Source organism: Aphelocoma coerulescens, chromosome 3 (assembly GCF_041296385.1).
Source record: "Aphelocoma coerulescens isolate FSJ_1873_10779 chromosome 3, UR_Acoe_1.0, whole genome shotgun sequence".
In the NCBI taxonomy this organism is placed as follows: Eukaryota; Metazoa; Chordata; class Aves; order Passeriformes; family Corvidae; genus Aphelocoma; species Aphelocoma coerulescens.
The window spans coordinates 118,796,875-119,085,232 of record NC_091016.1 but is presented as its reverse complement, the minus strand read 5'-3'; the positions used below and the strand labels follow the sequence as shown (position 1 = coordinate 119,085,232).

The 288,358-nt window shown below is 43.4% G+C and overlaps 1 protein-coding gene and 1 non-coding gene across 6 annotated transcripts; both read right to left on the bottom strand.

Moving 5' to 3' along the window:
- Window positions 1-82,970: 82,970 nt before the first annotated feature.
- On the bottom strand, window positions 82,971-230,849 carry EVA1A (eva-1 homolog A, regulator of programmed cell death). 5 transcript variants are annotated; one of them, XM_069011718.1, is made up of 7 exons: window positions 230,803-230,849; window positions 220,549-220,672; window positions 203,284-203,436; window positions 188,307-188,450; window positions 96,116-96,280; window positions 91,837-92,016; window positions 82,971-84,424 (listed from the first exon to the last, which is right to left on the bottom strand). In XM_069011718.1, the coding sequence occupies exons 2-7, from the start codon at window positions 220,667-220,669 to the stop codon at window positions 84,054-84,056; spliced, it is 1,134 nt and encodes a 377-aa protein (XP_068867819.1). In that variant the 5' UTR covers window positions 220,670-220,672; window positions 230,803-230,849; the 3' UTR covers window positions 82,971-84,053. The 5 variants fall into 5 exon arrangements, with proteins under 5 accessions (XP_068867819.1, XP_068867820.1, XP_068867821.1 ...); XM_069011719.1 differs by having other exon boundaries at window positions 91,837-92,013; window positions 230,803-230,845; XM_069011720.1 differs by lacking the exons at window positions 220,549-220,672; window positions 230,803-230,849 and adding an exon at window positions 209,907-209,952.
- On the bottom strand, window positions 163,411-163,482 carry TRNAC-GCA (transfer RNA cysteine (anticodon GCA)). The gene has a single exon. It is a non-coding gene; the product is annotated as a tRNA-Cys (tRNA).
- Window positions 230,850-288,358: the final 57,509 nt, after the last annotated feature.

Sequence of the window (288,358 nt, the reverse complement as noted above, 5' to 3'; positions counted from 1 at the left end):
TATGGCACAGCTGTGTCTGTCTGAAAAATGTCAGGGTGGTCCAAAAACCCCAGGCAGGAGGAGTGTTCAGCTTGTGTTGATCCACATGACTGCACAGTAGGTTTCATAACACAGGCTGAAAATCCTGAACACAACCCAGAAAAAAAGTAGATCTGGAAGCCACATAACAAGTAGCATTGACCATTCTTTAATCCCAGACCACATTTTCTGCTGCTTTCTGTTGATTTTTCTATTATTTTTAATTACCATCTTTTTCTTTATTCCCAGCTCAGGTTTTCAGATCAGTTTGAAGGGACATTGATGGTACATAGCTCCCACGAGGCCCTGAGCTGTGCATATGCAGCACTTCTGCAGCACGTTGGAGCGCTGAGGGGGAAGCCCCAAGCACAAGAATGGTGGTTAACATCACTTTGTAATTAATGTCATTCCTTGAAAGGTGAGTGCCTCAGAAAATCTGGCTCTGGGAGGCATCCAGGCAGTAAGTGGGATGCTACTGATAGCAAAAAACATTTTTAACCTATTCTTTCTATCAGCCCTGTGTTTGATCATGCAGGAGATCCTCTTGCTCCTCTCAGGGCACCAGCCAGGAGCTCTTCCCTGATGGTCCACATATGTGTCCTTGAAACAGGGAAAAGTGATTGTCCTAAAATGTCTTTTGCACTATCTCACTCCTCAAACACCTCACTTCCAGTTTCACCATTACCTCCATGAGTTTATGCAACTACTGCCAGCATCTGCTATATCTCAAAACCTGTGTCCAGTACTGGGCCCCTCACGACAAAAAAGACATTGAGGGGCAGGGGACAGTCCAGAGAAGGAAACAGAGCTGGGGAAGGGTCTGGAGCACAAGTCTGATGAGGAGCAGCTGAGGGAGCTGGGGGGAGCCTGGAGAGAAGGAGGCTCAGGAGGGACCTTCTGGCTCTCCACAATGCCCCAACAGGAAGGTGCAGCCAGGTAGGTTGGTCTGTTTTCCCAGGTAACAAGTGACAAGATGAAATGGACTCAAGTTGTGCCAGTGGAGGTTCAGATCAGATAGTAGGGAAAAATTTCTTCACTGAAGGGGTTGTCAAGCAATCGAACAAACTGCCCAGGGAAGTGGTGGAATGACCATGGCACTTGAGGACGTGGTTCAGTGGTGAACACGGTGCTGGGTTAACAGCTGGACTCAGTGATCTCAGAGGTCTTTTCCAAGCTAAACGATTCTGTGATTCTGTGATCTCTGCCTCGCTCTGCTCTGCCAACACATTTGTCTGACAGTCAGTACTGTGGATGCCATTCCCAGCTCAGGACCATCACCTGGCACAGCCAGCCTGCTCTGACTGGCCTTGCTGGCTTGCAGACACGGCTGTCAAGTGCACTTTGATGTTGCCAAAGCCCCCATCACCTTGATACACATATTACTGCTATTAAAGGCAAATAATGCTGGGCACCACCCTGGCCAGAAGCTTCTATGGACTAAACCAGGCATAATAATTCACGAGTCAGTTGTTGCTGTTGGTCCAGCACATCTTTTCTCACATCAGCAATAGCCATTACTGATTTTGGCTCAGATTTCATTCTGATTATTGTGAAATATTTGTGAGACTTGCGTCTTAATAGAACTCAGCTGCTGTTATAGTATCTTTTGAAATTTTATTTGCTTTGTAAGTTTTCTATTTTCTATTATATTTCAAGGATTTAATCTCATTTCTGATGGATTTTCTTTCTTATCAGTGTGTAGTTCTGATTGATTTGCCAAGTCAGACATTGAAAACCATCAAAACTGAGGACTCTTTAAGATAAAATAATGAGATCATATTGATCAGAAATATTCAAAGCCAGAAAAGGCTGAACTGTTAAAAAATTGAGTGTAACAAAACTGTCAAGTAAAAATATGTTTCTACCAAATTGAAATTAATTACAAAGCTGCAGATTCTCTTTGGAAACTGCCAGTCATTTTCACAATGTGAACAGCACACTTGCACTTCCCAAAAAATAAACATTTTTTCCTTCACAGTTCTGTTAGTCAGAAATGGATTTCGTATATTGCTCAGGTGCAATTTGATAAATGTGCTATTGCAGCAGTGAGCTGCTGAAGCAGTAGGAGCAGTGAGGCATAATGGGCAATATTCTACATTTATTTACACCTAATATTTTTCAAAGGATTTTTGGCTAAACACAGACATTTGCAAAGAATTAGCATATAATTAATCCCGCTGAAATCAGCAGAACATATTTTTCTCCAAATAAAGCAAGGATTGTGAAGCAACAAAACCCTGCAGAAAGAGGAAATTATTATTCCAGTTTGATGGGTGTTTTCAAAATGAAGAACAAATATATGAAAAATATCACTCTGGAATTGAGCATGTGGTTGTGTTTTTCCATGTATATGGGTCATTTCATCCATCTTACATTGTTATTACTGGATTAGTAAAACAGCAAAATGTCCAAACAGGATCCTTCGGGGAATTTGGGAACCTGAGATTAAGTGTGGGTGGCAGGACACATGAGTGAAGTAATAATGAAGAGGAATTATCTCCTACAATTGAAAGCTGTAAAGTATGAATGAGCCTGGATGGAATAAGTGTGAATGGTGCTTTTTTGTCTTACTAGAATCACCCTCATTTCTAACCATGAGGTAGAATGGCTCTACTGAGGCAAACATGCACACGGGAAATAGGGTATTTCAAGCACAGCTTGTATCTGTTCACAAGAATGATTGATAATTGATGAATTTTCATTTTTAATTAGAATAAAAAAATGCTGATGCTTTTGAAGATGCTGGCAGCAGGGCAAAGCCAGAGGCATCCCTCTACATTAAGTGGAGGATTCCTTCTGGAAGCAGGAATTGATGAAGGCAAAGACATCATGAAAGACCTGAGGCTGGAAGCATCACACAGTTCAGTCATAAAGCTCCAACTTCAAGGACTGTTGGGTCTCCCAGCACCTCACAGGAACACCTCCCCCATGTTTGCCTGGAGGCTGCAAAGCATGCAGGGGGCTGAAAGAGAGAGATTTGTGCACTTGCTTAGGCTTCTGGCAAAAAGAGAGTGGTCCAAGAGCCCTTCAGGCAGGAGGCAAATATCCGATGGTGGTCTCATTCTCAGTTTGCAGTGGCCGACTGTTGGGGAATAGAATTATTGGGATCAATAAAAGAACTGTGCAAGCAATAGGCCTGGAAGTTTTAGGCTTGTGTGTGAGAAAACTTTCCATGGGAAAGTCCCTGTGTGAAGGAAAACAATCAGGCCTGAGAAACAGAGAGGGAGTGAAAACTTGCAGCTGTGCTATCTGGGAGTGAACGAGGGAGATGAGCACTGCATTCTTTTGATCATAACAAGACTGTGGAGACTTGCCGATGTAGGTCCAATTATGTAGAAATAGAAATGTGTTTTGATAAGCTTTAAGCCACTTAGGAGCTAACAAGCTGGTATACTATATAAGTGCCTTTGGACTGCTAATAAACGGAGTTTGTGGAGTTTGCTTTATCAACCATATTGGTTTGGACTGTTTCTCTCTCCCCTCGCCAGGGCCCGGGCTCCTCGTCCCATTAAGCTTCTAACAGCTGACCTTGGGTGTCTGTGAAGGGCAGCCACAGCTGTCCCCCGGGATAAATGGTGTCCTAAAAGCCACAGGCACAGGTACACCCTTGCAAGGCCGTCATCTGTGCAGGTAAGCCTCAAAAGTCCCTGCTTTTGTTCTCAAATAATTTTATTTCAAATATATGTGATGTTTGTGGTACTGACAATCACCTGTGTTTGCTCCTGCCAGCCAGCACAGGTCTCTCCCTACCACTGAGGCTTCTACCAGTTTCACCCTACTATTCTCAGCTTTCTCTCCTTCTGCCATGGAGTAGTTGTTCTGTTATGTGAACACATGTAAAACCTTGGTTTGTAAAGAAAGTCACGGGAGGTTTAGAGTCTCATATCTTTATACACCAACTTTCTTAAGGAAGAAGTACACTCACTACTCAATATTTCCCTGTAGCATTTATTTGAGAGCCAAAACTAATGAGGTTCTACAGCCTCAGGGTGTCATCTCTTCTGTTAGGAGCAACAGTGCTTTTGGGAGTGAGAGAGTTGTTTGACAAAGAGTGGCCTCACCTATGTTATCTGGTTTAGAGGAGAAAAAAATCAAAATTCACAAAAGCTGTAGTTATGTAGCAGAATTCATCAGCTCTTCTGCAAATCCAGACCCACCAGGCACCCAAACCTGGTGCTTTGGGTAGAATTTAAGTAACCAGAGCTGTACTTCTGCATTCTCCCAGGAAAACACCTGACCCATTATGACCATTGCTAATAAGAGAACTGAAAAACTAGTATCAAGAGTTTTCATTTCTTGATATCTTTAGGGACAGTATTGATCATGATACTTGAATATGATTCTTGATTAATTATATAAGACTATTATTTCTTCACTCACTGAGATTCATAAGAATTAAGGCCCTCAGCATAGGTTCATAGGGCTGTAACCAAGACTGATGTGGGGAAAAGAGAGCAATGGGTGCAAAACTGCACTGCCCCTAAACACCCCTGGCATAAATGGCCCAGAAGAGATTTTGCATAGTCCTGCCTCTGTTAATCTCAGTGGCTACCAGAAGCAGCTGTGCAGGATGGGGATGTCAAACTTCTGGGAGTGAGCTGTCCTAGTGTTACTCCACCCTCTTGGAGAAATCTCTCTTTGAAATCCCTCCATCATCAATGGAGAGAGACACAACAATTCTCACTTTGAAGATCTGAGACATAGAGAAAGGATTTTGAGATAGAAAAAGTCTTTTATGACTGTAACTCCTTCATGCCCCTCTGGAATGCCCCTAACTTAGGCATTTATTTTTTAGAATTTAGGAAAAATCTATCTACTCTCTTGTGTTCCTTGCTCCCATGCTCCTTCCTCTCTGAAATGTCACTAATAGCTCACCAAAAGCTGCCCAACAGTCACATCATGAGAGCAAATGCAGGTTTTGTACAGGGGATGAGGTCCTGACTCACATCACTGCATTGCAACTCAGAGGTTTCTAATCTGAACTGAGAGAACACAGCCTGGTACACCCGGAACCCAAGAAAATTGCTCTTGAATAATTCATTTTTTAATAAGGAAAGTTTTTGAGAGGTTTTTCATTTCTGAGTATGCCCTGACATTTCTTCTGATGTATGTTTTGCTTTTTCATAAAGAAATTAATACTATGAGCATCAGAACAATTCATAATTTAATCCCTCAAAATTATATAAAATTTTGAATGGGATACAGTGGAAAGATATCACATGCACATTCAGAGAGCCTACATCTAACTGGGTTCACAACTTAAAAAAAAAGAGGCAACAAGAAACCCTTTATTCAGGCACATGTGGGTGTGGAGAGAGAATAGAAACTATTTTAATTCATTGTCATCTATATTTGATATGGTCTATAGTAAAACCAATCCAGAGTGTAAAATTAAACATTGATCCCTGGTCATTCAGCCCTCAGACACTCCTGCTCTGAATGAAAATCATGCTGCTGAGAAAACCTGAGCTGAAAACTTAATAATATTTAGCATCCCTTTCAACCTCCGTGGGGAAGAAGAAAGAATCAATGTCTATAATGGAAGAATATTTTTTATCATTTGAAGAAAATTTTAATGGAAAGTTTTAGGAAAAAAAAAAAAAAAAAGTTGTGAGTTTTTTTCCCCCAGAGTGAAAAAGGGAGGGCAGAGGGATAAGGGGCATCAGTTTGCTGTTCTATTTGTGCAAATAAAAAATATAAATATATGTATAATATATATATTCATCCTTCAGCTTTGACAGTAAAATCAACTGAGTATCACATATGCACATTTTACTATTCCTTTGAAAAGCACCCACTTTTTTACTAAATGTTTAAAATTGCAAAGCCTTTTCACTGTTAACTCTTTACAAAGGTTCACAAGAGTCCAACACATAAATTATGGGTCTGGTTCACTTGCACAGTGCACAGTCAGCTTGAGCAGCATCGAGTTTGCTTCGAGCTCTTCAATCCTTCTGACCATTAACTTCTTGCTGGGGGGACCGGGATGGAACCTGCTCAAAGGAATTATGCTGACTTGCATTTAAATCATGAAGCAGAATATTGACCTGTCTCCATCAATACTTATTTTTCAACTTCTGCAACAAATAAGGAAAGGATTATATCAATTTACACCCATAGTCCAAATCCCTAGAAAGGAATGCTCAGGCTGTAAACCAAGAAACTCAAGTCCCCATGTAACCAAATAAAACGTCCCCATGGAATTATGGACCATTTCTACACAAGAGAGGCAAATTAAAATGTCATTTAAAAGTCTTAACTTTGACATTTTTGAAGGCTTGGTCTCTTACTGAGTGTTCCTTGAACACAATTGTGTGTGTATGAAGTTCCTCACTTGTTATTTCCTGAGTGTTTAAGATTGCAGGGTGCATGTGCAGTGTCTGGAAACCAGATTTTTATTAGCTGATTTTCTCCATGAAAAAGGCATAGTGAATGTTAGTTATTCTCACTTTCCAGGTGCTCCATTAATTCTGTGCTGAAAAAAAATGGGGCAGGGGCATCATCCACCACCCACTAGTGTGGAGCTCTATTCACCAGAACTCAGGGATGGCTTAATACATGTGTGTCTGGGAAACCTCAGACCTGAGCACGCATTTCATGACAAATGATGTAGTCTCTCTCAATTAATTTTCTTTTTTTTTCTTCAGAAGTCATTAAGGGGGAAAAAAAAAAAAAAAAGAAGAATTCTCCTTGGCTTTTTTTTTTGGCTTTGTCCAAAGATTATTGTTTGACAGAGTAGCTGACAATATCCAAAATTCACATGACGTTGTTAAAGGAGAGAGGAGAGGGGAATGGTTGATTTGGAAAGGAAAAGGGTCTGCCCTTGGGTGACTTCACTGAAGTCACCTCATTGCTCTGCACCTCAGTTTTCTGTGTTGTTGAAGGCCATGACTCGAGGTTGACCTGTGTATTGCACTTTTGGAAATACTGTTGCAGTTCAGTCTCTTCTTCCCTCATCATTCAGGAAGCCAAGATTTCTGAAATTACAGAGATCAGATATTCTGATAGACAGAAGGTCTAAGAAAACCTCCAAGGAAGTTTTTCTACCAGCAGAAAATCTAAGTTTTCCCATAAGAAAATCTTGAGGTCATAAGAAAAGAGTGCTTCAGTGCTTTAAACACTTTCTTTAGAACAATCAGAGAAAACATCAAGGCCTTGGGAGCACGCAACAGTCCTCATCGCTTTTATTTACAGGCATTAAAACTTCAGGTCATAAGGGGTGGTGGAGGGAAGACTGTTATTATTTCCCTTTTATTCCTCAGAACAAACCAATCTGTGCATGAGAGGCACACAGTGACACTGGAAAGATGTCCTGTAATGGAAATACGTCATCAAAAGATGATGAATACATGTAATTAACTGCAGGAGTACACACCTGAGATTATATAAATCTACAAATAGAGGCATCAGAGTGCTCAGGTTCAAATCTGCCCTTCTGCCTAGCCTCACCCTGTGCTATTTCCAATGTCATAAGGACAATGAATGAAAAATTCCTAATGTGCTCAGAATACAAATATAAAAACGAGCTGTCTTTAGAGCATAATGTTATTCCGAACAGTTAAGAGCCTGTATCTGCAATTCCCGTCTTTTCAGAAAATTGGCTTGGTACTTGACTTTACCCACATGCTTAAGCCCTCCTGAATAGTTAATACCTAAATATTTTGTCAGATGGCACTCAGGAGAAGGCTGGTCTGTCTGGAGGGCAAGCAGAACTCTTCAGTACATCCCCACGCAGAGAGAGAAATCTCTATTCTCTTCACATTACAGTGAGTGTCTAAACCTAACAACATGCCTCCCTCATCTGTGGCACATCCATCCAGCTGACAAATGACAAAAATATAAACAGATGAACCCTCTGCCATGCCCAGCAATGAGAGAGACCTGCAGTGTTCAATCAGCCCCGTGTCCTCGGCCTGAGCAAAACTGCGCTTTGCAAGATCCTTGCCACCATTTCTCCCAGTCTGGTTTTCTTTAGACCAGGCTAACTTTAGCCTTTCTAAGATGTTGTTTGCTAATCTGAAATCAATAGAACATCCTACTGAAGACTGATGGCAATTCTGCACCAGTGTCATCCTTGTAGTTTTTCTAAAGCATGAGAAAAATGAGCTGTCCCAACCCAAATGTGGAGAAACAGAGACATGTTTCCAGCCATGAACACAACTCAGGACAAAGCTACTGGAAGCTTTGAGTGTAAATCAAAATTTTGGTTTTCATTTAGATATGTGGGAGTTCTTCCAGGCTACTTCAGGATTGTCCTTTTGATTCAGGACCACCTGAACAGGACAATCTCTTCTCCCAAGAACGAATTGATTCACTTGTCCTTGCTTTTATTTTTCCAGGAAGCAAAAATGACACCAAGGTGATGTGGATACAAATATGCTGCTAACAAGAATTTTTCTTGCTTCTTTCCAGTCCCGTGAGATATTTTTCTCTCTCACAGAAGATATTAGTAGAGTTCTCTGAACTATGAACACCTGTGACCTTGCAGAGCTTTGTTTATGGTACAGTAGAAAAATATTTTGACAATGGATGTTTTAGGATTTCAGCCAATCACCCCAAGGGGTGGCTGATCCTTTGACCAATTGGACTATGAAGAAAAAAGTCTATAAAAGAGTTGTAAAATAATTAAATAAATCAATCTTGCTGCACAATTCCTGCCTGCTGGATCTCTCTTCTCCCTACCACTGCAGGATACCACGACAAAGGTGATACATCAATACTCATGGGGGTAAAGTCTGTGCTGTAAAACTCTTACAGCTAATTTGACACCATATTAAGGGGTAGGGAAAAGGAATGTACACTTAGCACCAAGGGACACATCAGATGTTGCCAGTGAGAATATTGTTTGCAGCATCCCTGTCACATGTATGACAATAAGCGGTGATGTCAAAATCAGCGTCATGATTTCATTTTGTGATCAAGAAAACAGACAGCAATATGAAAAAATTCCTCTGTAATACAGAAAGCTCTGCAGTAATAACAAGAAACACATTAAAACAGAGCCCATGAACACTTCTGGTAACATAAATGTTCACTTTACGAGTGAATAACACCTATAACTACACACTCGAGCCTGCACTCAAAATTTGTCCAGGTTTAGCTACTACTGTAGACATAACTCAGTAAACCTCCCAAGCTTACCCTGAGGGTTAATTTGGGAAAATGACCATTCCCCATGTGCAGCTCCATTCCAGATTCAGAAGATAAAGACTTTATTCATATGAACATGGACAGACTAGTCTAAGCTTAGACATCAGAGGCCATGGCACTGCCATCTTCTGAAAATGTAGTCTGGCAGCAATGGACAAGTATCTTGGAGTGAGCTGCACTCCTGAAACTCCTGGCCATGGGTCTGGCATTGCAGCAGAAAAGCACACACTTTGTTTTCTTCTGTCTCCTCCCTGTGTGCTAGGGGTTAACATGAAAGACTTTTACAATTGTAAAGTAAATGACACTTTACTGAAGAAAGTATTTGGAGTATTAGAAGACCCAGGGCCTTATGGCTGCCTTCCCAGTACCTAAAAGGGGCCCACAAGAAGGATGGAAAGAGACTTTTGGCAAGGGGAGATGGCTTTAAACTGAAAGAGGGCAGGTTTAGATTAGATATTAGGAAGAAATTCTTTGCTTGGAGGGTGGTGAGACATCGGAACTGGTTGCTCAGAGAAGCTGTGGATGCTGCACCCCTGGAGATGTTCAAGGCCAGGATGGATGGGGCTTGGAGCAACCTGGGACAGTGGAAGGTATTCCTGCCTATGGCAGAGGGTTGGAAGGAGATGACCTTTGAAGTCCCTTCCATCCCAACCCATTCTGTGATTGATTCTGTAAGTCCAACAATTTTCTTCCTATCTTCAAACTTTTCCTTCTGCTGCTCATTCTCTCTGCAAGTTTCACACAGTTTTGTAGGAAACTGACAATCCAAATAAATAAAATATTCAAGCAAGATGAAGGTGAGGAAGAAGACCTCTCCTCTGGTACCAGTTGATGCTCTGTTAGTCCCTGACATATTTTCCTCTTCCATGGCCTGTTCATAATGTAATGTCTGGCACTGACTCAACAGACCTGACACAAACCTTCCTGTGCATCCCTCACAGAGGTTGTTTAAGCCTCTGCCATGGTGCTTTCTGTGAATTCAGCTGGTATTAACTCAGAAGGTGCCTGCTCCAGTTTGTTGTGCTGCAATAGCATCATTAACTAGGGGAAAAAATGCAGCCCGAACAACTCTCTTTTTTAGTGAACAGTGAGTTGCAAAGACATTTTGCACAGTCTAAAAAGACAAGCATAGGGCTGGTGAACCAGGAGTAACTGCATTAGCTATAATGCAACTCAGGTGAGAGTTAGGAGACCAATTTTTGCCTCACAATGACTTTTTTTGATCCATTATTTCAGTGGTAACAGGTTCACATCCCAGTTACCTCACTAAGGCAGTGCTTTAAAAAGAGAAAGTAAATTTTTGCTCATGATAATTAAGTTTTCTGATAATCATTAGGCTTTCTGATTATAATTAAGTTTTCTGATTATAATTAAGCTTTATGCATATATTTGTATATGGAAATAAATATTTGCATAAACAAAGAAAGTGAAGTTGGTCTACACCTTGTTGGTACCTACTTGTTATTCTTCACAGGAGTCAGAAGAAATATTGCATTGCTGTGTTTACTTTGAAAACACCAGCCCATCTTTTCTTTTTTCTTGCACACACTGGTGTCATTTACATGATTAAGTCACTCTTTAATAAATTTTTGATAAGCAGCCACTATTACCTTGTGCTAAACTTTCTCCTCAGTAATGCAGATTTATGTATCCAGGGAGTTTAAGAATGCCTGAAAATGGAAGTGTGCCCTCCAAAAAAGATATATTGTACTTTTACCCTGTAATTCAGGGATCAATACATTATTAACTAGTTTACTGCTGAAGATTTGTGGTATTCATTTATTTTTTATCAGGACTAGACAAATCTACAGTATCCCCCAGGTACTAATTTTGCCCTACTCATAAAGAGAAAAAAGTGCCAACAAATCGAGTTTTTGCATCAGGATCTTTTTATTTCCTTTGACACAATAAAATTTTGCTATAATCTTTAAATATTGTTTTGGTGGAGCTCACACAGATTGTGAGGATATGATTCTTCAGCTTTCCACCATTGTGCCTAATCCCCTGATGTGCTGGATCACATTGGGAGTGGCACATGATGAGGGAGAATAAGCTTCTGATATTCTTCCTTCAAAAAAAGATATAGGAAGTCCCTGAGATTAAAGCAACGAGAATTCAGAGAATATGCTCAAAAAGCTTCACTGCATGTTTTCCCCACTGTTATCCTACGGTGAAGGCCCAGCCCAGGGTAGGAATGGCCAGATCCCAGAGGGATTTGCTTTCCCATTGGCAGGGCTAAGCAAAAAGGGGACAACTATGTCCCTGCTCTGCAGCTGTTCAATTTAAAGAATTTCTTATATGAAAAGGGGCAAGATAAAACTGTCACTGCTTGGGGCTGGCATGCTCACACAGGACCAAGCTCGAAAAATCAGCAAGGGTGAGCTGCTTTGCTATTCTCTGCTGCCCTGAGATCCCTGGGAGCCAGCAAAGTTGGGGAATGATTTACAGCCTTCCTGGAGAAATGACTGTTGGGTTCACGGGGTTGGTAGTTTGGAAGATCCTGTGAGCCTGGCTGGCTGCCTGCTGTTTATCAGTGCTGTCAGAAGGATGTGGCTTTTGGAGAAAGGTGAAACTTTCTCCTGTGACACGGACACATCACAGGCAACAAATGAGGCAGCTGCACTGTGAGATTAAAAGAAGAGCAGAGCCTTTCATCTCTGATGCTCTGCTCTAGTTTGAAAGCACAGAGAGAGTGGGTGTATTTTTATTTTTCTGTTCTTCCTTTGAGGTGTCTCCTTTCTTTTTTCTTTTTTTTCTGCTTAATTTTCATTGAAAATGCAATGCAAATAGGTCTGCAAATATGACAGAATTGTTTCATCATCATCACAAAATCCAGGTGCTCATGCTCTTAGAAACTAGTGCAGCAAGATGTGTCTGTGCCCTTTTGATTATATTTACCAACCCTCAGAAATTACCCATCTGAGGGATAAAGTCAAGGCATAAAGTTTGAATGCACATCCTCCAAAAACTGAGAACTTTTTGCTCAGCTTCCAGTGCAAATCAAAATTTTTCTATTTAACTGACAATCACAGTGAGACAACACAGCAAAATTGGCTTTATTCTAGCAGTTTCAAGAAATAAAACACCCAGAAATGCATCAGTGTACTATTTTCCTTTCCTATTCAAACAAAGTAACTGAAGCAGCACCATTTTTTTTCTCTTTTTTTTTTTCTTGTCATTATTGCTGCTGACACCTGGTGCAATTAGACCACTGCTAAAATTCAGGAACTCAAAGAAAAGTCTCTTGTCATCCAGCATGTCTAAATGAAGTTTTCACTCCAAGTCATGGGGCTGTTTTTTGTGTTGCCTTCTCCTGTAGGACCAGTGGAAAAGATAAACCCGTGCATAAATGGCACATAAGAAAAGAAAAATCTTTAAAACCTTAATTTATGAAGGTGATCTGGGGCCAGAATTAGTCACAGTGACTCAGCTAATGGGTGTCCATAAAGTCAAATTCCATACTTCTTATTTTCACCCTTTTTCTGCCATTCAGGTGTTTGTAAGCCCTAACCAAATAGAGTCTGGCACTGTCATCTTTCTGAAATCTGCAGTGTACTGGGCCATAGCCAAGGCCCCCTGAAAGATGCTTACCCCTCCGATGGATAAACAAGTCCAGTGTGCATATAATACACAGAACAAGAAGGATTTGGGAATGGTCTTGCTTCGGATGCCACCACCAGCAGAAGGATAACACCACCCCGGATGGCAGGCTGTGACAGGGTGGTTGCAGAGGGTGACCAGAGGTGCCAGCTCTGGCACCTAAGGTGTGGGGACAGGGCAGCCTGCATTGGCATCCTGGGGACCTGGTTCTGGCCTGCATTCAGCTGCTGGATTGATCTTATGAGGGGACTTCCCTCTCTGGATTTTCATCTTGTGACTCATCTGCAGCCCCTTGACTCAGGTGAGCATCTTTCCCTTACCAGAGCACAGTGGGCATGGGCATCTTCAGCATTTCTGAATTCTTTGCTGCTTTCTCACCCACACTTTTATCTGCTGTTGTCAGTATGGACAATTTCCCCACAAATATGAATGAACTCCCTTAAATTGTGTTCTTCAAAGCCCCTTGCAGCAAAAGCTGTGCTGGAATGAAAGTTAGTGTTTAGGGGAAAAAAAGCAAATTTTTGTGGCCAACTCCAGTCAGAGTGGATGCTCCCCTTATAACAATCTCACAACATGGAGGCAAAATCCATTCCAGAGACCTGTGTGCCTATGTTTTCTGCAATGAGGTGGCTGGATAACAGAGTATGTGTCCATGCCCTGTTTTGCTCAGTCTGGGCTGTGAGCCTGGTGGTTGGTGGGCACAGAGCTCACACTGTGACCAGGAAAACCCAGAAGCAGAACAGCTGCTGGTGGCCAAAATAGTAGCTCATCCATCCTTCCTCCAGCACAGTATGTGCACAAGCTCCTGCCCTCTGAAGAGTTGGCTTAGATCCACCCCTGGTGTCAAGGCTGGGTGTCCTGTGAATGACAGGAGAGGGTGTCCTTGGAAAGATGCACTTCACTGGCAGTGACAGATGGTACCCAAAACACAGTATCTGTCCCAACCAACACTTTTCACTTTTTCTTTCCCTTCACGGGCTGTCTTCACCTGGGGGAATATTGCTGACGAGGACACTTTGTTTGCATTGCTGCCTCCTGATCTGCAGCAGAAAGTGTTTGCTCACTTCCAGGCTCGCCAGGCACAGCTCTGCAATGGAAGCAGCCTGCAGTGGATAAACAAACCTGCAAGTGCAAACGGAGGGCAGGCAGAAGCCGTTGTATTTACATCCTTACATACACCACTTAATGAATTCCCACTGGACCGTGGTGTGGAAGGGTGATTATGGACAGGGCTGGGGAATGATCGGCCTCAAACTCCAGTGGGGATTCAGCAAAGGGGCTACAGTTAATGTTTGGCTGCTGACTTGCTGCCAACCTGCTTGAAACTGGGTGATGAGGCCTGCTTATGTAGAGTTTAGGGGTTGTATTAATCTTCAGTATGAATGCTCATCAAATCCAATCTCAGCTTCTAAAAAATGAATAATTAAAAAAAAATAGTCTGAGAAATGGTACTGTTTTCAAAGCAGAAGTCTGAGAATTGGAAGGAATCTGTAACTCGCCCTTTCCTTCAAAAAGTGTGTTAGGTGCTGAAGGGTGCAGGGACATTTGGAAATGTCACCATATTTCCCACTAATCTCTTGGAAGTCATCAGGCAAAAAGAATGAAGCATCTGTTTCCAAAGAGCAGTAAACCACAAGGTGCTTGGTACTTTGGCATCAGAGGGAACTTTACAGGATTCTTCACATGCATTCCATGAAGAGCAGCACACCATGACTATTGGCAACTACAGATACAAATCTAGCCATCTTTTCCTTTTGGATTTCCTTTTGGAGGGAAACTGAAAACCTATTTCAAACCCATATCTTTATTTCTAAACAGTCACTGAAATACAGTGAAGAAAGCAAAACTCACTTTGCCTGAAGCGAGCAGCAAAGGCTCCTACAGTGGATCTTATCATGGGCAGGAATTTGATGCCATCTGAAATACCCAGCACACTTTACAAGGAACACTGTGAATGATTCTTACATTAATAAGGCCAGTCTGATTCCAAATTTGACAGATTAGATAACAAACTTTCATGGAATAAACCTCAAGCAGTAATTTTTTTCCTGCTCTGCTAAACAAAACAACAAGGCAAAACCAGAATATTTCAGCTCACAGCAGGACAGGCTTGAACAGGTTTTTTGCTATTTAGATCCGAACATTTGGACAAGAGAAAGTGATTTATTATCTCAAGCAACCAATTGATCCCTTTCTCTATCAAAATGTATTATGTGCCTGCCACTAAAGGGTGTTTCCCATCCACAGTTAGTGGAGACTCTGTCAATATACATACACTCTTCTCAGTATGAATAAAATTTTAACTACTTTTCCAGGAAGTGAAAGGAAATCCTGAGCTCCCAGGGACAGTGTAGAATCCAAAGGCTCACTGAATTCCTTAAATTCAATGTGTATCACTGAGGAGTCTGCAGAATATCCATGTTTTGAAGCCCATGGTGCAAACATCATGGGTCTTCCCATATCCACGTATCCAGATTAAACTTGAAGGGAATGTGTCATCTTAAAAAATACATCACAAAAGTACTTCTTCCAGCCATAGATACTGGATCTCAGTTTATATGGAGCATTTTAGCCAGGAACTACCGCTCCTTAGCAAATTGTTTTCTTCAACAGATAAAAGACATAATTTATTGGATTCCTGTGAGGGAATGGCAGGGGAGCATTTTGCAATGATTCAGCAGTGAAAAATTAACTCTGATTATATTGCTGTTTTAGTGACAATCCCAGGGTTGTCAAAACCACTTCTGATTCCTCTGACACGAGGTGACACCAGCTACTCATTATGTAAGACTCCCATCCAAACCCTGAGCCTGTAATTGAATGAGGACTTATAAATAATGCATCAATAAGGTAAATTATGCAAGAAATCATTCCAGAAAGTGTCTGAACTCATCAACAAATTAGATAAAAAGGAGGTCTTTTTTCTACTAACTTAAGCAAATTGAAATGGGATTTCTTCAAGAGCCTCCTCAGCACTTTCTTGGGAGCTACATGGGGTTTCTGAGTAATTTCTTTAAAGCCAGGACTTGCAAAGACTGTCACCATTGACCCACCCAGAAAATCCCCATTCTGTTTTCTCTAATGCAATGCACTTTAATGTTTTCCTTCCCCTGCTCGTCGCTGGATCAGCTGATATTGCGGGGGTATCAGTGTTTGTTCCCTTCTCCCCTTCTACCTAAGGGGATTCCACAGGAGAGGTGGGAGCATCTCTAGAGCACCACAGTGTGACCAGGCACAGGGCTGGAGGTTTGAGCATCAGCCTGTGTACTCCCTGAGGTGGTGACAGTGTGAAGGCTGCAGTGCTGAAGGGGCTCTTCAGTGACCTTGCTTCTGGCTTCGAGTGTCATTACTTGACCATTGCACAGGATCTCGACCCTGAGAGCCTTTTTAGAGAGATACAAGCATTGTATAGGTTCATAACCTTATCTCCCTTTTTCATTTAGAGAGAATGATTATTCCTGCTGCCCTTTATTAGAGGAGAAATTCAGTGCCCATCTCTGCAAACCATTCCGCACAGTGAGCTTGGACTCCTTTTTAAAGTAGATGGCTTAAAACACTCAGTAAAGATTATTTCCAGGTCTTAATTAATATATTTATTTTAAACACACAAATTAGTTCTGTTAAACAAATACAGCTACTGTTGTTACAATCCCAGAGGGAGGTTGGAAGTTCAGGTGTGTTTCTCCTTAGCCTACTGACAGAAATACTCCAGCTGACTGTTGTCACTGAAAGACTTCTGTCTTAAATTAGCTGTAGGTACCCAAATCCCTCTGCAGCTCAGTGGAGTAACATTCCACATGCTGTGAATCCCAGAGATTTATGTAAAGGATGCTGTGCAATGCCAGGAGGGAGCAGTGCCTCTACTTCTGACTGCTCTTCCCATGGGAATTGAATTTCCACATCTTCCCAGCCTCCCTGAGGTCACTCAGCTAGGCAGGCTTTAAGAGAAAAGAGTGAATTTATTTGAATAGAATACAAACAAATAAAATTATTATAACTGTTGTTTTTGTTTATTTTAATTATAATTATATATGTTTATATGTATTGTATATGTTTACGTTTATTATTATTATAACATTTAGGGTAAGATGAGCAAATTCACCTAGCTACTTGTAAACAAATGGCCCTCTATGCCATCCCAGGCATCTATTTTAGGATGAGAAAAAATCATCCTCTGGAAATACATATTTCTCTGTACTGACTCTGCAGATAATCCAAGGTGAGTAGCTCAGATTTGGACAGTGAAATTTTAGATGAAGGAAACAGGTGAGATGAATCCAATCCAAGAGGACAGAAAAATGTTCATGTGATAAGCAACTGACTAACCATGATGACAAAAATCGAATTTTGGTCCAACATCTGTTTTCAGTGGCCTGCAGCTGGTAGCCTTTTCCTTAATATTCAAGCAGAAAGGTGTGTCATAGGTTTTGCATTATGAATGTGTGGCTGAGCTGTGCTGGTCACATAGAACCATATTTCTTTTATGATGTGCAGTGCTCAGCTGCATGCAGTGACATTTTTGAAACTACTGGAATAATGGATGGCAACAGGGGAAACACTTGTGCTAAATGGCCTGTAGTAATTGTGGCACTGAATTGAGCTAATAATCATCACACTGTGCTGCAATGTCTTGGAAGAACATCTTCCCAGCTTATCTAACACTGTAAAAATGAGATTCTGGGGGTTCGTGAAGGTAGATTTCTCCTCACCTGTGAATTTTTTTTGGGTGGGATTGATGTCCTGATTCACTGTTTCCATCTCATCTCTGTCAGTTTGCTGCTAGTCTAGGGAGCAGTGGAGCACAACCAAAGTCCATCCAGAGCCTTCTAGACAAGTATCTGCACTGTTACAGAGGTAACATCAAACCAAATGTAGATTCCAAATCTCTTCTCAAACTGAGTTCATGCAGTATAACTGTGATGACCTTGGTACAGTCACACCTGATCCATGAAAGCAGAAACAAGCAGAGAAACAGACATGATACATAAAGAATTTTTTTTTCATCTGTGTTACAAATTTCCTTTAATTTAGCTGGAAATCCATCATGATTCACAAGACTGAGCATGGTCTTAGTTTCTCAGTTCCCCCTAGACCTCAGCAGAGGGGGCACGACATCTTAGTTCAGAATTATTCTTTGTAAAATTCCTCCACTGGGATTTTCCAGATTTTCCCTGCAGCAGCTGTTTGAAAAATGCTGTGTTCATTGACTGAACTGCAAGGTGTTTGTTCAGAAAAATATTACACTTATTTGTAAAAATGCATTGCTTATTTTAGTGAGAGAGGGTTGCCCCTATAAATAAATTCATGGTCTGATGGAGATTTCAAGTGAGAAAATGTGGGACCAAGATATTAGAATAGCTTCTAGTTCTAGTAGGAACTCCACAGTTCTGAATATCAGTTTGTTTTGCATTTGAATTGGAAAAACTGCCAGACTGAAAATAGAGTGCTTTTTAATAACAGTTCTTTCTCCAGAAAATTTAAATGGAAATGGTATTTTCCTAATTCAAAAGCCTCTTTTAGCCTCGGTCTAAGAAGAAGAAGTGAAGACCCAGCCTTTAGCTCAGCTTCCTTTCTTCACTGTGTGCAGAGACCAGATGCAGAGATATGAGACAATTCTAATGGCTTAAGAGCAAAGCAAATCCACAGGGAAATGATTCCTCCATATTTTCATCTCAGTGTATAAATATGACAGTATTTAGTTTTCTCATTAGCCTCCTTTTCTCATTATTTCCTCTTTTTTCTGCTACAAGAAAAACAGAAATCTTTGCTTCTGGAGGCAAAAAAATTAAATTATTGCAGCTGTGTTTTCAAACTCTAAGTCCAGCACAGTCAACTCCCACAGGAGTTAGTTGTCCATCATAGGTATTAATTGATTAATCATTAATCAGCAGCTGAAATAAAAGCATTATGTAATTGTTTCTCTGATTCTGTTGTTGACATCACTAAAACCAACTCTTCACACAAACCTGCATTTTCAAATAAAACTCATATTACCGTAATAAATTATTAAATGAAAGGTATTTGCCAGGGAAAAAAGTAGTCTTAAAACAGGTTGACTGACAAAAAAAAAAAATCCCACAACAATTTCTTTGTGTATTGCAAGCAAAAAAATGCCCTTCCAGGGTTTCATTTATTTCCTGAGCTTGATATCTGGGCAGTGGGAATGGAAGCATTTGTTCCAGCTGAACAGCAAGAAACAAGCTGAATTCATCAGCAGAGGAGAAGTATGAATTTAGCTCCACATTAAATTTGCTTTCCTTGATGTCGAGGAGCTACATGGTTTATTGCCAGACCATGCCTCCAGGACAGAGAGTGGGTCCTCACTTATTAATAGCACAAAAATGTGATTCTATTTTCTGAGAACTGTTGTTTTGGTTTTCTCCCCCTCCATATCAGGCACGTCTGTGTGATTCCTCCTCATGTTTCCACCATGGGCAAGGATCACACCAGATGTCAGCTGCTCCCAGTACCACTGAGTGGCTCTGTGACTCTTCTTGTGCCCAGGAACAAAGTTTCAGATTGCTTTAGCTTGCTTTTTTTTGTAATGAAACAGCACAGAGGTGGGTGTAAAGGGCAAAGGATCTGTCTCCAAACCTCTCCTCTCTATCAGGTTGTGCTCCCTTAAGAAATTAAAGTCAAAAGTTACAAAAGAAGAAAGAGACAATGCGGAGTCACTACCATCACAAAACAAACAATGGTCCTTGTCACAAGAACTTACAGATGTAGTTCTGCTGCTAAATAAAGCACGAGACAAAACCCCTGACCTCACCCACAAGCACACTCCGTTTCTCTGTATTCACAGAGCTGGCTTGAAGATACATTTATTATTATTGACTGTGCATATTCCAGCTCAAAATCTGTGAGGGCCGTTATATCCCATGGGGCTGCTGTTTTGGTAGCATGAAACCCAGGGCAGGTGTTGTGAGTTGTGGCGTTGGCTTGAGGATATGTGTAGGATATCCAAGGAGACAAAGCATCCAGGGATAGCTTTGGAGGATGATGCAGAAAGGCAGGACCCAAACCCAGTTTGATGTTGAATATATAGCCCAACAGGTTTTTATTCCCTGATGTATGACTTCCCTTCAGCCTTGCCTAGGCTTTGTCTGGTCAGCAGCACCTTGAGATGGGATAAAACTGTCCTAGGCATATCCTAGAAGCTATATAGCATGAAAAATCAGTGATATGTGGCCCTAGCTCATACCTTGGCCTGATTTTCTAAGCAGTGTAGTTGTATCCACAGAGAAGCAAAAAGATCTGAAATAGGAGTCCGTGTGTGAAGAGCATAAAGGGAAACAATTTGGGCATGGATGGAGCAAGACACAGCTGGAGCAGTGAACTCCAGCTTCTGGTGAGAAGATCAAGATGTTCTCTTCATCTCCTGAAGATAAAGTAGACACAAAACATGCAAGAGATGAAAAGGAGTTTTGTGACACACAAAAGAGAGGCATTGGGTGAGATTAAGACAGTGGGGTAATGGAAGCCAAGAAAAGCAAAATATTTTGGCCAAAAAAGTGAGTAAATTTAGGAAGAAAAAGAAAAGAAAGAGACTGAGAACAGAAATCAGAATTTCTATCCCAAGTCACCCATTTTCCTAATTTTGCTTTAAAATAGCACTGTGCTTACTTTCTCTTCCCTCCACCCTGCCTACCATATTCATCAGCTATCTTCCCCTCCACCCCCCTTTGGTCAGGAAATTGTAAAGTTATTGTTGTGCAGACCTCTCTTTTTCTGTGAGCAGAAGTGTATAGCACCACTTATTCAGCAATCTGCTTTCTCTTACCTGTGCTCAAGGATTTCATTAGTGCATGATGCAGTTACAACAGGGTAAAGCAACCACACAGGAGGAATGTTCCATGGTTGCAGAGTTACAGATGCACCTGGTAAATTCCCCATCTGGTCCAGTAATGTTGTTCAGTACTTTTTCTTTAGTAACTGAGAAATCAAATTGTCAATAAGCTGAATTTCCTGTATTTTAGATGGTGTACATCAGTACATTGGAAATTACAGGCTGAGGATGTAGGGAGGAGGCAGACACCACAGTAAGGCATTTGTCAAATGATGCACCTGCTTCCTTGCACATTGTCAAACCCAGAGGGTGAAAGAGAAAACAAATCTGAACAATAACTTCCTTCCCCCACATTATATGTGTGCCAGTGCTGAAAAAGATCCTAAGTGCCGCACAAGCAGGGGAAAAGTCTGTTAGGAAAAGGTAGACATGGGATAATATAGTCACAAAGAGTTTGGATAAGGGTTTTGTGACTGTGAGTGCTCACATCCTCCCTTTCCAAAGCCTAAACCTAACTTGAGGAGGTAGAAAAGTAAGAAACATACAAATATTTCGAAGGTGGGTATCAAGAGGATGGTTCCAGACTTTTTTCAATGGTGCCCAGCAATAGAATGAGAGGCAATGGCCATTAACTAAAATGCCTCGACAAGAGGAAGAACTTCTTTACATTGAGGGTGGCAGAGCACTGGAACAGCTGCTCAGGGAGGGCCTGGAGTCTCCCCCTCTGCAGACATTCCAAACCCACCTGGACATGTTCTGTGTCACCTGCTCCAGGTGACCCTGCCTTGGCAGGGTGTTGGACTGGATGATCTGAGAGGTCCCTTCCAACCCAAAAATTCTGTGATTCTGTGATTATGGTGCACGCTTTCTTCCAGGCCCAGTTTTTGAAGGAGTTGCAATCCACCGACTCACCTTGGTCACTTCTCAGCATCCAGAGTAGACATTCACTGACCCCAGTGACCTGCAGGCTACATTTGCCATGGGAGAGGATCCAAATCTATTATCAGTGGAAATGGTTTAAGTATGGGGACCTCTGTGTACTTCACTTACCTAGATACTGGAAGGGCATTGTCTAAATTCGTCTTAAACACTGCCTCTTAAAGTACCTGGGGCATTGGCCACCCTCCAAGAACACTGTTGCAGTGTTTAACCACCTTCTTGGTGAAGAAATGCTTCCTGAAGTCCAGTGTAAACTTCCCCTGGCACAGCTTTGAACCATTCCTGCATATTCAATCACATCCTATCCCAGCACCCCTGGGAGAAACAATGAAGGAGCTGACTCAAACTGGAGGCACTGGGGCACCAGTGCTATTGGAGAGGATGGAAGGTTTGTCACAGGACATGTCCAGAGAAAGCCAGTGCCTTCTGATGGTTGAGAAGGCACCATTTCACTAAAATGTAGTTCTGGTTCAAGGCCCGAAATCGATGAAGGGATTTTCACAGAGTTCTCTACAGGGCTTTTAGCACGTGCTGTGTTTGAGATAATTACACCATCTTGAAAGACTGTACATAACAGAAAAGTTTATTTCTTTTGAAACTCCTCAAACTCAGCAGAAACTGTGTGGATAGATGGAACTGAAACAAAGAATTATCTTTCATTCATGAAACCATCAATACAGCTGACACTTCATAACAGTCTGTGAGAGTCTGTGAAAATGGCTATACATGTGCAAAGGTGACTAAGTACTCACCAACCAGCTGTCCCCTGCAGAAGAATACAGCAACCTGTAAGCTCTTAGGTACCTTTCAGCATCTCCAAGAAATGTGCAAACATCTATTTTATAAGCCATTATGGGAAATAAGGGGCAGGGATATAGGACAGGTACTTACTCCTTTCATTATCAAGGCAGTCATACTAAATACAAGGTCACTTCCATATTTTTTTGCATCTTTTATGTGTACAAAAATGTTTGACTTGGTTGCAATAAAAGGCTGACCAGAAGTATGAGAACTCAACTTTGTTCACAAAAATTAAAATCCTATTTTTCTTTCTTCATCTAGTACCCCCAAGAAAAAAACCAAACCAAAACATGCAGAAAGCAAGAGTCTTGAGGCCCAGATATTCACCTGGGAACTAGACAATCCCCATACAAATCCTAACGGGGAGATTTTAGAGGGTGGATTTGAACTGACTTTTATGTGACCAGGGCTCAATCATTGACAAGGTACAGTTATCAATCGCTAAGCAAATAAATATCTCACTGTCTTGAAGTGGAAGCTACAGCCAGAAAAATTACTTGCATAAGGATCTGTTCTCATTCAATTTCCTGCTGCAGATCTGGTAGAATCCATACTTTCATCACCTCCTAGCCAGGGAGATGTTTCCTCATCTGCTGAAGCGTTGCTGAGCCCATCTCCCAAACCAGACAGGGCAGAGAATCTCACTGTACAGTGCCATGTGAGTAGGCTCCATCCACAGCTGTCCCATCCATGTCCTGGAGAGCCCAGAGAGCAGTCCAAAATGGCAGACATGTCATCTGTGGCAATGAAGACTTGTGAATGTGTCTGGTCTGCTCTCCATCAGCTGCTCCTGAGGATGATGCACATGGAGCAGATGGAAGCAAGGGCAGCTCAGGGCAAAGCTGGAGCAAAGCAGCCAGTTCAGTCAATCTCTCCCTGGTCAGGCTTCCTCTCACTCTACACATTGGTTACACCAGTGGCTGGTCTGCCACTCGGCCCTGCCTGTTGACACAGGGGTTAGATTCTATTTTTTTAGTGAGATGCCACTTGTTTTGTAATTTCACCACCCAAAAAATTTTAAGACATTTAAACAAACAAATAAATATCTTGGCTCTCCACTGCCTTGCACCCTCATCCTGGTTCCGACAGCTACACAAAGCAGGTGTGAAGTGGCCCTACTTGGGAGACAGAGGATGTGGAGGATCCCAGCCACATCCCACAATGGAGGTTGGCATATTTCCACTGAAATCAATATGACCAAGACAGTGACAGATTCTGTAAACTGAGGGTCTGCTGGCAGCTTTCTGTGCAAATTAGTTACCATGTGCCACCTGTTCTTCTAGGCCTCTCTGGAAATGAGCCGGGGGCTTTGGGGGTCTTTGGTGGTCTTGATCCCCCTTACAGATCATTCACACTTCTCAAGCCCATTCCTGCTCTTACCCTGTGCTCTGCTTATCTCCAGGAGCCAGAAGGAGTACACTTGTCCCAGAAAAAAATGTTGCCTTATCTCTGCATGGCCCCTTCTCCAGCCACATCTGTTACAATCTGGTTTAGACCCAGGAAAGCAAAGCAAGCTAAGTCTCTGAGCATAAACCGGAAAGAACTTAGAAGGTTCAAAATATTCCCAGAAAGGAGATTAAAACCAAACGAGGTTAGATGTTGTTGCCAAAAAATGGATGTATTTTATTTAATAGTAAAAGAGGCAAAGGGAAGGGAAGGGAAGAGAAGAGAAAAGAAAGAAAGAAGAAAGAATAGAAAAAAGAAGTGTGCATGGGGGGTGGGGAACAGGGAGAGGTGACAGGGGTTAGGTGGAAGCATATCACCCATCTGAGGGTCCCAACAACATCTTGTTGCTCCTCTCCATCTGGTCTGCTGGTGGTGAGGGTCCCCTGTTGCTGCTGTGGCCACGCCGCTACACGCTACCACACGCCAAAGAGTGCAGAACTCTGTGGATTAATGCACACTCGGGCCAGGTGGGAACGCCCACGTGTCTTTCTTGCAGGGGCTGGCTTGACACACTGTCCCTTGCAACACTGAGGGTCTGTTGCATCATCTCTGGGGCTCTGGTGCAGGGTCTGGCAGCCCCTTTGATGGGCCATGTCACCCCCTTCTGCTGTGGATAAGCCCCCCCCCCCCCCCATGAGAACCCCTCAGCTGGGCTCCTCTGCACAGTGGAGGATGGGCAGTCACTGCACCTCTGACCAGAGGCTTTTCCAAGATACCCAGAGCCTCTCTTCCCCCCACCCTTTGGTGGAGGGTCTGTGCAAGCCTGGCAGCTGATAGCCCTGGGGCTATCACCTTAAGCTTGTGCTTTGTGAATGTCCCCAGTCCCGAGTTGTTACTTTATCTTATCTTCATCAGGGAGCAGTGTAAGGCCTCACTCAGGACCCCATTCTGGGTGCAGTAGTCTTCTCTGCAGCTTTTGTAATACAGTTTTAAAAGTCCTTTAAGAAAATGTTTAAGTTATATAATAATTCAGTCTCTGACAACATCCTGTTCTTTCTCACAGCGTGTTATTACCAGCAATCATTGGTTGGCTCCACAACCATCCCTCTGTCCATGTTTGAGACTACCCATTATCCACCCTTTTCTACAAGGCTTCTGCAGGAGTACCTGACACCTTGAAACTACCCAAAAATTCACCACCCCTTGAGCTGATGGTGGTAATTTTAGCAGAATTTAAGCTCTCAGCAGAACCTGAAACAACAAGGTCTTCACTGAGCTATGGTGTGAGTTGTGCTGCCTACATGCACAGCAGCCAGGCCAGGATCCTTCTGGGTTGCTAAATTCTTCATGAAACTCAAGAGAAGAGAAACTGCTTCATATCTCCCTCTCCACCACCAGTGGTTACCCCAGAGGGGTAACCACCTCCAGTACTGGGGAGTGAGGAGCTGCTCACTGTCATGTAGAGTTTCTAAACAACTCCTCAAGTTCAACTTCTTCCCTTGGAATTGGACTTCCTGATGGTTCAAGCTAGGAGTGGTTCTCTGTGACTTTAGGAGCTCACTGAATCTTAACAATGAAGAGAAAAGAAAGGGAATATCCTTATCAGGAACTAAAATACCCCGTGCAAGGGAAAAGATATCTGAAGAGCTTTCCAATATCACTGATGAATTTCTAATCAAATCCAATTGATGTATCTCAGCCCTGGGGAATTTCAAAATGCAAACACAAGTTATTTTCATAGTTGAGGAAGTTAGGAGTGGTTAACAGAGAAATGTAATGAGCTTTCTCCTTGTTAGAGTTCCTAAGTTGGGTTCAATTCTGGAACGTCAGCTCACAGCAACCACAGCATATCTTGGATTTACAGTCACTCATTCTTGTTAATCTTCTGGCCTTGCATGTCTTACTTAAAAGCTATGCTCTATTTCATCCATAACCTACTGGATTCAGCACAGGAATTCCTGGATGAAATTCTGCAGCCTCTGTTGTCAGGCTGGGGGAGAGGAGCAGAGAAGTACCTGCTTGCTTGTTCAGCCAGCTTTTGGGTTTTTTTCTCCTCTGGAAAGTTGAACTTTGTTTTTTTCTGGAATTTTGGATTCTTCCCTTTCTCTGCTGGATTGTTTTCAACATCAGAACACACGTCGGGACCGTTCTCCACCGAGGGCCCTGGCCCCTGGAAGAGGGGGGGGGCCCATCCCGTCCCAGCTGGAAGGAGGAGGACCAAAGGGAGGACTCTAACATTTTCCCAGGTTTTTTCTCCACAGCAAGAGATTTTATTATTTAGCGTTATTATCCTTTTCCTCTGTGTTCGTTAAATAAATCGTTTTTATCTCTTTCACTTTCCTTCGAGGAAAAGTTTTTTTCCCGAACCTGGTGGGGGAGGGATGGTTTGTAACCCGCCCTCTCTCAGAGGATATATTTACAAATTTGGCCAAACCAGCACAAATTTAAACTGTCCTGGCCTTAAATTACTTGTGGGGCAATTAGTGTAAATCTGAATAGGTTTACTAAAGTCACTGGAATTCTATGGATTCATACCAGCTGAGAACATGTCCCATTTTTATTTTCTTCAGCAGTTTGAACCAGGATGACAAAACTGGTATAACCAGAGAGTGAGCTGGCCCATTTGTATCCTGGGAGAAAACTAAGGAGCAACCCTATCTGATCCAGATGGTAATTCAGCCCATTTTAGAAGCAGAGGTTTTTTCCTCTCCCACTTTGATTCAAAATTTGTCACTCCTTGTGTGGAGGATGAGGCTGGGAGGCAGGTGCGTAGAGAACTGCATTAAATTATGCACAGCAGAAAATCTGCAAAATGTACTTCAAAAGCTGGAAACTTACCGTGTGTGACTGACAATTGCAGAGAGACAGAATTCTAATTTCCGGATTAACTATTTCATCAATTAAAGCTGCATGTGCAATGCTTTCTCATTTGTCTGCCAATCTGTGACTGCTGCTAATACAAAGCCATCACCATAATAGAAACCAAAGTGCATATTTGATGCCATATGCATATGGCAACCTACATTTTTCCAAGCACAGTAGTTCCAGGTAATTAGTTTTGTAATATATTTGCATTAGTTTGTAGAATTCCATGGTTCCTATTAAATAGAGACAATCAAATGAGAAAATTAAGCAAGTCCTGCTGTAGGCTGAGTGTTTACAAAATTGAGAGGGCAAGATTTATGGTTAAGATAATGTGGTAGCCACTTACACATGAACAAAACACTTCCAGCTGATCCACTCAATTCTCAACACATTTTGCAAACGTAGTTCAGCCCCCAAACCCTTCACGAGTCCAACTCCCTCCTAAGGGTGCCTTCCAGCTCCCTAAGATCCAACACCTGTTGTTGCTGTGCTAAGGTCTCGTATATTTTGCTTTAATCCAAGCTATAATTTCAGGGACTCTAATGAGAAGCTATGAGCTGAGGAAGTCCAGTAGCATCTCCTTTGCTAAAAGGAGATGACTTATGGCTGTGTTATTACCAAAAACCAGGTCTGCAAGAGAAGTGGAACTGAAAGCCGATGGCACAAACATTCAGCCTTGGAAAACACATCCAGCACTGCCTTGCTCTCTGCATCCAAACTCAATTACTTTAATATTTCTGCATGCATTTAGAGTCATGCATTGAATTTGTACCCAGAATTGGATCCATCCTCTCAGGACCAAGCACTTCTGCACCTCACACTGGCTACTGCGTGTTGTCTGATTGATGGAACCATGCCTCACCTTGCTGCAGGTATGTACTAGTTTGAAAAACAAACCAGTGGGAGGCACCAAGTCAGAATAACAATTTAATGGGGGAAATTAAAGAAAAGTAAAAGAAACTAAAAGAAAACACTAGTTCAAATTGACAGAGTTAAGATACAACCTGAGTCCCTGTTAAGCAGGGTGGGGGTAGCAGTCTGGTAGAATGGTGGCTGCAGTCCTCTGAAGCAGTGATCCTGTAGAAAAAGGGTCTGCTCTTCCTCAGAAGGTCCAGTGGTGGCTGTGTAGTTCCTGTCCTCTGGGAATCCAGTGGAAAGAGTTGTCTCTGGTGCTCAGTCTCAGATTATATCCAGGATGGGATGCTTGGTTCCTCCCTCTGGGTGGAGCATCTCACAATGGGGTAATGAGGCCAAGTGTTGATTAGGCTCATTAACAGAAGATAGTCCGGAGGGAGTTATCTCTGAGTCATGTGGCAGGACAATGATGGGCCTTTAACAGAAAGATAGTCTGGGAGGAGGAGGCAAGGAAACACTGCCTCACCTGATTTCCACAGCTCATGAGGATGGTAATACAATACACTGCAACCCAGGACAAGGTACATCTGCAGTACTTCCTTCCAGATACAGAGAAAGTAGCCCTCATAGCCAGGGTTAGGGAAGAGTTCCAGTATTCATGTGCAATGAGTTTTTGGCCCATTCATGCCTTCCAGCAAGCACAGAGGTGTAAATCCCAGCTTGTGAAGTCTTCCAGATGCCCACCAAGCCAGACACTGTCCAGCAAGAAAGCGCAAAGTAAATCCTGCAAGGCCTCGTACATGCTGACAATCCAGGCAAGGCTTTAAGCCAGGCTTTGGAGCCAGACCAGGGCTGATCCCCGTCATTTCCCAGCCTCCCAACCAGAGGAGGTGAGAAGCATCTCCCAGGGGAGGGGGTTCCACCATCAACCTGCAGATCAAGCCCGAGATGGTGGGAGCACCTGGGGCAAGTTGCAATCAGCTTCTACCGGGAACTGAGCATTGCCCTGGACACTGAGGCTCCACTCACTCATCTCTTGGAGACCAAGGCTGAATCGGCTCCTTGTGAACTGCTCCTTCTGCCACTTCATTAAGGCAGTTTTAGTCCCATTTTAAGGAACTATTGCTTCATTCTAAAGTCATGTTTTCTACCTTCATTTGTATATGTCTTCCTTTAAGATCTTTACGTTTAACTTTTTGGTTTTGAATAACTTCTTTTGAACCTTTCACATATCCTGGACTCCCAAAGCAGAGACCCCATGCCTTTTAAATTTACATTACATATTCTACCATTTTAAGAGATACATGCTTCTTGGCTGAGAGCTAGCAGTACTGAAACTCTCTCTTTTTTTTAAGTTAATAAAAAGCATACTGCCTGGAATACTTATTTCAGAGCTATATATCTAAGAAATTGCTTGTGGCTCCAACACAGTGAGGTTTTTTTAAGGTTTGGCAGGGGTGGGGGAAGAGTGGAGTTGAATTATTGTCAGGACATCTGTGAGAACTGAGTCCAAAAAAGCACCAGACACTCATAAATCTAACCACTTCATATGGTTCATTTGGGAATTTTATTGTCATTATTGTGGTGGGCAGAATATCAGGTACATGGTCTTTTTAAATTCTAGAACAGAGTCAAATGAGTTGCTTCCTTATAAGCGAGTAAATCACACACCACACTCTTTGAGTTACTTGAAAACCCACAGGCTCCTGCTGAGATTAAGCCCTTATTGTACAGACAAGTAGCAAGAGATAAAACCCATTCTTAAGAATTTATGATCTGCATGCACAAAATGTTAAAGGCTATCAGCAGTGAAACTATTCCCACTTTTCATATAGAAAGCTATTGCAGAGGGAGCTGAGGGGCTCTGATTTTAATTCCCTCTCTGAAGTTCATCCCTATCTTTAACATACAATTCTATGTGACCTCATCAGATGTTCACCCAGGGTGCTCTTAGGAGGGGTGGGGATAATCCTGTCGTGGCTGTTACGGAAATGCACCTGCTGCACCTCTCCATGCCCCAGCTGAGCCAGGAGTCCTTGTAAACACCAGTCCTGGTAAACAGCAGCTGCAGGGGGCATTTGTCAGGATTCACTCACTACAGTCCAGAAAGTATATAGAGATCATTTCTGGATGGGAACTGTAGAAGCACTGTCCTTTGGTAGTCACATTTCTTTATTCATTCACCCAGCCTGGCTGATTTGCCCATTCTCTTTTTCATTAACTCACCACCTGCTTCAGAGACAGTCCAAGGGCAGTCTCAGCTCACCAAGTGACTGATTTCTGAAGTTATTTCATTACTTAATGTGGGATCCATAACTTTAGAAGCCTACATTAGAATTCTCTAAACATCATCTAGTCATGAAAGCTCTGTTCATAGTCAGTAAAGATACGTAGGCATCACTACCGAATGAAACATATGAGCTGTTTCTCACCTCATCTACTTTGCAATCAGACAAAAACTTTCTCTAAAATCACCAATTTCTCTCTTGTTGCCATTGACAGGCATTTGGTCAGACAGAGATATTTATAATTATGCAAAAAATTCCACCTACAGAACTTGTGAAGAATGTGCTCCAAGCCTTTCAAGACCTCCAGCTGACATCTAAATATACCAAAATACATTTTTAAATCCAAGTTTTCAATGCTTGAAGGATCCCCTCTGACTCTCTCTGGTCTCAGGTAACTGAATGCATGTCAGATCTGGACAGGCTGGATGGGTGAGCTGAAGTTAACGGTGTGAGGTTCAGTAAGGCAAAGCTCTGAGTCCTGCCTTTGGGTCACAACAACCCCTGCAGTGCTACAGGATGGGGCAAGACTGGGTGGAAGTGAAAAAGGACCTGGGGGTGCTGGTGACAGCAGCTGAACGTGAGCCAGCTGTGCCCAGGTGTCCAAGAAGGCCAATGACACCTGGGCTGTACCAGCAATAGTGTGGCAGCAGGACGAGGGCAGTGACCATCCCTGTGTGCTGGGCACTGCTGAGGCCACACCTCGAGTGCTGGGCCCAGTTCTGGGCCCCTCAGGACAAGAAAGACATTGAGGGGCTGGAGTGTGTCCAGGGAAGGGAACCGAGCTGGGGAAGGGTCTGGGGCACATGAGCAGCAGCTGAGGGACCTGGGATTGTTTAACTTGGAGAAAAGGAGGCTCAGGGGGAACCTTGTCACTCTTTACTCCCTGACAGGAGGGTGCAGCCAGGTGGGGACTGGGCACTTGTCCCAGGTAGCAAGTGACAGACAAGAGGACATGGTCTCAAGCTGTGCCAGGGAAGGTTCAGGTGTATGGAAAGAGGGCATCAGTGAATCGATGCTGCATTTTTTCCACAGGGCCCCTGGTGGAGATGCTTAGGCGGGACTCTGCCAGCACCCACGCGTGCACTCCATCTCACCTTTGCAGGCAGTCGTGAACAGCCGCTCACACACACAGTCCATGCACGAACCAGAGACAAAGAGGGTTCTCTGCATGCAATTCCAAGGTGTTTAATGAAGCCAACACACCCAAAGGAAGCAAGGACAAAGGACCAAGAATGAAACTCGCATGTGGTTTTATCCCGAAGGGCCCTGGGGGCGGGCAGAGCATCAGAAACCAATGGTCTGAGGGCTAGTGCTACAGCGGGGATACTGTAACATGCCTATATCAAACCAGGAGTCCCGTGGAAAAGAAATATATATATGGACGGATTCTTGATAGATGTTTCAGAGATGTTTATTTCCCCAGCCGCATGGCTGGGGCTCTGCCAAGGAACTGCTACAGTCACCTGACCAAGGGTCTTTTGCCCGCGCAGGGAAACACAAAACAACCCATGGGAACAAGGCTGACCAGGGACAGGGAAACCCCATGCCTCCCCTCAGGGCCCCTCTCCCAGGACTACAGGGCAGGGGAGGAGACCTCAACAGGCTAGGGGGCAGAGGCAAGGGAGAGTGACACAACATGGGCCAATGGGAGAAGGCATGGGAGGGGGGAGAGAGTCAGTGACCAGTGGAGTCTCGGTAAAGGGAGAACTTTCTAGCATCGTGGTGTAGGGAGAGACCACTTTCAAAGCAACACGTGGGGTGTAAAGTGGACTTTGCCACCACAACATGGGTGGGACATCAAGAAGAATTTTTTCACAGAAAGAGTAGTTAAGCATTTGGAACATGCTGCCCGTGGAGGTGGTGCAGCCACCATCCCTGGGACTATTCAAGAAACGACTGGATGTGGTCACTTGACTTGTCCAGCCTGGAGAAGACTGAGGGGAGACCTCATTGGGGTTTTCAACATCCTTGGAAGGCAGGCACTGATCTCTTCACTCTGGTTATAGTGACAGGACTCAATGCAATGGCTGGAGCTGAGTCAGGGCAGGTTTAGGTTGGATATGAGGAAAAAGTTTTTGCCCAGAGGGTGGCTGGGCCCTGGAACAGGCTCCCGAGGGAAGTGGTCACAGCACCAAGCCTGGCAGAATTCAAGACAACATTGTTTGGACGACATTCTCAGGCACATTATGGGGTTCTTGGAGTGTCCCGTGCAAGGCCAGGAGTTGGACTTAATGATCTTGATGGGTCCTTTCCAACTCAGCATGTTCTGTGATTCTCATTCTGTGATATTCTATGACAAATCCAGCTCCCTTTCCAGCTTTTTTCCGAGTCGTGGGGGAGGGCTTCTGGGTCAGCTCACAGCTTTAAAGCCACACAGCTTTAAAGCTGGCTTTGAACCCACCTGAGACCCCCTGAGCCTGAGCTGAAAGCAGATCTGGAGAGCAGCAGGGTCTCCCATTTCTCTGCTGGAGATGACACATCCAACCTGTGTGTGATCACACTTGTCAATCAGGGAAAAAGCTCCAGGAAGCCTCTTTTCCATATTGCCTTATTTGTTCATGTTTCTCCCATACTTTGGAGGCAGGTACAAGGAATTTTGCACAGTCTGCCCAGGGGCTGAATGGCTGAAGGTTTCATGGGACTGACAATCCCAGCCAATAAAAACATCTACAAGGAGTTTCCTGACAAGGAAAGAGGCAGTCAGCTGTTCTGTATCCCTGAACCAGGCAGCAAAAAAATCCTCTTTGCATTTTTTATGCCTAATTTATGGAGCAACCTTCTGCACTGCTCCTCTGGAAGTCAGTGATACATCCATGATATCACTGGATCAGCAGTACCTGTTATGAAAGTGAACTACTGCCTTTCTTTCAGAAACTGGTTCAGCTGCTTTTCTAATTCATTCCAAATGTCAGGAGCAAGTTATCCTGGAAAATAACCTCAAGAGCACCAGTCCCCACATGCATTATATAGGAAACAGGGGTTCAAAACCAGCTGGAAAGGAGAATTGGGATCCTCAGATAAAACACTAAAAGCCCATCAACCTTAGTAAGGGTTAGAATACTATCCTAAGACTAAAATCCCAGAGGGACAAATTCATAAGAAGTGCAGGACTTAAAAAGAGTACTATGACATTATGCTGCCTTCTAGGTGTAATTATTGAACTCATTTGCATGATTTTCCTAGAATCATAGAATGGATTAGTCTGGAAGGGACCTTAATGATCATCTCTGTCCAACTCCCTTGCCATGGGCAGGGACACCTTCCACTACACCAGGTTGCTCCAAGCCCCATCCAACCTGGCCTTGAACACTTTCAGAAATGGGGAATCCACAGCTTCTCAGGTGCTTCTCAGGCAACCTGTGCCTCACCACCCTCAGAGGGAAGAATTTCTTCCTAATATCCAATCTAAATCTACCCTCTCTCAGTTTAAAGCCATTCTCTTTTCTCTTATCACTCCACGCCCTTGTAAACAGTCCCTCTCCAGCTCTCTTTTATAAGCTCCCTTCACTGGCAGTCTGCTAGAAGGTCTTCCTGGAGCCTGCTCCAGGCTGAACAACCCCAACTCTCAGTCTTTCTCGCAGGAGAGCTGCTCCAGCCCTTTAATCATCTTCTGGTTTCTCCTCTGGACTTTCTGGTAGACACTCAATTACCATTTGCAGCAACAAAAATGTCTCTCCCACTGCCAGGACCAGGTTTCCAGAGCAAAAATGAGCAAAAGAGGTTCCACATCCAGTCTCACTCCAGCTTCCACCCTTTTCAGCAGGTGTGGATATCTCAGAAGCACCTTCCAGACCAGTGTGCCTGTTTGAACATTCCTGAGAAAGCCTTTTTCAAGAGGGCTGCTCTTAGTCCAGAAAGCTCCAGAGGATGCTCTCCAGGATGCTGCCTCCAAATTTATTGTCTACACAGTCAGCAGAACTGCTTGGCCTGCAACTTAATTCCTAACCCATTAAATAGGTTATTATTTTCTTGCAGGATCTTGAGAATATTGAGGCCTTGAGGAAATGGGAGTTCCATCACTAATTTGGAGGTCAGGAGTAAAACCCTTCATTTCCAAAACTTCCAGGTCTTCAATCTTCTTTCGTCTTAGCAGTACAAAGTCCTCATAGCAAGGGGAAAGGCAGCATGTGTGCAAGGTGAGCGATTACCTCCCTTCCCTCCTGCTCAGCAAATCTCACACGTGTGCACCCAAAGGGGTTAAGAAGAAGGAAACTCAGATACTCCCAAAGCTGTAAGCTCCATGCAGAAATATGCATCTACCCCATTTGTAATGCCACATGAGTTCACATGCCTGCTGGATAGCACAAGCAAATCAAATCACACAACTTGAGGCAGGTCCACAGGAACGGCTCCAAAATAAATTAGAAATACTCAAAACACAAAATAAGGTTTAGCCATGCAGAACTTGAATTGGTTGATTTCAGCCTGCTGAGAACAAGAGTAAGTTATCTTCCCTGAGATACTTCATCCAAAGCTGTGCTTCTCCACTGCAAGCACAGGTAACTGTGTGCTGCCTGAACTCATGGATGGGAAGAAAAGTAAAAGCTGCTGCTACCCCTGCTCCCAGAGGGTTCACAACTTTCTCAGTCATAGGAGTTTTACTCCTCAGCATCTTATCTGGCCTAATCAAGCAAGTAGTGCCCTTTCCTCCCACTGAAAGAAGCTGACAGAGTTTTAGTGCTGGCAGCTGCACTGACCTCATCTCAGGGATGGACAATATGAATGCCAAGGGTTTCTATTTGGTAGAGCCATGTCCCATCAGTATTCAGAAAATAAACCCTCCAGAAATTCAAAACTCTGGTTCTTAACTTCCCAGCAACTCTTTATAGAGTACAGATGCTTGCAGCAGTCACCTAGTTTTCCTCTGGAAATATATTTTGACAGAGGGAAGTGTCAGTCTACGAGAATCTTTCCTTGGAATGATCAAAGGGTCTAGGTGGGAGAGACAGAAAAACAGTGATGCTTTCTGAGCACTTCAGAGACCATTATATAGCCCTAAAATGTTATAGATACCTTGTAGCATGTGAATGTAATAACTGAAAGTTGTAGTAAATCTGTCTTAATATACTCTATTGCAAGGGAAATACATAATATATGTGATTATGCAAATGCTTACCACAGAGAATTCTGGGGTTTTTTCTCACTGCCGTGTTTCAGACTTTCTTAATAGGAGAGGCAAGCAGAGAAATCACCAGAGAAATACAGAACCTATGGGGTCACAACTTGTACCTGCTTATCCAGGGCTAATCTGTCCTTCAGTGCAAGCCCTGGGAGCTTTGCAGCCATGAGAGGGAAGAATTCATCTTCCTAACGTTCAAATGTGAACTTTGCCACTAATCTCCAATGTGTCTCAGTGCCCAACCAATAAAACAAGGATCAGACTTATTTCTTCTCATGCTTTTTTTGCCTGGGTAATTTAAATTAGATGATTTTCTGGGTAATGGCTGCTTTACTTTAAGCGTCTAGCAATGTAGGGTTATGGTCTCAGCAGGCAGATCTCAGTTAACAGTAGCACTAAAAAATCACAATAAACCAGAAGGAAGGAATAAGATCAATTTTAGGATGTACAGCCATACCTCCAATAGAAAAAATTTGGTTGAAAACAAACTCAGTTTCTACAGTGAACTTAAAAATAGAGTAAATGTTAGGCTTGGAAAAATTAAGAAAATATCTTTGAAGAAGCACTTTCATTTTGTGATCCTTTATTTAAGCACCAACAATTGAAAATTGTGCAATCTCTTAAAAACAGTTACATACACCCAAATCAGCATCTGTCCTCTAATAAAATTAAAACCAGTTCATCTCATTCTACAGCAGGAAAGAAATAAAGAATGCAAGTATTGCAGTTCTGATGGATTTTTGAAATAAAATTCCTATATTAAAAAATATTTAAGAAACTTTTACTCTTTTTGCAAATTGTCATGAAGAGCAATTCTAGCAAACAGACACACTTTTATCAATTCATGTTGAAGTTGGACACACAGTATTATTTTTCACTACAAAAAAAAATTAAATACATTCATTTCAAATGGTTTTTCCAGGGTCAGGGAAATGCTTCAGAAATATCACCACAAAGAAAACAAAAACAGTAATAAAAATGAATCAACTGACTCAAAGATATTATTGGCAACAACTTTTATTGTCCAAAAGGGTAAGACATAGTTCTTTTTTGATTGAATATATTGGGCAGCACTGGAGATAGGAGTCACAGTCATCAGGCCAGGCAACGAAAACAACAATATTAACAGATAACTCATATTTATGTCAATTCACTCTGTGCCTCAAGAAAAGTTTAATATGATTCTTCTCTCTGCAATTCAGTGTTGACATCAGAACTTGGATGGACAGCTTCAAAAGGCACGGAAAACACCTCACTTCTAGGAAAAAAGTGCTCTCAACTTTCATATTACAGCAGGCATTGGAGCAGGTTCGAGGGAGACGTCGGATCAAAGGACTCAGCCTGAAATAAATAAAACTACACAAGTCTTTTCTCCTCAGTAAAACAGCAACTCAAACCTTATCTGAAGGAAAATTACTTTTGATCTTTGTTATTTGACTGAATTTGAGCTGGTAGGTTTTATGCAGAGTTTGAATCACAGATCTGCAGTCCTACTTTTGGAAGCAGGGAATGTTTCTGGACTAATGGGGGCATATATAATACTTAGTGTAGAAAATACCTACATATAACAATTATGGGAAGGCCCACTACTTCCTGATGGAGATGTTCATATGAGCCATTAAGCAACACATTGATTTCATGTTAGCAGGGAGTTCTCATTTTCAATATTGCTGTAGGATTTTGGAACAAAGAATTGCTAAGAGATAGCACAGCACTGGAAGTTTATTATAAGGTGCTTTTGACACAGACTTCTGCCAGAAATGGTGTTTAACATGAGACACATTGCATATATTTCTTCACATTGATTTCACCTCTCTGCTTGTGCTTTATTAATTCCAAGATATATTGTGCATATAAACCATACGTTTTAAATTAACTCCCTTGTTTGTAATTGCTGCATACAGATTCATTAAGGACATTAAAAATATATATTAACTGATGCCTGTGTGGTTCTCTTAGTAGACAACTTCTAAAATGTTAGTGAGCTACAAATTCCCCCATAACAGAAATTGTAGTTTCTGAAAGATTTCCTGTGGGACACTTTTGCCTGATGAAGGTAATAAATAAGGTAAGTAATAAAAGGCGAGTAGAAGTGAAGAGGAAAATGCATGTGAGTGGAAGTACTGCACTAATGGGTTCCTCATGCAACTGCAAAGACACATTAAATATTACAGGTTCAATTCCTGTTTTCAAGTACAAGTGTAACCTGTTCCCAGCCCAGCAGCCTCCAGCTGCAGGCTCTTCCACATCTCCTGCTTCAGTGCCTGATCAAAGACAGCAGGGTGATGTCTGTAGAGCAGCAAATTAAATGCTGTGGAAGGAAAAGACATCTGAATTTCTTTGGGAAGCAAGATCAGTATTTACCTGGCCACCATCCTGAGTGGTCCTGAAGATTGGTCAGAAGGACATGGCTTCTCTGAATGCCTTGGGGTGAAAGGATGCTCCTTGAGAAAGTCAAGCACCTCTTTGAGAAAGTCAAGCACTTAAGCTTTTTTTCTAATATGAAAGAGTTCTGGTTTATATTTATCTGAAACTTCTTTCAGATGTCTCCAAACCAATAAAATCTAAAGTCATGCTAAGGGCAAATAAAACTTTTGCCACAAATCAAACAAAATGTTCTCGTCAGACCTCATATAATTTAACTTTTTTCAATATATTGATTTTTCCACATAAAAACTTCTGTTCACTCCTTGCATTTTTATTGGGATCTTTTTTTATCGCTAGCAAACCCAAATATCACAATGTCAATCACAGATCTGATTCAGCTTTTCACAGAAATAAAAATTATCATTTACACCAAATAATGACAAATAAAACCTATGCTTTTGTCATAATATATATTTTAACCTTTTAAACCGTTAAGTTGATTCACTTTTTTGGTTTCAAAAGGATTATTTGTACTCAAGAACAAATGTGTAGAAATGTGGCTGTGGCATTGCTTCTAAGAGGGTTCAGTAAATGACCTGGACATTCACCTTGTGATGTGCAACCAAAAAGAGATGCCAGGAGGCAGATTATGAGCCCAGTCACCTTGGAGCAAAGCTGGAACCAAAACAAAGGATGTCCTGAGTGAGGGATTGGAATTCCCCCGTCATGTCCCATTCCCAAGCAAAAGGGAGCACTCAAGATTTGTAGATGCCTGTGATTGAAAAAGAACAGCAAAAGCCTAGATCTCCTAGATCCTTCTGGAAATGGATTGGAGCACTTTCAGGGTTTTGGTTGGTCCCAATCCTACTCCACTGGTCTTACCCACTCCTTGGCCCCATTCCTGCGCTTGCACTGTTCTGTGTCTCCAAAATAGGGAAGTTGATTCCAAGAGAAGTTCTGCCCTGCCTCTGCATGACCCCTTCTCCAGCCAGATCCTGTTCTAACTTGCCCTTTTCCACAACAATTGTTTTTTGAGGCATTGCAGTGCTTAGACTCCTGGTTGCCCAGGCTTCTACACCCACTCACTTCAATTTAGTTTTTTTCGCAGTATGCACTATTTCCATCTGGCATTTGATTGGCATTTGCTGACAGCTTTGCTGTAACAGATCAGCAGAAACAGGTGAGATTTCTGAGGAAAGGTGAGAGACAAATTCAAAATAACACCTGTATGGGCAATAAAAACTTTCATCTCCCCTCACTGAATGCATTTTTTAAGATGTTAATGTATCTTCTCTAAAGAGGTGTGAATTTCAAGAAATTTAGTTATTATATGAGTGAGATTTAAAATAGTGTTAATATTACCATTGCTCAAATTGAAAATTCTACGATAGGCTGACTTGACAAATTAATCAAGCTATGTTTAAACATGAGCAAAAATACTTCGGATATACTAATTTTCACTTTCCAAGTCCGCTACGTGTGTGTCAAGTTATTTTAATCAGTGGAATCTGACAAGAAATCTGCCCAGGGAAGTGATGGAATCACTGTCTCTGGAAGTGTTTAAAAAACATGTAGATGTGGTGCCTAGGAACATGGTTTAGGGGTGGGTCTGGCAGTGCTGGGTTAATGGTTGGGCTTGATGATTTTAGAGTTCTTTTCCAACCTAAATGATTCCATGATTCTAAGCATTTTGTCCTTATCTTCAGAACTAAAAATGTGCCGGAAGCCATGAGCAGAGACAGGCTGTGAATGGTGAGATGCAGTAAAAAGACCATTAAACTCTCTGAACTTCAAAGGGTCACAACTCATTGAGAAATAACACAGCAAATGAGACAATATAAACCCAATACAACCATCTGCCTAAGTTAAACCTCCAAATTGAGGCAGATGAAATTCCCCTCTGGATGCTTCAAAGGCATCTTCCTGTGTTTCTAAAAATGTGCCTGTGTTTGAGTGAGTGTTTTGTCTGCAAATCCTGCACATTCCTCTTCTCTAGCTAAGCCCTTAGTCAAACCTTAATACATAGAAATTAATCTTGGGTAGGTGTTATTTGAGATAAGGACTGGACAATATGATTTGAAATAACAACTGGACAATATGATTCCTTTGTATGACACCATAAAAGATTGGTTTATTTAGGAGAAGACAATATTCTTGCTATCTTTGTCAGTTGACAGGTATAAGGAGCAGCTTCAACAATAAAAGTGTTTCAATGCACGTTTAAGCGTGGTGGGCAAAGTACAGTGAAGGAAACTTTGCTATCACAGCATTTAGTGCATAGAACCTTGAGATTAGCAAGAGATTACTATCTTTGTGTTTTCAATTCAGCCCTGCTCAACAAATATTTAGCTCACTTCTAAATCAGAACCCAAAATCTAACTTAAATGAAAATAAACACTGCTATCACATAATGCTGGAGCCTGCCATGGACACAAAATTGCAGTGAATTGTTATTATTAGATATAATAGGAAGAAAAAAGATCAAAATAGCTGCCTTATTTGGTAGCTGTCTGGTCTGCACTTACTATCTTAATATCCTAATGTAAGTCTTAACAGCACACATTTCATACTTCTGGTCTGAACTTGGCACATTTTCATTCTACTGCAGAAATACAAGGAAAGACATGTGCCTTCCTAGATCAGTGGATAAGGACCTGGAAAGTCAGTGTATTGGTCTGTGTATTTACTGGATTAGCAGTTCTGCAGAGTCATCTTAAGAAATGCAGAGAAATTCTTCTATCTTGCTTGGCTTGCTGCCTCACTATTCATAAAAACAATTCATGACCCTTTCATTTAAAGGCTTTTGCCTCCTGCCTAAATCTTAAATCAGTCTTGTTGGACATTTAATTCTTAACGTCTTCTCTTGAATTTGCCTCAGATTCCTCAAAGTTAACACTGCCTGCACAAGTAACCTCTTTCTATCTCAGTGTCTGAAAATAACAGAAACACCTTGTCTAAGAGAGGTTTCTCTTGCATATCTGCAGAAATCACTTTAGAGTTTGCCAGCCTGTCCTGTGCTGCCCAGTGTCTCAGTTCCCATAAATCCCTAGGCTTTAGCATTACCATGAGGGAGGAGGTTATTTTTAATTATTAATGAATCCAATCGGGTTGGAATTGTTGTAGCGTATGACTTTGAACAGAAGCAATGATAATACACAGAGGTTGGGATTGAACTTCCAGAGACTGAAAAGTGTTACTTGTGGCTGTAAGTGATGAAGAAAATCAGGTAACCTATGAGATATGTTTGGACAAGGGGTTTGGCTGTTTAGCTCAATGTGGGCTATCTCACCTCCTGGAGACATCCATCTCTAAGAGTTTTTTAAAAGCTTATATGCCTCGTATAGACTAGATGCCTGCTTTTAGACAGCTAAGCTTAGCTGGGGTGATCTTCAACCTTAATGAAGCACGATATTTTATTTAACATGGAAACAGGAGTTTCCAGTTAAATATTACAGTTAAATATTTTATTTAACGTGAAACCATCAATCATGGTTTCATCTACTTTTACTAACAGACTAAACACCTCAGGTGCAATAATGGTTGGCACATGTGCAGATGAAGAAAATGAATCATAGAAAGGGTGGGTTGGAAGAGATTTTAAAGATCATGTCATGGGCAGGGACACCTTCCACTAGACCAGGGTGCTCCAAGCCCCTTCCAACCTGGCCTTGAACACTTCCAGGGATGGGGCAGCCACAGCCTCTCTGGGCAACCTGTGCCAGGGCCTCACCACCCTCATAATGAAGAATTTCTTCCTAATATTTAATCTAAATCTGCTCTCTGACAATTTAAAGCCCTTATCCTATCACTCCTTTCCCTCTGTGAAACATCTCTCACCAGACTTCTTGTAACTTGTTTAGGGCTTTAGGTCTCCCCAGATCCTTCTCTTCTCCTGGCTGAAAACTCTTTTACTTTCAGGTAAAGGTTTAGTGTTTCAATTCACCAGGGCACCTTTTAGGAAAAAAGCAAAAACATTCTTCTTGAAAGGTACATGCATTTTGTAGGTATTTTTGAATAAATTATATTTTAGTGTAAGTTTATTATAATTCATTGTGTTCTTGTTTGTAAGGCATGTATTTAATACTTTAATCCCTTTGTGTCTTAACATGCTTAAAATATTGACAAGCTCCATGACCTAGTTCCATTTACAGAATGAAATGCCATAGTTCTAAAGGACGAATTTGCATATAAAGTTTTATTTTGCTTCTTTGAGCAACTGAAAATCAGTATTATAAGAAGCAGGACAAATAAGCATGGTAACAGGTGGGTGATTGGTACAAGTACTGAAATTAGGGAGTGAAACATTAACCAAGTAATCTGAAAAGTTCCATGGAATCACTGTCATGTAACTTCATAGTTTCTAGTCCCCAGAGAGGATGAGCAGCTAGAGAAGCTGCATAACTCCAGGTAGCTGGAGATTTCTAGAGATTTGCAGCAACTCTCTGCTCCTGAATATCACAGGAGTTCCAAAACAAACCACTGCTTCAGAAATATCCTTGCTTGAAATCCTAAAAATGGATTAGCTGACATGAGTACTTGAGTACAGGGATGAAGGGATTCTTCTTGAGAATTTGTGGAGATAAGGCAATTAAGTCCAAGCACTCCTGCTTTCACTGGAAATGCAGGTGCTCATTTTAGAGAACCTGCAGATGAAGGAAAAAGCATAGGATAGCTCAGGTGAGCATTCCTTGCTAGGAGGGTGGTGAGACACTGGAATAGAGAGGTTGTGGACTCACCACTCCTGGAAATGTTCAAGGCCAGGCTGGATGGGGCTCTGAGTAACCTGGTCTGATGGGTGGCATTCCTGCACATGGCAGGGGAGGTGGAACAGGATGATCCTTAACATGGCATAGATGATCTTCCAACCCTAACCATTCTATGGTTCTGACATCAAGACTGACCCTTCTATGGAGGTGTCTATATCCATGTGACTACTGGTATTGGACGTGTCTAAGCAACTTCTATCATCTACACGGATCTCAGCTCTGTTGGTTAAGCTGGCTAGCACCATCTGAGACATCTATGGGCATTTGTCCCAGTTTGAGACAACCAAGACGTCCCACAGGTCTGCCAGATATGTGGCAAGACACACAGAAGAATGAAACCTGACTGGTGACTTTGCTCTCCTGCTTTTCAGTGTTGGTGTGTGGGCAGTTCAGAAAAGTCTCCAGGTGAATAAATGTGTCTGCTTGCTTTTTATATGTTGTGCTGTACAAGAAAATAAAGTTGCAAAGCTATGATAGATTGCTGAAGAAGCATGCCAATAGCTGGCTTGCTTTCAGCAAAACTCACTTCCTTCCTGGTATTCAATTAAAAAAAGAAAATTGCTGCATTTCAAATGCACTCTATTTTAGAATTTCCTAAGCAGCCTCAGATTCTGTGACAGTCATGAAATCTGCTTTCCTTATTCAGATATTGCAGTATATTCTGTTCCACAATAAATTCATTAGGCATTTTTTCCATATCCTGTCCAAGTGTCACTGTGCAGCTGAGCTTTATCTTCCCATTAATCTGGAATTGCTTTTTCATCCGAAACACTTAAGCATGTATAATTTTAAATACTGAAGGAATATTGACTGATTTCACTAGGGTTCTTTATATGTTTTTAATTATGTGTGTGCTGAAAATAGGGAAAAATCTAGTTATTTGCCTCCAACTAGACTTTGTTCCACTGATCACCACCCTTTGGGCACAGCCATTCAGACAGTTTTCAATCCACCTCACTGTCTGCTCTCATCCAGCCAATACATCAACCTCTTTTCTGTGATCGTACTACGTTTTACAAATTAAATTAAGTGACTGAATTACAGGAAAAAATGTTTTGTGTATAAAGATCTGGTCCCATAACCCATCTGGTGAAAATGGTGTATCATCTCATTCCATTAATATCAGTAGAATTACTTCTGAATTTCATGGAGAATACAGTCTTCAAAACTGACCAAGTACTTTAGATATTTGAGTGGGGTGGAGGCCCTAATGTAAAAAATTTTGAAACATTTTGCTAGTGCATCTTGTTTCTTTTATTCATGCAAACCTGTTCTTGATCCAGATTTGTAAAAAATCCAGCAGAGTTTTGCACATTCATAAATACAATGAGAATTTGGCATAGAAATTTCATTTCTGCAATCAATTCCTATTAATATTTTCATAAATAAAATGAGACATTATTTCTTTATCAGACAAGCAAAATTTAGAGCTGAACAATGAGCTGAATTTTTTTACTTAACTGGGTGGCTTATTTACTTGGAATCATGTAACTGCCTTTGCTCTCCTGGCTGTTTGATGATTCTCTATTTTTTTCTAATACATTTGTAGCATAGTCTCCTTTCAATTCCCCAGCATTTCTTTTTCAGAAATTTCTTTTTTCAAAAGATCCAGCAGCAGTTTGAGGTAAAATCTTTCCTAATTTCCTATTTTAAGCATGAAACAAATTTCCTCAGCTCTTATACATCACTGTAATTCAAGAATCTCAAAGCCTTTAGAAATTGTGTCATCTCAAATTAATTTAAAGGCAAATGAAGACTCAAAGCAATACAGGGACTGGACCCACACTAACCAGCAGGCAAATTGTCAATGGCACTGATATCTGCTATATTTCATAGCACAGGTTTTTTTCACTAAGCCTTTCATTTTTTATTTTTTTTTTTCTAATTCCCAGGGAATAGCAGAAGGTCCCTAAAGGCTTCAGTTCCATTGTTATGACATCCTGCTTATCTGTGTTGGTCTCAGGAGGGAAACCTTTACGTTCTGTGCACTTTCCTGAAGCTTGTATGAGGAGTGTGGATAATCCAGAGGGAGCATTTTTCAGGGGCAGTTTTCAATTCTCAGAGACATTATAGTTATTATGACAGATGCCACCTAAAAAAAGCCTGGCAGGTAGGTGGAAATATACACAATTCAATATTGAGACACCTTAGGTGGCCTTCGAAGACACCCAGCATCATGGAAGGATATGGGAGACACCAGCCAGTGCACAGATGGCATTTGTGGCACAAGGCAAGGCCTACAGGAAAGACTTCTCCATCTGGAATAATAGATAGGACATCCTAGGGCATCCTAAGGGACACAAGACATATGTTCATGCCACAGACCCAGTCACTGGGTACCTAAATCTCTCCAGCTCTGCTGACTCCAGCACAGCTAAAATACCTGTAGGGTCTCTGCACCCCCCTATGTCAGCAGCTAAATTTAGACACTAAACTTCAAACTGTTTAAATTTAGTTTAAATTTCAAAGTCAGTCATGTCTGTAAATCATTGCACTTGACATGCCAAGTGCATTTGGAAAAGGTCTGAACGTGACTTCTCTAGAGAGAGGTGTTTCTTTGGTAAATTGTTAGGGAACTAGTTCAACTTTGTGCACGTTTCTGGTGGGCTGATATATAGCTTTTCTTTATTTAGCATCACAGTTTTTCTTCCACTTTTAATTGTGCTCCAGATGTTCCTGACAGCTGCTGGAAGACTAGGCCATCTGAGCACTCATCAAGCACACACACAGAAACAGCCAGAGGGGAAAGAGTTCCTCTGCCTGTATGAGGACATGTGCAATATGAGCATCCACGTCTGAGTTAATCACTCCCTTTTCTAGGCCGGCAAAAAGCAGTTCATAGAGAGCCCTTGGCAACCAGATCTAACACTGCAGTTAGTCTTGCTTTGAGCAGAGGGGTGCTTTAAATGACATCCAGGAATAAGCTCCAGACTAGTTTTTCTCAGTTAATTTTTCTGGTGTTTTCTCATAAATATGCACTTAATGGCCTGTGAGTCATCTGAGCTGTTTTGGAAATTTAAGTTAGAAGGAAGGAGATTAGAAGTACTTGCTTTTCTCTATTATCTATAAAAGAAGCCTAGAAAATCAGCTCAGAATGAAAACATTTAGATTCATTAGATTAGCAGACTCCTGCAAGCATTCTTTGGATCAGTGGGTAGACAGACAGTGTTCTGACTCTCTGAGCCTCTATTCAAAACTGATACAATTTGAGAGACTCTGGCCTGTGTTTTTCAGTAATATTATGTAAGACAAAAACAATAGCACCAATTTTTTACACCATTCTGAGTTATGCCCTAACTTAGAAATATTGAGACTAAAAGTCATGGAGGAGCTGAATCAATAGCTCTGCATTTCCTGGCACAGTCTCTTGCATTTCAGCCTATCAAGCCCTGTGGCATCAGCTGACTGTGTAAGGAAGCCCACTGTTGTGAGAGGCAGCTGACATCTGTGCTTCTGAACTAATTAGTGGCAATGCCTTAACTGGCCCAGTATGACCACAGACATGCTATTAAATTCTCATTTTATTAAAAAAAAAAAAAAAAAAAAAAAAAGAATGGGTAAATGCAACCAAATTGCTTATTATGGATGATGTACAGCAAGTAACAATTCCTCGGCATGCACAGGAATCACGTGGGGAAATATTAGGGGGCTCCCCTAAACGCATTGGACAATCAAGTCCCAATGCCCAGCCCCTGGCACTGTTTAATTTAAAACTCCAAATATAGCTGTAAAATACCCCAAGGTTTCATCCTTGAATTACCACTGCAGCTGTAGATGATATCCCTTATTTTTCAGGAAAACAAGTTTGGTGCACACTTCGTGATAAATCTTTCAGGAATTTCAAAGAAACATTTAGATGTACAGAGAAGAAGTCAGGGACATAGAATATGACTCAGGAAGTACATTTCCCCAGGATCTTCCAAAGAAAAATGTTTCTCTGTAAAGTCATAAAATGCATTTTCTGCAAAGAGTATAATTTCTTCGCAGAATCTGTTATTGAAATAGCCTAAAAATTGGGAGCTTTTGGGTATGCATTCTAGCAGTCTTCATGTTTTAACATTCTGTTTCTAATCTAGCTTTCTTAAAAGGTTTAATTGCAAAGGATGGAACTAAATTAAAGATAGACTTTCAAATGTGTTTTAGCTATGTGAAGTAATTAGACTCACTGAAAACAAATTCCAAAATGGCACAGTGTCTATACTGTTAATTACACTTTGCTCACAAATACAAACTTAATTGTCCATATCAAATGGCATCGTCACGTTTAATTATGTAAAATATTGCAAAATGTACAATAGCATCACTAATTCATGATATGAACTGAGTATGAGAAATGCCATCTCTGGACCAGCTACAAAATATGCACATCTGCTAAAGTCAGCAATGTCATTTTGTAGACATTCATAATGTTCCTTCTCACTGCAGACCAGAGTATTTGAGCATTTGATGGTCACCTAGAAATAAACAGGGCAATTCGAGAACTGCATGTTTGTTACAAGAAGATATCAAAAGAAAGGTTAAAATTCAAACAGTTGCAGTGCAGGGAGAGGTATATGCCCATAACCATCTGTGTTCATGGTTCTGTAAGGGTCAGGAGCTGATTAGGAGAAAGGGCAAGATAATTAGGATTTCTTGCATGATTATGGCTTGCACAGCCTGTGTTTTATGGCTCTCAACCTGGTTCTTCCTATGGCAAGGAAGAAGGGATCTATGTGTGGATCTGAATGCACATAATGTAGCACATCATAGAGAAAGAGCAGCTCAAAAGCTGCTTGGTCCCCTCTGCTCAGTGGCAGCTGAATCAAACCCTCCAGGCACTCTGGGCCAGGGCCAGCTGACTACTCCCTGTAGAAGCTGCAAGAGATCCCTCAGTCCCAGAGCCTTGTGGTTCCCCTGACCTTGTCCTTGTCCTTACCTGGCAGCAGCAGATACACTCAGAGGGTTTCTGTGCCACTGTCCCCAAAAAAATCTCCCAAAGGAGAATCAGAGGCTGCTGCTCAAGATGCCACATCTGCTGACTGCTGCCTGTTAGCTGTGCTCATGAACCCCTAGGAGCTGCATGCATTTTTATTCAGGAATCTTTAATAAAGCAGCCTGGAAGCAGAGAGCAGAGCCTGCCATTTCCCAATCATGCCTCTTGACCAAATTTTCACTTCTTGTTCTCTCTCTGTCCCCATAAATTTTGTGGTCTTGTCTTCACAGTTTCAAGCACTAGGAAGTAGGGAGCTCCTGCAGATGCTTTTAGTTAATAGGTGACTGGTTCAGGCACTTCTAGTTGAAAAAGGAGTTGCTGAGCCTGAAGAACTTCAGACTGAGGAGATCAGATGTCCTCCATTCTAGCTGAAAACAATAAATATCATAATTATTATTAAAAAACCAGGCTTCTTTCTCTCTTTCCTCTCTGTTCAAATGGAAAAGGAGCCAACTTTTCAATATCCAAAAGTAGAATTTGGGTGCATGAATCTACTTTTTGTATAGGTACCTACATCTAAGAGAGAAGGAAGACTTTAAAAACAATATTCTAATAAATATTTCCTGCTTAATATCTTTTTACATCAACATAAAAGTGTGACGTGTCTATGTGTTGCCTTCCATTGTACTAGGAATTATTTATATATAAGTTGGCAGTAGAGTCAGTGACTCTCCATTTATAAACAAATCTCACACATTCCTTTAATTATTCCCTGTGCCTGCTATGACACTTGGAAGGAAAGGCCTGGACTTAGAAAGGAACTCAAAGAGAAATCAAATCTTGTAACAGCAACAATAATTTGGGAAAAAAATGTGTTTGCAGGACCTCATTTGGTCTGGTCAACACGGAAAATACCCTCAGCATTTCCTCTCTTTTTATTTTATCTTCCTAAGTATTTATTATTTATTCCTACCAGAGATATGCTTTCACTGTGCATGGATTAGCACAGACCAGGGACCATCCCTGATGTTGCAAAGTTTGGACATGGCCACTGCTTTTGAAGAGCAGGGAGTTAGAAGGATTAGCCACGTGAGTGAAAATGAACAGTCCCCACTTAATTTACCAGATATGCTGATATTTGGCTTGGCTTGTTATTCTTACATTTTAAACTTGTAGAAATCCATAGACTCATGAAAAAATATGATGAAATGTACTCCTGTGTGTTACCTACTTCATATTTGTTCCAAGGCAATATCAGCATTACCTGAACTTTTCCACAGGTCCCGTTATTATTACACAGTGGTATAATATGATGACATTTTTGCAATCCATTCATCATAGGCTTTTCATGCAGGAAGAATTGCACTTGGAAGAAGTTCCACAATGGTGCTGAACTGCATTTTAATTGCTTCTTTCAGTGTATTTACCTGTAGTCAATTTCTTCCAAGTCATCTTCTCTAGTGAGCCAGCAAATACATGAATTTTACAGGGGGTTTTTAATGTGATGAAGCTTTGAAAGAGTGCAACGGAGAAGGTGGTGATGGCTGGCTGGACCTGGATTCAAGATCATGGTTAATGTAAAGTACAAAAGAAGCACATATTTCCTAACAAAGCTAAGAACAAATCTGGTTAAACACCCACTGTGGTTACACAGTTGGAAAAACAAGTCCCTTCCAGCTTCCCAGATTTGCTGAGGCTGCCTGAGCTTGCAGTAAGAAGTGGTGAGTGGTCACAGTCCTGAAACCTGCTGTGTTTCATTCTGCTGCTGTTGAGGTCTGGAGAGAAGAGTAATGTGCGCAGGCCCTGTAATACACACCCAATCTTCATCAAACTCTTTTCATCAGTTTCAGTCTCAGAATGAGAGCTGCCTTGAAAACAACAGATTTTTTTTCTCCTGTAAAAGAAAAAGCTCCTTTCCCTCCCTTTTTACTTGGGAATCAAACTTAAAAATCACTCTTATTTTCATCCCAGCCCACCTAGAAAGGCAAATAGTGGCTATTGTTGAAATCTATAACTTAACTGTTAAATGAAAGTGATTTAGAAACCAATTGTTTGGGAATAGAAAAAATCTCAGGGTTCCATTCAAAGAACATTGCCAATAATAGTTGGAATTGAGAACACTGGCTTTGGTGTGCTTTTTCTTAGTATAAAGTAATCGAATCAACATGTTCCTATGGAAAGTTTTTATATTGATGAAACTGCACTTTCTCATTTAAAAAATGCCAGGTCTTGTCCTAAGCACATGGAGTGAAGTTTTTTGCAGCATTGCAAAATAAAATGATAGATAGGATTATCTCTAAATCATCTTCAGTAGACAGATGCCAAAGACCAGCACTAGTTCCAGCATTAAAGCTTTTACAACATCCTTCAGCAGCTTGTGCTTTACTGATTCTGTCTTCTCATTTGACACATGCATTGCAGTGGGACCAGACCAGCCAAACCCCTCTGTGCTAAGATCTATTTAACACATGTTCAAATGACTTTTGCCTGCATCAGCAAGAGTATGGGGGAATGAAACCAAAATAAATGTATTCATAAATCTCCTGGTGTTGAACATATCATTGACGAGCAGGTGCAGAAAAGATCTGACTGTACCACATCCACCAGAACATTTCATGTCGGCTCAGCAATATTTCTGCAGTCTTCAGTATTTTCTTCCAGCCAGAACTGGAGTCTTTGTACACTTCTAAAGCGATAGGTAAGTGGAACTGCAGTTCTGATTGGAATTGCAGCTGCCTGTGTCTTTGCAAAGTCCATCCTTTCTTTTCAAGAGACCACCAAATGTTCTGGGCTGGTGGAGCAGCAGCTCCAGCGCCTGTGCTGCAGCACACGGCCGCCAGCAGCAGCCGAAGAGAGCTCATGCCACCGTGTGGTGATGCAGCCTCACCACATCGGGCTCAGTTTTCACCACCGTATCGATGCAACAGAAGATGAATGAACAGTGAAGGAGAATTCTCCAGATCCTACCGATTTCCCAGCTCCCTCTAATACTTTGGAAGATGTCTGATAGTAAAAGGGGTAATGGCCTCAAGTTATGCCAGGAGAGGTTCAGATTGGATATTAGGAAAAATTTCTTCACTGTAAAAATGGTAAAGCATTGGAACAGGCTCCTCATGGAAGTGGAGTCTCCATGCCTGGAAGTGTTAAAAAAAATGAGTGGATGTGGCACTTCATGATATGGTTTAGAGGGCACAGGGATATTTGTTCGAAGGCTGGACTTGATCTCGGAGGACTTTGCCAGCCTTTATGATTCTATGATTTTATGTCTGAAGAGTTTTAGTGTGTCTGTGGTATTGCTCCACTCGGTCAGAGCTTTTGGAGGCCAGCACCAGCAAAAAGCACACTCGGGCTGAAAGCTGCAGTGCTGCCACGAAGGTGTGACTTGGATTCCTGTGACACAGAAGAGACTCCTAGAACTGCTACCACCCTCTCTGAGCCTTGCCAGCCTCCTCAGCCTCCCGTGGTGAGCGTGGTTTCTCCGTGCTGTGACTTGGCCAGCAGAAGGGACCCAGCTCTATTCACAGGCAAGGCCTTTGGCTTTCTCTCCCCCACTGCCCCTCTGGAGCTGGGCTGATGCACAGAGATGCATCCAGGCAGGAGCACAGAGCTCTGCCCTCTGCATCCTGTGTGAGGTCTCTTGGGCATCACAGAGATGGAAGATTCCAGTTTCACCAACACAGTTCTGCAGAAAGGCTCTGGACAAAGTGAATCTTGCCAGGTTCAAAGGTTCACTTTGGCTGTGGACGGGGCTGAAGTGACCTGAGCTTACCCATACACATCTGCACCCTCCCTGATCTATGCTTCTCCTGGCTAACTGGGGCCCACACTGGGTCCTTCCCAAAACACCAGAGCAGGGGCATTGCCACGGGAAAAGGGCTGCAAACAGAACCTATACAGAGATGCACAGCACTCCACAGCAGCTTTAAGTGCAATGACCAAGCAAAGCACAGCTCTGAGGATGACCAATGTCACAGTGTAGGATCCTGAGATCCACAAGCTCTGAGAAGTAGCCAAGGACAGATGGCATCACTCATTTGTAAACTGGACATAAACACAAGATATCAGCTGATCCTGATAATGTTACTGGTTTTCATACTACAGAATTCCCAACATTTAATTTTTGGGTTTGGCCACAGTATTTGATTATAAAAGAGCTTCTTAGAAAGGTGAAAATATGTTTTGTACCCTGGAGAACATACAAGGCAGGGAAAGGGCCACAACAGGGTATGGGTGTCACCAAAGGACAGGTGGGAAGGATTTCTGAAGGAAATCATCATTAAGTTTTTGGAGGTGAAAGAGACGGAAAAAAACAGAGAGACTGTCCAGACTTTTCAAAAGGTTAGCACATCTTTAGAGGATGACTTTCATGGATGTTTTCTTGCCTGTGACATTTCTATCATCTCCAGACAGATTGTTTCAAATCTAATCCTTGAGCCACTGCACTACTGATTGCAGACAGCCACAGAGGAAGTAACTGGATCTATTTTATTCTTCTCACAGTTCCCTTTCCCCGGCTCCAGCCTCAAAAACCTGCCCTCCCATTTCCCTCCAGCCTATCTCCATGTCCGTCTGATCCTTCAGGTAACAGCAGTCCTCACAGGAGGAGATGAAACACCACAATCCAGAAGCGCTAGTATTTCCTTCTTCCCTCTAGATGGAGCCATGGGCTTTCCCTGGATTAATACAATTTAACTTTGCTCTAAGGTCAAGGCTTTGGTGGAGAGGGATTCAGCCAGCTGCAGGTAGACCTCAGCAGCTACTCTGGCAGAGGCTGTGCTGCCTTATGGTCAAGAGACAAGATGGGACAGAAAACATAGCTTTTTTCTTTTTTTTTAATTATTTGAGTGCAGTCTGGGTTAGCTGAGTGTCCTTCTCTGCTGTAAGATCTTTGATCTCTTGCCCCCTTTTTTCTTTTCTTTTTTTTTTTTTTTTTTTTTGCATACTTTACTGTCCTGAGTGGTCCCTCTCAATGAAATATAAAGCAAATCATGCAAGAACATTAAACTGACCTTTGATACACAGGGAGCAGGATTTATCTGTAGATCATGCTGTCTGGACTAATCAAAGATATTTTATAATCAAATGAAGGGAACAGAAATGGTTCCTCCTGGCCTAAGGTAGGTATATGAAATAGAACAGTGCTGGCACACCAGCAAAACTGCATTTCTTTCCAGGTACTGGAACAGGACCCCTCCCTTTAAATAGTTCATATGTGAGTTAAATAGTTCATGTGAGTTTCTGCATGGTTGACATCTATAGTTAGGTGAGATGAAAAACATTTAAAACTTCCAAAGCAACTAAATGGCATCTATTTGCACTGAGTACCAGGCACAACACAGGCAAGGCACAGACAGAAAAGAATAACATTGTTTTGTTGTGGTAAACCTTGAAGGACACTGTATTCCCAGCACACAGGAGTTTACAGGAGTGGTAGAGTCATTTTAGCAATGCAAAGATTCATTCTGAGCCAAACAAATCCTGGCCCAGAGATGGCTCAGGTGTGGCTCAGAGTCCCGTTTCAGTGGCCGAGGCTTTCTTTGCTGGCCTGAAGAGGAGCTCTAGTGAGACCCACAGGCTTCACACTTGAATCCCCCACATTTATCCCTGTGTAGACTTGTTCTGCTTTGACACATTATTACATCCAGAGGAGAAGATGACAGAGAATCAGGTTTGAGATCTGCAGGTTTTTGGGTCTGGGCATCACAGTGAGTAGCAGAGAGCATGAAAAATCTGTTCAGAGCTCCCAGGCAGGCCTGGCATGGTGGCTGCAACAATTCCCACTAAGGGGTGCACTTTGCCACGACAATTATTCCTCCCCCTTCTTTCCATGGGTGCTATGAGGCAATAAAAATTAAGGGATCTTTCCAAGAAACAATTTGCAAGCGTAGCATTGCACCGGCAATGTGCAGCTGCAGTTTTAACAGGGAGGCTCAGTCTTCCCTAATCTTTCCTTTTATTCCCCTGGGAAATGCATAAATTGCTGTTTTCTATGTCATTCTGCAGCGATGTCATCTGCAATTTTTCTCCTTTATTATACATGGGGGAGTAGGAGGAAATTGCTTGTCACCCAGTGGCGATATGCAGCTTTTATTTACATGGGAAAGCAATAAAATTGATTGTTTCTGAACTGAACATGTCACTTGGCTGGAGTTCAAGGCAAAAGGGCATGTGGGCAACCCTGCCTTCTAATCCAGAGAGGATGGACCGCTAGGCACTGGTCTGGCCTCTACCTTGGCCAGGCCACTTGCTCACCCACATTTTAACCACATGAAAACAGGGCTCTAACATGAATTGGTTTGATAGAAGTCTTGTGATATTTAATTAGATGGTCTAGTAAAACTCAAGAGAGTCTGAACAGGAGAGTGAAGATATCTTCATCTGATGGGCACGTATTTAAGCAGAGATATCCACCGATGGCTGATAGAACTCTGCACACAGTTGGCTTTAAAACCATGCTAATAAAGCAATGGCAGCAAACACAGAAAAGGGCCATGGATTCAAGAACTGGGAAAAACACCTAACACTTAAGAACTTTGACTGAAACTAGATGATCTTTAAGATCCCTTCCAACCCAAACCATTCTGTGACTTTATGAATTTATGCTGTGTAAAATGTTGGTGAGTGGGAGAACCAACATTTTTATGAGAAAATATCAGAAAACACTGACAAGCTTTCAGAGCTCTTAAGAAGGTCATAATAACAACCAGTACATGGAAATAAAGCTTAAACAACCTGCCCTACTGAATCCAGTCTGGGTTAAGAAAGTGCAGTTTCAAAGCAAACAGACACCCAGCTCTCCCTCCCCGAGAAATGCGCTCTGTTGTGGGACACAGTGGGACAAAGAGAAACTCAAGTTATCCAGTAACTCTCCTCAGTGGGGAGTCAATTCTGTTATGTGGTGCTGTGCCAGGAAAGGCTGGTAAAGATCACTAAGGCTGCACCATCGGTCACTTCAGTAATCCACTAACTCAGAAAATCAAGTTGAGCCATAGCATTTAAAGGATTTTCCTTCCCACTCTGTGACTCAGTAATGAAAGATCAGAGCTGTTTTACTGACAGGAATGTTAAGTGCGGTGATTTTTGAGTGAGACAAGTCTTGCAGGGCCAGTTAAGATCTCTGTCCACAAACTCTGCCCCAGTCATGTACTTAGATCATGACCACTAAAACAACTCTGTCTTTGGAGACTTCAAAGACCATTTTCACTTCATTCAGCATATTTTTCTTCAAGTTAGGTATTTATTTACACAAGTGCATCAGAAAGAACAGGTTGGGTGTTTTTTCTCTGTTGTGATATGAACCCCTCGATGTATTCCCAGGGGTTAACTTTGATCTGGTAAATGCCATCCCACTCCCTCTGGCTGTATCTATCACATGCAGTGTGAGGCCAGGCTGGAGCAAGAGCACCTCAGCCCAGCTGCCTGAATAACTGCTTTGCAGGCAAATTCACCTTTTCACGAAGCAGACAAGACCTGACCTGAGTTTGTGTGACTCAGGGCTGGAAAGTGTCTGTGTCCAGTCTCATTTTCTCCATGCCAGTCCCTAGGATGACTCTAGCTCAGGCACACTACTTTGTCCCACAGAGACGTGGTATTAAATATACGTATGCCATGTCAAGCATCCCCTGCATTTAACCTCATGGAAAGCATTAACCTCCTTATCCTGGTCACCCTCCCCTCTCCAGCTCACCCAAACTCTGAAAATGTGACTTATTGCAGTCAACCTCCTCATAAGGAGAGAGATGCACTGAGCATGCCCTGTTACAACCACAGCATTCACATTTGTCAGTGGCTGTCAGAAGAATACACAGGCTAGCAAATACCCACCTGAATGTAGCTACTGTATTTGCTGGGGGACTATTTCTTTCTGCAGAACCCATAAAACGTGTGCTGCAGCTGTAGCAGACCTCCTGAGAGGGGAATGGCATCCTAGAGTGTAACTCCATGCAGCAGCACTACTGGGAAAGAAAGTTCAAAGGCATCCAGCTCTCTCCAGAGGATACAGCTATGTGAGACCCTGCTGGATAGATGACTAGGTACCTGTTTTAGCACCAAAGTATTACAAAGAGCTTGTTCTGCCTCCAGGCAGTAATTTGCTGAAGCACATAAGACACCTTTCCCATTGGCAGGATGAAAAAAAAACTTTCACCCCCCCCCCCTTTTTTTTTTTTGCAAAACACTACATTATGTCATCTCAAAGAGCTCTATTGTACATGTGGGCCACAGCAAATATGCATGGAAGAGAAGTAGAATGACAGCTTGTGGTGCTTATATAAACACACATTAACCCTGCAGGCCCCAGGTTTCAGTTAGCTCCAAATCCTGGCTTGTACCAGGTGCCTTGAACTGCAATCCATAGGTATTGTGCAGCTTTCTCATTGTGTTTTCTTAGCATGAAACTGGTGAAGTGCCTTGCCCATTTTTGTTTGCTTTATAGCAAGACTGGGAGGTAGGGAAAAAGTGATTTTTCCACTCCCAGACAGATGGTGTGCTGTGCTGGTTTCCCATTTGTATACATTGGTGAATATTTTTAATCTAGATTGAACTTGGAAAGACAGAGCACAAGAAGCAAATTAGATTTTTCCCAGGCTAATTCTTCTCTCATTTCCTCCAATTTTACACCAGTGACATTAACAGGGTTAGCTTTTGATTTACACTGGTACCAGGGAGAGAAAAATGGGCTCTTGAAGAGCTGGCTTTAATTCAAAGCAGCTGGGCAGAAAAAAGGTGGTGTGGGAAAATCCTGTTCTCCAGGAAAATGAGAGCTGACATAGCCATTAGCTGTCCATACAGATACCTGTTTTCATTTGCACGGCTTTAGAGGCATAGCTAGTCATTCTTGCTGGATCTAAACCCCACCATGAATGAGTGGTTTTCTTAAATCAGTAAGTCAGTGGAGAGCCCAAGGCAGGCTGGAAGATGCTTAATCTAACTAATATTCACTAATTTTTAATCTTACCACTTCTCAATGCCAAGCCTGAATCACTAAACAGGGGAAATTATTATTGAACCACTGAACTACACAAAATAATGCAGCAGGTGAAAATCATTAAAATCATGGATGTTATTCTATATCAACTAGGAAACAGTTTTCCTGTTTTCTATCAGAGCCACAGCCTTCTCAATCTGGTAACTTGCTGAAAATTCCTTTTAGCTCTTAATAAGACCTGGGGAAACAGAGTAATTTGTTCTGTTGATTAACATGCATTAAGTATGGGGACAATATTTCTTTTGCAATAGAAGCTCTGATTTAGCAGATAAGAGCATGATCAAGTAGGTGTTCAACTCTGAATCTGCACATCAGTTTTATATCATCCTCTTTCTTGGCCACTTTGGATGCTCAATATCTTCAGCTGTGAAATCACTCATTTAGATGCCTGCAGATGGGTCCCAGTGCCTGCCTCTAAGCACTGGATTTTGATATTTACTGATTTTTTCTTAATCTGCTTGGCATCATTTCACTGCAGTGGTGGTTTCCATGCTTTGGATCTCTGGGTGTCCAGGTGGCTTCTGAGGGGTGTTGTCATGACGCACAGCACAGACCAACAGCTTTTTATTCCCCCTGGGCTGCAGATAATCCACATTTATGCATCTGGGAGCAGGCTTTTCTCTGGAGTGACTGCTATTCCACAGGTTGATCAGACCCATCTATTACACAGGGCACAGAGCATTTCCACAAGCTGCAGAGCAGAGGATTTTCTATTTGGATGTCCCTACCAGGGAACTGCTGGAGAAGGGTGCAAAGACAGCAACACAGAGGCAGAAAGTGCTGATCTGGCAGGCAGGAAAGCACAGAATTGGGAAAAGCCCTTGGGGTTTGCACAGACCCCACTGTGTGGTCAGCAGGGACCACCTGAGGTCAGCAGTGAATGGAAGGAACCACACTGGTGCATGGTCAAAGCCGTGTCAACAGATATGCTGCCTCCTGTAGCCAAAAGGTTAGACATCTTGGGTAAATTTCCCCTTTTTCCTTATTTTGTTGGTTATTTTTTTTTAGTAAAGGAGACATAACACAGTCACTCATGATTAAAGGCTGAGAGAGTTGGAGTTGTTCAGCCTGGAGAAGAGCCTGGGGATATCTTATAGCAACTTTCCTGCACCTCAAGGGGGTCTACAAGACAGGTGGTGACAATTATTAACAGGGCCTATTGTTATAGGACAAGTGGTAAGGGTTTTAAACTGAAAGAGGAGCAATTTAAATTAGATATAAGTAAGAAGTTTTTTAGTTTGAGGATGGTGAAACACTGGCGCAGGTTACCAAGAGAGGTGGTGGATGCCCCATGCCTGGAAACATCCAAGGCCAGGTTGGATGGGTTTTTGAGCAACCTGATCTAGCTGAATATGTCTCTGGTAATTGCAAGGGGATTGGACTAGATGTCCTTTAAAGGTCCCTTCCAACCCAAATTACTCTATGTTTCTGTGACTAGCCTGACATTGCAGACTGGGAAACAGAAATATTGCCCTTTCCCATCTTCCTAGCTCTGATACTCAAATGTGGAAATGGATTTCCCAGGTAGTTTCTTTGGCCATGAGCAAGCCATGTACCATGAGTTGCCTCTTGTGACAGGAATAAGCAAGAGGAGCTCCAGCCATGAATGGCACTATTCAAAGGATTTAGTGAATTTGTGCAGGGTCACACAGGACATCTCCAGGACTGGCAGAGCTTACTGGTCCTGTTTGGTAGCCTGTCACACACCGGCAGAGCACTTTACAGTCCCTCTTGCCTGGTATGTACCCCAAGCCACCAACAGGCTGCAAGAGGAAGCTGGTCAGAAATGGATGCTGCATGTGGTGTATATATGGGCAAATAGGGGGGTTTGGACCCCGCTGGAATCCCTGTGAGTCCTTAACATTGAATTTGCCGTGGCAAGAGTGAAGAACAGATGGTTCTAATCATCGTGCAGTCTGTCTTCTGCAGCAGACCCTTTAACAGCTCAGGCAGAAACACTGGATCTTTCAGGCACCTGAGGGAATTGTCAGACCCCAGATCCAGACCTTATCATTCACCCTGCTCACTTCCTATGTGCTGCAGCCCATTAACACCACGGCTCTCCGAGCTCAGCACGTTCAGCTCCGCGGCAGGATGAGCTGCACCAGTTCCACCGCTTCCCCCTCTGCACTGTCATCTGCTGAACACCTCACCTGAAGGATTATGCAATTCAAAAGCCAAAAATAACTTTTTTCCCTGCTCTTTAGGGTTTTATGGTTGGCTGATACAGAGCAAAGCCTGGGACCAAGGGACAGAGTGCTGATTAAACTGAATTTAGGCAACAATTATTCTTTTCCTCTGCAGAAAAGATGCACAGGGAGGGACTGTATTTTCTCACCTTTGTCTGGCTTGTGCTCTCATTCCAAGGAGAGAGGATGTATCAATACCTCAGCAGACCTCAGGAAATAAGTGGTTATTTCTTTTATTTAAACCACAGTTCATACAGCCCTGGAATGAATGAGCTGCTACCTGAGGGGTCACGGCCTCCACCCAGCTTTGTGTTTTCAGCTGCTTGGCCAAATGTCTTCTTGCTCCTAAAGTATTTTCAAGGGTTCTCAGAGTGGGATTTTTTAAAAATGATTGTAAAATGTGAACCTCCAGTTCAACAATACTTGCAGAACTGTCTTCTTAGCAGCTCTCAAGCACTAAAGGAGGCATTGTCAGCCTCCAAGGAAATCCTTGACTGGTGACATTCAATAGAACATGTTTGCTTTTTCAGAACTGAATTGAATCCTCAGCAGAGGGTGGAGCAGCTGACAAGACATTTTTCTCTAGCAAAAATTTCTCATAATTTCATCTTTTTATTTTCCACTCCCTTCAGAGATGAAAATGCAATGCTCTAAATTTCATAATGGGATAGAAATTGCCCAAATTGTTTCCCTTTGAACAGCTTTAAATCTAATACTCTGATAGTCTTCACATCAATAACACACTCCTCATTTCACTGACACCTAATCAAAGAAAAATGTAGGAAAACAAGGGAAACCCTAGCAAAGCAATGAAAGCAAACCCCCCAAATCAAACACATCAGTAATAATTCAAAATAAAGGCAACATTCGAAAAAAAGAAACAAAAAAAACCCCACAGGATTTCAGGACATTTTCCCAAACATGATTGCACCATTTCTTAATACTTGTAATACTTCAGACATGTTCGGGAGGATTTAATAGGAAATTGTCTTCCCAAAGAGCATGCATCCACATGGCATATAAGACCCTTGTTTGTAATAAATATCCACCCTAGGACTCCTGGCACATTTAGCTTATTTAAGAGCATCTGAATTCATAAAATCATAGAGCATTCTGGGTTGAAAGGGACCTTGAAATGTCATTTAGTCCAACCTCTCCTGCAAAGAGCAGGGACAAGAAATGTGTCTCCAATAGTACTAGTGATTTACTGTGAGTTTGCTCAGATTGCTTAAATAATTGGAAACTGGGAATCACAGACACAGACACCCACAGATGTCCTCAAACCCTGAAACCAAGTCAGAAAAGGACCCTCAAAACAGTGCATTTTTTTTGCATTCCCCAAACTTCCATAGGTGACCCCATGGATGATAGCTGTCAGCTAAGAACTCTTAGCTGGAAACTGCAGTAACAGCCCCAAAATGCAGCATGGAAATGCCCCCAAGGATTTTGCACTACTAAAACAGATGAAGCACAAGAGCCAGGTGGGTGTTGGTTTCTTCTTCCAGGTAACAAGGAACAGGACAAGAGGGAATGGCCTCAAGTTGCACCAGGTTTAGATCAGATATTAGGAAAAATTTCTTTGCTGAAAGGCTTGTCAGGTGTTGGATCAGGCTGCCCAGGGAACAGGCTGAGTCACCATCCCTGGAGGTACTTAATAGATATGTGGATGAGTCACTGAGGGATGTGGTTTAGTGGTGGACTTGGAAGTGCTGGGTTAATGGCTGGACCAGATGACCTTGGAGGCCTTTTCCAGCTTTAATGATTATGTGATTCTCTGCTTGAGTATGCCATAAGCTGACTCTGCAGGGAACCATGGATGCTGCAGGAGACTACCCAAAGCTTGAACCCAAATTCCCAGCAGGGCCATGACTCACAAAGCCAGGGCTGGACTTGTCTAAGTCTGGAGCCTCTGCACTGCCTTTAACCTCTCTTTCCCTGCCCTGATTTCAGCCTTAGCTCCAAGAATTGCCACCACCACATTCTATTCCAAAAAGAGAAGAGCAGCAACAACCAGTACAGGAAACCAAGCACTAGCCCAATAACCCCAATGATTCCTCAGCTTGCAGTCAGAATAAAAAGCTTGGCCAAAATCCTTTCCTCCTCTTCACACACAGGCCATTTTTAAAGGTCTAGGAAGGTCATGCTACTAGCTGGATGCTGTAGAAACAAAATGGGGCAGTGAATTGTTTCAGTAATGGAGGATATGCAAATTGCAATGGGCCCAGCTTGCCTTTTGCTTGGGACTACTAACCCTTCAGTTTGTTTTTATTCTAAGCACTTGTCCTCTAAGACAGTAGAGAGACCAGCCCTTTCCCAGGGGTTCCATCCATGCCAGAGCCTGGCAGCATTCCTCCTCCAGACCATCAGCCCTCCTATGTCATGTCTTGAGAAACAGCTGCTGTTCCACAGGACAACTCATGACCCTTCCCACATACTTTTGTGCTCTTTGCTAAAAATACCACCACAGTCCCTTTCAACTCATGTGCCCTATGGAGGGAGGAGCCCTGCACAGGCTCCACACTGCAGCTGAGGGAGCTGGCCAGGCTGAGATGACTTTGATGGCCAGAAGCTCAGGGATGGATGAAGAACCTCCCCTTTGGTTCTTCTACTCCCCTTCCTTCATGCTCCTGCATTGCTTCAATCCACTCCTCCTGGCCCTGTTTGTAACCACAGTGCCAAGTCCTGGGGGGTTTTCTAACTCTGGCATCACATCCCCCTCAAGGAAAACAATTAATGCAGAAAGAAACCATCCCCTGGACTTGAAAACTTGACTAGAATAGTCTAACCTGGTTCATTTTTTTGAGCCCAGAGGTGAAGGAAAGTGCCGTTGGTATAAGATGTTTGGTAAAGTACCAATGCAAGCACACAGGGCCATGGATTTACAGTCTTTTGGAGAACATCTGGGGGTTTCTCAGGCTTCCTTGCTGGGTGCTGGTGTTTGGAAAGTAGCTGGTTACAGGAGACTGGACATGGTACTCACGCATCTGCAAAAATGTGGAAACTTAAAGACAGTACGTGTAGATGAGGACATGTACGAGGCTGATGCTTTTCCACCCCTTGGAGAAGAAAGGGCTGCTGAGTTATCCTTAGCCCCATCCCAGATGGGATAAAGAACAGATCAGCTCTTTACAGGAGCAGAGGGAATTGGGAAAACTTCCGGGAGAGAAAAGCAATACAGCTCAGTGAAGCAGGCTGGGTCCGAGGCCTTGTAAAGAGGACTCAGCCACTGTCTCGCAGCTCTGGTAAGACTCCTTGCCATAAAGAGCTCCTGAGCAGAGGTGCTGAGTGATTGCTTTATTGTTCCTTACAAACCTTGCTGTGAAATCCCTGTAAATATGTTTATGAGCTTGTTGGGGCGGCTTCCCCGCTGCTGGCAGTACTGTAAATAAACATGCGTGCCTTTGATTCCCGGAAGTTCGTCTTCTGGACTCCATTACAGGCCCTGGCTCTGCTTCCAGCTCAGACGTGGGGCCCTCCTGCCCCAGCTCACAAGGAGCACGACTTTTCTGCTCTCCAGTGAATAACTGGAAGGATCAGTGCACATGTTTAGCATTACACATCCCCATATGGCAGCCTCGCTTGCATCCCCCTCCCTTCTCTCCCCCCCAGCAGAGCTCTGTGAACTTCACCAGCTCCAAAAGAGCAGCCTGTGAAAAGGCCACCATGCCTGGGGACAGCTTCCATCCACTGTCTTCCTTTCTCCCACACAGCAAGGACATTTGGATATGACCCTCTGAGCTTGGGTGGGCAAAGCAAGATTTGGGGGATGCATGTTGCCTGCATCCGAGAGTGATGTATGCAAGCATGGGGTGAATCTATATTTTAGGGCAACCTCAAGAAACTCTATGTATTTTGGCTTCCACCCTGCAGTATGCAGGAGCAACGTGTGCCAAAATTTTGTTGACCAAGGTCAGACAAGGAGCCCAGCTGAAAAATCTGCCACCCCAGGCATTCTGCCCTGTCCTCCTGCACAGCCAAGCTGCCTCTGTGCCATCACACACTTGTGTTCAAAGCAAGCTGAATTTGCTGCTGTTTTACCCTAAAAGCCAGGACTTTGTGATGCCAGGAATGTTCAGACACTGCCAGATGAGTGGCCAAGGTGTCTGTGCAAAGGGGGTTCAGCACAGGGAAGGACAAATCATAGAACCATAGAATGGGTTGGGTTGGAAGGGACCTTAAAGATCACCTCATTCCAATTCCCTTGCCACTGGGAGGGACACCTTCCACTACCCCAGGTTGCTCCAAGCCCCATCTAACCTGGTCTTGGACACTTCCAGGGATGGGGCAGCCACAGCTTCTCTGGGCAACCTGTGCCAATGTCTCATCACCCTCACAGGGAAGGATTTCTTCCTAATATCCAAGGAATCCTCTGCAGCCATCCCAATGCAAGCTGTTCAGCTCTGAGACAAGGGTTCTCCAAATTTCAACCCAAGCCTGAAGATAGATAAATTTTACACATAGTGAGCTCCCTGCCATTCCAGTGTGTCCATTTGAAGACATGATCCCTGCACACTGGACATACCCATGAACTTCAGTGAAACCTTCCCTTTGCCTTCCAGGCATTCTCCTGTCTCTAACCAAAACAAGCCTCACTCAGGGCTTCTTCAATATCAAACAATGTGGCACTAAATGTGGATTCCTAATCACAATATTAAAAAAAAAAAAAACAAAACCAAACAAACAAAAAAAAAAACACCCCAAAACTTAAGCTGAAGAAAACATCTCAAAAATTCACCAGCAGCAAAGGGAGATTTTATCAGTTTCTTTGCTTCCACCCACTCTCCTATTATGGAGTTAAAATATGGGGTTGGTCCAGGAAACAATCTACATCAAAATAAAAGAACCAGGATATTTGCCCATCAATATAAACTGAACAAGAGGCACACCAAACATCACAAAGAATCCCATGAGCAAAGAAACATCTTGTGCACTCAGCAAGCAAAAAGCTCCTATTTTGTGTAATGCCTTGCAGCCCAACTGTGATCCGAAATGTTTGAAGCATAACTTAATAAACCGTGGTAGGCATAAATGGGAGACTAGAGAAATATTTTTTAGCTGGCTTTTGAAGTGAAACAGAACCAGTGCTGCAGGACAGGAGCTCCAGAGGACCAAACACTGAACAGAAGTTTCTTGCAGGGAGAAAAAAAGGACGTGTTTGTAAGCAGGGACCATGAGATGGTTTAGTGCTACAAGAGGCTGAGGGCAAGCAGGGATGAAAAGTCTAGGCTGATCTGCACCTGTGTGTTAGCACGGCTGTATCTGAGTGCCTGTGGCACTGGGTTTGTGTACACAGACAAGTGGGGCTTAACCAAACAGCAGAGAGTGACCCTGCAGCTGGGGCACTGGGCCAGGGCTCTGTAGGTTAGCTCAGGTCAGGGCGTATTTCAGCATGTTGTTTCCTATAACACCCAGGCACTGAATTTCCACACATACCAGTGGGAATCAGGTGTTGGTTTGCAAGCAGAAACGTGGGGCTCTGGTTTTCTGAGTCCTCCCAGTCGCTTGGATCCTATGTATTCATAGAATCACAGAATGGTTTGGGTTGGAAAAGACCTTAAGATCATCTAATTCCAACCCCTCAGGTTACTTGGAGCCCCTTCCAACCCAGCCTTGAACATCTCCAGAAATGGGGCATCCACAACTTCTCTGGGCAACCTATTCCAGTGCCTCACCACCCTCACAGGGAAGAATTTTCTCCTGATAGTCCATCTAAACCTGATCTGTGTCAGTTTGAAGCCGTTTCCCCTTGTCCTGTCACTCCAGGCCCTTGTAAATAGCCTGTCTCCTTCTTTTTTATCAGCTCCCTTCAGGAAGGCTGCAGTTAGGTCACCTGAAGCCTTTTTTTTTCCAGGCTGAACAATCCCAATGCTCTGAGCCTTTCCTCACAGCAGAGGTGTTTCATCCATCCACTCATCTTCCCTCACAGAGCTGTCCTACCTTTGGACTCGCTCCAATAGGTCCATGTCCTTCCCCAGAGACAGATGCAGCACTGCAGGGGGGGGGTCTCACCAGAGCAGAGCAAAGGGACAGATTCCCCCCCTCACCTGCTGCCCACCTGCTTTGGATGCAGCCCAGGATACAGTTGGCTTTCATCTTGTGGCTCTCCCTTCCCTGTCAGTAGGGTAGGAATAAAAGTCCCAGTTCTCCTGCCTGCCCTAGATATTTAAGTTGCTGCTGCAGCTGGATTGAGATTGTCTCCCACTACAGGATCCCGTAAAGTAACAGGATAAACTGAGAGCCCGGGAGTGTTGTGACGGACACCCCCATAGCTGCCAGACCCTCCCTTTGCCCAGGCAGGGAAAAAGCTAATCAGGACACCAGTCTGGCACCAGGAGCAGCTGAATCTCATTTGGACCACCTACGCATGGTGAGGATAAAGGAACTGTCTCCAATTATATTCTGAGAAAAGAGACAGAAGAAATCTCTGAGCAGATCTCCCTAATTTCTGCCTCTGCAAAAATGTCCATTTTCTGCTTTTTTTTTCCCTTTTTTTGTTACTCTATATTTTCCATTTGTGCTTTTCAACTAAACCTCAAGCCTAATGAGGCAAGATGAGTGATGAACAGGTTTGGTGCTTGATGATTTAGTTTAATGATTTGACGGTGGGGTCTCAGCCTGGTATCTAAAATATAAAAGTTCCCATCAGTTCCCAGCTGTCTGTGAGAACTTCCAGGGAGGAACAGAGCGGGAGGGGAGCTCTCAAGTAAATGAAAAAGCTAATGGGGCATTTCTGAGATATGTATGCAGGGACATCCTGTGGAACCAGCAGGATTTGTCAGTCTGGCAATTTGCAGTGACAATGAACATTTTTCCAAAATAGATACCCAGAATATTTTCCAGATATGCTCATTTCTTGCATCTCTGGCTCCGCCTGCCTCCAAAAACCATTTTTTGGAGAAACTCACATCCTACTCTGAACTCTCTGGTGTAGTCCCATCCTTAATTTCAGCTCCCAGTTATCTGGACTATGCAACTTCAGTGAAAGGGAAATTAAGAAGATTTCCTTCTCCTGGCATGCAGTTGTCAATTGATCCCAGAAACAATTCAGATTTATTGTTCCCATTTGATGGCTCATGGGAAAGGAATTGGCTCCCCAGCAGTAAGTCAAAGATGGGAAGAGACAGTAGCTTGAGCAGTGTGATGGATGGCCCCAGACAGAAATTCTTTCCGCACTGCTTTGCACATCAATTGCTGCACCTTACACCTTAAACCAACATATGGTGAGTGACCTTCGGGTGCTGATCTGGAGCTTCACCTTTCATCTCCCTCCACTGTTCAAGTTTTCCTCCCTCTATGCTCATCCAAGCCATTGCAAATATTCATCTTTTCTTTTTCGCCTCTCTTTGCTTTGGCTCAGCCAGGGTCTGAAGAGTCAAGACAGGAATCATTCAGTGTAACTACACTCTATGTCGTGGAGATAGTCAAGTGAATGATCCAGTGGTCCCTTCTGGCTTGAAAGTCTCTTCAGACTAAATTCATAATAGTAATGCTAATGCAGACTTTTTGCAGATGCTTATTTCAGGACATGGAATGTTTGTGGTTCATCTTGTTTAGTGTCCCAGAATATTTCAGTTCCCAAACCAAGCACGGACAACCATGTTTGTTAATTTATCAGCACTTAATTCAGTTCTAAACAAACTTAGAAATTCTTGTCCATTTTATTTTAGTATGTATTATTCATGCAGGCTCCAGAAACGGGAGTTTTGGACAAGCCCACTGCATTATTTAGCATGTCTGGACGTTTGCTTTTAAATAAATTGTTTACAACACATTAGGCAGTGAGAAAAAATTTTTTTTAGTCCTTCTCCCCTAGTCTACAAGAATTGAGTGTCAAAAGAAGCCAGATCAGAACTTTCAACCCATATGAAATTTGCCTCAAAAAGTATAAATCTGATAATCTGATAGCTTCTCCAGCTATGAAAGATACTTGGTCATGATATTATGTTCTTGCAAATGTTGTCTGTTCCAGAAGATGACCATCCAGAATCAGATCTCAAATAGCCTGGGTTTGAGTGCCCATTCACAGATCAACAGGATTATGTGCCTTCCTGGATTTGTTCTGATTGTAAAAATGAAGCTTGAAGCAAGTTATGAATTCACATGATTCACAGCTCCTTTAAGTTGAGGTGATTCATCCCCCTTCTGCCAAAAACATCTCCAAAAGATCAGGTGCCAGGCCATCCTTACAACTGAACACAAAATCAACCCCAAAAGAGAGTGTGGAAGGAGAGAGAGAGAAACGTCCAGTTAATCCAAACACTGCTTTGTCCCTCAATCCAGATGCTTAAAAGATTTAACAAGGGGAGAGCTGCCATGTAGCCTGCACATGTGTGCTAGAGAACAGTTAATGTGCCCTAAAGTTTGATAATCTGAATAAAAGTGGATTTGAGAAATTGATTTGGATTAACATGATCTGCTTTTTTAGTGAAAAGACTTTGAATGCTCAACAAGGAGCTTAGCCACGATTAACTCACTTAAACACTTTCACAGCTAAATGTGCTCCCAATGCCCCAAGCAGTCGGAGCTTTACCCTTTGAGGATTAAGCTAAAGCTCCTCTGGGGGTTCTGCTACCCTTTTCCTCCATGTCTGCTTATTCTGCAGTCAGCTCCTCATGGTATCACCTCTATCATTCCTTTCATTGTAAGGGGCCAGAGAAATCAAGACATGGGAATTTCTCCTCATTCATTCCCATCTGGTTACTGTTTCCTCCCCTCATTGTCTGGTGGGAAAAGAGATGATCTGAGTCACACTCAATTTGCCAGGTCACTGAAGAATCCCAGCGATGGAGAGTCACCCAAGCAGCTGCAGCCACAGACTGATGTGAAATCCTGCCAAGGGAAGGGGGTCTGAGTCCAGCTCTCTGTTTAGAGATTACTTGGTAATAGGAATTAGTGCTTGAACTATACCTGAGCATCCAGAGCAGTTCTGCTGCCTTCTCCTTGCCTCTGGACCTGTCAGGACTCATTCTCTGTCTTAATGAGCTAAATGAAATGAGGACATGGGCCTCAAAAGTGTCACTCAGCCATCCATACTGTTGGATTATTTGCATCTGGCCTTGGCATGGGTCAAACCTGGGCCAGTCTCGGGGCTAGAGGCACAGGTTAGCACAGGGACCAGTAGGTGATTTGGATGTAGCCATCCTGGATTGGGGATTAGAGGGATTAATAAAAGCTTAAATGGCACATATTGGCCTCAGAGCCAAAGGCAGCTCCTCCCCCATTTTATTTGCTGCTATGGATGGAGCTACAAAGGTCAGACTAAGGATACAAGAAGTAGTGAAGTCAGGGCAGGCAGATTCCCCTCCCTGTTGGACACAAGGAGAGGATCTGCCTGTAAAACTCATTTACTCCATTGGTTGCAGTCCATGTCTGTTGTCTAGGGGTGAGGAACAAGGCTACTTTCTCACAGGTACCTCAGGAAAAGTTAACACTGAGAGCTGAGAGAAGTCCTCCAAAGGTGAAATTTTTTTCTGCCCATTAGATAAAATGAACTATGAAATTCCAGTGCCATAGCTCATCAGAAATAATCAGTTTTTTCCATAGCTTTTTATTTTTAATAAAGTACTATGATTTTTTTTTAATCTCCCCAGGAATGTTCTAGGGTTTTGTTTTGTCTTGTTTTGTTTCTTTCCCAAAGGAGGGGGAAGATCTGTTTTCAGGACTAAAAGCACCTGGAAATAAAATGCATGACCTTAAAAAATTTATGCTTAGGCTCTTTGCATTTCTGGAGGCTTACTGGTGAACACTGGCATTTTGTGTCCAGACGCAACCTATTACAAGGCAGATGTCTAACCTTAAACTGCTTCTCAGCAGACATGCAAGCTGTGCTTTCTCATCCAGACAGTTTTGCCTTAAATCTTTTCTTTTTTTTTGGCTTTACTGCTTTTTTTTTCAGCTTTTATTCATTGTTTTTAAATTAAAAGGGGAAAAATTCCTCTTTGTTTAAAAGAAATCATAAAAGATGAACCAAAACAAAGTGATGTGAAGAGAACATAGCCTGAGCCTCTCTGGCAGGATAAAGCTGCCCTTAGAACTAAATGGCAAAGTCTTGTTCCAAAAGCTCAAGCAATATGAGATATGGAGAAACTCAAATCTAATTAGAAATGTAGCTTCATTTAAGAATTAATTATGTCACTTATATAGAAACTCCATGTTGTTATACCAGCCTGGTGATTCAGTGCAACATTTACAAAGTTTTTCTCCCTTTTATTTGCTAAAATATTAATGCAAATGCAACATTTGCCAAAGGCATTGGATTCAGTATCCTGTGGGGTAACATGTTAAAAAACAGTGATGTAAAGGGCATAAGAGCTGCAGGGAGAAGTAGTTTCCTACCCCGAACACTTACTCAGCTCATCCTCAGGAGGCCCTGGGGCTCTCTCTGAACCACCTCCCTCCAAAGCTCTCCAGAGGTTCAGGTTTCTCTCACTGACCCTAAGCAAAAGTTCTGAGACACTGCATTGCTTTCCTGTACTTGGATCAGGGACAAACCAGACCTTGAAGTCTCAAGGGCTTGATGGTGCCCAGAAAAGTCCCCAGAGAATAACTAATCTGTTCTGCCCTGGATACCTACCTCAGGATGAGCTGAATCACCTTTCAGAGGTTCTGTTACACTTGCACAAAATATCCTGTAGTGCCTATTGTTTTCCCAAAATACACACACGTGACCACCTCTGTCCAGACCATGGTGCAGGATCAGAGGATGCCACAGGGCAAGGGCTGCAGTAATCAACTTCTCCTGGCTCCGAGTCTTTGCAAGATAGTGCCAAGCATCATATGGCATCAAACATAAGTCAGAAAATCAGACAGTCCTCAGAGTATATAAATATTGTTTTGAACAGGGGGTCCTAGAACAGGTAAGCGATGAGGAGGCAATGCTGCAGGTGGATACTTCGTTAGAGATCCAGACTGTGGATCTCTCAGGGCTGTGAATTTGCCTAGATTATAAATTAGCTGAGAGCTGGGCATTGCAATGCCTAAAACACATTATGTCCACATCTTCTAGACCCTTCACAAGAGGGGAGTGGGAAAAACAGTGAAAAACTTTTCAACACACTGCTCCAAGCCAAAGCTTCATCTGACTGAATAGTTACAGAGTGAGAGTAACTCTCTGGGAAAGTATTTTCCCTGCACCGGCTCAAATTCAAGGTTATTATTCAGAGCACTTCACTTCTTTCAGCCTAAACAAAAGCACTGATCACTTTAAGTAGTGCCCACAGCTCCTTAGTTCTGTTTTTATGCTTCTGTCTTTACAAGATTTTTTTTTCCTTAAAGCTCAAGATGAACATTATAAATTGCTTGCTACACACAGGGAAATGCCACTAAGTTGCATACATGGCTCTGCCTTGGGAAGTGTTGGAAGAGAGTTTATGAGAAAACTCAGGAAAACAGCCTATTTAACAATGGCCATGCCATGTTTTTCTGCTTGTGATTAACACCGGAGAGCTGACACTGCTTAGCTCAAATGGTGTTTTCAGCACAGATCTGGGAAGGGTCCAAAGCTTCTTTCTGTTAATTTGTCAGAGTGGATTAGTTTTTCAGCAGCCCATTACTTGAATGCAGCCTGCCCAGCTCCAGGCTTCATTGTGAGAAGCCAGTGATACCGAGATGACAGCAGTCGTGGGCAGACAGACAGAGCCCAGATGTGGCACAGAGCTGCAGGAACCTTTTGAGGACATCTGGAGATCAGCTTGCTGCTCATGAGTAAGATTCAAAGGATGTATCTCAGACAGAGCTTACCTACTTCCACCATCAAGCAACCACTTCCCAAACAAATCAGTGCCAGAATCACAGCTGCTGGTTCTTGGAAATTATCTGCCCTTGACTTGCAGCTGGAATGGGACACCCAAAAAACCAATATACGGTACAAATGTTAATCAAACAGTGGATATCAACCCTGAAATATTCCACTAAACAGGCTCCTGTTTAGCACTGACTCTCATTTAACACCAGTAAGAACTTCTCATGAAGATCAAGTCCCAGGAACTACAGACAACCAAGGAGAAGCTTGGCCAAACCCAAACTTTTCATCATTGGGATAGTGAAGGACAGAGGTATCAAAACAAATGGTTGTGATGAGCAGGTCTAAGACTTTTTCAGGCAGACTCTGAATTAACCATCTCTGTCCTGCAATGCAGAACTGCAGCACAAAAGGATCAAACTGCTGTCTCTGAGTGACTTGTTATCTCTAGAACAGCACAGAAGAAACTATCTCAATATAGCACAGACCCTGGCTAGAAGGTATGGGAAGCTGTGTTTGTCGGTCCAGTACTCTTTATTTCCAGCTAGACAAAGGTTGCTGTAGTAGAGACACTGTCCCCCAGTCCACACACATCCACAGGGTGTTAGAAGTGTCCCTGCTTCCTGTCCTGTTTGCAAAGCCACAGGTGAGTCTGTACATTATTATGTATATGAGGTAAAGGAGAAAAATAGGTCTGATTCAGGCATAAAAGTGGGTTCCTTTTCAGCAAAACCAGAACATTGTACCTTTTACTCCTGTGAATTCAGTAATTGCAGTGGAGGTTCTGCTGATTTCATTGATGCATTTATTGACCATTTTCTCTTGTACAACCTAAATCAGCATAACTCTACTGAATCCAGTGCTTTGATGTGGCACTTACAGACATGGTTTAGTGGTGGCATTGACAGTCCTGGGCTAATGGCTGGACTCAATGATCTTAGACATCTTTTCCAACATTAATAATCTTATGATTCTCTTGCATCCTGTAACAGATCAATGTAGAAGCTTCTCTGTAGTTCATTTGCTATTAATTAATGAATTAATAGCGTGGGACCTTCTTAACCTCTTATGTATACATTCACAAAACAGATGAAACATCAATCACTAAAAATATTGTGATGGAAAAAAGCAGCATGAAGTGAATTTCAGGCCCTTTGCCATCTGTTCTCCTAGCTGTTCTCTATTCAAAAAGAAAGATCTATAGCACGCTCATTGGCTTTACCTGAATAAAGAAGATCTTGCATAAATCAACACGAATGTTGGGCGGGTTAAGTCTGAAATTCATGAGCAAATGACAATGACAATTGAATGAAAAGTAACAATGGAATCATTGGGAAGACTGCAATGTTAAACATGATGGAACAGCTTGCAGACACCAGCAGTGAAGCCCTGATTTGGATGTACCTTTTATTTTTTCTGCAAGTGCAGGGTTACATTCTCAAAAGCTGCAGATTCATGTGACCAAAACCAGCTCCTTATGAACCTCAGGAGTCTTTGAGAGTTGTTTGCTGCTGCCCCAAGGGATGCTGAGGTACAGGGTCCTGTTCCACCGGAACTCCCCATCCCAAAGTAACTGTTTCTCTTGAGTTTAGGTAACAAACCCTTAACTTGTTAAACTTTTCAGCTTTACAGTGCTGAATACAAAATCCTTAAGCGCAATTATTCAGAAAGGCAAAAAACTTACAAATTCTTTGAGGTGGACTCCCAAAAAAGTAAGATTAAGACATTATTGTGGCTGAGTATACAGTGCCCATTGTGGCTGAGTATACAGTGCCCATTTTCTAGAGGAGTGCGTGATCATCAGGATAGAGGACTGAGTATCGCTCAGTTTTGTGTGTTTCTTTGTATACATGTGTGTGTGTACATGCCTTTTAATGTGCTTCCAGTTCTCCAGCTGAAGTTTTCCTTTCTGCATGGGATAACAGAGTGCTCCCTGCGACAGAAACCAGCAGTGATCTCAAAAATGTGTCTAAGTTCTGTGAGTGAAATGTGAGAATGAACAGTTATAGCAAGAGCTGAGTTGTGCTCTTCAGACCCCTACAACTTCAATATTAATAAATCACCTCATGCCTCACTCAGAAAAGGAAGAGCAGCAGCAAAGGCTGGCTTCTATCTGAGGTGCTGAGCCTTTCAGTGCTACAAAGATTCATATGCACAAAGGCAGGAGTAACTTCTACAGCAGCAATCAAGGTGACGACTTGAGATACAAAAGACCCTGAAAACTTTGCTAATTCTCAGATCTTTCTATCATAAGTCACAAAATAATTTGTAGGCTGAAAATTCACAGACACTCATTATTTTCAGGGCGTGGAGAGCAGCTGCACCATGCACTGTGTCGTGTTTATAAAGCATCTTTGCCCAATGACTACCCAAAATACACACCACCATTAAGTTATTTTGCCTCTGCTGTTATGGGGCAGCAAAGGACAATGTGCCCTTTGAAACATAATGAATACACTCATAGAAGTTCAGCAAGGAAATTATGACCATGTTATGAATAAAACCAAAGATAAAATATGACACTAGAACCACATGACATGGAACTGAGGTTGAAAGATTTAAAAATTCACAACCAAGGCAATCTTGTATTTAGAAGTTTGCAACTATAAATCACATTGCAAAGGTCCCTCTCTCAGAGGAGATAGCTGGTTTTGTGACAAATGACTCTAAAGCAGTATTCAGAGTCCTGCACTGAGCTAATCAGTGCAAGTCACTTCCATGGACCTTGAGTCCATCAATATTTCACACATTCAAATGGAAGTTCTACCAGCTTTTAGAACTGTTTTGCCCTAAGTAGTTTTATTTTACACAAGAATGCACCCATGCTTCTGTTATTTCCATAGGATCAGCAATAAATTCAGAACGCTGCTTAGAAATCAAAAATATCACTCTTCCACATCATCATTATCTCACAATTATCATGAGGGGAATTTGGTTAGAGTCTTTTTGAAATATGTCCAGATTTCCTCTGCTCCGAGTAGTAGATAACGCTTTTCCACCCAAGCACAGTTAGGAAAAGCATCTCCTTGATTAAACATATTACAGCCATGTTGCCATGACCTAAGCAGGACCTGTCTTAGGCCATACGGTTGCCTCCACTCCACCGACTTTAATGTCTCATTACTAACTAAGTGTCTCATTACTCTCTGGTATGAAGACATTCCTGTAGCTTGGACATCTAAAGGAGTGTTCTGACCTGAGAGATCTGAGTTTGAGCCTTTTCTTCCATCAGTGGCTGACCAGACTCAGAGCAGAGCTACAACAACCCAGACCCACCTTCTCCCAGGCAAGTGCCCCATCTCCTGTGTCATTTTGAATGAGCACAATGTCTACACAGTGACCATACTCAGTGCAGCAGATCTCACAGGGCATTTAGAAGCAGAGAATTTCTCCAGTTATTCACAGCATCGAGTCTTAAATATCCAATATTGGCCATAGCTCTACACTCAGATGTAAGCACTTCTGAAGGAAGGTAAGAATCATAAATAGGAGATTAAAGATGCACTGATCCACTTCCCACCTACATGCTAAAGTTTCCTGACATTTGTTATCCCTCTGCACACCTGAATTCCCTTTGTCTATATTTTTATATTTGTCTTGTCTGCTGAAATAGGCAGATACCCAAAGGTGGTCAGTCTCTTTGGGTGGTGGCCAAGGACTAGACACAATACAGTTTTGTGATAAGATGGCCAAACAAAGCTGCAGAGATGGGGTTTTTTCCCTGCTTTTTCACTGGGCAGAACACACTGCTGTCCTCTCAGGCATGTTGGGAACGTTCTCTTTGCAGAGCACCCCAACACTCCCATGACCTGGGAAGAGGAAGGAGGAATCATTGCAGCCATGACAGTTTGATAGGGAGTTGGCACCCAGCTCCAGAAAATGAAGCCTGAGGGAGAAGTATCTGCAAAGAAACACCTCATTGTTACCCCAGCAGTCATGAAACCAGAGCATGTAACCCTGTTATTAATGGTATCCTTCACTGAGGGACGTAGAGGTGGCTGCCAACCCTCATCCTGGTTTTGTTTTGAATGCCTGATCCAAACAGCCTGAAGGCTTTCACAGAGCTTGGAGGGGGGATACCTCCTCACTAACAATATTCCTGCCACACTATCAGTCTCGCTGGGAGAGGAGTGGCTGGAGAGGCTTCACCTCTGAGTGGCGGCAGAGAGGGCGTTCCACGCACACCAGCTTTCCCTGTCCTGCCCAACTCCCACAGCCCCAAGATGTGCTTTGGACACAAGATGCCATTTTTTCTTGTCTGAGCTCTGTGGCTGATGCCTACAAACTCCAGCAAGCACTGATGGGCCCCGGCCTCATCAAGGGCCTCCAGTGAGTTTGTCAGCATGATGCCAGGGAAGTGAACTCAGGACCTTCAGCTTCTCAACTGCTTAAATACAAGGAAAATCCCCAGTGAATACTTTCATAACAAGTTGGTTTCAATTAATTGGGACAACTAGTACTCAGGGACAAAAGTCTCACCCCATTGGCAGGGACATCAGTTGAAGAGGGTATTGATAGCTCAGGATATAGATAGTTCAGGGTATCAATAGCTGAGGATATTGATAGCTCAGGATATAGATAGCTCAGGGTATCAATAGCTCAGGATATTGATAGCTCAGGATATAGATAGCTCAGGGTATCAATAGCTCAGGATATTGATAGGTCAGGATATAGATAGCTCAGGGTATTGATAACTCAGGGTACTGATAGCTCAGGGTACTGATAGTTCAGGGTACTGATAGTTCAGGGTACTGATAGCTCAGGGTACTGATAGCTCAGGATATAGATAGCTCAGGGTATTGATAGCTCAGGGTATTGATAGTTCAGGGTACTGATAGCACTATGCTATTTCTGGGTTGCTCTATCACCAGAGTGTGGGCCAGAGCACACCCTACATTCAGTCATAGTGCATTGCCCATGGGAGACAGTGTCACACATTATACAATTAGGAGGAGCTGTCCAGACCATCTAACACTCCTCTTATGACACATATATCAAGGCCTTCTCTGAATTTCCACCTGATCCAGAAGGAAGAATGTCATTCAGGAACCCCCTACACTGATTAAAAACTTCCTGTCACATAAAAACCATCATATGTTAATTTCTTCCAATCCCTAATTTTTGCTGTTATTGAAAAAGTCTGGTTTTATGTGCAGCCTGACTTTAGCTTCATCTTCACTGGCTCCTGGTGAGTGGCATTAGCTAAGGAGTTTTCAGCAAAACATTTATTTTCTTAAAAAAAATTGATATGTGGAAAAGAGCTAGTTGTAATGAGGTTTCTCGATTCATCCCTTCATCCCTGTTAGGCAATTTTTAATTGAAATATTCCAGATTACAAGTCAAGAACTAAGGGGATTTTTCTGTCACTATAATAGCTTGATATGAACTAGAAATGGCCCAAATCAAAATGACACATTCAGAAACTATTTACTCCTTCATCCTTTCACTGGAGGAGGTCTGTGTGGGTGTATTAGACATAAACACTGACTGCTCTCACTGCTGCTTTTGCTTTTCAACGGCAATTTGCAGTAAGGAAGTAAATATAATTAGTCCACATTCAAATGGCATTTTTCCATCCTGGAAAACTGAGCATATTTCATAGCCAGTGTATAAATAAGCCTCTGGTAAATCACATCCCACTCATTGGCCATACAGCTCCTGCCACACCAGGAAGAAATGAGATTTTTCTTTTGTGGAAGGTAGAGAAGAGTTATTCCTCATCAGAAAAAGTTTTCATTGCTGAAAGTGGCTCATGTTCTGGAAATAAAGCTTTTAAGGCTTGAGCTTTCATCCAAAAGGAGCAAGTAACCTACTGGAGACTGTGCCATGGCCTATGTTACCAGGCAAAGAAGCCTCCCGGAGGAGGACTGTAGCTGGGAGGGATTTTGGAACACCTGGATGTTGGGGAGAGGGACCCTGGAAGCGGTGCTTAGATTCAAGAGGTTCTCCGTTTCTCAGACCTCTTGTTCCTGACCCTCTCCTCTTCTCGCCTTTCCTCTCCTCATCAATGAGCCAGAGTCCATTCCCTGGTGGACCCCAGCCCTCAGCAAGTGAGCTGGGGAGAGGCTCCTCCTCACCAGCCTCATCCCTTCTTGTGCTGGTGGTGTTTGTCCTCCCTTGGTGCACAAGGGAGCAGCACCTCTGGTACTGCAGCCCTGACCATAGATCCAGGCAGAAAAACCTGCTGAGATGCTGACATATTAAAGGAAGCATCAGGGGAATCTCAAAAACACTCCAAAATTGTGAGTGGCAGCTTTCAGGGTCTTGTCAGACAGCTTTCAACCTTCCCTCCCAGGAAAAGCATCCTCTGGAAGTGCCATCTGGGGACATGAGTACTCTTCAAGGCACTATCAGTAGCAATCACTTTTTTCTGGTTTTTCAGTTAGTTCTCAGAAGCAAACTTGTCATTGCCAGACCACTTTCAGTTCCAGGAGAAAAATTCTGCATTGGTTTTGGATGCAAAGTGACCTGTTCCGACTCACATTGGTTTGCTTGATCCCTCTTGAACTTTTCTCTTAAACGGTCCTTTTAAAAGATGCCAGGAATGCACAGATACATTACTGGTACTGTAATCACTTTCAGAACTTGGACACCCAGGACAGCTGTGGGCTGAAACAGCAACACGCAGAGGTCCAGTTGGGTCTGTTACTTCAGAGCAGCACAGCGCTATTTCCAGAAAAGAAAGAAAATAATACAAAGAACAGTTCTGCAAAACCATCTCATGCCTCAGAACTTTGCTGTTCATGGGTGGTCTAGAGGCTTCAAAAATGCAGGAGGAAGGAGAACTACTTCTGTCCCTTCTAAACAATCTGTTCATTTAAAATGTCTCCTCATACCGGGAATAAGGAAAGGACCATTCCTCATAAAAGGGAATTTCAAAGACTTTTACAAGAAATGGAATGTAAAAATTACAGCCTTTTCAAAAGCCAAAGGATGTTTTTCCATTATGGCACCACATCCCCAGAAAAGTGCTGTGGGGAGTTTTGGTTTCACTCATGATACAGAGTAACATCAGACTCCAAACACCAGAAAATAAACAAAGTCAATGCTCTGACAGAAACTACAAAGAAAGATACCTTTTCACTTAGATGTCCCATTTCAAGGCTTTTAAATGCCAATTTCCATCACATCATTATAGCTTATATTTCTTCATGAAGTCATAATGAAAAGGGAAAGGTGTTTTCTAATAGCTCAAAGAGAGAAACTTGACTTTTTTACCCATCTGTTGTCACTCTTAGTCCTCAGAAAGCTTTTGCTCCAGGAACATAAACTTATTATGCAGGATAAATGATTGAAGCTCTCAGGAGGTGTCAAAGGGGCAATGTTTGCACTTGGCAAAGGACACAAAGCCTTGGCAGCAACAGGTTGCCTCCAAGACTGCATTTCCCCTGTTCAAGCTCAGACTCAACATGAGGATTTCCTCTCCTTCTCAGCTACCCAGAACAATGTCCTTCGACAGAAAAAACTATCCAAATCCAGGTTTTGATTTTTGCCCTTCCACCACCACCCCTGCCCCTAATCCACACGTTGCTCAACAGAAAGAAAAATGGCAGATGAACCATTGAAAGCCAAGGTCCATCCCAGTGCTGTAACCCATGTTTCTTCAGCAGCTGGTGGAAAACAGGGTGCACAGGTCCCCAGCCACCTAAGAAATGTAGAGAAGGAACAATCAGCCATAGGAATGTGGTCTGCCACAAATTACAGCCCTGGCCATAGATGGGCAATCTAGAGGTGAAATGAGAGGAAGATTCTAAGAGGTTGGTCAGCAAAGGAGTAACATAGGAGGGACTGGGACATGTAAAATTAAAAATGCTTCCAAAGAATGATGGATTAGGCATTTGCACAATAGCATACCCCTCTCCACTGATTAGAAGTTCCTCTAGTAGTACAAATGATAAGAACATATCACATACACTCTGGAGAACTTTCTTTTATAATGAATGTCTTTAAATCAAAAAATAAAGAAAAATCCCACAGGAATATTTTTCCAATCACTTTATTTAGACTATTATTGTAGAATGAAATAAAATAAAACACACTTGGATTTGCTTAGATCTTGGGAGGGATCCTGAGGCTTTAGTTTTACCAATTCATTTTTTCATTAGGGTGGAAGATGAAAAGACAAAGCAGGTGTAACAAAAAATAAAATCACGTGGTGATTTTATGGAATTGAAAATGCGTCCGTATCGGTGAAGGCTCTCAGCCTACAAGGAGCAGCAGAGGTCACTTGGCTTGTTCAGCCTGGAAAAGAGGAGACTGAGAGGAGACCTCATTGCAGTTACAACTTCCTTGTGAGGGGAAGAGGAGGGGCAGGCACTGATCTCTGCTCTGTTGTGACCAGTGACAGGACCCTACGGAATGGCCTGATGCTGTGTCAGGGGAGGTTTAGGTTGATATTATTGAAAAGGTTTTTCACCCAGAGGGTGGCTGGGCACTGGAACAGGCTCCCCAGGGCATTGGTCACAGATCCAGCCTGACAGAGTTCAAGAAGTGTTGGGACATCACTCTCGAGCACAGGGTGTGACTCTTGGGGTGTCCTGTGCAGAGCCAGGAGCGGGACTTTGATGATCTTTGAGTCCCTTAAAAGTCAGGGTATTCTATGATTCTATGATTTAGAAATGTTTTCTGCATGATTCTGATGGTCCTGAGTGGTTTGGGAAGCAGACGTGTCTACAAGTGCACAAGTGCAACGTGAAGCCATCACTGACACATACATGTAGGACAGTCTACTCCCACCCCCCAAATTAGTGTCTACTCCAGCACCAAAAACTCAGACTGTCCCTCATGTCTCTCAGGAACTGGTTCCAGAGGAGCAGGCCAGGGAACCTTGCCATGTTTGACAGGCTGTAGTAGGAGTGGTGGATATCACACATGCCTGGCCATGCTCATGGTCCTGACCTCAGTGCCCCAGTACTGTATCAATGGCCTTTGGTCATCAGAGAGTGGCCCCATTCCCTTGGCTCCTGTTGAAGCCTCATTAACAGGGAGCCTTGTTTGGTGATTACAGGTTTGGCAGCAGGAGTCCCCTGCCCCTCATTCCCAACCTGTCAAGGGGTCTGATCAGAGATTTGGTGTGGAGCACATTGGGGCACCTCCTCTCCTTCTGGGGACCTTCCTGAGCTCCCCACTGGTGATCAGACAGAGGGAAAACAGAATCAGTGTTGCCATCCATTAAACCTGACTCTGGAGTTTTTCTGTCCATATTTCCAGAAGCCTGAACAAGGAATGTATCTTATCCCTCCCTTCAGCAAGCAGAGACCTCCCAAGGGAAATCATGGGCCAGTTGCACTCGAGTTTGCCTTGAGGACAAAGCCATCCATCCTTCTGGAGAGATCCACCTGGGGAACTGACTGGCTCTCATGATATGAGCAGCTGTGCCCCTAGAACACACTTCCCAGAGCATCCATGGCACACACCCCTCCAAGCAGCTCCCATGGTCGTGGTTCAGCACACACACAATTCCCAGTGTCATCACCCCAGCACCCCATGGGGTGCAATCATCCCAACGGTGACATTACATCACTGTCACTGGAATAGGTCCATTCAGTGCCCAGCAACTGAAAACCCCCAAAGCAACTGATTTGCTTAAATATTTGCTTAAATACTACTGAACCACCACATCACTCAGAGTAAGAGAGCACCTTCAGCCCAGGGGTGTAGGAAAGCACACATAATGGTGAGCTGCCCTGTGAGGAACCAAAACTATTTCTGCCTTTTTGATTGGTTGTGTTTAACTGAGAGTCATTGAGACAACCGCAAAAATTAGAGGAAATTACGTGAGGGGGCAAGCTGCACCACCTCTAATGAGTAGGCAAGCAACATGGAGAATTTTTTTATTGGGGTATCTAAGGACACTGGAAACTCAGATCGGATTATTAAAACTTCACTACAATGAAACCTTCATAATGATTCTGAGCAGAAGGATTTCTAGGCCAGGCTAAGATGATTAATTGCTTGTGACACCTCCAGAAACTTGAGACACTCCATGCAGCACAAAAGGAAATTCAGATTCCCTGCAGCACCACAGGCATATGCTGTACATCCTGGCAGTACCATGGCTCAGGGAGCTCACTTTATTTGTGTAGCCCCTGGGGTGCTGGGAAGGATGGCAGGCAAGGGGTTAAGTAGTGGCACTGTGGTTTCTGGAAGGGAAAGGCACGCCTCATTAACCAGCTGGAATTCATAGAGGATATGAACACCAGGGTGGACATGGGAAAGGCAGCAAACACCATATTACTGAGATTTTCAGGGTACATTGAACACAGGTCCGCCAAGGAGGTCAGTGCCGATGGCCAGATGGTGGCAGGAGGGGAAAAGGGCCCTGAGAAGTCAGGGACAATGGGGAGAGAGTAGGAGACCAGGGTGGACGTCTGCCTGGAGCAGCCTTCCCTGCTGCCACCTGTCCATGCACAGCCCCATCTGCCCCACCAGACAGGAGGGTGACGAACGTGCAGTCGATGCTTTGAAATCCTGAGCCATCGCTTCCATGTGTTCATCTGCTCCCAGGAGTGCAACCCTCACATTTCCAACCCATCACACTCATTTACTAAGCTAACGTGGTACAGCTACACAACTCTGTGGTTACCAATCCAAGTATCCTGCAGCTTGCAAGAGGTGTGAAAGTGTCCAGCACAGGCACTTCACTGCTCAAGGCTCACCTGCCCCAAGCCTTGAGCCCAGCAGATGGCACGTGACAACTGCAATGCTGCTCCTTTAAATACAGTGTCGTGTTTTTCCCCCTAGTATCAACTCCAAGTCCAGGACTGCTCAGGTAGGCATAAAAAAATCCAACTGCTCAGCTGTTGAAAATCTGCAGAATGAAGAGGGATGGATTTTCAGAGCTCTAGTTTTATGCAAATTATATTTGTGCCCTGTGACACAGTTTGTCTTTGAAGTCATAAGCTAAAACCTCTCCATACTCACATATAACAGAATAAATCATAATAAATCCCCTTACAAAACTGTAGGGTTAAACTGAGGCATAAAGAACAGATTCACATGGAAAATGAACTCAGCATCTCTTTACCAAAAAGGTCAGTGATTAGGAATTTCATTGAGGAAACAGGAAAAATTGATTTCAAGTCCTTTATCTGTCCTGGGGAATTTGAAGAGTGTTATTCTGGAAATAATATTTAACTTTAATGTAAAAAATCAAGCAAACATGGAAGTGAGAAAGAGGAGCTATGCATAATCTCCTACAAGAAGGATTCACGGTAGGCTGGCAGAAAAGCAGTTGTTCTCTGCTCCCTGGCTCTAAGAGTGTTTTAATATTTCACATGACACGTTGAGCACAACACAGAAGGTGGAAACCAGACAAGCCCAAACCTCTGCATGCTTAAGATATTCTTTAGTGAGGTAAGAAATACAGATTTGACCCCAGCCCTAGGGAATCCAGCTCTCCCATACTCCAGGTGACTGGTTTTGCTCCATTGCTAGAGCTAAAGGCAAACCTCAATTCCTGCCCCATGAATTCTGACTGTGTTTTATCCCTCAGACAAACTATTCAGCACTTTTGAGACAAATTGAGAAATAGTTACCAAACAACTTGAAGTCTTTTCCTTAGCTCAAAGGATTGCAGACTTTCTTTATCTTTAGTCAAAGTCTTCTTAGAAATGCAAGTCCCTGAGACAAAATAGGAGCTAGAAGGTACATGAAGGTATTGATTGTGTTGTGAAGACACTGAGACTACTTGTGTTACATCTTTTTAACTAGGGCAAGGCTGGGATGCGCTTGTCTGCTCCTTTTTATTTCAAACTTCATCTGGAAGATTTACAGAAGCACTAGCAATGCTAAGGGAGGACTGTTCATCCATTTGCAACTCAAGTTTGGTTGTGATTTACATTTGAAGCAGATATTATAATCCCACAGTTGTATATCAGGTATACTCAGATTTACCACAGTTGTTCTTTCCTCTGGTCAAAAAAAAGTCATTTGGGAAAATCATACACATAAATTCATTCATTTATAACATTTTTGAAATGAGTTTTGCAAGCTATCTCCCAGGACACAGCATTCTAAATCTGAAAATATGCTGTCCTTTAATCACCAAGGCTGAGGGACTGTATCATTGTTGGGGAAACACATGGCCAACAGAACTGACCCCACTGACCTCACCCTGTCATTTTGCTCCTCTACACCCTCAGCAGAGCGTGTTCAGCATTCCAGATAAAACACCTGGCGATGCATCACGGCTTGGGACCTGCCTCCTGCTTTATTTCTACATACTAGAAGCAAAAATTACATTGCAGTTCAATACTGAGCCTTTCCATTAGAATCTTCCCAGGACCAGACCTGGAATCGCTCTGCTGTGCTCAAATTGCCTTCCCAGGTGAAGCCACCTCTCACCAGCCAGCCTGACCTCTGACACTGCCAGTGCCACCAGCTGCAGTTACTCAGCTTTGCTCTCACCCTGCAAGAGCCACAGGAAGTATTTGTGGGCACTTCTAATGCAGCTTTCCTCATCCAGGGAAAAGCCCCAGTGATCCCAAAGAGTGCCAAGAAGACCCCAAATGCCAAGGTCTGTGCCACCATGCAGCTGTTTGGCACAGCACACAATCCCTTATAACATCCTCAGTTATCCTGTGGGCAGGTCCACCCACCTCCATCTCTCCCTTAAGGCTCAGGAAAAGCTCGTATTTTCCTTGCTGGCATTTTGTAAACCCTCAAGATTCTGGAAATAATATTTCCATGCCTAAATGACAGAGGAGCAGACCCCAAAGCCATGCAGGCTTCAGCAGTGTCTTGATGTGAGAAACACTGAGTTCAATGACTGAGGTGATGTGAAGTGGTGCTTGGGAGGGAACAGGGTGGTGATACCCTGTTGAAAACTCCAGAGGACAACAAGTGAAGAAGCTACTAAAATATTGCACCTTTTCTTCCATACCTTTCTTTTTTTTAAGTTCATTTAACACTTGCTTCTGGCACCGGCATGATTTGTGTCTCGGGGACAGACCCAAAAATCATGAGATCACTTTGGAGTGGCCCCTTGAGTACCACCCCGTTGCTCAGCTCTCCTGCCCATGTGTACCACAGAAGTTGATGGATGGGCTGCAACCAAAAAAACCAAAAAGGTTCTGCCAGTTCCCTGCATGCAGAAAACATCAGCCTTGATTGCTTGCAGAGGTGTGCTACTCTTCCAAAGATTTCCATCAAGCAACACCTATGCCAAAAGTGAGGATGCAAATTCAAATGTATTGAAGCAAACCAGAGTTTATTTAGCATTTATTACCCATTTTGTTGTCAAATGTGACTTCTTCTGTGTTGGTTTTCCTCTGGTAAACAAAGACTTTTTTTAATTTCATTTTTTTTAATAAAATATATAAAACATTGTTCATTGCTATCCATAGGAAAACTGTAGTTTAACAACAACAACAACAAAAAAGAATAAGGCACATTCCTGTGCAGCATCTTCAAATATATATATATATATTTAAAACAAAACAAAAAGAAAACCTTTTTCAACCTCTTTGAGGTTGTTAACTTCTCACCAGTCACTGACACATCTCTTATATAACCGTAATTTCACTGTTGGAGATGGGTTGGGTTGTGTTTGACAGGGGCCAGCAGGGAGAACAGACTCAAAAAAATAATAGGATTTTATCCCTGAGGTGTCAGTAAAAAAAACCCTAAATGTTCCCATTGAAATGGAAGATGAAAAGACAGCCATAAATAACTGAATACACTATGGCAAACATCCAAGCACCGAGATGATTTCACGATGGAAGAATCCCCCTCCCCCCATCCCCCAGTTCTTAACAAGTCCTATTTGCTGTTGGGTTTTAATTAGGTTAAACTCATGGCTTCTGAAGTCACAAGACAATCGGTCAGGATGCACCTCCCCCTCCCTCTCCAAATCATCTTTCTAGATTTGTCCTTTTGTTCACAATTCTGCCACAGTCTTCAGGAAAGGGAAACCAAAAATTCCTGAATGGAGACCAAATCCTGGACAGCTTGTGCCCAGAGAAGAGAGGAGCACTCACACCATGGCGTGCTCAATGCCATATCCCACATGGGAGGACTGCCATTGTCTCCACCCTGCCTGCTACTCAGAAATGAAGTTAGCAATCACTTCTTTGAAACCAGAAGGTGTCCGTGAAGAGGGGTGATATCAATATGCCAGGGAGAGAGAGATGGGGAAAACTTCATTGCTGTCCATCCACACCGCTCCAGGTGGCACACCTGACAGGAAAAGGGGAGACACCCACGGTGTATTCCTTCCCTCCCTCTCCTCTCTGAGGTGTGGGGCATCCCCAGGGAGCAGGGCAGGAGTGCTGGAGTCCCCACGGCTCAGTAGTAGCGGTTGAGGCTCCTGGTCCCGGGAATGTCGGGCTGGCCGTTCATCCAGATCTCGCGGATGATGCGCTCCCGCTCCTCCAGCCGCTGCGCTCGCTCCAGCTCCTCCGCCGAGGTGAACACGTTCATGTTCAAAGTCCTCTCGAACCTGCGGTGCCTGCGGGCAGACAGGTCCGACGTGGTGTCCGAGTCGTCATCGCTGTCGCTGCTGTCGCTGTCGCTCTCCCGCTCCCGAGGAGGTTTTTTGGAGGAGGAGCGCTTGCAGTCCGTCCGGCAGGACACCCTCAGCACCAGGGCCAGCAGGGTCAGCACGAGTCCAATGCACACTCCAGACACAAAGTACAGGGCAGCCCGCTCGGGGTTTTCTGCAAGGAGAAAGGAGATGATGGAGGAGAACGACCCTTCAAAGAACAGGACACACACGGCCCCTCCGTGCACACACCAGACACGGTTTCTGGAGGGTTTCCAGCGGCTGCTTTTACTTCCATGCCCTCCTTTGTCTCCTCCCCCCAGGGCAATCAGGAATTTAAACGGTGGATTTGCTGCCAAGGCATTTGCCCACATGCAGAATGCAGGTTTGCTGCAGTTGTGTCCTGGAGTTGTCTGGAAGGGAAGGGAGCAGCCCACAGAATTGTCTAATTGCCACGGGGCTCACACCAGGGCGCTGCACAGCCAGTTGCAGGTAAGTGCATCTTGCTGTCGCATCCACTGCCTTCAAACCAGGCATAAAGGTGATTACAAAACTTTATATGCCCTGTGCTGTGGCCCAGCTGAAATGGGAGGCTTGGCAGCATGGCAAAAATGCATACTATTTATTCACAGACTTCATTTGCTTATCTAAGGGAAGAGTGCTGGCTTCCCGCCCAGACCACCAAAATATATACCTGTGCTCCACAGACAGAGCTGGAGTCAGTGCACCAACAGGATGAGTGCTGCATAGCCACATTTCTGAGGTGATATAACAAGATTCCAAAGGATCCACAGTGCCTTTCAAACCAGGTCATCTTGTTTATTTACCACCTTTTTTTCTTTTTTTTGGCTCATGGGACTACTTAGAAGTGTAATTGTGATAAATGTTGTTACTGCCATTCCCCTGGGCTGAATCATCTTGGTTTATAGGTACACTAAATGGGTAAAGGTGAACTGAGCAGAAGTGTCAAGGCCAGCTCTACTCTGCAGCATCTGCTGGGTGTCTGGAGCTCAAGGATGGAGTCATTTCCTCAGATGAGTTTTATTCCCTTGAACTCAGTGATGGATCCGTAACACCTTCCACCAGCTGAGACTCTGACATTTTGCCCCAGAAGATCTCTGTAGCTAAAAGGCTTAACTTCCCTGCACAGTGCTTTTAGAAGTGCCCTTTCCAGCTGATCTCCTAAAGCAAAGTTTGTAAAGGTGAACTGCAAACTATTTGGAGATGTTCAAAATTCACCAGGGCAAGACACTGCTGTAATTTCACAGCTGGCTCTAAATTTGAAGTTAGCCATATTCTGAGCAGGAAGTTGGACCTGGTAAACGCCCAGTGGCCTCTTCCAACCTAAATTATTCTCTGAGTCTGTGGTCAGAGTCCAAACACTGACTTGTGCTGTTCTAGGCAGCATGTAGTTCAGTGCCTGGGGGTGCTCATGGAACAGTTACCGAGATGAAATGCTTTTATGCTCTTCACTTCACTCCCAAATGAATCTCAAAGGTGACTGATGAGCCAAAGTGGAAGAAGATGTCAAGATAGTCTGAGAATTGGCTAATAAAACATTAGACTGATGCAAAAGTGGTTGGTGTGGATGACATGGTGAAAAATCAGGCTGAAGATAGGACAAAGAAAGACGAGGAAAGTGCAGCAGGTAAGTCCAAAACAAAGAGAGAGGTGGACCATCCTCCTGCAAACTCGGCTGTAACACAGAGAACAAGCAGGACACTAAACTGAATATGCCAGTGGGCCCATGACACGGGGTTGGAACTGATGGCCTTTAGATAGTCTTTAAGGTTTCTTCCAACCAAACAATTCTATGAAATGCAGGAGTAGTTGGAAGGTCAAGTGAGACCAAAGCCACAGGCTTTAAACAATGATATTTTGATAAAAGCGAGACAGCCCAATTCCGAAAGTAAAAGAGAAGATACCAGAGCAGGCAAGGAGAATGTGCCAATGGCCCCTGCAGCAGCTTGGCTGAGTGAAATCCTGGCTCCAGTGAAGGCAATGGCTACTCTGAATTCAAGGGTCAGGACTCAAAACTGCAGCCTGCTTTGTGCAGTAGCAAAGCTGCTGCTGCTGCCCATCCAGTCCTAACTGAACAGTAAAGAAGTGGCTTTAAAAACCCCAGGAAAAGCAGAATCACTACATGACAACTCTTCTGCCTCTGATGCCTAAAAACAGAGGCTAGACAAAATTGAGAGAATAAAAGCAGGTATATTTATTGAAAGGCCTTTGGGTACACTTTGGGCAGTCAGAGCCCTCAAGGACTACACCCAAAATGGGTGCCCGGGTCACAGGTTTTCATACTTTTATAAGTTTGGTCCATTTGCATATCGGGGTTAATCCTCCAATTACAATTTCAGGTAATTATGTCATTTACTCCAAGTTTGTTCCCCCCCAACCTACTGTTGTTTACATTTCTCAGGACCCGAGACAGTAAGGTGTCCTTGAATTTCAGGCCTGCAGAGGGATTGTTTTGACTGACCAAGCTGGGAAAACAGTAGCTAACACTCTATGTGGAGTTTTAGAGTTACACGCTAAAGCATTGCAGAATTACAAATATATGAAAAATATAAAAGCTAAAATCCTAAGGCATCACCTCCGTGTGCAATTTAACTGAGGACAGTAATCACCTGGCTCCTTCTGCAAGAAGCCCTAAGAAGGGCTCTGGGGACAGGCACTGGGTGCAGTCTGCCTTGGCTCTGCCCTGAGCACCACGTTCTGCACACACATGGGCTTGATTTGGTTGCATTAGTTCCACTGCTCGCTCCTTTAGAGCAGCTCATAAAAAAACCATAGATGGGAGCCTGAGACACAGACACATGCGGTTTCTCTGCCCCTGATTTTGCCTGTGTCCTGCTTTTCCTTTCTCCTCCACACTCCTTTTTCCATGCTACTGTATCCAGTTCATGAGCAATTTTACCTCGATTGCTACTTAAGCAACCATTTTTCTTCCCCTGCTTGTGCTCCTCCGTACAGCCCTTCATGCAGTGCAAGGGCTGTAATTGAATCTTTGGGCTCCAGTGGCATTTATGAGCTCCTACAGCTACTCTGTCAACATCTGAGACACGGTCTGGACTTCCTCATGGAGCTGTAACCCTGTGCTCAGCTGCAGTCTTGGCATTTATCATACGTACAATCCACTTGCACAGCAGCATCTCTTTTTTTTTTTTCACAGTAGAAAGAGCAACTTAAGCTAAAAACCACAGGCTCTGCTTTTTCTCACTTGAAGTAGCCAAGTCACCAATAGCCTAGATTTGGGGGTTTGATGGTTGAATAGTGATTTTGAGAGCCTACCCCACTGCATGTTCTACTTATAGAGACCAAAAAGAGGCACCCTCTTCAACAAATGGATGCTCAGCACCTTCCAAAAGCTCAAAGGTGGCCCAGATTCATCACACCAACAGTGAAGCTCCTCAAAACACTCATTATACTTGAAAAAAAGTTATTTAAAAGTATATGGACATCAGTAGCAGGAGTTAGCACAATTTTGGTATGCATTCTCGTGTATGTGTCTATAACATAGATTTTGACCACTGAAGCTTTTTCTTCCAATGCTGTGGATGATAGCTCAGAGCTTCCAGCAGGACCCAGTTTCTGTCAATCTCTTTGGCTGGGGTAACCTTTCCCCTTCGTTATATTTCTCTCTCTGGATTGAAAGCATTGATGAAAATGTCACTGATTCAAGCCTGAATTTAATCCATGCAGACAAAAGATACATGCTCTACACAAGCCTCTACACAAAAGCCACCATTTTCTAGGCACTCAAACTGGCCAAAAAAAATTAGAAACACATTTGATTTTATTTTTCCAACCAAACCAGCAGCAATTACGGGGCTTGTTTCCTGAGAGCTAACAATCTGCTGGGAGCATCAGCCCAGACTGCCATTAATTCCCCAGGAAATGCCCCAGGCCAAGGTTGTTATTGCTATTACAATAAATTGTTTCAATAAATAAAAAACAATCTAGGCATTAACGCTGCTGGCTTCCTGTAATGGCTTCATGCATTCCAAAACCTTAGTGGGTAGGAAAATTTCAGAGGGCCCCCAATAAAAGGTTCAGCATTAAGCATGGCCAGACAAACAGTAGGAGCACTATCTTCTAGGGAATTTACAGTCAGCCCCACAGGCTGCCGAAATCCCCTGATAGAACAGAGGAAGCTCTCCAGGAGCCCCTTATTAAGAAGGCTCAGGCCAAGCAGTCTAAAATTTGGAATGATCTCCCCTGGGTTGCATTTTGGAAGCCCCTTGTTAATAACTTGGCAGCAAAGCTTTGCTTATGGAAGAAGAATAAAACAGGGATTTGTGGAGGTTTCCCTCCAATTGCTTCATCCTGAATGCAATGACAAAACTGGGATAAGTCTCCCGTCCAAAAGGAGGCACTGGAAGAGCTCTGATACATTTTTGAATGTTTAATATTTATGTAGGGACGTTTCTGGTCTTGCTAATAGACTGTGACTGCAAAGACAGTTCCAGCTGCCACTGAGGCTGGTGAAGTCTTTCCAAACACTCAGGCAGGTTTTGGAACAGGTCCACGACAGATAACAGGTCTGAGGTTTGTAGGCAGAGATTGCATCTAATTAAAAACCTAATTCTATAAAGAGAATTAGCTTTCAAATAAAGGGTGTCTCTGAGTCTTTTGCAGGACTGAACTCTAAATAATATTTATCTGTTTGATCAGCTACTAATTTCATTCCTCATTGACATTATTCACACTTTTTTCCGGTTTCTGAAGAAATAGGTTCTGGAAGCTGGGATGAGACTGACACCTAACTGGCTTTGATACCTAACCATGATAGCCACAAAGCAAGACTCTTTTGCTTCCTGCTGTGCTGTGATTTTTACTATTCAGTCTTCCATAGGAAGATTCCCAGCTTTTATATGGGAATATCAGTCAAAACGATGCTGGAAATGAGCACAGAGGCTTTTGCTAATACTTGCACTTCTCTGTGCACTCTGAGACTGCATGTGTGAGTGACTGAGTCTGCAGACACTTCACCTGCAGACTCCCACCCAAAACTGCCATTTTGAGCAGAAAATGTGAATACCATTGAGCACAGAAGGCATTTCACTATTTGTGGATGTTCTCCCCTGGCTAAGAAACACCCCACTGCCAGGAGAGAGGAAAGGCAGCAGAGAGGACCATCCTTTCAGGCCTGCACTTTACCCACAAAATAGCAAAATACCCACAGCTTCATTTTCCTGCAGTGGGTCTGAGGGTATCCACCACCCACTGCCCCAAGAGAAAAAATATTTTTCTATATTGCCCCTGCCTATTTACAATTTTCTTTTGCAAACTCCTATTCTGAGACAGCTCACCAGCACAGGGAAGCCCTGAAGGCAGCGCTTTCAGTCTGCAGAGAGTACCTGAGGGACGTTTTCAGTGTCATGGAACGGAGCAGTTCTTGCACTACTGTTTCTCTTTGGCACCAGGGCCATGGTCAGGAGCAGTGGGAAGATGTGTGACACAAAAACAGCCCTCCCTGGCTGCTCAATACCCTGCCTCTCCTGAGCCACTATAATGGATCCTCCATGGACATCAGCTGTGGCTTGAGCTGCCTTCAGGGCCCTGAACTCAGGCAGGAACAAAAAAATCCAACTGCTCTGCTGTTCAAAATCTGCAATATGAAGAGGGATGGCTTTGCAGTGCTCTAGTTTTATACAAATTATATTTGTGCCCTGTGACACAGTTTGTCTTTGAAGTCATAAGCTAAAAACTCTCCATATTCACATAAAATAAATAATGACAAATCCATCATTTTCACTAAAAGCATAGGCTAAATTACATGCAGCAAATAAAGATGGTTTAGGACATTTGCTGTTTCAATCCATGGGTTCAGTCATCAATTACTTTTATAAGAAATAACAAATTGGACATACATGTCATGGAGACTAAAACCCATCTAACAGACATGCTGAGGAACATGGGAACCAGAAGATCTTTAAGGTGCCTTCCAACCCAAAACATTCTATGATTCCATGATACATTGGAAAGCATAAGCAACCAAGTCCTGAACTCAGCACTGGAAACCAAAGTCATGAGGTCTGAGTTTACCTATTTGGCATCCAGTGGATGTGCAAACAACACAAGGAGACCACATCAAGAGAGGGCAGACAAATCCCACAGCAACAGGACAGTTAAAGTTGTTTGTGCTACAGTAAAATCTGGAGGCTCCGGACAAGGCTGACAGCTTGTGAGGGGGATGAATCAAGACCCTGTGCCCTAAAACCAAGGTAGAGTCAAAGAGCTCTGCTGTGGTCAATGGAAGCAAAGTCCATGGGGTGTTGTCAGCAGCCCTGAATCACAGTCCCAAATATCCTTTCATTAATCCTACAACTTTCTCTGCTCATTACTGTTCAGATGGGGAACACAACAGCATTTGGTTTTATAGTAGGGATGGGAAGGTAGGTATTTTCATGTAAAAAAATGGTAGCTATAGGTAAAGGTGGAGAAGTGGGAGGGATAGACAGAAGACTCCTTTAAAGCTTGTTTTTCTAACTTTTCCTTGGAGAAACCCATGCAAGAAAACAAATCTATCCTACTCAGCTATCTTCTGTGAAGAACACTACTAATTCCATTTAATCTGCCTGACTCTTAGGGGTGTCATGAAAAGATGGATCCTGATGCTACCACTGAATGTGTAGAAGAGCAGAAATTTGTATAACCATTCATGGTCCTTTTAGAAGGACCCTTCACTAAATAATATGCAGAAACACTCTCACTAATCTACTCTGGTTCCAAAATGCAAAGCCCAAGTCAGCTACTTCAAATTCAACCACCTGGATTAGCAGCCAGGTGGTATCTCAACAAGAGCAAGAGCATGGCACCAAGAATGCAGTACTGTTTAATGAATTAGCAAGACTGAATTAGCATACAGACATGAAAAAGTAGCTCACAAATGCTGGAGTTTTAGTTTTAGTCATAATCTCTCTGGGCCATCTGTGCCAGTGTCTCACCATCCTCACAGTAAAGAATTTCTTCCTAATGTCTAATCTAAACCCACTCTCTTTCAGTTTAAAGGCATTCCCCCTGGCTTTGTCACTTTTCTTTCACCTTTTAAAGCCAATTTTTTTAGAAGACATCTCCCCTGTTACTTGAAAGATACACGTGGGTGAAAGATAAAATATGATCCAAGGAAATCTTACTCTAAACTAGATTTAAATATACAATTAAGTAGACTCTCAAGTTACTTCATCTTCACACTTCTACTGAAGATAAGCCAAATTCTCTTAAGCAGTGCAAAGATTTGAGTGCTGCTTATTTTCCAAATTACAGGACAACAAACTTGCCTCCTTAATGAGCCAGGCTTTGATCTCCAGGAAAATGAAGCACTAGGAATAATACCACATGTAAGATTACATTGTATTTAACTCCAGATGAGAGCAAACCCGGTGGAAAGCAGTGCATGACAAACTCTGTTATACACTGCCTGCTAGAGCTGCCCCGGTCAGGCCTTTCAAAGGAGAATTCGCGGAGACGAACAAAATACACAAACAGTTCAGAGAGGCAGATTTAGCCCCAGATGACTGTGAAAGGAGGGTATACGAAAAGCTTGCAGGAGCCCAGGGAGATGTGAGGCACCAGACATACCTGTGACGAAGGCATAGGCTGCCAGGATGTTGCTGAGCAGGGCCATCTCCGTGCTGACGCCCACGGGCTCCATGCTGCTGCTGCTGCTGAGCGCCGGCGGTTGTGTCTCATCCACAGGGAGCAGGAGGGGGGTGTTGTCTACCGGGTAGAAAGTGGCTGACCTCCCTTTCTTCTTCTCTGCTTTGACACAGAAAGGGAATGAGGGATGAGGAACGTAAAACGTGACCCAGCCCTACCCTGCCTTATCCCCACCAGGTCAGCATCTGTGTTCAGAAATCTGGAGCTGCTCGACAGGGAGACACCCAAATTTGCCCCTTTTTGGGGGGTAACTAAACCTTCTCAAGCAGCTTCAGCTGAGCATATACCCCATCTGCATCCAGGCATCATCATCTCTCCCCCATCTCCTGCTCTTTCATGTCACCACTTAGACACACCCACCTATGCTACAGCAAATATATAATCAGGTTTCTTTTCTCTTATGTAAATCAAAGGAGCCTTTATCAACAGTGGGTTCAGCTAGGCTTCTAAGGAGGACTGGAAAACACAGGCAGAGCCTGCAACCCTCTGCTGGTGTGGTGCTGTAGTGATCCATCCACACCTGGCAAACAGACATGCTTTCCCTCTAGCCTTCGTGGGGAAGGGCAGACCTGAGTTTATGACTTCCTTCAGAAGCCTGCTTGTATTGTGTTTCACCCAGACACCATTTCCCCTCTGGAGAGGTGAGTGAACATGGGTTAATGATTTGATTTTATTTGTTGAAGACTGGAGCTAAGGAGGCAGTTCATTCCAGGAGGCTCAAAGAGACCCTTTCAGACCTTATCAGCTCACTGTTGAGGGCTCCCCACACCTTGATCTGCAGGCAGACACCCCCACTACTCACAAAACAGTAATTGTTTTCAACACAGGAAAAGGTGCACAGGATCCAGCTCCATCATCCATGTGAGTTTTTAACTGTAGATTTTCAGGCTCCCTTCCCTGGGTGTCTAGTTCCGGCCAAAAGGAAGAATCACTCTCTAAAATCACAGACTTGCACCTGGATTCCACTTATCTGCAGGTAATAAATTCAGGACACTGCCAGCTCCATCTCCAATGATGCCATCAGTGCCATGCAAGCAAAGCATTCTGTCAGGAGCCGTGATGTGAGATGGTCTTTGTTCCTTGGCTGTCTGATCCATCTCCTTTCCCTGCAAACCCTGATGCCTTAGGTTTTAACCTTTATATTTTTCAAATTTTGTATTGCTTGGTGTGTGACTCTGAAGTTTCTTGTAGCCTGTTAATTTCTGCTCTCTCATGCTAGGTAGACATAACAAAGCCTCTCCAGGCTTGCTCTCCAAGGACACCAAGACTGTCCTAGGCAAAAAAGTATAAACCAAAGATCCTCCAAAGGTGGGGTGAGCTGTGGGGAAAACTGAAGCTTTAACTGAAGAATTAACCCTGCTATGCAAATGAATCAAACCTATAAAAGTGTGAAGAACTCATGACCTGGGGTCCATCTTGGGGTCCATCTTGGCAATAGCCTCTGGCTCCCAAGGGGGTACCTTTGAAGGCAAATAAATACCTCTTTCAATTCTTTACTCCTGTCTAGTCTCTGTTTCTAGGAGGCCTCTCAAGGCATCAGCCCAGCAGTGTGAGGCATCACGTTCAACTTCCTGCTGTGGGCACCAGGAAGCAGCTCAGCCCAGGGAAGCAAGAACAGAAAGTGAGGGGTGTCAAAGAGAACAGGTAATACTGGATGGAGAGGGACAGGGCAGGAATGTGCATGCAGTGATGCCAACTCCTAATCTGCCTCGAGGAGAACCAGAGGGGATGGAGTCCAGGTGTCACTGTGAGGGATCAGCCCCAAGGAATGTGGGCACAGCTGTACCTCTGCCACTGAAGAGCTGCATGGCCTTGGGAAAGCCACATGTTCAAGGCTACCACGGTGTTAATGACTGGCCTTCAGGCAGAGTGTTTAAACAGGAGTGCTTGGGTGTCATTTCTCAAATGGTAAAATATCCCAAGAGCCTCTTTCTTCAGGAGAATAGACATCACTGCAAATGGGACACCAAAGATCCAAGGGCACATTCAGCAGGAAATCAATAGCAACATTTCAGATTTTTTTAATGCAGAATTTTTTAAAATTCAGATAACATGCCCTCTAATCTCTCCTTTTTCCTCCCTGTCTGGTAAATCTGCCTGTACAAGTGTTTGAATTTTTTCCCTACCACAGCTCCAAAGAAATCCACGGAAGCAGGGTAAACATTTAGTTTCTAAAAACTGAACCTAAAATTTGGGTATTTCAGGGCATCTCAAGTACCACCATGCATCTAAACTAAGGCAAGAGAATCCTGCTATCAAGGGATGGATAGCAGAGAGTCATTCATCTCTCCTCACAGCAGACACTTAAAGCTTGATGTACTTGCTCATACACAGACATCTAAGACACCCCAGGGTCAGGAGGACATGAAGGGATGTAGGGGAAATGCTCACCCTTCCAGAAGCCAGGTGAACACCCCAGGACATCACAAATGACACATTTATATGAGGGTAACTGAATCCTGCCTGAGATGTCTCCTGACTGTTAATGTAAAATCCCTTCACAATCGAGGAAGATGAAGGGCACCACCAGGATATAACCTCATGTGTATTTCATATGTCAGATGGACACCACCTCTGTTGGGTATGGAGCAGCCCTTGTAAACCACTGTGCAACAAGAGTGTCTTTAGGAGACAGAGTAAGGGATAAATCCTCTTGAGATGTGAGATGTAAGAAGAATCCTTTTTGGGTTTTTTTTCACTTCTAACTTGTCCAAAGAACAGATGCAATCAAACACGTTTTTAAATGAACACTCATCTGCATACACTAAACTCCAGCAAAGAGCACCACAAAACCACAGAACTGGTTTTATCATTGGCAGGATTGTACAAGCACAGACACGGAAGACAGAAAATGACTGGGCTTATGCAGGAGGGAAAAAACAAACAAACACAATTCCACAAGGGCCATGTGTTGCTACACTGTGTGGTTTCCTGGTCTGCCATTCATTTCAGGATCATACCAAAAGATATTCCCTTGCCTCCTTGCTAGCCTTGAAGAATTGTCAATGCCTAATCAGCTCACTACTACTGGTTTTCTCCTTGGTTCCTTTCCTAGCTGTTCCCAGTCACTTGAATGGTTTCTCTGTAAGTTTACACCAAAGCTGAACAAAATTCTTTCAGCCAGCAGTAAATTTGCCCAACAGCACAGTGTAAGTACAGGAGAAGTTATTCATGATCCCAGGCTGACGTTAGCAAATAGTTTTAATAAAAGAAATAAAACAGGAAGGGAGATTACAGAAGTATTTTCTTTTGTTATTTTTGAAACATTCTTCTATCTTTTAATTTCAAAATTACATCTTTGTTTGAAAAGTGGTGCATATTTTGAAAGTGAATGAATAAACAATGTGAAAACTAAACAAAAGGTGTCATTTGTAGAAGTGAAATGTTTAGATGATTGGAAATGAGTTCAGGATATATTTCCTTGCTTAAAAGAATCTCCAGGATCACAATATTTATTTGGAGCTAACTCAAAACTCTTTTCCTTGACAGTTTTTCAGTAAGGCCTCCAAACTGACAAATCTGTTATTGCCAGTTCTTATTTATTTGTGAATTGACTATCCAAGCTGTGGATTAACTTTGCCAGGAGTGTAGACAGAGACAAGCTCTGCCCATACCCACCCTCGAGCTGAATCTCTGGGAGCACACACTGGAATTTCAGTAGTGTCATAAACCATCTCCTGCATGTTGGGAAACAACACAAAACCACCAAGGAACCCAACACATGCTCACTTGTGCTTTTCCTTTATTCATACACCACCCCTGCCTCCTACTCACCTATCCCTAGAGATGGCTGAGATCTGGCTTCATTCACATCTCTTCCCTTTGCATTTTATGAAAATAGCATCATATTTCAAAGCTCAGTTGAAAACAACTCTGTCCCCTGTGAGGCAGAACTACTGACTCTGCCCTGGGTTTTTTCTTTTCTTTGCCACTGTATTAGACAGGCCTGAAAAGTATTTCTGTGATGAGTTTGGACATGCATGGCCATGACTGCTATTCCAAGAAACCTGGTGTTTCTTGAACAGTTTCACAGTTCACTTTAGCCTGTTGCTGGTCACGTCTTAAAGCTGTCACAGCCCTTTCTGACTGTGACATGGATGGGATTTAGGAGCAATACAGAAATCCAGAAAAGGGGAGATGGAAAGGAACAGTTACCACAACACCATTAGGTTTGGGTCAACATCACAACAGCCACAGCTACCTGGGAGAGCTCGTTCTATGTTGGAAGGAGAGACATCCAAAAGGAACACGCCGTCCCCTATGACATTGGGGTCAAACACTCCCGGCTGCAGTGGAAAATGTGGCTTCTGATATCCTTGGTAATTGGTTGGTCTTGTCTGAGTTTCATGCAGAAGCTTCTTGGGAACTGAAAGAGAGGAGCAAGAAGAGCACAGTTGTTAGAGTGAGTTATTTCAGCTGGTCAGAATGAGCATTGTCACATCAGGCTATGGGCTCAGTTGATATTTAATTATCCCATGTGCAGCCCAAAGACACTCATTTTCCACTATGATGAATGCTCTCCAAATGCCAGCACAGACACATTCAACAAGAGAATGCTGGCAACTATAGAGTGATTAAGATACTGTTTATTTACAATTAAGCCTTGAGACTAGTCTAAGGACCAGATTCAAAGGTTCTGTTTAGACACTCATCTTAGAAACTGAAATAGAGCCTAGTAAGCCAGGCTTTGGCCTCAGCTCTAGGCTTCAGAGCACTCCAGTTATATCTCTCTGTTCCTACCATGACAGCAGGCTGGACAGGATGCCCCATAGCAAGGGGGGCTATAGCTATGCCTGAAATCCTGCCTCTCTCCAGGTGTCAAGTTGCTGGCTCAAGTCTGAACATCAGAAGTTTCTGTCCACTCCAGATTCACAAAACCAGACTCTAGAGGATGCTGTTCATGTGAAATCATAAAGCTTAAATCATCCACCACAAAAATAAAAATCCCTGCTGTAAAGAAACCCTCTCCACCATGTGAGATCCAAAATACACTGCTTCCCATTCGGTTTTAGGCTAGTAAGATGGGAAAGGCCCATTCTCCATTCCCACCATCCTGAGGAGCATGAAGACTCAGCTAATCCCTACTGCTCTCTGTGTTTTGTCAGCCACAGCACGAGCAATATGCATGTGAAATGATGGATTAATACGTGACAGGTTTTTGGACATCTTTGGTCTCTTCTTTGGACCAAAGCACGGCCTAATAACAGGAGTGTTTTCTCCTCCCTGATGTTCCAAGGCCAGTTCTTCAGCTGTACAACCAGGTAAAGAAATCAAAGCCAGTGTAGCTACCTCAGTGTACACCCACTGAAGGTGAATCCACACAGTAAATTCACTAATTTCCCCTGTGGGGACAAAGAATGGAGTCATCGATGGAGCTGAACCAGTTCTCTGCCTCAGCCACAGCCAACACCTGAGGCTATTTCAGAGCAAAGTGCTTCTCCATACAAAGAGAAGAAACATATATACAGGTCATTTTCTTTAGAAACTAGAGGAATCGAGTGATGAAAGACAAAAATAAATTAAAACTTCCAAAGGAGAAAGATTTATTTTCCCAGTCAGTGACTTTATACTAATGCAAAGCAGATAACCAAGACTTTAGTGTGCTGAAGACACAGACTGTTGAGCACTAGGCACAAGTTCAGTAGAACCACATGAGCTTCAAGAGAAGATTTCTGGGATGCCCATTTCCCCTTTCTTCAAGTCTAACACCATCTTCCTCTCTCATTCTAAGGAGGCTGCCACCTCCCAGTGCCTCAGTTTCCCCAGGGCCCCATTTGGGATCATGCTATCTCTCATCTCCACCCTTCACAGGGGCGTGAAGAAGCGCAATTAAAAATGCAAAGCACTTTGAGATGTTTGGCAGAAGCTTGAAGGAGGACTTGGAAAGAGGGCAACTCTGGATCAGAAAGGAAATTCCTGCCTGCCCCCTGCAGCTAATCAGCTGCCAGACTGGAACAGGAGATTTAATCACATCCATTAAATTTGCCTGCATCACCCACCACATTACTGGTGAGTGAAGTGATCCAACCACCTTGTTTACGTTATGTTCAACTTACTGTCTTTGCTGAGGCAAAGAAAATTGTAACTAGATTTACAGACTGACCCCTGGTATTAGGCTGCCAGGACACCAGCACTGAAGTTCTTGCATTATTAGTGGAGTCATGCTAGGTCAGGAAACAGACAGAAAACCCCACAACTTCTGAATATCAAAGAGCTGGCACAGCGGTTTCTAGTGAAACCTGAATTGGCAACAGTTAGAAGGCAGCAAAAAAAACACATCCCCTGGTAGGAACCAGACAAGAATGAGGGGGATACCTGTGCCAGGGAAATATCAGAAAGTCTGGAGAGGAGGTGGGTAGAACAGAGATTATCCTGCAAACCACAGCCAGGGAGAACTGCAGCTCTGGGTGCCTTATTTGAGGCACCCAAAGAGACGCAGAGGGCATAGGGCTCAGCACCCTCCAAAAATAAATAGTCCTATTGCTGTATCTCAGACTGAGCACCTGATAGGCATTTAAAGACACAAGATAGTTTTCCCTTACACACTTTTCACCCAAACTGCATCCCAGTAACCTGTCGATAGGCATCCAGTGAAGAAAATGAAGCAAAAGGCTTTCATGTTTCAGACTTCCACTTCTTCACAAACATCTCCTTTACCTCTCAGCATTCGTGACCATCTCCAGGGCACAAGACAGGCTGGGTGGATCTGCATCTTTCTTAGAAAAAGTGACACTACCAGACACTTAAACATTTGAGCCAAGTAGGAGAAAGAAACACCATCTTTTCCTAAGCATACCCAGAGAACTGAGATATGGCTTTTCCATCTTGGCATCTGTGCCACCACCACTTGAATGCTACCTACAGGACCAGGGGAAGAATCAGGTAAAGCAAAACATTGCTAAATAAGACAGAAACTGGTCAACACCATCCCGAGGAAGAGTAGAAATGTAGAAGTATTCAAGGAGAAACACTGATAGAGAACATTTATTGTCACAGCACCTTATGGAGTAGGGCTGTGCTGTTATCTCTTTGGGATGGCCGAGGAAGTTAAGAACACTATCAAGTAGTCATTTGGTGCTTTAAACACAGGTGGCTGTGAGGACATATTCCAAAAGACAGGCATGTCCTTGACATCTGTGGTTAGCACACACTTTGGTACTTTCAAAAATCCCAAGAGGTGCTTTTCTTCCCTTCAGCAACTAGATCCCTTTAAAACTCTGGAAGAAACTTAGTACAGCACAGGATGTCTACAGTACATAACCCTGGACTTTTCCATTTCAAGGGATCATTTTTCTCTGTGGACTCCATAAACATCTTGAGGACATTTTGCCAGGAAAGGCCCATCTTTGCAAAGAGTACACAGAGAGATGGCATGCAGCAAGCCTGCTCTTTTTCTAGTTTATACAATGCTCAGCTGATACTCAGCTTTTCTTTGATTTAGAAAGACTGTGAAATGGAAAGCCTTTCTCAAGTGTAAAATACCTCACAATTTCCAGTTAGCTCCTGTGTGGCAGCCAACTCCACAAGAAAGATTAAACATCTGATTCCTTTGAAATGCCCTCCTTAAATTCTCCAGAGAGGAGTGCATCTGACACAAAGCATGGCATGAGTTGAAGCAAAGTGTCAAAGAAAATTATTTATTATTAAAACCACCAGAAAAAAAAGTACCAAGGATTTTAGTCTTATCTCAGTATTAAGCACAGAAATCCTGGCAGGGAAGGGTTGGCACTTGTTCTGCTCCATTTAATTGAGCAGAGAAATTAAAGCAACTCAGTCAGCAGAACAAGTGAGGGATGCGGACAGGAGGGGAAGGAAGAGCTTCAATCAAAGTGCTAACACACCTCATAGTCAGGAGCCCTGCACCTAAAAATGAACATGAGAAATGAGCTCTGGGGACCTCTAGGGACTTTCAGTCTCTCAGGGGGCAGCAGTCAGCATTGAGATGTGGGTATTTATCCAAAAGATAAAATTCTACAGAACTTGGGCTGTGCATCTGAGAAGCACAGGCAGAAATGTAACTTTTCAGATGGCAAGCCCTGCTCAGCCACCCACCCTGGGATTCAACTTGGGCATCACCACATGGATTCCATGTCAGCCAGGACTTGATCTGGAGACAAAGTGTCACCATCGCTGTGACATTCCATGAAGGCACCTGCAGAAGTTGGTTCTAGGTTATAAATCTGCAAGGGAGCTTTTGGATCAGCAGGTTCATTCCTCTGCCATTACAGGCTTTCAAGTCTTTATATAATCCCTCTGTGTCTGCTTTAAAAGCAGTCCCAGCTCCCACTGCTCATCTGCCCAAATCAACATCATGCTAGCAATAATTTATACCAGTTCCCAACCCAAGACCTGCATTACCCCATTTGCAATGAATTAATGGCACCAATCTTACAACAAAACCTCCCCTCCACTGCCTGGCAGCCTCCCCTCTCTGCAGAAACAGGGGTGAAGGAAAATCAAAGCCAGAGTGTGCTCTCATGGGCAGAGCAGATCCCTCAGAGTCAATATGAGCAGCCAGCAGGACAGTGTGAAAAGGCACATGCTGGTGCTGCTGACAGTATCCTTATTTGTACTTGGTGGAGACGCCTTCTGCTGGAATTTTCGCACAAGCAGTTTCTTGTGTGGCCAGAAAACCCAGGGTTGATGAAAAGAAAAAGTTACTGTGTCTACAAGCAGCAACATTCCGAATTACAGTGCTAAGAGATGGAAAAGGCTAAACAATACCTCGCCTCTTTTCATTAAGGGCAGAGAATCACAGACTGGTTTGGGTTGGAAGGGACCTTAAAGATCATCTCATTCCAACCCCCTGCCATGGGCAGGGACACCTTCCACTATCCCAGGTTGCTCTAAGCCCTATCCAACCTGGTCTTGGACACTTCCAGGGATGGGACAGCCACAGCTTTGCTGGGCAATCTCTGCCAAGGCATCACCACCTTCACAGTAAAGAATTTCTTCCTAATATCCCGTCTAAACCTATTCTCTTTCAGTTTAAAGCCATTCCTCCTTGGCCTATCATTACATGTCTTTGTTCCCCCCCAGGTTCCTTGTAGGCCCCCTTCAGGTACTAAGAGACCATAATGAGATAATCTGCTGTGTTTCCTGTGTCGATCTATCTAGTTTTAAACACTCCAGTCCTGGGGGTTTGACCAATTGCCACAATATATTATTTTCAGAGGAATACTGCTCTTTCTGTGTAAAAATTTTCCAATGTTGCTGAGTGTTTCAGTTTAAGCACATATATTATTCCTCTAATCAAAACATTTGATGCTATAGACCCCAAATGTTATGGATGGGGAATTGGCTCAGGGACAGAGTTGGGGAAGTGTTTAAATGTCAAAACGATTTGCCCAATCTCACAGAGGGAGTCTGTGCTAAAGAAAGGAAACAAGCTCAGCCTTGCACTCAAACCATTCCCCCTCTCTTTGCTAATTTGATCATTTGGTGTTTTCTGATGCTGGCTCTGTCCTAAACATGCTTAAAGACTTCCACTCCCAGGAAACAATTATCCCCTGACCTCCATCTTCACTGGATATACAAATCAGTCAACTGGAGGGGATCAGTGAAAGCTCAGTGTTAAAAACATAGAGACAAGGGGGTTGTCATTCTCCAGTCACCTGCTCTATATTCTCCTGTGCATTTCCAGCCCATAAGGTTTGCTCCCAAAGCTCGGCATGATTAAAACAGATCTGCAGGACCTTCAGCAAACCTTCCTGAGCATGCTTGAAGCAGAGCACAATTTGAACAAAAACATGACTCCCTCACCAAGGAAAATTACAACCATGCCTTTTATATGGGCAGGTTTGGGCCAGGAACTGTTGGTGCTCAACTTTTTTTTAAAATAACAATTAAAAAAAAAATCCTCCTGTGAGTAAACACACTATAAACTACTGCAGGCTTTTAGAGGTAGCAGCACTGAAGGATTTTTGTTTGAGACTTGAAAATGAATGGTATCCAGCCTGAAATGGGATCATTCATGATTCCAAGTTGTTACAAGAAAGCAATTCCTTAGCACACATGTACATGGCTCTTTCAGATTGCAGAATGAAATGTGCTTTTTGTGCTGTAAAACCCAAATTCACTAAGCAATCAGTCAACAATACCTATTAAAATAATGAATTTTGGTTGTGCCAGACCACAAAATATCACAGTACAGAGAGCAAGAAGGAAAAATCTCATGCAAAAGAAGTCTCTGCACTGGTGACAACAGTAATACCACTGTGTAGCTGGAAACATGGGGGTGGAAGATGCTAATTTGATTCACAAAAGTAAATTGAGGCATAGCCTACCCCCTTGGCTTTATCCCAAGGGTCTCAGATATGGCCAAGGAACAAGTCAAAACCTTTTCCAGCTAGCCATGCCCCATCTAGCTCAGGGCCTCACATGGAAGGCGGTTTTGCCTCTTCTCATGACCACATGTGTCAGAAATCTAAAGCCTACCTTCAAGTCCTACCCCACCACCAGACATTCTGACGGGGGGATTTTTGATCAGATATGAATATAATCACCTGATAGGAGATCTTCAGATCCTACAGCTCTCAAATGTCTCCATGAGCCATGGAAAAGGCTGAGAGTGCTCAACATCAGCTCTGTGCCTTGGCTGCAAAGCCATGTCATACCATCCTATATCATATTTAGAGTGAAGGCACAATACAGTTTAAACAGGAAGTGTAAAGTGTCCCAGAATACAACAGGAGACAAGAAGGGACTTTCTGCAACAGACCATAAGTCTGAAAGTTGGGATTTGATCAACAAACTGCCACGAAAAACCCTCACTCTCACAAAAAAAAAAAAAAAGCAAACACCAGATCAGAGACTTAACAAACGCAAGTAGTCCTGACCTCAGCTTCCATCTCCTTCAGTTATTTTAAAAAAGGACATTTTTTCACCTAGCATGGATACAGGCTGCAATCCTGAAACTGAATGCAAAGCCCAAGAGCAAGAGGGAGTTCCTCAGCCTGCTACAGGCATGTTTTCCACACATGGTGGTTCCAAACCACCAATAACAAGGAAGTGACTCATGCCAATTACAGTAAGGCCACTTCCAAGCACATGCAGAAAGCAAGCGAGACTGTCTGGGAAAAGAGCTCTGTCATAACCAAAGCCACCTACACCTCCCCGAGCCCACAGCCTGAGCCAGGGCCCTCCTTCCCTGCCCCTCCCTCCACACTCTGCCTGCAGCAGGGATCTGTCTGTTCTGCTGGTGATTTGGGGGTGGTGGGAAGTGGTACAAGCTGGGATGTCTGACACAACCCATACAAACTTTCGGATCACTCTGCCAAGACTCCTCCTGAGACAGCCCAGATGCTTTGCCTTTTACTGTATCCCCTGGCAGCAGCCAACTACAGAAATGTAGTGCAGTAAGGATATAAATATAATACAGACAGCCCTTTCTCTTGTTTGCCGTCCACAGGAAAGGACATGCTTATCCTTTCCTCATGCAGCTGCAATCAGAGAAGCAGCTTCAGAAGTGGAAGCAATTCCAGTCCAGAAACAAAGCCCGTGGAACACAAATTAGCTCGGTCTCACCGTTCCTCCCAGAGAAATCTCTCGCGCGTAAAAGGTCCAGTGATGTGAGAGGCTTTAGGAGATGAAGGAGATTTAGGAAACACTGCACCTCCAGCTGAGACTCCACAGGGAAGAGACAAACAGGAGCACCATTCCCTCCCAGGCTCTCCTCCTCCTGCACAGGGCAGCAGAACACTTTTCCCTGGCTCCTCTGATTTCTGCCTGCCCAGAAATGCAATAACCTTCTTAAAAGATACAATTCACCTCATCTGGGAACTCAACCCATGCATGCCCTGTGGGTACCTAAGGAAGAAGTCCTCCTTAAATAAGCTATGTTGTTAAACTCCCTGTATCATCAACAGTGCAAGGTGGGTGCCTTTGAAAGCCTCCAGGGGAGATTCTGTCTACTTAAATTTAGGAGCCTAATTAGGGATAGTTAATGAATCATAATGTTACCTGTGGATTTATTCTCCTGAGTGTATCTGAGTTGAAATCTTATGAACTGCCTGACATCTTTTACTCAGGTATTTTTCTTCTATCTTGAACTTTCCAAATCAGAATTTGAAGCTATAAACACCTTAATTTCTATCCAGTGATGCATATGCTCAATCTATCCACAGGCAGTTTTCCTGCTGCTTTCATAGCCATGAAAGTTAGTTGTTCTTCTTTCATCATCTGAAATGTAATAACAGAATATGAAGCATCTATTGCCAGCAACTCATAAATCTCCTGCTTGATGTGGCTTTTGGTCTCCAAAGGGCACAGGGGAAAGCATCACATGCACCAGTCTGCTCCCTACATGTTCTATTTGGAAAGAAAAATGGATCAAAAGGAAGAAAGCCCTGTCAGAGATACAAAGAGTTACTTTCATCTGGTAAATTTCTGCCTGCTCCCAAAGTCAGGAGAGTTCTGCATTTTCACAAGATAACGCATCTTGAGGAGGATGAGACTCAAGCTGATTCTTATCCAAATTCCAGCATGCTCAGCTACATCCAGCCATGGGACCTTTGCCACCCGTAGCTGTAGGACCTCGCTGGAGTATGGCTGCATCTCATCTCCACCAGGCCCAGAAAAATCAGATTTATAAGGAAGTCAGGCTCATTCTGCCTGTAGAAGCTGATCGTGATGAGGGGGGGTTTGGTCGGGCCCGGCTGGAGACGAGAGATCTCTATAAGCAGATCTTGGTGCACGCTGTTTATTGCAAAGGGCGTGGGTACCAGGGCACTGCTTAGAGCTGCCAGCTGCAGCTCCAAGCAGGCCCAAGGTGTAGGAGAGAGAGAGAGAGTGAGCGAGAGAGCTAAGAGCAAGAGCTAAGGGAGACGGATTAAGAGAGCGAGGTCCTTGTTACAATACAATAAATCATCTTCTGTAGTGAATATTCTAATTCTCATTAGCCAATCTAATACAAGGTACAAATCCTATAGCATTTACATACAGCCTATAAGAGTTATTGCATTACCATAGAGTGTTACATTTTAACTTCTAAAAATTACTCCTTGGACCCCTTCTGCTGAGCTAGTAGGGTCTGCTCTGACCCTTGGATCTGTCTGCAAGCAGAGGGTATTGTATAATCAAGAGGGGATTACCTTCAGCCGGCTATACCATTGTTTTCTAGTTGTTCAGTAACTAAGACTTTATATTTCAAAGGTGGCTTTCATTTCGATGTCGCTTATAGTTTTCATATTCCCAAAATCTTTTGTCAGGCAATCATATTTATAAGGCTTTCCTGTTTCATCTTCCCCAACACTGCCAATCTTCCCAATTCCCCCTGTCTGGGCTTCATTTGCCACATACTGCCATTGGTACTTTGCAAACCAGCCATGGCTTTCTTAGGCATTTAGGGAATACTTGTTTATTGGTGTCTTCAGAGAGACTTACTACAAACTGGAATTTTATGCAATGCTCCAAATATATTCACTCCACTTTGGATCAAAGTAGAGTTATACTAATTTTCAGACTTTGACATAATTCCTATTTCTTCTCATCATCTTCATCCATTTTAGTCAGACACTTAACACTGCAAGACTTTAGCTCAGTTGGTTAGAGCCTGGTGCTAAAAGTCCTACGGTTGTGGTTTCAGTCCCTGGATGGGCCATTCACTTAAGAGCTGGACTTGGTGATCCTTGTGAGCCCCTTCCAGCTCAGAGTATGGTGTTTACTCTTATAATACAGAACTGGTTTGACATTTAGGCTATAGGGCTTGGCAGAAATCTTTTGTGCAGCTTATCTATTTTTCAGAAGAGTATGTGGCACAATATGTGGCTCCCAGGAGGACGCTGACAGAGCAGTGAGTATTGTGTGTTCAAGTGTGGCTGATCCAGAGCCAGGGCTTTGCTCAGGCGAGGAATTGCTCACCAGCAAGGGAGAGTCTCTGTGCTCAGGATGCCAGCACATACCCAAGTGGTTCCAGCCCTGCAAGTTATCAGGAGTCAGCTGAGTCACAGCAACCAATTCTGTAAAACCTGGGCCAAAAGACACTCCCTTAAATTTCAGTGAAAGGTGTACACAAAGACTGTCAGGGAAAGTGGCCCTTGGAGGTCATCATTACTTGTGTACCCAAAAGCAGTGGCTGGGTGAGCATTATCTATCACTGTGAGACACTTAAATGAGAGACAGGGCAAGGTTATCCAAGATAAAGTAGGGAGAAAGCAGTGGAGTAAAGGGCCAGAGGTCCTGAAACACTCTAGAGCTGATGGGAAGCCATGCTAGCCTCCACCAAGGACAGGAGAGGAATGGCAGGGAAGCAGAAGCCCATACAGGAAAGGAAGGTACCAGGGAAAGTAACATCTACATCTACATTGCACTGCCCAAATATTTTTGAATATAAATATACTCTGATATGAATATATCAGAATAAGAAGCCTCATGCTTGAGCATCTGAGCCAACAACTACCCTGACATGATCCAATCATTATATGCCAAGAGTTAGGAATATCATTTCTCCTCTGAGACTACTGACCAAGATAGATATTTAGGGGAATTCCTGTGCCTGTCTCTGAAGCAATGTCACCCACCCTGTAGTCCACTGACCACCGATGACCCATGAGACACCAGAAAAGCAATCCAGAAAAAAACCTAATTCAAAGAGAAACCACAACCAGCGTATCTCTGGATGTTCCCCCACGTTTTGTCTGTGTCTGCTGGCAGGCACAGCTTGGAGATTCTTCCCATCTGCTCTCCTTGACTAATTAAAATGTTTGTAATTATGGCAGCAAAAAAAAACCATGCTCTGTATAAAAATATTTTCTTTATATCCAAGTGCTACTTATCCAAAACTGTGTGCTAGTTCTTTATCAGTTCATCAGCTTTTCCTCTCTGCAATCAAACAGCAGAGAACTAGGCAAGGGGCTAGAAGTTTTTCCCAAAAGATACCAGTGTCTTGATAGCAGGAGCTGAGGAATGTCATCAGAAAGCAGCTGGTAACCTCTGCCATTAAAGGCAGTGACTTTGTCTGGTCACATGTTTGACTTAGTGTGGCAATTTCCAGAGTCCCATGAGATGCCCAAACTGGAAACCCTGTTTAGGGAAAGGTTATCAATGGCATTGGAATAAAGCTTAGGAGTGAACAAAACTGTGTAAGGCAGCTACAGTGCTAAATGCCCTTCAGTTATACATAGATGAATGCAGATCAGTATTTACTGAACAAAAACACAGTTTAGTTTGAGACCCAAAACTCAGTGTGGGGATCACTGGCTCCTCAGTGGTTCAGCACTTGGCTTATAGAAGCCAGGCTACACTAACAAACTTGAAATCCAAGGATCTGTGAACAAAGTGGCAAAACTGTTTTCAATATAAATCCTTCCATTCACATGGTCATAACCTGTGAGACATCCTCCTTTGGGACTGATATTTCCTGAGCACAGTGGAAAGTTTGAGGAAAAACCCTATAGATGTTTTTTAATTACAAGAGTATTAAACCTCCCCTGTTTTTTCAAAGAAGTACATTTACAGGCAGAACGTCTCTAACACACAGCATCAGCTTTAAATAATCTGGCTTGGAGACTGTGAAAAGTTCTTTGCATGGTTTATGTATTTTATTTTATTTATTTTTCTGGTAGAAAAACACGTAGCATGCATCATCTTGCTTCCATGCATATCCCGAAGGAGCAGTAAGGACTGAAAAGCCAAATCTTACTACAATTGCTACTGTGAATAACTGCCAGTTTTGTGAAACAGCAAATTATAGTCACTTTCCTGACGCCACATAAAAGCAAATACACACCATGGAAAACAATGCCAGGGGTTTGTTATAGCCCAGTGAGGATGTTCCTGAGCACCTACCCCACGCTCTTATGCAACTTGCCCTGCAGCTACAGTCTGGGAGCACTGGGAAGAAAGTGTGGGAATAGCAGTGCTGGCTTCTTGTGGCAGCTTTCCAGTACTTAATAGTGATTTTTTTTTTTTTTTTTTTTTTAAGAGAACACAAGGTTTTTTAAAGCTAAGTGTTTATTTCTATTAAGCTTCATGAAATGTTCAGCAGGGACATTTCATGCGCACCAGTCTGTTCTTTTCCACTCTCCACATGTGTTATTAAGATTCATTTATATGAATATCTCAAATGATACCTGGATTCATGCCACGTAATCGAAGGCACTTTACTGGGATGGGAGGTGGTTAATTTGTCCTTCCATCAATTATACAGGTAGGCTGACTAATCCCTCAGTTTAACCCCTTCAGCTGAATACCTGCATTAGTGCATGTAAAGTTTTGCAAGACTAAACTGCAAGCTTGCAAATTATGTACGGATAGACATTCAGGAGTAGAACATTGCTGGGCAAAAAGCTTCTCTCATTTATTCCAAAGTTAACAGAACAGAACAATCCTGAATCAAATCCTACCCACCAATTAGTGCAGAAATTATTCCAGGACTACTTGGGGCTCCCTTGAGACCTCTCAAACAGGCTGGCAGATGTCTGAAGATCCTGACCACTCCCAATACTTCATTCACCATGTTGCCACCCCAAAAGAGCCCCAGGGAAGCCCCATTCTGGGCAGGTCAGTAATGCTCTTTTTCTGGTGGCCTTTGCTAAGCACAGCCCAGTTTCTGCCTGTTTGTGTAGCAAGGTCCATCCACTGGCATCGCTGCCCTTTCAAAATTACAGAATTCAATCAGTTAAAATGTGTAAATGGAGACACATCTTATCCTGCCATATGTTTGAAAGTGTTTCTTATCACATATTCCAAAGGAAATGCAGGTTGCTAACTCACAGCCAAGGAACTCCATACTGTAGGACCTCTATTTTTAGGCTTCCTTTTTGGGAGTCTTAGAAAAAACATGAAGACTTTAACACATACCTTTGCTGCTAGCAACCTGAACCCAGGGCAGAGCCTTTATCTGTCATGCACTCAGTTTAAGGTGCCACTTCTTTCAAGTGGAATATAATGCTCTGTACTGCAGTATTTGTTCCCTCCACTGGATATCTTGAGCCTGCCAAGCCTGATATCTTATCATCAGATAAAAGGATTAATCCAACACAAAGAGGCTATGAACACCTTTTGAACAAGTAAACCTTTAACAAACAAATTTCCTGAATGAGGGGATAGACAGGGGTGGTTTATGAGACCCTGTAAACAGCAGAGAAACTCATAAATACAGTCCTTCAAAGTACTTCTGTCCCATGCTGGCATACCCTCATACCAAGAGAGCCACTGCTCATCTCTGTAAAGACACGTGCTGCAGGATTTGCTCAGCTCACAAATAGGAGCTGCCAAAGGAAAATGAATTCCTATCAGTGCAGCTGCACAGGATAAAATCTACCTCACAACCTGCTTGGGTTATAATGACAAGATGTTATTAATTGCAATTCCAATAACCATCCACGTTACTTAAACTCTGAAGTAATCCACCTTAATTGCCTTAATTCTAATAACTGCATGGGATCATAACAGCTAGAGGAGAAAAATAGTGGTTAACTTCTTGACTGCCAGATGCAGACTGCTGATAGGAGATATATCAAATATTAAAGTATTAAAACTGACCTCAGCTTGGCAGGAAAAGGCTGTGATTCATGCCCATACCTCCTGGGCACAGGGGGGGGTACAACAAATAATTGAAAGAAGATCAAAGCATTGGCTGTTTCAGTGGAATAAGACGGAGATTAATCTCATTTACACTCAGGTAAACATCCTTCCTAACTTTCCCCCAGTTTAGCAAGAACTTCAGCAAGTCCACTGTACAAATCTGTTAGATCACTGCCTTGTTTAGACCTCTACCATTCCATTAAAATCAATGTTACAGTGGAGGGTGAGAACTGGATCTCTAGTCTGTCTAGTCTGAGCTTTCCGTCTTTTGAGTTGTTTCAGACTTCTCTGTTAAAAATAAATAACCTATTTTAAAAATCTGTATTTAAAAAAAAAAATCTTGCAACAAATCTATTTTTTTTCACCCTTGAGCAAATAATTCACTTCCAATTATTTACCAGGTAATGAAAAGTCTAAGACAAATAGATATCAAAGTGAGGCCCACTGTGAAAGAGGCACACTAATGACAAATGTTGTCTGGAGAAGAAATGGCATCTTTGTGATTGTACAGCAGCTGGTGCAAGGAACTGCCTGCCCAGTTTCCCAACAGCAAAACAAGCTCTGGAGGCACCCAAGTACCAGTTTGCAGACAAGTTTCACAGAGCTGGAAACCAAAACCCATCTTCAGGCTGGTCTCCCTACAGCAGGCTGCTAAAAGGAGTGAAATGGCCAGGCCTATTCAAACCCAGGCATTTAATGGGACATATGAGCAGTAACTCTGATATCCCACCTGTTTCCCAGGCTCTTCCAAGAGGAATCACAGCAGTTTGCACAGCAGGGTCTTGCACCAAGCCTTGTGCAGCTTGTACCACCCTGTAAATCTGCTGTCATAGGACTGAAAGGACAGAGGTGAGACGAACAGTCAGATTACTCTTCAAGTAATCATAAAATTGTTTGGGTTGGAAGGGACCTTTAAAGGTCACCTAATCCAAGCCCCTGCAATGAGCAGGGACATGTACCCAGCCTTAAAGAGCCAGCCTACCTGTTTCCTTGCAGGCCAAGCAGGCAGTGAGGTGGTTGGTGCTACTTGTTATGCATGAAGACAATGTCCACTCTCAGATTTTTTATTTCCCCAGATTGTCTTCAGAGGCAGAAAATATTCTTCTTCCTCAGTGGGGTCTTGATGTCATCTGAAGATGTGTTTTGTTAGCTTTTCCTGAAAGGTCAGACTAAATATCCATCTACAGCTATTTGCAGGTAATAAACACCTGGCTGAGGAGGAAGAGGGATGCTGTGATCTAAAAGGAACCCACACATAGGACTCTACCCCCATCACGCAAAGGGTGCCTGATTTTCAAGCAAAGGGTGTCTCAAATCATCACACAATCACAGAAGCATCAAGATTGGAAGGGACTTTCAAGATCAACTAGTCCAACCATCAACCCAGCCCCACCATAATCACCCCTAAAACATATCCACATCCAGACACCTCTTGAACACTTCCAGAGAGTGATTCCACTACCTCCCTGGGCAACTTACTCCAATATCCAACCACTCTTTCAGTGAATTTTTTTTTCTAATATCTAATCTGAACCTTCCTGGTGCAACTGAAGGCCATTTCTTCTCATCCTTTTACTTGAGACCTGGCAGAAAAGACTGGCCCTCACCTGGCTATAACCTCCTTTCAGGGAGTTGTAGTGAGCAGTGAGGTCCACCCTGAGCCTTCAGATGAAACACCCCAGCTCCCTCAGCCACTCCTCATAGGATGTTTTCCAGACTCTTCACCAGCTTCATCACCCTGAACAATGAGGAAACTGGGAAGGGGAATGTGTGTGGTCCTTCCCGTGTTCTGTTTAGACCTGTGAAGATTTTGTGATAGATAAAATAAAGATCATCTGATCCTTGGAACTGTTTACAATGACACAAAGAACATTAACCTGCAGTCTTACATGTTCTGGAAGAAGTAAACTGTGGTTGCTGTGATGCAAGAAAATTAAACACACCATTCACCTGGTACAGTGTGACCTCTGTGTTGTTAAACTCTCTTCACACTCAAAACAAGGTGACTCCATCCAAAAAATGCCTGCTGGGAACAGCATGCAGTCCTTGCTGACTTCTAAGCCATGTCCAGACCGTGCAACAAAAAATGTCATTTCTGCAACTTAGCAGCATGGTCCCTGGATTTCCAGTGTCACAGGATCACAGAATTGTGGAATCATAGAATGGTTTGGGCTGAAACAAACCCTGAATGCCACCTAGTTCCAAGCCCCCTGCCATGGCAGGATGCCATCCATTAGATCAGGTTGCCCAGGGCACCACCAGCCTGGCCAAGGTGTCAAGACCTGGGCTTTGGCACTGTTTTGTTCATCAGTACAGATGTGCTCAGTGAAGTTCAGAGGTCAAACACAAAGACTAAGCAGCTGTCCAAGCTTGGGAGGTCACTGCTGCTCCTCAGGGCTCAGAGCATGTGGGACATCACATCACAGGTCTGTGGCAGCACAACAGACATGGGACCCAGTGATGACCTGGAGATGTGTCAGGCCAAGCAAAGAGTTGAATTTGCTGCCTGTCCACAGCAAAGAAAGCTGGAATAGCCCTGTGGGACTGTACCCAGACACAGGGCTGTGACACATATTCAGCTCAGGGATGTTATCAGCTGTGTGTTATCCAAATAGACAGCCCTTTAGAAACACTGAATGCTGAAATGCTCCACAGGCAAAGAAGATGGCTGAAAAAAATTGCCTGGACTCCCCTGAACTGTCCCTGCACACGTTCCAGCCATGTCTGTGGCAAAAATACTGATTTATACAGAGGTACCTGCTCCAACAGCCCACCTGTGCTGTGCTCATGGAGCACGACACATCCCTTCACCTTGTCAGAGCTCCATGGAGAGCAACTCTCAGCCTCCTCCGAGGATGAAGGGACTGAACTCAGCCAGCCTGAGCTGAACACTTATCAAACTACTTTTATCAAACTACTTTATTAGCACAGCGTAGAGCTTCTACTGCCCAGAAGCAGGAAGGAAATGCATTACCATATCTTTTCCTAATGTCCTCTTGTACTGTTAAACACAAGAAACACAAAGGTTGTATCAGAGAGTCCAGCAGGCTCATGTGATTGCGAAAGGATTTCATGCCAGGCACCTCATCCATCAAGGACACCAGCAGGGTTTAAGGGAGAGATGGTGGGATAAAAAAGTCTCCTGGGTCAAATTCAAGCTATAAATGTTGTTCCTTTTTATGTCAAAGGGAAGTCTTTGACATTTAATCTTTCCATATTTCAGTTAAATGATGCAAATAACAGAGAACTAAAATAGATGATAGATGCACAGCTAAACCTCCCCCATGTTCTTGGGTTCCTAGGATTCCTCTTTTAAATACCCCTACAACTAGTCTGTAAAGCTATGGTGGAACTTACTCTTAAGCCATACTTGTATCAATCATTTGATTTAATGAGCAAAGATTGCTTCCCATCAGTGCTTTTTTCCTGTGCTAGAACCAACAGTAGAGATAAAAGATAACTTCCTATGCTCATACTCTCAGCCCGCAAACATCCCCATCTAGACAAGGCTTCAGAGCCACGCTTGGACACAATTAATCATGATTGCATTTTTGCAAAAATGTGATGTTATACTCAGATATTAAAAATCCTTTTCCCTCTCAGTTTGACTGAGTGAAAACCAAAGTCCATTTTCTGGTGGAGCTCGCTCAGGCCAAAACCTCCATCTCTTTAAAGAAGAGTGCCTTGACTAAAGAGGGTAGATTTACATTGCATATTAAGAAGAAATTCTTGACTCTCAGGGTGATGAAGCCCTGGAACAGGTTGCCCTGAGAAGCCATTGACATCCTATCCCTGGAAGTGTTCAAGGCCAGGTTGGATGGTGCTTGGAGCAGCCTGGTCTAGTGGAAGTTGTCCCTGCCCATGGCAGGGGGTTGGAATGAGCTGATCTTTAAGGTCCCTTCGAATCCAAACCACTCTATGATTCTTGATGCTTTGATTTCTTACAGGCATGTTTTGCATTTATTTATTTTCTTGTATTTCTATTGGCATTTATCAGGTGATTTTCAGCATGGAAGACCCTAACTGTACTCTCAGAAAAAAACAACAGAGGAAACAGTCCTGGAGAAATAAGTCCATGTCAGCACTGAGCGTGTGGAGCAGAGATACAGTTCTTGCAAGATGATCACCCACAGACACAACAAACTGCATCTTCCCATTTCCACAACAGCCAGAGATTACAAGCACTGCAGCTCTCCTGAGACAGAAACCTTCCACCCAATCTAAGTACAGGTACAGTTTCCCATGGCTGTGCTCCCAGGCCTGGTTCCAATTCCTCCTAGGAATGATTGTTAATGGGAGCCTTGCCCCAGAACACCTTGAAAAAGAGCTCAGTAGGATGCCTTACACTGGCTTCTGCTACTGTTGGCACATGAGCACAGATGGACACAAGCCACCATGAAAGATGGACTGTCAGGAGAGGGATTAAAAGCTGGCTGTGCCATTAGTCCTGACCCAGCCTTCTTCTATCTCCTTTGTTCTGTGCTCCAGCTTTAGCACTAATGACAGCAAAGAGCTGTAAAAATCCTGCTGATAATGTGGGCTTTAATCAAACAAAGCACTTTTAATTATTTGATTAGGAATAATATTATTTTTACAAATATAGGGAAAATTCAAAACAATTGAGGCCTTCTATGTCCATAGGGTGGAAGTGACCACTGTGGAATATGAACAGAGTTTGCTGAGGTTTCTGACTGCCAGGCCAGAGTGAACCAGAATCCCGGTCTCTTGGGAGGAATGTTTGGATAAAAGAATTGCTCTTTTCCCCAGGTGGACACAACCAGTCAGGCATCAACAGATTAGGATTCAAGCACTATGCAGATGTCAGTCAAAAAATATGCCAAAAAGGCGAAAGGTTATGTCTGAGTGACAAATTAAGTGAAATGAATGTGCTACCCCTGTTCCAGCAGTCAGCAGGAAAAGTCACAATTACCAACAACTCTAACAGGAAGGCTTGTTGGGTGTCATGGTTTGAGTGCTGAAAACATAATGAATGCCCCCTCTACCCTGGGACATCATGGCTCTCATATCCAGATGTGGTTGTTCCAAAGCTAGTTTGTGACAGGGAGGTGATGTGTGAGGCTGACATGGCTGAGACTGTGTGATTTCTGTTGACAGCCAGTGCATATTCACTCCAGGCTACAGCACTGTCAGCTCCACAGCCTTCATGAGTCCCCATTTGCAAGCCAAATGCTGAACGTTACAAACTGTTCAGAGACTGGTCCTGTGTGTCTGCCTGCAACAGACCTGAAGAGTGTAGCAAAGGATACGAGCCAGTGACCCAATAAAAACCAAATTAAATTTGATTTGCATATTAGAACAGAATATTCCAGTGCCATACATGCACTACCATCAAATCTGACTGAATGTATCCTTTGTCAAGAAGAAAACATTTCCTTTTGAAGTCTTTAGACTGCTGTGGTCCATAACAGATAATCACCAACTCTTTCTCCACAAAAAATGAACCCAACCAAAACATTTCCCAAATACATGGTACATTGAGTCTACAGGCACATTCCCCCCAGACATCAGGTCTTAGAGGTGCACTGGCTCACACCACAAGCACTGTCAGCTCTCAGAGCAACCACAAAAGATGGGGTTAGAGCTGGCACCCTGCCTGTCTGGGTGCTCCCAGCTGAGTGTCTGGATACCTGGCCAAAGCACCAGGAGCACAGCACAGAGCTTCTGTCATGAGTTTAGAAGAAGGTTGAAACACTGGATTTCTGGTGTGAGACACGAATTGGTGCAAGAGTACAGGCCTCAGCTGAGTGACATGCTGTTCTGCCAGGACAGAACTCCAGCACATCCTACAGAGCTCAGCTGCATGGTCCTCCCAGCACTGAGCTCCCTGGTGTGCTGGCACTGCTGCTGTAGGTCCTCCTTGCAAACTAAGGAGGCCCAAGGCATTGGTCCAAGTACTAGCAAGTGATCATTTTTACTCTTTAAATGTTCAAACAGTGCTCGACAGCAACTTGGCCCATGCTAGCTAGCACTCTCCCCAGTCACAGCTGGCCGTAGACTAGATCGCTGCCCTCAGGTAGTTGGGATATGTGTTACTGCCTTGTTTTGAAGGAAAAACATCTGGCTAGATGCAAGTCCTGCTGTGACACTCCTCCCTAGGAAAAGAGAGGCTTTGCTACATTTTATTTCAGAGGACAGTGCAGTCCCTGTGCTTTGAGCAGTGCCTGTTCATCACCATTCATTAGCACCAAACATGACAAGTTTTGGTAAGGAATAAGACCCCCAGCACAGATGCTCATACCTTCCCATTTGCAGAAGAGAGAGCAAGCCAGAGTCTGAGCTGATTTAAATTGTCCTGAGAAATCTGGCAGGGACTCCTGTGCTGTAGAGTGAAGCCAGCTGGAACGAAAGGCTTTCCACTCCATGCTCTGTGTACCCAGCCAAAAATCACATGTGGGTAGCGTCACCAAAAACCAAACACCTTCTCCTGTCCTGCCTCAAGTTCTGTGTGAAAACAAATGTCCGCCTTCACGGTTGGAAAACCCATATTTCAAGGTAGAGTTTTGTGCTTCAGGAAAAAACATCCCAAAGTGAAAGAGCAGCATTAGCTTTGGCACTGCTGAGGAGAAGTCCACGGAGAGTTCGACTGGCAAATAGTCAGAGGAGAAGCACAGCACACCCTGGCCCTCTGAACAGCACAGTCCATGGGTTTAGGCAAGTCACTAGTTCAGCCTGAGACAACTGCAAATTAGAGTGTCACAAAGAAACAGGGCTGCAAATGACTTTGCTGGGTCATCTGGTCTATGCTTCTAGACCTGTAGCAGGATCCCATCTAGCTTGCTTTTAAGACCCTCCATGATGCAGACCCCATGATAACCATTCAGACTTTTCCAGAACATCTCTCTTTTCACCTCTATAGCATTTTTCTGAATATAGAGCTTGAAATTCCTTTGCTGCAATTAATGCTCTTCACCTATAATCCAAGGTGATCAATAGGCAATCCTCCACGTCTCTGCCACAGCCTTTTATGTGTCTGAAAACTGCTAACCTACTCTCCTCCCAGACTTCTAATTTTAGGCTAAATGACTTCAAATTAGGATCATTTTACAATTTTACCCAAAGGCAAAAACAAGGCTGAGGTCCTTCCTGGAACCACATAAACATAGTTTAAGAGGGTCCCTGCTCCAAAATATTTATCATCAACACCGAAAATAAAGGGAAGATGAAAGCGAAAGGGTCAAAGAAATATTTATTCCTATTTTAAAGGTAGGAACTTGGTACAGAGAGACATGTGTTTAGTCTTTTCAAGAACTCCCATAGCTGAAAAGGAGTTTACAAAGGGCTTAATTCCTAACCAAATTATTGCATTTGAAAATGGGGCTATTTCTGCCTTTACTGAGCTTCTAGATAAACTATTTTGAATTACAACCTGAAGATGTATGAATATTCGTGACAGATCTGGGAAACACAAACCAGATCCTCCAAGTACCCCTCCAAAGCCCTAATCTCAAAACCATTCTTCCTTGTGGGGGAAGCAAAGATGATTAATGGCATTTCTCAAAGCTCCCCAAAGTTCATATTTTTTCTACAGGAGCTTGAGACAAAATGATCATTACTTGCCTGACACACCTACGTGCAAGGCAAACCCTAACAATGTATACAAGTTGAAAGGATTCTGCATATCAAATTTACTGGACTTGCAAATTTCCTTCAGACAAAACCATTAATAATTGTCTGAATGGTAAAATTTAGGATTTTCTAAAAAGACCTTCTGAGTTTGTATGTGCATTCCTTATTGTCCATCTGCTTCACTGAGCAATCACTCAGCATTTTAATTCATTCTTTTTGACATTAGCACACACATAAATTCCCTGCTTGTTGCAATTTTATGCTTTAGCAACATTTTACATGCCCTGCACTGCCATAGTTTCAAATTCAAATAACTCACACAGGAGAGGGAAGCATAATTCCAGCATATCCCCAGAATACCAGACAGTTTATGCCAGTCCAGATGACTGCAATATTAGAATTTATCAGACCATTAATATATTGTAATAAATGTAAAGTTAATGCCAATGAACCAAAAAAAAAAGCAAAACAAAAACACAAACACAGGGAACAGAATGCCTCTAAATAAATATAAACACTACATAGTTGATTTTGTGGTGGGGTAGGAAGTTGCATATGAGGATGGAGTTAGACAAACAACTTGATGAAAAAATCTGGTCCTAAAAGAACCTCAGGGGAAGCAATAAATCTTGAATTGCTCAGATATGAAACATCCAAATAGAAAACCTCTTGCTGGTCATTAGCCACAGGGCATGCTTGGGTTGATGACCTCAGTCTGCTCGTGCCCACACAACTGTGGCAGCAAACCTTCACTCAGCAGAGCAGCAGGGCAGGAGTAGAGTCAAATCCTATCTAAAGGATGGGTTTTGGCTCACTGAGAGGGTGGTCAGGCAATGGAGCAGGCTACCCACGGAGATGGTGAAATCACCATTTCTGGAAGTGTTAAAAAAGGTGTGGATGTGGCACTGAGGGATATGGCTTAGTGGTGAACACAGTGGTGCTGGGTTAACAGATCTCAGAGGTCTCTTCCAATTTTAATAGTTTTATGATTCTTGCAGTCCATTTGCTTTAACTTGAAAAAAGATGAAGACACAGAGATGAGTTTGTCATGTGATTCAAGACCTGAAAAAATGCTTTATGCTGGAAAATGAAAAGAAAGTGATGTTTACTCTATCAACATGGAGTCTGTGAAAGATGCCTTGATGTATGAAGAGAAGGAAACTGCCAGCTGCCAGTGAACAATTCAGTCTAGCAGGAGTCATAGCACACTTCCCAAATTATAGAAACATTGCAGGTCTTAAACAGCCAGGAACACTAATCTTTACTATCACTGCCAGAGGTGTCTTGTCCTTCTTATGGGTTCTCCAGACAAGGCCTAAACCCCAAGATGGGATGTGTTTATTGTACTGAGCTTAGTATAAAGGTACATGTGCAAGATGTAATTAGATTTATATGTATTACATCATGTTGGATGATCCCACAGTCTCTTCTGGCTTTTAAACTCCATGAATGAGCCTATGACCTTTATAAAGCACTGGATGTACTGGAGAAGATATTTAAATGTATGCATAATGAGTTTCCCATTATGCTAAGGCATGCATCTTCAACTCTGCTTCTAACATCACTTAACCTCATGTTTTTCCAAACATGGCCCATATACTCCCATACTATCAGCTCCTGCAGTACTAATATTATTTATGTGCACACGGAGGTAGTGTTTCCTGTGATCTCAGCACCATCCGAGTCCCTTCTTTTCTGCCAGAATTGTCTGGTCCCTTCCCAGCTCGTCCCCACATACTCATGCAGCCAACACTCCTCCCGTTCCCCCTAACTGGTGTCCCTGTTGCTGTTCCACCCTGCTGTCTCTGAGGAATGCCCCAAATTAGATATCACTTCTTAAACTCTCTGCCTTGTTTTGGGGCCAGTCCTTCAGGAGCCATCTTTCTCCTAGTACACTTAGGGATGACTCCTCCTTAGCTTTTAATCCTCTCTTTTCCCACCCCAGATCTCCCAGACAGACAATTTAGGGCATTTTGCACCAGTTGTCCTGTATCCATGTCTATGTGTACAGTGGTAGCTGAAGATGAGTGTAGGGTAAAAGGTTTTAGTTCAAAGCTCTTAATTGTGGTTCAAACAGAAACATCTAATTTAAAACCAAAACTAAAGGCTGAGAGTTTCAGTATGCAGAGAGAAAGGTTACTTATAACCATCTCAGCATCTGTCCTGTTTCCCAACATCCTATATGCTACCTGCTGCAAATCCCTGAGCAACCCAGTCTGCCCTGTAGCTGATCCAGCTTTGAGCAGGAGGTAGGACCAGAGCCCTTCAGGGCTCCCTCCCAACCTGAATTACCATATGGCAAGTGATCCTATGATCCTATTTCATTGCCTGTTTGTGATGGAATTCTGCCTGCAGCCACTTGCAAAAATCAGGGTTTATTTTACCTGGTTTGGCTCTGGGTATGTTTCTGTTCTCAACACTGTGGATCACATGCTTGGGGGATGAAAAATAAATGAGCAGAAAGGCAGGAAGGTCCACCTGACCAGGAATAGTATTTAAAGTAGGCAACAGACTCTTATGCATAGTCCTCTTTCTAAGAGGAGCTAGTAAGACCCTCTAACCTAAATAAATGCATTCTGCATGTGTTTATATCATGTTAATGCTCATTTCTCACATTCCTTATTACTGAAGGCTACTTAAAACCTTCCTGCATTGGCATCTGTCCCATAGAGACAACATGTAAGTCACTGTGTCTCACCCTGCCACCTCTGAAAGTTGTCCCATGGCCCCTCAGACCCAAACCCCTCTTTGTTCTCAGCCCGTTGTTTCCCTTCCCTCTCGAAAAGCCAGTGGTTAATGGCAATCACATGTGCATGAGGTGTCACCACCCCCCTCCCCCCCAGGACAGGCCTGCCTGGGATTTATCACCCGCCACTTCCTGGCACATGAGGCAGCCCAACATCTGGTTGTGACTAGTGCCCCATTTTGGCTCGTTTCATTTTCTGAGAGCACTGAGAACCAGCAATGAGAGAAGGGGCAAACCACACCCCACTGTGCTGGGACAGGGCTTGAGTCTTCCCAAAAGGAAGTGGGGAGCAACTTTCAGCAATGTGCATCTACAAAACACAGTCTGGTTAATTCCTGTTTACAGCTTTCTATGACCAGACTCCCCTCTAAGTCCTGCTGACACTCAAGATGTGGTTTGCAATGCACTCAGAAATGGCTTGTTAAGGAAAACTTATTTTTATCCTCTTCACCTTTAAAAATTTGAGGAGCTTTCCCAGTCTGCTTTCACAGCATGCAGATGGCTTGGGAAATAACAACTTACGTGGCAGAGGGTTAGATCAGCATGCCCATTCTCACTGTCCAACTCAGACATCCTAATTATCATGAAATCTAAATTCAAGATGATGATGAGCAATTCAGAGAATTGCCAGACGCTCAGAGCTTGGCTCATAACATCGTTAACAGGGAAAAATAATCACTGATTCTATGCTGGAAACGTGTAACAAGCAGACCTCATAATTGCCAATCAATCAGAAGTGTGAAAAAATCAACCCTTAATCAACATCATGGAGCTGGTAAATCCTGAGAGTGGACCAGTTCTTGTTGGAGCAGCTAAGGACATTTCGGAAAGTTTTTTAATAGACAATGATCAAAGTGAGGACTTAAGAGAGACCTGCCTGTAAACTGTCAGAAGTATCATCTGGAAAAAAAAAATATCCCAATACACTTCTACCCTGTTCCATGATGTAATTCCCATGGTAGTTCAAACTCCTCATTAGAGGTGCTGGTGTGACAGAGCAGGTGCTAGTACATAGGTCCATTTCAGGACCATTATTACACAAAGTCAGAAGAAAAGAAGTTTCATCCCTAGTCTGGAGACCTGAAATGGCCTCTAAGGCAAGAACTGACAGACAATGCTGACAGCTCCAGAGCAACAAATGACAGCCTGGGAACAGCGGGCCAGCGACTGAGGTTACCACTAATGCACCTGAACTCCAAAAAGAAACCATTCTTCTGATGCAGTGTTTCCCACTGAGGTATCCTTTATAGCTCAGGGCGAGTTATTCTCCCTTTCACATTTTGGCTTTGAATGCTTTCCCAGACCATCTTCCTGACCTAAGAGAGACACTTCAGAACAACAAGCCTGAAATATAAGCAACAGAACAAGAGGCAATGGACAGAAACTGATGCCCAGGAAGTTCCACATGGATATGAAGAAATTCTGTCCTGTGCTGTGATCAAGCACTGAAACAGGTTGCCCAGAGAGTGTGTGGAGTCTCCCTTATTGGAGGTACTCCAGACCTGTCTGGACAATCTTGTGCCCTGTGCTCTGGGTAATTCTGCTTGAGCAGATGACCCACTGAGGTCCCTTCCAACCTGATCCATTCTGTGATTCCATTAAATCTACAAAAGAGCGTTGCAAAGAAATCTGATGTATAAAACAAACTGAAAACCTCTCAAGGTATGTTAACAGGAGTCTAAATCATAGAATCACGTAATGGTTTGGGTTGGAAGGGACCTTAAAGATCACCTAAATCCAACCCCCCTTGTTGGGGTCCCTCCCCTGCCATGTAGCCCTGAGGGAGGCACGGGGTTTCCCTGCCCCTGGTCAGCTTCATTCCCCGTTGGTTGTTTTGTGTTCCCCTGCGCGGGCAGGGACCCTCGGGTCCCGTGATTGAGGAGTTCCTGAGCAGAGCCCCGGCCATGTGGCTGGAGAAATAAACATCTCTGAAACATCTATCAAGAATCAGTCCATATATATTTCTTTTCCACGGGACTCCTGGTTTGATATATGCGTGTTACAGTAATCCCCGCTGTAACACCCCCTGACACTGGGATTGAGGTCAGGTTGCTCAAAGCCCCATCCAACCTTACCTTGAACAGTTCCAGTGATGGGGCATCCACATCTTCTGTGGGCAACTAGTTCCAGTGTATCACCACCCTCTTTTTTTTTTTCCTTATACCTAATCTCATCTACCATCTTTCAGCTTAAAACCATTTCTCCTTGTCCTGTCCACAGGTCTTGGCAAAAACTCTCTCTGTTTTTCAGGCTGCAAGTTCACAGTGCTGGCTCACATCCAATTTTCATCTCCAAGTCCTTCTCCACAGGGCTGCTCTCAATCCCTTCTTCCTCCAGTCAGTATTGGTACTGGAGATGGCCCAGGTGCAGGACCTGGCACTTGGTCTTGTTGAACTTGATGGAGACTGCCAAGGTTCCTCTGTGTGAGACGTGTTCCCTCAAGCTCATCAGCTGCATTGCTCATCTTAGTGTCAAACCAGGCACAATATCCAACATCTTTGGTGTGGGAGTATGTGGTGACCAGTAGATTTTAGCACCAATAAATGCTTCTGCTAATCAGTATTTGCATCATTCAATGTACTGAATATTAGCTCCACTAACAGAAGGGATAGAAACCTAGGTTGAGACTAAGCATACAGAAGTGTCTTGCTTCATCTTTGTCTTGACGTTTTAATGTTGATAATTCCATGTGTTCTGGTCTGATATCAAGCTTCACCCAATGTCAGTCTAAAATTTAAAAGATTAGTTTAAACTAGAATGGAATCCCCTATGTCACTAACAGGTGGAGACAATTCACCTTCCCAAGGCAATTCAGCCCATCCTGCAATAGGTGCTACTGATTCTTGGACTGGCCTGTTCTTTGAAGTCATCTACCCTTCTCCATCACCTTGAAAAGTAAGTGCTCACCAAAACACTTAAGCCAATTAAGAGCCTGCTGTTGCAGAAAAGGGGAGGTTTTAGTTTCCCTCACCTCTGTCCTGCTTTTCTCTCCTTCTGACTCTGAATCCCTTTAATTTCACTACTTCTAGTTATCCCCACACCCACACTTGATCTCTTCCCCTGCCCAGTCAAAAGCAAGCTGGTTTTACTTGCAAATCCAAGCAGTCACTTTTTTGCCTTTTTAATTTTCTGCCATTTTAGTGAATCGAATGAGCCAATTTAGCAAACAGTTGGCAGGAGCAATCAGCCAGGTTTGTCCTGCTTTTGTGTTCAAGAGTTTGTAATTAGCTCAAGTCATGAAGCACATGTGTAAGCATCCTCATACACTCAGCTGCTCACAGAAAAAAAGTTAATGAGTCAAAAATCTAAACAACAATATTGCCTTTCTCCTCTCCACACCATAAATTAGGTATTAATGAAAAAACTATTTTGAAGACTAACCCATGGCTCACAAAGTGCTAAGCCTAAATCACAAAAGACCCTTTGTCCAAAAAAATTCAGGCACATGTGAATGGTCATGAAATTCACCTATGTGCAAGTATTAACATCTGGACTTAAAAACAAATCTGGCGGAAGTACAAGGGGAAGGAAACCTTGCAAATAAATGAAAATGTGTATTGAAGTATTCTATACCTTTTCTTATAATGGAAGGGTTCTGCAGCCACTATGTCTCTGCTTATAAATAAGACAGGTCAAGGCTCATTCTCTGACCCTCAGGGCAACAGGCACAGCACAGATTGTGTCCATATGGCTAAACTTTCTCCCTTGCACCCTCCTGCATGGTATGGCTTCATTCTTACTGCTCACTGGGAAGAGCCATGCTGGCTCCCAAACCATGTGTGGATGAGGGTTATGCAGCAGGGGGAAAAGCCAGAACAAAGAGCACAGAAACAATTAAACCATTTGGACGATACTTGAGCCCAGACCTTGGACCTTGCTGGTATGGATGCAGCCAGTGAGAGCAGTCAGAAACACAGGCAAAAAGCCGGTGTCTGAGTACTTAATAGAAATAGCTTGATCAGAGGTGAGCTAAAGTCAGATCTGTGATGCAAACAACATAGAAAGAAAATTAAGTTTTACCCATCTCCCAGTGAATGTAGTTGCACTATGAAAAAATCCCAGCAGCAAATTCCTACTGAGCACCTGTTTATATGCAGTATCACAAAATTGTAGAATCATAGAATGGTTTGGGTTGGAAGGGACCTTAAAGATCATCTCATTCCAATCCCCTTTCCATAGGCAGAGATGCCATTCACTAGACCAGGTCACTCAGGACCCCATCAAACCCGGCCCTGAACAATTCCAGGGACGAGGCATTCACAGCCTCTCTGGGTATCCTGTCCCAGTGTCCCACCATGTTATGAGTACAGAATTTCTTCCTGACATCTAATCTAAACCTGCCCTCTTTCAGTTTATCCCTTGTCCTGTCACTGTCTGCCCATATAAAAAGTCCATCTCCCTCCTTTTTATAAACCCCCTTAAGGTACTGGAAGGATGCAATGAGTTTTCCCCAAAGCCTTCTCATCTCCAGGCTGAACAACTCCACCTCTCAGCCAGTCTTTGTAGGGACAGTGCTGCTCAGACCACCTTTGTGTCCCTTCTCTGGACCCACTCCAACATGTCCACCTCCTTCTTGTGCTGAGGACCCCAGACCTGGATGCAGTACTCCAGGGTGGGACTTACATATTCTTCCTGGCTGGATCTTATTTATTATTGTTGGTAAGTATCTGATTCCTATGTTTTAATCTAGAAAAATGCCTTCACAAACCAGCACTTGCCAATTCTGCAAATAAAAACTACTTTCCAGGTGAAGGCTGGCTGCTGACTTCCAATCGTGCAGCTCTTCAGAAAGGTGTGAGAACACCAACACTCATTCTAGACAGTATTTCCCTGTCTTGGGAAAGGTGTTTTGGAAAGGGAAAAATTCATACACCTCTAGTAAGAAAGTCAGTGAAATGTTCTGAAAGATGCACTGTTTGCCTTGTAGCATCAAATGCTGTGTGGTCTTGAGAGCTGTGCGGCTGCTCAGAAAATGAAGGGAAAAAAATGAGCAGTAGCCTTCAGTGTGGCCACTGATTGTTCTAGCATTTCATTTATGGTCTGCCTTCACCAGAGGATTAATTTACTGCTAATCTGAACCTTCCTTATGCAGAGATTCCACATCATCAGTGTCCTGGAAAGAATAGTGTCTCTCAGGACCTTCTCATAATCAAACTACAGAAGCACAGTGTGCTCTTAAGGCAGGAACCAAACTAGCTGGAAAAGTGTTTAGTGTGTAGTTACCAAGGATTCATTTTTCACAGTGAAAGGATACATCAAGTGGGGTTTTGCAGAGGTCAGTCCTAGATCCGGTTCTAATGAAAATATTTTCATTTTCCTGAACACAGAGTACCTGGATGATGACCAGGATGCTGGAATATAGATAATGTTTATTACATTTGCAGATGATACCACACTAGGAAGGACTCCAATAAAATGAGAGGGAGACAATTCAAATGTGATCTTGAGAGACTGGAGATACAGGCAAGTCCAAGATACCAAAATCAGCCGGGAACATTCCATGAGGCAGATACAGGATGAAAATCAGCTTTCCGCATAGCAATCCTGCAGATCAGAATAATGAACATCAACCACGGATGTCAAGTGGCTGATGAACCCCAGATCAGAAGATCTAAACCCTTTCCTTTTGCTCAGCAGTAGTGAGATCTCAGCTAGAGTCCTATGTGTGGTCTGGTGCTCTAGAATGCAAGCGAAACATGGAGCTCCATGAGAGATTCCAGAGGAAAAAGAACCATCACAAATTTTAGGCAGCACTGATACTCTCACTATAACAGCAGGAGACTGAGAAGGAACCTGGGAGACATGAAAACAGGCTTCAAAAATACAGAGGTTGCTAGACAGCAGAAAGAAAGAATCTGTTTTCTGTGCTCATTTGGACATGTGACAAGTCGTGGGCTAAGAGAAGATACATCAGGAAAACTTCGGTTAGTCACTAGGAAAACACTTCTAATGGAAAGGAAAGCATGGAAGTGCATTGCCAGAAGAGTCTCCCCGCCTGAATGTCTGTCAGGAGTGGTCAGTGTCTACCCTGCTTGGTGACTAATGAGCTCCTAAAAGGAGCTCACAGTTGCATGACTCAGGAGTGAGCAGTTTCCTCTCCATGTGAACCAGAAGATGCTGACAAAGCCCACCTGCATCAGCAGCTTTAAATTGCCTGCTGGTCATAGACACAGTACTATTGAAATCATTCTTGGTTTCCCAGTTACTTTCCCCAGATCTTCAGAGCCTTGTAGACTCAATCCACACTAATTCGGTCACAGTTGTTTGCTCGAACATCAAATCCCCTTGCCTGGATGTGACAGCTGAGTTTTGGTCACCTCAGTTTTAGGTAGCAGTGCTAAGGTCTGTAATAAGTCACTGAGGCATCATGTTCCCAGCTGACCAGGAGCTCTTCCCAAAGTGTGATTTGGATGGGAGCTTCCACAATGCGGTGTTTCTAAAATCATCACCAAAGTGTTGCAGAGAGCCAAAGCCTGAAATAACCGAGTGTTCAGCAAGTGACCAGCAGTGACCTGATTCTGGCAGCCAGCAGTGTTGTTCTAGCAGAGGATGTTGCTTGACACCCAACCCAAATAAATGCATCATCCTGGCAAAGCAAAGAGAAAAAGAAGAGAAGCAGACAAGGTTGCCTTTCTCTGCAGACACTACAACAGACAGAGGAGAACTCCAGAGCTGTGACCACTGGCATGAAGGATTTTGTTGGTGTTACCACATCAGCCCTAGCAAAGACAAAACCAGAAGGTTGGGCTCTGCCTGCTTGTTCTTTGCCCTCATTTTATTTCTCACCCTGGGAGTACCACTGGAGGTAGGATTCATGACACAGCAATCAGGCACACGAATTTCACTTCAGGGAGGAGGTACACTAACAAAATGAGTCACAAAAAAAATACTGATTTCCTGCCCAGGCACCTCACTAAATTCCTTCACACCTAGACTTCCTTTGACATCTAAGGCTGGCATCCTCTGCACGTGCCTGGGAATGCCACTGGCTCAGCTAAGCATTCCTGAAGGACTCATCTTCTCCAGCAGGATCTTGTCACAGTGACAGCCCAGGCTTCAGAGCAAAACCCAGCAGTCACAGCCACTCTCCATCAAACAAGTGCACACCAAAGCCACCTTCTGCAACACTGTCAGTGGAGCTCAGGGGACAAGAGCTGCACTTCCAAACCTCAGCTCAGCCTCAGGAGGGCTTGGTAATTTCCACATCATGAAGGGACCAGAGAGCCTTGCTGAAGGAGTTGCCTTCTCCTCCTGGGGAAGTTCAGCCCTGCATAGCCCTGAGCCCAGAAGACACAGGGCAGAGCCTTGCTGTGAAGCTTCATCACCGCATGGGTGGATTTGATTTTGGCAACCCCAGTGAGGAAGGGCTGTTTCTCTGACAGCAGCCATGATGGTCCATACTGCTGCTCTTCTCTCCGGAGCATCCGTAAGGAGAGCCTGGCCCTCCCAGTCATCCCATCTAGGCAAAGAAGATGATGAACTGTTCCTTGTTTCAGACATCAGCCACACAAGGCAGACACCTAGTGGGTGCCTCCAGTGGGCCTTAGTCAGGGAGCCATAAAAATTGCTGGCAGCATGGAATTGAGCTCTTGCAGCCTTCCAGATGGGACTGGGAGAATGGGTGTGTGGTCCTGATTCCTGGCTGATGCACACAAATACCTAAGAGCTCATGCAGGTCAGGATTTACACCTCTCCTGGCCTCAGTCCTGCATTCAGCACCTCTGTGGGGCACTGAGGGCTGACATAAAGCTTTTCAGGGACAGTGAGTGGGACTCATACACTGCTCTCACAGACAGGTACAGCCTTTCCCATTGCAAGCACCACAAGAGGAAATGAGTTAAACCACATCCATGTTCTCTCCAACCTCCTTAGTAAGGGTTACTAGCTGGAGGAGTTTTCATAGCAAGAATCCAAAAGCATCCTGAGGAAAGAGGAACTACAACTCCTACAGTCCTGTCATGCTGTCAGGACTGTGTCGTGCTTTCATTAGCCCCCACTACAGTGTTTTTATGGTTTTCTTGCTTTCCTTTCTGCTCTTTTTCATGGTCCCCCAGAGTTTCAATCAAAGTTGCATTTCTCCACTTCTTGTCCCCCCCAGCCCCTTGCATTCCTGGAAGGAAAACAAGGACAGACGTAGGTGCCTGGCTATAAAAAGCTGTTCTTACAATGAAAGCAGTGCTTTCCAATAAAACTTAAGCAGTCTGGCTGCACTGCCTGTGCTCTGCTTCTCTGCTTAAGGGCACATCTGCAAAGATAGAGCAACCTCAGATGGGGGACATAAATAATACAGAATCATTCTTAATAATCAAGGAACGTCAGCCTTGCCAAAAAAGTAGCTGATACACCCATTCCAACTACTGCACACTTATAAATACGCTGATCTCCAGAATCCCCCTTCCCCCAGAGCTGGTGACTGAGCCAATCCCAAGCTTGATTTTTCTTTTAGTTGGGTTGTTTATTGCCAAATTCCAAAACAAAATTAAGCAAAACACACACACACAAGTCACTTTTCAGATGTGATTTATGAAGTGTCTCTAAGTAAGCGCATGCATCACACATAAAAACACCCTAGGCTGGGGTTCCAGCTGCACAGGAAAAACAGCAGCAGGAACTCTCACTGCATAATAAACTACCTGAGCAAGCCCTTTGCTTTGCCTCTGAAGGCTTGGGGACAGATCTTCAGGGAGAGGCATAACTGCAGCATTTCATTACCTTCCTTCAAGCTGTGAAATTATGTCTTTTTTGTTTCATTCTGAAAAGCTTCTTTTATACAAAAGCACACACGCACAAGAAAGGCAACTGTCAGCTTTCGGCCAGTTCACATTACACCATTCCTGCATGTCCAAATAGTTTAACACCCCTAACTTTTAGCCTTTACTCTTCTTTACTCTGTCATAGAAGAGAAAGGCTGCCTAATTTATTTTAAAGGAGGAAAAGCACATTAATCTCCAGCCCATCTTTTGGTTAACAACAGCGCTGTATACTCTGTCCCAAAGCACTGTCCACTCTCACAGCTATTGGCAGAGCAGAGGCTCTTGTAACACTTTTGTAAACTTAGTATGTAAGTCACTGAGCTGCAAAACTGGGTTTTCAGCAAGGACAGAGGTCATTTGCATACTCTGAGTGGCTAAATTGAGCGAAACATTTTGAGCCCCATCACACATTCTGTGGTAGTGCCTGGTCCAACAAAGGTATTGTGGCAGGGTGTTGGGGACCTGCAGCCCCTGCTCAGCCCTGTGCAGAGCTCAAAACTGCACCTCCAGAGGTCCATGCTCTGTGCTTCACCCTGACTCCTGCTCTCCTCCCCAGGCCTGTGGAAGTTCAGATATTTTTATCCATTTGCCATGAGTGAAGGAATGTCTTTTCCAAAGTTACCTCATTGCTAAGGGCAGCTCTGCCAAGACAAACAGGTCCTAAGTGTGATTACTCCAACTGCAGCCAGGGGAGAGCTCACACCACAGTAATGTGCATGCTCGAATCCTAAGTACTTGGAATTATTACTATTTATGGTGCATGAAATTACATTCCTCGCTTCCTCACCTGGCCACACAGATAGGAGGGGGATGGAATTTCAGATCCTTCCTGCCCTTACATAGCTAAGCACTTTTGAAAGCTCTGAGCACCTGTGAAAGGAGCAGCCCTGAGAACCTTAAGACCGATGAACAGTGGGACTTATCATGGGATGCTCTCTGGACTGGGGCCTTTTCAGGAATACATGCCAAAAGGAAAGCCAGAGGCCAATAGCAACTCAGTTTCTCACCCGGGAAAATCTGTTCTACCCCAGGCTTGTTTTGTTAATCACACACTCACCTCCATATGCCTTTACTCTCATCTCATTAGGGCCATCCCATGAGCATGCAGCAATTAACATCCCCCAGAGCAAAGGGACCAAGAGCTCAGTGAATAACATCTATGGAAAACTATTGTGCCTCAAACACCAACTAATTAATTCTCAAAAACACCATCAATGTTTTAAAACCAGCATAGCATTTACCTCTCACAAGTGTGAAAGCCGAACTGTGGAACTTACTTGACTTGCCCATGGCCACCGAGGCAAATCTGTGTCAGAGGAAACCAAAGCCAGCAAAGCTGCTGCCTGGCTCTGCCCCACACTGCCTGTGTGATCCTAGGTCTGAGGCACCATATGATGGGAGAACAGGACCTCTCTGCTTCTGAGGGCTTTCAATAAATACCTTCAAGGTGTTCAGACACAATTTTACCTGCAGATACCACATAATGATGGCCACTACTTGGAGTTCTGAGCTTAGGCACTCCAGCCGTGCCAGGTGGAGAGACTTAGATACTAAAAACTCCAGCGATCTACCACTTGTCTATTTGTAAAAATTTATCATACTCCTCCCAGAAATATAAGAACAGCTAGTTGAGTGCACAGATGGAACTTTTCTCATGTTATCCACCACTAGCAGGAGGTGCCTGATCCATAGGGAGCCAGTAAACAAATAGGGTGAAGATGGGGGAAATATTGACATGCAGTCCCTCCCTGCTTTATCCATTTTGGACACTGCCTCAGAATCACTGAGCAGCCTTTGGCCACAGCCTCAGAGCTGCTCTACACTGCCCAGGCTGTTGCCCAGGCTGGCTTTTCATTAACAAAAATTGTAATACAGGTGATGACAGGCAAAGAGACAACAACATCCATTCCCTCTCAGGGACACGACATGGTGGGTCTCCTGCACAGCATTTATCATCCTCCCAGCAGTGACAAACTCAGGAACAACAACAATAACAACAACAACCAACGGGCTTAATCCTTTCCAGGGAGTTCTTGTCTGGAAAATCCTCCTTATGAAAGACAGATGTGAACCTGCCAGTCCAGTCAGATGCAGAAAGCCCTGGTAAATGCAGGAATGAACATTCTCCAACACAGAATTGGCAAGGAATAACGGGGAGATTCAAACAGTGAAAGATGTAAATCATTTCAATATGACAGGCTGGATTTGAGAACAATTTCAGGCCATGGACATAGAAATCAAAGACCATCATCTCTGGTAATCCCAAAGGAAAACAATCCTTTCCTTTCCCCAGAAAGTAAAGTTAGAAGTGAAGGTGAAGCAAATTGAGACTGAGGAAGGGAATGATCCCTATCCAACAAGGCACATTGCAATAATCAAAGCACACACGTTAGCGGAGATGTAATTTAAAGCAGAGATCAAATTCTACAAAGCAAGACACAAAAAAAAAAAAAAAAAAAAAAAAAAAGAAAGAAAGAAAAGTAATAGTAAAGCAATTCTATGAGCAACAGGAAACCTCAGCACTGACAGGGCTTTGCTGAACACTACACAAACCATACAGCATAAGCTGCACCTGAGAGGACCTTTCCTATTGCACAAGTATTCAAACCCCCTGCCAGACTGTGAGTGTGATTTTGCTCTGCTTTTCATTAGCCAGGATCAAGATCCAGCATCTAATGAAAGCTCTAAGTCTCTCTAACCAGCAGGAATAAGAAAGATGCCAGCTGAATTTCCTGGATTAAGACAAAACAACAGGAAAGCTTGGGAGGTCTGAGTCTTACCTTGGACTCCTGGCAGCAAAGTGTGACAGCACCACATCTGCTTCCCACATCAAAGAAAATGCCCAAGCCCACTTTAAGGGTGATGTGAACAGCACCTTTCCAAACTAAAAAATCACCACTGTTTAGAAATCCAGAGCACCCAGATAAAACCAGTGAGGCGACAAGTGGCAGTCCATTGCTGGACATCACAGTACAGACACACCAACTCCCCGAATTACTCACCCAGAGGGGAAACTCCCCACTCTCAGAAATGCATGTTCAGGTGGTGACCTGAAAAGTCTGAAAAATGCACCAGGATGGAGAACCCCAGTACCAAAACAATGGTCTCTTCACCCACCAAATATCCTACCCTTGCTTACCAACTCTCCAAGGACAGGAGATACTGGTTGTATTAATTCTCAGCCTCCATGTCTTGTCCCTTTTTTATCCAATTTGAAATCAATGTCTCAATTCTCCCCTCAAACAGATTATTAGTTCAATTACTTTCTTGTTTCTTTCATTCATATTAAAGGGTTCCCAAACTTTCTAATCAAAATAATAGCAATTTAGAAAGCTTGATTTGTAGGTGACTAAGGTCCTTTCACACCTCTCCGACCTGCAAATCTACTAGCTTTGACACTCACATTAACCTTGGGAAATTGGGATCACATTTTAGGGAAGGATACTGTGATTAAGAAAGCACAAAATATGTATAGCGTTGTTTGCTATTCTTCTACCACCTCAAAACCATTTGGGGGTAACGTGGCATTTCTACACTTCCTTTCTTTGTGTCAACTTTCACATCTGGGGACACACAACTTCTCCAGTCTTCCAGTTGTTTTTCTCCACAGAAAGATGTCAAACCTTTTTTTGCAAGCTGCAGGGATGTCCTCACAAGTTTCTAATCACAAGGGTTTCTGCTATGGGTGACTGCAGGTGACAGTTCAAACTGTGCAAGTCCTATTCCAATAGAAAAGCACAAAAATGCAGCTGCTGCTGCTTGGAACGAGGCCACTGCCCAGCAGAGCACAACCACCCTGTGCCTTCCTGGGAAAAGCAAGAGGGAGTCATTTGTGCAGCACGTGAAATGTTAGGTAAAGCTGGGAGATTTACAGGTGAAGAAGAGGTGGTGATTCCAGCACCATCAGCTTGGGCACCAGTGCAATACTGACTCCTGCAGTGACCCCCACAGCTCTTCCCAAATGCCCTCTTCCTTCTTTAACCCCAATGAATTCCTCTGCTGAGACAAAAAATCCAGGAACTGGCTTTCTGAAACAGTAAGAGGATCTTAGTGCAAATTGCTTTTTTCAGCCTTTTTTTTTTCTTTTTTTTAATAGGGGTGCTAAAACACTGGCACAAGTTGCCCAGAGTGGTGGTAAGATGCCCCATCCCTGGAAACATTCAAGGTCAGGTTGGATAGGACTCTAAGCAACCTGGTCTAGCTGAACATGTCCCTGCTCATTGCAGGGAGCTTGGACATCATAATCTTTAAATTCCCTTTCAATCCAAACTATCCTGTAACTCTGTGAATCTGTTACAAAAGCAACGCCTGTCCTCTCCTGTCCACCCAGGGGTGTCCCACACAGGCTTGCAGGTTGCCATAGTTGAGGGGAAAAACACGAGCAGCTTCACATTTTTTCTCTCTTTTCACAGTTTTTTTCACCTGCTATCAGTTTCCCATATTTATCACAGTGAAATCAAGTTACATATTTGAAAATATATATCAACTGCATGACATTTGAAAATCTATTTACAGTGCTTTTCTTCCCATTACCCTGTTTACTTTACAACTTTGATTTTATTGAAATGCCATTTTGGAATATTGATTTCACTTGAATTGCAAATAGAAATGGGCTTTCTTGGAGAAAATTAAATATATATTTCATATGCAACAGACAGGAAAATCTCTCTGAGTCACTCTTGCATAGAGAAGTAATTGGCCTATTTAAGAGGGTTGTGTAATGTTGTGTAGCTCAGGAGACTGAGGGCTAAATGCTGATGTGCTGGCAAGATCGGGCGTTTAAAACCTTCTCACAGTCCAGCACCATCAGACCCATTTAGTCAGTTTGTGTTTCCACTTTTCATGGTCCTGATGAGTAAAATCTCTGCAGTAAAACTTGGCATTTGACTCCTTCTGTTCTCTACTCTCTCTACCACCAGCTCTGCATCTCTCTCTATAAAGCTTTTAGTGAAAGGTGGGTGAGCAGGACTGGGGAAGGTACATGATGTTGGCTCCTTCTGTACATAAACATTTTGCCAGTAACACTTTGTCCATGAGACGTTGTGAAAAATGACACAGCTGACAGGGCTATGCAAACAGAGCAACTCATGCTGGGGCCAGGAACCCCATTTGCTGCTTAGTCTATCCTTCTAAGCAATAAACTACATGGGAAAAAACAAAAAAAAACACCCTTTTGTCAAAGACTAGGTTTGTCTTTACTGGGAAAATGTATTAATAGAATTTGGTTGATAGACTTGCAAATCAAGTTAAGTAAAGCAACCCCTGTATTAGAGGAGGAAGAAAAAAGGTGTGATTACAAAGGATGTGCTCACTGCAGGGCTGTGAACAGCCACTAGAGATAGATCTACCTTTCTACCAGAGGGAACCCCTAAAATCCTCTGTGATGTAGTCCAAGTGCCTTCCCATCCCAAATGGAGGCTTATTGTGAGCCAAACCCTGCATACCAATCCTTGCCCTACCACAGGGGAAAGTGTCCATGCATTCAAAGGAGCTTTACAAGCCCTTATGGGGCTTCACATATGGAGCATTCCCATGCAGATGTTTGCTTAGAAAAAAACACAAACATTCATAAGAGCTATTGCAGAAAGCATCAGACCTTGAAAACCTAAAGGGAAGAATTTCGGACTCAGGGAAGTCTTCTACATCAAAGGAAATAGGACAACTGGAAATATGGAAGCAACCCAGACTTGCCAAAAAGTGTCTCTGCAACTTGGTACAAAACTGACAGACATCTGTATTCCCTCGTGCTCCTCCCATGCTTAACAACAAAATAAATCAATAGCTGTAGTTATCTGTGTCCTGAAAGAACAGGCACATCATGTGGCAAGTGCCCCAGGGTGTCAGGACTGAAACCGGACCCCGGAGAGCCCAAATGGGCACAACCTCACGCCTTGGGCTGAAGAGCAAGCAGTCCCTTTCAGCCCCACAAGCAGAGCGGATCCGTGGGGCGCAGGGCTGCGGAGACAGAGCGGAGCCAGCCTGCTCACGGGCAGCTCAGCAGCGCTCCACTCACAGCTGCAGGGGCGGGTCCCAGGGGGTGGGACAGCGTGTGCTAGGATGGCATATCCCTGCAGGACTCATGGGCTTACCGCTGGCCCCTACAGCAGGTGGGCTGGAACTAACGCCTCCAGCCAAATCTCCAGCTCAATGTCTTATTAATGCAAATCCCTCCACGACGCTCCTAACTCGTCCTGGCAGGTGCCATTTGCTAACGAGAGAGGCAACAGAAGCTCCTGGGTAGGAGGGTCCGCCTAGATACAAAACTTGATAACGAGTGATGTCTGAATCCAAAGAATATATATTACCTATGAGCCAAAGACCAAGAGGAGAATTCTGAAATTTTTGAAGCAGTTATTAATCACAGAATCATTAAGGTTGGAAAAGACCTCTAAGGTCATCGAGTGCAACCATTAACCCAGCACTGCCAAGCCCACCACTAAACCAGTCCCTAAGCAATGCATCTACAAACTTTTGAACACTGCCAGGGAGTGATTCCACCACTTCCCTGGGCAGTCTGTTCCAATGCCTGACCACAACTTTAGTGAAGAAACTCTCCCTAATATTCAATCTAAACCTTATCTGGTGCAACCTGAGGCCATTTCCTTGTTACCTGGGAGAAGAGACTGACTCCCACCTGTCTACAACCTCCTTTCAGGCAGGTAAAGTCACCACTGAAGTTACCAACAGATACCAGAAAGACATGTAAGATAACTTCCCTCTTTACTATAGTAAACAATGTCCATTAGCCAAAGTGGCCTTTCAAGTGACAGACAAGATGTACACATTAATTTCAACGTATACAAGAGAAGGATCAGGGAACAGGTTGCCTGCATTGTAGATACTTGCCTTGACAATGCTGTCATTGCACGGCCTACATTGCCTCCTAGTCCATCTGCAGGAAACCTTCAAATTCGAAAAGTTATTAAATCCAGAAATGATAAATTATCTACAAGGAAAAGGGAGAAAAAGTAGCTCCTTTAATCTCCCAATAAAGAAGCAAAGGAAATTGCATCATTCCCAGATGGAAGACCAGTGTGGCTGGCCAGGCAGACAGAGGGATCACTGCGTTGGCATCAGTGACACTGCTTCCACAGACACAGACAGACAGACAGCTCCAGAGAAAAGGGCTAAAGGGAATTCCTACATCCAGCTCCCTCCTGGCCATCTAAGAGTCTTGACACAATCTTTGTATCTGGTTACTCTTTCTCATACACAGCACATCAAATCCCTGGCCCTTATGTATGGGGGAAATGAACTTTGCTGCTCAGACACATTTCTGATGCGGTTCTCAAACAATGTGGGAAAGACAAGTTGTAATTCCCTTTGGCCAAGTGTAAAACCCACCAACTACAAAGTAAAGCTGAGCTGAAAAACTTCACTTGTCTTAATTTTTAGAGGAATGTAAAAAGAAATGAGAAACAGATTTTGACTGAGTATTTTTTTTAGTACTGCAATTTTTTAAATTTTTTTTTTCTGATGCATTATCTCGTCAGTAGCAACACAGTTTGTTTTCTGGCCTCCTTCCACAAGCTCTCTGGGTGAGATAGTGGTATTTGTTTTAATGTAATAAATATTGTTGTTAACCAAAAAGAGGCAGATGTTTATCCCCAGAATGTTCCCCACACGTTCTCAGCCCCCATTCACTGAGATTATTTCTTGTCTAAATTAAGTGCATTTAAAAACCTGTCTAAATTAACTACTCCAGAGGCCAACAAATAACTGTTCCTTAGTGGAGAATGATATCCTGTAGTCTTCATTCCTTCTGGTCATGCCCCTCACTGTTTACACCTCCCCAGAGCAGAGTAACTGTTGACAAGTTAGAAAAGCACCATTTCAGACTTGGTTTCAGAATCACAGAATGAGTCAGGCTGAAAGGGACCACAGAGATTAATCTCCCAACCTCCCTGCTCAGGCAGGGTCACCCCATAGCACATGGCACAGGATTGTGTCCAGATGGGTCTGGAATATCTCCAGTGAGGGAGACTTCAAACCCTCTCTGGACAATCTGTTCCAATGGTTGGTTACTGCACATTAAAGAAGTTCTTCCTCACATTCAGGTGGAACTTCCTAGGCATCGGCTTCTGCTTCTTGTCCTACTGCTTGTCACCACCAAGGAGAGCTTGGCTCCATCCTCTGACACCCTCTCTTCATATATGGACTTATAAGTCTTCCCTTCTTAGTGCCAGTTAAGAGGTTTTTCTGTGGATCTGCCCCTCTGAAGACTTAATGTATGGAGACCCTTACACCATTAGCCTTGATCCAGCTGTAGTGACTCTCCAAAAATGAAAGGAAGAGCAGATAGCTGCAGGAAGCCAGGTTCACAGCTGACTAAATGAAGGCAGATCAATGTACCATAGCCTGAGACCAAGCTCACAGCCAGTTTTTACAGAGCCACCGGGAAGCAGCAACTATTGCTTGTCTGAGCCCTTCAAAGCCCTGATATTCCATCTGCTTCTGCTCCATCAGACATCCAAACTGCAGCTTCATGCTCACTGGGGACCATCCTACAGTTCTGACAGCTGAGGTGTTGCTGCTCACTGATACAAGATCCAGCTTAGGGAACAGTTCTTCACCTAGCCTAAACTGGCCATTCCGAAGGATCCAATGGAAAGCTGGGTGCAAGATCAAAGACAAATATATATCTAACCCCAGAGAAGCAGAAGAGACATCAACAGCACTGACAGGGAGCTCCAGATTTCTGCAGGGACTTCAGCATCTACATAGCAGCCTGAATGACTTGGCCAGGCAGAAGTTGACTCAAAACCACAGAAGGGGAGAAAATCATTTAAATATAGAGGCAGGCACATTTATCAGCTAAAGGAAAAACCTCCCTCTCCACTGGGTTTGCCTTGGTAAACACAGAAGACACAAGTCAACCGGATCGCCCTCACCCCACACCCAGCCGACACTCAGAGCCAGTCCCCTCTGCTCACTCCAGCAGGACGCTCTGCAGCTCCCCTCCTCTGAAGTTTGCTTACATTACTGCCTCTCTTTGTTGACATTGGCATCTTTCTCAAGCCTTTGCATAATATTTTTTCTTGGATATACTTAATCTATCTTATTTTTATCCCATCTGTGAGAAAAAGCAGCTGCAGCACAAACCAAACCGCTTTGGCAGTTCCGCCAGCGCCGCAGATCCCATGAGCCCCTTGCCAGGCTGCTGTAATGTTTGCTGTTTATCTGGTGCTGCTCTTGGGCACTCACCCATGTCCTATCCCCAACGCACCCGGAATGTGCAAGTCCTCCTAAAGGCCTCTTTCAAGGTGAATTAACCAAGCCTCATGCATACAGTATTGCTGAGCGTGGACTTTCAGACTTTTCTTTTTCCATATAAAGTTTTAAATGGGTTTAGACTGAAAATCTTCCTGAGGGATCTCACGTGTTCTGCACACACAGGTCCTGCAAATGAAGTTGGATGTACTCCCTGGGAGAATCTACTACAGCTCAGGGGGTTTCCAGCAAGGATACAAGGACCACTAATGTCACATCCTCTGCTTTAAAGGAATACAGGACCAAAAGGAGAAGCAGTGACAGCGTTACCCGTGTCAGCTGCTGGCAGAGGTGGAAATACCACTGCCAACAATGAAAAGACATTTTTCATATTTTTTTCACAGAAAAAATACCACTTGAAAAGCAGGGGTCGGATGCCTGTTGTAATTGCCATGGGATTTAATCCAAGGTAATTCTGTGGCTGCTGTTATCCAGGAAGATGGACTGAATGGTCTCACTAGTCCTTTTTGAGCTTTTACTTAGGTACCTAAACAGCTGGGTTTGCCTGCTTTGTGAGATGCTGTCCAGAATGAAGTGAGATGGTGGCCAGTGATGAGTGCTACACCCTGGATCATGCTGGCTTGCCAAGTGCTGGAAAATTCTCCAGGATGCAAGGAATCATACAACCATTTAAGCTGGAAGAGACCTCCATGATGATCAAGTCCAAACATTAATCCAGTGCTGCCAAGGCCACCACTAAACCAGGTTCCTCAGAGCCACATCATGTCTGCTAAATCTCTTCAGGGATGATGACCCCACCACTGCCCTGGGCAGCCTGATCCAATGGCTGACAACCCTCTCTGTGAATATATTTTTCTTAATATCAAACTTAACTGCCCCTGGTGCAACTTGAGGCCTTTTCCCCTTGTCCTGTCACTTGTTACCTGGGAGAAGAGATCAACACCCACCTGGCACCAACCTCCTGTCAGGGAGTTGTAGAGAGCAAGGAGAGTGAGGCTGTTTCTCTCCTTCTGCCACCCGAGGTAGCACTACACTCGTATTAAGCTATAGTTTAGAAGCATGATCGATATGTCATTGTCACAATGACATCTGCAAAACCACTTCAAGCAACTGTTTGTAAATCCATTTGGGTTTCTAAGTCCAAACATTTGTAAATCCATTCCCATCAACTGGGAATACATGAGTCAGTGACTATCTGACAAATCCCCACAGTTTATACAGGAAGGCATAAAGACATCACCCTTTTAAAATCAATATTTTTAATCAAAATTTCCTGAAGCAAATGAGTAAAACAAAGATTTTATAAAAAAACCTACCTAAGTACTTAACTCTCCCTTCCACTCTCCCCACTTGTCAATGAAGGAGCAGGACACAAAATGGTCCTTTATCAACAAGGACTGACAGATCAAGTTATACTCTTGTATCACCTCACTGTCTTATTTTAAAAAATCCATATCCCACCTTGCACAACATTAGAAAATTATTTTCATTTATACGTAATTGAGTAAACTTTGAATATTTACCTCTTTATTTTTATTTTCCCCTTTTTTTTCACTGGCCAGTATAGAAATGTACAAGCATGGGTCATCTTCATTTGTTTGCAGAATGCTTCAGACTTAGGGATTAATTAAGTCAAAAGAACCAGAGTACATGGAGTTCTTGGGGAGAGGGATATAATTACTGCATTTAAAGTTCTCCTGGAAAAATGTTAAAGTGACAATTTTTTGGAGTGAATGTCTTTTCCTGCTGGTCATTCTGGCTGGAGGCATCCTCCTGTCTTTAGGATAAAGGAGATGCCTCCTGTGAGATTGGGTGGGGAAGAAGCTGTGGTCCACAGGTGAAGCAGGGAAACACAAAAAACCTGGAGTGCTCATTTTCCTAAGGATTTCACTTAATCAAATTATCACCAAACTGCAAGCCATTTCTAACCACTAATTACCCACTGCCTGGAAACTATTTTGAACAAATGTAAATGTACAAAATCTGGTTGATGATAGCCTTGAAATGTAGATCCTGGGAAGCCTGTGAACTTTAACTGTGGAGAAACAAAACCAGAGTTTCTTCTCATAACTTTGATCCTGTTCTAGGGGCAATACACAGGCACACGTAACAGATCTTGCCTTCCTCTCTATTTTCTTGCCAAAGATGCTCTTTGGAAACATCATTGTAGTTACTCCACACAGTTTATCCTTCAGAATGTATCAGATGTTATTTAAACAAATGCATGCTAGAAGTTTTCTACAGTGCCTCCTGGTAAACAGCAGCCATGAAGAGCCTGTGTTCAGACTCAAGGGGCCAAAAAAAGTTGAACTGAAGTCAAACAGAACAATTCCGTCTCATCCTACAGTACCAGACTCTTCATGGTGATATTACAGATTAAACAACTATGAGAAGGAATGAGGGATCACAGGTGTTTCCCCACAAACACTGCAGCCTGCCTTAGGACTGACTTGTCCTTCTCCCTTGAACTGTACAGGAATGACTTGTCACTGTGCATTGTACCACAGCGATGCCACAGCTGAATCAACCACCCAGGTATGGACCGGGGGAAAAAAACCCCACAGATATCCTCAAGCAGTCCATGGCTCAATGGAAACATGAAGGCAGAACTAATTCCCTTAAAAGCCATGGAGATTTTATTTTAAGTTTTCCCATACTAAGTTTTTAATCTGAAGATCCTTATGGCCCTTTGCAGATTGAAATAATGAGGTTGTTTTCTGCAGATCAAAGTTCAAACCCTGATGGAGGTTCACCTTTTCCATGTAGCCATTTAGTCACTACAGTCTCCATCACAAAATTTCTGCTCAAAATCAAGATCCAAAGCTCAGGAATTCAGTGAGAGGATAGAAGAGATGATGCAGCTCCTCAGCTGCCTACCCTGCAACAGCGTCTTGAAATTATAATTGCCCAGAAATAAAATTTATGCAGATTCAGAAGATAAGCAGGACACGGGCAAGCTGCATCCATTCATCAGTAAAGCAAAAGCAAATACAAATGGAACATGAGATTTTTTTCCTGAGCTCCTGTTTGGAATCTTCATTTTCTTCCAGGGTCAACAAAACCTCCAGCTTCAAATTTTTGCATATATGCTTTAAGAATTAGCGTGCTGTGAGGTCTCACTGCAGACAGCACATGTTTTCTCAAGCAACATATACAACAAAAAGTCATGGGGGTTTTTTCTGCCCTTCCCTCCTTATTAACACAAAGCAATCACTTAGAGCTTTTCAGTTTTCCAGGGCACCACAAGCAAGAAGGAATGAAACCTCTGACAGATGGCTTTGAGGTAGCACCCTCACTTTGCAATTCGATGAGATGACCTTCCTCGTGTCATAGATGTTGGGCTGGGGGAGGTCACAGGCTTCCTTGCTGTTCCAGCTGCACTTGGTCTCCCCCTCAGGTCCACAGTGGTCCTGCGGGGCACGTTAGGTCCCAAGAAGCCACTGAGATAGGGTCATAATTTAGGGTGCTTGCATCAAGCTGTGCTTTTTTGAAATAACTCTAGGCTGTCCAGGAGACATGGAGAGACAATGTAGGAAGTTTTGTGTCCACTTCACAAGCTTGCTTCTCTTTAGTAGGTGGTTTTCCTCATATCTTTGCCTGCATTCCTGTATTTCACAGAAAATACCTTCATTCCTTCCTCCCTAGGTCAAGTTTTCTTTTGTTCATTGCTGTATGCTTTCAGTTCATCTCTAAGATGATTCACACTATGTGATCTCTGCCATGAGGGGAAGAATCAAAGGTCAAGAAAGCTCTAGTGGTGTTTCTGCAGCAGTGAGTTCTGTAGTAACGAACATTTCAGGTTCTGGAACTTTTCTATCTATGCTATTGCACAGCTCTCTCACAAGGTTTGTGCTTGAGTGTTAGAACAGGCTGCTGAGGGAATTGGTGGAATCATCATCCCTGGAAGTACTCAAAAAGTGTGTAGGTGTGGTGCTGAGGGACATGGATAAGTGGTGAACACAGTGGTGTTGGGTTGAGGGTTGGACTGAATGAAACTAGAGGTCTTTCCCAACCCTAATGTTTCCAGGATCTGTGATTTTAGTCCAAGCCTACTGGTACCCACCGAGGTAAGGCTCAGGAACCTGAATGTGTCAAGTGCATGAATCACTGGAGCACTCGGTGTCTTCAGACACAGGTGCTTCAACCTTCCCAAAATTTCCCTCCAACATCCATTGTGGCCACCAGACATCAGCACTTTGTCCTAAGCACCTGTCTCAGAGGGAGAGATGAAAATTCACAGTTTCTTATCCATCTCCCCACAAATGTTTGCAACACACACCCACTTCAGAGTAAGGAACCTATTTGTCTCATTCTGGAGTCCACTTGGACTACTATGACACCACCATTTACACTTGCTTTAAGGATATTTTATATACTCAGGAGGTGGTGGAAGCAGCTTAATGTGCCTGAGAATTGGTTCCACAAAATCTCCACCTTTCCTTTAACTGCTATTATCACACAAAATGGGAACAGCAAATGTTTCAGAGAACAAACCGTACCGGTTTAGGGCAAATGGGTGCAGAGGCTTTATCATTGTTGCAGTGCCAGGAAAATGAACAAATTTGCCCCCTGGGTTGAAGCTAAAGGAACAAAATTCTTGAGCCCTGCCTAAAATCACATGGGTCTGTTTGGCTCGTCTGATGTTGTTCCATGGTGATTCACAGGCATTGCTCTGCCTTGCTGTGTGATGCTTGGCAGCCAGCTGCACAGTCAAAGCTGTGCAGAGAGCAAACGAGGGCCCTGATGCATACTTTTTTTTTTTTCTTCCAAGCAGGCTCCTGCCTCAGAGACAACTCTAGAAATCTACAGAACAGGCAAAGTCCAGACAGAATCAGCAACTATTTAGTGTTGCTGGAAAATAAAGCCAGATTGCACAGCCTGATAGCCATATGATCCCCTTCTAACATGCATCATTTCTCTTAGTAACAGCAACAGGCAGTGCCTCACACACTGCTTTGCAAATAGTGATTAAGGTCGAGAATACTTCCCCAGCTTGTAGCCTGTCCTTTGCACCTGCAAAACCTGAGTTGTTGAAAGTTGACTTGAGGCCACGTTTAATCAAAGCCTTACCTATGTGTCACAAGAGAGAACCTGTAGCCATCCCACCCAGCAGCGTGACCTGGAGCACCTATTTTAAGTGTTGAGGTATCCAGCAGAGTCAGAAGGAGTCAGGAGCACTGAAATTCTGAGTGACTCAGAACCTGTACTGTACATGTAGGGTCTGAGGAGACAGGGTGTCTGGGAAGGGCAATTAGGTGTTGCCTCGTGTGCCCAGTGAGGAGCTGCTGAGAACCAGCCAGCTGGAAACACCAGGAATGCATCTGAACAGGCACCTGCCTCCTGGCTTGCTCCTCTCAGAAGCTGGCTGACATGGCACAGAAGCCTTTCCTAAATACCAGCTGGAATTTCTCACAAGTGGTGCAGGAGATGTTCACCACACAGCATCCTCCTGAAGGACAGGTGATGCAGACCCATGCAGGGAAGCATAAGCTGAAGGTGGAGGTTGGCTTAAATATGACCACAGTGCCCACGGGGTACTTCTGTCTCTCTGGGAAGGGTTTCTGCTGCCACTGTTGCTGCCCTTACATGAAACTCATGTCTTGAAGCAGTTTGTCAGGAAGCATTAGCATGCCTGGCAGGTTTGCCTAGCCTGGCCTTCTTCAAGTAAGCAAACAGAATGAAGGGAATTCCCAATTTTGCATGTTTAAACAGTAAGACTAAAAGCTATTTAGAATCCTGCTGACCAAATCTCAGATCTTGCAGGCTTGGTGCTGTTCAAGCCTCCTTAGCAGGCTGAAGAGCACCCTTCTGACTTCTGAATTGCAGCAGAGAAAGAAAACACAGAACTTGTCAAGAAAAAAAAGAAAGGAAGGAGGACTGGCCACCAACAGGTGATCCTTCTCTGCTTCCACCTCCTGCTTGTGAGAAGGGATCTTCCCTACACTTTGGGCATGTCTTTATCCCCTCATTCCTGAGCACACCTGGCACCACACACTGCTGTGACATTCACGGCATCATTGCTCCCAGGAGAGCTTTTAGTACTTGCTCTGTAATCCAAATCTACTAAATACACATTAATCTAATTGTAACCATTGTATCAAGCAGAGGAAAAGAATTGAGAAACTTTGGCTTACAATGTGCCAACTATTCCAAAAATCAGATCACTGTGGATAATAAACAGTGAGAAACAACAAAACAGGAGTCAGAGGAATTGGAGTCGTTCATGGTCACTGATGTAGTAAATCAGCACTGCAGTTTAACACAGACAAATGTACTGTAAAGTAATATATCTGAGGGAAAGGACTGGGATTGAAAGCACATATTTAAATGTGACATTCATGCAGTACACTAGCCAGGAAAATGAGGCTGATTTCATTAAAGAAAAATAAATCTCTGAAGACTATACAGTCCATGGATACATTAATAAAAAAGAAGGGGGAAAAAAAAAGTAGTCCAAGCATAATTTAGGCTATGTCAGAGGGGAATCACAGTGACCAGTAAAATAAAAGGAGCACAAGATAGATTTTATTAAGTTAGTGAAATAAGTCTGGATGGGAAACTCCAGAAGACTATCTTACAGGTAGTGTGCCAAGTACCAGTGAGGATGGTATGTCCTCTTCAGCTGCTCTCTCTATCCTTAGTATTGGGTCTGATGACCAAGAAAAAAACTCAGATTTAATTAGCAAGCTCCTTGAATATATTTAAGATAGCTCCCTGTATATATTTAAGATAGTGCCTGCATATTTAAATTATGGCAACTTCAGATGTTCTCAGCTTTCCACTGCAACAGCCGCTGTGGAAACAACCCCCACTTCAAGGACAAGCAAAGAGAAGAGAGCAGGGATTAGTGGTCTTTCCATTGCCAATGGTCAGCGAAGGAGGAAAACAGAATTATTGTGGTCACAGAGGAAATCAGAGCTCAGATCTGTGGTTTTTTCATAACCACAGAACACCTCGGAGAACTCTCCAAAGTGCAGGTACACAGACGTTTTTGCTCCAGTGAAAACCAGCCTCTGCTGGAGTGTGAGGGGACAGACTGCTCTGTGCTCGCCAGCTTAAGAGCAAACTAACTCTGGCCAAGGACACTGGAGGAAAACTCCTTTCTGTTAGCAAAGCCATGGTTCTGCAATGGAGCAAATGGCCTGGGATGCTCTCAGAGACTCACCCCTAGTGAACTGCTGGGAACTTCCATCAGGAAGATGAGGTCCAAACAGCTTGAGCTGTGATTTCTATCAGGTATCTCAGGGTGAACACCACCACACTGACCTTCCTCAGAGGCCAGATTTATTCTCAGCAGAGAAAGAAAACCTCTCACAGTTGCCAGATTAAGCTGATCAAGAACTAATAAGAACTGGAGAAGCAACAGGAGTAGCCTACTCCGCTCTGCCTCCAGAGAAAAATCTGGCTTTTATTACAAAATTCCAGCCTGGAGCTTCCTCCCACAGGATAGACCAAGGAGGCCCAGACTTGTATGAATTAACCAAAAATAACACTTCCAGGGAGGGAGAGGATGATTGAGGGAATTGCTGATGTGATACAGAGGCCTCTCACCTCCTTCTCACCAGTTCAAGTCCAGAAGTCAGGAGGAAGGAGAGAAAGTCTCTGACTTTGTGAAATTTGTTGCCTTTAGCTGATTTACTGGGAAGTAAGTGACTGCCACAACCACCATCATGTCAGGCAGCCCCAAGCCAGTGGACAGAAGAACAAAAACTGTCCTTCCCATCTCCACAATAATCCATTTTAAAGAGCTGTGGGTTGCATGTGGCAAGGCTCGCACTGATAGCGAGCTCCAGGCTCCACCAGAAAATATGTTTAAAAATAGCCAAAGCAAACAGGATTCTGTTTGGGGAGGGAGGGAGACAGGCACCTTTTTGGCTGTGTTTGGCCAGCAGTAGTACGGTCTGGTTGATCCTGACCGTCACCACTACACATCCTCATTGCTATGGCAATGTCCCATAAACAGAGCAGGGATCAGCAGCTCCCTGGAGCAAGGAGGCAGCACTGTCCTCAGGTAGTGGCACTGCATTAGAAGAAAGAAAACATGAAATCTGTGCAGGCAAGCTGAAGACTCACTAGAGCGTGTAAATGTTACCTAAATTTGTGCATCAGCATTTAAATACCACGAGAACTGGAGCTGGATCTAAGCAAGAGCAAAGCAGACGAACACAGAGTGTCTGATTCAGCCTGGGGAGACAGGGAAGCACAAGGAGCTGGGAAGCACCCACAAACTGGGCCAAGGCTACCCCAAATGCTGCTGCTGTTCCCCAGGAGAAGCCTATGAGAAACTAAAGCAGATGGCAGCCAACGTGCTGATGGGCAGCAGCAGAGAATCCTTGGATGGGCAGCAGCAGAGAATCCTTGGCAGGACAGAGAGCACCACACCAAGCTCAAGCACTGAAACAGGAAAAAACAGCTCAGAGAAAAGGACCACCAGCACCATGAGAAGCCACCAGTAATGGAAGATCTCTCCTGGAGATCTCAGTGGCCATCGTGGGTTTGTGGAGCTGCAGCGGGGTCTGGCTCAGGGATGGGAAATAGCACAGGCCTGCTGTTACAAAGCAGGACTTGTTTGCCCTGCCCTTGTGCAAGGTGAGAAAGGGCGAAGGGAAGCACGTGCTCATCCCACTTTCCTGCAGAGTCTTCACAACCTGTGGCCTCTTAGAATACTGGTTCCCCCACTGCAGTGGAGTGGCCACTGAGAGAGGCTTTACTCAAGGTAGTACTTTGGTGAGGTAATCTAAGACAACAGGATTAAACTGAAACAGACAATTTATGTTGTGCAACAGGAAATATTTCCAGACAGTAAAGTCTGTTGGGCTCCAGAGCACTTTCCCAAGGTAAGCAGCAGAACTGGAATGGCCATCCCTTGGCTCATCTGTCAAGGCTACGCCAGCGCAGTGTGGTGTGGAGAGCACGCTCGCACAAGGAGAGAGACAGGACAGGGACCCTGGGTTTGTTGCTGTTACAGCCATTCTGTGTAAAAACAGGGACCCAGCATTTGCTTAGACACAGAACAAGTTTCTATTAACAGAAGAAGAAGCTGAGATCTAGGGCAAGTATGAAAGCCAAAAAAAAGGCCAGAAAGATCTTGGTGGTACTTGAGACCCTTCAGTTCCATCATGATCTCACCCTGAGTGGGTTTCTCTTGTCTTCCTTTCTCCTTTGCAAGTGACAGAAAAAAGCAATTATTAAGGGACTGATTCTTACCTGCCCTCCACTGCTGTAAATCAAGAATAACATCACCGAAATCAGCAGGGTGATCTCAGGTTAAAGTTAAGTGGGTTCACATTTAAATCCAAGAAAATTAAGGATGAAATTATGGTCATCTCCCAGCATAGCACACATAGGTAAAGTTTTAGGAAACTGACTCCCAAAACCTGCATTTGAGACAGAAGTTCATCTCTCAACAGCTGTATATATGGGTGGATTTCCAAAGGACTGGAGGTCCTATCCCCCCGTTCAAGCACCCAAAGCAGCCCCTGAAGCACAGCTAGCCCTGCAGTCACCTTGCACAGACAATGCATCTATCTACCTCAGAGCTGACTTGCCTGTTGAACCCCCAAGAAAATGCCAGCCTATCCCCCCATTTCGTTTCACATCGCGAAATACAGAGCGCAGCTTCAGGTAAATGCTGTTTCTCAGGCTCCCAAGAGGTGCGAGGAGCAACTCCTGCTACAGTTTCTCCCCTCGCTCTGTTACATGAGCTCATTACTCTCTTGGCTATGTCTCTGCTAGTAAACTAACCCCTGCCAGAGCCCATTCTTCAGCCCTGAAGCCAATTGGCACGACCTGACACCGACATATTATTAAACTCTCTTACACTCTGAAACAAGGTGACTACATCCAAACTGCCTTTGGGGTGTCTTGGCCCTTCCTAAACTCCAGCAACACCCCGAAGTTGTCTCAGATCAAGCTGTGTGCGGAACCACACACCCTCGAGACCAGCTCACTAGTACACGTATAAGCCAGCTGTGAGAATACTGAAAGTGAGTACTTTCTGATAAATCCTTCAGCAGCACAACACTCAGAAAGAGTCTGGGAGATTGGAAGACCCAAAAAAGGATTTCCTACTCAACTCGATTAAAAAAGAAAAAAGTGCCTTTCATAGAGGAACTGTGAAACAAACTTTGAGCTTTTACCTAGAAACTGACCCTAGCCAAAGCTGTCAGTAAATGTCTCCTGGGTCCTCCATTGCCTGTGGCAGCAAGACAAGGGGTGCCAAGGCTGGACAGGGAGCTTGAACTTTCCCCAGCCATGGGAGGCGATGTGCCTTGGCTGGAGTCAGGGGAGAGGGACAGGGTGAGCCCAAAGCCCCCTTCCTACATTCCCGTCTTGTAACTTCTTCCACCACTTTCCCATTGGGGAAGGGGGGACAGAGAGGGCTCTACTGCCAAACTATCATTAAACGAGGGAATTGAGGGAGCAACATGAATCAAACAGTGACTAGGAGGTAAACACACTGTACACAAAGCCTTGGGATCATTTTTCCTAAGGTCAACTCCAAGGCTTTTATTGCCTCACTTATAATTAGCTGGTAAATATTGTACATATAATTGACCTTTCTAAATGCTGCTGGGTAGCTGGAGGTGTTGGGAGCTAATCCTGCCTGTGAAGACCTGGGGTTGTGCAGCACTGACTTTATCTGCTGGTGTGTAATGCTCTGCAAGCGCTTTTTTCCCTCGCTTACTGACACATTGAGATTTACTGCCCTGTGTCAGTGAGTTCAAGAAAGCCTTTTAACTCTGGAAGCTCCGGGAACCAGCTCCAGCACATGCTTCAGGATTTATGCGTCAGTTTGTTATGCCTTGTTTGTCCAAGAAACAGTCAAGACTGAACGAGTCAGGAATGACAGAAATAGTACATGAAGTCACAGTTGCTCCACTTTAAAGCACAAGCATTTGTGTCTTTTTCCTATCAAATATATGTGCATTCGGCGAGCAAATAAGGCAATGGCAGAGGAAAGGCAACACAGGCAGGATTTTACAGATACCAGCTGAGTTGTGCCCGCTCCTCCAAGAGAGGGTAACACAGATTTCCCCAAGTATCGGCTCTTTCTGCTCAGAAAAGCAATCCCCGGAACTGTACACACTCACAAACCCCGTGAACGCTGCCGCAAGCCAGCCCTGGGAAAAACCTGTGAACACTAAACTGAAGCTGAAAAACACCTAAGAGAAAACGCTGAGCAGCCCCTTCTCCTTCCCTCACCTCCGCTCCCTGACTGCCCGGCTGCTGTACATCCCCGTGCTGCTCTCTCCGTTAAACAGCCCTTTTTTCCGTCACTCACATCAAGCCACCAGCACAACAGCACCAATGCCAGCCCTCGCAGCTGACCTGTCCTACGGAGTGAGACGCACACCGGGCCCCCGTCCCGTCCCCCCCGCCCCCCCGCAGCCCCTCGCCCACCCAAACACCCAGCACCAGCATCCCCCGGCCGCCTCGCTCCCGACCACCTGCACGGACAGGACCACGGCGGCCAAGTTTGCGAGAGAAGGATGTGTTTGCTCTCACCGCCTCAGGTTCCCAGCAGCCCGGGAAGTGCAGCGAGCTGCGTGGAGAGAAGAAAGTTGTTCTGGCGTTCGGCTTCTTGGCGCTCCTGGCAGCGGGCTGGGAGCTGAGCCGTGGGGACAGCAGGAGCAGGAATGCGGCGTGACGGGCGGCGGCGTGAGGTGTGCCCAGCACTGTCACATCCTCCCCAAAAGCCGCCGGCCGGGAGGGCGGACGCCCTGCGCGTCTGCGGGAGGGCTGGAGCGCGGAGGGAGCGCGGCAGCGAGTGTCGGGCAGGGCAGCAACAGGAAATGACACAGAAACTTCACCAGGCTCCAATCCAAACTTGGCCCCTGACATGAAAGAGAGGGGAGGCAATTGGGGGCGGAGGGGGCGAAAGAGAAATTTTTCCCCCTCATTAGCCAGCGTAAAAATCTGCTGACTGGGGAAAAAAAAAAAAAATCACTGTGACAAGTTTTATTAAAGCAAGGAATGAAGGGGGGGGTAGGGGGGGATTCCCATCAGAGTTTATTTATTTGTGCAGGAGTGGTGCGATGATGTTCGACACTGAGAGCAAAATGCCATTTTCAGCAGTTTCCTGGCTTTTCTGAGCTCTCGAATGCTCCGGCGTGTGCCTGAGGGCAGCAGGCAGGAGCCAGGTCCCCCCGCATCCTGTGGCGCAGCTGCTGCCCCAAGAGCCCGGGCAGCTCTGCCCGGGGTGTCAGGGAGCCGCTCCGAAATGCAGCAGAGGGGATGGGCCGGGGCTGCTGGGGACCTGTGCCCAGCCTGGAGAGGAGCACACGGCCCCACACACCTCGGGGACAGGGCAAGTGGCAGCCCAGGTACCGGCGAGACGTGACAATGGCAGGAGTCGCAGAAGTAGAAAATCACACTGAGCGTGTAGTCAAACATTTGCTTGGATGGATTAAAGAACTGCCTTTATCGAACAAAGTTGGGTGGATACTTCAGAATCATAGAACCATAAAATCATTAAAGTTGAAAAAGTCCTCAAATGCCACCAAGTCCAGCTAACAACACGTTCGGCACTAAACCATATTCCCAACTACCACATCTACACATTTTCTGAACACTTCCAAGGATGGCAATCCCACCATGTCCCTGAGCAACCTGTTCCAATGCCTGACCAGTCTTCCAGTGAATAAATTTTTCCTCATATCCAATCCAATGCATTTTCTAATAGCATTATTCCTAATCTATTTGGATTATTTTCCTAATATCTTCTCTAATCTTCCAGCAAGACATATCCTCTGAACACCTCTCTGCCTGTTGGGTGCAAGGGAACAACATCTATTGAACTTGGTGGCAGTTTTTATAGCATCCTTTAGACCTAATACCTAAAGTGTGTCCTCACAGGCAGCCCAGACCTAGCCTGACTTTAGGCTCTCTGCAAATTCCACCTGCCCTTGCAGTAGGCATTGCCATAAACTCTTTGACAGGACACCACGGGACTTTCTGAGAGGTCCTCATCTTCCTGATTTGGTTCCCACACCTCTGCTGAAAGGTGGATGAGATGCCCATGCAATGAGGCCACTGCAGATTGAACAGCAGGTCAAATGGAAACTTTTCACTTCGAAGAAGCTGTATCCCTCCTCCTCTACTGAAAGCTGCCCTACCAGATACAGTAAACTGTAGGGACAGTTGGAACCCAGGTCTAAGCTCAGATTTAACTCTTTCCTTGAAAGAAAATATAAAGATAGCTATTCTGCCCACAAATATGAAAGTGGTGAGAGATATTTTTCCTAAAAACTGGGCTTTCTCAAGCTAAAGATGGCCTTCCTGAGACCTGTCCATTTACCAATCAGTTTAATAGGAATACAATATTCCCACTAAAACAAGAATTTTAAAATAGTCCTATTTAATGGGGATATTTTAAGGCCAGCTGAGATCACTCATTTGATAATTTCCATCACCTGGCCTGATCACCTGCATAGCTGAAGCCACAGAATGGTGTCCCAAAACAACACCTGAATCATTACAAATTATGGCACATCATGCAAGGACACATCCCACCCTGAATCAGAGGCTCTCAGGGAAGGACAATCCACCTCAGATAAGTTATTTCAGTGGCTATCACCCTGTCATGAAGAAGGGCTGCCTTTTTGATCTGCATTTGTCCGGCCTCACTCTCCACCCTCAGCCCTGGCCACCACTCATCGGCCTCTCCAGGAAGCTGCAGATCAGGTGTGGACAGAGAAGGCTGCAGCCCACCAAAGTACAGCCCATCTGCAGTTTACCCCCAGAAGAGCAGGAATATTTCAAGCCCGGGCATAGCTGGGGACCCTCAGATATTTCGGTTGAAAGCACCCAGGCCATGCAGCTCTGAGTGGAAACTGGAGCCTGCTGCTCCCTCGCCATGCAAGCTCAACTTAACAAAACCACAGACAAGTCATCTCGTAACCTTGTCCTGAATAAATAAAAAGAGCTGAGCTTTTTTAGTCTCTCATGGTAAGGCAGATTTATGGACAAACCACAAACCGTGCCTGTCACTCTTTCAAGGTCCATTTCCATTGCATTAAAGTTCTTTCTGAAATGTGCCTACCAGAACTGGATGTGGTATTGCCTCACCTATCTGTAAATTTTTAACAGACTTGGACTCCTATCCAGTTGCTCCATCAGATGCATCCCTCTCTTTGCTGTGCCTTTGTGAATGCAGTAGCAACCTAACAAGCTGAATTAGGGATTTATTGTTATAGTATCATTTTACTCCAAACTTCAACCTTAAACACAAAACACTTTCAGATCTGGCATTTATACAGTGTTCAACATATGCTTTGATCCAAACAAGGGCTTTGACCTGCCTAATCTTTGGTGTATTTTTTTCACTCCTGTGAATGACTTGAGCACAATCGTACGGTATCAGCTGTCACTCCCTTAATGAGAGGTTATTTTCAATTAATCAAAGAAATATAAACAGAGCCTTGTATCAAGTTTAAATAAGCTCAGAATAGTTCTGCCCTTAAAACAGATGTCTAAAGCTGTGTCTCCTTTCAGATCAGAGCTAGTGCACTGTCAAGAAGAGATCTTGCAGATCTGTTTGCTCAACCAGCTCAAAAAAACAGCTATCAGCTCCAAACCCTGACACAGTCCAGCGTGGCCCATTGAAGTCAGTGAATCGGGCAGCCCATGATGCAGATTAGGGTAACCAGGCCAAAATCAGATTTGTGAGGTCTTTACAGATTAGAGAGAACAGCAGAAGGGAATTAGATAGCACCATATTATTGCAAAGTAAGGCTAGCCCTGTATCAAGCCCAGCACACCATAGCTGCTTCCCTATGGTTCTGATCATTAAGAGGTCAAATAATAAAATCAGAAGAGGAAGAGATTAACCAAACAGGGTCAGGGCTGGTCTTTGGTCCCAGGGCCAGCAGGCACAGCCTCATGCACACTGGGGGCTAAATGCCCTTAACCTCCAAAGGAGAATGGCCCCATCCAGACCACTTGCTGGGAACAATCTCTGGTTCATGCTACTGGTCAAGCTATGCCAGAGACTTGTCACCCCACCCTGGGTTAAACAGGGACCAAGATAACATTTATCACCATTAAAGTTTTCCAGTGATAGGGCACCAGTGCTATTTTATTAACCAACAAACTAAATATAGCTAATTTCAGAATGACAAGTTACCCAAAAGACCCACAAGACTTTTTCTTCATCCTGAAGCCTTGGGTAAATTCAGGCTTGCCCTGTGAGTCTCAGACTCTTCCACACAGATTTAACATCCTTATTCCTTGCGCTTCAGACACTGGGTTTTGTAAGATCTCCAAGGTAGGGAACACATCTGTTCCTAGAGCTTGGCCCTTGCTTGTCATTCAAAAACAAGTGTTTTAATCCCTGGGATGGGATGCATCTGCACTCTGCTTATCCACCTCACGGGTAAATCTGAGCTAAATATCTGTACTGTTCCTCTCTAGTTAATAGAGACTGTAGAGGATAATTTGTTTTATCCAAACACAGTTTAACACAGGTGAGATGAATCCTCTCTGGAGCTTCCCCTCCTGCTCCAGGGATTATTAGCCTTGCTAATTATTTCAATCTCTGCACCTAATTTTCTGTGTCTAACAAGGGGGCCAAAAACAGGATATGTGTTTACCTGTCAGAGCAAAACACACATTATTTCATATTTATAAAATAAATATTATAATAGTGTTTTCATGACTTTTGATGCCAGAAACAAGTCATCTTGTGCAGCCTCTAAATGAGGTAAGCTCTGATTAGGCCATTAAGTTTTCATGCAGTTACCACCGGAGCCCAAGACACTGTGTGGCACCAAAGTACATCTTCTCAGCAGGGATCCACTCTGGATTACAAGGTGTCAAGGGAGGGGTAAAGCCATCATGTCTTTCTTAACTCACTATCCTGAGGTTAATAAATGACTTTTCAAAGGGAATTAATCTGAAAGAGCTTCCTGTACTTGTTTTTGTTGTAGATATATAGATATATAGATATATAGAAATATAGATATTGATATATATATATATATATAAATAATGAAATATCTCTGCACTAGGTGCTATTTTCTCTCTCTAAAAATACTCACTATAATCAGTCAACTTTTCTTAAAGTGTGTTCTGATCATCTGAGCTCATTCACAAATAGCACCTGCAGCAACACCCAGAAGAGGTAGGAGAACACATTTGAGAGTATTCCCTTGGCTACTTGCTTCCTTGAAAATGAACATCACATTTCCATTTCTACCTAAAAATAAGAGTAGAGGAAGGGAAATGGCTTGGACTGGTTTTGCCTGTTTATTTGTGAGAATGTGCAGCATGCAACTATTGAGATTCTGGGGTGATTTGGCTTCCACAGAAAGGGAATTTATGAGGGTTTTCTTGCTTGTCTTTGTCTGTCTTGCTTTTATTTCTTTTTCTTTTTTTTTCAATCCAAGTGGCATCATGGTCTCTGATGGAAACCAGTGGGACCTGTGGCTGAAGGACCTGCAACAACAAACCCTGGATAAGGCTAGAAGAGGGGAACCAATCTTTTTTTTATCCTTTTGGCAGATCTATAGCTAAAACCACAACATGAACCATGTGCCAAAATACTGGGTTTATTAACTATACTCTCACCTGGGGAAACTATTTCTGTTTGAAAGAGTACCTTAAATTGCTTACAGCAGCAGGATTAAGGTATGGTGAATTCAAACAGAAGGAAGAGTCTTTTTTTTTCTTTCATTTCATGCTAGATTGTCTGAATCCCACAAGAAAAATAATACCTCAGAGATGTATCCTTTTCTGGCCTTTACAGTTTCATAGAGATCACTGCAGTTTTCATATGGTAGCATTGGATTATCTGCTTTAAAAAAAAAATATTCATATACCTTTCCATGCATGTCTGCTCCTTCCCATGTTGTTTTCGGTATTTATGAAGCCAGCTACGCAAACTTCAGGGGCCAATGGCCTTTAAAAATTAATGAAGATCTGTAACATCTACATCCTATGTATTTTACAAAAGGAGAAAAGCTGGTTTCTTCCTCTCCCCTCTCCCCGCTCCCCCCCCCCCCCCATCCCCAAACAGATAGGAATTGTTTCTCTCAAGTTTCTCTCCAGAAAAATCTGACCTACAAATGGCTTTCTCATAACTCAGCAGACTAGTTTAGTCCTCATATGGATTTATCATTAACCACATAAGCACATGTTGTCCATTTTGCCCAACCTAATGAATATGCTATAAATAAAATAACTCTAAAAGCAGGTTTCACCATACTTATCCAAGCTGTTGCTGCAAGTCCTTCTAACTCCCAAACCCACTTACATTAGAAACATTAATCACTTGATTATAATTCAAAGCATCAGCTCTCTACAGCTGAAACTCTCTAGCACTTGACTTTGGCTAGACCTCTAACCTCAACTTATCACTTTCAGGCGTACTCCATATTTTCTTCTCCAATCTGTCACTAATGTAGGAAAGACGTGGGAAGTTGCTTTCGGAAGGCATTTTTAACCTAGGAGTGTCTCATTAAAAAGAGAGCTTAGTATAGAAACTCTAAAACTAAACCTTTCCCACTTCACTTAGCACAGAAACCTGAAAATACCAGAGGGGTATTTCACCACAACTCATGTTATTTTAAACCAAAGCAACGTAAAGAAAAAGGAAGCTCTTTTGGCAAAGATACTGTTGAGTGTAATTCTTACCTACCCCGCAAATATTTTATATGATCATAGGATTATCTGTAGAGATTTGTATTTTCCATCTTGGATGAAGGAGGCTGAATCAAGCCATCTATTATTCTCACATGCCTGCTCATTCATTAAGAGTGTATTTGTACAGTTTGGGTTGTTTCTACTTATTTCAGCTGACAGCATGGAGATCATATTCCATCTTGACCAAAGGTTTTAGAAGCTGAGAGAAACAAAAGATTAATCACAGGATATTATTTTTAAGCCTCATGTGCCTTAGTCTGGAAATAGAAAGACAAGGATAAAACTCCCAGAAGGACAGCCACAACTAATGAGAGCCTGAAAGGAAATGATCACACATTCTTAGTTCTTCTGATGGATGCCCTTCTAGCCTTGTTAATCAGAACTTTGTGATGTCAGTATATCACCAAAGTATGATAACAGATGAAGGTGAGTTTGGATGTAAAGTGATCCATGGTGAAGGATGACAATAAAGGAGGAAAAGGAGGGGGAGCCAAGTACAGTTTTATAAACTGCATCCTCAGCTTGTGAGGACTTGTAGATAATAAATGTCATTCCTTTTCCACATTATCTAGGAGATTAAGAATGTTTCTTGATGTATAACTGCTGGGAAGCCTCTGTAGCACCTTCTCCAGTTACAAGGAGGTTTATATTACATCAATTGCTTTAATTTTCCATCAATTATCATTTCATTTACAAAGAGGAACTTAGAAGTACCTTTCTTCCTTTAACCTCTTTTTGAGGAAGTAGGCTCCAGAGGCTGGAAAGGAGAATCCACGCAAGACACTGATGGTTTTGATCTTGCAAGGTTTGGCAGATCCTGCTTTGAGATTCCTGCAAGTTTTCTAGTATGACCTTATCCTGCTTGAATGATCCTATGGCACAGAGGTGTCGGCAAGGTCTCCATGCCTCCAGTCACTCTAGATGCAGTCATTGGTTTCTATATTCAGCAAAAACCACCCAGCCATCAATCCACATGTGTCACAGTTTGCGGTTTTCAAGGAAAGCATTTCCCAGAGCACTTAAGAAATAAATAAATGCATTTGAGATGCTGTTACTGATGAATCAGTTCCATTCCCTGCTTTCTACCAGTGGGTTTTATGCTGCAGAATACAGCCCTGGCCATCTGAAGCAAACCAAAGTCATGCTTATATACAGCAAATTCAAAATAAAAGGTTACTAAAATGAGGCAAAATTTGCCTTAAGCAATGAAAGCCAGAGGTGTAACAGACACCTAAGAAAGAAAGGACAGAAGTGCACTGAATGCCTTTGAGGATGCAACCAACTGGAATACAAATGTGGGTGCTTCCCTGTACCTTTTATTAGGTTTGTGCCATAATATGGAGAGATCTCCGAGCTGATGCCCTACCAAGCTTTGCTAAGTCATGCTGCAGGACAGCACTTGGTAGGGAAATGCATCATCTTAGTCCAAATGCAGTGAAGTTATGCCAGGGACATCAGCTGTTAAACTGATGGACCCTATCCACAGGCACATCAGCTTGGATGTTCCATGGGTGTCACTCTTACTCCATGTGGAGCCAGCCCAAACATGTCCATACTATACTGTATCCTGTATTCTCTAGGAATATAAACTGGGGATATAGTTGAGTTTCATGGCACTTCTCAGAGCTTTCCTGGCTGGGATGCCTGCTGAGGTGTCTCTGGCACCATCTGCCCAAACACTCCCAATTCCAGGTTGCAGCAACTCACAGGGAGATAGAACAACTGGGCAGTTGAAGGGACGGCCTTTGAAGTGATTAGATATTCCTGAAGAAAATAAGGCAAATTTATCCCTGTGATGCCTACTTTGTACTCCATGGAATAGTAGGGACAGCATTTCTGTTATCTCTGTTCTGCATGTAGCTGTTTAATGGGAAGTACTGAAAACACACATGAATGGACATTAAATTACACAATTTCCCTCCAGGCTTTCTAAGCCATCATGAGCACGAGCAGGAGACAAGTACATCTGAACATAAATTCTAAGCTGATACGTGTCATTTTACCCATATAGAAAGTGGAGTGAAGGGAGAAAACTAGGAACAAAAGACAACAGGAAAAGGAAAAGGAAAAGGAAAAGGAAAAGGAAAAGGAAAAGGGGAAAAGGAAAAGGAAAAGGAAAAGGGGAAAAGGAAAAGGAAAAGGAAAAGGAAAAGGAAAAGGAAAAGGAAAAGGAAAAGGAAAAGGAAAAGGAAAAAAGGAAAAGGAAAAGGAAAAGGAAAGAAGGGAAAGCCCTATAAGTAAGCTTTAGCATCTGAGAAAAACCAAGCAGAATACCTGGTGCCCTGTGTTGCAATCTGAGGTCTGCTGTGAATGGATGCATAAGTCTGGGGCATGGAAATTAGTCAGAACTGCTGTCCCAGGGAACACACTCCACTGGAGCAGGCTAACTCCTCTCAGGGGGGTATGTTGGACTTACCGACCTGATTCTTGCCAGATGTCTGGCCATGGACAGCTGATCACCAGCAGATTATTTTAAGATAGACTTCCACTGAGACACATCACTTCCACCCCAAGAGCACCTAATTCTTAAAATTCAAAGGCTTGAGTGCTTGAAATCAGCAAAGGAATATCCTTGAATTACAGTTTCATGCCGCAAAGCCTCTGCTCTTGAAATATGGAAGCAGCTCAAAGAAATAAAGGGGTATCCAGGCCCTCATTCCATTGCTCTTGAATGAAGTATGGTATGGATTTCTAGCCCTGGATTTAGGCCTGGAAGCACATCTGGAGGGCGTCTACTCCTTGCATATGTTAGACTTGTGCTACATTAAAGAAATCATGACTTTAACAAATATCATAAATGATTAATAAAATTCCTGGCCTGAAACAAAATATTGTTGTTTATTATGTTACATTGAGACTGACTCCTGCAGAGATGATGACACCAAAGCCGTGAAGCATCAAGGCAGAGCCTTGAACTGCCATAGCAGTGTTCCTGTGAAGGCAACTGATTGAAACTCCATCATCTTGAGCTAAGGCATCAAATCTTCCCAATCCACATGGTCGGTCTGCATTTGGCACAAGAGCTAAAAAATGACACCTATCAAGCAGGAGTCACCTCACTGCAATATTCACGATTATCTGCAGGAGAGGATGAATTGCAGCACAAGAAAAGGAGGAGTCTTGGGCAACAGAGAGCAAGAGAAAAGAACAAACACAGCCCTTCTCAGCAAGCTCACCTGGCACAGGAGTTGGAGATAAAATACTACCAGCTTCCAGTGCCAGTGATATGACCAGGAAGAAACCTTCTCCTTCCTGGCATGGTATTTGTTAACTTGAATAGCTCGAAAAATCTTTAAAATTGGAGGTGTAGCTACCTCTGGTTGCAGGAACAGCCCTGTCTCCAGCAGCAGTACTGCTGCTAGGGAGCATTACATAAACAAGTTCATGTCAGGTCACAATCAGAAGACAGGCAGAGGCAGAAACACTCCAGCAGGCATTATTTTTCCGCAGCACAGCCAAAAGCAGGCGAATTTTAAAGAACAGTAAAATACCACTGCATTTGTAGACATCATTTATTAATAGCAGGATGGCTTTTCAGTCACTTTGTACCACTGATACCAACACCATCTTTGCTGAACTAAGTTGATGAAAGTGACATAAATTTCCAATGAACAATTATTTAAATCAAGGCACAAAACTCACTGGGAAACCTGAAAAATTCTCCATGTTCTTGATTCCAAAGATCTGTTCCCAAAGCCAAATTCATCCAGTAAATACTTATCCATGAGTGTGTCCCATGTGCTATAGAAGAAAACACGGGATCAAGGATCCTGTTCTTGAAAATTAAAAGTGTAGTAACACACAGAGGAGTGATTAAACCCTTCATTTCTCTTGCATTGCACTGCTGATGCTTTCTCATTTTTCATAGAGGTTATAGAGCAGAGAGAAACGGAGAATCCCGTGAAAGTGCAGACTGTGGCTCAAGAGGCTCAGCAAGGAGAGTATTTTCTCCCCACGGGGCAGGAACAGGGGTTCCCAAACCAGGATGAATCCTGAGTCCTGGACTGGAAATGATCAGACACCTGGAAGTGCAAAGGAAAACTGTACTGTGGTTCCAAAAAGGATTTCACAAATAGGAAACTTAGGGAATTGCTGATCTTACTGGGTTTGGTTAGATGCTTATAGTCAAGTCATGTGAAGTTTTAATTGTTTTCAATATCTCAAAGTTGCATTTCTACCCTTAGGAAGGTGATGAATTTGAGCAAGGGGCTTATCATGTAAGCAAGCTGTCAGAAATAAAAATAAAATTAAATTTAAAAAACAGGACAAATAAAACCTTTCTGATCTCCCTGAAGCCTATAAATTTTGCCCCAACTTATTATCAGATAGCAAACCCCTCTCAGTAACTCCAGTGTGCATCAAAACTGGCCATTGCAAAGAAGCACAGTCATGTTCTGTGAGAAATACAAAAAATGTCTCTATTTATAACACAGATCTTCTTGGGTTTTAGCCATTAATCATTGGCCCATCTGCATACCCAGAACTCAGGTTTGCCAACATGTTCTGGACTCTGAGCTAAGATTCCTGAATCAAATATTCCCTCTTCCTAATCTGTGCCACTGTAACATTTCAACCTGAAATCCCCAGTGCCTCAGAGAAGGAATCTCTCTTTCCAACAGGCAGTAGCACAGCTGACAGGGAATGCTGATGCTAAGCTCCCATTCACTGCTATTTTTGAGTAATGTCTGTCATGTCAGGCTGGAGAGACGGATATAACAATGGGACAGGTATGGGCACAGAGATATTTGATACAAGAAGCTCATCTGTCTGAGAACAGATTTGCACAGCAAATCTCTCCTCCATTGTCTATTCCAGTTTCCTGAAGAACTCTGGAGTTCTGTGCCTGCATCTTTGTTGTCTGGACTCAGAATATCTCCAAGATGTAGTCAAGGACCAGAAGAAGACAATGGTTAGCAACTATGACTCTCTGGATCAATGGGAAGAGAAAAAAGGATCTCATCAAAATGGTGGAACAAATTCCTTTAGGAACTGCAGGCTGCTTCAAATCCCATCACTAAACCTATGTGGTTCAATTCTTTTGCATATGCTATGAGAAATAAAAGTGCAGCTACTGCTGTAAAAAAAAAAGTTTCTATAAATATTACCAGCCAAAGGAGGGTCAAGGAAAATCTCCATCCTTTACTGAAAGCAGAGGAAAACATAAAGAACAAGTAAAAAGCAGAGGTACTTGCAAGGAGGTTGCAGTGAGCTGGGGATGAATCTCTTCTCCCAGGTAACAAGTGATAGAACAAGAGGAGATGGCTTCAAGTTGCACTAGTGGAGTTTAGATTAAATACTAGGAAAACTATCTTCACCAAAAGGGTTGTCAAGCACTGGAAGAGGCTGCCCAGGGCAGTGCTGGAGTCTCCATCCCTGGAGATACTTAAATGATGTGTAGATGTGGCTTTGAGGGATATGTTTTAGTGGTGGGCTTGGCAGTGCTGGGTTAATGGTTGGACTTAATGATCTGAAAGGTCTTTTCCAACCTTAATGAGGCTGTGATTCTGAAATATGTAAGAGGATACACATTTCACAAAAGTCAAACTGCCTTAAAATCCTAAGAAAATAGTGTGGTGCACTTCAAACACTCTTCCCCAGAGGAGAGGTTATAAAAACAATAGTTGAAATATGTATGATCATTTTGTGTAATGCACTACTGGAAGATGTTCCAATGCTCATCTGATAGGTGCAGGAAAAGAACAGAAAATAACATAGCTGGGTTCAGACCAGGTCAAGTGATCTTCCCAAAGATTCCTCCTGTCTCTTTTCTCAAGAAGCACATACCCAAGAGATTCTGTATGCAAACAGCTACTCAGAAGGGAGTATGATACAATAATAAAAACCAACAGACACATTTAGAATAATATTAAATATTAAAAGCCCTTAGTGAAATCCAATGGCTTCTTGTTATATATGCCCCCAACTCACTGCAACACAATGCTTCCCTGAAACTTCAGGAAGATTTTAGGAGGAGGTAAATAAGTGGATGCTCTCCATACACCACACACATTAAAAAGGGGTAATTAGAGCTATCATCATGGGCTTGTCAGATGCACATCAATCATGGGCAAAATTGCCGAACATCTCTGACAGGGTTCAACAAATAAATAATTAATATACATCAACAACATGCAATGGAAAAGGAGTCTTATTAATTAATCCAGTCTCGTGTTTTGATGAGCCTACAAATGAGGTTGATAAAAGTAAGAGTGTTGAGGTAATGGGCTTTTGAAGAGCACCAAATTTGAATTATTGAGTAATATGCTTGGCTGGTTTAAAATAAACATAGTACAGTGTAGATTAATTGGAGACCAGCTGATACCTTTCCAAATTAAATAGTAAATGGCAAATGTTCACTCAGCAAGTGAACTTTCAGACCCCTATAGATGCTGGCTTACCAGTTGCTATTTAATTTTTTTATTGCTGACATGGAAGAAAAGGTTAAACTATTATTAAGTTTGTGGAATTTTGGGAGGCACATGGAATATGGAGGACAATAAAGCAAAACAATCCAGAGAGGAATTCAGTAAACTGCGCACAAGCCAACAGCATGAATTTCAGTAAAGTCCTGAATGTAAGATTAAACCATGGAGAGCTTGCTTCTCAGGCATGAGAAAGGAGGCCAGAAGCAAACTGGAAAAAGCCTAGAAAGTGATAGAATCTAAGTGGTTTAACACAGACATCTTCAGCAGCATAATGCATGTACTAGAGATGTAAAATCAAGTAGAAGAAGCAAAGAAATTATATAACAAGCCAACCTGGCATTGGCGGCTGAGCCTATTTTAGAGGCTGCAGGTACCAAGGAACTAAAAATAATTGAGAGAAAAGACACAAGAATGAATAAAGAATTGGGAAACCTCATTCTGGAGAAAGACGTGAGAAGATTTGCCTCTTTAATTTTACTAAGTAAAGGCTGAGAGGTTTCTTAATTACAGACTGTAAGTATTCAAAGAGAGAAGTGGAATTAGCTAATAAAGTTTCTTCAACCTTAAAAGATCTCGTAGTGGCCAATAGGTAGAAGTTAAATCTAGACATTCAGAAGAGAAATAAATCTAGTTTCTTTGACAATTTTGCATGGGTTGTGGGATACTTACAGTCACTGGGAATCTTCAAACCAACTTTTTTAAAGTTTCACTCCAGTTCAAACAGCAATTAATTTAGGGAGGTCTTATGGCCTCTTGGCCTCAGTAACTTATCATTTAAGTGACAGGACTTCAAATGCTTCTGTGGGAGGCTATTTTACAACCTAATAAATGTCATCTTTGGGAAAAGTTTCATGGCATTCTGCATTTGTCTTTAATACACTACTAATGGACCACACTGAGTAACTGAATCCCTTGTTTTCTGTTCTCATTAAACCACAGTTAAAATAATGATCTTTCAGCAGATAATAACACTTTTTCTAGTACTTGTAAAGAATAATCAGAGAACAAATCAAGCAATTAATTCTTAGTTCTCAGTCATTCCTCCCACTCAAGACCCAAACCAATGTTCAATTAAGCACAGGAATATGTGAGCAATGTTTCCTTCAGCCAAGCACCGGAGAAGAAGAGGAAAATTTGGCATTTGTGACCCTCAGACTGCCACAGTTTGCAGTATCTGTACCCAAACCAGAAGAGTACGCAGAGAAAATGCAGATTCTTCCAGGGGCTGAAATAAATGTGCTCCTGTGGCTCACACTCAGTCCTTCTCTCCATCTTCACTTGCTTTTTGGCTGTGGTTTTTCCCTTTGGTCACTCATACTTTAATTTGCTTCATAATCTCAATCCTGCTACTCAGTGTCTAAGCACAAAATCATAAAGCATAGAATGGTTTGGATTGAAAGAGACCTTAAGGATCCTCTCATTCCAATCCCCTGCCATGGGCAGGAGCACCTTCCACCAGACCCGGTTGCTCAGAGTCCCATGGCCTTGAACATTTCCAGGGGTGGCATCCACAGCTGCTGTGGCAGCCCCTGCCAGGGGCTCACCACCCTCGAAGTAAAGAATTGGCCTAAAAAAGCAGCACCTGAGGGGGCACCTGGAGTTGAACCAGGGACCTCTTGATCTGCAGTCAAATGCTCTACCACTGAGCTATACCCCCTGCCTGGATGACTGTACTCAGTAAAGGAAACTCATTAGGACATTCCCTGCCCCAGGGAGTTCTCAACATGGAATATGAACCAGCCTTGCAGAACTGGTCCAGCACAGACAACCTCACTGCATTTTTTCCTGAGCCTTGCAGGAGACACACAGGGGGGTGTAGGACTTCTGGGGCAGCACAGCAATGTCTTATGAAGGAATAACAACTGAACCTTACAGATGGTGCTGGACAGTGCCAACCAATGCATTGCAAAATGATGAAAAAAGTGCTCTGCATTCCCTTTAACTCCCTCCCTGCACCTCTTTCCAGATATGCAACAGGGTTACCTGTCCAGCTCCTTTGCCCAGATGTGCACAGCAGGGCCATTGTCCATCCCTTTTCTCAGCCAGCACCATGCCCTTCTCCCCTCACCAGGGCAGGTGAACACTCACAATCCAAGTCAAGAGATAACTGTGACCCAGTGCCGCCAGGGACTGAATCTCCATCTCAAAGCAATGGTGATATTCCCCAAACGACAGTCCTGAAGTTCAGCTTTCATTGAGTAAATCCCAGGCCTCTGGAAACATGCTGGACAACAGTAAATTTAGTAAGGAAAGAGAAATCCTACGGCTCCCTGTTGCTTCCCCAGCCCTCAGTATGACATATTTAGTAGTATCAAGATGCTTGCTAGGATCACAATACATGTTCATATACCAGGACAAGGAAACAGCATGTCCATGGGGTCAGCCAGGAGGCTCTGGGATGGAGAATCCAGTGTGGGCAGAGTCAGACAAACATTAGACAAATAAGTGGGAGAAGCTGAATCCTAATGGAAACTAAGAGAATTTGTTTGCTCTAAATGGTGAACCACATGGACTGAGATCTCCAAGCAAAGCATCTACAGACAGGTGCATTCACTGGGACTCTGGGTAAGGTCCCCAGACTGAATTTTTTGGCACAATCATTTGCTGTGATTTTGATTCATCCGAAGTTTGCCAGATCAAAATTTGTTAGTACTAGTGCTTTGGAAAGCATGATCTCTCCCAGGATGAGCACCATCCCAAAATGAGCTGTCATAGCCAATCCTCCTTCCAAACCATTAATAAGGATCTTAAACAAAAACAGTCTAACATTGTTCCCTTCTGTTCCCTGAGGTATCTCCCACCAAGTGCTGGCATTTATTCATCATTATGTGTTTCTGGAGCCTCCAGCCTGTTTTCAGTCTGCTTTATAGTCTTCATCTCCAGTCAATCTAAATTAATTTTTCAGCTCAGTCTTCGTGAAACAATATATTAATTGCCTCAGTACATGAAGAGGCATCCTATTTACACAGATTAAATGACCATATTCTTTTCATCTACTTGGCCTGCAGTTGGATCAAACAAAGTGATTAAGTTTCATCTGGATTTCCTTCCTACAAATCTATGTGTGTGTCATCCATGTTCGTTTTCAATGGTGAAGTCAACATATGTAGAGGGGCTGCATACTTCCTACATGCCACTAAAGGAATCAAATTAATAACTAACGTGTGCTCTGAGTCACACAGAAAACTCAGTATACTCTTCTTCACCAGGGATGAGGTTTGTTTTAACTGCTCACAGATTTGCTTTGTTTAGTCCTTTCCCCAGTATTCCACGATGACAAAATTCACCCCTTCCTTTTTCCACCATTTCCATCCATTTTGGCAATTCTCCTGAGGGTTACCTAATATACATATGGCTGCATGTGAATGCATGGCACAGCAAATTCTTCTTCCTTCCTTATTTAGACTCCTTCACTAGACATGGAAGCCAAATTTATTGGATAGTTACTAACTCTTTTAATGATTGCTGTTCATTTGTAAAGATCAATACAATATATTTGCCTCAGTCCTCTGGTTCTCATTTGATTCTTCTGGTTTTCAGAGACAACTATGTGAGCCAGCTCCTTGACTAATTGCAAGACAAACATAACAGGCAGATCTGGTTTCCCAAGTTTCATTTCTAAGATTTTCTTGTTTTCCATATCCCTAAAATTCATCTCACAGAGGTTGTATTCTGCCCCATTCCTGATGTATTCAGTTAATGTTAGTGTCAGGAGATAGCACAGAGATTCAGTAAATCCAGCAGTACTGACTTCAAGTTCTCATTCTGTGGGGCCTCCTAATGCTGTTAGACAGTTTGAGGTCTAAAATGGGATGAAAGGAGACAAGGCGAGGTAAATATGTCACTTCCACTCACGGCGCTCTATGGATGTTTCCCAACTCGGTGAAAGTCAGCTAACCCACAGGAAGGGCAGTAAGGTGTACTGGCATGAGAAAAAGTTAGTGCCTACAGACACCCTCTGCACAGATCAGAACTCTTTTTCCACCGTGCATATGGGGTCACCCCAGTACAAGAATAGGATTCTGGATCAACATCATGTCTGAATTGTCAACTTTTTGTAATTTAAAGCAGGGGGGTAACACGGTCATGAAGAAAGAACTCTTTATTTCTTTGTGTCATTCCACTAAAAATAAATATGAATTTCCATTAGCAGTCATGAAATAGCTGTTTCAACAGAGTTCTGGAAGTTTGGAAACACACACACCCCAAAAAACAACCAAACATCTGAGCAGGAAAATGATGTAAATTGGAGAAAATGAAGTATCCTGTACATGGACCCTACCCTTTCAAAGCACAAACATTTCCAAAAATTAATGAAGAGAGAAGGTTGTTCCAGCTGCTGTGTGACTCAGACTGGCAGAAGTAACTGGCCAAGGCAGTTCTGGGACAGCAAAGTGGGGAGAAGAAAGAGGCCAAATCCTGCCATGGTTCAGAAGATGTGAAACTCTGAAGTGAACGCCAGACTGTTGAACATCCCTGACTCCCTACTATGTCCCACCAGTTCCACATATCTGCTGCACACACAGGCCAGTGAAGCACAAGCAGCAGCCTATATCAAATACACCAGTCACAACTGTATCTGTGATACTTCTGTCTGAAAACCTCATCACTCACACAGGTTCTGAAAAAGATGTGAACAGAGCTGAAGATATGGTGAAGATCTTCAAAATGGCCAGTTCTTTAGGGAGCTTCGGGCTTGGGCTGTGGGTCCTAAGGAAGGATCTCAGAGAGACACAGTTGTGGAGTTCAGCAACGACTGTTTGATGAGTTGAGAAAAGCAAGACAAAAAAGATCAAAATGGACTAAATAAGTCTCTTGGTATCAGCATCTGTGACTCTCTTGCTATCAGCATTGTGACACTGCATTACTTTCTTCTGTTGTCTTGCCTAAGACCTATTGAAATGAGGAACAGCACATCTCAGACAATTTGTTGAAATCACTTCAAGTCTCTGAGTGATGTTAATGATCAGTGACCGAGGGTGGAGTGCAGTGAGGTGAATGGCAGATGAATGGCAGATGACAGCATCCACCTTAACAGAGAACTTATATCTGAGCACTTCCATGGACTCTCAATACACCTCATCACATCTTACTCTTTACCTGACTTACCTTCATCACTCCTCTGCAAAGTACCCTCATATTTCATTTATTAAATGCAGAGGTGAAAAAAAGAGGGAATACCTGACCTGTCTAAGGTCACCCAGATCTGTCCAAGCCTCCAGGACTGGTTCAGACAGAGACCTCACTCGCACTTTCGGAGCTGCAGACAAATCTTATGGGTGCTTGGTCCTTAAGGATGCACTCAGAGCTCTGCTGCTCCAGCCCCCATGACACCAGACACTGCAAAACCTGTCATGAGCTGGCAGAATAGTTAGGGCATAAGTACCAGTGTCAGATTTTGTGAAGGTGCTTCAGGTTTGGTGCATGTGCTGTAGGAGCTGCCAAATTTAAAGAGACTCAAGAAGAGTTTTGCAGAAGTATTCACAGAGACAGCCTGTCTCCACATGTCTATCAATAATGCTCAAGTGTCAACACTTCCAGGCTTGGATCTGAAGATGCCTTCACTTGCTATAGGTTTGCTAATGGCCATTATCTGGTTCATAAATGGGGAAAGTCAGGAACACAACAATAAAACAATTCTTCTCCAGTAACTCAGATCAGAGCTGGAATATAAAAAAAAAAAAAAAAAAAAAAAAAAATCCTGGCTCAAGTATCCTGTATTATCTACAAAGTGATTGAACTGCTGCTCTCAGAGTTTTCTCTTTCATTCCTTTTCCATCACTCCCACTTCTCTCCCATTGCCAACCATGTCTCTAATTGCCATTTTCCTTCCTGTAGTCTTTTCCACTGTTCTTATCCCAGCAATGATCCCTTCCTCCCAGTTCTGCTGCTTTGCTGCAGGTCTTTCCAAATGCCATTGCATCAGGCCATCTCTGTGGGACCAGAGCCACTTCTCTGGAGGGGAACATGCAGCTGTTGGTGTCTGGAAAGCAGCCAGAGGACCCCACACTCCTCCTAGCTACGCTGCAGCATAAGAGTCAGCAAAGAGCAGTAAGAGGCCTTGGCTGCCTGTTCAATACCTGGAAGCATCCCCTAGTCACTGGAAAAGGGATCTGAAGGAGGAAGGTTGCTCCCCCTGGCCTCAACCAAATGATATTTCATCCAGCATGATGGAGATGTTGACAGAAGTGTCTGTGTGTCATCACAGATGAGAGATTTTTGGCAGGTAGAGATGTGCCTCCACCAGTCACATCCACTCCAGCAAGAGGCAGGACATTATCAGAGGCTCCTGCTCGCCCACAGCCAGAGGTGAATGCACAGCATTCCAGCCTGCTCATAAAAAGGGCTGTCAGGGTGGGCAGAGGGAGGGCACAGGCAGGACAGCCAGCTCCCCTTCTTATGTGTAAGGAATCAGGGTTAGAATTGGCTATTAGGGCATTGCTGCTTTGATTTGAGCACATTGGGGTTTGAAAGTGTACAGTTTTCATGTTAACTTGTTTTGGAACTCAGGAGGAACGGTTGGACTTGCTGTTTGGGAGCATCTCACTGACCTGCTCCTTGGGTCTATTAATCCATTGTGTCCTTCTCCAGTGCATCTCTCCCAGGATATACTTCATTAGTTCAACCCAACTACACACAGTTTGCTCTCAGAACACTCAAAGGCCAAATAAAGGGACTAGTATGGCATGCAGCCACGGGAAAGGGGTTTGAGCAGAGCACAGGTACTCTCCAGGCCTGCCTTCCCAAGCAGCGTGTCTCCAAGTGATGGAATGCAATGCTATCAAATATCATGACAGAAAGCACAAATATATAAAACATGAGGGTGCCTCTTAAAAATAAATGTTGCTCCATGATCTTTTTCCCAGGAGAAGGACGTTTCCAGAGTGCTGGCTCTCTGCGTGTGGTATCACATATTGCATGGTCTGTTCCCTATAAGCTCTCAACATATGCTACGAATCTGCCTCTGCACTACAAGTATTCTAAATCAGATGCTTATGCCTCCTTCTGATCTTTTGCAGTCACATGTACGTACATTGGATTTTGCCACAGGCTATCCATCATTCCTTCCTTTCCAGCATCTGAAACGCATGACCTGCAATTTGGTTTTATGTGTGTTTTACTGCAGTTTCCATATAATCACACAGGAAACTTTAATTCTCACCTTATGAGCCCAAGGCTGCAGTTCTAATCCTTGTCTCTCAGAAGTGTCATGACTGTATGTCTGGTCACCAACATTCTGTATTTCCCACAAATGAAGGAAAAATCAGACTCAATTGCAATCAAAGCCTTACCTCTCACAATCAGTTGTTTACCTGCATCATTTTTCACCCTCTACCCCAAAGTAATATTTAAAGCCCTTAGGCATTGCCACCCTCTGCCTCTGAGTCTCCTCATTTCAGCTGTGGACTAAGCACTGTGTTGCTGCATGAGGTGGACATTTTCCATCACCACAGGACAGACAGCTCTGCTAAGGCATCCATCACCCTCTAATGACCCAGATTTCCTGCAGGCATCAAGGGAAAGCTGCCTCATCCACTGTAGACCTGTCATGTCTCAAGATTGTGACTTGCCCTCTCATTCCTCCCTCTCCTCCCTTTCTACTCATTCACCAGGAATTCACCATGCCCATCCCCTTCCCCATCCCAGACTGGAAGTGGCTGACAGCTGGTTGGCATCATCCACCTTCCAACTGCAGCTTTTTAAGGCCATAAGAAGGAAAAGGGGCTGTAGGTCACCCCAGCCCCCGGCTTACCCCAACCCCTTACCAGCTGTACAAACCCTCTTGCCTCAAGGACTGACATAATTTGGCACAGCATTCACCAGAACAGTGCTGTCTGTACACATGCATGTACAACACCTCACCAAGTGATCCTGATCCCAGAAGGGCTCATGCACCACCCTCTGACATCATGTTGTATGTGCCTCATCCCCTGCAATGACACATCTCTGTTTACAGTCAGAGGGGGGATTCTAGCACTAATTTGTCCTTGTTGGTTGAGTGAAAGAAGATGGAGGATTTTTTAGCTCTCTGGAAAGGGGCTAACTGGGAAGGGGGGACAGGGAAATGGTCTGGCAAGATACCTGTCCTGTGCATGAAGCAGATGGCACAGAGGCATCAGAGAAGCCCTGTAAACAACCAGTTAAGCTTTAGTCACAAGCCCTTTCATCTGCTTCAAATATAGGCTCTACCACCTTCCAGCTGGGGCTGGAAAACATCAGGTCTGCTCTGCCTGCAGGGCTTTGTGAGTTTGTATGTTCTGAACTCCTGCCAGGAGTAACTTTGGTGCTGGAGGGATCAATGCTGGGCTCTGTGCAACGCATCCATAATGCAGTGACTTATGCATGGAGGAGGGAAGCTGGGGAAATTCCCTCCCACTATAAACTGTTTCTTGGCTCTTTGCATTAGTTGTCAGCCCTTGGGAATATATTTTCCTCTATTCCCACTTTTCTGTGGTCTGCATTATCATTTGCTAAATATTAGTGTGTGCTATTTATCATGAGGTCCACAACCCTTGTCCACTCCAGGGAGTTTGCAACTAAGTCACAGCAATAAATTTTCTGATATTCTATGGGCTTTACAGCACTAAGAGGCACACAGCTGAAATCATTATCTCAGAGCCTTCAACCCCTAATCTCACAGTGAAACACTCATCACCAAAGGCAGGGAGGATGCACACGAACGCAGGTTGTTTATACTCACAGCAGATTCAGATTCAGGCTCCAAGTCTGCTTACCAATAATGATGATTACTTCAGCTCCTCTGGTTTTATAACATGTTTGAAATGTTCAGGGAAACCACATTCTCTGCAACTCTCTTTCAGCAGCATGTTTGGTTCATAAGAGCTGCTGGGCTAGCAAAGGAAAGGATGTGTTTGTGGACTGGGGATCTGTTGTAATAATATCATGGTGACCAAAATGAGCACCATGGTCTACAATTACTGCTGTCCCCCTATGTTTATTGCAGAACAGAGTCACCCAAGACCTGACTCAAAACCTGTTGACTCCACTGAAAGTATTTTGCAGCAGGTCTTAGGAACTGCTTGGACAAGACATCATCTCTTACTTGCTCTGCCCACTGTGTTCAGCAATAGCTGTTATCTAAGAAGGGATTCAAACCTTGACTAGAAAGGTTTCTTCAATATCTCCATATTTTGGATCCCAAAGCCCTTTCATAGTCATTCTTGGTTAATGACTAGAAATGTTCCAGCTTCTCTTGGCTATAGGATCTGATCCCAAGACCCTTCAAAGCAAACCAGAGTTCAGACTGAACTGGGAATATTTCATGAAGATTTGGAAGGGTAATTAAAGAAATAAATTAAATGCTACTAGAATGTACATGTCCAAAGGAAACACTGGTCTGAGGAGTCTGTATTTTTCCAAGTTATCAAATTAGCCCAGGTTGGTTTCCACCACCAATCTAAATAATGAGGGATGTGGTCCAACCTCTTTTCCTTCCAAGTCGGCTGAGAAATCACGGACAAGGTCATTAGTATGAGAGAAGAGACATCCTCCTGCTCTGAATGTCCCAGACAGAGGTACATGGAACAGCTGCTCCTCTCTCAGACTTGAGCAGCCAGGTGGCTGTGTCCTGTGCACGGAGGGAACAACAGGCATTAGCTGGTTTTGCTTTGCCAACCTTATGGCAACAAAAACAAGAGAAAGAACTGGACAAAAATATTTGAGAACAGCCTAAGAACAAAAAATAGGACAATTTCCCCTGCAGTGCCAGGGCACAGCCCTCTCCTCTGTTCCTCTCTTGCTCTCTCACTGTAAGGGGAGGCAAGTTCAGGGTTCACTGGCCATTCCCTAGCCAATGCCAGACTCACTCTCCAACATACAAGGGCCAGACAGTTTCAATACATCCCCTGTATTTTTTTTGCAGCCCCATAGCCCTTTCTGGCAGTAAAGCTGTGTTGATCTGGAGCAGGGATGTTTTTTAGCATGCCAGACTCATGAATGCCATAGCCTTTTATCCCAGAAAGACTGAAGAATAAACAAAGAGGGACTGCAAGAATAATGATCAATAAAACTCTTTGATCTGAACTTCAAATCCAGGATATATCTGTATTAATAAACTAAAGGGCTCAAGCACTGGCTTGGAATTGTACACAGGTTGTAACTAATAAAATTTCCAGAGATGTTTTGGTCTGTTCTCCACCCTGGCATGGCCTAGGAGACAGCACAGCCAGGGACTTAGCAGCTTGTTTGAGTATAGAGAGCTCCTCTATTCAAATGTGAGCCATGCCTTGCCACTTGCCTTTAGGTCCAGGGAACATTTTTATTGTACGAGTGTAGCCCATGGGGACTCTCTCCAAAACACAGTTACATCTCCAAACTGGCTGCCCAGAATAAGGGATGCCTGGCAGGTCACATCTGCCTCCTTGATGTGTTCAGACTCGTTCCCTGCCCCCTCTGCTGCCTGAGAGACACCAAGTGCACAGAGGATGCTGGGAGCTGCAAGGCAGGGGGACTCACCCCGGCACAGGGATTTCCGACCAGTAGGAACCAAACCAACACCAGTAACTCCCAGAACACTTCCATGGGGCAGGGACAGTGGGGTGGCCAAGCATGGCATGATGCAAGACTGGCTGATGGTGCTAATGGGTTTGGGGCCAGCTGGAAAAGGCTCTAATTAGGCTGTATTGGCTTTTGCCAAGATCAGGGCTGGGTAGTTCCTGTAGAGTCTCACAGACCACACGGTCTAGTTGGAAGCTCCATGCACTAAACACTGCTTAGAATGGAGAGTTTCCCTGTGTTACTGGAGGTGTTCACTTCACTGGAGGGGCCTAGTCCCTTCCTCAGGTGACACAGGTTGTCCAAGCAAGCAACTCCTTGCAGGCGTGGCTGCAGCATGTCCTTCAAACCAGGCAGAACCTCCCCTGCAGAGCTGGGCACACAGCCTGGCTGGGCAGTCAGAAAGCAGGAGGGATGTGGAGGTGCCCATGGATCTGCTGGTGTCACCCCAGCTGCTTCCATGTGGTCAAACACCACACAGAGCTGGTGAAACTGGATCTGCAGGAGCATTCTCCCTGATACAGTGCATAAACCCCACCCCACTATGGGACAAGTTATCATTCTTGTGTTGGTTCAAGGCATTTCTGGTTGAGAATTGTCATGTTTTCAGTGTTACAAGCTCTAGCCCTACAGCAAATTCCTGCTTCTGAGTTGGGTAACTTCCACTAAAACAAAGGATTGGGAAAGGTTTTCTTTTTTCACTGAGTGGGAAAAGGAAATGTACTCCAGAAAGACATGGATTCCTTTGATGTCTCAAAATAGAGAAGAGGTTCTTTGCTTTTCTGTGCCATAAGAAGAACACCATTGCTGTGTCCATTTTTGAGATCCATTGTTTTCAAAGATGAGTAAAAACAAGAAATAAATAGCAACACGCCTCTCTCCTGCATTCTTGCTGTCCTCCACAGGGACAGCTGCCAGAGCAAGGAAACTATATTAAGACCACTGCATCCCTCAGACAAAGATAAACCCTTCCCAAGGTTTCATCTTTGCACAGTGACAAGAATCTGGGAAGTCAACATGTAACTGTCCACATGGGCATTCTGTATGTGAGATCTCATTATTGTCAGCACTGGTCCAAGAATAATTCAGCTGGTCAAATACCCATGATCCAGTTAAATATGACTGTTGAGAGCTTTTGAAAGGCCCTAGGCTGAAACATCAAAGACAGATTGTGCAAATATTAGGCAGGATCTATAAATAAACCAAATTGTCTAAAATATCACTTTATGTGTATATATGGGCAACTGAGCCCTACATATCTAGTCAGTACAAAAACAAATTTCCTTGGCTACAGCAAGAGCTGTGGAACCTCTGGGCAACTATATTCAGAATCAGAATCAAAACCTGAATCCCATCCTGCAAAACTGGGTTCAAACCCACTGAAGGCTAAGAACTCTTCAGAAGATCTGTTATTTACACAAAGCAGATATTATTTAACTATATACTAATTTTCTACTTTTCTGGTAATAAGATGTGAAACTGTCAAAGACTAATAAGTTGGAAAAAAAAAGAAATTATTTGATGCATTTTAGTCAAATTGTAATCAATAGTGTGCTTGAAGTTAATTTAGACATCATGAGGTTTGAAGACTTAGGAAAGTAATGACAAATAGTTATTGAAAATAGAAAATTTTCTAGAAAACATACTCAAGATAAGAACTATCTGGCCTAACTTCAGATGTCAACAATGCAGATATTCACATTGTGTCCAGTCACCACGGGTTCCTTTAAAAATGAAAAAGAGAAACAAGCACTTGTAAGGGGTACCTGAGATAACTATTGAAAATGAGATAAACTGCAACCTAGAAATGCCTTTTTCTTTTCATATACTGACTACAAAGGGAGGCCAACATATCTAGTCCATATGTAGCTGATTATACCGTAGACAGCTACATCTGGTCAGCATTAGAGTGTGTTTAATAACATACCTGTTTGCAAATGCATTCCTATTCAGATCAATATGTCTGTGCAGTCAGATTCCAGCCTTCCACTTATACTCCAGGTTGCTAGTCCAAACCTTTAGTCTTGAACTTCAAAGTGGGTTGGACCCAGCTACACTGAGACTTACAACTCACTCAGTAAGGTCCCTCAGGAAAACACAGCTCTCCAAGCCAGGATGAGACCCCTGAGACACAGAGACACAGAATTCCCTTCAGGAAGTCTGCAGAGGAGCACTTGCAGAGAAACGGAGGGATCATTACAAGTCCCTCTACATAGGAAAATATTTTTGCCATAACCAAAATGTCAATGCTAATGGTTAAATACATTTCCTTGAATAAAATCTGCCCAAGACTCCAGGAAACACATTTACGAAGAGCGGTCGTGCCAGAAAGTAAAGCAGTTTGTATGATTTTGGGTTCAAGTGCCCCAAGCATGTAAGGAGCTGGTGAACCTTTTCTCGGTCTGGGACAGCTAAATCGTTTTTTTGTACCAGTCTGACTTGAGAGCCCAAAAGCCTGGCTCAGCCATGAGTGTGTCGGCATCCCGGGTGTGGGGCGCAGTTTCTTGGCCAGCTGCAAAGGGAAGGTAAGTCAGTCAGCCAGCCAGATCCATAAAGCAGCAGCTCACTCTGTTCTTAAGAGGCCTGCCTCCCCATCTGGAAATTAAATGCAGACATATGCATATGCCTAAGTGTTGCTTAAGAGAAAATCACTACCCTGACAACGCTGAATGTGAACAGGAAGGAAAGAAAAACAGAAAGTACAAACCAGTATCTGTGCCTTCCCCATTTAATTTTCTGTACCCTCAGATTTAATTAAGCATAACTTAAAGGACAAAGAATTATGAGGTGAGGAAGGAAAGAAAATCCATTTGTTTGTTAGTACAAGCTAAGAAATATCTGACAGAAAATTTACATTACACAGGTTCTAACTCCAATTTACTAGGTGGCTCGATCCTCCCAAAAGAGAGCCACAACATGGCACGGACATCCTATACTTCATTCTTCACTGATACCCCAGACATCTGCAGAAGGTTTTGATCTCTAATAGCACAGAGGAGAAAATTTGCCTTTCCTCTCTGTAGGAATCATGTACAGCTTTCACGCAGCAGAACCTTTGATCAATATGCAGCATGTTAAAAAATTTGTGTTAGTATATAACCCTGAGTTATATCCCTAATGATTTGATTTTTTTCACTGGGAAAAAAAGTAGACAGGAAGAGAATTTAATATTAGTTATTTTTCATAGTAATAAGAATTAAAACAATAAGAAACAACAACAACAAAAAGGTAAGATAAATGTGAGACAGTCATTGAATTCATGACTGAGTGAATTATCCTGACAGCAATGGACATGTCAGACAGGAGCTTAACACCTGATCGTTCCCAAGCTTCATGTCAATAAAGTTCAACAGCAACTGTAGGCACTGAAAGCAGAGACTACTCACATCTGTGTGATCATGTCTGCACTCGATGCATAAACCCAAACCCCATGGGCAGTGGGGAGGCTGCTGCTCTCTCCTGCCAGATGCTGAGCAAACAGCCCCAGGGCATGGGGTCTAACCACACCAGGCAGGGTGAAGCCCAGTGTCTGCCCAAAGAGCTGATGATTGATCAGGGTTAAGCTGAAAACCTCTCGCCATTAGGCCGGTGCCCCTCCCCTGGGCCGTGCTGACCACCGTGCCTGGGGAGGAGATGTAGTAGGGGGTTGCCCTTTTGTAAGCTGTTATTTTCTTTCTAATTCTTCATGGACCATTTTAAAATAGGCATTTCTTGTCCATTCCGAGAGGTATTTTTTTCTTCTAAAGAAAACACTTTGAGAGCTTCATCAAAGCTTGAAGGGAGTACATATGATCCAGGGACTAACTAGTGCAATCCCCTTTTACAGGTTGGTCCTTGATGCATACTCCCTGAGTGTCTGCAAGCTATGAGCATCCAGGCTGGGGCAACTTTTGACCCAAAACAGGTTTGCTGGACTCCAGATGGAGCTGCAATTTTCTGCCTTTCCCTGAGGCTTTGGCTTGAACCAAAATGGAGTGACACCCATTCAACAAAGAGACCTCCAAGACTCTGCCCTCCCTCCGTTGCTACTTCCCCTCAAGGCACCAACACCAAAGTCCATCTGCTGGGATTAACCAGCCTCCAGAGTCTTTACATGCAGCTGTGTGATGGCTTTCAAAGATAAGAGGTGGCCCGGGGTGGGCTCATGGGTTAGGAATTTAGTTAAATATCTTGGAAAGGGATCTAGTAGGATTTGCTTCGTTGTCTATATTATAGAGTATCAGTCATCCTTAAGACCCCAGGCCTGTGTGTCAGTAAAGCTGGAAACACAACCAGCCAGCAAAGGATCCTGATGCTGTTCCCCATGATCCTGTTTTCCCCATACAGAAATGCTTCCCTACTCTGACATTCAGAAATTCCTACATTCTTTGGCTCAGTTCACCTAAATGAGGGATAATAAGTGAAATACTTGGAACTGAAACTCCAGAGAGTCAGCTTTTCTTCCTGGGTAATGATGCTGTTCCCGCTTGATGCTAAAACAAACTCATGGCTAATATATGGCAAAGAGATTTTAAGTCTCTGCTGGCCCCCAGAGGGAAAATAATCATAAGCCTGCTCAGTGTTTGTTAAAAGGTACAGGTAATTGTGGAGAAGAGCAACAAAAAGACAATTGAGTGGCTGGGCAGGTTGATTTATGAGGAAAGATTAAAGGAGCTGAACATGAATGGCTTAGCTAAACAGTGACTAAAAGAGGACATGAAAAGTAGCCACTGTCAACAGTATTTGAAGTGTCTGTCTGAAGGGGCATTAACTGTTTGGGTGTGGATATTTTGAATAAATGGCGGTCTTGAAAAGGAGGTTGGAAATGCAAGTGCCACATGAATGTTAAGGAAAGTTTCCTGAAGAAGAAGACTTCCACGGCAATCTCCTCCCCACTGTAAAGTGGAGTGCCCCCCAGAAGTTCATCTGTGCTGAGCAGACATTACCTAAGGAACTTCTGGGAGGTGTCTACTCTTAAATGCCTCACTGGCATCCCCATCTCTAAGCACCAGTGCAGAGACAACCAGACACTGTAAAAGCCCACTCCAAAACTTCCATACAAACAGAAGATAAAACATCCATGCCTCGGGCCTCAGAGATCAAGCAGAAATGAAAGAAAATCTCCAATGTGAGGGGGAAGAGTGATCCTCTGGGATTCTCCCATACTACTGAAGGATGAAATAGGGTGGGGTTTGTTCACAGGTAGTGAGAAGACTCATAAATATCAGCATCTACACCCAACATTACTTGGCCTCTCCCAAACAAGATCTTGAACTGGAGTAAGGGAAATGCTCTTTAGTGATACTAAAGAGACCCGGGTTGGTCATCATTCAGCTGTTATAAAGCACATAACTCACATAAGACACAGCAGCCTCCTCCCTGCCTAGTCCACACAGGACTAGTGGCTTGACCATGGAGAGCCAGACCTCAGGTTCAAAACAGCAATAAATTAGAAATTAACTTGCCATATCCTACTGCTTTCTTTTCATTTCATATAATCAAAAATTGCACAGGAAATACTGCATGGTGAGAATTCCACCTGGAGAGCAATGCATGTATCTACTCATCTAACAAAGCCAGCACAGAATATACATTGATAAGAGAGTTGATAGTTCTTCGGTTCAGCTGGCATGACACAAACCCCTGTGTAAATGCTGTTTCCACACCCAAAATCAGACTAACACTTTCTCCAAAGTTTGGCTGATCCTGCCTATGCAACATCACTCATAGCAGAAAACGCTTCTTAGCAAGTGAGTGCATTGCACAACAATCCTTGCTGAGGCCTGTAGGTGTGGTAACACTCACAGAACCATTAGTGCACTTCCCAGCAACCAAATTACACATTTGGTCATAGAATCATAGGATCATTTAGGTTGGAGAAGACTCTAAGATCATTGAGTTCAACCATTAAGCCGGACAAGTTCATCAGTAAACTACATCCCTCAAATGTACTCATGCCCATGTAGCTCTCATCAAAGGGCTATAGACACCCCTGAGTGCCTATTGTATCGATTTTCTATTACAACAACATCTCACAAACCTCAGCTGTACCAAGAGACACCACCACAGAGGTCATGTATATTTGCATCTTTGGTGACTTTCAAAAAATTGCAATTTTTTTCTTCTCTCCGTCCTGGTCGTCTAATTCTCTTTTCATGGTGTGGCAGGGCATATCACCCCTCTCCCCACCACAGGTGGCTGGTGCAGATCAGAGAGATAACCCAGGTGGGCAAGGCCCAGTGGGTATCATCTCCTGGTGCCAAGAGGTCTGCCAGCTTAACAGATGTGGGAGGAGATAAAAAATGTATGTGACCAAAAGGCCTGTTTTTACACTATAAAAGTATTACAGTTTATCACAGAGGCAGAAGTCTCTTACAAACTCCTTGGGAAGGTGCAAGACAATTTCTTCCTGAAGCTTGGATGCAACTTCGTGGTTACTTTTCTGGAAATTGAGGGAAATGATTTCGATGTGTGCCCCTTCAACAATTTGGTGCTAAGAAACATTGGATCCTAAGTTGTATTATCTCTTCACTAGCAGTAAAATTAATAGGTACCTTTAACCCCACGTGTAATACTAGTTGTCTCTTTTTGTCTTACTCCTTTGTAGTAGTAGTCTGTTTTAAGTCTTATGTCTGTTAGTTTTGTGTCTATTAAATAAATAATTCATTCTATAATAGTCTGAATCCTCCATTATTAAAGAACTTATAAATGAGAGTGGGTCTTGGGGTGCCGACCACCTCAATAAAGTGACTGCCTGCTGCCAGAGGCCTGGGCAAAAGGCAGGGACTTATTTAAACCCACATGATCCATTCATAACAATGGTCAGGAACAAATTTTCCAAATTTTCATTTTCCAAATCCCAGAGTATTTCCTGTTTGTTTCACATTAATGTGGAGAGAGAGCAGCTAGAAACCAGCAGGGCAGTGGTAGGTGCACAGCAGAGAAATGTGCACGTGCTGGCAGAAAGGCACCAACTGTGAATCCTTCTATAAAGGGTGCAAGGAAATGTCATTGTCTTGATATGTTTTAAAAAAGGAAAGGCAAATATATATAAATGCAAATATATCTTAATCGGTCATGGTGTCAAACGCTCCCTTTAAATTTAATCTAACGAGTGTTTCACTGAGCTGTCAGCAATCTCCAGAAGCCTCCAGGCACTAATGAGTGAGCATCAAGGTGTCAATGCTTCTGGCATTAACCTCAATTAGGAGGAGTTCGGGTGAGCACTGAATCAAGGGTCAGCCATTCATTGCTGAGACATTCCTCTGGCTGCAGCCTGCAGTCTCCTGCTTGAAAAGGGCTGGCAGACTGGCTGCCAACCTCCTCACCGGTAAAGAAGTCTCATACCTGCCAACATTACTGTTAATTACTATATTTGAAATCTGCACAGGTCTCAACAGGAATGGAGGCACAATAGTAACCCCATTTATGAGGCTGTTCAAATGAAGTTCCCAGGTAAAAAAAAATAATCTGTGGTATTAAAATTATAAGCAGCTAACACTTACTCATGGTCAGAGTTTTTGTTAGATCATTAAGGGCATCGATATGGCAAAGGATAGGAAGTCTGTACAGCAGGGTTAAGCTTGCAGAAAAAAAAAAATCACCACATAGATAACCCATGTAGCTTTAATTCTGCTCCACTTCTCTCTCTACAGAGCTCCTCAAAGATTTCCTTTAGACTTATGACATCCAGATGTCACCTTGCTCAATCATTCTCAGGTAGATCTGCTTTACTGGGGTGAAATCATGGATGGTTCACAAATGATTTTGAGGCTGTACCCTTCCCATTCAAGCGTGGAGGTCTCAGAACCACCAGACAAAACCCCCCAGATCCACCCCAGGCCTGAAATCCTTTCTCTAGATTGAAGATTGCTGTTCAGCCTCAAGGACATGTGCATATTTATGCCAGAGGAAATCATTCAGTGAGAAAATCTGTTTAGTAACCTTGAAGTTGTGTCAGCCACCATAAAATATTGGTTATATTACAGTTTACTATTACAGTTATTACAGTAGAAACTCCAGGTCCATTATAAAACATTTCCTAAACTTCTAAAATTATAAAATATATGAATAATACCAGAATGAAAAACAAAAGTCCCACCTGCCTCCTTCCCATCACCATTCCACTATGACAGACTGACCACCCTTCCCTGCAGTCTTCTCCTGTGACTTTTAGGCCATAGTCCTTACCAACTAAAACAAAACAAAACAAAACAATACAAAACATAGAGATAAAAGGAATAAAGGTCTCAGGTGCACACACCTTATGAACAGTGGAGGTCAGGGGTTGCAGAGCACTTCAGCTAACTCTTTATGGGACTTTTTCCATAGCAGAAGGTCTATATGTCTCCCAGAGTTGAAGGACCACAGCAGCAGGCTTGCAAACCCTGCCTAATTGTAAGGTAGCACTTGTCTTACAGATCATTCTGCTTAGGATCATCATAAAAAGTATCCTTTGGACTCCCTCTGTGCTTCCTTCAGCCCCATCTTCCTTCCTCCCCATCCCCAAGGCAATGATTTTTATCTCCAAGCCTGTTTCTTCTCTGCAGGAATCAAAGGGTTTTTAAGCCTTTCCCTTGAGGTGACAGCATTACCTCTTCCTCCTCCACCTGAGATGCAGAGCTCTTCTTCCTCAGAATATTTATTTGCCCTAATCTGTGTCAGACACAGGCTCATTCTGCTCTGGAAATGAAGAGTTGCTGTGTCTGAGCCAGCCAGGCAAGGCGTGTTTGGAGTCTCCTGGGTTGATTCATATCAAGCGACAGTGAGCTGTACAGTAAGCAAAGACAAACAGGAGCAGCACAATGACAGCTTTCAATTACCTGATTTACCAAGCTTCATCTTAAAACTAATGAGGCTGTTTGTGTCATGTTTCACATCCCAGTGCAATCACCAATGTTAGACATAAACAGCTCTTTGTCCCTGTACCATGTCCCTCCTTGGTGCAGGGTGGCAGAGCTGCTATTGCGTGTTATGAGCAGGTACCTCCAAGCCCATTAGTAAAGCACGTGCCCCATTCACTTCAGCACTGGCCAGCAAAAGAGATGGCATCTTGCCTTTACCCTCAGGTAATCCATGAACTCCAACAGATCCATGCCATGTATCCAAATTATGATGACTGAGGGGTTTCCTCTTTGCTTCTCTCTGAGGTCCAGGAAACTGCACCCACAAAAATTGTTAAGTCATCATCAAAGGTGATAAAATCACAGCCTCAGAAGTCAGAAAATGTCAGCCTTGACCTATCTGGTCACCCATCACAGTGCAGTCTTTAGTTACACCGCCACTGCTTTTTTAACAGGTTCTGTGGAATGTTACTAATTCTGAATGCGAGGTCTGAGTTTCTGAAAGGACAACAAGCTCCTTGCTTTTCCTTCACCTGGATGGAAATGGGCAGAAGTCTGGAAGCAGGTTCAACAAGTCCATTTGCTTGCAGAAACTGGTGATGTAACAGATATCACATCACCAATGAAAATCTACTCTGCCCCCTCTCCCATACCACCAGCTGCAGTCCTTGACAGTTTAGAACAAATCTGACCTTGAGAACAAAAGTCCAAAATGAGAACAACCAGACAAACAAAGAAGTCAGCAAATATACTGACCCCATCCTAGCTCCTGGAAACATTTAGGGAATTAATAAAGATGAAATGCAGAAAATGGACCTCAATTCCAATGCAAAACCAATTAATAGGAAAATCCCTCTCCAAACCCAAGTGTAGAGATTGATATAACCTTGAGCTGAGGTGCAAGACACCAAGCTGCTATTTGAGAACTTTTTCAGCAATAACACTCATGGCTAGAGGTAATTCCTTAGGAACTTAAACAAACATCCTGTTCCTCTCTACTTGGATAAATCTATAAGAATGGGAGATCTGTCAAACAGTGGGAGTGGAAACCAATAAATATAAGTAGAAAACACTGGTATTGTCATTACGTGGCAGTGATAATTTTGACCAAAATAAGCATTTGCATAAGAACATTGTGGTTGAAAGCACCTCCCCGGATTATAGAACCATGGAATCACAGAATAGTTTGAGTAGGAAGGGACCTTAAAGTTCATCTAGTTCCAGCCCTCCCCCACCATGGGCAGGGACATCTTCTGCTAGAGCAGGTTGCTCAAATCCCCATCCAACCTGGCCTCGAACACTTCCAGGGACGGGTGGATGTAGATGTAGATATCTGCATTGGAGAGGCTCTACATGTAGATAACAGTATATCAGCTAAGCACCAGGAGCCCCTTTACAGTCAGGACAGGAGAACTGTCACTTCAAATATGCAGTTCATCTCTTTCAGGCACTTACTTTGGGATGAGATGATTTGTGCCTCAAAAGCAGCTGCTTTTCCACATTACCTGTAAAAGGAATTTTTCTCAGATGGGAATGTCTGCACTATAAATCTCTATGGCTTATATGTCTACACTTGGTCAGATGATTCCCACTTCATGAATTTTTCAATATTTGTAGTCATTACATGAGGACGGGATAGCTTTTTAAAAAATACTCTGTAGCTTGAAGAGAAGCATAGGCTTGATGCAAAAATTACTGGATAAACTTCTATTAACTTAGGAAAATAAGACAAATGATTTGAATAGATGTCCTATCTCTGAACTCAGTGTCCTGACAATGAAAGTAGCCACATGAAATTGTATCATATCATTATTCTGTTCTTTATATATTTGGTAGGTCAAACCTATGTGGCCATGAATTTCAAATCTACATGTCTGTGAGTTCTGTTTCACAGCATTATACAAGAAGCCCAGTTAAACAAACATTATCAGACATTATACATTCAGTGGAACATCCCTAGAGCTAGACTGCCTACAATGTTTATTTGTTTGTAAACAGCAATTTTGTTTCAACTTTTGAAGAAAGAAAGTCTGCATCACATATTCTGCATCTGTCTTTCTCTAGCAAGACCCTGCCTGCATTGCCCTGTTTCAAAAGGGTGTAAAAGGCTTTTGTTTTTTCTTGGAAATCTGGAATTGCTTCTCTTCTATTTTTTCATATCTTGGAATTGAGTTTTATCGCAACAGAAAGCACTTTTGCAGTGATAAAAATACATTTTCTACATTCATGAATTCATAAATTTTAAGAGCAAAAGGAACCATTACATTCATCCAGCCTGAGGCATTGATAGATTTACTGCACAGGAGCTAATGGACCAGAGCACAGTCCCTTTGAGATGACAGGAGAGAATTTGTGCAGCTTTTTTGCCTCCCTCCTCATCATTGTCATCATGAGGGCAACCACCTCAGAGCTGCCTTGTTTAACACAGACCCTGCCTCTACTCCAACTTGAAAGAACATTTATTTAAACACAACATTTTAGAGAAAGCCAGGCTGCTTTCCCAAGCACTCAGAGAAAGCAAAGGTCAGCACACCCCCATCACCCCAGAGCACCTCAGCCACCTCTCCTTGACCCCGTTTGGTCTCCCAGCAGCACCAGACACCCCAAAGCAACAGTAGCTGCTGTCCCTGTGCTCAGGCTTTGTTCTTTACCTGCACAGTTCTCTCGTTGGGATGTGAAGCACTTGGCCCCTGGGACTCAGCTTATTGCCTCATAAAGCAGGATGGCAGGATTATTAATGTGGCAGAACTGCAGGATTTTCCAAGCAATTTATGAGTTACCATGGCAGTTCATTAGCTCTCAGCCCAATGACTCCTTCCTGGTGAGCATGAATCAAGCAGGAGGCATGCACACATCTAAACATACGACAGATATTCACATCAAAAACACATCCAAGGCCATATTTCCTCCATTTTGTTCAGCACGTGTCCAACCGCAGCACTAAAATGTCACCAGTTATCAGGACTGATAACCAACCCACTGAAACACATCCAGACACAAAGGAATTCACAATCCCCATCCTTTTATTTTATTCTCATCAAGCCATTTCTGATGGATGCCTGCATTTAAAGAACAGCAGGTCCTTAGCAGAGGATTTACATTTGCAGCCTCCATGGACTGCACAGGAGGCAGGTCTGGCACTGGGGAATAGTGGACACTCTGAATGGCTACCTTGAGTTTCAGCGCTCAGAATAAGGTTTCACTTTAAACACAGACAAGCCCCTCATCCCCACTCAAGGAAGGATTTGGGGAAATATTTAACTTTCATGGTAATTATCCATAGGTCTTAAAATAAAGCACACAATTCAACGCTTCCTTGAGTCCAAGTGGCACTGTGTGCGTGAAAAAATTCCACAGGTTTTCGTGCAGTGCTGAGCTAGGACTTCAGCACAGGCCAAAAAAACAAGTCTAGCAAGCTAGAGAGTAAAGAGATATAGAGAAATAAAGGGAGCCTTTGATGTTACTAACCGGACAATTAAGAAAATGAAAAGATCATGAGCACAGTAAGTTTTATCAGTAAGTACAAAATCACTATCAAGCTACTCACAAATATTACAGTGTTTTATACCTAAGAAAGACAGAGAGAAAGAGAGATGCTTAGGGGGAAAGGAAACAAGGAAAGAAAGACTTCTAGTAAGTCTTTTTTGCATTCTTTTTCTCAGTAGCATTAATGCTTTTTTATTTTCTTTTCTCCTCTAAGATTTTCAGGGTACTTTAAAGAAAAGGCAGAGCTAAAATTTTTTTATCTGCCTCTATTACAGCTGCCACACTCAGAACTCAACCTCACCATGCCTTATATGCTTCCCAGAATTAACTTGCCTTTTCCTTTTTTGAAAAAGTAATTAATGTATTTATTAGTGCAGTAATGTGACCCACATACTGGAAAATCCCACCTTCCACACCATTCCATTAGCTAAATCTGGCTTTGGGCCAAAATTTCGTATTTTAGCTCCTGCCAAGATTCAGGTTTGGAATGTTTTTTGTTGGAGGATTTTTCATCTGTTTCCTTGGCTGGGCTAATGGGACCCTAATGCAGTCAAGAGATCTCTATCACACCAGGCTGCTGGGTACTTGTTTGCTTCAATCATCTCATACATACACACGAGCTGGTGGCATTTCCCTCTCAGCTATGGGATGCCAATAGGTCTTGAACCCACGATGCAAAGGGGTATCGTTTGTTAATGAGAACTGCTGACTTGAGACATTCCCACTGGCTGGAGTAATTACAAACAATATTTTAAAAATATACAGCTGTGCAAAAAGTTAGATAACACCTTTATTTAATAACAGATTCATCATCACAATCGTGTGTGTCTGGAGGAATTCTCACGTCCAATAAAAAATGGAGGCTAGAGGAATGAACCTCCAAAAAATATGGCTATGGCTTAAAGAAAGCAAAGCTGTTGCTTCATCCATTCATCTCTTGGAGATCTGGAATAGGGCCCAGCTCCTGCTGTCAGGCTAGAGAAGAACAGTGTGGACATGATGACCTGAGAGACCTTGAAGACATTCTCCTGCCAGGACTGGGAGATAAGACACCTCACCAGCTCTTCACTAGGCATTGGTCTACACAACCACCAGCCTGTCACGAAGTCCATCTCAGTTTTGATTTCTGCAAACAACTCATGAGCTTTCAGTTAATAATACCTTTTGTCACCTCATAACTTACTTCCTCTGCAGATTTTTCTTTCATGAATTGCTATCAGAAGAAGACATATTGGTCTCTTTCCAGTCCTTCCCATGCTTTAGCGCCAAAAGCAGACCTCAGCTGCTCTGTCCCCATAGTTACTGAAGTTCTTCACGTGTAAAATGTCTGCATGAAGACTCTTCCACCCACATGCCCACATGAATCACTGTTCTCACTCTCACCACCTCTTCCAAAGCAGCACAGCAGGTCGGTAACACTGGCCAGGGATGCATGGCAGTTTTTCTCACAGGTAAGACCAGTGACACATGGCAGGACATTTCTGACACAGTCTGGCAGACAGGGAGTGACAGAGAGGAGCAGACTGATGGCACTGCCTGATCTCAGAGAGTGATGGGGTCACTTATTTGAAGCAGCAACAAAAAGGGTTGAAGTGATGCTGAGAGAAGCCCATTTGTACACCCATCACATTTCCCAAGCTATGCCAGGGTCACTGCATCTTTCACTGCTCTCCAGGAAACAGCAGCAAGGGACAACTTGTTTCCAAGTGCAAGAGGTGGGAAACGGACATGTATTGGGATACAGGCCACAGGGAACTGTCCATTTGTCACAGCCTGTCCCCTTTCACTCCCACAGGTTCAGTGAAAGTAGGAGAGCACTATACCAGGAGCCATAATGTGTGCAGCTTTATGGAAACCTGAAACAAAGAGACAGCCAGCAGGAGGTTTTCTACATGGCTATCATCTCTAGGCCATAAGAATATCAAATTGTTTGGTTTTATCACTTCTAAAAGAATTCCAGGACATAGTTCTGTCTGGCACAAGCACATGGAACTGGAATTTGATTTCTTGTTTATTTCATTTTCACATTTTGAAGGACTTTGCTCGTTGAGGCGAGAAATATGTGTCTGTTGATCACAAAATCCAGCTCAGAGACATGTCTGAGATCATGGTTTTGAAAAGGAGCCATGGCCACCTTCAAAGGATGAGGCAGATTTTACCCATGGAAAAGCAAAACATGCCATTTTGTGCTCCCAAGCGTGACTCATTTCCTGATGCAGTTAGGCTTAGACCAGAGAGTTAAGGTCAGATTAAGAAATCATTAGTGCCTTTTGTAGTGGACTTTGAGACCAGGACCAGAATGCCAGAATAAGGCTGTGGAGGCCTTTGAAGGAGAAATCCTCTTGGAAATACATAATGGGGATCTGTTTGTTTTCCCTGGATTTTTGACGGATGGAGCTCCTGTTTTTCCTGCTACATTGCCTTCATTTCTGTCAAATCCCCATGAGGATAAGCTTCTCTCCAGTCTTTTTATGAGAAAAGTGATATAAAAACATCACCTTCCTGACTAGAAAATTCACAGGGCTTTGCATGGATAGCCTTGCTACTTTTTGCCACATCCCTTCGAACAAAACCCAACCCTCCTGCCACTCCAGCCAAATGAAACAAGAGCCAGACAAGCTGAGAGCCTGATGCTCCTGCATCAACGTCTCTGCTCCTCAGGGCACTGCACATCCACCATGCTATAGCCACTACCCAAAATGCTATAGTGACTCCATCTCAAATGCTTTCTGTCACACTCAGCATCCTGCAGTTACCCACGCAGAGTGACCCACAGAACCATTGTTGTCTGAGGGCACAGAGAGCTTCTCCTTTACTACATGTCCTGCTGTCTGCTCAGCACATTCAGTACAGCACCAAAAATTTCCACTTCTAGATGGATGCAGAAAGGAACACAGAGAGAAAGAGAGACTGAGCTAAGCCTAGCAACAACTATGTCAGCAAAACTCTGAAGGAAATATTTTTAAATATGTCAGCTACAAATGACCAAAATGTCATCACAGTAAGAAGACAGATGTTGTTTTCATACTACAGGACTTAGTCAGGAACAATTTTTCCTCTGTTGCAAAATAAGATGACTACTCAGGTAAGAGCACAGTGTCTGCTCAATGCTATGACTTAAGCTCCCAACTGAGAGCTCCAACTGTTTATTTATTTTTTTGTAAATAACAGTATTTTGTTAGAAAAATTGTTGCAATGTTTACCTGAAGATTTTGGGAGTGATTTCCTATTAACGCAGTGGATGAGTACGGATTGGTAATCACCTGGTTCTATGGTACAAAATGAAATAAATACAGAACAAAGTAATAAGGATCCTACTGATAACCACAGCTTTGCTGCAGGATGCCAACATTCATCGTGTAAACATCCACTGAGCAGATTAACCTCACCACCCAATTTTCCTGCCTTGAAGAAGCACTGAATGGGTTAATAAAATGCCACTTCCACATTTTTTGCTTTTTTCCATCAAGCCAATGAGTACAAAAAGCGACAGAATTAAACCACTCTGGTGATCCAAAGCTTTTGCATGTTGACCAAATAAGAATCATCACGTGCCACCACATTGAACAGCTTTTTAAATCTTCTTGTTGTCCGCACACCACTGTTCAACAAACATAGACCCCAGTGAGAGTTAAAGTAAGAGAATTTTGTAACTTACCACAGGTGTAGATGACATTGAGATGCTTTTGGATGCCTGGGTAACAAGGATCTCCAAATTCATAGGTGCTGGCATATATGCTGCAGCTTCTTTTCCCATGACAGCGCTTGATCATGAGCTGGAGAGCAGTAGCTGACTGACACTCTAAAAGGGAAAAACAATACCTATCCATGAATATTTGTCCATTCACAACAGAAATTGCCTAAAAATAATTTACCAGTTGCAGACTGTGAGAGCATATTTCCATATTTCAAAGTCTTTGTGTTTACATGGGAAGGTGTATCTGAGTCTAACACACCTCTAATAAATCGAAAGAATACTGAAGAATCAGAAACCCCCATACATCCATAGAAAGAAGTCTGAGAATAAAAGATATTTCATCTTTGTAACAACCACAAGAGGTGTCTCAAATCCCCCTCTCTGGCCCCTGCCGAAGACAAAGGTGATCAATGTCCCTGTCTGCTCTTACGTGTAAAAATTATATGATCATCTACCATATAAGTAGAAATACTGTTTTAATCACATTTATTCCATGCAAGTAGAAACACTTCTCATATCAGAAATTTAGAATATGGGAAGTTCCAAAAGCAACTGTTTTCCCAAGTATTTTTCTCTACCAGGTGGTTTTGCCTGTTTTCTTACCTGGGTGGGAACAATTTGCACAGATAAGGTCTTGAGCTTTTAAATGCAAGACTGACAGTTTGCTTTCACTGTCCAGCCAGGACCAAGCTCAGGGGGAAACTGGCAAGCAGACATTTTTTCAACATTGAATTGTTACTAAAAGGAACAGGACAGCTACAGAGAACGGAATACAAACCCCTTTAGGTCACTAATCAGGAGGCAGGGAGAGGGAAAATGGACCTCAAAAGGTATTGAGTGCTAGAACCAGCATAACAATAAAAGCCATGAGAGACACAAGAAAACCACAGAAAACCAAGCCTGGAGGGTAACATGTCTTTTTCTCAAATCAAAGGCAGCATTTTATTTCACATGATGCAAATGACTAAAGAAGGCTCCATGCGAACATTTTCATACTGAACCATCCAAGCTTCCTTAGGGGATTTTCTGATCCAATGAGTGTCAGAGGTTCCAGTGGAAACATCTGGCATGCAGCAATCCTAATTCTTTGTCTTTTTGCGAATGTCCAGTTAGAGAAAGTCATCAAATCTGAGCGCTGCAGAGGATTTCATGGAGGGTGACTATTCTTTTCATTTGTTATTGTTCTCACACAAAACAGAGAACATCCTACAGCTGCCTGCTCGGGAGCCTCACCCTCTGGCACAGAACCATACTGTGTCCATGGTAGTGTGAGGAATTACCCATTACTGGTTCTGTGAGAGGCACAACAAGGCTTTTGCATCCTGCATCCCCAGAGATGGGCAGCCTTTGGGACATTCCTCATGTAAGAATATGTATGCAGAAACAAAGTACAGACTCTGCTTTCCACCTTAACATTTTGAATTGACTCTTCAGGTGCCAAAACTGTGGACTCATCACACTGAAAACACTTCTAAGAGTTTCATTTGTCATATACCCTCACACTAACATTGACAGCTTTTCTAGCCATCACTAGTCACATCCTGGTATTGATGGCCTCCTTCCTCCCATGCAGTTCTGAGCAGGCCATGGTCTCCATCCAAACTGACTTTAGTAGCATCTGTATCAGGAAACCAAAAGGGCTAAATTATGGACACACCTTTATTCCCTTTATTTAAGTGCTACCCTTTACCTTAGAATGATTTTGCCAACTAGCATTACTCCAAATAGGTAATACAGCCTGAGATATAACAGGGCTTGTCCTAATAGTCAGCTTGCAGTACTATGTGGTGGAGGGTTTAGTTGCATGGACATGAGGTCAGCCACCACAGGGCCAGGCAGCAGAGTCTCTCTCTCTGTATCCAATACAGACTAGCTGATGTGTCCATGGTAGGTGAGCACAATCCCAATGCTACCTTTATCAGGTAGTAGCTGCATTTATTTTCCCAGCCCTGTCCATGATACCCACTGAAAATAACAGGTCATACTGCCCAGAGAGAGCTGTGGGACCCTGCTCTAGACCCTTTACCAGCCCAGTGCAGATGTAGTTTGAGTTATAAGAGCCTCTTGCACGTAGCCCAACACACCCAGATTCTTCTAGGTAGTTCCATCTGCCAGAGAAGATCCTAACACTGCAGTCCTTTGTGGCATTTTAGCAGTGCCCAGATCCAGCCTGCACTGTTTGGGTGCACATTCAGTGGTAAAAGAAAACTTACCTGGAGTTTCTCTGGCCCTGAGGCCAGCTGTGATAGGACAACCCACTACCATGCTCTTAAACACTCTTACTCTCCAGATCAGAGTGATGATACCCAGTACTTGTCCTACAACCAACTTCAAACCATCCCTGGAACTGTTCAAGGCCAAGTTGGATGGGGCTTTGAGCAACCTGGTCTAGTGGAAGGTGTTCCTGCCCATGGTAGTGGGATTGGAACAAGATGGTCTTTAAGGACCCTTCCAACCAAAACCATTCCAGGATTCTATGATATTTTGGACTAGAAAAGAGTTGTCTGGGCCAAGGCAACAAACCATGTCATGGACCATGCTACAATTTCACAGTACAGACCTATTTCCAGTACCTGTGCCCCTGGTGCTACTCATTTACCTGTATACATGTAACCCTACATACTCAACTTCTTTGGGCACAGACCAGGCCCCATATTTACAGGTATCACCAGTGAAGTCCTCAGCTCTCCAATTGCCAGGCTGCTCCAGCTCAACCTATACCAGCCAAAATGAAGATCAGAAGGGCAGAAGGGACTCTCTATGCTTCAACTACAGGTGAAGATGAAAGCCCCTCACTTAGAAAGTAGGGCATCAAGATTTTAAAAGCCTCTTTTACATGGACTTTTTGCAAATCATAGGATAAAAAATATATCCAGGGAGAAACATCACCTGCTGGGACTGCAGCACATAAACCACCCAATAATTTAGCTGAAAGCAATATCTGGAGCCTATCCACTCCAACCTCCTGCCCAAACAACAGGCAGCTTTGATGTTACATCAGGTTGCTCAGGAATTCGCCCAGACAAGTTTTGAAAATCTCCACAGAGAAATATATCCCAAACTGCTTGGACACTTGATCCTGGGTTAAGCCCCTCTCCAGGTGAAGAATTTTTTCCTTGTATGTAATCAGGTTTCTATTGCTGCAACTCGTGTTCATTGCTTTTGGTGTTCATCTGATGTTTTCTTCTGAGCGTTTCCAGGAAGAATCTTCTGTAGAACCACCTATTCCTCAGTAAAAAACAGAAATAAGATCCCACCCTGAGCTTTCTCTTCTGGAGACTGAACAACCCCATGTCCCTCAGCATTCTCCCACATGCTGTCTGCTCTAGGCCCCTGACCAGCTTGGTGGAGTTTCACTGGACTTGCTCCGGTTTTTCAACATCTCTCTTTACTTGGAGAGCCCCAAACTGGACACTACAGTACTCCAGTTAAGCTGTAGCAACTGTTGTGCCCAATTTAGTACCACCTACAAGCTCTGTCCCATTATCCAGGTCATTACTGAAGATTTCAAGCAATCTGACTGCTTTTAAGTGGCTACCAGCATGACTTCAATAAAGCACAGTGGAGATCTCTTGTAGTACTCCATTTCTTTGGCTCTTGCTGCAAACAGTCACAATTTAGGCACATCTTACTGTTTTCCCTGACCTCCAGACCCTAATGAACACCAAAATCTGGTGAATGCAGGAATGGCAGAAAGTCATCTGAGGCACCCATGTTACAAGAGCCAGCTAAATTCTACTGACAACAGGCTCCCACATGGTAAATCCAAATACTCTTCCCATTTTCCCCATGGTAAGTCCCGAGCCATTTTCTTGGAAACAGTCATATTTTTCCAGCCCCCCCCCCCCCAAAAAAAAAGCAAATGGGATCTAGGCACAAATTCTCACCAAGTATTTGCTTCAAAGACTTCCTTTTGCTCACAATGAGGAATTTTCCCTGGTTTTGCCTCCACACAATTTCTGAGCAAAAATGCCTTGTGCTTTCCCATAAAGGCCAGGGCAAGCAGCCTGCAGTGTTTTGAGGGAGGACTGCGCCAACACTGAAATTAGCTTTGTCTCTGGTCTTGGATTTCTTGGTCTGTCAACAAGTTCATCCTCCACATAACACATTGAACTGGAAAATGTAAAAGCAGCAATCAAAACCTCAAAATGGGACCATGTTCCTTACACCCTTCAAAGGGTTTGTGATAAGGAGTTCAATTAGCTGGATGCCAAAATGTCATATTCAAGCATCTTTACTCCCTCACTAACGAGCACTGAAGATGTCAATAGTACATCTGAGAGGTGGCTGAGTGACAGATGAGGCTACAGCACCTTCATAAATCACAGTCACCACCATGTCATTCGGAGCTCTAGAGGGACAACATGATATCTTCTTGTACCCCTGTGTCTCAGGCTTATAAAAACACTGAACTTCACTCCTGTTGGATGTTATGAAGTGCACATAGGTAACTTAACTTCCAAGTGTAAATAACTCCTTGGGGAGCTCATTGAAGTGAGAGCTCCAATTATATTTGTACCTCTTCAGGAGGTGATTCCAGGTCAGAAGTCTTCCCCTCCAGGTGCCCATCCTCAGAGCTCAGAGAGGCAAGAAAACAGAGGGGTTTTATGCATAAATCATGCAGTTAGCCTGCCAAAAATATGCAGGGAAACCAAACCCAGCAATGTGGTGCAGCAGAGTTGGGCTCTGGTCCCCTTCAGCTGGCCAAATTCATTTTTTCCAGGTCTTCAGAAGTAGGAGACTAGACATGGCACTTATTGTACCAGATGTCATGCTCATTCAGGGTAACATTACAGTTGGCCTCAATGATCTTAGAGGTCTTTTCCAACCTTAATGATTTTATATTCTATGATCTCCTTTCTTCTGCTTCTTGTTTGCTTGCTAATGCAAATTCCAAATGTTTTATGAGATACCACCCTGGCACCAGTGACAAACAAGTGATCCCATGTGTCAGAGATGTGGGAAGGACGCTCACAAATGCCAACATCATATCACTAAGTCTGAGGTAAGTACTGCTAAGCAGAGCCAGGCCCCTGCTGAGAACCTCTTAAAGTCCACAAAGCTCAAATCCCATGGTAAGGCAATAAAAACTGCTTTAAGACCGCATAGATGATAGAGAGCCCTCTTGAAGAGGTTGAGCCAGAGCTACCCTTGGCTTTCATTAGTCCTGGATTGCTTCAGTAGACTGCCAGAGAGCAAATACGATCCTGGCTATGGTGAAATTTTCACATGTGAAAGTGTTTAAAGGTATCAGCTATGCTTTTTGAATAAGGTATTTTCAGCTAAAGTTGGGGCTGGGGAGGGAGTAGAATCAGCTCACTTTATTCTCTTTACCTCTGGCCCCACTTTCTAGAAGTTGCACGTCCCTCCAGCCTTGCCCCTGGTACAAGGTGAATTCCCTTTCCCAGGATCACTTCACGCATGCAGACCACTGGCCAGTTGGATTTCTCAATAAGCCCTCAGTGGGTAATTCATCTTACCAGCTGCATTTTGTATGATATGAGTCCTTGATCTACTCCATCAGCCCAGCTTCTGTCAGAGTGAAAACCCAAATGAGGGCAACAGAGCCATGATGGAGGATTTTACCAGCTGCAGCTTGCAGACAGCATTGGCTTCAAAACTGGAATTGGTCTCGGTGATGTAATGTCCATATCATCAAGCTCACCACAATGAATGGATTTTAGTCAGTCTAAGGCTGCTTCCCAGCATGACTATTTCTTTATTACCTCTTTCTGGTGAAAAAAAAAATAAAAATAAACTGGAGCCAATGCCTATTAATCATATCCTTAATTTTGGTTACTCAGTGTTACTTGTTTTTCTCCAGTAAGGGTGACACATCCAAATCTGAAATCTGAGCCATACATCCCTGCTTTTGATGGAAAAACCTATCTGGGTTTGAAAGAATGTTTCCAAATTCTTTAATTTTTGCATTTTGCATCTTAGATGCTCTGGTGGAGATAGGAGCCTCTTCCAAGGCAGCAGCCATCACAGATGAATCCACAAACAGATTTAAGCACTGAGTTTTGAGAAGGGTGACTAATCCCACAGTGAAGTTGGGCTTATTGCAGATGTTTGAGAACATCTGTTCATCTGTTTATCTGCTCAGGATCAGACTCACCTGGCACAGCCACGCTGAGCCTGCAAAGGTGGGTTCCTGCACAGATGAGACAGGCTGTCCAGAGCAAGCAGGACCACGCACAGCTGGACAGGTGAATATGTGAGCATGCTGTAAAGCTGCCAGGTAGGAGTTTTCCACAGGCTGTCCATAGATCTGGAGAGGCAGCAGGGCATGGAGCTCAACCCAATACTAACATGCACACACTCCAAAAAGAAAGAAAAATGGAGCCTGAGAAAAAACTCCACCTACTTGTAAGAGGATGAGTCAGACTGTCTGAGAGTGAATTTTCAAGAAAAACGGGGCACTTGTTCTACCTTTTGCAGCCAACAAAATATAAGACCTTGAATTGTCAAAAGGACCAAATGACTGGCCACAATTAAAGGCTTCAGAAAGAGAATCACTGCCTAAAATACTATTCCTAGCAGTGCATATGAGGTAAGCGATTAGGAACTGGAAGAGGGCTGGTGATACCTGATCAAGAGACAAATTCTGTGGGATGCTTTGGCTCAGTGTAAAGGCACCAGGACACCAGTGTAAAGACCCACATCTCTAATTTAAACCATCAATAGAACCCTAGCTTTCCTTGCTGTCTTTTGAGGACCAGGTGAAAGGATCAACTTAAGATAAGTTTTCCCTTAAGGGAAGAAATTTACAAACAATTGACAGCTCTAGTTGGACAGTCCTCCCAAGCAGAGGGCAGGATTTTTCTCCAAAACTTGCAGCCTGATTTCCTGCTCAAGAACAAGAGAGGAAAAGTTACTTGCTGGCAGCTATGAATCCAAGAGGACAGAATGAAAGATGGAGGGAGTCAGTTAAGAAATTTAATTCCTGCAAAGAAAGCTGACAGATGTCTGAATCAGTGCTGGGGTTATCCACTTGTCTGCCAAAAGAGAAAGCAAATTTCAATGGAATGGCAAAAAGGACACAAGCAGGAAGTAACTCCAACCTTGCAAGTGAGGCAACCGCCTAAATTCCTTCATGTTTTACCTAGGAGTGACTGCCTCAATCTGCAAAAGAACCTCTATCATAAGCAGGATGGAAGGAAGCTCTCCTGGTTTTGGGCAGTTTCTCATATATTTTAAAGATGTTCCATTAGCTATGGTTGTTACAAACGTCAGCTCCTTCATAAAGGGGCAGCTGCTAGAGGTGCCTAAGCCTCTGCTTCAGCCAAAACTAGCCATCCAGCAGCCTGTGAAGGATGTCTTCATTGAATATCAATGAGTCAGTCTGCACTCTGTGCAGTACATCAAACCCCAGGTATTTTCGACTTAGCCCATGCCCATTAAGTTTGATGTTCTCTTTAAAAGCCAGTGCAGAAGACTGTTAATAAAGATGGATTTTGTCCACTTTCTCTCTCAGTTAGCAGCCCTGGGAGATAATTTCTATATCAGTGTAAAGCTGTCACACAGTTTCAGTTGGGGACAACTGAAATACACTGGATTTCTCCTCCCTGCAATAACACACAAGCCCCTGTAGAGGACACAAGAAGTGAGTTTGGTCTAGATCCACAAGACAAGAGGGAAAAAAACAATCTACAAATACTTAAGTATCCTTAAGACCAACCAATGTGAAGTTCAACCAATAGAAACCAAAGACTGCCCTTAAACAAAAAAGTGCAGAAGCAGAAGTGTACTTGCATACACAGGGAAATGAAGCTCAGGACAGAAACCCAGAAGAATTAAAAACTAAAAGGTGAAGTTCCCCACTGGTATTAGTAAAATGATAAATGGTCAACATCATCATTACAAATAGCAGCAGAGAATTTAACATTGATACAGCTGTATATAGAATGTATGTCTTGCACAATGTCGCTGAAAACAGCTGGCTAGAAAGGAAATCTATATCCAAACATTAGAAGGATGTGCAGAGAAGGCCAGCTTTACATTTAAAAAGTGTGTTTTCCAGAAAGAGAGAGAAAAATTAGTCACCACACAGTTCATAAAACTTTGGAAACTTCAGCAGTAGGCCAGAAAAGAGAAAATTATCTTAAAAGAAACCAATCACATTTAGAGACTGCAACTGAAGGATCGATTACAGGTTTAATTACAAATCCTATAGTTACATTTAGAAACACTTGGTTTATTAATGTGAACTTAAATCATCTTATCACCCTTGTATCTGGAACCAGAACTCATATAAAATATATGAGCCTCCAGAATTGCAGGGACTGACTTAGAGTGTGCAAAGTTGACCAAATTAATAACATTTCTCAGGTTTGGGGGATGAAATGAGAATCCAAGGACAGCTTCAAACATGGCTCCAAGAAGTCTCAGAGAACAAAGAAGTTTTGGTCTGGCAATGGCAGTAAAATGTTATTATTTAATTTGCAGCAGAGTTGATTGTGGGCTGTAAGGCATTCAAGATAAGAAGCAAAGAAGGCAGCAGCTTTAGCATCACTCAGAAGAAGACAGCGATGGTGCTTCCAATGCATCTACTGCCCTGTGAAGTCCTTGAGTTCATTTCTACTTCCTATTCATTACAGCCCAAAAAAAGTATTTTCCTGAACATGGGGATAGTCAAGATGTTCCTGGACCTAGGCTGAAGCAAGGTCTGAACTTCAGAAGCTGCAGGACTGGCCCATTTTCTAAAGAGATTACCCAACTGATACACCCTGCAAGTCACTTCTTGCCCTTGGTTTCTAAAATAAAGCACAGCGTGCCTGCAAACTCACAGGTTTCACATTACCTTTGTTACTCAGGTTCAGAATTCACCAGCATGGCAATTTTTCAATATTCTTGAGAGACATCTGAATTATTTTAAGATTAGCAGTTTTGAACAAGTTACACTGGTTTTCATTCAGAGCAACTCCATGGGAACAAACTGAGATGCTACAGATTTAAATCTCCTAAATTCTGCCCTTTTATTGTTAGGATTATATTTTGAGTTTGCTTTTAACTAATAGTTGGGCAATAGGTATCTCATAAGATCAGCCACTAAAGAATTTCGTGTTACTGATACAAATCCTCACTTTACTTCTTCAAATATCGTTCCAATAGCATCACAGAGCCTGCTAGTGCTATTTAAATTACTAGTCTCAGAATTTTTAATTACAATCACTGCATGGGGTCATACTCCACTGTAAACAGCATTTCAAAACCAACTTGAACCTTGGTTTAGAGAAAGATCTTGTCCAGACTCACATTTGAATGGACTTTTTCATTAAAAAAAAAAAAAAAACTATTGTGTGCATATAAAAACCACTTCATATAAATCATTTTTACGGCTCTATGGAATCCAACAATAGTTGGAGTTTTCTAGAAACAGCTGTAAAGTGATTTTAATTACCTCCTGGTGTTTTGAGACAAAAAGTAAAACACTAAGTATCTAAAATTGAAGAACAACTTTCTGAAAGCAGGCTTTTTCCCACTTTAATTCAGCATTTAAAATGGGAACTGCATTTCAATTTAAATTTAATAAGGTAAGATATGTGAATTAAACAGTAAATTATATTTATTTGGCCTTCAGATTTGGATACTTGCGGGTTTTATTGCATACAAACAGATTGGCCTCTAAAAACATGTTCTTAATTATGAGCTATACACATAATAAAGTAGTTTCTGCCCTGAATGTAAAAGAAGTATACAGAGTCACACCTACAGGAGGGTGCTTTGGAAGCCTGGTATGCTCTATAGAGAGGAACAACAGGGTCTGACCACCCCAACTGCTGCTCATCCCACAGACCCAGCCTTGCAGCTGCTTTAAAAGCCAGACAGGGAAACCAGGATGAAGCACAAGAGTGTTTCAGCCACTTGGATCTGCTGAAGGTCAGCTGTGCTACATGGCATTGTCTGACCAGCACAGATTTCCATGGATATCCTGTCCCTTCTCACAGTCCCAGCCACCCTCTGCTTCCCCCATTAGTGCCAGGTGTTACTACTCCTCATTGGTACAGCTCCACACTTTAGGCACTTTTTATTTTTAAGCATTTGTCTTAAGACCAAGATTAGAGCACAGCCACAACCTTGTACTGATGGGAATGGGATGGAAAATGGTCATGGGTGTGAAGCAGAAGAGAGACAGAAATGCACAGCTGGAGGGGCAGCAGTTTCTTAAAGCCAGCTCTGGTGTGGGCAGGAACATGTAGCCTGGAATAAAATGGATTTTTTACTGCATGTATTTCATATTAATTCACATGCTAGATCTGATCACAGATAAACAAACTAGAAGGGTCCATTATTTATATGGTGTAATAAATATTTATATGAGGACTCTGCTGCAAGTCTTATATACATCTGCATTAAGAGGGGGAAATCAAAACAAACTGGGTTGGATCACCTTCTGTCACTGCATTAAACTGCCAGGCAATGAGCACCTAAAGCACTGGCTTATTTGCTGAACTCCTTCCTCTGCTCTTCCATTATCAGATCCCATGAGTTAGAGAGTGCCACTGACCATCTAAATTTCCTCAGGGCTTTGTAAACACATTCATTTTTCCCCTTTACAGAGGCACAGGAGAGAGCTTGTATGTTAAGTGGCAAGGACATTTCACTCTCAGCAGAGTACTCAGCTTGACTCACACCCCAGGACCCAGAGCAAGGTTATGGAGCTGGGGTTCCCACGATCTCGCACCGACTCCAAAACCAAGCCCAGATTCCTTCTACCCAGGATGAGCAATTAAATTGCTTTGGGCTTTTTGTACACATGATGGAGAAAGACAGGGTCCTTGAGAAGGAGTCCAGGATCCTATGTTAGAGGTCATCTGAATGTGTCCATCTCACTCTGTGCTTCGAAGGGGGAGCTACAGTAAAAATGAATAATGTGAGCAAGTCAGGTGTCCTGAATATGACCAAAGATATTGCTCCACTAAACAATAAAAATGGTAATAATTTTACATTCAAGATCTTCCTCCTCAGTCTTCTAATTAGATCACTACCTTGCACTCAGATATGTGTAGGAAAAGGACATTTTTTAAATTGCTTCTATTGGAATAAACAAGCCACTAGGAGATGCAGGCAGAGGCAGCTGTAAACAGCAGGAAAAAGGGGCAAAGGGCTCACTTGGCTGAGGGATATTAATGGTTCATTGCTTGTAAATAGCCCTTTCCCCAGAGACCTCCCCATGCTCTGTGTATGCTCTCTGCACATGCTGGCAGCAAAGTGGAGGCTTTATTAAGAGAGTTACAAATAAGGTCAAATTCTTTTAGGAGCTTTTCAGAGTTCGCAAAGCATTCAAGGAGGGGTCCAGCTGTTTGCAGGGGTTTCCCATTATGGTCAGAGACACAAGTTTCAGCATGTTTGCAGTTAAAAGAGGATCCTGACAGATTTTCACTTTAACGTGACAGGGATAAGATGGAGCTCTCCACCATAACTTTCTCTTCACAGATGCTAAGCACATTCATATAGACATTGTACAGAGAGAAAAGATGTGTCTGGCATGGCATGGCAACTTGGGGATCTTTTATCACCCAAAAGCAGCGCAGTAATAGCTGGGTTAAAAGGACTGCAACACCAGGATACATCAGAAACCACCTGAGCACCTAAGGGAGAATCCCAGGAATTCACTGCTAGTGGACTTTATCTCCTCAACACTTCTGCAGGAGTATAAGGTCTTGTTTTTCAAGGCAGAAACAACACGAATTGTTTCACCTTACATCTGCAAAGCTCTATTAGACCACCTCTTCTCCCCATCTTAGACCTCAGTTCTTTAAAAGCCTCACCTGCAGATTTCTAAATTCAATCCAAATGTGCATTTTGTCCACAGAAAGAAAAATGGAATCAAATTTTCTGAACTGTCTTTCATTAGGAGAGGAAAAGATAATCTTCACCACTTTTGGGGCAGGTATGACTACTTCTCTCATCAAGTAGCTCAGGCTGCATGGATATAAATAATCACTGTGAACTTGTGCAGGGCCTACTTCCCAGCAAAAGGCCCTTTGCCAAGGCTCAGACTTGACACAAATCATCAGTCCCACGAAATTCGAACATAATAAATCTCTCTTATTTAAACCCTCCTTGGGTTCTGCCTTACAGGAACTGGATGTTGCTGCAAAGTCTGACTCATACGGTTGTGTTTGTAAGATCATCTCATTGTGAATGTCTGGGATCAAAGGCTGACATGGAGCAGCCCTTCCCACATTGCAGGGCTGTGGAAACATGCAGGGAAATGTTCTCCAGCCAGCAAAAGCTTTGATTTATAAATTGTGATGTTTCCACCTGCTCCTGAAGGAACAGAGTTGCCTGCTGGGCTAGACAGGCCCATGAGAGGAGCACAGTTTCTGAAGCAGCTTGGGGGATCCTGAGTGCTGCTCCCACAATCAGTTATGGCAGCTGGGAGCACAACCTGCTCCTGTCACTGCTGTAACTGGAGGCAGGAATGGGAGTGTTGCAGGGTGCCACATGGAAGGATCCTACAGCGGTTTCTCCTGTGGGGCCAAGAGAAATGCTAACAACTCACCTTTCCATTCCTGCATCCCTGGAGTTCTGCCCTGTTGGGTCAGCTCACACAGGTAGATGAAGGGAAGGTCATGATAAGCAGAGACTGCCTCATGCCAAGGGGATCAGTGAGCTGTAGCTGAAGAAACCTGAACAACCTCTCCCAAACATGACTGGGATTTAAGGGCTGGAGCATGGTGAATTGGGGATGACCATCTGCTCACCCCCAATTTTCTTTTAGTTAAGGTCACCCCCACAATTCGCTCAGGATTTCAGCATGCAATGAAACATCATCAGCAGCTATAGTCTGTCTTTCACCCTACACACACAGTGCCCAAATGCCTGAGAAAGCCTGAGCAAGTCACTGCTCCATGGTGAGTTCCTCACATCTCTCCAGCCCTGCAGGGCATGCAGCCAGCAGATGTTCCAGACAGCCTTCCCAGCCTCCCTTTGCTGTCATGCAGGCAGGACATACCTACTCCCACAGCACCCCAGGAGCACCAGACTGACTTAAGATACTTGAGACCCCAGCAATCCCAAACATGTGGATATTTGCTCCTGTCCAACAACTTGGTCATTTTTAACATCAATTCACAGCTTAAAACCTTGAGCCAGATTTCAGTGTAAAGCTTCCTCAGCATTCCCACCCCTGACTTGGCATTACACTCTCTTGTACTGAGCCTGCTCATGTAAGTAGTATCCTTTAGGAGCTGCCACTGGAGGAAGGGCCCTGCCTCATCCCAGCAGCCGACTGTGTGCTGCACTCTAGGATCTGACACCTCATTTCCTTGGGCAAACACCCCAATTTGTAGAGCTCACAAGGCCAATTTGAGAACAGCAGGGCATACAGGCGCTCGAGATCCTACGGCACGTGCAGCCCTGCTGTCAGACCACACTGCTTGTTCTCCCTGCCTGTGCCTCCCATCCTGTTTTCTGGTGCCACATACCCTGCTCTCAGCCAGTACAAGTTTCATGGCTTTGCAGCTGGGCAAAGAAGAGCAAAACTTTACCCTTTGTGGCTTCGCACAGAGTTTTGTTTCACGCTGACATTGAAGAGTGGGTCCGTGTGCTGGTGCCTTGTCCCTGGTGTGTGCCTCTTCCTGCTCTCTCAGCAAGGACAATGGAGTGGGGTGCTCAGGTCTCTTCCAGAAACCCATCCTGTTTCACTGACTTGGCAAGTTCTCACCCAGCAGCCCAAACACCACAGCACCCAGTGAACACACTCAGCCCATCCCAAACACCACCCCAAAGAGGTCCAGGCTAACCTGCCATACACATCTCTTTTGGCTCCTGCTACCTAGCAGCTGGGGACTCCAGAAGCACATCTAGGAATGCTGGTCACTTCAGGATACTGGAGATAACTTTTTGCAGGATATTGACTCTGCTGTCATGCACCTCACACATGGGACTGGGAAAGAGACCCTGCACTACTCAGCTGTGCTGCAAGTGCTCAGATTTTCAGAGCTACAGAAGTAAAACACGTGCCACACTTCACGAATAACCTGACTGGCCTCATTCCACCTCCGGGTTTCTATTGGCACCCATCATCTGCGTATCATATTTCCAAGCACTCACTTGACATACTTCCATTTGAATAGCATTTAACTCCTTAAGGGCATTAGATCAGCAGCTGTGAAGCCAAAGATCCCCAGATACAGCTGAACAGATCCCAGCACAGCAATAGCACCAGATCAAGCTTTCCTGTGCAGTCTCCTCTGAACCCTTTCCCTTTCTGGAGGCAATTCCTTTGGGAAAACAGTTAATTCCCTCTCAGGTCTGCAGAGAAGAATTATGAGGAATGCTGAGCACAGGATTTTATGCTGTGATTGTTGCTCTCTCTGTCACAGCCTAAAATACTCAAAGTCATTTCACATAGGTTCAAGAACAGACAGTGCCAGTGAATGTTTTTCAATTATTTATCTTTAACTCATGACTGTAAGAGACTCTGATAATCTGAGAGTAAAGAACCTACTTGAAGGTACTGTAAGCCAACTGTAACGTGATGAAACTTAACAATTTGCTTTTTGAATTTGCTCCCTTGCTTTAACTTCAGCAAAAGTTTAAATGCAATGTCAAGGCTTCAGTGGCTGCAGATGGTACATGACATCCCCAGATAATGTGGTCCTCCATATTACAGGCAGAGGTTCAGTGTATGAACCACCACAAAGACAGAAAATGGAAAAGAAATTCAAGCACCTTCAATCATATAATGAGATGAATCTGTGAAAAGCCTGTGGCTTGGTAACTCAGCTAGGACATACAGCTGCACCTCAGTTTGGTGCTCATGATGAAGCTCACCACGGTACCACACATCAGGAGCACCACCATGGCAGGTTACATGTCCCAGTCCCACTTTTCTAACCAGCATCTGTGCCAGCTCTGCTGTGATGACAGTAAATGAAATCACCCTGCTCACATCAGCGTGTCATCAAGCCATTCCCCTGCTTACCAGTCATGGGCATCCCTAGGTTTTGGTATGGGCACTCCAGGCTGCCTCCTTGTGTCCTCCCAAAGACAGCAGAGTAAATGGCTATCACCATGCTCTTCTTACAGCTCAGCCTCAGCTTGTCATCTTCACAGGCTACTTTACTCTTGTATTCATCTGGAAAGAAACAAACACTTAATTACTCAGCTGATCCAGAGGTGGGCTCTCAGTAAGGCGAGACCCTCTTATCTCCCCATGGGGCGAGCTCTGCAGAGAGAGAAGTGATTCTGGGCCCAGGGGTGCACATCAGCTCCCAGCACAACCCCAGCCTGAGCACAACCCCAGCCTTAGCACTGCATTTGCTACAGGAGCACTCACCTCTCCCATTACACATTCCCTCTCTGGCATTATCAGCACATTTAATGAACATATTTTAACCAAGCACGTGTCAGTTCTATTAAATAACCAATAATTTCATTTTGCAGACCGATAAGTGAGGAGGTGTGGCACTTGAGTGGTTTCTACATGGTAATATGGCAAGGGAAGGTAAAAGCCAATATTCAGGAACCTGTCTGACCCATGGAGCAGCCCTTTATGTGCCAAGCATTTATTCTATATCCCAGCAGCTCAAATACAAACACAATCATGCTCCATGGCTTTTTTTTTCACAGCAGTTCTTCCACAGCAGCTACAATAGAAGCTATACTGAATTTGTTAATTATGGAAGCTGCTCCCACCTGTTGCAAACACAGATATGCAAAAGCTTGTCCCCAAATCCTTCTTGAAACGGGCACTCTTGCTCTTGTAAACACAGAACAATCACTCAGTTTACATCTCTCAAGAAGACTGGACAGTCATTTAATGAGAAATCACATGTCATTCCCTTTTCTTTACCATTATTATTTGGATTATGGGAACCTCTAGAGGTCCCAGCCTAGAACAGACCCTTCCCATGTGTGCCTGCTAACACACCACAGAAAACAAACACTATTTTGAAAAGCTGAGTCTTTACAGCAAGAAATTTACATATGTGAAAGAAAAAGACTAAGAAAATGGAAGTGGCATGAAGAGACTAAAAAACTGAAGTGGCATGTCTATGGACACCCCAGCCAACTCAGGGCACAGCCAGGAATATAACCTCAACCTGCCCAGCCTCTGCAGAGTGACCTTCCACTTGCTTGTGTTATTACCCATTTGAAATGTAGCCACAACAGCATCCAGATAGCTAAATGGAAAGGGTCCCATGGTAAAATCCTAAGCATGATCAGTCATTTCCTCTTGAATGCCTCTACTTGGACCAGGTCAAAGCTGTGCCATAGAGCACGTGAGCATCAGCCAGTGCCTGGGGCTGCCCCTGGCCCTGTGTCACTTACTGACATAGACATGATTTTTGTCCTTCCCTTACATGGTTCTCTGTGTCTAATATCACACACACAGATAAATTTATGAGAACTTATGCAAAATCCATACACATAAAACTACTCAGCAAATGAGAACACTAGCTAATAATTAGTTTACAAGTTAATACTTAAGTCTTTAGACCATGGCATTTAGCACTTAATGTGACATTTTTTACTCTACTGTAACTCTAGGTTCAAGAATCATTTTTCCTTATTGGAGATGGAGGGTAATTTTTCCAAGTTGAATCATAGAAGAATTTAGGTTGGAAGACTTCTCAGGAGGTCATCTGGTTTAATCCATGCTCAAGGAAGGGCTCATTTCTACCTTAGATTAGACTTTTTCAGAAGAAACCGCATGGAGAAAACATGTATTATACCAAAACGGGAGCATGCTGATTTAAAAGAAACATCCCAGAGCAAAATGACTCCTCATGCTCAACTTGGAAATTCCTACTTGAAGCCAAAAAATAGTCCCCTAAAAACAGCCTATTACTTGGTGATGAGAGCATCAACTGGAATGTGAAAACCCTGGTCCAAACCTTCACAGTCCAGATGAGAAGCTTAACCTTGGACCCTATTCCAGTACCTAATTTTCCTTCACACTCTGCAGCCTTTTTACAAAAACCTCTGAACATTTCTAGGTTTTATCCCACTGCAGAGAAACTTTCAAACCTCTAAAATATTTAGTGAATTTAAAACACTTTCTGATTCATCCCTCTGGAGGAAGACACAATTAAGACCTCACTCATTCATGGGAGGGTGTGTGCAAAGAGCAGACATCCCTCAGCAGTACCTACAGGAATAAACCCACCACCAGCTGAGTGTATAAAACAGTGGCAGGAATCAGAAATAGAGGCTGTCTGCAACTTCAGAGCATGTACAAAGAGAGAAACCTCAAATACCTGTGAAGACTCAGTGGTGGATTTGATAATGTCAGGTTAATGGTTGGACTTGATGATTTTAGAGGGCTTTTCTAAACCAAATGGTTCTATTACTCAATGCCTGTTTTATCTATTTAGGTATTTCATCTTCAATCACCATTAAAGCACCTGAAAGATTCACTGAACAGACCAAGGGGTTTCATCTTCACCTGTAATTGTCTCCCATAGGAATTTTGTTCCTTCTATGAGGGAAATTAAATCAAAGCTTTAACCTGCCCATACAGTAGAAAACTTAACAGAGTATAATAAAACTTTATCGACTTAACAGAATTTCTTTCTTCCTTTGGGAAAAAACATGGATTCAAGCTAAGAGCACAAAGACACAAACTCTCCAATAGGACAAGCTATACGTAGTTTATGTTAAACCACTGTCACAGAAAAGAACACTTGTGACTGGCTGAAGTGGTTGAAATATGAAATAGGTGACTGAGTTTTTAAAAAGAACAATTATGAAGTCTCTAATGAGAGGGTCCTCTGTGAAGGTCTCATTTCTTACAAGGCACTAACTCAATTTCCTCTTTCAATTTGGTTACTATTAGCTACATCTCCCCATTAACAAGTATAACTGATTGCTTAACCACACATCCTATGGTCTCATTTAAGGTCCTTAGATTATTTATTAAATTCTGCTGACCATTCAAAGTCAGGGCTTGTCATTTGGAAACTTGCCTGGGATTTAAACACAAAAAATATTGCATTGAGCACAGTATACCCTGAGATGGACAGACATCAGCATCTCTGCTGAAGATCAGTCCAGCAGTCATAGGACAATTAAAAACAACTTCTTCCAGTACTTAAAGGGCTTATGTGAGAGGTGGAGAGGGACTTTTCACAAGGACATGTAGCGATAGGACAAGGGGGAATGGTCTTAAGCTGGAGGAGGGCAGGTTTACACTGGATTAGAAAGAAATTATTTACTGTGAGGGTAGTGAGGGACTGGAACAGAGAAGCTGTGGCTGTCCCATCCCTGGAAGTGTTCAAGATCAGGTTGGATAGGGCTGTGAGCAACCTGGTCTAGTGAAAGGTGTCCCTGCCCATGGCAGCGGGGTTGGAACAAGAACAAGATGGTCTTTAAAGTCCTTTCCAACCCAAACCATTCTGTGATTCCACGATCCTATGAACAACAAAACGCTGTCTCTCACATTCGCCGTTCTAACCCTCACAGCCACTCTGGGAAGTTGTGTTCAGGGCTTGTGGGGAAAGCTGCCTGATGGAAGGCTCAAGAAATCAGCCTGGGGAGGTGAACCTGAGTGCAGATTCCTTGGGAACAAGGAGAGTTTGTGGGTGATGTGTTCCTGGTACACTGCAGTGTGGAGTAAGAGGGTTGTGCCACCTGAAATAGATGTCACCTCACAGTCACTGAATTCTGCCCCAGGAAACACCTCCTGGAGCTGCCAGTTCCCAAGGCTCTGGCTGAGTCCAAATTGGTTAGGGCTGCAGCTGCCTGGGCAGGCACAGAGAGAAGACACTGATTTCTTAAAAGGAAGGAAAAAAGAAAGCATGAAGTGCACAGTAGTATTTCAGACTCCCAAAAGGTTCCCTTAAGCTTGACCACTGGAAAACAGGGAGTCTCAGTGTTTCTGGGCAATCTGATAGAAATCTGCATAAACAAACAGCTAGAAAGTGATGCTATGGAGGACACAAGTCCCTGGAATTATTTTGTACTTCTTAGCATTGCCACCTCCATTTCATCCAGGATGAACCCAAGCCAGACACTGATGGCTCCCAGGCACTGGATGACAGTAAGGACTGTGATTGATATTAAAAAAATGCAGAGCTAAGCATCATCCGTATATTTACTGGTACTTCACACCATAATAGCCTTACATAAATATTGAAAAGAAGCAAGGCAGTGTAAGTGACATAAGAGAGCTGGGACTGGGAATAAATATGAATTTTTCTCTCTCACTCTCCCCAGCAGAACTGGCCTCCTACAGATCACTCACAATCTGGTCCTAAGCCCGCTCTAACTGTTACAGTCTGGATATAATTCAGGCCAAATGCAAACATTTGTATTAGTGGGTTTCATGTTTCACCCTGAAAAATTAAACATGCTTAAATGGCCTCGAAAAGGTGGCAGTGATATTCAGCAAATGGCTTACTCCACTCTAATCCCCCGTGCAGTCATTTGTAGGGCAACAGAGATTTACCATGATTAAGATATTTGCTAAGGATAATATCCCTTTTATTACTGCCTGGTTTCAGAGACACTGGCTTAAATATAAGTCAGTAGAGAGAACCCAAGGAGGGAACAGCTGCAGGCTTTTCTAGACACGTTTTTAAAGGTCAGTATATGACACAATTGTAACTTAGCTCAGACAATTACAGGAAAACAATTATAAATGTTTCTAATAGAAAAATGGTCTCTCTCAAACAGTAAAGTCAATAAGAAGACCTTTTGTAGTTATTGGATATGTACAATAATATTAACCTGTATGACCAATAGTAAATATTTATCCAGTATCTTAAGAACATTTTCACTTATGGCTTACAAGAATTTTCTGAATGATCATTATCTGGAAGCTCAAAACTAAATGTCAATGCCTCAATCTCTGCAAGACCTTAGAGATAAAAGCTCCCGAGGAGATTTTGCTTCTAACAAAATGATGAAGCGCATTAATGCCAGAGGTCCACCTTGCCTAAAATGATATTTTTGAACAGAACTTGTGGAAAAAATTCTGAAATTTTGCTAATCAAAGTATTCGTACTTCACATCATCAGTGCATAATAGCTGACCCTATTTCCCAGATCAAAGAGCTGGAAATACATGTAAAGAGAAATCTGTTTTTTTCACAAAATCCTAAAGGACTTAAATCCTAGAATTGAGAATGTGAGCAAAGAAAGTGAATTTGTAAGAAATGGGGATGGTTTTGCCCAATTCCTTATCAGGTCAGGATTGTTTCCCACAGAAGACTCTCTTATCTAGGTTATAACTGTTAAATTAATGTGAGTGCACCCAAGATGTCACTTCAGAACTAAACTGCACTCCATCTAAGCCAGTAATTTCTCTTTAACCCAATTTTTACCTTGCTCACCTTCATCCCAGCTTTGTTAGATGTTCCTCTTCATGCCAGCCAAAACAATGAACATTTCTTGCCTTGAAACTCATAACTCCCCATTATATCCACCCATTGCACCGTCACCTAATTCCCTTCAGCTGATAAATGACTGTTTAACTACTGGGTGGTGGTTTGTGCTGGTTCATGAACAAGGGTATAGGGAGAGCTCTCTTCCCCACTCAGCCACTCTCTCCACAAGAACTGTGTTAATGGCAGGTACATCTCCAATGTTCTGTGTCACTCTTCCCTCCTCCAGCTCCTACTGCACCTGTCAGGCATGGATTGATTGTAAAGTGGAACAGATGAGGTGCACAAGTGGAATACACAACCTTTTAGCAACCAGCTAAAATTCAACGAACTTTTACAGACACTGGAAGACATCCCCAAATAATAAAGATGTTGATAATGCATGTGGTTAGATTTTGGTGATTTCAGCATGGTCTAGGCAGAATACTTACATTGAAAAGTCACCACTTAGTAATTTTTTGTGTCATCCTAAAGAGAGAAGCCAAAGTAAGGGTTAACCTTGGAAATTTGAACTTTTTACTGTGGATGTAGTCACTCCAGACCATAATTCACTGAGTCACTGAGGACAGAAAGTACCTCTTTCATGGAGAATGTCTGGGTCAACTCCTTGTTCAGACCAGAGTCAACTAGAGCAGCAGGTGGCTGAGGGCCATACCCATTCAAGTTTTCAACACCTGAAGGATTGAAACTTCACAACTTCCTTGGGCAAGTTGTTCCAGCTATCCTGTTAGTGATGTGAGAGATGAGTATAGTGAGTACCTGTTTCCATCTCTTCTGTGGGAACTAGGAAAACGAGTTTCCAAGACAGGAAACCTATTAAACACTAGGACAGACACCTCTAAGCAGCATCCTTGAATAAGAGTGCTGTTCACAGGACTGCCCATGAACAGCTCATCTTGGAGATATCCATTCAGTACCCTTCCTAGTAACCTGTGACCCCTGTTTTTATATTTTCTTTTTCTCCACAATCAGCTGATTTCCAGGAACTTCTGTAAAATATAGAGAATATTTTTAGGGATAAGTAGAACTAAGTCCATTCCATAATTAAAATGAGAGAGTGCATCTCAAAACAGTGAGAGCAAAGGTGCCTTGGACAGTATTCACCAACTATTACACCCTGCAGAGAAGAAGACAATTGTAATAAAAGAGTATTTTCCAGTTGATGCACCACTTCAAACCTTTTCCCCAAGCTTCTACCCCTATGTTATGTATTTACTTACTTTTCATTTCAAGCAAGCGTTTATTATTTCAATACTTTATCCTCTTTTGCTCTTTGAAAGATATAAGCAGGTTCTGGCCTTCAAGACCCTAAATGTAAATCAGAGATTCATAGAATGTTAAAATGGTTTGGCTTGGAAGGGACCTTAAAGATCATCCCATTCCAACCCCCTGCCATGGGCAGGGACACCTTCCACTAGACAAGCTGCTCACAGCCCCATCCAACCTGGCCTTGAACATTTCCAAGGATGGGGCAGCCACAGCTTCTCTGGGCAGCCTGTGCCAGTGTCTTGACACACTCAATGTGGAGGATTTCTTCCTAATATCTAATCTACCCTCTTTTAAAGAGTAGCTTTAGATGAGATATTTGTCCCTATCAGGGGACAAGTCAACATAGATTGGAAGTTTCTCCCAGTGACAAATGCCTACTATTTAGACCAGTTCACATTGCAAAAAGCTCCTTCCTTTTTTGTTTTCTTCCAATTTCACTTAGGACATGCTCTTCATATCCTGTGTTCCAGAGCTTCCTCCTAATCCATGTGAACCTTCTACTAATGAGAACTTTCTGTTCATATCAGGATGTGAATAAATCCATATCAATCCAGTCAGCATTCCCTTAGGCAGGGTTGGATGGAGGAAACCTTTCCAGAAGAGCAAAGGTCTCCAGAGTCCTCAAGTACAGACCTTGCTATCACTTCCCCATGAGCATTTTACTAAGGGCTACCTGGTGACTCCCTCATTTCAAAGGAATCTTAAAAGGATTTTACCTTTAATTTGGAGCATTAAAAAAGTTGGAGTGTCACAAATTCATACATTTGCATGGAAATATCTTTTAACATTATTTCAGTTCAATTTTCCCTTGAGAAACTTTTTGTGAAGATGGTCTAATTTAATTTTTAAGAACTGAAGTTTGCCACCCTCGGCAGCCTGGCATGCACCACTTACTTCTACGGGAGATAATCTGAAACTCTGAAAGGTACAATTCGGATGACAGTCCAGAATTATATTAAATAGGCAGCCTGCCAACTTCAAAAGTGCCCTGAAAACTCAAGAGTGCCAAGTTTTGGAGGTCTGAAACCCTTTCAACAAGAAGATTGTTCTTTGCAAACGACCTTGTCAGATTCCTTTAAAATTACACTTCTGATGCACCCATCCAATTTGCAGTGCTTAAAAGGCACCTCTCCCCACTGTCACTTTCATTAGTCTGAAGTAGTTGTCCTTTTATATTCTGCTGTGGAAGGGTTAGCAGTGCTGCAAATTAACTGCTAAATTTCATTTCCAATGTAGAGTTCAGATGCACCTAGTTGCACTTTCCTGTTGGACAAAGAGGTATATGGTTATCTAAGGAGGAAAAAAGGAAAAAAAATATCAAAATATGGGCACTAGACTGTGAGATGGCAGTTAAAAATAACACCTGGGAGCCCAGGGCAAACTTAATTCTCTTCCTATTTCTTCCATTAATGAAATTGGGCTGATTTTCTGAAGCAGCTGTGACTTACCGGTGCTCTGCTGCCTAAGCCTCTGCCTCGCCATTTGTTAGTCCTGCTTCCAAGGACTGGCTAAAGTTCAGTGAAATTTGACAGAAACATTGAGATGACAAATGTAGTGAAGTCCCTGTACATTTCTTAAGAACTGGTAGTCAATTTCAGAAGAGAGCCAAACCAGTGCCAAAGCTGGTTGTAATCATTGCACTGTCCCACCAGTCAACCAGCATGGATTTATGACCTGTAAACCAGCCAACTAATAAACTGTAAACTTGGCCAGCTATCATGGACTTAAATCTGGACTAGCTACACCATAGGAGGCAACATGGGAAGCACAGCCAAAACTTTTGTACTCCAATGAAAAGATGGGAGAGATGCACTAAGGAAAAGTAACTTAAAGATGTATAAGGAAAAAGATTTCATTAGCACCACTGCTCACAGCAGTTTTGTTCTGCCCTTCCAGTGATTGTATGAATCTGGATTAATGCTGCTTAAAGTTACTATTACAATAGCTGAAAGGGAGAACTTAGTCTTATATCATTAAAATAGTCTTCTCCAGATGTTAAAATAATGGTGATAATAATTCTGACACAGGAACATTAAAAGGATACCTGATTGATATTTTTACATATAAGCCACTGGGTTGTCTAAAGCACATAATATGGGAAAATGAGGTCTACTAGAATAAAAGCTAGCTCACTACTGTCTAAAATAATTAAATACGCAGTATTCCCTCAATGGCTTTGCCTAAGAAGAAAAAAAATGTAGCTGGGAGAAATACAGTAACCAAATTTTCAAAATTCATCATGGATGCTTTAGAAGTCCCAGTTCACAAAGATGTGAATAGGTGACAACCTCCAGTGCCTTTGAAGTAGTCAGAAAAATAACTGTGTAAGTGAGAAGGGCTTGATACACCGTTAGTATGATAAACCACTGAAAATATCAGGAGATACCCGTTTTAAAAATGTAAAGTTAATTTGCAAACCAAAACTAGGACTGATATTGAAAAAATAATGAAGTAATTGGAGTTGAATTGGAAAGAGTTTACTACCATGACAATAACCCAGCGAAGATTTACTCTTCTCTGCTTTTTTTATTTTATTATTTTTTCTAAAAGACATATGTTTGAGGAGAAAAATTGATCTATATTTTCTGTCTTGAATAAGTCCATATATAGGACCTCCTGCAGAAGCACTGTATAAATTTACTTCTCTGTTCTGTGAGTCCCACACTCATGGTTTAAACTGTGGAGTCAAAACAACAGATCCAGACTTGCACAGAAGTCAACCTTTGCAGCATCTCAGTTTGGTTTTGAGGATATGGCTCCTGGGACATGCTTTTCATCTCAGTTCTTCACCAGTACACCACAAAATCTTGAAATCTGTTGTTCAGAGCTTGCAAACATCTACCATAGTAGGACTGTGTTGGGATTTAGACTTACAGGCTCCATTTTTCACAACTTGGTTTCCTCGTGTTCCGGTTAATCGCTCCAAGGACACTCCTTGCTCTTCTGAGGAGACTCCCAGATCACTTTGCCTCTGCCAGCAGCCAAAGCCGTTTCTGGCACCTGAAGGACCAGCCACCACACAGCCTCCACTGTCAGCACAGAAAGGTGCCACAGGTGCCAGAGTGCCCAAGGATGGGCTGGATCTCCTGAAGATCAGGGGGAGCTCCTCCTGACACTGCTGCTGACTCACCTATCCCAACACTGAAAGACCATGGTCTAACACTTCCTCGTCCTTTACTCAAAATTCATGGATTAAGAAAAGAATATTGTTATCCCTTGTTTGTTTGGGTTTTTTCCCAGGATCCCACAGAAAAAATAAATGACAAGGACAAAGAGGATCTGTAAAAGTCACAGCTCTAGGATTTATACAATTTAGGCAGATTTCAGAATTTGTCTTCTTTAGTGGTTCACATCTGGACACTGGAGACCTGATCCAGCAAAGGGAATCCTTATATCTACATGGTAGGAAACACCATGGTTTTCAGTGACTCCTTATTACATCAATCAGGGCTGACTGATTATGTTTGAAAGAAAAATGGGATTCTTTTTTAATTCTTTTTTTTTTAACTCTCCAAGGTCCAGGAGCAGTTTCCTTCTCTGCAGGGGCAGGAAATTACAGTTATAATAAAAATAGTGTAATATAATTACATCAGTGATAATATCATATTTCCATTTATTATATTAGTTAATATATTGTATTAATATTACAATCATATTTGTAATTAAACTGACAGCAATCTCTGCATTTGCTGACAATGGAATCACACGTTCCTCTTAATCCTCCTCCTGGCAGTTGAGTGATTAATGTGCTACATAGATAGGGCTATTTGACAGCTCCTGAAAATCTCTGTGCATCAACAGCTTAAGACAATATTAATCATTAGCATTAGCATTTCCCTGGCCCCAGTTGGGGACTGATAGATCTGTCCTCTGTTATTTACAACGTTCCTTTATTTACACCTTTTCATCACCGCAGCGGTTGCAGCCTGAGGTTTTATTGCCCTTATAAATTTCCACTCCCTGCACCACCTTAACAGTTTTGAAATAATACAGATAAGTAAGAGAGAGCTGGTGAATGCAGGAGGCAAAAGGCTCATTCTGTTGCCTCGGTGGCTGGGCCAGGGGGATGTGCCCATTAAACATTTCCAACCCCATCGTGCTGCTTTGGGAAGCCTGGCCCACCAAAAAGCAACGCAGCAAACAATGCAGTGAACTTCTCTTGCCACCAATAAACCTGTCTGATGAAGGAGATTAATGCTTTTCTGAAAGAGTTGATGACTACTGAATTACTAATCTATCCCAGCACTAAAATCAATCACCAGCATTAAAGTGACCAGGAATGCATTTAGGTCCCTCTTTGGTCTCCTCTGAAACTTCTACAAAACCTCTGTGCTTTCTATAGCCCTCTGCCTTGCTCACAGTGTTTTACAGATTCTGTATAGGGAATGAAAGCCTTGAGGACGTGTGATGAGATGAGGCTTTTCAGGCTGTGTTCACTGAATTTAACAGAAAAGGTGCAATCCCCAGCCAAGCAAAGCCAACGGCAAAGCCTGCACGAGATTCAATACTGAAGGAATGGGAAATTAAAAGTTGAGCAAGAGGCACTCACTGCAAGCCTATGTGGTCCTTCCAAAACCTCCTTTCCATAATTTTCAGCCAATTCAGCTGAAATCTGATGAGCAGACCCAGCCATTTCACCAAGAGACATGGAATCACAACACAGAGCAGGACTCCTCACAGTTCTTTATAGCTGGAGTAGCTCTGGCAACACTAGTGGTATTCTGCTGTTTTCACAGGTTTTGAAGTATCCCTGGCAAAAAAATTACACATCCTCACCAAAAGGCAGACACTCCTGGGACACAGCATGGCAGTTCTATCTCTATATGATAGAGAGCATAAATTTGAAGATGACACTTTTATCAGAAGGTGATCTAATTGGAATTAATTCCTAATGGATTTTTAAATTCAGTTGATTTCTAATTAGAGTTGCCTGGGGCTGTTAAGAAAAATAAAGTTATCTGAGTAAGATTTTGGTAAGGACATCAGGATTGGCATTCCTGTGTTTGAAAAAAAAACATTGACTTTTTACAAGAATTAACTGGGCTTCTTACATTTTTATCTCACATTTTATCATATCTATGGTGAAGAGAATGAAAGACTGTTCTCTTCAAAACACGTCCAGTCGATTCTCAGCCCAAAGGTTGTCCCAGAAATCAAAGCTACAGGTTCCAAACCAGAGCAAAATGACCTCCCTCCCCCCCCTTCCTCCTTCTAACCCCTCTCAAACTTTTGGCACTTTGCCCTTTGCCAACAAACATAAGTTTCCTTCCCAGATACATTTCTCAGAGCCTTGATGTGCCTTTCCCAAATATGTTTTTGTATTGTTACAGAGGGATTTCAGCTGAAATTGGAGCCAAGGTCACAATCCAGGCTTTCTGAAACTTCAAAGGCTTTAGGCTTACATTTATGAATAGAAGGTAGAGCAGCAAAGTTTGGATTTACACTTTGTTACATCACTGGGATGGTTAGTACAGGGGGGGTTTCATACCCACCATGCTTCTACTATCATATCCAGCTGCTTCACTCAGCATTTCAAAATGAAATAAAAATAATAATAATTTTTGAAAACATTGGATGGAGATTATCCCTCCCAGAGTCCTTGAAGTCATAAGCTAAAGTAGTAACTGCCCAAGAGAAAAGAGGGAAAATATCACTATAGCATTATGGGAAGCTGCAGCTTTAGGCTCTTCAGAGCTGAGAATTAATCAGTGTATCCAGGATGGTGTGGCAATGGCAAAGGAGGACACAAGAGAAAGGCACTATGTGGGGGTCTCATGGAACAAGTCAAATAAATAGGGTAGAAGGCCTCTCCTTTCTCAACAGCACTGCCAGCATATGGCTAGTCAGACAACACATCCAAAGTATTCCCTCTGCAGAGCAGGGCAAACATTTATGCCCCCATTTTTTTCAGGGGCATTGACACTTTTGAAACAGCAAAGCCAAAAAATAACCAGACGACCAAAAACCCACAACGAGCAAAGAGCTGCTGTGCAGGGACAGATGGATCTCTGCTGGTGCAACAGCCCAGAGCAGCGACTAACCCCAGTAAAATCAGCTGCAGTGGTATTGCTGGGGTGCAGAGAGGTGAAGTTATTTCTTCAGCATGACTTGGGCAGCCCCACAGATCCTGTTCCCAGCCAGGATTAGATCCCACAGCCTCTCCAGAAAGTCTGGCACTCAAAGCAAATATTTCCTAGTTTACAATAACACACGATTTGCACGGTTCTGTATCTCTGAAGTGAGGGGGATGAACAAACACTGAATTGTTTGAATAATATTGGTGAATCCAGATTTCAATTAGAAGGAATTCATGTTAGACCAATTAAATAGTATGTCAATTCCCTCTAATTATCTGTTCCTGCAGCCCACACGGTAATTACACTTAATGGGTCTAAATCAAATCAGCATGTTACCTGGGAACTAATTGGATTTATGTGCATTTTTTTAATGATCCTGGATGGTACCCTGGAGATTGAAGTCCTCTGTGTGTTCAGGGTTTGATCCTAGGCTTCAATGTGTCTGGATGTGGATCTCAGGATACATTGGCCCTGATAAATTGAATTCCCATTCCCTGGCACCGAGGCCCACTGGCGTGGGACCAGCATTCTCATCAATTTTTCTAGCTTCTAAAACAGGGTAGCAATACCCAGACTTTCCACTGGAAACCATCTCTGGCCAGTGCTAAATCCCAAACTACATCTACACTAGGAGAGAACAACTCCAGGCTTCAGTTCTGAAGCAACACATCCCCACCTTGAGCTGTAGGGACCCTGCAGGGGCTCTACTGAGGCTGTGGACAGCAGGAGGATTTGCAGAGGCATCTCCAAGGTTAGAAGCAGAAGCTGTGCTCTGCTGAGACCTGTACTGTGCCTTTGAACATCCCCCCAAAGGGTGGTGCACGTTAGAAACTAAGGCACACATGGTATAGAAAAATAAAATCATAAAGTCATTGAAAGAGACCAAGATTCTCGAGTCCAAACTTTGATCAAACACCACCATGTCAACTGGAAATAAAATCTAAGCCTCTATACACTTTGATGAATCTTGGCCCTCAAATCATATAGCAGTTGTAAGTAAATCTCCCTCGTCCCAAACTGACACAGAACAGAGCATTTGATTGATCATTTTTGATCTCCTTAAACATCCTAAACTTTAAAATTAAAAGTACACACACATATAGCATATTTATTTATTTACAGGCACAGAGAATATGCAGGACTCCCAAATTCCTGACACTTAAAAGCAGTTCCATGCACATATCTGAGTCCTGTACATGCAAGATGAGTGTCTATCAGATCCCAGATCCATCTATTGGATCAGAGGGAACTGTGAATAGCACAAGACTTCCCAAAAAACACACACGCAAATTCATTTCTCACTGCTTCTAGTTAAGTATGCACTTCTCTGAACTATTTATTTTAATTTCTAGAGGAGGTGAGCCACAATACCTCTGCACAACTTTTCCCTGCTGCCAGTGAAAGTAGTCTCTGAGGGATGAGTACAGGAGACATACCCTCATTGCCCTCCCCCCCAGAGCTCCACCATCTGAAAAATCTTTGTCTTTCAGTTTCAGCATGATTTACTGTCCTCCATCTCCTTGAAATTCTGCCCACAAGAAACCAAAATAGCACCCTGCCTTGTGCATGAACCCCACGCAGCAAGCGAGCATCGAAACCACTCGATTTCAAGCGCAGGGGACTGTCAGGGAGACATAACTGCAGTGACAGTGGCTCGAGGGGATGACTGCACCGTCCCGTTATTCTTCAGCAAAGGTACAAGCAAATGCCACTAACTTCAGTTTTGCTTTCTTTGAAGGAAGTCTTTCTCTTTAGGTAACTACCTCTGTTCAGGGGCCCTTTGAGGCTCCAGCATGACTCTGACAGTGGGAGGGCTGGGCATCCTTATTTTGTACTAAAATGTCCTGTCCAAACTCTACAGGCCACTTCCCAACGTGCCTCTAACACCTGTATACAAAAAAAACATTCATTTTACCTAGATAGGTGCTAACCAAAACAACTTCTTCAGTGACATGATCACAACAGGCTCCTTCAGTAAGCAACAAAAAGAAATTGATATCCCTATCAATTCAAGACAATTCAGACCTTAAATAGCTTCTTATTAAGGTATTTCTGTTACGTCTGCTGTTAAGAAAGACAAATTCAGAAACAGAACCCAAAATATTGTATTTGTTTTTTGATAAAGTTATGGATCAATCCCTGTGCCAGGCACTGAGCTCTTCACAAAGACTCTTTGATTACAACTCTCCGTGCTCAGACTTTCTGGAACAGCTCAACACTTCACAGGACCACAGTTTTGGGGTTCAGCCTTTAAGCATATATTCTCTTACAGCTCATAAACAATACTCAAATAGTCAATAACCCAAAAAGCCAACCAAAATTTCTCATGCTCCTGTATTTTGCATTCTATGGATGCATCATTCCTCAGTCCCCTCATTAGCCTTCTCCCTACAGAAAGGTGGAAAGGCTTATTGAACTCACAACAGCACTAGGTACTGTTTGTGAGATTCAAAATTAACATTTTGAATCATCAGGGAAAGCCTGACCATGACCTGGTGTCTCTGGGCAAAGCTAATTCTCATTTATTTCAAACGTTGTTGTTGACCTAGTAGGTTCTGATTAAAAGTTTGCCCAATCACTAAGAAACAATAATTTCTGTCAGATTACCCTGTTTCACCCTGCAAAATTAGAGCTGCCTGAAAAATGTCTTGGGGAAATGTTTTCAAGCAGCTTCCCCTGCTCCCTTTCAGGAAAATCACCTACTCTACACACTGACAAACTCCTTCTTTTCTACCATAGCCGTAATTAGCAAAGAATGCCAAGCCATAAATATTTATGCACAGATGGGTCGTGAAGTACCTTCAGAAGGTCAGCACAGGCCTCAATAGTCAGATTTTTCAAGCGAGCTTTGATATAAACCCTGCAGGTTCAGTAGGACTTGTCAGAACACCCTGCTAATCACCCCTCTCAAAGAGATGCATTTCTCACCCAAAATGGGATGTTACAATCACTCACGAAAATCCCACAACAACTGCAGGTGCTTCATTACCTACTTCTGATTTGAATTCCTCACAGATCTGGCCAGATCCCCTCACTTCATTAGCACAGGTCTCTGCCTGCTGGGGCAAAAAGTCTTATTCTGTGCTGCTGCTGGCAAAGTCTGAATGTTTCTGCTTTTGTTTCAAACCTTTTCTGAAGTCAGATCTTTTTTTCTCCCCTGTGCAAATGGTCCTTTTTTGTTTCTTCCCAAAAAAAATTTTGCTGATGTGATGCCAGGACCACGTTAGTTACGTCATCTAAAAAACTTGAGGCTGGTCTGAAATGCTGTGTCCAGGATAATTGCCATGTCCAGGTAATTCATAGAATCATTAAGGCTGGAAAAGACCTCTAAGATCACCAGGTTCAACCATTAACCCGGCACTGACAAATCCACTGCTAAACCATGTCCCTAAGCACCACATTTACACATTTCTGAATACTTCCAATCACAGTGATTCCACCACTTCACTTAGAAGGGTGGAACAGGGCAGTTTGTTCCAATGTTTGACCATCCTTTCAGTAGAGAGATTTTTCCAATTTTTAGATCCTATCTAAAGCTCCCCTGGTGCATCCTGAGGCCACTTCCTCCTATCATTTGTTACTTGGGAGAAGAGACTGACCCCCACCTTTCTACAACCTCCTTTCAGATGGTCATAGAGAGTGATAAGGTCCTCCCTGAGCCTCCTTTTCTCCAGGCTAAACAACCCCAGCTCCTTCAGATGCTCCTCATCAGACTTGTGCTCAAATAGAAACAGGTCCTGTTCTCCAGCTGACATCAGCTGGCACAGTTTGTCCACATCAAACATCATCTGTCTCCACACTAATGTGTTTGCTTCCAAAGCCCTGATGGAGAATGGTGTCTAGGCTGTGCTAACTCCCCTGCTGGGGCCAGGAATTGGTTGTCCTGAGCCAAAGCTGCACTGGGCTCACTCCTCTGCAGCACGCATGACTGCACTCCCAGTATCCAGCCCCACTTAATTTCAACACAGCTAATGAGATCATGCAAAACACAGGTTAACATTTCCCAGCCTGATCTGGGAGCAATTAAAAGCTGGCTTATGGCATGGCGTGGGCAAGTGAGGTTCCCATCACAGCACCATCACCAGGGCCTGCCCGAGGCACCCAGCTCTAAAGGAAGACTTTGCCCATGCAAGGAGCTCCCACTGCCTCTGGAGGGGCCGGCAGAGAGGGGAAAAGTCCCTCTACTCCACCAGGGCAGGAGAGTCCCTGCAGAAGGGAGCAGGAGAAGCCCACCCACTGCTGAGAGCACGAGCTCAGTGCTGGCAAAGGCTGGCACTGGCATCTGCAGAAACAGTCTGCAGCTCAGGCTGCTGGAAAGCAGGAAGGAGATGGAGCAGCAGCATCCCAGCAAGGCAGCGAGTGAGGGGGAAAGTGGAAATGCCCCACGCCAGGGGTTATCTTCCACAAATAGAGGTGGAAGGGAACAAGAAGTCCTAGAAGGCCTCTCTGGTGAGTATTAAGTATGAGAATGCCTTGGTCTCAACAGAGCAAACAGACTGGATAGAGAAACACTTACTTGGCCTGCACTTGTACCACACAAGGAGGTACTTGCCAGTCCCAGGGCATGGATCCATCCCGAACAGCCGGCTGTTGACGAGGAACTGGCAGCTCCGCCTGTCCTGGCACTCATCCAGCATCTTCTGCAGCCGGGAATGCACACAAGAAACAGAGAAACAAAAGCACATCAGTGTCCCCACTAAAGGGAACGTCAAATGGACACAAACTGGAGAAAGGTGAGGCCATCCTTGCCTCCACAACCAGCCCTGGCACAAGGCAGGTGATGGCGCTCAACACAGGAGCCACGGACTCAGTGCTCCTTGCACTGTTTTAAGGAGCAGGTTTTCATCCCCTTGCATGGGTGCAAAAGGAAGGACTTGCACTGGGATGGTCACAGAGATTTTGAAACATTTGCATGCCTTTTAATCATAATATAAGACAGTACAATCCCAGGAAAAGCAGCTTTGAGGATATGGATCCACCTTGATAGTTAAAAGTAAAAACTCAAACTCTGTCACCACCAATCTGCTTTAGATTTCTCTGGAAATGCACAATTTCAAGAGAGCTCTTGTCACAGTCATATAAAAGCTGGTATAAATATATATGTATATAAATTGCTGGTATTCCAAAAATTAGTAGTTGTGGTGGGAACACTGTTATACAGCCAACTTAGTCATTTTTAATAGGGTTCTTTCCTCTTCCCCCATGATTATCACATTCTTTTAGCTAAACTCAGGAAGGGGCTGTGAGTCACAGGGTTCTGTCACCACTGGCATTTTGGGTCCTACCCCCTTTTCTGCTTTTCCTCTAGCACTTGCTCCCCATTCCCTCATTCATAACACTCACAAAAACTCCATCTCAGAATCCACAGGGGCAAGGCATTCTGTCTCCTGCTAGAAAATAGCTTCATTAAGGAAGATTAATGGTTTCTTTTAACCCTATGATACTCTAAAGCAGTGTGGGGGAGAATATTATTGAGTGGGGCAGTAACTAAGTTTTAAATTCAGTTGGATGGCTTTGGTGGTATTTATGTACTCCTGGAGAGCCCCTAAAGTGCTAAAATTACCATAATGTTTGCCTGACACACATGAACCTGTCAGAGCACTTTGAGACCTCAGAGCGAGGTAATCCACCAGCCTCGTTAAGTCCCCCTGATACAGAGCTGTGAATTCCAGCCCCAAAACAATTAATTTTCACTTGCAAGGAGGCACTGGAAAATCCTTCCTCAGAAATTCCCCTAGACTCCCCTGGTCTCTTTTGTCTTCTCTCTGTTCATTTTTCTTACACCCACCTCGATATTTAGGCTTTCCCACAATCTTCTCCCTGTGCCATTAACATAAAGGCTGCTCCTGCTCTACCATGAGCGACCCAAACCAATTTTCTCTCTTCTTCAGTGACTACTTTCTATTTTTGAGTTCTCCCTGAACATAATATATAGAATCTTTAGCATTATAACTCTGAATGTCATGCTCTGAACAACAGCTGTTCCAGTTTCAAGTGCAATTTGAAGCTGCCTCATTTGTGGTTGCTCATAACTTCCTAAAGCTTTCACTTTTTGGGCTGACACATGCAAAAATTCATGCCTGCCTCAAGTCTGACCTTTATTTTAAAGTTCAAACCAAAACAATCCAGGCCTTTTCTAGCGGGCAGAGAACATATGCTGTTGTTTTCCACTTACAAAGATAATAAAATGCAGGCATCTCGTTTAAAAATACAGGGTTTAGGATGGAAAGGCTGAAAGGTGAACACTGAAGGAGGTGCCCGGGAGCACTAGCCCCAGCTTGACCGTCACGTTAAAATGCAGAGAAAAAGCATACTCTTTCCTCTAGGCTCATAAGGGTTGGCTGCTCACTCAGCATGTGAAATTTAATTTAATGCAGAATCCAGTGAGTTGCAAAGGAATTTAAGTGAGGATCCAGCACAGATATCTCTTTTCATCTCAAAAAGCAAAGAACAACTAGAAACAGCTCTGGAGGGCTACACATATGGAGAGAAATTCTCTCCAAATCATTGTGCACCTGAAAGGATTGACTGGCACTAGACAGCCATGGCTGTGCTTACACACAACTAGAGCTAAGAATATGGAGCAAAGGGAAAGAAGCACCCCAAATGTTTCCTTTCCCTCTAGAGAAGCTTTCTTCCCTCAAAGGCAGTACACTTGGGGTTTTTATCTACAAACCTGTTCACAGCAGACAGGTGAGCATTTCAAGAGTCTTCAGCGCTGTGTAATGGATGCTATTAGAACTGGTTGGAAAACCTGCCTGGGTTCCAGCAGAGACCAAGACAGGCCAACAAGAAAACAACTTTGAAAACCTCAGCTGAGATACCTGTGCAGCACTTGTTCATCTGTCCTTAGGCTCAGCACCAGGAGCAAAGGCAACAACTCACTGACCTCGGAGAACCATGGCAGAACCATGAACCTCGGAGAACAAGGGCAGCCTTCAGGTATTGCCACTTTGTCTTGGCTCTGCTCTAACGTTTGAGAGCTCTTACTTTTTCCTTGTATTCTAAGTGAAACCTCCTGAGTTTACTTCCTATGGTATGCAAAGGGTGGAAAAGGGCAGTAAAGAACAAAGCCCTAGGGAGAAATTTGTAACTAAATTAAGGAGCAAAAGTCATCTATGTCATTGTGAGACCATGGAAAAAAAGTGTTCTTGGGGCTCAGTGTGCCTTTTACTAATTTGTTGTAGTGTTTAGCTACAGTTCCACTTTAATTTGACAATAGCCATGTCTCTGAGAAGTTTCATAGAGGGAAAGAAATCAATATTTCCTTTTCATTCACATAACCGTATTTTACCTCCCCCAAAGGGCAACATTCTTCCTTAAAATATAAAAAAAAATCATTAAGATTTCTGATTTCCTGTGCACTGAGTAAAGTCTTATGCATAATGAAATATATCCATAAAGAGTAAAAAAAAAAAATTGTTCAATCCTCAGTGAAATACATCAAGAAAAATGCAAAGAAAATTAGCAGTAGTTGACTCAGCATTTTCTTGATTAAAAATAAAAATAAAGTTGTTACACCAATCTAAATGTTAATTTAAAAACTTGCACATATAATTTTTACCTATCCTTGCATTCACAGAAATCTTCTTTCCCATTACTTTCACCAGTATTTGCTATGTACCATCATCTTTTTAAACACTGTGCAGAACATGTGTGACCAGATGATCCCCAAAGGTACAGTTCCCTGCAGGTCCAGGGGTTCTGGTGTTTACCAGAGCCAAGAACTTGGCTTTCTGGCCTTACTCTCAAAAATCATATGTCAAGGCAGTCTCAGAGCTCTGGCAGATGTCAGATGTTGTTTCTGAAGTATTTGCAGATGATCAGCTACGCTGACAACAGGAAGGCTGGGAGCTCACTTGGTAGTGAGGGAATGTCTTGAGCTCACATGGTTTTTGCTCAATGGATGGAAAAATGTAGGCAATTCATACTGTTCCTTGTTGTTCTGGTAGTCACTGTCAGCTGTAAACGTGGGAAAACACAAAACCAAACAGAAAGAGACCCTCAAGCAATCTGGACTTGCACAGGAATAGCAATAGGCCCCCACAACCGTCCCTGGCTGGGATGTACAATCAGCTCCTTATGTCTCCAAGTCTGGTATGCCCCTGACTAAAGCCAAAAAAAGTCACCTCGGATTAGATTATATTGTAAAAATCACTCCAACTGAGGAAGGTGGAGGAGGAATTCAGGAATTCCTGTGTGGCATGAAAGGGGAGGGAAGAACATTAATTGCACTGTGCCATTTTATAATTGCATTACAGTGGTAAATCAGGCCTGAGGGCTGACAGCCAGTGCTCAGGAGGGAAGTTGCGGCTGTTTAAACCCATTCCAGTCCCTGGTTCATGACTGAGCTAAGAAGCTGCAAGATTTAGAGGAGATAAGAGAGCAAGAAATGTGAATTCAAGTAAAACAAACACTAATCTAACACCTGTGATTTATGCCCTGGATTAATTTCCCTGCGGTGACATGGGTCTTAAAGCAAGGGCAGCCTCAAGCTCAAAATCATGTATTTCTAGTGGCCACTGCAGATGAAACACATTTCTCGTGCTCATTTTGTTGTGCTCATTAGCTAAGTAATTGCTTGTGCTCATTAGATAACAACCTCTTAAATGTGGAGCTGGATGTGAGCTCTTGCAAGGAGGCCATCCCCAGCCATTCCCAAGGGTGTACTTGTTTTTAGCCTGTCTCTTCAAATTACTCTTCAAGAAGTGCTTCCCCTGCACGATTAAAACAAACCGCAACCGAGCTTAACACCCAAGGCAATTAAACTTATCTCAGTTCGTGGTCCCTTGGAGCAGTTCATTGATTCACGCTTAGGGTGAAACTTTGGACCCATAGAAGCCAATGGTGAAACTCAACAGGAATGAAGACTTTGCCACGGGGCTGCTCCCTGTACAGCCTCCATCTTCAAAGGAGCATAAGGATGACTGCGGGGCATGTCAGTCATGCATGAAATTACACAGAGGAGCCCAACTAAATTGCCCAAATTGTGTGTTGCTGGGGAGAGTAACTCACAGAGCAAGCTGCATGAGTGTATAAGAGCTGTGTGCAGTCAAATGAAGATGGGCAGAGATTTGTACTAAGAACTTTATGCAAGAAGATACCAATAATTTTATGCATTTTTAGGTCAAATTCAGTCCATGCATGGCCATTAGGGCAGAGTTACACCAACACTTACATTGGTGCACCTTCAGAATTTTTGCAATGGGAAGACGTAAGTACAACAAACAAGGCAGAAGGAACTCTCCCTACAGCACAGTGCATTCATAATGCCTTCATGTCACATTTCATTTGAATTTTGATACTCTTTTATGTGCCCTTGAACACTGGTAATACTTTAAAACATTCTATAAACTTAGTGCTTTCAAGATGAAAACTTATTTACAGGTCCTGTTTCTGAAGACTGAACATTCATCTCTATTCATTCATGCAAATTACTGAAGTCCATGGAGCAAGAAGATTTTCCAAAAGTCAGCAACAGGGAAGCACAGACTACATGAGGAAGTGAAATCCATGCTGATGAGGCGCAGGTTACGTGCCTATGGCTTCATCAAGCCACCTTCCCAGCCTGCTCCACTAGAAACTCATTCAGCTTTGCCCAAATTACTGCATTCCATCTGTGCATCACTTGAAGAAGAGATCAAAGGCCCTGAATCCTGATCTGTAGCAGGTTTAAGGGCTCTACTGGCTATGTCCTATTGCTCTCCCTTGGACCTTGCAGTGCTCACAGCAGAATCAGCAGAACTATGCCCATACATTTGGTGATTCACATAAACATACCAGACTGTGAAATAAAGAGCTGAAAACTGGGCATGCATTCCCTGTCACCAGCTCTGCTATGGGAGGAGTAAACGCCAGCAGGACAGTAGAGCAGACAGCACTGGGCTGGGATGTCAAAACACCAGCAGGATTCAACAGTGCTCCTCTGGCAGGGTCTTGAAAGAGCCCAGAAACAGAGATTCACAAAGAGCAGGAACACGTTCACCAAATAGAAGGACCCGATAAAAGCTGCAGTACAAATATTACCTAATTAATATTACCTACATTTCCTAACAGTAGGAAACTTAATCTGTATGCAGGGTCAACTTCAAAGGGAGAGGAGGTCTAAACTGAAGAAATACAAAAAGGTGCATAAACAAAAGTCATGGGATTAAAGAAAGGGAAAGCTTAAAACACAAAGTGGAAAAAAATCCCTGAGAGCAAACCATTACACTGTCAAGCAGGGTCTTAGTGGCAATGATGGAAGCCCCATGACTTGGAAAGTTTAAATTTAGAGTAAACAAAGCATTAGGAGGCTTACACCCCGGGGAGCAGTCCTGCCTCATCAGGGAGACAGGCTGCACTGGCCACCTCTGCCTCCAGTGCCTCTTCTCCTGCAGGACATAATCACTCTGCTCTGATGAGCTATTTCAGTCAAACCAAAGATTTCAAAGACACAGCAATTTAGAGATTGTCTATGACCTCTGCATCCAACAGTTCTACTTGCAAATAATTAGCTGGGGGAACCACTTGCCAGAGAGTTCTATTTCAGGCAAGATTCATGAATGAAACTGCACCAGTTCTGTGATTTATAACAGCAACTTTGGCAGTGCAGTAACCTCTTCTGGACCCTGAGCTCACTGCTCCCCATCCTCTGCAAAGTAATTAATATGGTCTGAAAAAGAGTTTCCCAAACTGCTCTTTAATTCACTGAATTTTTGAGACTGAAACTTTCCTTCTTCAAACTGTCTAGGAACAGTGGAGGTCTAATATGCAATATAACAGTGGGTTCTCCTCCCAGTGGTATTGATGACCATTATTCTTCCCTTCTACCAATTTTTTCCTTCTTTCTCCCTGACCATCATCATCTTATAGGCGTTAAGAGTCATGAGAAAGGGCCCTTTCTCATGTTGAGGCTGCTTGTGTGTGACATCAGTGGGATCGTGCAATATCCAGTGACTGGGCATGTCAGGAGCCATTGTCCTTGGCCTGCCAAGAAAGCTGGAGCAGTTGGGAATGTTTCCTTCTACTTGGTATTTTACTTTTAATCCAGAATAATTGGGGAAAACAAAATCCACTTTGGAAAGAACAACACCAGGCCTCTCTTTTTGTGATCAACAGCTGGCCTGTGCTTTGAGAGCCATTTCTGGAAAGTTCATCTCATCTTTATATCAGCAAAAAGTCAGCTCGCTTTTACTTCTTTTTTTTTGGTTTCACAGAAATCTTCCTGGTGGGTGAAAATAAAAAAAGGGGAGGAAGGGTTCAGGGAATTCTGTGGTCAGCATGCAAGGAATCTGCTCCCTTTTGTAGGGCAGCTGGAGTGACAGCAGGAGATGGTGGCAGCAAAGGTGTCCTGTCTCTCACCCAAAGGACAAAAGGAAATACCACATCAGCAGCACTAGTGATTCTTGTCACCAACGACTGGTTGTCCTGGAGAGTGTTGAAAGAGACCCAGGGCACAGGCCATGCCCACAGGCCCTCCCCACATTAGCTAATCTTTCTAAAGAGAGTCAGGATTCAGCTCCGGAGTACCTTCTAAGCACAGCTCCTCTTGGGGAAACCAGTCACACTCACACGGTGAAACATTGCCCTTGAAAGAGCATTTATCTGCTAATTTTGGTACCTGTGCATATGAAGAGAGAAGTTAGACCACAATGTCGTTATAAATTTCAGGGGGCAGAAGCACAACAAATTAAGTGGCTCTCCAGGGCTTTCTGTTTTCCTTACAAGTAAGCTGTGGTTTTATTTTCTGCCAATTTATCAAAATGAGAAAATCGCAGGTAATCAGCTGTAAAGTGTAATATAGTTTTGTGGTAATAACCAATAATTTTAGCCGACCATTAGACATTCTTCCATACAGACCTCGAGTGGTTCATTGCTGAAAACAAGTGGCATCAGAAATATTGATCCAGAATTAATCCTTCCAGTACATAAGGGGGGCTTACAAGGGGCTTACAAGAAGGGTGCTCAGTCATACAACAAGGGGGAAAGGCCTTGAGGTGAAGAAGGGCTACTTTAGATTACATATCAGGAAGAAATTCTTTACTCAGAGAGTGGTGAGGCACTGGAACAGACTGCCCAGTTCTGGCTGTCGCATCCCTGGAAGCGTTCACGGCCGGGTTGGAATGGGCTTTGGGCAACCTAGTCTAGTGGAAGGTGTCCCTGCCCATGGCAGGGGACGGGAACAACATGATCTTTAAGGTCCCTTGTAACCCAGACCATTCTATGAATCTGTAATGATTCTGTGAATGTCCAAATTCTTTATGCATTTGGAAAGCTCCCACTGAATCTGACATTACAGTGCTAGAATAACAGAAATGTGTAGTCTGGGGTCACTGGGTCACTGCCTTAATGTCTTGGACATGCTCTCCCAGGTGGTCTGTGTTTCATTTCGTGCAAAAACAAGTGACTAAAGCAAGGAATCCTGGCAGCCAATCTCATAAAGCTGAATTAGTAGAGGTTGTCTCAGTGCAATCAACTCTTTCTTTTCCCTTTTTAACACAGAAACAATGTCTGAACTGGACATCTACAGTGGAGAGAGATTCTAAATGGGAGTTTACACTCATAGCTAGTGTTTGCAGGGAACAGAGTTAATAAATACCCCTTATACTCCCTCCAGGCCACTCTCCAGAGAAGCAGCAAATTTATACAGTCATGGGTTTGATTAGACACAGTGATTTTATATACTTCGTTTTGAAGGGTTTGCTTTAGTTGCTTTTTTCAATTACTGACAACCAGAATACACACACAATTGGTCCTGCCTGTAGCAGCCAAATATCTGAGTTGTAAAACCACAAAAATACATGCCATTTCCTTGTCCACAGCTTTCCAATTTTCCTACATACACACATTTCCTACCAGCAAGCTGCAGGCAGCTTGCCATTCCACTTGTGGAGTTCCTGGCTTACCCTTCAGAGAGGCCTCACCTCCTCCAGGACTGAGAAAGAAGATGAGATTCATCTCTGGCATTCAGACTCGTCCTACCCTGGGCAAGCACAACACATTAAAGGATCAAAGCCACATCTGTGGGCACCAAAGAGGCTGTGAGTCTCCTCCAAAAGGACTCAGGAGCTTGCCAAAGGTGTCCCAAGAAATTTGTCGCAGAAGAGAGAATGTCAGCTACTTCCCCAGCACATCTGCATTCCCGAAAATGGGTTGATAATAGTGTTTTGGTCTCAGTCATGTAACAAATGTACTGCACAAGGGATCTACTGCAGGACTACCTACAGGGAGCACAATTCTCGCTCTGATGAACAGGGATTGGGAATTGCAAGCAGCCTAGAGTACTGAAGGCCAAGCTAATGGGGAGCAGTTCTGAGGACATAAAGAGCTAAGAGAGGCAGGTAAGGATTTCATTTCAATCCCTCTTACACATAAAACCAGGAAATGGAAAGCCTAGGGTAATATCTTCCCTCTTCTCAAGTTCTTCCAGATGCCTTAAGTGGGCCGCTCGCCCACAAGGGTTGAGGCAATGCTCATAATTATCAATCACCTTGGTGAATGAAATGTTGCAAGTAAATTTTTCAGTAAATCAATAAAAGAAAGGAAGGCTAGACTCTGCCAAAGCTTTTTCTCCATGTTCTCCCACCCTAAACAGCATAGCTGCCTCTTGTCTGTTGCGTTATGAGTTTTTGTTATCGTATCTGGGAAAACCTTCCACTGATAAGGACCCCCATACTACAGCTCAGTCCTTTGCTGTGCAGTGGAAGTGTCTTGAGGGCAACTTCAGATCTGTCAGCTTAAGGGTTACACTACAGCCAAACACCAACCTTGTTCAAATTCTTGAGAACTTACCACTGACATTTGGAAGCCAAAGCACTCATATCAATTTTTTAAAAAATGCTGTAAATGTCTCTTAAAAACCCTGGATGCAAGAGTGAAAAGTGATGTGAAAACTCTGGCCTTTAGCCAAATTGTAAAAGAAATTACTCACTAGCCCTGTAGGTTCATTAATCTAGTCTGCTATAAATTTTTATTAAGAGTTATCATTGATTCTTAGCCATAAACTGCCTGCAAGTGGATGCCTGAAAGATTTGCCCAAAAGTTTTCACAGTCCCAAATCTGGCAGTCGGAAAAACTTGTGCTTACTTCAACACCCGAGAGCAGACCCTATTTATCTCAACAACATCAGCCAACTCATGTTTCTAATTTTAGTTGTTCCTACTGAGACCTGAGTAACACTGGCACCTTCCAAGTAATCTTTTGATTTCCTGACATCACATGTGCTCTTGGGAGGATACACAGAGACAACATTCCCTACACAAATGGTCAGAGCTGATTAACTACTGGGGGATGTTACAAGTTTAAGTGATGTATGACCACTTACAGTGGCTTAAGAGCCAAATGAGTCACAAGAAGTAAAGCCAAGGATTCTCTCTGGGTTTCAAGTTACCAAAGTAAAAGCCTCTTGAAATAGGATCTAAAGCAAAAAGAATGCTACAACCATCTCTGAAAGTGTTGAAAAAGCTAATCATTGGGAAAGAAAACTATAAAAATAATGCTCTTCAAACCCAGTCAGACATAATGTAGTCTTGAAGTATAATTCTCCTTCAATCACATTCCTGAACTGGTACTGATTAGAGTTTCAGGAAAGCTAAGAGATTTACCAGCAAAATCTAATTCAATCCTGTCTAAACTACAAGGATGAATTATCCACTAAGCTGTGTAAGATGTCAGAGCTCCTATGCTGGGTAGCCCTGCTAAGACAGGTCTGTGCAGCACCAACACTGAGAGCTGCTGCCTGGCCAAGGAAAGGTGAAGTCCAAAATTAAGAAATGCATTTTAACAATACCTGAAGGGAGGTGCCAACTGAACAGGCAACATCTTCTTTAATTAAAGTTGCATAGGAGTGGGGATAGCGAGAAGGACACAGCTGATGACTTGGTACAATTCGGCCATAAAAAGAAGACTGGATGCTGATGGTGGTTCTGTGGGGACATCTCAGGGACACATATTCTCCATCACAGGCATGGTCAGTGTAATTCTTTAGTACCTGTGATATGTAACCTGCAAAAACCATGACAAAAACCATCATTAGTGAAAAGTAGTTTATATTTAGGTGATTTACGGCAGTGCAGCCAACAAACACAAAATAACAGGCAATGAGGGATGCAGATTTTATTACTCAGCTCATAAAGGTGCAAAGGAGAGACATGATGACAGGGAGACTAGGGATGCTTGGTGATTTGATCTTCAGCCATGTTTCATATCCTTAGTGGAAGCACCATCTGGATGCTCCAAACTCTTAGACGAATCACACAACTTATTTACATCAGCATATCTGTCAAGTTTACAGGAAATGCAGCTGAGCCAGACTCATCATTTAGACTCCATCTAAATGCCACATGCAATTTTTGGGCCCCCAATACAAGACAGATTTCAATAAACTGGAGTGCAGAAAGCCACCAAGAAGGCTCGGAGCTGGAGCATTTTCCCCGTAAGAAGTGGCTTCTTCAGCCTGGAGAAGAGACATCTTTGGGGGAAAAGAATAGAATAATAGCAGCCTGCCAGTATCCACTATGAGGTTATCAAAGAGATGGAGGCAGGCTCTTCACAGTGGTGCACAGTAGGAGAATGAGAAATAACAGGCACAATAAGAAACAAGAGTTTCAGACCAGGTATACGAGCAACTCCTTCAGAGAGCAGTCAAGCAGTGGAGCAGCTTGCCCAGAGAAGCTGTGCAGTCTACATTGTTGGAAGTTTTCAAGACATTACTGGATAAAGTCCTGAGCAACCTGGTCTGATATTCTAGAGCAGCAGGGTAGACTAGAGAACAGCACTCCTTTCCAACCTGACTTTTCCTATAAAATAATGATCATGGGCAAAAAGCCCCAAATGCAGAGTCACTAAGGGGAAAGTTGGGGTTACAATTGGTTGTATGAGGTCCTATTCCATCCTGGCACACCAGGCACATCTTTGGTCTCCTTTCACATTATACCATTTTAATTCTTCTGGCTGCACCTTCTGTTCTAGGCCTTTGACACTTCCTCAAAGCTTTACTTTCTCTGTAATTCTGCAAAGTCACAATCTTTTTAGAAGGAAAACACTGTGCAGAACCAAATCTCTCCTTGTTTCTTAGAGGATTATGCTATCCACTATAACGAAGTTGTTGACAAGAATAAAGCAGGGGGACAAAGTCTCATTAAAATTACACTGAGTCAGAAGGGCTGATTACAGTCGGGTTGCCGTGGGAACTCCTAAACAATCCTGGCTCTGCCACACTCAAGGAAACCTCCCTGTTGCTGATACAGAGGCATCCATACAGGGAACTCTACAGCATGTCCCACATCAGTGTCAGCCATGGTCCCACTCAACCCCACAGATTTCCTCTTTGCAATGGGTTTGAAAGTCCCCTTCCCACTACTGCCACCAACACAAGCAGCCACCCCACCATGCCTGTCCCTATCTTCCTCTTCCTCTGTGGCGGAAGACCAAGAGGACATGGTGGGATGGCTGCTGGTAGACTTTTTTCTTAAGAGATACAATAGAGAAAAAAGACAAAGCAATTAAAAGAAACAAGTAATCCCCAGACAAATTCCCAAAAGGGAACATAAAACTTGTTTTTTAAAAATAATGACTATTCTCTTGGTGACCCATAATCACAGAATTACTTAGGTTGCTGGTTGCTAGCTCTGCAAGTCATCTAGTCCAGCCTTCTGTTCAAAGCAGGGCAGACTCAGTCCAGGTTTCCCAAGGCCTTGTCCAGTTCTGAACACCCCCAAGGCTGGAGCCTCCACAATCTCTCAGACCATCCTGTGCCAAAGCTTAACAATATCCATGGTGACTTTTTTTTTTAGTTCCATGCAATTGGCATTTCCCATATTATGGCTTTCTTTTGTTCCCTCTGGTTCTTTCATTGGTACATTTTTGTACCCTCTGGTACATTTCAGAGAGAAGACAGGTTCCATTTTGTCTATAGCTTTAGGTACTTTAAAATAGTAATTAGATCCCACTTTCCTAATTTTTTACTTCTAGATGAACAGACCAGTTCCCTCAGTGTCCCATTATTCACCCCATATTCCAGCACCCTTGCCTTCCTGGCAGCCACATGCACTCTATCCAGATCTTCAGCATCTTTGCTGCACTGAGGAGCCAGCTTGGCATGCTGTTGTAACCCTCCATACCTGCAAGGTGTGCTGCTTCCTCACCATCCTGCCTTGCAAGACATGACAGTGCCTCCAGGGAAGCCCAGCTCTTGTGGTTTGAGAGAATTTACATAGATTGCTCATTTCAGTAGCAACTCTACCTTTCCTTGTAGACACATCTGTAGGGTATATTTACTCCAAGTTAAGCACTCCCAGGTTTTTTTCTCTGTCCCTAAAGCCATATCCAGCAACTTCCTCCTAATGTCCAAAATTATATGACCTATATCCAGAGCTTTTACTGGGAATAGCTCTTCTTCCATACCAACACCAAAACCTAGCTCAGGAGTTCTGTGAAAGACCACCACTGTCAACAAATATCAAGGTGTGTGAAACACTTACAATTACTGTTCTTAGAGAAAACCAACACACAGTAATTTAACTTCAGCATTCAAGCTGGCACTGTGGGGGCTGGATTCTCTGATTTCTCTAAATTTTAGCCTGTTGTTCTTACTCAACAGTTCTGTTGCTGCAGTGCCTCGAGGCATGTGCCAAATAAATGTTTACTCAAATCAGCATATTAATTTGCACACCCCTAGGGCAGCATTTGCTCATAAGAAAAAAGCTGAGACACAGGCCCAGTTATCAGAATGAGTGACATCAGATCGGGAAAAAGCACTATTTAATTTATTGTCTTTATCTCACTTGTTCAAGGAAGCACTCTAGGATAAAATGAACTGTTGGGGTGGACCTCCTTTCCCAGTCAGTATAATACATGCCCTGGGGGATGCTGCACACCTAGTCCTGGAATTAGTTCAGCTCTCTCCCTCTAAAGTAAGGCAGCTACGCAGGATGGGCATCAGGACGAGCAAACTACAAACAGAATCAGAATACAACACCAAATATTGAAACATACTGTTACTCCAGTGCATTAGGACTTTTCCCCCAGGCCAACCTATTAAGGAGCCAGAGAAATACAACCAAAGTGCAGTCAAAACTCTACTGTCTCCTCTGAATATTCAATTACTCTGTCAGAACAGCCATCCTACGGCATGCCTTTCATATTGCCAATTCAGGATCAGGGAAGGTTTCAGCCCCTGCAATTAGTGCAGATCACTTGTTGAAACAGCTCCTTCCTCTCATCTTCCATCAGCAATCTCAAAATGACTTGGGTTTGCTCAAGCTCAAGATATTGAAGGGACTGAATGCTTTGAGGGTGACTGACTCATAATAAAGCACAATGTCTGAAACATCTGGCACTGACCACTGTCAGAAAAAAGGTACTGGATTAGGCACGGGCACAGTCAGGGAGGTGATGATGTTCTTCAAAGAGCAAAAGAAAGTGGCTGTAGAGAATTATTGGTTTGGGGTTTTTTTCCTCTTTAAGTGTGTCAGATTTGTACTATTTCATTGGCATTTCTTGTGAAAGTGTTGGCATTTCATTACCCACTGTTTCATGGTTCAGTTAGCCAAAATCTGAATTATTTTCAGGACCCTTCTTGAATTTTCAGTAACAAGGCTCCAGGTGACCTTTTGTACCATTATATGTGGTACCAGGGAGAGGACTACTGGGATGCTCTTCACTGAATGAAATACTTAAACATGAAGCCAATGGCAGGTGTTTGAAGACTTTAATGGCACTTGTATACCAGGGTAAGACAGTGCTAGAGCAGGTGGTAACTTGAGCTTTTTTTAAAAAATATGTATTTCATTTGAAAACATGCTAAAAACAACAAAGAAATCAAAAACATTAAGCCCACCAAACCTTTTCTAAATGCTTCATGTTTTGAAAACCTGGGATAACAAAAACAATCTCAAAATGTTTTGGGTTTAGCACTTCTCTTTTTTTAAGGATTGTGTCAAGGACATGGAATCTTTGATGGTGGGCTTTCATACTCCCAAATTAAGTCAATGTACAGGACTCCAGAGTGAAATGTCTCCTTGATTCAAAAGACCAGTGTCACCACCAAAGCAGGGATTTACCCTCTAGAGACAGAATAAACAACGAAAAGAAATGCATCACAAAAATGATAGATCATTTTTCCCTCAAAAAAGAAGGAAATGTTCCCTTCAAACACCACTTCCAATTTATTTTTCCACAGTGCAGGGTTTGCCTCCTATCAGTCATCAGCAATTATTCTACACTACTCATCAAACACAATGTTTAATGCTGACTGTAACTTTATCCATCCCAGCAACGTCAGCTCCCAAGAATCATTTAAACCATTACCTCTCCAGGAACTGTTGATCAGTTCTCATCCAACAGTCAGTTCTAAATTTTAACACATATGGAGGAAAGCGAAACATAACAGCTTAATACAGAATATCACCATTTTACAGGAACTGTAAATCTAAACATCCTCCTTTATTACTTTCATGGAGCTACAACCCTTCCTTTTTGAAACCAAAGCAGCTGAGGGAGCAGTTCACAAAAGCACAGATGGCACAAGAGCTTTCACCCCATCCAGAAGTAGGATAATACAGCCTCCAGTACATAAAGGGGCTTTACAACAAGGCCAGAGAGGGGCATTTCACAGGGGCACGAAGTGATAGACAAGGCAGAATGGCTTTAAACTAGAAGTGTCTCCTCTTAGAAAGAAATTCTTTACTGTGAGGGTGATGAGGCCCTGGCACAGGTTGCCCAGAAAACCTGTGGATGTCCCATCCCTGGAAGCGTTCAGGGCCAGGCTGGATGGGGCTTGAAGCAACCTGGTCTAGTGGAAAGTGTCCCTGCCACGGCAGGGGTTTGGAACAAGATGATCTTTGAGGTCCCTTCCAAACCACGCTATTCTATGATTCCATGAGTCTGTGAGCCTGCAACTGTTCTATGGTAACTGTAGAGCACACAAACATTGATTCATATATCCCATTTAACTATGGCTGTCTAAAACCAGCAAGTTCTCTTCTCCTGCTTCCACAAAAAACAGTTCTAGTTTTTCTTGATGAGGCACATAACAACGCACCAGCTTGCAGAACACAAATTTCATCTTTCACCAGGGAACATCTCTGTAGGAATGTGCTGGAAGAATAGAGACAGTCACAATCACAATAGAACTAACTCTTTTTACAGTTTGGATGTGATCCAAAACTTTTAATAAATTACAAGAAAATTCAAAGGATTCTAATGGTTAATGAACTACTACATATAATTAAAGCCAGAGATTCATAAACATCTGCATTGAGCTATATCCAAGCTATTGTAATGTCTTCTTAAAATATCCCATTTTGAGCTCTTGTGGTTACAAATACAGGAGTGCATACATATCATAGAGAAAAATCAACCTCATGAAAAAAACTACTTTATACTTAGAAATAAGCGATTTCCCATTATCTGAAGCACATGGAGTCACTGCAATTAACTGCTAGTGAATTAAGTATTTCCTTGTTGCTGGTTGACACAGATTCTTTTGGTTTTAATCCTCTTATTTTCCAAATCCATAATGTTTTTTTCAGTATCTGCTGCCACTTTCTTCTAGTTTCCTCAGCTTCTTTGCAGATGTTTTAGAGACACTGAATTCAAAACAGAACTTTTTTCCAGGGGATACTTTAATCGGATACTTTTCTGGGGTTCAGACAACTGCTGAACCACACTGGTTTGCAGGCAGGCTGTGGACTGGAGAATTTCAGCTCGTTCTTTATGGGCAGAGCACTGCTACTCATAACATCTCACAGAAACAGTGCTGAGCCAGTGGAGTCGGATGACATGCCACGAGGATGGACCAACAGGGCTGAAATGTGACCCCAGGCAAGGCTTGAAGCCAGAGCAGGGAACTCAATGAATGCATTTCATACCAGGCATTACTGATAATCCTGTGGTTGTAGCAGTAAAAGCAGCTCTCTCAAATCACAGAGCAGCCCAATAGGGACAAGCAGGGTTTGTTTTGCTTTGTTACTAATGCTGGAGATTAAAACGTGCTATTACAATCCTTCTACAGAGAGATTTGCTTTCAGTTCAGCTACTCCCCAAACCTTTCAGCTTTCAGATACCATACAGCTCTGAACAAACCTGAACATCTTGTAAGCATATTTAGGAAAATATTTTTGTCTTAAGTCAACAGTTCCCTGCCCACTATTTGATCTTCTGTACCACAGTTACAGCTCCAAACAGCATCCAGTGTTAACTCAGAAAAAAGATTTTGCAACAAGAGTGAATTTAGAACTACAGCTGAGTGCCAGCATTTCAGGGCTAAACAAGGTAAGGTTTTGTAAATGCTGATCAGTATTTCATAGGTCTCCTGGGTGTGTGTAGGGATGGGAAAGTATTGGCAGTTAGATTAGTGAAGGTGACAGTAATAAAAACACCATCATTTTCAACTCTGCAGGCTTGAATATTACACAGATACTACTGAGAATTATTGCTAATTATTCCCTTAAATTCCCTAACTGTAAACTCCAACAAAATTTAATAAAACACTACAGCCTTTCCACAGATTGTTGGAATTACTCTGGAGAATTTAAAAAGCAACTCCAACTGCAAGTATTTTGGGTCTAGGACTTTAAACAATTGCTCTGAAAATTCAATACAAAAAATCTTTTTTGATGTTTGAATATCATCTTAGACGATTTTCTTTGAATGTCCCATAAGTCCATAGTTTCTTGAGAGCTTACTTTTTTCTAAAACAAGGTTTAAAAGCCCTTAGAGATATGGAGATTTATTTTTTCTGATATTCCACATTTTGAAAAGAGAAATTTACAGAGTTTAAAAAAGAATCTTTTTTTTAGTGCTTGAATCAGGGAATATTTATCCTGGAAGGGTCTCCTGCAGGTCACCCAGCCCAAACTGGAGTAGGATCAGTATCAAAGTGAAATCAAGCTGCTCAGCACCTTGTTCAGCCCTGAGCAAGGGCTGCCAAAGACAGGGATTCTCTAGCCTCTGAGGTACCTCTGCCAGGGCTTCACCACCCTTGTCATTAAACTCTTTTACAATTTTTTTTTTCAAATAAGTGCTCAGAATTTCCCCTGTCACAACTCATGTTTCTTGCCTCCTGCCTTGTCAGTTTGCACCTCTGAGAGGAGCCGAGCTTTGGTTTGTACATACCCATTTTCAGGAAGCAGAAGGAAGAATCTGGATACTGCTTAGGTTTCTCTTCTCCACCATCCCTCTTATGCCATGTGCTCAAGGCCCAAACTATCCTCCTGGACCTCCAGTGGACTCCCTCCAGTTTGTCAGTGTTTCTCCTGGAATTGTGTACCAGTATCATGACCTGTAATTCAAGGGGTTGACCATCCACTTCCTCTGCATTTCAGGAATTTTTTAAAAACTCGTTTCATTAGCTGCATGGTTGCAGGCACCCATGATGTTGCAGTGCAGAAATCTGACAGTACAGTGAATTTGGTTGGAAGGCGCTGCACCAGGACTTCATGAGCTTGCAACCCTCTCTCCAGCCACTTATTCCCGCTCCCTTATTCCAGACCTAAGACTCTCCCAATGATTTGTATGCATGTGGTGTATGGAGGTGACAGCAACCAGAATTGGAGCACAGGTCAGAGTGTCCATGGATATGTCCTGCCAGCCACTGGAGCAAGAGATGGCGTGCACAGTGTGTAGGTACATCTGTGACCACTACTATCAAGCTGGGCTGGCTGGAAAGTACAATAAAACCTTTGGGAGGCAGGTATGAAAGCAGCCACAAGACAAACACTGCAGAGACCAGAGAGGCTGTGAGTTGTCTACAGGAGGTCCAGGACAGCTATGGAAAGACCACCAGGAGTCAACAGAGAGGCCCCTCTGCATGCTCCCATCGGTGTGAGGTGACTATGGATCACAGACCCGAGTGCCACATGGACTCTCTGGGGCCAGTTTCCAGAAGATCCACACTGAATGTAAGTGCATATTTCCTACTAACAGGCTTTCATCCTGCTCAGCTGGAGAGAGGAACAGGATGAGGCCACTGGTGCTTTGTTTGTGTGGAAGCCAAGTGTTTCTGCCTGTGATTGGAGTGCCCTGACCCACGCACACTCTGTCAGGAGTAGCTGCTCAGCATCACAGCTGCCTGCACCTGGGGACACAGGGCTGTTGCTGCTTTGCCTCTATCAGGCTGCCAGATTTGGCAACTCCTAACCCTTCCCACTAAAAATTCCATGTGTGTGTACATCTGTGCATGTATAAATACAAAAAATATATTTTTTATATGCTGACACACGCACACACGTGTGTTAAAAAAACAGCCAAGCAACTTTGCAGAATATTTTACCTAATTTAAGTTGCAGGAGACCCTGAACCCCACTATAACTGGGGAGTTAATTTTTTGTAGTACTATATTTCTTAGAATGCTCTGTTAAAGTAGTGTCATAACTTTGTAAATATTAATATATTATATAAGTAATATTGTAGTGTTGCAGCATTATAAATATTAATGTCTTGCTTTAATTGAAAAGACAGTAACTTGCAGTAGGATGTATTATGTGTCAAATACATAAAGTATATTCCACATAGCGCAATCAGATTTATAAAATACGTCTTACAGCATAACCAGGTTGTCTTGGGAAGCCTTATGGGGTTTGTTCAGTACTCAGAGAATGAGAGCTGTGATTTTCAGAGAGATTTAGAGTATACTTCCAATAGCCCCCAAAGGTTAATTCCACACACTGTGACAAGCTGGGCACTATTTCATTCCAGAGATGCAGCTGCAGTATGGCTTAAGGTCATCACTTTACAGCTGAGGGAACTGCACGGGTGACACTTCCTGAGCAGCTCCAATTGGCTCTTTCTCCTTGACTCTCAACCAAGTCCTTTCCCAAATACAGTCATGTCACACATAAATCACAGCACTGCTCACTCTGGCCTTGCAATTGCATTCTAAGCAGCAATAAAGAACTCACACCACCACAGCCGTGTAGCTCTTCTAAATTAAGTTATAACAGATTTATTTTATTCAAACGACAGTTTTATCTAAGTGGTTTATATACAAGAGATTTTTAACAGCAAAACACAGTGATATAATTAGTGTGCCATAATTATACCCATGTAATTCTCCATAGTACATGCATAACTATCAATTCACCTTTCTTCATGTATAAAAGTCTCACTAGTGTTCACTTGGACTTGCATTTTCACAATAAAGTCCTTTTGATCCCACCCCTTCAGGTGACAATTCTTATGGAAAATTCAACCTTGAAAATCAACATCATTACAAAATTAAAATGGAAATGGAAAGAGCTTAGCCAAGAAAAAAACAATCCCAAAGCTTGGTGTCTTCCTGCAGTCAGGCTTAAGAGCTCAAAGAGGATCTGTCCCAAAACTCAGACTTTTCTACAAGCATCTCTGGGCCTGAGGGCAGGAGACCCAATAGCTGTTCTGCACCTTCTGGTCCAGTCACTACAATTTCTGAAATTTGTGTCATTTGGCACCTCTATCTCCATCAAATCCCTTCTTGGGCCCTCGTCAGCTATATCAGAAGTCAATGCTGGCAAGCAAAGTGCCTGACAGCAGCCCCCTGCTGCACCCTCATGCCCAGTGAATGCACCAGGGTTTTTTTTCTCTAGTATTTAGAAAGCATGGGATTTACCATTTCACCACATACCAAAGAAAATTTGGTCCCAAATCTCCTCTGGGAATAGGAAATGGTTGGCATTTGTCATGAAAGCAGATGATGTTTATCTCTGGTAAGGTCTGTGACAGCTCCTTCATGTCTTCACACAGTGTGACAGCAAGAGACAGAGCACCAACCTGGGAAGTTTGGGAGGGGTCCAGTTTGACCAAAACCCAGGCTTTCACCATTGCAAACACAGAGAGAAAGGCTTGTTTTTGTACCAGTAACATGCAGCAAGGGAACTATAAATCAGCCATTCTCTGACTGTGAGCTACAGCAGAAGATGTGACTAAAATCAGCCTGGCCTTTGCCCACAGCTTTACTGGGAGTGACAGGGAAGTATCCTGTTACTACCCAAATTAGAAGAAAGCTTTTGCACAGCATATCACACTGGGACAAAGAAAGTGGTTATTTGACCACACAAGTGACAGACAAGACTTTGGGCACACTGACCAATCCTTTAAGCAAATCAGGAACTCAGCCATGACAATCTGACAAGAGCTAAGAAACACCAAAACTGAATTAACAGGTTTCTGCCCATTCAGAAGAAATTATTCTGACAAGACTATGAGTACAGGGCAATGGCAGATTTATTTAGACTGGGGCAAATGGCAGGAGCGAAGGCAAAAGTGCATAACCCCACAGGAGCTGCTGCTAAAGCCATCACAAGCAGATGTGAGTGCTTTGCACACAATGCCAGGAGCCAGCTCTGGGGCTCTCAGAGTGATCATACATCCCTGAAAAACGTAGATTTCAACTGGCAGGTGAAAATGTTGCACAATTCTTGTGATCCCAGAGAGGAAATCTAAAATCCTGTTACTTTGCATGAAATAATACAGTGTGACTTACATGTGCAAATACCAACTTGGCAGGGAAGAGTTTTCCTATAGGAAAATTCTTCTAATCAGGTTTTAGTCTCCCCCACTGATTTTAAAAAGCAGTTCAACACTACAGTGGTTATTTTTATTAGCACCTTTTTTGCCTTGCAAACTAAAATTCAAGGCCTCTCTCATTTGGTGCTGTGCAATGATAGGTAGGGATAGGCGATCTCCATGCTCAAGGAGGTCAAATCACTCTGGATTGCTTTCCCACCTGGCAATTTTTCCAGTTAAGAAGCAGAAAATTTTGGAGGGTGTCCTGGGGCGATGTTACCAAGCCACTTTATTCCTTAACCATCCACTCAATGCCCAAGGACATGGTGCCCTTAAGATGGACCCGGGGGCCGGAGCCACGGGCCGAGAGCGGGTCGGTTCAAGGGCTCGGCCCAAGGGCTCGGGAGGGCTCGGGAGGGATGTGCCAGGAGCGCTGTGTTGATCTTTGGGTTTCTTTTGTGTTCCAGCTAGCTGGAAATAGGTTCTGTTGGTTTTTCTTGTTCTTTTTTCCCTTCCCTACCCCTTGCCTCACTGCCTCCCTTCCCTCCTCACCAGTCTGGGGAGCCTGCAGGGTGGGTCCGGCTGGTCCAAACCTGGGGGTCTGTTCCCTCTCTGGGAATTTGTTGTATTTTGAGGTTTGGTTTTTTTTTTTTATCCTGTTCTACCCTATTTTGTTTGGGTGTTAATAAACAGTTTTCTTTTTTTCCACTTTCACTTGCTGTGACCCACTTGTCTTATTGGTGGAGGAAAAGGGGAGGCCCTTTTCCCTTCGGAGGAGACACTCACTCCAGAGTATTTCCTCCTGAAGTTTTGTCTCCAAAACCGAGACAGAGGGTAATGACAAATCACAGCCTGCGTTGGGAAGGGCAGCTACTGCTCACAGACATACAGCATGAGCTCTGCTGAGACATTGCAGAGAACCACATTTGTGATTTCCCTCCAGACTAGAGACCTTGTGATTAATTCTCCCAGAACTTGCCTCCCAAGACAATTCAAAAGTTAGGCAAAAGCTTGTTTCCAGCACCAGGATTTTCACATCTACTTTTCCCTTCTGCTTTACATTCCATATTTTTATTTATTTATTCTTATTGAGGGTAGATTTGTCAAATTTAATGAAAGCAACAGCTCTGAAACAAACTTGCGTCCTTTTCCCCAGGACCTGCAGTAAGAACTATGATGCTGCCCTCTGCATGACCTTTGCCTGTGAAATGCATATTTCTCTTTTCTTTGGCCAGGCCTTGGCAGCTTTATGAACCCCAAGAGAGAAAAGAAAATGAGTAGAGACTGAGACAAGATAGAAAAGGCTAAACAGCAAAAGGATAAAGCAGAGTAAGGGAAAAAGAAGGAAATGAAAAAGGGAAAACAAAAGGAGACACAGGTTAGAGTAGACATATAAAGAAAAAAATCTCTTTATCATTTTTCAATTAGAAGTGCAGTCCCAGGAGCTTATCCTGACAGCAGGAATCAGCTGGAAGGATTGTGGAGACTAGGTCACTTTAAACTGGAGGAACAGAGAGAAGCCTTAAAATAGTAAAAAGGAGAAAAGACAAAGATTTTGAGCAAGACTATCCATTTGTAAGTGACCTGTCTTTATGTCATCATGTGATCAAGCTCCAAATCACACCTGCTTGCAAAAAGGAAAAAAAAATTATCCAGGAAAAAATGGGAGCTCAGAGAGGCTGTAAAAAGGTGGAGGGGGGGGGGGGGGGGGGGAGGGAGGAGTAAAAAAAAAAAAAAAAAAGTAGATTAAAAAGTAGGTTTGCATAAGTCATTCCTAATTTCTGGTGTGCTCTATCTCTGATGGTCTGGCTACAAACCACAAGTATTGCCTTAACAGAACATGCAGTGTGTTGCATCTTCCACAACCAGGCAAAACTGCCGGATCAGCATCTGCTGTTTAAGCCATTGACTTATCCAAGAGGGAATTTATTATTCATCGGAAACTAGACAACTTTAAGCCATGATAAACATTGTCAGGATAGCAGGAATGATGATTTCACAGGTAAATTGCTCTTTTATTGTTTGATATAAACAATACCAACAAGAGACAGGCATCTTGAACATCACCAGTCCAAGCTGTAACACTGCCCAGCCAGCCTGAAGTCACCTAACCTCAATTTACCACATGTTCCTCCTGGAAAAGACAGGAAGTTAGCACTTGGGAGTAAAGGCAGGACTGTCTCTGTACCTTGGACTGAAGATCAAGTATTAATGCAGGGGTTTCCTTTCTACCTGTTAAACAAGCTATACCTTCCTGGTGCTCAACTGAAAAGCTTTGAGCAACCTGGTCTAGTGGAATGAGTCCATGCTCATGGCAGGGGGTTGGAACTAGATGGTTTTTAAGGTTCCTTTCAAGACAAACCACTCTCTGATTCTGTGATCAAGAATGGTCACCTCTGGCTGGAAGCCACAGGGCCAGATGGAGTTCCCAGAACACTTCATCTGGTATCAGTTTCACCTGCACTTCAGTTTTCCAAATATCAGCCAAAGATGATCCCACATCTAAATCCATGGGAAGACCAGGAAAAAAAAAAATAGGGGCCTGAGAATGTGAAGTAGCAGGGGTCACAGAAAGCCTGGGGATGAAGAGATATAAATGCAGACTGATTTTTTATTCAGGACCACTCAGTAGCACTTCAGGATGTGACAAAGGGGATGAAAGGATACACAAAGAGAGGGAACTGCTTAGTCTGGAATATAAGTTAATAATAATAGTAAAGACATCTGACTAACAGAGAAAAGGCAGAACAGCCCCATTCTACCACATCAGCCAAATAAGCTCTATAGAGGCAATAAGAGAGAACACAAAAGGTATTTCTCCTCACCTCTCACTGAAGCCATTCCCCATATTTGCAACTTCTTTCAAGGACAGAAATAATATTTGGCTTCCTTGGCAACGAGGAACAAAGGGACAATAGGAAGCCGACAGTGGAATTTATGAAGCCGAGTACTGCACTCACCCCTTGTATGGGGACAGCAGTCAGGCAGGGCAGGAAGGCCTCAGTGGAACAGCAGCTAGAAAAGCTGTTTGGCTAAAAGTTATTTGTGCTGCTTTGACACAGAGCAGTTGTTTTGACTAATAGGTTAGAGAAAGAGATTTCTTTAGCAGAGCAGCACTTTGAAGGGCTCTTTGCCTCACAGCTGTAACAGCAGCTACATCCACAGTGCACGTTTTCCTCGTACCTATTGTATTCCAGACCAAAACACACCACAGGCCCAAACAGCTTCAGGGGCAGCTGCTGGAAAAGTCAGTGAGAATTGTGCTCATATATGGACAGCATTACAGCTAAAGGCTGTGAGTAAACTTCAGGACCTGGGAGCCTTTCCGAGTTGCACATCCTAGCTGTATCCCAACCCCATGCTGGATTCAGACACATCATCCCTCCCCAGAAAAGGTGATTTGTTTTTAATTTTTTTTTTTTTCTCTTCAGGCACCTGAGATTGAAGAATATCCCCATCCTACATTATCCTGGTTTGGGTCAGGACAGGGAACTGGTCCCAGGTTTTCTGCTTTTGTAGCTAATGTTGTGTTTTGTTTCACTAAGGAACACCTCTGAAGCTGTGCATGGCATCTGCATATTTGCAGATGACACAGAAATGGAAGGAGCAGTTGATAGACCAGATGGTTGTTCCATCATTCAGTGGGAATCTTGACAGTCTGCAGAAATGAGCAAACAGGAATCTCATTAATTTTAACGAAAGGAAAATGCCAAGTCTGCTCATAGGGAGGAGTATGCCTGTGTACCATGTTGGGGCACTACAGGCTGAAAAGCAGCTTGGTAGAAAAGAACCAGGGTGCCCTGGCAGATGCCAAGGTGACCATGAGGCAGCAATGGGCCCTCACAGCAAAGCCAGCCTTTGGTAGGAGCATCAGCAGCAGGTCAGGAGAGGAAAGCCTACCCCTCAGCACTGGTGAGACCCAGCTGGAGTGTTGTGTCCAGTTCTGGATTCCCCCATACAAAAGAGGCATTGACACTCTGGTGCGAGTTCATCAAAGGGCCGCAAAGCTCAAGGGATGGAGCACCTGTTACATAAAGAGAGGCTGAAAAACTGGGACTGATTGGAGTGGACAAGAAGAGGTTCAGGGGCATCTTGTCAATGTGTACAAATAACTGGTGGGACAGGAAGAAAGAACACAGAGCCAGACTCTTCTTAATGGTATCCAGTGAATGAACAAAAGGCAATGGGAACAAAATAAAATAAACATGTATGTGTAACAGTGAGAGTGACCAAACTCTGAAGTGGGTTGCCCAGAGACATTGTGGAGTCCAACCTTCCAGATATTCAAAATCCAACTAGACAGAGCCCTGAACAACCTGCTGTAGATGACCCTGCTCTAAGCAGATAGGCTGGACAAGATGCTCTTAGAGGTCTTTTTTAACTAAATGATTTTATGATTCTGTGATCTTCCAGCCTCAGTCATTCTGTGATATAATCCCTTCCCAGGATGCATTGACAAGCCCCAGTCTCCTTTAAAACAGCTTGAAAAACAGAAGCTTTATTCAAAGTAGGAGTTCTGTTTGTCATGACCCCAGGTGCACTTCAGCATTATCTCAGCTCTGCTCACACAGAGATGCTTATTAATTATACTTGAACTGTCCTGCAGCAGAGTTTGGGGAAGCAAGAAAAGACCCTCCCAGGTGCATCTCCTGCCCAAGCAGCATCACTGACCTTTATATACAGCATTATCTTTCAAGCAAACTGCTTCTCCAGACAATGGAAATGGCACTTGGCACCCTGACTGCTGCGTAAGTGCTGTAACAATATCACCTTTCAGGATTTTAGTCTTCACATCTATGTTTATTAATTAGATTTACTCTGATGCAAACAGGGATAGTGCTACAAGAACATAGTTTTAGATAGTGAAATCCGAAAAATTTGTTCTACGGAATGACTTAGTGTCCAGATGTTTCACAACCTACAGCATTCCCTTGTAGCCTGCTTGACTACTTCTTCTGAAGTTCTGTCTCCAAATCTCAACAAGTGCCTGGATCATCACAAGCAATATCTCTGCAGAAAGGAGAAAAATCAGGCAGGCATTCCTGTAATTTCTTATGCTAAAGCATACATCCAGCCCAGGTCTGAATCATCACACACTGAAAGCACTCCCAAGTTTACTGCAGCTACTGAAGTTTGTTGAAAAATCCATATAAAAGTCAATGTAAGTAAATGCAAAGTAGCACAGGACACTTTGCTTGTGAGCAGCAACAGTTCTGTGAAAATGTAAAAACCAATATTCACTAATAACATAACCAGGGAAAAAAACCTTAGGAATTGTTAGGAATGAGTAGAAGCCAATGCAGAAACCACCATGGTGTCACTGTGTAACCATTCAACACTCATACCCAGAAGAGTGTCTGCATTACTAGATTCTCCTCCCATCTCCCTCCCCACTCAGAAATCATGCAGAGAACTCAGAGGCATTTAAGAGAAAGGTGTTAAATTGCAACTAATCCTCTTCTACCTGGAAGACAGACAAATGGGAGGTGAGACAGACCACACAGAAAGTGGAAGTGAGGAAGGGAGATGAAGGGATTGAAAGTGCTGTTTCTTTCAATTAAAATAAAAAATGTTGGTGAAACAAAAGGAGGAATTTTCTTACCACCTGCAAAGCTGAACTGTGGCACTTGTGGCCACTGTGCGCCTGCAGGTCTCAAACATTCACACGGATCAAAACCACCACAACATTAATAAATGGAAGAAAAACCCATCAAGAATCTGTGAACTCACAACACAGCTCTTGATTTAAGAAGTTCTTGAGCTGTGAGGCTGGTCAGACACTAGAACAGGTTGTCCAGAGTGGTTATGATGGTCCCTTAGTTCAAGCTGGAGCATGTTTAAAGTGCATACATCTCTACAGTGCCTATGCAGAAAGCCCAGGATAAGGATCTCAGATATAGAAATCTGCATGGTACACTCAGAAGAACTTAAGAGAGAGAAATCCCAAGCCTACTTTGCACTGAGTTTTGCTCTCAAGCTACCCAAACTATCAGAGGGTAAAAGAGCAATAATAATCATGATAATAATAAAAACAACAGAAGTTGAAATCTCTGGAAATAAGCTAGAGCATATTAGTTAACATATTAGTACAGAAAAAAAAAGTCAGTAGGCCTCTATTATTAGCAGATACAGAAATAGTGGAAAGGGACATCTTTGTCACAGTCCCATGAAGACTGGCCTTTGCAGAGTGCTTCAGAATCAGGTGGCAGGTTTATTAACTGGGTCTATCAATCTGATTACAGTATCTGTCCCCATTTCCGTAGCCTGGACTTGTGGATTGTATTAAGCAGAGTGAAAGACAAAAGAGGGGAAAAAGTGAAACTGGAGAACACTGGAGAGCATGGAGATGAAAGACACACAGGAAGGCATTGGATTAATGGACAAGCATTTATGTTGTGATCAGCTAATGCACAGAGATTAGCATTCAAGGTATTTTCTGAAGAAAAAAAATAATGTCCTGTCAGCCACAAAGTGATATACAAAAGACAGAACAGCCAAATGTCTAGGAAGCTGTAACTCCATCTTCTTTCCACTGTCTCTCACCCTTGAGGTGGGAGGGAGGTAAGCCAGGAGAAAGGTCAGGGGATAAAAACAACAGTGGGGAATTGGCAGAATGCCTTGGGTTCTGTGAAGCAGAACTGTCCCTCCCAGAGGATAAACCAAGGGCACAAATCTTGGGTTTCCACAACATGTGCTGTAACAAGGAGAGAAACTTCTTGGATACAATTTCAGTGTAGACATTACTTTCCGTGCATTGTGGAACAACAGAACTGTTATATCTTGGCTAAGCAGTGGGAAAAAGCACCAAAACCCTTCTATATATTGTTTTTAAAGTCATAGGGGTCAAGCAGAATTATTCTTCAAAGGAAAACAGAGCATTTAGGTGGGATGGAAACCTTCCTCCTCTGGAAAGCGTAGGACAGCAAGAAATAATTCCCAAAAACAAATTAACAATTCCAAAGAGCAGCTCTCAGAGCTTAGTGACTCTAAGATCTCACAAGACTGAAATAATTCCTCCCAGCAGCTCTTGCCCCACAGGAAAAGGAAAAAATGGTAGGCTCTTGGGATACTTAATTCAGCAAACCCATCTGGGAACAACAGCTAAAAGAGACTGATTTGCTACTCAGGGCCTCATACGCAGCTCTGTGATCCAGGGATTTACAAAACCAACAGTAACACAAAGAGCTTTTCAACAATCTGTCCAACCCAGGCAGAAGGGCTGGTTGGAAGAATTTTAAAGTCTGTTTCTTTCTGTCAAGTCACTAGACCTAACAAGAGTGAAATGGAATTATTCTTCATCCGGCTTGACCCAGCCTGGGTATCAAGATGTTTTTCAGATGACATGAAGGGGAACAAGATCATTAATATTTGGAGCAGCTCTCAGTGTAGCTCATGTGCAGACAGGACACATGGCTGTCATCAGGTTCTCGTGGTCACTCCAACCCCTCACGTAGTTCTCCATCAAAATCTCAAGGGAAGATTGAAGGGCACAGTCTTCCCAAAAAGTGCTGGAGGTAGCTGATCCATGGCAATCCTTCCAAAGGTAGAAGGAAGGCTTGTGTGAGCCAGAAGCTTTTGAAGTTCTTAACCAATATGCCTTTCACTGAGAAGGGTAATATTGACTCAAACCCAGGTTAATGTTTTCAGATGACTTGGAGCTTTAAAAATCACAAAAAATCCCCATATTTTAGCACCACATCACACTCCTCAAAATCACATCTGAGAACACTTCAGTCACCAGATGAAACATCCACTCATCTGAAAATCGGTGTTCTCCAGAGTAAATACAGGAAATGGGAATTTACCCTGTTCTAATGTGAATGATACAAAGTTTACCCACTTCTGCCTTCCCTATTTGGAATACTGAACACATTTGCTGCCACAATATCCATATAACATCCTCATTCAAACCCAAACTCCCACACCAATGAGCAGAGGAAAGCATACCTGCTTTACCCTGTTCATACCTGACTTGCCACCTACCCCTACAGAAGCAGATCTAAGCTGATACAGACTGTGTAAGGATGTTATCTAGCAGGCATCGACCTCATAATAGGGCATTTAAATTTACATCAAAATCTGGACTATCAATGTTTGTATCTCTTTAACGTAAACTGAAGAACAGTCAACTCCCAAGGACAATTTGTGAGCTGTCCCAGATCCTTTTACCATGAAATTGTGTAATCTCTGTTCTTGGTGTTGCTCAAAACTCAGCTGAACAAGACCCTGAGCAACTTCAAAACCTCTGTGGTTACAGCTTTGTTCCAGCTCCAGGAAAGCACTTAGAGACACTCTAAGCATGTGCTGAAATCCTCCTCACTTCAGCAGCCAAGGGACTGATGATTCATATCTCCCTAGCACTCACAGAAATCCCAGTCAGACAGAGATGCTGAAAAACTGAAGAGAGTTCACCAAGAGGACCACCAAGATGATTAGAGGGCTGGAGCACATAACACAGAAGGGTAATGAAAGTCTGTTTGTTTAGTCTGGGACAAATTAAGGGCAGGACCTGACTGCAGACTTGCACTTCCTGAAGGGGTTGGTTATTGAAGAGAAAGCCAGATCATTCCCAGAAGTGCACAGAGAGAGGACAAGACACAAAGGTCACAAGTTGCAACAAGGGAAAACCCAACCAAGCTAAATTTTTCACCACCAGAGTGGGTAAGTCCTGGAAGAGGTTGCCCAGAGAGCCTGTGGAAGCCACATCTTTGGGATATTTTCAGGGCATATTGGGCAAGATCACACCACCCTAACACAGCTTTGAGGTCCATCTTGCTTTAAGCAGGGACTTGAACTACAAGACCCACAATGGTCCCTTCCTCCCTAAATCCATTTATGATTCTCCGATTGAATTCCAGTCCCTTGAAAGTGTTTAATTCTCTCATACAGGCATAACCACATGGTACAGCAGCTCTCCACAGGACAGGTGTGATTTCCTGAGTCAGGGAGCTGATCCTTTATCTCCTCTTCCCCCACAATTTTAATCAAAGTTTCCTTGCCAAAAGATAGAATGTTTCATTAAACATGTTTTGGATAATTGGAAGAATTAAAGCTTGTAATAGTTGACTAATTTCTCCATCTCCTGCTCATCTTCAGGTAGCTCCTAAGATTTCCATAATTATCATAGTCTTCTCTGCTGGACTGCTGAGAATTAGTTATAATCTACAAGCCTTAAAATTGTATTTCATACTGCACATTGCATTTCTGTGTGGGAGGAAGCATTTAGTATGTTAGGAACCAGCCCAGTGGCAACAATAGGAGCTTTTGTACCAGGAAATGGCATGTTGCCTGGGAATGGGCCAGTACAACAAATTGATACGACAGGCTTTGCCTGCTGTGGAAGTATTAAATCTCAGCTAATAGTGGAACTATCACCTTTCTCTGAAAAGCGCCATGATCTGAGTTATGCTGTCCCTTAACATAAAATGTAAATGACCCATGGACACAAGGGGAAGCTGGTGTAAGTCCTATTCAGACTGGAGGCTGGGAAGGTCATTTCCTAGACATCTCCTAAAATTAAGCATAACAATATGCAACTCTCCCAGTCCCAGACAAGTGATTCTCTGAAGCAGGGAAGTACAGAGAATTAGATTCAGGAGCACAGGTCCTCTCACAAAGCCTGTGTTTGCACATCAGTATACTCAAGTCAGCTCCCTCATTAAAGCCAATGCCAGGACTCCCTCATCTTAGGGCTATCAAACTCCTACCAAGGCACACTTTGCCGAAGGGTAAGGGCTGGCAGATTTAGCTAAAGCAGCAAAGCCAGTAAAATACAAGGTCCTCAAGGATAACTGAGCCAGTGTCACTCATGTCACTCTCTTCTCTCTCAGCTGAGTTAATTGGAGTAGTTCAGGCCCTGGAAACACCCTAATGCTCACACCTGGACCCTCATGAGGCTACTCAGCAACGAGGAGTGTCACTGGCTATCCCAGCCTGAAAATGACTTTTCCTCTGCCAGCAAGGTGAGGGAATGCATTTGGCACTGCACTGGACATGTAGCAGTGCAGGACTTCATGCTCACTTTAGGTTAGGGAGAAGCATTTTTTAGATATTTGTAAAGCATCTCTAAAACCAACATTGCAGTCCTGGTCAGGCCATAATAAAGTGTTCAGGGTCACCTATTTAATATCACCCATCTGCTGAGGTGTGCAGGAGTACCATCACCCCAGGGTCCCTCTGCCATCTGTGGTGATAGAAGAGCACTTCAGCAGGCGTTTCAGCCAGCCTGGGATTCAAGTCGGCCTCTTGTCCCTCCACAGATCACAGGGTGTGCCCAGGACACATGCATTCCTAACACAGACATTGTCTTTAAATACAGGAATGAGCAGGGTACTTCCCCCAGTGCTGTTTAAGCCTTTGACAGATGTGAATTCATCCAAAGATAAGAAACATCATCTTTTTCATGTCTGAGTAACAGCTTCACAAATCTGAGCCATGACTGTTTTAAATCCCACCCAGGTATTCCTAAGCATCTGGATCTAGGACTGATCTAGGACTTAGCTCAGGATCTCCTAGCCTAGATCCAGGACAAGCCACCATGTCCCTGCTCCTCAGAGCTGTATGTGCTGAACTGGGGTGAGAGGTGAGCTCATGGAGGAGGAGAAGCAATTACCAAACAACTCTGCCACAAGACCTGGAGGAAGCTTCAGAGTTATATCAGACCCCTGACACTTCATCAGAAGTGCACAGTGAAAAGGAGATGGAAGCATTTGGGATTTTAAAAGAAAAAGGAGGGGAGGAAAAGAATACCAGCAACACTGTCAAAATGCACATTCAATGTTCATTTATCTCCTAACTCTTTGTCTTACTCCTTTTTCAGGAGAAAAGTCATCTGAGCTAAATTAGTCCAAAGGTTTATGAAGGAAATAAGTAAAGCAGACAGCAGAAAGAGACTACTCCTTAAATCTGTAGAGATAACAAGGGAAGTTTCCCTCAGCAGTAGACCATAAATTTCCCAGAACCAACTTCTCTTCATTTTATCACTGAGACCAGCAAGTTTCCTAGAGTTCTTGGTTACAATGGGAAAAATGTAATTGGCACAATTAGCACATGCTTTTAATTAGCATATCTATTCAAAGAAACTAGCTCGCTTACCAAGTGGTCATGAGAAATAATTGACCTTTTTCCATCTAGGTGTGCCCCACCTGATCCCTGTGGCAGGGAAAGGAGAAGGTAGAGGAAGTGTGGGCAGCACCTGTACAACTCAGGCTCTTTCATCCAGTCCTTTCCCAGGATGAAAACTGGAACGGCAGAAGTGAGAACTAAGGTAAAAGAAGGATGTGAGGAGACAGTGAAATCTGACCTATTTGTTTGCAAAAAGAAAGCTGTAGGTTTCATCAGCAATGTGCAAACTCACTATCCACTCTAGGCAAAGGACAGGAACACCTAATTTTCTGTCAAATCTCTCCCTCCCTGTGAAGATGAAGGGGGATTCACAGCTGAGATTTCCACCTTTTTTAAATCCCATACATGCCTGAGACATGCAGCCCATGAATTATAACTCAGACAGGCTAACTCACTGCCCTAACTAGTGGGTCATCAAGAGCACAAAGAGCTGATCTGTGCAGTCAGGCTCTGGTTCCTTGCACAGACAACACGGAGAAGCAGAGCCCATCACTCAGACCATCAGAAACGAGTGCCAAATGTGTCAGTTATGGGAAATTTTCTCCATTGGCTAAATAAGGCAGTAATGACAAGTTATCCCAGAGCATCCACTCATACCACAGCCAGTCAACAAAGCAGAAGGGGCAGTGGGAGTTGTTTCAGAGAAGGTTGTCGTGCAGAAAATGGCCAGCTTGCAGGAGAAGTGAGAAACGAGGTTTATAGCTATAACAGAGGGGAGAAGACTTGGCCCTGCAACACCAGAGCTCTTCTTCAAGTTTGTTTTGCACATTAATAACCCCACTCATACAGAAAGGGGTTTGTGGCTTCAGAGATTCACTGTCTTTGTATCACATCACATCAGGTACAACATTTACAGGCTTTAAAAAAAATCAGCTTAAAAGCAGCACTGGTCTTTTTGGAAGCTCTTGCCAATAAGGGAGCCTCACAAAGACTCTTAGGAAGGGGGATTTGCAGGGGATTAGGATTAAGCCAGTTTCAGTTACTGCAAAGTGAACTTCTGCCCAGGGAATTAGGGCTGGGATAGCTAATTATTTGGCTTTCTTTTGCTTGTATCTTTCACTACCAAACATTAGAGCATGCTAGGGAGACACAGAAAGGGAGCCAGACCTTCTGCAGTCAACAGGGCCACACACTGAATGAGCATAACATGAATGAGAAAAAGAAACCCTCAGAGAATGTCCCCATCGAGGCAAGAATCCAAGGGCCAGGGAATAGCTCTGGGTCACTCCCAGGGCAAGAACACTTTGAGGGAGAAGTGAAATCAACCTCCATCACTTCTGTTTGAAGATCTGCACAGATTGCCTTGCACGTGGTCTTTACAGAGACCACGAGAGACACTGTCCGAGGTTCACTCGTGACACGGCTCACTCCACACCACAACACACATATTGCTGCCATGTTAAGTGAAATGTGATGGCTGCAACCTTAATAAAACATGAATGTGCCAAGAATGGGCCATGAATGTGCCAAAGTCTAATGGTTAAAGGGATAGGCTGGGTTTCTGGGGCTCCGGCCATGTCACTGAACTGTTTTGTGGTGTTCTGGAAGCCTTCTTTCATTTCATGTAACTTCCCATTCTGTCCTCTCCCATTATGCTCCAGATTTTGTGCCTGAAAGTCTCAACAAGTGCTCCTACAGCACCTATTTTGCCTATACTGTAGCTATACTATACCTATAATATAGATATACCTATATTACCCAGAATTAGAGTACCAATACCTGAGCATCAACATTAATAATTTTTGAATCCACTCTCTGCTGCAGTTGCCTTTACAGTCTGCAGCACGAAGAACACACACCCATATGAAGACTAACACTTAGATTCTGAAAACTACTAGGCAGGTTTTGGAGAATACATGAGCTAGGGGAGTCACACAGGGAAATCCAATCTCTCATGATCCATCCGCTCTTTGCAGGAGGGCTGTGTCAGGCATTGCCTTCTGTGCAAAGGTGTTATGGTAATGGAAAAATTTGAAGTTCAATTCCCAAGTTCAACAAAAAAAAGTCTCCTGGTTTCAATAAACTTCCCCTGCTTTTCTGTGCAGCTGCCCACTGTTTGTCTATGACTTTCTCACTTGCAAGGCTTTATTTCAAAATCCCAATGATAGTCTCTTCTGCTGTAGGTACAGTGAAAATGGCCTATTTAATTGAAATTAACCAAAGAGAAATTAATTTCACTCATGTAAAACAGCTTATCGTGGCAAAGTGAAAGCCTAAGCCAGAAAGGTTTCTAACCTCATAAACCACAAGCCTCTAATGGGAAGAATCAAGAGACATTTATAATCCAGCTCTTTGCAAGAACAGCCACTGGAGTACATCAGGCCCCCTGAGCCACTCTGGGAGAACAAAACCACAGCAGAGCAGTTTGAGGAGCTAAAACGTAACAGAACTGAATATTCACTTCCAGAGCTTTATAAATACAGATTGCTGGAGTAGTCATAGCTTGATCAAGTGTTAAGTTCAAGAACTGGCATCATTCCTGACACTAGACACTTCTTCAGCCAGAATCTAGTGCTATTAGGTCATTTAGGTCTAAATACAGGCAAATATTTTATGTATTTGACCCTTGACTCAGGCCAGATAAACTGCTTTTGAAAAAGTGAGTATGCATTCACTCATGTCTCGATAGACCAGGGCCTTGGTCAATGCAGATCTGAGGCACTAAATTTCTGCTAAGCAAGGTGAACTCTGCTGCTTCTGCCTCCCAAAGAGTCTGTGCAGATGTATCTGTTACCTGAGTCACTCTAAGAAAGGCCATGCAAGACACCAGCACTTTAATTCCACAAGAGTTGAACTAACCCCCCACACCACACAAAGGTCTAAACTTCTAATCCTCCTTCATGTTAATACTACTCGTAATTTTACAACAACAGCAACAAAGATTACAAGCTCAGCTCCAGAACCTGCTCTTTGGCAAAAAGTGCCACAGCTTTATTACAAGAGTGGCAATTTTCCATAGCCAAATATAACTGCACTGCAATGTCTTCTTCCTTGCAGATGTCACGTTAACATGATCTGACTGATGGCACTCAGTCTCACACATGCCATGATACCTCTGGTGTTCCATCTTCCCTCTCTGCCTCACACAGTGAGGAGTTCAAGCCTGCTTGGGGAGACTGTGGAACTGTGTCAAGAAAGAGGGAGAAGGTAGGATTTTATCAGACAAATCCACAAATCATCCTAGGCATCTGCTCCCATGATTAGACTTAGAGCAAGCATGAGGCTGTTTCAGTCTTCTGCTAATTAGAAGTGTAGTCCAAACTGGGATATGAAATAGGGAAAATGCCAGACAGCTACTATGCTGATCATTCATTTCCACGTATGAGGAAGAAAGCCAGCACAGCTGTCTTGCTTATCATACCACACAGGTAAATCCTCCCGACTGAATATCAGCAGTCCCTCCCCACACCAGCCTCCCCCAGCATTTGTTCCCATCTCCAGGCTCTGTGTTTTGTCTAGCAGAGAGCAAGTGAGATTGGCTGTGTGGTCCCATAAAACTAAGTAATCTTTAGCCCAAACTTGCCTGTTTGATTCTTCTGCCTAACAAAAATAAATAATTCAGCTTTCAGCCTGGTTTATGTGGGTGCTTAGATGTATTTTGGTTCAGAGAGCAGCAGCTCAGGTGCCCCTGGCAAGCAGGGCAAGAGATGTGCTGCCCTAACTGCCCCAAAACAGGCTCTGGGGGAGGCATTCACATGCAGCCTTCGGCTGTTCTCTTGTTTCACCACAGCCTTCCACATGACTACTACAGCAGTCACAGGGCAGGGCACACACAAAATGTGGTGACATTTAAAATTTAGATGTGCCTACCTGCACAGCCGTGGGCTGAAAGAACTAGAACCCGTTTAAAAAAAAAAACAAAGTTACTTCTGTGGGTAAGGATCCAAATAAAAATGCAATATTTCCACACTTCCAAACTTGTTCTCATTATTGTTTCATTTTGATGGGGATGTTTCCTGACTCCCAAAGCAAGGTGCTAGATGAGCTACAACCTTAGGGCAGCTGATATGGAAGTCCCTGGGCTGTCCTATATGGTATTGGTTCTTGTCCATGAATTCTCTATCTCGGGCAACTGCCATAATGTGCCGGTTTGGACAAATTTGGAAATATATCCTCTGAGAGAAGGCAGGTCACAACCATCCCTCCCCCACCAGGTTCAGGAAATAAAAAGAATTTTTTTCCTCGAAGGAAAGTGAAAGAGATAAAAACTATTTATTTAACAAACACACCGGAAGAGGATAATAACGCTAAATAATCAAACCTCCTCTCGCTGTGGAGAGAAAAACCTGGGAAAATTTCAGAGTCCTTCCGTAGGTAGCCTCTCTCCTCCTCCTTGGAGCTGGGACAGGGTGGTGGGCCCACCTTCAGGGCCAAGGCCTTGGTGGAAAGTCCTCCCAATGTATTCTGATGTTGAAACCATCCAGCAGAGAAGAAGGGAAAAATCGGAGTCCCAGGAAAACAAAGTTCAACACTCCAAAGGAAAAGGAGCTGAAAAACTGGCTGAAAGCTGGCTGAAAAAAAAAAAACAACAAGTAGGGTGCTTCCTCCCGCTCCTGCTGCTGCTGAACACAGAGAGGAGTTTTATCTGTGTCCTTGAAACATGAAAACAAGCTGCAAACTGCTTTGAAAGTTTTGCTCGGTTTTGTGTCTCTCCCCTCTCAGGCTCAGTTTAGAGGCGCAGAAAGGCACAAAAATTAATTTCTGGGCATAGGGCAGCGATATGGGATACACATCATAAAGTCACCCCAAGACCCATAACTACTGCAGTCTTATCACAAAGTCTTACATTGGAAAAGACCTCCAAAACTATCAAGTCTCTTCTTTGACCAATCACCACCTTGTCAAATAGACCACAAGGGCCATGTCCAGGTCATTCCTTGAGCATGGTGAAGATAAGGTAATATCTCATTCATAATATCAAAGGGACATTTCACAGGATAGAGCTTCATCTGGGGGATTCTAAAAGAAATGGACTCTATATATTGAGCCTTCAGGCACTTGAATATGGCTCTCTCAGCTGCCAGGCAAGTATCCAAAAAGAAAGTTCATTCTAGGCACAGGGGTAAGGGGAAAGAGTTAGTGTCTCTGATTCTGAAAAAGTTAAAGGATCTTCAAAGTCAAAAGCCACAAAACTTCTCATGAAATACAGATTTTCTGTCCCTTCCTATCCAAGAGGTCTCAACATCCCAAATCCCCATGCTGCCTTCGAAATACCAGCCTTAACTTACATGAGCCACTGTTTTCCACACATCAAATTAAGTCAAGATAATTAACTGAAGAACAGTGAATAAATACCTGATTAGATTAATACTGTTCTCTTTCTCACACAGAGAGGCCAAGTTAGCCCAACATGAATAACCCCATCTATCACCAACAAGTTGTTCCACACTTACTGAAGACTTGATCATGGGTGACTAAGTGGCTTGTTCAAAACGGGGACAGCATTGATTTGAAAGTGGAGAAAAGATCAGAGACCCCCATTAGTATTCCCCCTGCCTGATTCCCAACCATAAGGGAAGGAGGATTTTCTCTGTGTTTTTTCACCTCCCTGTCACAATAAGAGTTTTAACCAGACTTCATGTAATGTTTGGATGCAAAACAGATGTCACTTCCTCCTCACATCCCCCTGAAGGAATTCGGTGCTGTTTTCATCTGTGCTGTCTCCCAGGATCCTGGGGATATCCAATTTCCCATTCAAACACAGGCAATAGAAAAAGCTGAAAGGCAGATTTTTGTGGATTTCTCTTCTGTGCCATGCCTGAACCTGTAACATGAATGAGGCTTTTGGTAGCTTTGTCCTTCCTTTTTAATAACTACTTCATTTACCTCTTACAAAAGCCAGTCTTTCCTCATTGCAACCTCCTAATAAGATTCCTCCCACATCACTGAAGACCAGTTGTGCCCAGAAACTGGGTTATTCAGGAAACAAAAAGTTTGAATTACAGAACTATTCCTGCTGGCATTCAAAGCCACTGCACCCCACCCCACACAGCTCAGCTCTTCAGCTGGTAGAGATCCTCTTCCACACTTCCAGAGTGGCAGGATAGGCTGAACAGCCACGTACTTTCCCTCCTTGCCCAGTTTACATCTTTGGAAAGAGAAATCTCTTGGGTGAGGAAGTAAAATTCTGCTGAGCCAATTGGCCCTTCCACCTCATCCAATCACTACTTTCCCCTGTCAGAAGTCCCTCTCCTTTAGGTACTGAAAACGGCTAGAAGGTTTCCCCAGAGCCTTCTCTCCATCAGGCTGAACAGACCCAGCTCACTCAGCCTGTCTCCACAACAGAGCTGCTCCAGCCCTCTGATCACCTCATGACCCCCTCTGGACTTATTCCAACAAGTCCACATCCTTCTTGTGTTGGGGCCCCAGAGCTGGATGCAGCACTCCAGGTGGGGTGTCACATGAGCAGAGCAGAGGAGGAGAAACCTCTCCCTTGACCTGCTGCCCACACTGCTGACGCAGCCAAGGACACATTTGGGTTTCTGGGCTGCGAGTGCACTTTGCCAGGTCACATTTGAGCTTTTCATCCACCAGCATTCAAAATCCTTGTCCCCAGGGCTGCTCTCAATCCATTCACTGCCCATCTCGTATTTGTGCTTGGGATTGCCCTGATCTGGGTGCAGGACATTGCACTTGACCTTGTTGAACTTCACGTGGTTCACATGTGCCCACCTCTCAAGCCTGTTCAGGTCCCTCAGGATGGCATCCCTTCCCTCCAGTGTGTCAGTTGCAGCACACAGCTCAGTGTCGCCAGCAAACCTGCTGAGAGTGCCTCAGTCCCACTGTTTGAGTCATTGACAAAGATGTTAAAAAGTGTCAATCACAATACCAACCCCTGAGGAATCACACTCCTCACTGGTCTCCATTAGGACATTCAGCCATTTTTCATAACTCTTTGAGTGTGATCATCCAGCCTATTTTTTATCCATTGAGTGGTCCATCTATCAAATCCATGTCTTCCCAGTTTAGAGACAAGGATGTTGTGTGGAACAGTGTCAAATTCATTGCATAAGTCCAGGTAGATTACATCAGTTGTGCTTCCCTTCTCCACCTCTGCTGTAACCCCATCACAGAGGGCCACCAAATTTTTCAGGCATCATTTGCCTGTAGTGAAGCCTCATCTTTTGAATTCCCCCTTCTGTCCCAGGCTCTGTTTCAAGCCACTGAGCTGCTGTTATGAGCAGCTGAAAACCTGCACCTTTTTTTTTTCTTTTTTTAATGAGTTTCCCCCTTTTATCTTCTTAAGGCAAGTTGCCTCTTTTTCCATGTCCAGATGCATTAAATAAAGAAAATGGAGGGATTTATTACCCCTATAAGTTCAGGGTCTAACTCAGTCTTACCATCTGATTCAGAAGAGACAATAGAGGCAAAGAGGAAGAGGAGAGACAAAGAGAGATGAAATGACTTAGGGAGTTCACATTGGAATTCAGTGAAAGTACCAGGGAACAGAAGCCCAGCCCTGTGCCCTCCTGATACTGCTCCACTCATCTAACCATTAGACCATGAAATCTCCATTTTTCATGGCTGAGAAGAGTTTGAGGACTCTAAGCAGTAATAATAGGAATAATCCATTTGAGTATCCTAATTACAAACTTTGATTTGGGCTCTTACTGCAACAGTATAGCTGTGCCAGGTCACGGTGTTTCTGACACTGTCACTCGCAGACATTAGTAATAACAAGCTCACTTCAGCCCACTTCCATCAGCTTTGATGTGTTCTTACAGCAAAAAATGAGTCAAAAGGAGGAGAGCAGCATTTGGCTATTCAGCATTTTGGCTGCTTTGAATTTGGCTGCTCAGTGCAACCCTGACAGCTTTGTAATAAACACAGCAAATGTTTTGGAATGACAGGCAGGACTTAGTGCTCATTTCCTTGATCTGGGACTGTTTGATTTCCATTTATCACACTCACACAAAGCAAGGTGTGTAGACAATACAGGGCAGGGAGAAGACTTCAAAGCAAACTCCTCTCCACAAGGGAGTGTGGGGTCCCCTCAGAAAGGAGCTGTTCCACTTGTCAGGCCAATTAGTGGCAGCTCTACTGCTTTGGCAGGAGAAGTGGGGGAGAGGGTCTGGTGAGGAGAGGAATGAAACCCCTTCATGATTCTTTGAATCACCCCTGAAATATCCTGGTAAAATCTGCATGCAGCAACATCTATTTCCTCAGATAGTCAGCCCATGTGAGGGGGCTGCAAAGAAACGCTGGGTTCATAGAAAGCCCAGTTCATGACTCTACATTGACAAGCAGTGAGGGACCTCCTCTAGAATTTGCCATGGAAAATCAGAGAGGGAGGTGATGCACTTCAAGTGCTTTTCCACACCCCCAAGCCTTTGACAGTTCTCCCCAAAAATAAACAACATGGATCAGTGATTCACAAGGAGCCCAGCACTAGCACCTAAATTAGAAGTCTTACAAGGAACAGCTGAGGGAGCCGGGGGACTCAGCCTGGAAATAAAGGAGGCTCAGGAGGGTCTTTGTTGCTCTCTACAACAACCTGGAAGGAGCTTGTAGTGTGGTAGGGGTTGGTCTTCCCCACCAGGTAACAATTGACAGGATGAGAGGAAATGCTTCAAGCTGTGGTAGGGGAGGTTTAGATTGTATATTAGGAAAATTTCTTTCACAGAAAAGGTTGTAAAGCATTGAAACAGATTGCCCAGGGAAGTGCTGGAGTCACCATCCATGCCTGAAAGGGTAGAAAAAATGTGTGGATATGGCACTTGAGGACATGGTTTAGTGGTGAACATGGTGGCGCTGGGTTGATCGTTGGACTTGCTGATCTTTATGGTCTTTTCCAACCTTTATCAATTCTATTCTAAAAGGGGCAAAGCAGACCAACTTCTTGCCAACCATTAAAACAGCTGAAGTAAAACTGGTACTTGCAAGCACACCTTGGAACTAAGAATGGCAGCTATGAGGACCTCTGACCCTCTGGAAACACTGGTCCAAGCTTTTGAGTGGCACCAAGTTATTTCTTAAGCAGTCTGGCTCCATGAATATGTGACACTTGGGACATTTCCTCTCCAAGTTGCCCTTAGATCACGAGCGAAGGACCGAAGGAACTATTCCTCCTTCCAGATAGGACAAACACATCAGAGCTGAAGGCTATGTAAAATTAGCCCAATCCCTGAACTCCTGAAGAGAACACGTTAGTGATTGTGAACACATGATATTACCTGTGTGCACACAAGGGCAGCCTTGGTGCTCTCTTTGAGGACAAATTTGAGGATGTCCACAGAACTTCACCCTCTGCAATGGCAGCACCAGTGGAGCTGGTGGTGTTTGAGACAGCATCAAGAGCATTCTAAATTTTAGATTCTGCTCAAGGCCTTGCGTATCTCACCACTTTTCACTTCTGCCCATCTAATCCCATTCACCTTTGCTGTAATACCATAACACTGATACTGCCTGGAGATCTTCCTAAAAGGGAGCTCTCACAGCCTCCTGCAAGAGCTGGAGAGGTCCACAGTCACTGCAATTGCAGCACACCCTGCACAGAAACACCTTCTGCAGGTGCCACAGCATGCAGTCACCCGTGGGTATATACAGCCCCCACCAGCGACTGCATCATCTTCAGCTGACCCAGGTGATTTCCTACCCTCCTTGGGCTTTACATATTTGCAATATGACAAGAAAGGATGCCCCGATCACCCATTTTCCTTGTACAGCCTGAAAAATAATTAGGGGTGGGTGCGATTCTCTTGCCCTGAGACAACTAGCCTGGCCTTGGCTATGTGGTTAAACCCTTGTAGCCTTCAAAGCAGGCCTCTGGGCCTACATGCCCATCCTTCACTCCAGAAATTGTACACAAACTGTTTAGGAAAGTGCCATGGGACCTGGTGACAGTATGAAGGACTATCAAAACACCTTGACACCGTGGTCATGATCCATGATTTCATCTATAAATGACAAGGGAAAAATAAGCCATGGTATAGCCAATGCCAAAACTATGGCTTAGCAGGAACTTCTCAGGAATGGTTCAGTTGTTACTGTACTTTGTGCAGAGTCTAAAAGTGACTGGAGGATATCAATCCTCAAAATCTACAGCAAACAATAAAATCCAGAGAGAATTATGGCTTATAAAGACAGAACTCGGCACTTCAAAATATCACCTGCATGCTGAAGCACTCCCACATTGCCAGAAAATAACATTAAAGAACAGTGATATTGTGCTCACAAAAGCAGGTCCCGTTGTCTGAAGGTACATCTTAATTTCTGTATTATTCATCTTCAGAAAAAGGGCTGTGAACATTTCCAACAGCATGAAGCTGTCTGTTAATTTGATTTCATCCCCTAGATGGGCTATTACTAGGGTAGATGTTTGGTCTGAACTTGTAAAAACATATTCAGGGTTCCAGTGGCATATATATGAACATTTCTGCCTGCCCAAGCAACAGCTATTTTTCAGGCTGAACTGCCATCTTTTATAATCTTCACTATTGATTTTAGTGTTGGTTAAAAAACTCCTAAAGCACTTAAAAATTCATGGCCAAAGGCCCCTATCTGTCTTAGATTATTAAAAATTAAAAGAAATTAAAAATGTGACTGTGCATTTCACTATTGATTTTTCTTATCACTTCTTTTTTTTTAAAAAAAGCCTTTTGAGAAAAAGGTTTTTTGTTTGTTTTCTTCGTTCAAATTTGTCACCTTATTCAAAATTTTCAAATTCAAAAAGTGAGGTGGGAAAAAACTCATAGAAAACAAACAAACTTGTAGAACCTGTTTTCCTTTTCATTTAAAATAAAAACTGTCTGTTTCTTGGCATTATGTTTTACAGTGAGGTGTTTTTCCACCAATATGATAATAATTGACACGTTTGAGTAGTCATTTGCTAAATAGCTTTGAACTATTTGGCTGGTAGTCTGTTAAGGCTGAGGTGAAGTCATGGTCCCTCTCAAGAAGCAAAATTTTCCATTAACCCGTTTGCAAAGAAGTCCAGCGCTGAACAGGCTGAATTTCTCTCCATCAAACCTCCTCCCAGGATCTGCTAAGCTTCATTTGTTCACAGCCAGCTCTCCCTTAGAAAGCAGAGCCCTTTCCAGGCAAAGCCCTGCTTTCCCAAAGGCCACGGGAGAGCACATCCAGGCCAGGCAGGGAGGAAGCAGAAGCAGACAGGGCAGGGGGAACAGCAGGGGCACAAGAGCTCTGCTGCCCATGGGTTGGGAGGTTCCCCTCTTTCAGGACTTTCTTTTGAAAGCTGCCGGAGCCAAAAGAGAGTGGCCTATTCAAGTTCCAAATGCAGAGGGTCTCTTTGGCACAAGTTTTTAATCAGTGAAAAGCAAGTCTTAGCACTGTGTGCAACCCAATTACAGAGGTTTCAAAGCCAAGCAGTGCCATTAAGGCTGTTTAGCCAGACCTCCACGGTAACGCAGGCCTGAGGTGTTCACACGACAAACTTTTCATTGAAGCTCAATAACTTCAAAAAGAAGCATTGCACTTCGGATTGAAAAGCTCCAAACAAGCAAAAAATCTGTGACATATCTTCATAAGCTACACTAACAGTTAATTACCCTCCTCGTTAAATGCTCATGTCTTGTTTCCAGTGAGCATTACTCACAACTGGATACAGGCCCAGGCACCCTCTAGCTGAGGTAAATGAGTGTATTTTTCTCCTCTCAGTTCCTTTCCCTACACTTCTGGAATACAAAATGAGATCCACTCATGGTGATTGAGCTGTTGACAAGTCTTCCCAGCCAGGGACATAGAATTAGTGTTGCTAACCTTCATAATTTAAATTACAAACCCAACAGTAATTGGTGTTTTTCTTGGAGCTCCATCTCCTGGAGACAGGTGATTATGGGAGAACCTGTATTTCACTTCCTTTCAAAGTACATTTTAGACACCGTGGAAAAATCTAGAAGTGCTTTGAGTAACCCTAGCAGAAGTATGGGTACAACCACAGACAGATTGAATTAATTCTAACTTTACTTATTTCTCAATAAAGTAATTATTGTTGCTATAACAGATGTCATGACTTGCTGCTGTTGAATGTTTGGAGCGAGAGAGACTGCAGTTATCCCCAAGACAAGTAAAGGCTGAGAATATCAAAAGAACCAAAAAGACCTTCTTCTGCGGCTGTGAAAAAAAAGAGGTGACCATGAGTTTTGAGGCTTGGACAGTCGCCACTGGCAGAAATGACACAGGCACCAAGGGAGCTTACACCAGCACTGCTGGTAGCTGTGGAAGATCAAGCATCAACACTCACCACTGGAAAAGTCTGAAGACTGCTTTGCCAAAGGAAATCTTCTCTAGCCAAGAAGACCTACCAAAACTCTTCCCTGTGAGGGTGGTGAGACCCTAGTACAGGTTGCCCAGAGAAGCTGTGGATGCCTCATCCCTGACAGTGTTCAAGGCCAGGCTAGAAGGGATTCTGGGCAACATCATCTAGTGGAAGCTGTCCTTGCCCTTGACAGATTAATTAATTAATTAATAATACCCTGCCCTTAATTATCTTTAAGGTCCCTTCCAACCCAAACCATTCTGTGATTCTATAGCTCTGTGCAATATCAGCTGAGACACAGAAAAATCAGCATGCTCCTGATCTGAGCATGTCAAGGTAGATGCACATCCTGCATATTAAAAAGTCCTGATATTAAAAAGCAAGGGTTGGCACAAGACGTGCAAGTTCTACACAGCAACTGAGAAATGATGACTACTGTAAACTATCATTGATACTGTTTACTGATGATTCATTCATTGAAAAGTATTTGTGCTACTCTATTATTTGAACTAGTAAGTTTAACAGAAGATAACAGAGATCTAATTGAAGCTTCCATACAGGTTGGTCCATGCGGATTCTAAAAACGAAGACAAACATCTTTTACAACACAGGGTGACCTCCATGGTTTAATAAAAGGCAGCATCAACTAATCTACAAGAGCATGCAGGATGTTCAGCTTTCACATTCCTCACATGTTTTTCTTCTTCTGAATCTGCACTGTCAGTATTTGTCTCCCAGTTCAATTTGCCTTAAGGGTAATGTAACAGTCCTCAGATTCTCGATTCACAGGGTTAAGTCAGGCCAATTCAATCAGTCTCCCACTGAGCTCAGACAAACAGCCCACCCCAGGCAGGGGGGGAACCCACTACTCTGAGAATGACTTCACACTATTAGTAGCAGTTGACACCCTCTTCTATCAATAAAGTGACATTTTCCAGTGTCTGCAGTATGCATGGAAGGTGTTTTCTCTGGGAATTCAGTCCCCCCTGCTCAGTAGGAGAAAAATCTTAGTTCACATTGTACCGGTTTGGCCAAATTTAGAAATATATCCTCTGAGAGAAGGCACAACCACCCCTCCCCCACCAGGTTCAAGAAAAAATAAATTTTCCTTGAAGGAAAGTGAAGAAGATAAAACTATTTATTTAACAAACACACAGGAAAGGAAAATAATGTTAAATGGTAAAATCTTTCACTGTGGAGGAAAAACCTGGGAAAGTGTTCGAGTCCTCCCTTTGGTCTCCTCGGAGCTGGGGCTTGGCCCAGGGCCAGGCCCTCTGTGCCCGGTGGAAAGTCCTCCTGATGTGCTCTGATGTTAAAGCAATCAAGCAGTCCAGTAGAAAAGGGAGAAAATCCGAAATTCCAGAGAAGGAAAAATTCAACTCTCAGTCTCTCTCCGGAGAACAAAGCAGCTGAACCACTGGCCAAAAAAACTGTCCTGGGTGCAGCAAGCTGGGTGCTTCCTCCTTCCCCTGCCGCAGTGGGGAAAACCAATTGCTATCTGTGTGTGACCTTGAACAAGCTGCAAACTGCTTTGCAAAAGTTTTGCTCAGTTTTTTCCTTTCCCCTCTCAGGCTCAGTTTAGAGGCATAGGAAGACACAGAAATTAATTTCTGGGCATAGGCAGCGATATGGGATACACATCATAAGGTCACCCCAAGACAACATATGACATATAACAAATTATTCACATATAACAAGTTATTTTTGACTATTCAATGAAAATTTATATTCACTCAGGGCTTGGTAAACAGATTATTTCCTGAATTAGTGCTCTGCAGAAGACCATTTGACTGATTAGCTCTTCCTTAGATGCGGTCCCAGGAGACAATGTCGGAGGTCTCCTCTGAGTAAATGCTGATTTTCAGCACTGTAAATGCTTCACCCTTTTTGCATGTATTTGCTCTCAGTGTGTGGCAGGCAGAAGACAATCCCACAGCTGGGATGCAGTGCATAATCTCACCATGTTTTTGTGTGATTTTCCCATTTATCTCTGTCCTGTACAAAATACACCTGACCTGCTCAAGCCTCATCATTCCCAGAAAAATTTCCCCACTGAGTCTTCACTCAGATGAAATCCCCTAGATAACCCTTGGTATTCAGATTACACATATCTATAGAAGGTTTAATTGTCCTTAATTTATTAACTCTGATTTCCCTTTATCTCAAAATACAGTCCAGGGAGAAAATAACTAACTTCCACCTATGCTGCTTCTTCAGCAATGGCATCAAATACCAGTCTGCCACAAACCTCTCACTTACAAGCCCATTTTAAAAGCACTAGTTAATCCTTTTAGAAGTTTAAAAATAAGTTAAATATTAACTTTATATGTACATGTTTTAAAAAGTTTATGCTCCGTTGGCTTTTTGTTTCAAAAGTTATTTTTGTGAAAACAAGAAATGTTTTCAAATAGGAAATTCCAATTTGATTTGGCTGAACCACTGCTTTGTTCTTTGTAAAACTACAGAAATAATTTATTTAGTTATGATATATGTAATTATATTTATATATAATAAATGTATATCTTTTTAAAATCCAGATACACACCAAAATTTAAGATTTACAGAGAATCACTAAATATTGAGTCTCAATCTCCTTTACAATGGCAACGGACAGCATAAATACCTCAAAACAGAGAGGAATAAGTGAGGAATCCAGGATTGCTTTTGAAAGTAGAGTAAAAAGAATGTATCCTCCTCCTAGAACTGTGAGATGGTATCAGCTCCTGGCTACATCTGCAAATGGGAAATGATAGTGCAGAATGACAATCTCTAGCTGCACTTGATCAAGACGGCATTTTCAGCAGTGACAGCTGAAAACACAGCGGGATTGATGGGAAAGGCAACCTTCCCAAAGGCATGTGCAGAGGCATTAGGCACCTGTTTGCTTTATTGACAGGGCGGGCTTTGTTTCAGAAGAATAGCAGGCATATTTAATCTTCATGCCAAAAGACACAGTGGCATTAAAGGGCAGAGAGTTACCTCAGGAACAAAACTACAGTCTTTAATCATCCCAATCTCCATTGTATGGTCACTGGAGCTGGATTCAATAACTTCACCCTTGTGCTCTTACTCCCCACTTCCACCACACTGACTTGGAAAGGTTGGGGACTTCAGCCCTCATTCTAAAGGTGGTAATTACACAAAACTGGCAACACCAACAGGTTCTCAGAGTTCCAGGTCAAGTAACACCAGAAAATAAGAAGGAGATATTAATTATAGAGAGTGGATAATTGCTTCCTTAGCAGCTAATCCTCCCATTTATCCACCCAAAAGGTCAGATACAGAAACCCAACACCCTTTGAAAGTATAGTGAATAATCTGTCCTCGTGGCTCTATGCCAGAACTCTTGGCTATGCGTTAATCTGGACTACTCAACGGCAGAGAGCCTGCATCAGCGTTTAAAGAAAATGTAAACACTCATCTTTCTTCCTGGCCACTTGAAATAGGCACCTTCAGAAAGAGGCATAAATGCAATTCATCACTGCCCGTTTCTGTTGTTTAGCCAGGACAAGCAATATTTCGGTGTCTCATTATGCAAAGACAAGGCAAAACACGAGGGCTGCCAGTCTGTCTCCACATAAAGTGGTGTGAGGCACAACAGTGTTTAAATAAAGATCTGCTGGCAGAGGCATTAATTTCCTATAATGAATCCTATTAATCAACCACCTTGGATGTACAATGTGTGCAGAAAGCCACATTGAGGTCTTTCAGGCAAAATATTCCTGGTTTTTCACCACTCTTAGAGGAGCCCATCACATAAGCAGACTTGCCCCGCTATCTCTAGCTCTTACCTCCAAACCACGCGCTCCATTTTCTTTTGGTCTGACTATTCTTACATCCCCATGCACAGGCTGTCTCCCATGGCAAGCAGAGGGACAGCAAGTCACAAAGTGGGGAAAAAGCCATGGGGCCAGGAAACAGCTGGAAATCTGCTCTCTGCTACGATCCCTTCCACAACTCCCATATGTATTTTCCTTATCCCAACTGCAGAACAAGGCCACACTTCCAAATTAATATGAAATTAAACCCATCAAACTCATTTTTAACAACTTTGAACACGCAGAGGAAGTTCTTGTATTACAATGCTCAGCATTTTGAATCGCAAAAGCCCTAAAGTCAGATTTCCTTCTTGGTAAGATTAGACTCCCACAGCAAAGTTTTGTTCCATTCCTTATTCCAAAGCCAAACCATCCCGTGACTTTAAGACTCAGATTCAATACAATATTTGGCTCTCCAATCCAGCTTGGAATCCTTACTTCCCACCAAAACACAACCAAGAAGCCAGGAGTTTGAGCAAGACCTGAGATGCTACTTGGTTAAGATCCAACTTAAGTCTCAGTGCTTCAAAGTCCATTGGGAGGAACTGACTTCTGGAGCTGCATCTTGCTCCTTGTTGCCCATTAAAACAACTATAACAAAACTGAACGTGGAAGAAGCTAAACTCCAGCCCCCCCAGGTAAGGAGGCATCATTGCAAAGCAGTATTTTCACACAAGAAACCACCTCAGACCAGGGAAGAGCAAGGCAATTTTGCTTTATTTCCTGTAACATCTAGACAACTCAAGCCTCAACAGATTTTTATACAAAATTGGAGAAACAAAGTAATGGGGCTCACATCAGAAATGTGAATGAATGCATCAGACAGACAAAAGGATATTCTTCATAACATTTTTAAATGATGCAATATAGTTTATTTCATTTGTTGACAAGTCTCATTTTTTTCTTTCTTGATCGCACCTTTTCTCCCCACACAGATCAGAATATTGATTTGTTACAGGAAAACAGAAACTTTTTGCTTTACATATTTAATATCAGCAGTTTGTTTGGCTGGCATGGACAGTATTCTAAGGGCATATTTCCCAGTCCCTGCTCAACTTATTGATCAGAAAGTGACTCTGAAGAGTTGGGGAAAGCTGGTCCTTCAGCAGCAGCTGAGATACAGGCAGAGATACAGCCTGTACTTCCCTCTTTAGTTATGTCTCTGCTGCTTTGGAAAGAAAGAGCAGGAGGGAAAACGTCACAGCCTCAGATTTGGTAGGATTTCCTCTTCCCTTCAACACAGGAAACACCATAGAATCAAACTCTGTAAAAAATAAATCGAGGTCAGTTTTCAGCTACAATCCTGTGGCAAAAAAAACCCTCCACTATCTGAACAGTGCCAACTTTGTGTCTGAACTACACGTTTAAGGTTTACCCCCTAGTTTTAGACTTTTAAAAACTCCTTTTCCTCACTCTACTTGTGAGTCAGTCTCTGCCTGCAACTTTCCTCAGAGAAATGCCTTTGTTTTCTTTCCTGTGAGGAAAACGCCTGCCGTACAGCAGGCACTGCCACGGCTTGGTAAGTTGGCACTTTGTTATGCTTTTCCACTCCAACAGCTCCCTGCAAGCCATCAGCTGCAAAGCAAGCTACAGAGGCTGCCAATTAATTTACTGGGCCATTAATCGATGTATTCTATACCGGTAACACTCAAGCAGGTGAAAGTCATGCAGGACTAGAGCAGAGCTGCCAGACTGCCCATGCTTGGCTGAGCTGTTCTTGATTCAGCTTCTTCTAAGGGTAGAGAGGAAGAGGAGAGGTTGGAAAGCAGCTGGGAGGGCTCCAGTAGATGTATGGTGGTATATTAAAATCAGATGGTTGAAGCTATTTTCCTGCCTCCTCTCCTTTGACAGAAAGATCCAATTCACTCCAGAAATTGCCAGTTCTAACTGTGGTTAGTTGAAGAGGTGTCCAACCTTGGCTAGGGCAAGTCAAACAGGCTGCTCATTCCAAACAGCTTTATTTACAATGTGAGCACAAACCAGGAGCAGGGCAGGACATGAAAATCATATCTGAATCCAAATATCCATGTTTCTGTCCTGTATATACAAGTGACAGAAACATTTTTTATCAAATGACACTTGAAGAAGTACCCATCAGGTGACATGGAATCTAAAGAGTCCCTCTGTGAGACTGGTGCAGGGAGCAGGTCACAGTAATAGTTCAGGTGACCAGAAACTACTCCCTGTCCACACACTGAGGCAACTCAGGAAAGAAGATGTCTGGCAGCAGAGAAGGTCAATTTTCCTGACAGAAACCTCCATGTCAGGAAATTCAGGACACATCTAAAGGTCTGCCCTCCTGAGCACAGGTCCCCAGACATGCAGCATGTTTACATCTCGCTGGGGGCTGTAAAACCACTGGGGCTGGCAAAACCCTACTCCAGGTCACTGGGCTGGCATTGAAGTGTGGGAACCCTGCCCTGCCCAGGTGAGGAGTACCTTGCACCGTGCTCAGGCTGCAAGGGCACAGGGCTGGGCACAGAGGTGACCTGCTTCAGGCACGTGCTGGCAACCATCACCCCAAATACAGCCCATCCCTTCTGCAAGGGCCCCACAGTGCTGAACAGCATCATCCCAAGACCACCTATAGAGTGCTCATGGGAGCTAACTCAAGTTAATGTTTACGTGGGGTTTAATCTGACCACTTCCTTCCAGGCTTTTACTACCAGCCCAATCTGAATTTCCACTGTTCATGGACACAAGCGTTACCAGAGAGAGGAGCATTGAATGTCTCCAAGCCCATTTACCCTCCACCTCACAAGGTACAGGGGTGGGTCCTGTATAAACAGGTTTTTTGTTTGAGGGTGCTTGACAGAGCAGTGCCTGACCTTTCCCCTTCAGGGGAACAGCAGGCTTCAATCAAACCTTGCTGAGGGTTGGGGTTATTTTCCTCTCTCCAGGGTCAGGGTGCTGCTTGAACTCTCCTTGCCTCAGCTTCCCCACCCACCCCATCAATCTCCCTTCTGGCCCTCATGACATCTGGGGCCAGTCTGATTTACAACAGCCCTCCCCATGGCTGCATCTTCATGGGGACTTTCCCTGACACTGCTGAGTGCCTCTGCTCACTCAGTGTCATGTCCCCTTACAGCAGCAGAACCCATATCCTTTGCAGAAGGAAGAAATCTCTTGCCAGATAAATGTTTTCCACATTAAATTCTGTGTCCAGCACATGGACTGCTGGTAGGAAGGCACTGGGTTGGAAATGGCTCAGCTGTAGGTATTGTGTCAAAGTGCCCCCATGTGCATGGCATTCATAGGTTAAAAATATGTATTGATTTTGATCCATGATAATGTAAATAGGATTCAAGATGGGAGCTAAGAAACTACAGCTCCTATTGCTCTTTGGGGATGGAAAGGATCCAGCTATGTTTAACCTGAGGCACTCTCAGTTCGTACGCAGATCACTATCACTGCAGCATCGCTGCCATCAGACCTACATTGCTGTCCATTTGCTGAAGATCCAGCCTGAGAGCTTTCATAATACCAAACACACTAGACCACTATGAAAAAGTTCCTCCTTTCCCTTCTGCCAGGAAATACAGCTGCTAACTGGCTGTGTCCCAGTTATAAGGACATTTTTCAATAAGGCTTCTTATCATAAATACACTTTTCATTATTTCACAGCCAGATGAAGCCTGGCCACTATTCTGGACACTGCTTTAGAGACTAAGAGCTCTTATCAGAGTGTTCCAAGTTTGGGCATTCCTCAGCAGAGTTTTCATAATGGCCCAGAGCCCAGAACAAGATTTTTCCTACACTAGATGCTCACTAAAAAAAAATAGTACTGGGGTGCTGCCAGGTAAAGTGGCCAGAGTGTGCAATTGGATTTCCTCAGCTTTCATTTTAGGCCATACAGCCAAGCTTGGCAAACTCTGCTTATTGTTTTTTTCCTGGAAAAATACTGGTGACAGTAGGTGACGGAGGTAAGGAATGAGTGCTTGCGTTGAGCGTGGAGCAAAGAAGAAAGGAGAAGGACTCCATCCAACTTCTCTCCACTTACCTTTGGGTATCTCTTGGGCCACAGCCCTGCAGAGAGACTCTGGATGGGAAGTGCCTCAGTGTGTGCTGGTATCAAGAACACAAAAATAAATGGAAATTAAAGAAGCCACTGGGTCCTTTGTGAAAGCAAAACCTGGTGATGGTGTCTCAGGTTGGGCCAAGCCAAAGCAGAGGTGTTCCTGTCTCAGAGGCCACTCTTGGAAACTACAATTTTTTTCCTTCTCTATTTTTTTATCCCCCAAACCTCTATCTCTTGCTTACTCCCATAAGAATGAAAAGACTGGTCTCAGAAAATGAAGAGCTGAGCCCAAACAAATCATGGTGCTGAAAGAGCCTACAATCTCATCCCAAAAACAAATATCAGGATTTCTGAAACTAAAACCTTCCATATTTGTGGATAAGGGGACACCATAAACACAACTTTCCCTACAAAAATATTTAAATTATCGGCCTCTTCTAAAAGAACGAGATGTCAGGATTATTTCTTCTTGCTCAGCCACTGATTATCCAAGCACATCCATATAATGCCAGCGCCTCTTTAATTTTTGCTGGAGGACTGTCTCTTACTGCCCAAAATTGGTCTAAAATGCAAAAAAAATACAGCAGGCCTGGGGCCTGGATGGATCCCACAAGTCTCCATTCAGCTGAGAAATCACAGTTTTTTAGCTCAGAGGAATCACATGCCACCTCTTCCTATGGCTTTTGTTCTTCAAAGCTACTATTGGCTCTCCTTCCTCCCAAATTAGTGGAACCACTATGCCAGGCCATCTGGCACATCAAAATTCATCTTCACATTTCATTATCCACCCCGATGGCCCCAGTGTTTCCTCCCACTGACTAATGAGATAAGCCCATCACCTCCTAATTGCAGCAGTTACACCTCGTCTGCTTTACAACAACCAAGAAAACAATTCCCCAGGTTGTTTCAGAGTAATGAATGTCGTTCTGTTCTTTAAACAAGGACAGCATTTCTAAGAATAGGGGATGGCACCTACATCAAAATGATAAGTCCTTAGGATGGAAAGTGAAAAATAGAAAACCCAAATGCACTCATCTCAAACCACCGAGGCCAGCATGGCTCCTTGGGCTTTTTTAGCTCCATCAAAGCAGTACAGGGAGATTTACCTAGTGTTCCTCAGGGTAAGGGAGCAACTGCAAGAGTAGTAATCCTGCACAGACATTCCTTATAAGGACACTGACAGAGGGCGGTATTCCAGCTTCACACCTCACACCGCTAATAGGAAGTTTCCTGAAAAAAGTGTCCTAAAAAGACAGCCAGAAGGAACCAGCAACTGGGGATGGGATGCCAGTGATCTCTAGAAGTAGCTGTAATGCAAGTCAGATGATGCATCCCCTAGAAGTCCAAAGCAACAACTTAGGTGAGATTAAGGTCTCTGGAACAGTTGAGGAAAACAGAATTCCACTGCCAATGGTACTCTCTCTGCCTCAGTTTCTTCATCTGCAAAACAGTGCCGTTGGTATTTATTCTTGACTGCCATGAATGATCAATGATTTCTAACTGTGAGTTCCGCTTGATAGATTTATTGAATGTGTTTGAACATGTTAGCTGAAGATCTGCTGGAAATTCAGGACTCGAGGAAGAAGTGGGAAGAAAAATTACAACTTTCAAGTAAAGCTAGAAAATTTAGTTAAGCCACAAACAAAAAGCTCCTGGCCCATCTTGCCTTGGAGGCACACCAAGCCCCTAAGGTGCTTAATTTGTGGCCTTGCCTTTTACTACTGCAAGTTTTAAAGTTTCCAGAGCAATCCTAAAAGCCTCATTAGACACCAATAATTATTTATCCATGAAGTACTAGCATGAACAAGCCATCAGATTAAGAATAAAACAACCTTCCTCAGAGTGTTGAAAATACACCAAGCTTTGCTTGTGCCTGGGCATTGGGGAAGCTGGATCCTCCCCTCACATGGCCAGGCAAGATTAAGATGGAGAACAGTCTGGGAGAGTAAACTTTCACCTCTGTCCACCAATTTCCTGCACACTCAGTCTCTGTTTAAACACACCATCAGACAGATATTTCCCTACCTCTTCCCACCACATTTCTGTCATAAGTGTTCTTTCCCCATGCCTAATGTTCAAGAAAACTTCTTGCCCTCATTGCACATCCCACAGGGGCTGGAGCTGAGCTCTCTTATCACATGAGCCAGACACCATCTACATGCCAGCTTCTCCACAATGCAAATCAGGCTCATGGTCACTAGTGGAAAAAACTCTAAATGAAGTGATTGCCCCTTGATAGCCACTCCCCCAGAGCAGAAAAGGGTGGTGACCACACTCTTGCTCCTCCACCACCAGGCCAAGTCCTCAGGAAAAGGCCTAATCTCTCTCCCCATCCATCAGTGCTGCCGTAATGCCGATGACATACAGCTGGGATGGAGGCACTCTGATGTTCTTCAGAAAACTATACTAGGAAATGGGCCAGAAAGGCCCTGAAACAAGGGACTAGGCATCTGGCCAGCCTCCCTCCCCATCCAGCATTCTCTAGCTTGGGCTGCTTTGGCCAGCAGACACAGAAATGAAGTTCTGCACTAAACCACCAATACCGACAAGGTTGAGGAGGGCATTATAAGGCAATTCCACATCCAACGTGCACGGATGCAAGGGTAATACTTTCTCACTCAGGGTACTAACAGCATCCTGCAGCCCTCTCTAACCCTACAGAAGAAAAGTAGTTTTCAACCCACAGAAAAGTTTTGCAAAAAGGGACAAGTCTGAGTTTAAAAATAATTCTGAAATTTTATAATCACAGAATGGTTTGGGTTGGAAGGGACCTTCAAAGACCAACTAGTCGAACTCCCTCAAACATTTTTCACTAGATCAGCTTGCCTAAAGCCCTCTCCACCATAACCTTGAACAGGGATGGGGCATCCACAGCTCCTCTGAGTAAGCTGTTCCAATGTCTCACTACACTGATCATAAAAAAATTCTCTCTTATGCCTAGTCTGAATATTTCTGTTTAAGAACATTACTTCTTGTCCTATCACTACAGGCCTTGGCAAAAAGTCTCTCTGTCTTTAAGTCCCATTCAAGTACTGAAAGGCTGTGACAAGGTCTCCTCTGGGGATCAAGGTGGGTCAGGCTGATTTGATCCTTAATAAAACAAAAATAAAGTTCAGATCAAGATAATTCTGATACTGCACTGGGGAGCAGAAGAGGGTGAACCACAGCTGCAGTGGGGAAAAAATGTAGAAGTGTTTAATTCTCTACAACCTCCACAAGAGAGGTGTGGGGACACTAGAAAAGGTAACACCGCCCATCATCAGGCCAAGCTGACAAAGAAAATGCTCCCACCAGCCACACCTGCCTGGTATAGGCAGGCAGCCACCATCAGTCTTAGAGGCTGACAACACTTGCTGCAGCTGTGTCTTATCAAAAGCATTGCAAGCACACTTCACAGATGTGGAGATTCAACCCTCTGAATGTTACTTTTGAGCCTAGTCCAATGTTTGGGACTGCAGCAGCGCAAAGAAAGACATCCTTTCCAGGAGAAGCTTCATCGAACTAGTCACAGACAGGATCACTCACTCGAAAGCAGAGGACAGACAGGGCTATCTATCTCACCCTCTGTCTACTTTGGGAGACCTTTCTGTATCAGAAAGTCTTCAGAGAGGCAGCACTGTTAATGGAGGAGTACACACATCCTTCAACTTCTCAGCCCCCAAACTACTTAGAAGTCACCACAATTCAGGTAACTGTGGAATCTGAGCTCCAAGAAAACCAGCAAGGACTCAAGCTCCAGTGAAAAACTTACGGAGACAATCAGGAATCATATAATGAAAAGGGACTGCCATGAAAACAGAGGCAGAGTCCCAGAGACCTCAGGCTCTCACAGGGAGCTTCAGAGCTCTGGAGGCAGGACACAGGAGTTTTGTAACAGCTCTTTAATCACAGGCTCCTCTCACACTTGAGCCAGGCTTGGAGCTACAGTCTCAGACTGCAGGACACCGAAGGATTGTGGCTCCCATTGACTTGATGATATTTCATCTCAATGCATGTAATTTCTTTCCCACATGCCTCATTCCCCTCTATGCACATAAAGGATGGAAACCTTGGCAAAAGGACTGAGAGAAATTCAGGGTGGGCATTAGTTACTATTTTTGACAGCACTAAAACAATATATGAAAAGGGATTTTTGTTTTGGTTTTGGTGAGGGTTTTTTGCTGTGATTTGTTTTCCCTGAGTTGCAGCTTAGAGGGGGAAAACAGAAGACAATGTCCCATCTGATGCCTGCCTGATGGAGTGACAGAGGCTGGCACTGCCACAGCACTGCAGAATTTGTGCTTTTGGGGAGTATTGTTTTTATTTCAGAAGGGGAAAAAAAAAAAAGAGGAAATGAGCAATCCCAGAAGGAAAGGGTCTGAATGCTTCCTCAGGCTGCACCATGAAGAAAAGAGATTGCTATTGTCAAAGGGTGTTTCATTGTTTTAGTCTTTCTGAGAAACCTTAAAATATATCCAGAAATGTAACAAGAACAGAAAACAGATCTGTTTCTTTGGCTGCCCATTTGCAGTCTGGCTGGTGAAGCACAGGCTATAGCTTAGCAGTGCTAATTACCCTGCTTAACCCTTGTTCTTGACAATCACAGTTAATAAAAACTAAAAAAAAAAAAAAAAAAAAAAAAAAAAAAAAAAAAAAAACTTAGTATCCATCAGGAGTGGGCATGTAGAGAAGCCAACTTTCCCTCATGTGAATAGCCCCACTGATTTTTAGTAAATTACTCACCAAGTCAGGACTCCTCACCATTTCAGCATCAGCCTCCAGGCTATTTAATAGCAACTAGTTACTACAACAACTGGCCAGGCTCATTTTTCTGTTGGTGCCACTTTCAAATATCACATCCACAGTCTTCTCTCCCTGCTAGATTACTTCAAGCACAAACTTCCATCCAGAAGTCAAGCTCCTGTCAATACCTCCAAGATCAGAGAAGTAGGATATATGAAAGATGCAAGGGCACTAGGATTTCCTTTAGGATCAAAAACTGGAAGTCAGGAAGCAGTGGGATTCACCCCTCTTAGCATCCTAATCAAGGCTCCATCTCATGGGAGCAGCTGGAATCAGCCAAGGCTGTACCTCTAATCCCCCAGAGCTAAGGAATCTCGGCAAGAGGAAAAATTGTTGATAAGAGATAGATAGATAGATAGATAGATAGATAGATAGATAGATAGATAGATAGATAGATAGATAGATACAGAAAGACAGACAGATAGAGTGGATCCAACCACAGCACCCACATAGCTCAGAACCGCTCCTGAGCCACATCTGCCCAGGAGCCTTTTGCAGGCACAGCCATGCTGCTCTCCTGCTGGCACTGGTTTCCACAAACCCAGCTCAGGGCTCTCAGTCCCACCTGCTTGATAAGGCAGCTTGGACAGTCTGGGGGTGCAAACAACCCCTCGGGAGCCAAAACTGGCATGAAGGAGGACAGACAGAAAGAACACAGGTCACAGGTGAAAAGGTTTGTCTGTCTTTGTCCCAAAAATAGAGTTTCACGTGTTCAGGTGTTGTGGAGGTTGGTGTGAATAGATCCAGATTTTCTGATCTGTAGATGACAGCAATGCTGAGAGGCAGAAAAGTATCATCAGCAAAGGCAGAACAGGTCAAAGCAGTGACAATCGGCCCTTAATCTTCAGTACCCTGTAATAGGCAACTTAATCGGTCTTGTACTCCAATGAGTGAAATCAAGATAAACATTTAAAAACACTTTATCATACCTATTGTGATACCACACTGACCAACCAGCTTATTTTTCACCCCTCAGCAGGCTTTACTTGAGCAAAATCACCCCCAGCTCCACCACACAGATGTAGGAGCGATGGGAAAACACAGAGGAGGCTGAGTGAACAAAAGGCACTTCAGGCCTGCTGGGGTCAGAGTGTTTATCTGTATGGGAGGTTGGACTCATCACTAATCCAGCTCTGTTTCTAATGAGATTGGTTCCCATTATAGCAAAAGGAGATCCATGGCTTAATTTGCCAAGAGGACCATTGTCATGCAGCTTAGGGAAGCAAAATAATCTTATCAGTTTGAACTTGAACCTTGCCCTCCAATTATGTGAACAATGTTTATGAAAAGAGATAAAGAGATTTTCATTTATCCAGCAGGAAAAATGGATTGTCTAACACCAAGCATTCAGTTTCCTGCAGCTGCTGGTAGACCTTTACAATCCAGCCACTTGGCTGTACCACTGCCAAATGCACTAACTACTATCTGTGCACATTAACTCTGGACCAAACCCAGGGCAAATGGCACCAAACATATTTATAGTGCAAGTTATTGGTACAGCAGAGGCTCTGCTCCTGTAGAAAAGCCAAAGTGAAAGCCTGGGGCCCTCAGCTAAAGACAAGCAAACCCAAAGGGCTGAGAGAATCGGAAAAAATTTTCACTCCTTGCTGAATGTCTCTGTGTCCCTCTCCAATCCATCAGCTCCCCTTGGCTGCTACAGAGGCCATCCTCTTCTGGGAGTTCTGCATCCCCCACATTGCAGCTAAAACAAAGAACATTATGGCAAATAACAGCCAGGCTTCATCTATTCTTTTTTCTATACAATTCATTCCATCAGAGCTGTTTAGCCGAACAAAACCCCAGCGCTATCCTTTATTGTGAGGCCAGCAATAAACTAACATGTGAGCACAGCATGGGCCACAGATGTGCACGCTCCAGCATCAACTGTGCAGCCACTTCCTTGCCAACTCACTTTTATAAAGCTTTAACCTCTTTGAGCTGGAATTCAGATGAGCACATAAACCAGGAAGCAAAGAGTGTTAACACAACAGAAGTGGCCCCTGTACAAAGGATACATGAAGAGACAGACATGCTTTGGAAACAGTCAGAACAACAACCTTGGTTTCCAGGGGGTTCCCACACAATAAAAATCCAGAGAAATAAACTGAAAAAATCGCAGAGGCTCTATTTTTAGCAATATCACTTGCACTGCAGGATCTTTACTTGTGCCTTTGAATAGACACGTATCCTTTTTTTTCTTCTTCTTCTTCTATGAGGGGACAGAAGCAAGCAAGCAAAAGAAAGAAATTTGGAGGGGGGAATGTCTTCAAAATTAATTTTTAAAAAACTTTTAGAATGTGTTTCAAGGACTGACCCCAAATTTGTAACCCAATTTTAAGTACTTATCCCAAATAAAACAACCCTCAAAGCATGACTGCTCTAGGGAAAGGAAAAAAAAAAAAAAGGAACCACAACAAAAACTATGCAAAACCAGACCCTTCTCACAACTGCACTTTATGGCTCAGATCATATCTGCCAGCTGAAGGTTTCCTATGATAGCAACCTCTAGCTCATATTACACATAAAATACAGGTGTAATGTTGCCCTTTCCTTAGTGTACTGTGTCTGATGCCATGAAGATTTTTGCCTTTTCTTTTATACCCCTGTTATACCTTTTTACAACTTCTGTATTCCTAGTGCTTTTTGCCTACATTCTTGGACTTGTTTGTCAAGCTAAGAGACTGAACATCTTAGAGGCTTCGTAGTTAGGGATCAGTGTGCCCCAGACCCCAAGGTCCTCTCCAGAACACATTCTGTAAACCAAGATAGAACCATCCAGGGGAAGGTTCCTTGGGGAGGGGGGCTCACTTGAGCCTCTCATTGGGGAATCTTTGATAGATATGCTAATTAGTAAAATCTATAATGTTGTACCCAGTGTTGGGGGGGGGGGGGAACAGAGACAGAGAGACATAGATAGACTCGGCAGGGCGCATCTCGACGCATATGACCTGGATGTGTGCACCTAAGGATCCTTAAAATAAATACCAAGGTAAAATCCCTTTTCCCCTTCTAACCGTGTATGACTCTTGATTTTAAGACCAGGAAAACGCATAATGTCTGGCTGTGATGGAGTTAACTTTTTTTTTGTAGCAGCTTGTATAGTGCTGTGCTTTGGATCCACAACCAAAACAGTATTGATAATATATTAATGTTTTAGCTATTGCTGAACAGCCTTTGCACCACATCAGCACTTTGTCTGTCCCTCACTCTGCCCTCCCAGCAAATAGACTGTAGGGAGCACAAGATTTTGGAGGGATACAACCAGGCAGGTAACCCCAGCTAAGCAAAGAGATATCCCATGCCATGGAGTGTCATGCTCAGCAATGAAACAGAGTGGAGTGGGGTAAGTCAGCTTGGGAACTGGCTGGGCATGAGTCTGCCTGTGGGAGGCAGTGAGTGATTGCCTTTCCATCAATTATTTTGCTTTCTTTTTTATTTCTTCCACTTCTCTTTCATTATTTTTATCTCATCCCATGAAATTTCTTGCTTTTACTCTTCCCTCCCTCTTCCCCTATCCTACTTGGGGGTAAGAAGGGGAGGCAAGAAGGCAGCTGGGTAGTGCTTGGCTGCCTACAGGTGTTAACCCACAACACTCAGTTATGTGCACTTGACTTTGCAACTGAAATGTTCATTTTAACCTGTGCAGTCCATTTGCATATAGATATTATAATATTGGAGAAGGAACTGTGTACTGAGTACCACACATTTCTTCCTGCTTATCACAGCTTAAGAGACTAGGTAAGGGGCTGCTCCTGGAAAAGAAGGTAGATACTGAATGATCTGAAATATTGGTCAGTTAGAGCTCTGGATGCCAATCTCTCTGCCTCGGATCCTCATCTGTCCAGTGCAGGTAACATTCCAGGCTTCTTCCAGAAGGGTAAGTACATCCCTGTAATACATCCCTCACAACAAGTAGAATAGGGTTTAAATAACATTATAGGATTTAAATACCATTAAACATACAGGAAATAAGGCCCCAGGACCATAAAGAACTGGAAGGATGAAGAAAATCATTTTAAGTCCACTGTTCTGTGCTCTGGACAAGACAAGAGCCCCCCCAGAGTATGTTCTCATTAAAGTGTAGCATAAAAACCAAAAGGACTGGACTCAAGTAGTTAAAACTACCTTAATTTCAGCATTTCTTAACTTCCAAATGTTTGATTTTAAAGTACAATATTGTTATTTGAATGTTTCACACAAAAGCTAAACTTTTTCAAAACCAAAGTGCAGAATTGTGTCCCACAGCATCCTACAGGCACTGCCAGGACCACAGCAGCACTGCAGGTACAGGTGTCACACAGACCACAGCAGGAAGAGATTTCCCAAAGACTGAGGCCCAAAACAATAATCTATAATCCACCCATAGGAGTTCAATTTACCACCTATCACTTTAATTGTATTAAGTGTCTGCACTCTTGGCCCAACACAACTTTTAGGAAAAACATTTGAGCCAAAAGCCTTTGAAAAATACAGCAAACATGGGAAATTAATGTCAGGAATTGCACCTGCTGTAGAACACCCTTAATATCAACACCAGCCCACAGTGCGATACAAAAATCACAGAGTAAACATTAGCAGAAAATCCCCACGCTGCTCTTTGTTTTCATATTTACTAGTGGGAGTAAAAGCCCACTTTAAACCCTTGAGGCTGATACAACACGTTGATAATATCATAGCAGCAAAACCACAGGCATCTGATAGCGGATGAAAATAAAATAACACAAGCACACAGGGGGTCTCAGAGTAGGTGGTCTTAATGGCCCCTTCTTGACAAGCAGCACCATCAGGTACCCAGTCTGTCAAAGATTTAGTGTATCTCACCTGAAGTCAACTCCCTCATACCCTGAGGATTCTGATTCTTTTATGGGCTGCTGGAGGAGTGAAAAATGTCTCTCCTGGCAAACAGTGAGTTGATATCAGGTTAAAAGTCAATGCACAAATGTACGTAGTGAAGTTCTTTGATTGTAAATGGCTGATGAATCTCCTCTGGGTCTCTAGGCCTTCTTCTCTAAACGTAACATTAAAAAAAAGGAAACATATTTTTTAAATCTTTCTTCCTCATTGTTAAGGATGTGGGATACTTTGCCAGCAGCTGGATGTCAGGTCTCCTGCCCACCAGAACTAAAGTGCTTGGACAACATCTACTGCAAACTCTTCAGGAGCATCTACATCCATCTGTTCACTCAAACACACTTCTGACACCTGAGCACTCGGAGGGTTTGCACAAACTGCAGGTCACACACACACTGCTCCACCTTCATGCAAGGATCCAGATGGATCCAAGAGGGATTATTAAATAGCAAGCCTTAGCACCCAAAGGAGCCCCATCAACATTGACACCACAGCATCCACCAACATAGTTCAAGAGCACAGAGTATATCTGAAAAGACTCAGCCAAGATTTATTTTCCTGTTCAACCCAGAACTACCAAGTCATCATCATCTCTTTGACATGAGAACACACACACTGGGCTCCAGGCAGCCAGGCACTTCATATGCTGAAAGAACAGACATTCATAGTTTTAATTACTACAAATAAGTTAATGCCCTCAGTTAGTGAGCTGAGCCAGGCACATTTGGATTAGCCCAAACCCAGGCTGAGAGAGTCACAACTCACCATCCTTCCTCAGGCAAAAGGAGCAGCTAAGTAAATTAATTAATTAATAATAATAATAATAACAAGTAACCCAAGCAGCTCTCTAAAATGTGTTTCCAATTATTACTTCTACATTAGTTTAATCTGAAAGAAAATGAGCTGGGATTAACTTCCGTGCTTCTGTTCATTCTGCACAGCTCTTGGCAAGTCAGCAAAGTTGCCTCACAGCTGAGCAGATTTTGGCCCATGGCTGTCTTTTGGAAAGCGCACAAAAATCCCAGACAACAGCAGTGCTGGATCAGTGAGGCACAGCACTGGCAAGGACACAGGGAGCCTTGTAGCATGGTACCAAACCAACCTGTCCAAAAATCCTCTGAAACACTTTAAGGAGCACATTGGGTCTGTGCCTGCAGGCAGTCACACACTTTTCAAGGGACAGAATCTGAGAAGATCTTGGATATGTGTGTAAAGGAATTACAAGAGCACAAAAACCCAAAACAAAACAGGGGTAGTTTCTTCGAATAGTCCTCCCCACCCAGGGACTTGGATTGCTATTTTGGAACAGAAAGAAGTTCAGTCTATACCTGCACAAACATGCCAAGCATAAGCAGCCAGTCCCAAATAAGACATGTAAACAGCCCTGGTGTTGGCCAGCTAAATCACTGCACACCCACCTAAACACAGCACAGGCCAATCTTCAGCTCTGAACACCAAGCACTTTGAGAGATCAGGCCGTGTTTAAATTAGCATCAACAGAAGGATCAGCACAAATGCCAAGTGTAAATACACGGTTTTTCTCCTCCTGCAGAGACTAAGCTTATTCTCCCCACCCCCACCCCTTCAGATTAAATTGTGAGTTCAGCTTTTAAGTATCTCAGTTGAAAAAAGGTTATGTCAAAATTCTCACTTTTTTTTTTTTTAATTGACCAAACTATTTGTGACATATAAAATCTGCTTTCACTGCACCTTAAGTCAGGGAAAATTTTTACCTGAGGACATAAACAGTTGCTTTCTTTAATTCTGCAGCATTTGTATCCCTAGTAACACAGAGACATAGGAAGAATGCTGCAAGGACAATTTCCTCAAATTGTCTATGCGTCTAGTGGGATACTGGGATACTTTGAAGGATTAAAATTACCACTGTACATTTTTTTCCCTTTTTTTGTTTAATACTACTAATTAAATAAAGTGTTCCAAGTACTAACAAAAGTTTTCATCAGTTTCTGGGCCCCTGCAAGTAGTAGATACCATATAAATATTGCCAGTCATCCCAAAGATGTGGGGATCCCTGAGGTCCCTTGGCTCTTGCTGACAGCTGTGATGGCTAAACCAGTGGATTTTCATATGACAGGAGCCAGATGCATACATATGGCTCTTGAGCTTGAAATCATTGCCTACAAAAGGTTTCACACAGACCCCTCATGAGACATCCCGGCACCCACAGCAGCCCCATCCCTCCCTCCCTCCCAGACTGTGTCTCCTTTCCCTGGTACCACAAACATCAACCAGCAGCTGTTTTTTTGCAGCAGTAACAGCAGTGCCCCTGGTCACAGCCCAGGACCACAAACACATGGAATTGGAAACAGGTGTTTGTCTTCCTGAAGATCAGTTTGGTCCCCTTGGCTGTCAGTTAAAGTAAATGCTGAATATTTTTTGAGTCAGCAGGCACAGAGTCCTCCCTCACAGCATTTTCATCACAACTGTTGGGAAATCCACAGTGTTTTCTGGAGCATGCCTCCAGACAGGGGTGGACAGAAACCTGTATCTTTGCTTAACATGGTATTCAGTCTCGGTAACATGGTTCTGTTGATGCCATAAAGCCACACCCCCGATGATAAACCAGAACAACTCTCTCAGGCACCAAAATAGCCCCAGCTTCTGTGCTGATTCTTTTCCTGCTCTCCCAAGAGCAGCAGATCTGGCACTTAATACCCACACAAACCCCTACTGATTTCCTCCTCCAATACCTCCCAGCTCTTTGTGGTCTTTAGACTTCTTTTCCACTGGCAAACAGACATATGTGACACAAACCCCAGTTGCAGCTTCCCCCTGTGAGAACGCCTCAGCCGTGGCTCCCAGACCCAACCACCCCCTTCAACTCCCGCCCCGTGCAGCCACATCTCCAGAACGCTATCAGAAGGGGCCAACAGTGGTTTTAAACCAGCTTTGATGAGGTTTTCAATTTTGTCAGCTCTGCGAAGGAGAATTTCTCTACCCCAGCACAGGCAGCTTGCCCTCAGTAAGCCAAACTGCAGCCCAGACAGCTGTGACGGATGGGGTGGCACAGAAGGCCTCCAGCTGAGGAGGAAAAGATCACCTGGGGCAAGGACCTCTGTAAGCAGCAACCTGAGGTCCATCCTACCTCATCACTCAGAGCCCTTTCCCAAGACAAGGTATGGAAGTGGCCTGGATTTGGCCCAGTCTTTAAACAAAGTCTAAAGCATGTCTGTTTGCCCCTGGGGTCAAAAACTCAGCTCTCATTACTGAGTTACAATTTCTTTTCCAGTGTGATGGTATACCTGCCTTTCTCTTGAAAATGCCCTTTTTTACAGCCTGAAACCTTCAACACATGGAAATCATAGATCCCCCTTGACACCATGGACCCATTCAGGGCTATTAGGCATTCAGAAGCTGTTAGCATGTAGATTTTGGTGATAATTTGGTGAATGGAGTTGTCAAACAAATTGCCTTTATTATGGACTGATTAAATGCAATCAGGGAGAAGTGCCTTTCCCCTCCCCAACTCCAGCCTTCATCAGCTCAAACAAACACACTGAGCCAATTAGCAGGGAGGTGGCAAAAGCAGCTTTCACTTGAAACCTGATATTCTTGGGGAAAAAAAAAAACAGCCAACTACCACCACTACCAATAACAACAACAAAAAAAATCTCTGTGCTTTCAAAACCAAGATGGGCCTCCAGGGAGAGGTTCCAAAACCTACCCAGGGCTCACCTGCAGGGTGTGGATGGGAGTTATCAGTATTCATCTGGCTCGATGCCAGATCAGCTCCTTTAAGCAAAGCACTGCTCACATCCAGCTTGTGCCAAAATCTAATGCAAAGATTAAAGCAGGCCCAAGGAGAGCAGCACTACCAGGGCTGCTTTTTCCTTCAGCTGGGTTCTCCTGTGTCAGAAAAGGCATGAGCTCCCAGCCAAGATATTTCCATGCCTAGAAACCTACATTTTTGGCTGAGGTCCTTGCAGTGGATTCTCTGATGTCTGTAAATGCTTGAGTTCACAACCCTTTCTGCAGTAGTGGAGGGACCTGTCTCCATCAGCATTAAACTCGTGGCAACCACACAGATCTGATGCCACTACCCTTCTGCCCAACATGCCTGAAATCAGCTAATGAATGGGAAAATCCTTGAGGAGAATTGGAGCACGGCATGATAACTACATAAGCTTAATTCCTTGCAGGTATGCAACTGGAAGTTAAATGGTCACCCTGGCAGCAGTGGGCAGAGCAGAATTCAACATGTGTTTGCATGATTTAGCTTCAGAGACAGGAGCATCGAGGCTGAGCACAGAGAGCACACAGGATATAAGCAACAGCTGTTGACTAAGATTTCAACACTTGCATTAAAAGTTAGCACCAAAGCCTACTTTTGGCACCATTTTCATTAACCTTGTCCCTCTAAGGAGCAAGGCCTGCGCACTGCACATGGATCACTGCCTCCCGGAGCCTATGCAGAGGAGCTATGGCATAGATTCCCCTGGCAGGGCAAGGACATTGCTCTGTCTTGGACTCTCACTAAAAATAGAAGGGGCCTAAAACAAAGGTGAAGTTTTATCTAACAGCAAGGATTTTGGAGAATTCATTGCTGCTACTGAGATTAGGACTAGAGGTCTACAGTTATGTACAGAGATTCAAAAGATCACACTCTTACCCCACACCTCATCACAGTCCTCAAGTATCACCTTGAACATAAGGGGTAAGTGACACATCAAGACAGCAGGTTCTAAGCCTTCAAACAGTCCTGAGCACAAGAACAGATCACAGAATGAGATTAGACCAAGAGTCCAGTCTGCAAGCAGCCACAGAGAAAAAGTCCGGGTCTTTTTAAGAAGTGGCTGCAAAGTGCCTGATAACTCCACTCTCTCCCTCAGGATCTGCTTCCTACCCCCACACCCTGCTGCAAACATCAATGTTTAAAGAACTATTAAAGAAAACAACTTCAAAACTCTTCACATAGTTCAAATACTTCACTTAAAAGGAATTTGAATTCTTACATCTCAGATTGCACCAGTCCCCAGCAGGATACGCACTGCTCATGTTCACATTGTGGCGTTTGAGCTGTTCAAACAGGAGGGATGGAGCCCCAGTGTGAGACCATGTGCTCAGGGGTTAGAAATGCCCACCAGCCCTGCCTGTGGTCCCTTGTGACAGACTCAGTTCACCACATCTCTGGGCACCTTCTCAGGGTGTGCCTTGCCATGACCTACAAAAAAATGAAATCTTCCTGCAGCCAAGAGACACATACCTTGAAGAGCCAGACAGTGGGACAGTACTGGGATGTGGTTGGCTGTGAAGTTCTTGGTAAGTCTTTCATCCAGCCCTACTGCAGAGCTGCCGCATGGGAGTCAGTCAGTGCTGCTGACTTATGATCTGCTAAAAGCTCAAGACTGGCTGTCCCTGAGCTTTCCTTCCAGGGCTGGATCCACGCACTCTGACCCACCACCATAAGGCTGTGACTTATTACAAATAGCAGCACCTCCCTGGTAATGCTGAGTTGAACCAAGCAGAGAAGCCAGAGAGGTTTTGCTGCTAAACAAAGTCTACAGGACCGAGTTTTAAACCCCCATTCTTCCCCAGAGAGCATCAGCTGCTCTCTCTGGACAGTACTGCTCTTCATTTGCAAGCTGGAAGAGCCTTTACATCCCAAAGAGCTATGTCATCTCCCTGCAGCACCAACTGCTGCAGAAACCTCTGTGGGATTACGGCCAGCCTTACATTCCTCAACAGTAACACCCAATACCAATCCACTCATCTTCCTGGAGTGCAGGAAATTTATGTTTTGGATGCACCACCTCTAGGTGGGATGGCATACAGTAAAGCTATAAGGCTTCCCCAAAGATGTTCACCTGCTCAATTCCATTCATGCCAGAGAAGAACTTAGAAAACTGTGAAGTATAGAAAAGTGTATAAGAAGCCAGAAATAATTACAGTCAAATCATGTTAGAAGGCTGCCCACCTTCCATTCCTTATGCCAGCTGACAATTCACTTATAGGGGTAACAGGGACAAACAAGAAGCTCCATCAGGTAGGAAGAGTTACCTGGGCCACTGCTCCTTCAGAGAGGCAAATGGTG

Coding starts and splice junctions, on each gene's coding strand:
- EVA1A (XM_069011718.1), bottom strand. CDS start 220,669: ATGCTGGATGAGTGCCAGGACAGGCGGAGCTGCCAGTTCCTCGTCAAC. Junction 92,017..96,115: donor CATAGAACGAGCTCTCCCAG/GTAGCTGTGGCT, acceptor TCTGTGTCAAAG/CAGAGAAGAAGAAAGGGAGG. Junction 84,425..91,836: donor AGCCTATGCCTTCGTCACAG/GTATGTCTGGTG, acceptor TTCTCCTTGCAG/AAAACCCCGAGCGGGCTGCC.